We start from the raw sequence: 254,617 nt of genomic DNA, 5'->3' as shown, positions 1-254,617 counted from the left end.
AAAAAGAAAGAAAATTAGTTCTGTCTTAAAGTGCAAACAAACTGAAGTCAGAACTCCCAACATCCAATTTTTTTCCAACTGAAACATAAATCTCATTATTCATTTTATTAATTTTTTTAAGATATAAGGTAACCTCAAGTTTAAGACAAGATGGCATAGACTCATTTCTCCTTGCTCTTCCCTACTAAATACAACTAGAATCCCTGGAAATAATACAGAAGACCATCATAAGGGAATTCTGGATAGCAGCAAGAGGAAATCAGACTGATTAGATACCTTTGGGAATGGAAAGAAACATGGGGACTTGAAGAATGACACTAGGGTGAATGCTAGGGCTTTTATTTTTATCTTCCACATGTCTCACATTGGGTGTTGGACAGACCTGCAACCTAGAATCTCAAATCAGAGCAGAAGACAAAACAAAACAGAAGGGAAGAAAACCTGTTATGTGTGGCCAATGGACTGGGAAAGTAGAGAAACCCAGAGTAGCAAAAGAAAAATATTTTTGCCAACACCAGCCCTATCCAAGCCAAATGCCACAGTGTCAGCAGAGACTGTGTAAGGTCTTGTCCCCCGGTCCGGTCCGTGACCACATGCAGCTGGGAGCGCTAGCCAAGATTGAGCGGGAGTCCCAGAGGAACCAGGCAGCCTGGGGAAGCACTTCCCTCCCCCGCTGGCGGCATCAGCCAAGAGCCAGCAGGAGCCCCATTCGCACCAGGCAGCTGGGGGAGGAGTGCTCAGCCTGTCTGGAAGCATCAGCAGCTACCCAACAAGGAGCCCAGATAGCCTTCCCCACAGCAGCAGCAGGTAGTCAGAGTTAGCACTTTAAGCCTGATTCCATCCCGTGACACTAGATAGCCCAAGGAGGCACTTTTCATTTCCCGCTGGCATCATTAGAGAATCAAGTGGCAATCTGATCTCCCGACCCCCACCACATGGCATGCAGTCGTGTGGCACTTTCCTCTCTCGCCAGTGGTGTCAGCAGAGAGCTCGTGGGGAGTCTGGACATCTGCCACTCCCCTCCACCCGGCATCAGCAGAAGATGCAGACAGGTGCTCCCGCTCCCCGCCGCTGTTGCCATGCCAGCGGAGGCTGTGAAGAGTCTGGACTTTCACCCTGTCTGCCAGCAGCAGCTGGTGCCCCTCACCCTCCCAATTAGAGGGAGGGCAGGATCGCAGAGAGCAGGGAGCTGAAGAAAAGGATTCTTTAAATCTGCCTGGGAAGTCTTGGAAAGACACCTGTCTGACCCAAATGTGAAACTTACTAGATCACCATGCCAGCAGGTCTAACAACTGAACTGCAGTGTGGCATACCACTCAGGTATTCAAGGCAGCTTCTGAGTAACACACAAAGCAGACCAGAATAGCACTGCCAGAGTCCTAAAAACTGAATTGTCACTAGTACTGTAGCCCACAAAAGTAGGCCAGGAAAACCCAAAAATATCTACACGGAGACACATCATAACCAACTTCTATAAATTAAAGATAAAAAAATCCTGAAAGTAGCCAGAGAGAAAAACAAGCATTACCTATAGAGGAACACTGATTTAAATGATAGCAGATTTCTCATCTGAAACCAGAGAGGCCAGAAGGAAGTGGTACATTTTTCAAATGACGAAAGAAATGAACTGTCAAGTATAAATTCCATGTTCAGTGAAAATATCCCTCAGGAATGAAATTATGACATTTGCCAGTAAATGGATGGAACTGGAGACTATCTTGCTAAGTGAAATAAGCCAATCCCCCAAAAACCAAAGGCCGAATCTTTTTTCTGATATGCAGATGCTGACTCATAATTGAGGGGATTTCACCAAATTGGACAGGGGAGAATGGGGGGAAGGGAGGGGGTATAGGAGTGGGAGAGAAAATAGAATGAATAGGACATAACTTTCCTATGTTCACATATGAATACACAACCACTGTAACTCCACATCATGTACAACTATGAGAATGGGAAGTTATACTCTATGTACGTATGATATGTACAAATACACTCTACTGTCATGTATAACTAAAAAGAACAAATTTTATAAAGTTCTGGAAAAAAGAAAATATCCTTCAGGAATGAAGGGAGAAATAAAGAAATTCTCAGATGACAGAAAATTTATAAAAATTTCTCCTAGTAGATGTACCATTAATGAATGGCTAAAGGAAGTTCTCTAAATAAAAAGGAAATTATACAGAAGGTGGGTTGGACATTTAGAAAGGAAAGAAAACAATGAAATATGTGAAAATCAAGATAAATATAATATGCTATCCTACTCCTTGTGAGTTTTTTATTTATATATGACAGTGGAATGCATTACAATTCTTATTACACATATAGAGCACAATTTTTCGTATCTCGGGTTGTATACGTAGTATATTCACACCAATTCATGTCTTCATACATGTACTTTGGATAATAATGATCTTCACATTCCACCATCATTAATTACTTCATACCCCCTCCCTTCCCCTCCAACCCCTCTGCCCTATCTAGAGTTCATCTATTCCTCCCATGCCCCCTCTCCCTATCCTTGTGAGTTTTTTAAAATCAGGTTGAATTGTTGAAGCAAAACTCATAATACCATCTGATATTGGATTCAATGTATATAGAGGAAATAGATAAGAAAATTATATTTCAAAAGTGGGAGGGTAAAGGGATATAAATGAAAATGGAATTTTTATACTTTAGTAGAGGTAGTAAAACGTTGGTAACTATAGAGTATGATTAGTTACATACATATATTTTAATGCCTAGAACAAACATTAAGGAAACTAGCAGAGAGCAATGGCACATACCTATAATCCCCATTACTCAGGAGGCTGAGGCAGGAGAATTGCAGGTTCCAGGCCATCCAGCCTCTACAACTTAGTGAGACTCTGTCTCAAAATAAAGAAAAATTAAAAAGGGCTAGAGATGTAGCTCAGTGGTAAATTCCCCCAAAATCAATCCCCAGTGCCCCCCCCAAAAAAAAAGAGAGAGAAAACTGTGCAAAATGATGGACTCAAAAAAACACTAAATAAATCAAAAGGAATTCTAAAAAAATTTCAAGTAACCCACAGGAAGGCAAGAAAATGAAAACAGGAATGAGAAATGGAGGGAATAGACAGAAATCAAATAATAAAATGTTAGATTTAGCCCTGAAGTATCAGTAATTATGTTCAGGTTAAACAGTCTAAATAAATGACTTAAAAGAGAACTTGGGCTGGGATTATGGCTCAGTGGTAGAGTGCTTGCCTAGTCTGTGTGAGGCACTGGGTCCAATTCTCAGCACCGCATATAAATAAACAAAATAAAGTCCATTGACAACTAAAAAACTATTTTTTAATAAAGACAGAAAACCCATAAATAGATTTTTAAAACCCCACTATGTACTGTCTATGAGAAACTCTTCAAACATAATAACACAGGCACACAAATGTTAATTTTTAAAAGTAGGGGTAGTTATAAAGTAATATCTGGCAAAGTAGACTTTAGAGCAAAGTAGATTATCAGGAACAAAGAAGGATGTTATATAATGATAATTGGGTCAATTTCCCAATAAGATGTAGAATCCTAAATGTACATACACAAGTAAACAAAATACATGAAGTAAAATCTAATAGAACTGCTGGGCGCAGTGGTACACACCTGTAATCCCAGTGGCTTGGGAGGCTGAGGCAGAAGGATTACAAATTCAAAGCCAGCCTCAGCAACTTAGCCAGTCCCTAAGCAATTTAGTGTGACCCTGTCTCAAAATAAAAATTAAAAGCCACTGGGAATGTGGCTAAGTGGTTAATCGCCCCTGGGTTCAATCCCTGGTATCAAAAGGAAAAATAAAATGTAATAGAACTGAAAGAAAAAGACAAATTCACATTTATAGTTGGAGACTTCAATATATTCCTCTCAGCAATAAAACTACTATAGAAAATCAGCAAGATGATAGAATCAACAACACCATAAAGCAACAGGATCTAATTTATAGGACACTCTACCCAACAGTAGCATAACTCACATTCTTTTCAAATACCCATGAAACATTCACCAAGGCATCCCATATTCTGGGTCATAAAACAAACTTCAACAAATGTAAAAGAATTGAATTCACACAGAATATAATAATAAAGTCTACAAGGAAAATCTCCAAACACTTGAAAATGAGACAACACACTTCTCATTAATACATAGGTCAAAAACAAAGTCTCAAGAGAATTTTTTTTAAAATGAAAACAAAAATACAGCCCAGTGTGGTGGCACAGGCCTGTAATCCCAGTGGCTCAGGAGGGAGGCCGAGGCAGGAGGATCATGAGTTCAAAGCCAGCCTCATCAACTTAGCGAGGGCTTAAGCAACTCAGTGAGACCCTGTCTCTAAATAAAATACAAAAAAAAGATCTGGGGATGTGGCTCAGTAGTTAATGCCCCTGGGTTCAATTCCCAGTACAAAAACCAAACCAAAGCAAAAAAACTCCAAAAACATTAGATTTGTGGAATCTAATCTGTGCTAGCAGGAAATTTTATAGCACTAAATGCTTACATTAGAAAAGAGGTAGGGGGGCTGGGGTTGTAGCTCAGTGGTAGAGTGCTTATCTAGCACATGCGAGGGCCTGGGTTCGATTCTCAGCACCACATAAAAACAAATAAATAAAATAAAAATATTGTGTCTAGTTACAACTAAAAAATAAATAGAAAAAGAAAAGAGGTAGGATTTCAAAACAATCAGATAAGCTCCCACCTTAAGAGACTAGGAAAAGCAAAGCAAAATAAATTCAAAGCAACAAGAAGGAAGGAAATAATAAAGAGCAGAAGTCAATGAAATTGAAAATACGAAAACGATAGAATCGATGAAGCAAAAAGCTGTTTCTCTGAAAAGATCAATATAATTCATAAACATATAGCAAGACTGACTAAGATAAAAAAAAGTCACTAATATCACAAATGAGACAACAAATCTTACTACAGATCCTGTGACATTGAAAGGAAAATAATTCTATAAAGAACCCTATGAGCCAGGTGTGGTGGCACTGGCTTGTGATCCCAGCAGCTTGGGAGGCTAAGGCAGGGGGATCAAGAGTTCAAGGCCAGCCTCAGCAGTTTAGCAAGTCCCAAAGCAACTCAGTGAGAGCCTGTTTCAAAATAAAAAATAAAAAGGGTTGGGGATGTTGCTCAGTGGTTAAGCACCCCTGGGTTTAATTCCTAGTACAAAAGAAAGATCCTATGCACATATATGTGACAATTGAGATGAAATGGATCAACTCCTTGAAAAATCACCAACTACCAAACTCAATCAAATATATTTATCATCTGAAGAATCCAATAATTATTAAAGAAATTGGGTTTGACATTTAAAAGGCCTTGAAAAAAGAAAGCTCCTGGTCCATGTGATTGCACAGGAGAATTCTACTATACATTGAAAACATTAATACTAGTTTTATACACTCTATTCTAGAATACCAAAGAAGAAGAAACACTTCTGTGCCAGGGGTCCCCCAAACCATTCTGTTTGATTATTCATTACAAGGACTCACAGAATGTAGCACATAGTCATACTCATGGCTATGATTTATTACAGTAAGGGAATACAGAGCAAAATCAGCAGAGAGAAAACACAGATAGGGTGAAGTCCAGAGGAAACGTGGTATAAGCTTAAGAATCTTCTCCCACTAAAGTTACACAGGATGTACTAAATCCTACAGCCAGCCATTCTGACAGTGATGTGAAATGTGGTCTATCAGGGAAGCTCATTAGAAACTCAATTCCTGAGGCATTTGTTGGGAGTTGATCATGCAAGCAACCTCTGCCTAGCACTTACCAAAATTTCAGATTCCCAGAAGGAAAGCAGGTGCTCAGCATATTGTTTGTACAAACAGTTTAGGCACACTGACAGTCTTATCAGTCCTGAAAATGGTGGGAACTTACCCCCAATCCAAGCTCCAGATGCCATCCAAAGATAGGACTTTCAAAAGATAGCAATCAAGCCAGCTCTGTTAAATCTTTCTGCATAGCTTGGAAGTTGGGAGACTTGAGTTCTAGTCCCAGGATAAAACACATTTGTATAAACAAAGTATACACAGTGACCACTCTTATCAGTTCTGGAAATGGTGAGAATTCTCCTAAAACCCAAGTTCCCAGATACCCACCAAGAGCCTGCTATCTTAACTCTTTTTTGCACAATATCCCAACTCATTTTATGAGGCTAGTCTTGCTTAATATCAAAATCAAACAAAGATAGTACCAATACCCTCAAAAACTTTGTATGGAAAGGCAAATTACCTTGAACAGCTAAAAGAGTTTTGAAACATAAGAATAAAATGAGAGGAATCACTCTACTCAAGGCTTATTATATAAGTAGAGCAATCAAGAGTGGTATTCAGGGCCTGGGAATATAGATAAGTTTTTACAGTGTTTGGCTTGCATGCACAAAGCCCTGGATTCAATCCCCAGCACCACACACACACACAAAAAAGAGTGGTATTCAGGGGCTGCGGTTGTGGCTCAGTGTTGTGGCTCAGTGGTGGAGCACTTGCCTAGAATGTGTGAGGCACTGGGTTGAATCCTCAACACAACATAAAAATAAATAAAATAAAGGCATTGTGTCCATCTAAAACTAAAAAAAATAAATTTAACAAAAAGTGGTATCACAGAGGGATAGACGTACACATTAACAGAACAAAATAGAGATTCTAGAAATAGTCCTACAAATAGCTCAACACAAATACATGAAAATAATTTTGACAAAGGTGTAAAAGCAATTCAATGGAAGACAGACAATCATTGTATTTTATTTTGTGGTACTGGGGATTAAATCAGGGGTGTTCTACCATTGAGGCACATCCCCAATATTTTCTATTTTTTATACAGTGACAGGGTCTCATTAAGTCACAAAGGCTAGCTTGGAACTTGCAATCCTCCCACCTCTGCAGTCATTTTGTTTGAGTTACCAAATGTCTACAGGCAAAAATATGAACTTCTATCTCAGGTTCATGTCATATACAAAAACTAATTCAAAATGAATCATGGACTTAAATGCAAAATATAAAACTACAATCATTTTACTTATATGTTTAGGTAGTGGGTATTTAACCCAGAGGCACTTTATCATGGAGCTGCATCCTCAATCCTTTTGTGTGGAGGGTGGGGGGATAGGGAGATATTACTGGGGATTGAACTCAAGGCACTTTGCCACTAAGCTACATCCCCAGTCCTTTATTTTTAATTTTTATTTTGAGATAGAGTCTCACTAAATTGCTTAGGGCCTTGCTAAATTACTGAAGTTGACGTCGGACTTCAATCCTCCAGCTTCAGCCTCTAGAGTTGCTGGGATTCTAGGGATGCGACACCGTGCCTGGCTATCCGCCCCCACTCCACCCTTTTTAAAATTTTTATGTTGAGACAGGGTCTAGCTAAGTTGCCTAGGGCTGGCTAAATTGCTGAGGCTGGCCTCAACCTTGTGATCTTCCTGCCTCAGCTGCCCAAATTGCTGGGATTACAGGCATGTGGCACTACACCTGGCTTGACTCTACAATTGTTTTAGAAGGAAACACCTGAGATGAAAATTTCTTGGGCATGACATCAAAAGTATAATACAAGCCAGATGCAGTGGCACACACCTGTAATCCTAGCGACTCAGGAGGCTGAGGCAGGAGGATTGCAAGTTCAAAGCCAGTCTCAGCAATTTAGTGAGAACTTGTCTCTCAATTAAAAAAAAATAAAAGGGACTGGGGATGTGGCACAGTGCTTAAGCGTCTCTGCTTCAATCCCTAGTACCAAAAAAGAAAAAAAAAAAGTACAATACAGGGCTGGGATGTAGTTCTGCAGTAAAGTGCTTGCCTAGAATGCGCGGAGCCCTGGGTTCAAAGCGCAAAGCCCGCAGCTCAAAAAAAAAAAAAAAAATACAATATAATACATAAATACAAAACTTAATAAATTGGATGCCCTCGAAATTCAAGATTTTAGGCCCCCCACAGTGGCACATGCCTGTAATCCCAACGACTCCAGAGGCTTCAGTAGGAAGATCGAAGTTTGAAGACAATTTAGTGAGGCCCTAAGCGATTTAGTGAGACCCGGTCACAACATAAAAGGTAAAAAGAGCTGGGGATGTACCTCAGTGGTAAAGCACACCTCGCCTCAATCCCCAGTACTCCACCCATGCAAAATTAAAAATTTTGGTTTGCAACATCTCTTATTAGTGAAATAAGCCAATATGCCACAGTGAATTTCATATGCAGAAGCTACACCAAAATAAGGGGGAAAAAAGGGACGGAGGAATCCCAGGTAAATAGAAGGAATATTACGGGAGTAGGGGAAGGGAGTAAGGATGGAATGAATTTGACCAAATTATGCTGTGTACATATGTGAATATGCCACAGTGAATTTCAACTTTATGACTGTCTATAAAGCACTGATTTAAAAAAAAACTATAAATAAATAAAAGGAAGACTAGTAGAGTATAGGAAGGAGAACAGGGGAAGGAGGAGGGGACAGAAGGGAAAGAGGAAGGACTAGGGACTAAAGTAGGGCAAACTATATTCCATGTGTGTATGATTATGTCAAAATGAACCACATTATTATGTATAACTATAGTGCACTAATAAAAACATTTTTTAAAAAAAGAAAATGAAAAGAGGCTGGGAATGTGGCTCTGTGGTAGAGTGCTTGCCTACCATGCCGAGGCCTTGTGTTAGATCCAAAGCACTGCAAAAAAAAGGGAAGGGGGAGGTGGAGGGTAAAGAAGAAAAGACCAGCTGCCAGACTGGGAAAAACATTTTCAGATCACATATCTGACAGGGGACTTGTAATGAGAATATAAAGAATTTTCAAAACTTAACAGTAAGAAAAAATCCAATTAGAAAAATGGGCAAAAGACTAGTCTTCCTTTTTATTACAGGCATGTGCCACTCTGGGGGCCTAAAATCTTGAATTTCGAGGACATCCAATTTATCAAGGTTTGTATTTATGTATTGCACTTTTTTTTTTTTTGGAGCTGTGGATTGAACCCAGGGCTCCGCACATTGAACCCAGGGCTCCGTGCAATCTAGGCAAGCATTTTACTGCAGAACTACATCCCAGCCCTGTATTGTACTTTTTTTCTTTTTTGGTACTAGGGATTGAAGCAGAGACACTTAAGCACTGTGCCACATCCCAAGTCCCTTTTATTTTTTTTAATTGAGAGACAAGTTCTCACTAAATTGCTGAGACTAGCTTTGAACTTGCAATCCTCCTGCCTCAGCCTCCTGAGTCGCTAGGATTACAGGTGTGTGCCACTGCATCTGGCTTGTATTATACTTTTGATGTCATGCCCAAGAAATTTTCATCTCAGGTGTTTCCTTCTAAAACAATTGTAGAGTCAAGCCAGGTGTAGTGCCACATGCCTGTAATCCCAGCAACTTGGGCAGCTGAGGCAAGAGGATCACAAATGAGCAGACATTTCACCAAAGAGAATATACAGATGGCAAACAAGCACACGCAAAGATGTTCAATATCAATAGGCATTAAGGAAAAGCTATTTAAAATGAGCTATCACCACACATCTATCAGAATGGCTAAAAGAAAAATATAGTGACAACACCAAATGCTGACAAAGATGTGAAAAAATTTATCTCTTATACATTGCTGGTGAGAATACAAAATGGAACAGCCAATCTGGAGAAGTTTGGCAGTTTCTTATAACAGTAAACATATATTTGTTAACCAACCATCTAACACTAAATGTACACTTGTCATCTGGTCCAGCAATTGTATTCTTGGGCATTTGTCACAGATAAATTAAAACTTATATTTACACAAAAACCTCTAGTTGAATGTTCCTAGTAGTTTTATTCCTAATGGGCAAAAATTGGAAACACCCCAAATATCCTTCAGTGGGTTAACGATGATACTGTGGTACATACATACCAAAGAATACCATTCAGCAATTGAAAGGAATGAACTATTAGAACATGCAAAAACTTAGGTGAATCTCAAGAAAATTTTGCTGAGTGCAAAAAAGCAGATTTGAAAAAGCATGCTTCCGTGAGGGTGGAGTTGTGGCTCAGCGGTAGAGCACTCGCCTGGCATGTGTCAGGCCCTGGGTTCGATCCTCAGCATCACATATCAATCAATAAATAAAGGTATTGTGTCAACTACAACTAAAAAATATTTTTTAAAAAGCATGCTTCCATTTATGTAATATTCTTGAAATGAAAAATTTTAGAGATGGTGAACATGTTAGAGGTTGCCAGGGATTGAATAGGAAAAAGTGGTGAGTGTAACAATAAAGGATAGCAGGAGAAATCTTCATGGTAAAGGAACAGTTGATTGTGGTGGTCATGTGAATTTACACATGATAAAATTGCATAGAACTATGTACACAGATTCAGAAATGAGTGCATGTAAAATTGGTGAAATATGAATAAACTCTGGAATAATAATTTGTCAGATTTTGATATTGTATGATAGTTCATACATATAAGACTAATACCACTAATACCAATAATACTAATACTAGTACCACTAATACTAATATTACTAATTACTACTAATAATACTAATATTACTAATTACTAATACTAATGTAATGCTAATACTACCACCAGGGACTGTTGTAGGTCAGTGGTAGAGCGCTTGCCTTGCATGGGTGAGGCACTGGGTTCTATTCCTAGCACCACATAAAAATAAATAAATAAAAGTATTAAAAAATGGGAATGTTTATTTAAAAAAATAAATACCACTTGGAGAAACTGAGTGATGGGCACATGGGACCTCTCTAATATTTTTTACAAGTACCATCAAATCTATAATTTATTTCAGAATAAATTAAGTATAACAAAGGGAGGTAAGTCTGAAGGATTATGAATATTTTAGAACTCTCACATTTACCTATTATGTAATAGAACTATATCTTTAATATGGAAAATAGCCAAAATACAAAAAGCCTACATTATTGTTTATCCTAGAAATGTAAATGAAAATGAGTATATGAGTTCATCATAATTGAATATGGTACATTTCCAAACCCAGAAAGCTAAATAAAAAGGTTTGTTGCTAACCATTTATATCAGTCAGTATTCAATCAAAGGACCAGAACCAGTTACAAATTACACACACACACACACACACGCACACACACTTCTCATTCATTTGTTCATTCACTTGAAGCTGCTGTCTTAGACCCTTGCGATGCTGGCTAAGCAAACACTAAATTTGCAAGGTATTTAGTCAGGAAGGAAAGATCATGGAGGAGACTGGAACCAATGGGCACAGACCAAAAATCATGATAGGTGAACTTTCTCTCTTACATTCTCAGAAACCTCAGGTTTTCCAACTGATTCAGTCAGACTCATCTAGATCATCCAGGATAACCTTCCTTTAAATCAACTGATTAGGAGCTTTATGAAGTCATCAAAGCACTGCCCCAGCAATGCCTAGATTAATGTTTGAGTGCATAACCGGGAGTTGTAGGGTAACCAACTTGACACCAAAAAAGCCACACAACATCATAAACCATTTGTGCTTGCAACTGGATAAAAGTATTGTTAACAGCCACCTTGGCTTTATTATTATAGGTTCTTCAGGCATAAACGATGTAAATCAATAGTGGTCGCCAAGTTCATATATAAAGAGTTCCACTTATAGAACTTTAGAGTTGGAAGGGGCCACGAAAAGCTTGGTTTGTATTTCGACACAGCCAAGACGCCTCCACCTGGTCCTCTCTAGCGCCTCATGGGGCAAGGGTTCCTAGGGGCGGCAGCGCGCCCAGCAGGAGGGGAGGAGAACCCACCTGGAGAAAAGCGTCGCGGGTGCGGGAGCTCTGAGTGGGCGGAGCGTCGAAGCCGGTGGCTTGGAGACGGCGCCCAGCCCGCCAGAAGAGCGCGCGGCGGGCAGACGGCGGGGAGCCAGTCGGGTACTGCGAGCGCGGCCGGCGGTGAGGCAGGCGGGGAGTGGTTGGGGGAGGAAGGAAAGGGAAGAGGCGGAGCGTGGGAGCGCACAGTGTCAGGAATACAATAGTGCTCCGCGCCGCCTCAGCCGCCGCCGCCGCTGCCGCCGCCGCCCAACCGCCTGCCCAGGGCTGAGGCCTGACGGGCCAGGCGGGCGAGGGCCGAGGGCCGAGGGCACGAGCTGAGGAGAGGGGGGCGGCCCTGGCGGATCAGGCGGCCGGGGCGGGAGGGCGGGGGTGAGGAGGGGATTAGGGGGCAGGTGCGAGGGAGGGAAAAGAAGAAAGCAGGCGGTCAGGGGGGCGGTTACCACCCCTGCCCGACTAGCCCAGCACATTGCAGGGGGCCCCCGTGTGGAGCCGGGAAGGATCCGCGATTTAGCTGCGTGAAGGTAGGCGCCACAGGCCAGACGCGGCGCAAGCGAGGTTGGGGGCGCGACGTCGCGCCGGGTAGGCAGCGGGAGTGGCGGCCTCGCGGAGTGGGAAGCGGGCGGCGCGGAGCGCAGTGTCCCTGCTCTCCGTGTCCCGGCACGGCCTCGCTGAGCTCTAGATCGCTCTGGCTTTACATAGCGGTCGCCTCTGGCGTCCTCACAGCTTTCGGGCCAAGAACGTGTGTGGGCTGAGGTAAAGTGCCTGGTGGCCTCTTTACTGGTCAGGGCAATGCCTGGTGGCCCAGGCTGGGGGCGGGGGCGGACACGCGAGCTAGGTATAGCTCCCGGCTACACCGGGAAAGAATTGAGCGCCATAACTGTTGCGGCTGTTCCCTCCGGTGCCCCCTCTTGGCGTCCCCTCCCACCCTGTCCTCTGCATGGTATCGGGGCTCAAGGGGGCAGACTCGTGGCGGGAGGGCTTACTCTGTCGGCCGCCCAGGGTCGGATGCTCTGGAGAGCGAGGGCGCGTCCCGGCCGTTTCAGCACCAGGGGGCGGGAAGAACTGAGTGCATGGAGAGGGAAGGATTGAGGTGCGGGGAGCGGCCAGGCACCTCAGGGAGTCTGGGTGCCAACCGAGCGGGAGCGTGGGCTCCCTGGCCAGCGAACTTTCCCTTCTTCAGTCATTGTTCGGACGCTGCGAGTCCGCAGCTGCCGAGCGCTCAGCGGTCCCGGGGGTGGGAAAATCAATTGTAAGGGCTTTGCAATTTTCCCACCGCCGGGTAAGGCAGAGTTGTTAACTTTTTTGCCCAGTTCTCGAGTTCGTTTTATCCCCTCTTCTGTAGGGACCAGAGTTCTATTCTTTTCTTTCTCCTGCAATCTTTTTCTCCCACTTTTTAGAACAGAGCCGTTGCTTCCAGTTAAGTCTGGCTTTAAATTGCACAGGGCAACCTGTGTTTAATATTTGAGAAGGAAAGGGGGGCGGGATCTCTAGTGAGTGAATGTAAGTGATGGTATGTGGAGGCATGTTTAAAAGTTTATATCGCTGTGCAGGTCTGGGACGAATGTAGCTCCTAGGTATTTGTCAAGAAACTTGTTTGGCCGCTCCTTTGGCTTTCTGAGTTGCCAGGAAATCGGTGGCCTCAGATGTGCTCGAGGACTTTAATTTTTTCCCCCCTACTCCTGTTAGATGCGTACATCTGTAAAGCTGAGAATGAGATCCCCGCTCCCCCCTCCCCTTCACGGTCTGATTGTATAAAAAATCAAAACCGTGTTGACAGTGATTCCAATGGCCTGGAGGGGAAGGCGACCTCATTCCCTGTATTCAGTCTGATAAAGATAACTGCTTCTCTCTAAAGCAGGGGGGAAAAATTTAGGGAAAAACTGGTTGCACAACATTGTCGTTCAGTTTAAGCAAACCAGAATCAACTTTCCCAGAGTAGTTCACCTCTTAAATACCTTCCCTGCAGCCACTTCTCATCCGCCTGGGGGTTGGGGGATGGGGGGCAGATGAGAACAGAGTCGGCTGAACAAAGCGCATTTTTAGTTTAATATTTTCATATCTGGAGATAACTGGGAATGCGGGTTCCAGCCTTCCTAACCTTCTAGCAGGATAGTTCTTGTGCTTTTATAGCATCGTGTGATTGAAAATAGATTTTTCTTATTTTGCCTAGGAGTATTCTACCTCCATAACATACCATTTTCTCTTTCATTTAAAGTGCATTTTGTTCTGGAGTGGTGGCACACCTTGTAACCCCAGCGACTCAGGAGGCTGAAATGGGAGGATCACGAGTTCGAGGCCAGCCTTAGCAACTTAGCAAGGCCCTCAGCAACTTAGTGAGACCCTTTTTATTTTGAGACAGTCTCACTAAGTTGCTGAGGTTGGCTTTGAAGTTGTGATCCTTCCTGCTTCATCCTCCTAACCCCCTGGGATTACAGACATTATATACCCAGCTCTTTAATAAGGTTTATCTTTTCTTTCTTGTGTTCCACCAATTTTTAACAACCCATTTCTCTTCTTTTTTTTTTTTTTTTAATTTTTAATATTTATTTTTCAGTTTTCGGCGGACACAACATCTTTGTTTGTATGTGGTGCTGAGGATCGAACCCGGGCCACACGCATGCCAGGCGAGCGCGCTACCGCTTGAGCCACATCCCCAGCCCCCCCATTTCTCTTCTAAACTACATAAAGCCATCTCTTCTTTATTACTTCCCTGGAACTAAGCAAGCATCTTGTTGGGGGAAAGAGTTGCGGGAAGAGTCAGGAAGCATCATGCATCAGGTGTTTTTGAAGATATGCTCTCTTTAACAAGCCTTGATCAGGGGTGCAGAGAATCAGAGTAAAAATGACGTTGAGGGGGCTTGGGTTGTGGCTCAGTGGTAGAACGCTCACTTAGCATGCGAGGCCCTGGGTTCAATCCTCAGCACCACATAAAAATAAATAAACAAAATAAAGGTATTGTGTCCAACTACAGCTAAAAAATAAATATTTTTAAAAATGAGATTGAACATTACCATGGTGCATAATGTATCTACCTTCTCATGGAGCTTGTACAACACAGGAGCTAAGAAAAATAGAAGTCACATGCTAACTTACATTTGAGAAAATCTTGGGCTGAAGATGTGTCTCAGCGATAGAGCACTTGCCTAGTGTGTACAAGGCCTTGGGTTTGATCTCTAGCACTGCAAAGTAATGAAGAAGAAAAAAAGAAAACCTCTCATTGGGAATAATTTGCTATGAACTTTATTTACATTATTTTGTAGGTGAGAGGTGGGTGTTTGGTGATCCATATCTGACACTGTCCTGGCAATTTCTTTTCTTCTTCTGGTGCTGAGAACTGAACTCTGGGCCCAGTGCATGCTAGGCAAGCACTCTACTATTGAGCTTCATCCCCAGCCCTGGAACTCTCCTGAAACTGGGACACAGGAATGGCTCACAAGTTTCTGTTGTTCCAGTTACAGTATCTGAGAAAGCTAAAGCATTCTGGTTTGTAGGTTGGGAAGGATCTGGCATGAGTGGTTAGAAGTTTTGAATTAGATGTTGCTGTCAAGTGGTCATTACAGAGCTAGTAATACTGCTTTGAGTTTTCTGTTTTCTACAATCTTTGTGAATTCCCCATGGTTATTTTTGCTTCCTCCCTATAGGTCTTTCCATAGACAGTAACAACAAAGCTCTTGCCACTGTCTCTGTGCTTATGTTGGGCAAGAAAGAAGGGTCCTGAGAAAAAACATGCCTGATCCCTTAGCTAGGCTTGGGAAAAGGAAGGTAAGAACTCAGAGGGCTGTCCCTCTGAGGATGATGACAGGCCCCTGAGGGTCCTGGGGGGTTCTAGTATGCCTTAAAGAAAATAATTGGCCTGGTATGGGGAAATTGTACTGGGGTTTTGACCAATAGGAAACACCTGTGAGTTCATAAATACTTGAAAGTAGCAATAATTTAATCTCTGTTCCAACCCAGAAGTCATGGTTATGCCCTGCTACTCAAGGAGCTCCTTTCTCTTGATACTGCCTGATAGACATGAGACTGGAATGTGTTTTTGAAACAGTTAATAAGAGAATATGGTACCAGCATGGCCAATACACTGGACCTTGTGTGCTGGAATTTCCTGGGAAATTTATTAATATTATCCTTTTTTAGATTTTAAAAACAATTTTTGATAAAACATTATAATTACAAAAATGTTGCAAGATTGGTACAAAAAACTTACTGTATTCCCTTTACCCAAGGTCACCCGTTATCAGCAGTTGATTTTATTTGCTTTGTCAATTGCTGTTTCTTTTCCCCAATCATTTGAGAGTAACCATTGAGAGATTGGTACTTGTCAAGGCCATCCTATTGTGAAGTGTCTCAGATGCAAACACCAGGTATAGCAGAGTATTGGTATTGGGGCAGGGCCCTAGAGCTATGAAGTACACATTTGTAAATCATGTGGAATCTCTGGTGCTAGATATAGAAATCATTATCAGTTGTAAAAGTGTTTAAGATTAAACCCCCCTTTTCTCACCATTTTTATCAAGTTTCTTCCTAACTATGCCAAATTTTAATATTGTTGTGAAAATTTACTCCTCAACTTTGCAGTCATAATATATTCTCTAACAATTTAATTTAATTCATTCAACAAACAAGTATTGGGTGCATTCTATTTGCTAGGGGTAAAAGAGGTGAAAAATATTCTTCCTCTTAAGAGCTCAGTATCCAATGGAAAGAAAGTAAGGAATCTTCTCATAGTTAGGGAGAGGAGTGTTCTACTGAAGGGGTTCCTAAGGGTGCTGGGAATACCAGCGTGTTTAAGGATCTGAAGAGTCGCTATCTGGGAGTCATTTGAATGGACATGAATATGAAGATATGTCTTCATTGAGGCCCACTGCTCTTAGATGATGAGGTTCATGTGTTTTGGAAGCCTTTGGTGTCATCCATCCATCCCAGGCTGTGGCCTCAGGCCAACTTGGAATGGAATCCTTGTTCTACCTTTGATCTTGACTAGTTATTTAACTTTGCCTTAGTTTCTTCATCTTCTAAACCACATCTCTGAATTTAACATTGCCTTAGTTTCTTCGTCTGCTAAACCACATCTCTGAATTTAACATTGCCTTAGTTTCTTCGTCTGCTAAACCGCATCTCTGAAGGTGGTAGTGAGAATTAATTGAGGTAATAGATGCTCCATAAACATTCATCTCATCTTCCCTTTAAAAATGGCATATGTGGGGGAAATCGCATGAAAAATATTAGGCATTAAGGTGGGATCCAAGAGAGTGTTTCTATTTTTTCAACAAATAAATGTTTTAATTGCTATTGTACTAGGTGAAATGATGGAGATTATTGTATGGGATAATAACAGCAGCAGCAATGATTTGTTAATCATTTCCTTTGTGCTAATCACATAGGTTATGTCACTGAGGTGTGAGGCTTAGAAAGGTGAAGCAGAGATACTTTGTCCAAGGTCACACAGTAAGAAAGAGGTAGAATTCCTCTGTGAGGCACACTAACAAGGTGTCCTTGGAGCCTCAAGAATGAGCAGGGGGGCTGAGGTTGTGACTCAGAGGTAGAGCACTTGCCTTGCATGTGTGGGGCACTGGGTTTGATCCTCATCACCACATAAATAAATAAAATAAAGGTATTCTGTCCATCTACAACTAAATATTGAAGAAGAAAAAAAAGAATGATCAGGAATAAGCAAGGTAAAAGGTAGAGAGAAGGAATTGCTAGGCAAATGGAATAGCAAGTGTTGTGAGGACACGCAGGTGGGAAAGAGACATGGAAAGGACCCAGAGAGGTTTGGCTAGGACCTAGAGAAAGAGATGAGATAGGCAAGGGAAGATTGACAGGGCCTTATGGGACCTCATTATGAAGCTGTGTTTTATTCCAAGGACAATGGGAGGCTGCTGAAGATGTTTTTCACTTTTTTTTAAACCACATGATATGTGTGTGTTTAATCCAGAAAAGCATGTGGTGAGACCTAAACAAAAATGGTTTAAGTAATTCATTTCTTTGGTGTCGCACCTTGTGAGCCAATGGAGGCAAAGTTTCTGGCCCAAATGTGTAGGTTGTAAGAAGTTTTTGTTTGTTTGTTTTTAGTACAAGTGATTTAACCCAGAGGTGCTTTACCACTGAGCCAAATTCAGACCCCTTTTTTATTTTTAATTTTTGAGACAGGGTCTCACTGAATTGCCGAGGGCCTCACTAAGTTGCTGAGGCTGGCTTCCAAATTGCGATCCTCCTCCTTTAGTCTCCCAAGTCTCTGGGATTACAGGCATGCACTGCCACACCTAGCTTAAATTTTTTTTAGTGTCCACCATGGACATGGCTAAAATGCTGTGTTTTTAGAAGAAGCTGGTCCTTCTGTATGCTTCTAGAAAGAGGTTTAATTAGGCTTATATAGCAGATGCTTTTTAGGCTACATTAAGGGAGTTTTTTCAGCTTTCACTAAGCCCCTGTCAAATGGGTTAAAAAAATGTAATTGGGAGAAAAAGGAATTCCTGGAAACCTGAGTTGTTGTTCAGTGTTAGAAATGAAACCGTCAAGTATAAGACTTTGGTTTAAATATATCATGATAAAGATACTTCAGTGACTAAATGGAAATTTGTCATGTTTTTTGTTTTTTGTATGTGTGCCATCTGTGATGGCAGACAGCACATTTGTGAGAATCTGGGAAGACTTAAGCATTTTTTCAATACTTACATATTTATTTATTCTCATCCAGGTACTAGAGTTTTTTGTTTTGTTTTGTTTTTGTGGTACTAGGGATTGAACCCAGAAGTGCTTTACCACTGAGTTAAATTCCCAGTCCTTTTTATTTTTGTTTTTTTATTTTGAAACAGGTTCTTGGAAAGTTGGTAGGCCGACCTTGAACTTGCAATTTTCCTGTCTCCTCCCGAGTCACTGGGTTTGCACCCAGCCCAGATACTGGAGGTTTTTGTATTTGAAACTATTTCTCAGGTATAGAGTAAACTGCATGGCAGAAATACCAGTGTTCTCTTCCCCTTGCCATATGTACTGAGCCACAAACATATTTCCTTTTTTTTTTTTTGTACCAGGAATTGAACCCCAGGGGTGCTTAAACCAATGAGCAATATCCCTATCCTTTTTTAATTTTTTTTTTTTACTTTGAGACAACAAACAAATTTACTTTTAGCTTTTTAGGTGAAGAGGGTGGTTAGTTGGTGGCTGGATGATCTAGAATGGCTTTGCTCACACATCTGATGGTTAGAAGGCTGGTTGGTCTCAGTAGGAGTTCCTAAACTAGAGTTACTTATCTCTGCTCCACATGGTCTCCTCTAGCTGGTTTGTTAACATTGCTAGTCTCAAAGAGTAGCAAGTGAGAGCAAGCACCAGTATACAAGTACTTTTCAAGTGTCTGCTTTTGTCAAGTTTGCCATTGTTCCATCAGCTAAAGCACACAAGTACTTCCCTGGCCAAGCCCAGAGTCATTGCAGGAGGGGACCATTCAAAGGTAGGGATACAAGAAGATGCATAAAAACCTGGGGCCAGTATTACAGTAATGAATAATAATTAATAATGTTAGATCTCAACTTTTGATAAATCTTATTAAATACCCATTTCTGAATTTTAGTGATTTCTAGCAACTAAGTAATATGATCGTGCCATTAGTAACACATTCTCTTCTACCAAGCATGAAGCAGAGTGATAGTTTTTCTAGGAGAATGCCAAAGAGAGACAGTGTGGTTTTCTCTTGTTTTTGTTTTTTGACAGTGTGATATTGAACATAAATATTCTTTTTTAAAAATTTTTTTTTTACATTTTGATGGTCCTTTATTTTATTCATTTATTTATATGTGGCGCTGAGAATTGAAACCAGTGCCTTACACATGGTAGGCAAGCACTCTACCACTGAGCCACAACCCTACCCCCGAACATAAATATTCTTATATGAGTGGCTAAACTGCTCACTAATCTTGTGTAGCTATTATCAAAGGAACCTCTGGGTTTCCTCAACCCCCATTCAACCTTTATCACAAAAATCCTAGTGTAATAAAGTAGATTTTGTAGTTAAGAAAAAAGATGTACAATTTGGGAATCAACTACCAACTAAGAGATGAGAGAAAACATTTTCAAACTCTCTTTGAAACCTTTATGTATTTTAGAATTTTTTATCTAAGAAATCCTTCTTTGGGCATTGTAATAACAACAAAGGAATCTCTGTAGATATGTTGTATTTGGTCAAGATTTTAAAATTTTCTCGTGGTTGCAGTGAAGAATCCAGCATTGTACTGTGAAGTCAGTGGCCAGGAACCACCAATTTGGGGCATCAGCTTTTGACCTTTGCTCATGAAGATCTCAGAGGTAACATTCTTCACATAACTAACATAGACTTTACAACAGCTGGAGGCCTGAAATGTATTACATAAAGATGCAATTGAATCCTACAAAGGACATGTAGGAAAGTTGAATACAAGGCTCATTTTATGCAGCTTAGAGGTGTACATTCTTCCAGAAAATTACCTGGTGATAGAATCTTAGCTTTTCTATTTCCTCCTAGGATAAAAATTAAAAATTAAAAATCCCTGACATTTTAAAAGTCAGTGACTTGGAAAGAGCCATCAAAATTTATAAACATGAATATCATTTGACCCAGCAAATACCTGTAGAAATTTATTCAACAGATACTTCCATATTAATTGAAATATTGCTTATAATAGCAATATTGCTTGTAATACCCCAGTGGAGTATCACACTGATATTGCATGATCTCCTGGAGTACAGAGTGAGAAAAAGCAAGAAACAGTATGTATTGTAGGCCACATTTATGTGAAATAAATAGTGAATGAGGGCAATAATATATATTTTTAATTTTTATTATTTATTTATTTATCTATTTATTTATTTATTTGTGGTGTTGGGGATTGAACCCAGGGCCTTGTGCATGCGAGGCAAGCGCTCTGCCAACTGAACTAACTGAGCTATATCTCCAGCCCATACATTTTTAAATATATAGACAAATTTTTTTCTGGAAGAGCATTCAAGACACTGATGATTTGGGGGCATGCATGGCCAGGGAGTGGATGGTACATAAACTTTTATGCATACCTTTTGAATTTTAAGCTATGTGGATATATTTCCCTATTTGAAAAATTAATATTTTTTGGTACCTGGGATTGAACCCAGAGGCATTCAACTACTGAGCCACATCCCTAGCCCTTTTTTTATATTTTATTTTTAGACAGGGTCTTGCTAAGTTGCTTAGGGCCTCACGAAATTACTAAGACTAGCTTTGAATTTGCTATCCTCCTACCTCAGCCTCCTGAGCCACTAGGATAACAAGCATACACCACTGTGTTTGGCTAAATGGTTTTGTTTTTTCATTGTTGTTGGGTTTGTTTTTGATTTTTTTTTTTTTTGGTTCTGAGCCATATCCCCTTTTTATTTTTTTATTTTGAGACAGGTTCTCTCACTAGTTGCTTAGGGCCTTGCTAAATTGCTGAGGTTAACTTTGAACTTGTAATCCTCCTATCTCAGCCTCCTGAGCCGCTGGAATTACAGTCACACACCACCATGCCCAGCTAAATATTTTTTTAAATAGCATATGGTATTGACAATGTGAATTTGCATGGACTCCTTCCAAAATTGACTGGGTCAGAGCTATTCCTGCACAAAAAATATTTCCATCCCCCCCACCAGAAATGCCTCATAGAGATATACTTCTGATTTTTTGTTTTTTTTGTTTTGTATTTTGGTGTTACTGGGGATTGAAATCTGGGCTTTATGCTAGGCAAGTGCTTTACTACTTAACCATAACTCAAGTCCTAACACACTATCTTAATTACTATAGCTTTATAGTCTTTAAATCAAGTAATATCAGTATTCGGGCTTTCTTTTTCTTTTTCAGAATTATAGTAGTGAGAGAGAACCACTTGTTCCATTCTTAGAAAGCCTTCCATCCTTCATCATTAAGTATAATGTTGGCTGTTGAGATTTTTTTTTGTTGTTTTGGTTTGGTAAAGAAAACAGTTAACCTAGTAGGCTAGGCTTGAGGCTGCTAACTTTACAAGGCCTGCTTGCAAGATAGTCCTTTGATGAGTACATGGAAAATTAGTTTTTCTAACATTTTAAAATAAAAGGTTATATTCTACATTAATTTATTCTCTTTTTTAGTTGTAGACAGACACAATACCTTTATGTTTTTTTAAGGTGTGCTGAGGATCGAACCCAGTGCCTCACACATGCAAGGCAAATGCTCTACCAATTCAGCTATAACCCCAGCCCCCATTTATTATTTTTTCCGTGCTCATTAATTTTGTTCATGCCAGTTTCCCATCTTGCCTGATGAATTTCCATCAGCATTTCTTTTAGAGCAGGTCTGAAGGCAGTAAATTATGTTTTTGTTTGTATGAGAAAGTTTTCATTTTTCTTCACTTTGGAGGACATTTTGTAGGATATAGAGTTCTATGTTGGCAAGTTTTTCCCCACCTTTGAACATATTACTCCATTATTGCATGGTTTTTCATGAGAAGTCTGCTATAATTCTGAATCCTTGTTTCTTTTTAGCTAATGTGTCTTTTTTTTTCCTCTGGCTACCTTTAAGAATTTCTTTTTGTCTTTGATTTTCAGCAGCTTGAATATGATATGCCTAGGTGGCTTTAAAAACTTATTTTCATATTTATCCTACTTGGCACTCTGAACTTCTTAAACATCTGGTTTCTTATCTGTCACTAATTTTGCAAAGTTCTTAGCCATTGATTTCTCCAATAATTCTCCTGTCCTGTTGTTTTCCTCCTTCTATGATTCCAATTACAGATTTGTTCTTGTCCCATAGTTCTTCAATGCTGTTTATTTTTTCACTCTTGTCTCTTTTTGTTCTAATTTTTATTGACCTGATCTTGGCTGTACACTTGAGCCCATTATATATGTGTGTGTGTGTATATATGTGTGTGTGTGTGTGTGTGTATAATTTTTTAGTTGTAGTTGGATACAATACATTTATTTATTTATTTATTTATTTATGTGGTGCTGAGGATGGAACCCAGCACCTTGCATGTGCTAGGCGAGTGCTCTACCACTAGGCCACAACCCCAGTCCCCCATTTTTTAACTCTATATTTTATTTCTAGTATTTCCATTTGATCTTTGTTATAAGTTTGCTAAAATTATCTGTCTGGTCTTAACATATCATACTTTTTATTTTTGGTACCAAGGATCAGGGATGGAACTCGGGGACACATCCTCAGCCTTTTTATTTTTTAATTTGAGATAGGGTCTCACCAATTTTCTTCAGGTCTCACTAAGTTTCTGAGGCTGGCCTTGAACTTAGGATCCTCCTGCCTTAACCTCCCGAGTTGCTGGGATTACAGGCATATGCCACTGCACCTGGCTTTGCTTTTTCCATTAAAGTCTTTAATATATAAACATAATTCTTTTAAATTTCTTTTTTTTAAAGAGAGAGAGAGAGAATTTTAATATTTATTTTTAATTTTTGGCGGACACAACATCTTTGTTTGTATGTGGATCGAACCTGGGCCGCACGCATGCCAGGCGAGTGCGCTACCGCTTGAGCCAAATCCCCAGCCCCAATTCTTTTAAATTTCATTTCCAGTAGTCCCAAATATCTGCATCATGCTGAGTTTGTATCTGATGATTGTTTTGTCACTTGGAGTATTTTTTATCCTTTTATTATGCTTTTTTTTATAAACATACTAAAAGCTAACCATAGGCAGGAGATGCTGAGGTAAATGTTCTATATGTTTGGAGAAGAACATGGGTTCCTTTTACCTAGGCCTTTAGTGTGAAGATTTGTGTTAATGTAGTCAGAAATTGGCCTTTTTTCAATGTTTATTTTTGCTATGGGCACCAGAGATTTCCAGTACCTCTAGTGATAACTTCATTTTGACTCTTTCGTGGCTTTGGGTTTTTCCTTTGTGCTACATCATAAGAGCTACCTTATACAACTCACCCAATCGTGTTCTGCTATTCTTATCCAGGTAGCTGATTTGCCAAGTGGTGATTGGTAGGGGAGGAAAGAGTTCTCTGATGATCTGATTAAGCCTGATACTTAGGCAAAACCTGGGTCTTACAAGATTTCTTATTCTTCCTCCAGAGATGAAGAAGCTTTTTTTTCTTTTTCCCCTGGTTCCTTTCCCCCAAGCTGCAGTGGGTATCCACCAGTGTTCTTAAGCTATAGGTCTTAAAGCCCTTCCCCTGAGGATTAAGCCTTTGGTTCTGTGCCAGAGATAAAGAAAAAGGGGTTCATTGGATTTCTCAGTGGGTGCTGATTTCCTCAGCCTACCAGTACTACCATGAGAGCTTTCTGTAAGAATTTTCACTTATCCTCACTGTGAGAGCCTGGCACAATTCCTGAGGAAAAGCTCACAAGAAGGTGGAAACCTCCCTTTGTGGAACTCAGGAGCTTCATACTCTGGCCTCTAGTAATTTGTCAGAATTTCTAGTTTAATATTTACAGGCTTGTATGCTCGAATCTGTCTCCTTTCAGGCCCCTGTCTCTCCGGATACCAGGATAGTGGTTTGTTCTGTGACCTTAGTTCTCTGATAGTTCCAAGGAAAGTAGTTCCCTTCTAGTTTGTCTAGTTTCTTTCTTGTTGTAAGGGAGAAAATGTTGGCTTTCCAGGGCTTTACATGTCTGACCTGAAATCTGAGTCCTAAAATTTTCAACTGCATTACTGTCTAATGTAGTGTATGACACACAGAAACTCAATACAGATTAGTTTTTTTTCCTTTTTTACTCTTTTTCTTGCCCTGTTGAATTTTGTGGTTTTATGGCTTAGGGAGCCAGTAATAATTGATTTTGGTTTGGGTTCTACCTGTTTTAGGCTTTAAAACCTCCACACCACTGGCATTATGTTGTGTTTGTCTTGCTGTCTTCCAAATTTCTGTGTCTGCCATTGTAATTATTGAGCATGTCATTAGCACTTAGTAATTTCCTCATTCAAAATTAAAGCATGATTTAGTCTGTCTAGATTATAAGTTTTGTTAGTGATCATTTGTCATTTTTCTCCATATTACCAGGTACAATACAGTTCAGCAAACATTGGTTGAATGCCCCCTATGAGCAAGACATTAGGTTTGAGTAGAATACGAGCCTGACCTGGTAAGTAGAGTAACTAAGACTTCCAAGGACAATGGAAGGCCTGTGGAAGGAAAGATGTTGCAATTTGCAAAATATCACCATTTCAATCTATAAGGATTTAAAAATCCTTTTAATTATTCTATTTTAAATTATACTAATGATACATGAATGCATTCTACTAAAAATTTTAAAATTATAGTAAGAACCATGGATGTTCTTGACATCCTCATTCTTTCACATAACTCCTCCCTAGGATTAATGTTGTACTTATATTTGTTTTACTATACAAATTGCTATATGAAATATCATACCATCTAACAATTTAGTAAAATAATTTTATTTTTAAGGAAATAAACATCCAAATTTATTTAACTTTTGGGGAATGTTTATTTATTTAAAGAGATGACTCTTGACATTTAATTTGAGTTGTGATTTGATAATGATGTTTTGTTTCTTATCATAGTGTACCTATTTTAATTTAATACCCTATATAGGTGGAATTGTTATAGTAAATACATAAATTAATATTGACTTAAAAGAAAATGACCTATTGACTTTTTAAAAAAATATACAGTAAATTGGAATTTTGTGGTTCTGTGTTTTTTAACACATAGATAGATCAGAGTAGCCATCACTACAATCAATGTACAGACAGTTCCATTACCCCCAAACACTCCTTTGTGCTAGTTCTTTATTTTTTTCCCTTTTGGTACCGGGGATTGAACCCAGGGCTACTTAACCACTAGCCTAGGGCATCACTGCTAAGGCTGGCTTTGAACTCAAGATCCTCTTGAGCCAATTGGGACTACAGGCATGTGCCACCAAACTTGGCTTGTGCTAATTCTTTAGTCACAGTCTTTTCCCACTTCAACTGTTTCCTTATGGCTTCTTCTCTGCACCACTGACATTCCAACATTTACATTCACCTGAAACCTTTCTTCACAACAGAAACATCCTTCCCTCTTTGTCCCACCAATCCTGCCTGTGCCAGTTCTTCAGTTCTGCAAATTCTATTTCAGCAAGAGACCCTCCCTTCCCCTGTCCCAAACACCACTGTTTTGGGCTCCATCCTTTACTCCATATTCCTCCATTAAATCCTGTCCTTTCTTTACTTTTGGTGCTTAGGGGTTGAACCCAGGAATGGTTTACCACTGAACTGTATCTCCAGATTTTTGTATTTTTTTTTTTTATTTTGAGACAGGGACTTGCCAAGTTGCCAAGGCTGGCCTCAAATTTGGAATCCTCTTGCCTCAGCCTCACAAGTTGCTAGGATTACAGGCATGCATCACCATGTCCAGCAAATCCTGTCTTATCTATTCACTTTGATACCTAATGCCATATTTCCTTACTCTGAGCAATTTCATACACAAATGATTTGTAGTTATATGACTAAACTGCCACTTGCAGAGTTGTAAGAACCCTCAAGTTCTCTACATCTTATCTCCCACAAATACATGAAGGAGAATTGCTGCATACTATTCAATTAATGAGCAAACATTACAAAACTGAACTGATAAGAAAAGAAGGATGTATAGGTTCCTCGTTGCACATACTGGATTTGATCCACTGCCTACTATTTAATTAACAAACCAAACAATATTTTTTATGTTGTGTGAAAAATTACATGTAATGTGTTCTAATGGCCACATAAGTCCTATGGGGAGAAAAACAGTTGGAAAAGAAATATGCATTTGGCAGACTGTCAAAAAGAAAACTATTGCTTTGCCATGTTGCCACTGTGAAAAATATAGCTATATGGTCTACCTGAGCAGTGTGACTTCACAGTAGATTGCAAGCAACTTTACCCTGGCTCCATCATGGTTTCTAGCTTTCCCAATGTGATTCCTTATCCACTTAAAATGTTAAAGAACATCAGGAATTTTGTTTTTTCAAATATAGACAAACCTTTGACTGTAAACAACAATATCCTGCTTGTCTCATCTTACACAGGAGAGGTAGGAATGTGTTTATCCATGTTATAAGCCCAAATTTAGCTCTTTCTAAGATAACTAACTTAAATCTAGAAGAAACTTTTCATGATACTAAATAAATGAACCTATAGGGCTCCAGTTCTGTTCTTTAGTCCCTTAAGGAAAATCCATGTAGGTACTTGCCTTTAGGAAGACTGTCTAGCAGTGATCTCAGTACCACCACACTCCAGTTATAATTCAACTTCCTTTCATACTATTGTCCATAAAGATGCAGTCTCTAAAGTCCTCTCCTCTTCCATATACTCCTATTACCACCCCTGCCACTAGCTACCACCAAACTCTAACTGCTCCCTGCACATTACTGTAGTATCCCTACTTCTGAGAGCCTGGTAGTGAAAGTCCCCACACACCCAATTATAATCTTTCTACCATCATTACCTATTATTTCTCAAATCCTCTTTTCTACTCACTCCATCCAAATGTGCATTCTCTAAAGTCTAAACATATCATGAGTCATCATGCTCCTCTGTACCACCTCTGTCTAGTGTTCTCCACATTCCTCTGGGTTTGTTCCATCCTGGATGTTCCTCAAAAGCTCATCTTTTTCACCTCAGTGATTCCAAACACCCCTGAAGCTCCACAGTACGAAATTTACTCAATACTCATTTACCCAAATGGGATGGTGTGATAAGAGTAATGTTGTTTGTAATTGGCCACAATGTTGTTTAATTTTTGTAGCACAACTTTTTGCAGTGTGACTTTGCAGCTCCTATCAAGAGATGGAGATGGGCATGGTGGCGCATGCCTGTAATCCCAGTGGCTTGGGAGGCTAAGGCAAGAGGATTGCGAGTTCCAAGCCAGCCTCAGCAACTTAGTGAGGTGCTAAGAAACTCAGTGAGCCCCTGTCTCTAAATAAAATACAAAAAAATGGCTGGGAGCTGGGGTTGTAGCTCAGTGGTAGAGCACTTGCCTAGCATGTGGGAGGCACTGGGTTCGATCCTCAGCACTGCATATAAATAAATAAATAAAGATCCATCAACAATGGATAAAAATATTTTTTAAAAAGAGCTGGGGATGTGGCTTAGTGGGTTAAGTGCCCCTGAGTTCAATCCTCGATACAAAGAGAGAGGGGGGGGGGAGGGAATCTGTTTCTCTACTCTTTGAATCTGGGATGTTCTCATGTTTTCATTTGGCCAACAAAATGCAGTGTGAGTTACTATGGGTGACTTCTGAGCTTAGGTCTAAAGTCTTATAGCTTCCCTCTTGCTCCCTGGGAACCCTGAAGCAACTAGGCCTGGCTAGCAAAAGAGATGATGTGAAGAGAGGCTCAGTCAACAGTCAACCATCAGACATGTGACTAAGACCATCTCAGATCATTTAGCCCCATTCACATTGTAACATGACTGTCACTGCATGACGGATGCTAGGAAAGATGAATAGAACACCCACCCAGCTGATTCTAGCCCAAATTGCTACCCACAGAATTATAAGCAAATAAAATGGTTGCTATTTTAAGCCACTAAATTTGGGGGTGATTTAAAGATCAATAAATAACTAAAAGGTCAGGGTTTGTACTCTCATATCCACAGGCTCAGAGAGGGCATGCACACAGCAAGTTTTCAGTAAAAGATTGTTGTGGATCACTGTCATTGTGGTGTCACTCCTGACTTTGCTTGAGAGACAACCAAGCTTCTCAATTCTCATGTCTCTCCCTCCCTCTCACAACAATTCAAAGCTTGACCTCATTAGATTTTTCCATAACACCTTGCAGTTCTTCTTTGTTCAATTGGATTAACATTTATGCATTTGCCCCCATCATAGCCCCATGACAGTTCATACCCCTCTGTCAGGTCCATGTTGTATCCCTCCTACTTAACCTGATTCACTAACCCTGTGGAGTCAATCCATTGACTTCCTCAATGTTGTAAAAGCCGTTTCCAGCCTCCCAATTGTCCATCATCACTCTGAACTCTCACTACCTGAATCACATGTGTTTATAATTACCATGAACCTTAGAGATTGTTTGGAATGATCCCTTCCAGTTATTGCATTAGCAATGCCCACCCAGGTGAGAAATAATAAATGACTTACTCAAGGTCACATGATGGTAATGTCATGACTAGAATCCACATCTCATGGAGATTATTGCCTAGTAGATTGCTTATTTGTTTTCTTCCCTCACTTGCCTGGTTCATGTGTATGAAGCTGTATCAGTGATTACATCATGGAAGCTCTTTGGAGATGGGCATAATACCTTTTATTTCTGCCTTTTCACACTCACATGCTTATCCCCAAAGACTAATAAGTGACTACTAGATGCCAATAAATACTTGTTCATGAATTGACCTTTAAATAGCAATTGTGCTTGGAACTCTTCTATGTCTTACTTGTGGTGATAATTACAACTATATACATTTGTCAAAATTTGAACTGTACATTAAAAAGGGTAAATTATACTGTATGTAAATTTTTTTGTACCAGGTATTTAACCTAAGGGTGCTTAAAAACCACTGAGCCACATTCCCAGACCTTTTTATTATTATTTTTTTTTGAGACAAGGTTTTGGTAAGTTGTTTAGGGCCTCTGCAAGTTGCTGAGGCTGGCTTTGAATTCACAATCCTCCTGCCTCAGCCTCCCAAGTCATTAGGATTAGAGGCATTGCAACAATGACTGGTTTGCTGTATATAAATTGTTTTAAATTAAGATATAATTCAAAGCAATCATGCATGAGAAATTTCATTTATTTGATAAATGTGGCTAAATATATAGGTAACTTGGTACTGTACATAATGGGCAGTCATTAATGTTAGTTTCCTTCTTTCTTATATACAAATGCTTCATGATCACCTCTCTAGGCTGCTAACAAAAGCATTCTTGTCCTAGGAGATAGCTGGATCTCAGATGTCTTCTAAGATTCTATGATTGTTTTAAAGGGTAAATAACTGTATTAGAATGCTTGTGTAAAGTAAAAATATATAAGCATAACCATACTATTCTAAAAATAAACCCTATTAACATTAATCATTTAAAATAAGACAAAAGGATAACTGAAGGTTTTTAAAGTGTCATACACAAGCATTGGCTGAGAGGCCCACCTGCATTATTAGTTCTCTAGGGGACTGAATCATTGTTTGGCTCATTGTTCCTAATTGAGTGTGGTCTAGAGTATTTTTGTTTTTGTTTGAACTGGGAATCAAACTTGGGGCACTTTACCATTGTGCTATATCACCAGCCCTTTTTTAAAATATATTTTATTTTGAGATAGGATCTTGCCCATATGCTGAGGCTGGCCTCAAACTTGTGATCCTCCTACCTCAGCCTCCTGAGTTGCTGGTATTTCAGGTGTGCAGCACTGCACCCAGTAGGGTCTAGTCTTTTCTAAGTAACATAGTTAATTTATAGATTTTTTTTCTCTGGTAAAGATGCCAAACATTCTGTTTGGTAGAAGAAATAATCTGAAAGACTTCAGATGACCTTTCCTATAGAGCACACTTTTCTATCTAGTTTACCAATCTATTCTAGCATTCTTACTTTCAGGGCTTATGTGACCAAGTCTCTCAAACATTCTTTGAATCAGCTTTACATCCTGTTGATTCTCTCATTAATAAGTTAAATAAGTCTTTGATATGTGTTCATGCTCTGTTTGTATATGAGTTATGTTTTTTTTATTTTGAAAATTATATTTTGATACCAAAGCAGCCTACAACATTTCATGTAGTTCAATCCCCATCCTTCACAAAGTCCCTGAAATCCATTACTGGATTGCTATTTTTTAAAAATTTTTTTTAGTTATACATTGACACAATATCTTTATTTTGTTTATTTATTTTTATGTGGTGCTGAGGATCAAACCCGGGGTCTGCCACGTGCGAGGCGAGCACTCTACCACTGAGCCACAACCCCAGCCCCTTGGATTGCTATTTTTTATGCTATGCCAGATCCTTGGAATCCCTTTGTGGTTATACTAGTATCTGAAGAGGTCTTCACAGGAAAAGACTAGATACCTCTGCAGGTACTCAGAAACACTGCAGAAAGACTTTCTGGAACTACTCACAAAATGTGAAACTAATGTCCCTTTCCATCATGTTCCTATGACCCATCATGTTCCTATGATATCTTTAAGCTGAGAGGTTGACATGAAGAAACCTTTGTCTTAGGAGATTCAGAGCAGACAGATTCACATGGGGCCCTTCTTTCTTGTCAAACACTAGTCCTATAATCCACTTTTGCTAGTAATGGTCATAAAATAACTATACTGTAGCAATAAAAATTGATAAACTACCACCTGCCTTAAAAATCTAATAACTTTGGCAAAATATACTGCAGCTTGTGATATAGCCTCCTTTTCCCTGACAGGTTTTATTTTAATATTTTTCACACTAAATAGCATAATCTAATCAACAGATTCAGAAAATGCCCAGTGTGTTTTGGGCACTGTGCTTGGCCTTGTGTACCCTACTTTCCCTAATCCCAAACAGACTCCTCTAGTATTCTTTAAATCATTAATTTGCAGTTGTCTGAATAAAAACAGAAAAGAGCCCAAATATAAGCTTGCAGTGTGCTCTGTCAGCACCCAAAGGACTCAATGGAATCAAGCAAAAGTGCGAATCTCTTTTTTTAAATATTTTTTTTAGTTGTTGATAGACCTTTATTTTATTTATTTATTTATACGTGGTGCTGAGAATTGAACTGAGTACCTCACACATGCCAGGCAAGTGCGCTACCACTGAGCCACAACCCTAGCCCTGTGAATCTCTCTTACATTAATAAAAACCTTAATTATCTATATGACCATCGAATGTATTAAATATGTGCAAATCTGAAACATTCTGAGAAACAAGAAAAGGTTAAAACTTATTTCACTAACTCTGGTATTTATAACTAATCTGATTCAGTTCAACAATTTGATTAAAACAAATATCTTACAGTAAAAAGTAAAACTCACAAATAATTCAGGCTTGGCGCCTATTATACAAAAAGACAAAAGTGCCAACTTTCACTCAAAGTGGATCAAGGAGCTAGATATCAAATCAGAGACTCTGCGTCTGATAGAAGAAAAAGTTGGCTCCGATCTACATATTGTAGGGTCGGGCTCCAAATTCCTTAATAGGACACCCATAGCACAAAAGTTGATAACAAAAATCAACAAATGGGACTTACTTAAACTGAAAAGTTTTCTCTCAGCAAGAGAAACAATAAAAGAGGTAAATAGGGAGCCTACATCATGGGAACAAATTTTTACTCCTCACACTTCAGATAGAGCCCTAATATCCAGAGTATACAAAGAACTCAAAAAATTAAACAATAAGAAAACAAATAACCCAATCAACAAATGGGCCAAAGACCTGAACAGACACTTCTCAGAGGAGGACATACAATCAATCAACAAGTACATGAAAAAATGCTCACCATCTCTAGCAGTCAGAGAAATGCAAATCAAAACCACCCTAAGATACCATCTCACTCCAGTAAGATTGGCAGCCATTATGAAGTCAAACAACAACAAGTGCTGGAGAGGATGTGGGGAAAAGGGTACTCTTGTACATTGCTGGTGGGACTGCAAACTGGTGCGGCCAATCTGGAAAACAGTATGGAGACTCCTGGGAAAGCTGGGAATGGAACCACCATTTGACCCAGCTATTGCCCTTCTTGGACTTTTCCCTGAAGACCTTAAAAGAGCGTACTACAGGGATACTGCTACATCGATGTTCATAGCAGCACAATTCACAATTGCTAGACTGTGGAACCAACCCAGATGCCCTTCAATAGATGAATGGATAAAAAAAATGTGGCATTTATACACCATGGAGTATTACGCAGCACTAAAAAATGACAAAATCATAGAATTTGCAGGGAAATGGATGGCACTAGAGCAGATTATGCTTAGTGAAGCTAGCCAATCCCTAAACAAATACCAAATGTCTTCTTTGATATAATGAGAGCAACTAAGAACAGAGCAGGGAGGAAGAGCAGGAAGAAAAGATTAACATTAAACAGATACATGAGGTGGGATGGAAAGGGAGAGAAAAGGGAAATTGCATGGTAATGGAGGGAGACCCTCATTGTTATACAAAATTACATATAAGAGGTTGTGAGGGGAATGGGAAAATAAACAAGGAGAGATATGAATTACAGTGGACGGGGTAGAGAGAGAAGATGGGAGGGGAGGGAGGGGGGATGGTAGAGGATAGGAAAGGTAGCAGAATACAACAGTTACTAATAGGGCATTATGTAAAAATGTGGATGTGTAACCGATGTGATTCTGCAATCTGTATTTGGGGTAAAATTGGGAGTTCATAACCAACTTGAATCTAATGTATGAAATATGATATGTCAAGAGCTTTATAATGTTTTGAACAACCAATAAAAAAATTAAAAAAAAATAAATAAAACGTCAGTACCCATAAAAAAAATAAAATAAAATAAAATTATCATATGATCTAGCAAAAAAAAAAAAAGTGCCAACTTTCCATGCAGCATAAGTAAGCCTTTGCAGAGGAATCTGAATCAAAATTCTAAATATCAGGGAGCAGGGCATGGACTGGGCTAAGGGTATGGAACAGGATTAGAGGAAACAATTTCAACCTACTTTTTTGCTGGTAATTATTTAAAAACAAAGCAAAACAAAAATTTCAAAAACCTCTTATGTTTTACAATAAAGAATTTTTGCAAAAATCAATCACTCTGGCCAGCTCTTGCCTCAGGATGTAGAGATCTGGAAGGAGTGTTGCTCCCATCCTTACTATTAAAAAAAAAAGCTGGACTAATGCCAAATTCATGACTTTTATCAAATCCATAACAGAATTTTCTCAAGTATTTGTTGAGATAAGTATTTTTCAAGTATTTTTCCCAGTTTAAAATTGAGTTGCTTTTCTTACTGTTGAGTTTTTGAGACTTATTTTTTCAATATTCTGGATAAAAATACTTTATTAGTTATGTGATTTGTTAGCAAATGTTTTGTTTCTGTTGGTAGCTTGGCTTTTTATTATCTTTTTAAAAATATTTTTAGTTGTAGTTGGACACAATGTCTTTATTTATTTTTATGTGGTGCTGAGGATCGAACCCAGGGCCTCACACATGCAAGGCAAGTACTCTACCACTGAACCACAACCCCAGCCCAATTATCTTAAATGTGTCATTTACCAAGCAAGATTCTAATTTTAGTGAAGGGTTTTGCATTTGGACTCACATCTAAGAACCCTTTTTTTAACCTTAGGTTGTGAAGATTTTCTAATATGGTTTCTTCTAAAACTTTGTTTGCTTGCTTTTGTTGTTGTTTGCAGTATTGAGATTGAAACCAAAATCTTGTGCTTGCTAGTCAAGTGCTCTACCACAGAGTTACATCCCCAGCCCTTTTTATGTTTTTTTAAATTTCTTTTGTGAACACAATCTTTATTTATTTTTTTATGGGGTGCTGAGGATCAAACCCAGTGCCTCACACATGCTAGGCAAGTTCTCTACCACTGAGCTACAATCCCAGCCCTTTTAAATTTTATTTTGAGATAGTCTCTGGTAAGTTCCCCAGGTTGGCCTTGAATTTGCATTCCTCCTGCCTCAGCCTTCTGAGGAAATGGGATTACTGGCGTGTGCCACCATGCCTGGCCTACTAGTCTTTGTATCTCAGAGGTGTGTTGAAGCCTCCAAGTAGAATTGACATTGTCTCATTTTTGGTCCCATAGTTTGCTTCACGTATTTTCAAGCACTATTGTTAAGTGTTTACTTATTAGCATTATGTCATTTCTCTCGTATTCCTTTTTGTAATTTTCTTTTCTCTGAATTTTTTTTCACCACTGCGTCATATGCCCTTTTTCACACTTTCACTTTTCACCTTATTATATTTGAAGTAATTTCCTTACAGATATCATGATGTTGGGTTATGTTTTAAAATATATTCTGACAATTTTTGTCTTGGTGGGGGTACCAGGGTGTGAACTCAGGGACACTTAACCACTGAGCCACGTCCCCAACCCAATTTTGTATTTTATTAGAGACAGGGTCTCACTGAGTTGCTTAGTGAATTCACAGTCCTCCTGTCTCAGCATCCTGAGCTGCTGGGATTACAGGTATGCTCCACTGCGCCTGGCAATTTTTTTCTTTTAATTAGTATTACACATAATATAATTACACAGACCATTACATATAATATAATTATTGCTATGCTTGGTTTAGATCTGCCATTTCATTCTTTCTTTCTTTGAGCTACCTTTGTGTTTGTTTGGTGCTGGGGATTGAACCCAGGACCTCATGCATGCCAAGCATGTGCTTTACTACTGAGCAACACCCCTAGCCTTACCTCTGTTTTTAGAGCAGGGATTGGCATATACAGCCTGCCTGCCAAATCTAGCCTGCTTCTTTTTTTTTTTTTTTATATAGACCACAAGCTAGGAATGCCTTTTTAATTTGCTTTTAAATGGTTGGAAAAAAATCAAAAGTAGAATAATATTTTATGACATGTAAAAATTATATGAAATTCAAATTTCAGTGTCTATGGAACATAGCTACATCCATTTATTTACCTATTGTCTGGTTTCTTTTACACTATAATGGTATAAAGTTGAATAATTAGAACAGACTGAATGACCTGCAAGGTAAAAAATATTTATTGTCTAGCCCTTTATAGAAGTTTGCTAATTCCTGGTTTAGAATAATTTCCAGTGTATCAGATTAAAGTGTCAGTGATCTGAACTGTTGAAAGGGTAGCTAGAATTTAGGTGGTTTTTGTTTTTTTTTTGTTGTTGTTGTTGTTTTTCAGTACTGGGGATTGAACCCAAGGGTGCTGTATCAGTGAGCCACATTCCCAGCCCTTTAAAAATTTTTTATTTTGAAACAAGATCTCACTAACTTGCTAAAGCAGGCCTTGAACTTGTGACCCTCAGGCTTTCACCTTCCGAGTCACTGGAATTACAGGTGGGTGCCACTATGCCTGGCTAAACTTTATTCTTTGAATAAGTATTTATAGGTGCAAAAAATGTTAGAAGAGTTAACTGATTACAGTTAACATATATTAAACATATTTCAAACCCATAGCATTATTGTACATTATCTGTGTGCTGAGGATCAACCCCAGGGCCTTGTGCATGCTAGACTAGTGCTGTACCACTGAGCTATAGTCCCAGCACTATTTGTACTTTTAAAATTAACCCTTCAGGAGAAATTGATTGAAGGAAAAGCTAGAACCATGTCTGCCTAGTTATTTGAAGAAGATTCTCATTTTATGATGGAGGCATTTGAGGCCTGAGTGTGAGGAATTTAGGAAGATTTTGGCTGGAGGAGATAAAGGCTTTTATGTAAAATTCTGTTTTCCTGGTTATGAGTTGGGCTTTTTACAGATTTAGTTATCTGGTTGCCTTTCTATAGGTTCCTTTTGAGATGGGGATTTCTCTGTGGCTAGTGAGAGGAAATGACTGGTATCTTAAATGAAAAGAAAAATCTAACTCTGATCAGAAACTCAGCCTGCCTTTGTCCCTTATCCATCCAACAGGCCTTTCTTTTTTAAAAAAAAGAGAGAGAGAGAGAGAGAGAGAGAGAATTTTTTAATATTTATTTTTAGTTTTTGGTGGACACAACATCTTTATTTTTTATTTTTATGTGGTTCTGAAGATCGAACCCAGCACCCCGCGCATGCCAGGCGCATTACCGCTTGAGCCACATCCCCAGCCCCAACAGGCCTTTCTTCTAGGCCTGCAGACCTACCATGCCAGGTGGAATCAGAAGTCCACTGAGAAATTTGTAACCTGATTCTTCCTGCCTCTTCCCATCTTTTCCCTTCCATCTCAAGACCAAATGAACCACATCTGTACTATGCATGCATTTAAGGATCTTGTAAGCTTGACAAGTCATCTTCTATTACCCATTGAAATTGATGTTCCTTAAGTGAGTCACCTAAGAACCTAGAAATAATCAATTTACAGTACATAGTGCACATTACTTTTGAGTATAAGTATTATTCTCTTGATTTGGAAAGTTTCCTTTTGGGTGTCAGACGAACAAATATCTCTTTGTACTATGTACACATATATTTTTTATTCATATGTATTTCTATATCTATATATTCACTCCTGGATCTTTTTTTATTATCATGAAATATAGCTGTCCTGGGTTACATCATCATTTTTAATCTTTCACTAGCTTTTATAGTTATCTACCTTCCAGAACAGTCTTTAACCATGCCCAGTTTACCCTGGAGGTATCTGTAGTGATTTCCTGAATAGGTATTCTAGAGTACCACACGTCATTCCCCTTCTCTCCTATTTCCTCTTAGCACCCTTGGTGACCTCTGAGGCAGGGTCCTTGCTTGCCTGCTATTGTTTTCATCATTTGGAGCCTCCTCTTTTATATTTGCTGAACCCTTAATCCTGCTGATTCCATAGATATAACTAACTCTACTCATTTGTGTGACCCATTCCTGCACTACTCAGCTAAGGGTACTAGTGTCTGTGCTAAGACTCTTGGCTCTCTCCACCTACTGCAGCTGGGGCTTCTGGGGCTGTATGTTGTTTATGTCAGCTTGTTTATATTTGTGTGAAAAGTGTCTCTCTTACTGATTCCTTACAAGCTACCTGAGCTAAAAGAATAACATGAGTAACACTCTTCATATCACTTTATGAATTGCTACCCTCTCATACCTTGTGGTATTATGACTAGATCTAGTTGGTGCATCACCATGTTCTCGAAAGTTGCCAAGCTCTACATATTTAGAAAAAGAGAGACAACATTTATATAATTTTTATTATACTATTTGTTATAATTGTTCTATTAGTTATTAATTATTCTTATTAATCTCTTACTGTGCCTAATTTATAAATTACTTTTCATAGGTATGTATGAATAGGAAAACTATAGTATAGTCATACATCCCTTAACAACAGGAATATGTTTTTTCACCCCTTTGGTACCAGGGATTGAACCCAGCATTGCTTAACCACTGAGTCATATCCCCAGCCCTTTTTATGTTTTATTTTGAAACAGGGTCTAACTAAATCCTTAGGGCCTCACTAATTGCTGAGGTTGGTCTTCAACTTGCAGTCCTCCTGCCTTAGCCTCCTGAGTTGCTGGGATTACAGGTGTGCACCACCCATGCCTGGCTAATAACAGGATATATTCTAAGAAACACATAAGTTTTTTTGGAATGTATAAACATCAAAGAGCATATTTACACAAACTGAGAAAGCCATGACATCACTTGATGATAGAATTGAATGTATGTATGTATGTATTTATAATTTTTTATTTGTTATTTTTAGATATATGTGACAGTAGAATATATTTTGACATATTATACATACATGGAATATAACTTTCCATTCTTTTGTTTGTACATGATGTAGAGTTATACTGGTTGTGTATTCATATATGAACAGAGGAAAGTTATGTCTGATTCATTCTGTCTATTCCCATTCCCCCTCCCTTCCCTTCATTCCCCTTTGCCTAATCCAATTAATTTCTATTGTTCTCTCTCCACCATTGTGTGTTAGCATCCACATATCAGAGAGAACATATGACCTTGCAAGGTGATATTTTATGACCTCCACATTTAATATACATCGGGTACGTCTAAACATCCAGACAATAGAATTTTATGGAACCACCATATCATTGTTGACTGAAATTCCATTATATAGTGTGTGACTGAATATATATGGTATCATCACTACTCTTACACTTTGAGGCCATTATTAAGTAAAATAAGCGTTATTTGAACAAAAGCAATACCTTGGCAAAAACTGAAATGGCTTTAGTACTACCCACGGTTTAAGGCATCCACTGGAGGTCTTAGATGTATCCCCTGTTGATAAGGAGGACCATTGTAATGTTTTTGAGATTTATCCATGTTGTCTTATGTACCAAGTAGTCCATCTTATTTCATTGCTTAGTATTTCATTGTATAAATCCACCAAAATTTGTTTATTCTCTTGTTAATGGACATTTTGGGTTTAGTCTTAGTGTAGTTTTTGATTTGTAGTTCTCTGATGGCTAATCCTATTTGACCTTTTTTCATGAGTTTATCACTGTTTGAATATCCTCTTATGAAGAGCTTGTTTGAGACTTTTGCCAGTTTTCTATTGGGTTATCTGTCTTATTAATTTGTTGGAATTCTTTATGTAGCCTCAATTTGAATCCATTCTAGTCTAAGACCTGACTTTTGACTACCTTAAGAATATCCTTTTCATACAAAAAAACTGGTTATGTTAGTCAGATTTGTGTTGATATGACAAAATACCTGAACAAAACAATTTAGAGGAGGAAAGATTTTTTTGGTTCATGGTTTCAGAGGTTTCCGTCCAGTTATCTGGTTTCATTTTTTTCTGGTTCTGTGGGTGAGATAGTACATCATGGCAGAAGGACATAGTGGAGCAAAGCTGCTCGCTTTGGGGTAGCCAGGAAGCAGGGGTAGGAGGAGGAACACATACAAGGAGGAGGAACACATAAAAAGACAAGATATACTCTTCTAGGGCATGCCTCCAATGACCTACTTCCTCCAACTAAGCCCCACATCCTTTAGCTTCTACCACGTCCCAATAGTCCATTCAATTATGAACCCATAAATAGTCCATTCAGTTATTAACCCTCATGGGCTAATCACTTTCCAAAAGCCCCACCTCTGAACATTGCTTCACTGAGGATCAAGCCTTCAACTCATGAGACTTTGGGGGACATTTCATATACAAACCTTAACACCTGCAGAGGAGTATTTATAACAGCTTTATTCAAAAACTGGAAACAGCCAAAATGCTGTTCAGTGGTTGAATAGTTAAACATACTATGGTATGTGTATTCAATGGAATAAAAGGAATGTAGTTTCATTACATGAAAAAAAACTTGGATGGATCTCAAAGTGTTACGCTGAATGAAAAAAGCCAGTTTCAAAAGTTTACATATTATATGATTTCATTTATATACCATCCTTAAAATGACAACTTATTTGAGGTATAATTTACAAACCACAAAACTCACATTTTTTCAGATCATATATGTTTATATAAAATTTCATATACATTTTCAAAACTCACATTTAAGCATATAATTCAATGCTTTTTAATTACCAAGTTGTGCAACCATATTCACAATCCAGTTTTAGAATATTTCTTTCACCCTACTAAAATCTTTTGTGCCCATTTGTAGTCACTCTACTCTCCTCCTCCTGGCCCTAGGCAATCACAAATCAACTCTCTTCCTCATTTAGTGGACATTTTATATAAATAGAATCATACAACAAAACATATGCATTCTTACATCTGGCTTCTTCATATAGCATAATATTTTAGGTTTATCAGTGGTTGTACCATGTATCAAATATAATAAAAATTACTAAATAGTTTTCTGTTACATGGATATACCACACTGTGACTATGCATTTGACAGTGTTTGGGGTTTTCATGAATAATGCTGCAGTGAACATTCATGTCCATGTCATGTCCTTGTACAGACATGGAGTTTTCATTTCTCTTGGGTCAATTTCTAGGAATAGAATTGCTAAGCTATATGATAAATTTACATTTAACTTTTAAAAGAAACTATCAAACTTTTCCTAAGAGGTTGAATTGTTTTATTGTCCCTTCAGCAATTCCTAGAGAATATAGCTTGTATACTTGAAAAGTAGGTATGTTTTGTTTGTCTTGAAGTGATTTGTAGATGCTTAGGTCTGTTTTTGTTGTTGTTGTTTTATTTAATGCTGGAGATTAAACCCAGGAGTGCTTTGTTACTGAGCCACATCCCTAGTCCTTTTTTTTTTAGACAGTGTCTCCCCAAGATGCTGAGGCTGGCCTCAACCTCTCAATCCAGTGCCATAGCCTTCTGCGTCTCTGAGATTACAGGCATGTGCCACGTAGCCTAGCCCCTTTTATAATCTTTTCTATATTCTTGCTGATTTTCATTCTAGTTGTTGTTATTGACAGGATCTTGCTGAGTTGGTAAGTGCCTCGCTAAATTGCTGAGGCTGGCTTTGAACTCTTGATCCTCTTGCCTCAGCCTCCCTAGCCACTGGGATTACAAAACGTGCACCACCACACCCAGCTCCTATTTTCTATTTCTAAAGTTGCCATTTGGTTATATGTTTTCTCCTTACTGGTACTTTCTGTTTTAAATTTCTTTACAGTGGTTCAAGTTTGATGATAGCTCATTTGAGCATTTTTATAATAGCTGCTTTACGTTCTTGTTAGATAATTTCAAAATGTGTGTCATCTCATTGTTCGGATGGGTTGTCTTTTCTCATGTGAATTGTCATTTTTGTGGTTATTTGTGTACTGAATTATTTTGGATTTTATCCTGGACATTTTGAATATTATGAGATTTTAGATCTTGTTTCAAATGATGGAGAATGTTGATATATTTGTTTTAGTGACAATTAACCTAGTTAGGTTAGACTACAAGCTCCAACTTGCTTTCTGTGGGCTGTAATTTCAATATCAGTTCAGAATTCAATGCTTTTGCAATGGTATTGAGATTTATCCCATGTATGCCATCAACTAGTTAGTAGGGGACCTGGGTGTTTGTTAACTAAGTTCTCCAAGTCTTTAACATGCTAATTAGGATCCAATCTACCTGAGCCATTGGAAGTGATCCCTGTAGTTCATAAGAAGCTTTATGAGTTTGCTTTCCTGAGTTCTTCCCTCTTTGTTATTTCCCTTGTATTTTCAGATTTCCTAGGGCTTCCTTTTTTGGTCTTCTAGTCATAAACCACCTACTTTCACAATGCACCACCTCTGGGCACAGGAGGCAGATAGACAGAGAAAGAAAGTAAATAAAATGATGGGATTTGACTTTGCCCTTTTGGAGCCATTGATGGTTCACCAAATGGAAGGAAGCTTCCTCTTCCTCGGAGTTTTAATTCCAAATGATGTCTCCAGATGTCAATCAGTGGCATTGCTGCAGCTGCTGCTGCAGCCTTCAATATAGGATTTTCCAGACACAAGTTAGGGGAGGAAAAGGCGAGAGAAAAACCCAGGGAATTTCCCCTCCACTTTTTCTGAGCTTTAGTAGTTCCTATTACAAAAAATTAAAAAACAAAACATTTTGAACCAGAACTCATGCTCTACCCACAGCACTTTTAGATTGTGTTGATTTTGAGCCAGAGAATACTTGAGGAAAAAATGTGGTAAAGTTGCTACCAGTTTTTCACATTCTGGTGTTCTTTCTTGATTACCTTATGTATTCCTTTAAGAGTTCTATACTAGCTGCCCCATGCATTCTTTTTTTTTTTTTTTTTTTTTTTTTTTCTTTTTTTTTTTTTTTTTGGTGCTATCAAACTCAAGAGACTTGCATATGCTAAGCAGGTGCCCTACCACTGATCTACATTCCCAGCCCTGCCCATGCATTCTTTACAGATTTTATAGTTTTGGTAGACAGAAAGATGGATGGTATTATTCCTTCTTACCTGGAACCAGAAGTCTTAACTGATACTTTAATGGCTATTTTGGGTTGACACCTCCCCCAAAGTATTTATATCTCTGAAATACTTGTTTCAGAGATGTAGAAGTTAGACAAAAGTTGTTAAGGGTAAGCTAAAGAGCTGTGCTATTATGGCCCCCTAAAAAACAGAGCCACTTTTCTGAAGGCATACTTGATAATCTCATCCTTATTGGGAAGCACAGTTCTTTGTCCTCTAGCGTATCTAGCATATCTTTGACTTCATAGTTTTCCTTGGCCCTGCCTCTCTGTCACATTCTCTTGCCTATCTCCTGTTTTCTAGTAACCTTTGCCCTCCAGATCTTGATTCATCAACCTCTGTCCCCACCCCATTTGTCTCTGGTTTTCCCCACACTTTCTCCTTCCTAACATTATAGTCTTCCTAACATTATAGTCAAATGCAAACTCTGTCTTCCAAGAATAAATGCATTGTTTTGTGACATTTTAGGATGTAAGTGCTTGCATTTGAAGTATGTAGAAGTAGTTTACTAGGGTGATGGTGTTTGTGAGGGATAAGTAATCAGTTTTTGCTCATAGATCAGGATCTTACCTGTGTCTCTGCAAGGCATTGTAATGGTCTAGACAGCTGCTTTTCCAACATATTAGATTTTTTTTCTCTCCACCAGTATTTTTGGCCAATAGTGGAGACCAGGCCACATAAAGCTCCATTGTAGCCAGGAATATGAGTCTAGAAAAAAATGTAATATACAACACTAGCTTCATTAATTTGGAATGTATAAGAAACTTATGGACTTGTTCTTTGGTTTTATTTTTAGTCTTGCAATTTAATAGAAGAATCTACTAAATAACAGTTACTTTTATATAAGTATTTCCTATTGTTAGTTATGTGGAACAGAATCACTGGAGGAAGGAAATACTAAATGGACAAAACCACATGGGCAAAAAGCATGTGTTTTTATGTTGCAGTGTGCTTTTCTGTATTTTTTTTTTTTGGTGCAAACATATGTTCTTTAGAAGCAATGGTGGGCTTCCTAGATATCTATTCAGATCCAGCAGGTTCTAGACATGCAACTAGGTTGCTTAACTCACAGCCTTCTGGACATGTATTAACTAACTAACTAACTATTTATCTATCTATCTAATCTATGTATCAAACTTGTTGGGCTGGAGTTGTAGCTCAATGGTAGAGCACTTGCCTAGCATATATGAAGCACTGGGTTCGATTCTCAGCACCACATATAAATAAAAAAAATAAAGGTACATTGACAAATAAAAAAAGATACTTAAAAAAACTTATTGGTACAAAAGTTATGGTACCTTTTGTACAGAATTCTTCAGATATAGCATGCTGCCTCATTTACTCCTGTTGAAATGCATTATCTTCTTGGCTGGAAGCAGGGCCACAGCAAGGAGTTGCCTGCATTTTTTGACCCCATTATTTTTATAATAGACTGGCCCTCTTCATAGAAGAACAGGTCAGTGATACTTGTTTTCCATTTCCAAGTCTTTATTTTTTCTCTTTTTGGCAGGAGAAGCAACTAGTTTAAAAGGAAACACACTCATTATTCTTACTCTTCCATTTTACAAAGGAATGTTCATTTCACTGGTTTGTTTCTGTGGAGATCTCCTTAGCTGTGGGAGCAATTTGACTTTGATATTGGGTGAACAAATAATAAGTCAGTGAAATAGTGATTAAATAGGCAATAATTCTCTAAATTATAGATTTAATTATGTGCATATGGTTGACCAAGGTATGAGAATTAAAGCTAACTTTCATCAAGGCCAGTATAATTCTTGTGACCCCCTGCCTATAATAAATTTTAGGCCCAATTAAGTTAATTATTATTCCTTATTAATGTGAAATCGTCCCAGGTGAGACAATTTAGGGCTGTATTGAAATCAGACTGTTTTTTGTGGTACTGGGGATTGAACCCAAGAATGTTCTACTTCTGAGCTACATCCCAAACTTTTTAAATTTTACTTTGAGACAAGGCCTTACTAAGTTGCCTAGGTGGGTCCCAAACTTGTGATTCTCCTGCCTCAGCCTTCCAAATAGCTGGATTTATAAGCAAGCACCACTGTTCCTGGCTGTTGCAAATCTTGAGATAAATGTGCTGTATTTTCTAGAACCTGTGAGCTCTAAACTGAGAGGTTCCAGTCCAAAATTGATGGAACCTGAGAATTAGAAGGTCCTGGGTTATCATCAAATCCAGAAGCCATCCCAGTGCAAGAATCCTTTCCACATTACTCGGTCAGACAAGTTGTTGTCTGACTCTTGACCGCTTTTCCCCCTAAAGAATATTTAGGCTACTCATTTGAGGCTACTCATTTATCTTTCCTTGATATACTGTTCTTTATTCCTAAGCCATGCTATACTTTCCAGGAACTTTCACCATTGTTCTTAGATCTCCCCTCCATAGCTGTACAGAGCAAATCTTTTGTTCAATAGATTTAATGCCATCTATTTTCCTACTTCTCATTCCCCCTTATCCAACTCATGGTGGGACATTCCTTGTTCTTTCAACAACCTCTTATTTCAAGGATTTTAACACAGTGGAAAAATTTAAAGGATGCTATAATGAACATGCATATTCTCCTCTAGCTAGAATTATCAGCAGTCAAGATTTTGTCATTTTATTTTTCTTAAAGAAATTAAAACATTATAGAAATGGTCCCCCCATAACTTCTTCTTGTCTCATCCTACATTCTTGTCAGTTTCATACATCTATATGTTTAAATATATAGATTTTAGATGTGTTTTAATTTACATAAGTAGTGGTATTATGAATGTGTCCATATATTTTTTCCATACACCCAAACATCTTAGCTCTTCTCATGTGTTTTTCATTAATTGCTCCATACTATTTATTGTATTAATCATTATATATAAATCATAATATTTTTGGCTGTCTACCATTTGGGCATATGGTAGGAATGAGTTCCTGACCTTTCTTGAAGTCAGATGTGACCATGTAATTTGCTTTGGACAATGAAATGTCTGTCAGTAAAGGTTTGTTTTTGTTGTTTTTGATACTGGGGATTGAACCCAGAAGCACTCTATCACTGGGCTACATCCCCAGCCATTTTTTATATTTTATTTTGGGTCTTGCTAAGTTCCTGAGGCTGACCTCAAATATGTAATCCTCCTACTTCAGCCTCCTAAGTTGCTAGGACTACAGGCATGTGTCTTTGCTCTCAGAGAAATGTCAGTAAAAGTTCTACGTGCACTTCCAGATGGAAGTTTTAAGAACCAGTATGAGATTTGCCACATTTGATTCCTCTGGCAGTTTAGGTTGAGAGTAACTATAATAGGTTCTCCTGCCAACTCACTTTAAACATGTTAAGAAATAAATAAGGTTTTGTTGTATTAGGGCACTCTAATTTTAGGTTCTTTTTGTTACTTTTGCAAATTTAGCCCATCCTGAATGGCATATAGATCTACTTCATTGTTTTCAACTCATGTAAAGTATCCCAGAATCTGAATGGATCTTATTCTAATAAGTCTAGTCATTGTCGTATTGAAAGAAATCTAAGTACCTCCTGAATTTTGCTTTTTATAAAAGCAAAATTGTTTATAACATTTTTATATCGGTCATTGTGCAGATTTTTGAGAGTTTCTCCAGGATATGTATCTAGAAATAGGATTGCTGGTTCATAGTATGGTTATTTTCAATTTTACAAGTTTCTGTCTTTGCTCTCCAAGTGGCTCTACCAATTAAATTCTTACACTTTTGATTGTTATTTGTGTGACATGATCCACAAAAAACCATTTTATGATCTTGGTTTCACTCTCTGGTCATTACTTCACTGTAATACTCATATTGGATTATGGTTGTCCAACTAATGTAGACATTATGTTTCTGAACTTGTGTCAAGTTTAGTAGTTGCATCACCCTCTAGAATCTTGTTATCAAATTGAACTGGTATTATATTTAGAAAACAGTTGTTTGTTTTAAATTGTAGTGACATTACATATGTTCTATTTAAATTTTACCCTATTTTTCATAATATTAGCATTTTAATTTTCTCCTCTCTGATGAATGCTATCCTTCCTAGAGTCAATAATTTGTAGGTTTGCATTACTGGTGAAAGATAGGACCTAGGGCATAACTCTGGATCCTACCAGAAGATACCTTCCTTCTGATTTACCATCCTGGATTCATCATCTTTTAATCCTGATAGTTTTTGTCAGCTGCCTTCACATATACTGTATCTGTAAATAATTTTCTTCATAAATGAATTGAATGCCTGGAACAAAAAGAAATGTGAAGTAAGTGGGAATGTGTCATTTTTTCAGAGATCCTGTGCTGGCTGCTAGTGAATACATTTTTCTTTTTCAAGTGTTTATCCAACCAACACTTTTGTTAATCTGGTCTAGAATTTAGTTTGGAGTGATAAGCTTTTATTTGTTTTTTTTTAAATTTTTATTGTTGGTTGTTCAAAACATTACATAGTTCTTGACATATCATATTTCACACTTTGATTCAAGTGGGTTATGAACTCCCATTTTTACCCCGCATACAGATTGCAGCATCACATCAGTTACACATCCACTGTTTTACATATTGCTATACTAGTGTCTGTTGTATTCTGCTGCCTTTCCTATCTTCTACTATCCCCCCTCCCCTTCCCTCCCCTCCCATCTTCTCTCTCTACCCCATCTACTGTAATTCATTTCTCCCCCTTGTTTTTTTCCCCTTTCCCCACACTTCCTCTTGTATGTAATTTTGTATAATGAGGGTCTCCTTCCATTTCCATGCAATTTCCCTTCTCTCTCCCTTTCCCTCCCACCTCTCGTCCCTGTTTAATGTTAATCTTCTTCTCATGCTCTTCCTCCCAACTCTGTTCTTAGTTACTCTCCTTATATCAAAGAAAACATTTGGCATTTGTTTTTTAGGGATTGGCTAGCTTCACTTAGCATAATCTGCTCTAATGCCATCCATTTCCCTGCAAATTCTATGATTTTGTCATTTTTTAATGCAGAGTAATACTCCATTGTGTATAAATGCCACATTTTTTTATCCATTCGTCTATTGAAGGGCATCTAGGTTGGTTCCACAGTCTTGCTGTTGTGAATTGTGCTGCTATGAACATCGATGTAGCAGTGTCCCTGTAGCATGCTCTTTTTAGGTCTTTAGGGAATAGACCGAGAAGGGGAATAGCTGGGTCAAATGGTGGTTCCATTCCCAGCTTTCCCAGGAATCTCCATACTGCTTTCCAAATTGGCCGCACCAATTTGCAGTCCCACCAGCAATGTACAAGTGTACCCTTTTCCCCACATCCTCTCCAGCACTTATTGTTGTTTGACTTCATAATGGCTGCCAATCTTACTGGAGTGAGATGGTATCTTAGGGTGGTTTTGATTTGCATTTCTCTGACTGCTAGAGATGGTGAGCATTTTTTCATGTACTTGTTGATTGATTGTATGTCCTCCTCTGAGAAGTGTCTGTTCAGGTCCTTGGCCCATTTGTTGATTGGGTTATTTGTTTTCTTATTGTTTAATTTTTTTAGTTCTTTGTATACTCTGGATATTAGGGCTCTGAAGTGTGAGGAGTAAAGATTTGTTCCCATGATGTAGGCTCCCTATTTACCTCTCTTATTGTTTCTTTTGCTGAGAAAAAACTTTTTAGTTTGAGTAAGTCCCATTTGTTGATTCTAGTTATTAACTCTTGTGCTATGGGTGTCCTATTGAGGAATTTGGAGCCCGACCCCATAGTATGTAGATCATAGCCAACTTTTTCTTCTATCAGACGGCGTGTCTCTGATTTGATATCAAGCTCCTTGATCCATTTTGAGTTAACTTTTGTGCATGGCGAGAGAAAGGGATTCAGTTTCATTTTGTTCCATATGGATTTCCAGTTTTCCCAGCACCATTTGTTGAAGATGCTATCCTTCCTCCATTGCATGCTTTTAGCCCCTTTATCAAATATAAGATAGTTGTAGTTTTGTGGATTGGTTTCTATGTCTTCTATTCTGTACCATTGGTCCACCCGCCTGTTTTGGTACCAGTACCATGCTGTTTTTGTTACTATTGCTCTGTAGTATAGTTTGAGATCTGGTATCGCTATACCACCTGATTCACACTTCCTGCTTAGAGTTGTTTTTGCTATTCTGGGTCTTTTATTTTTCCATATGAATTTCATGATTGCTTTCTCTATTTCTACAAGAAATGCCTTTGGGATTTTGATTGGCATTGCATTAAACCTATAGAGAACTTTTGGTAATATCGCCATTTTGATGATGTTAGTTCTGCCTATCCATGAACAGGGTATATTTTTCCATCTTCTAAGATCTTCTTCTATTTCTCTCTTTAGGGTTCTGTAGTTTTCATTGTATAAGTCTTTCACCTCTTTTGTTAGGTTGATTCCCAAGTATTTTATTTTTTTTGAAGATATTTTGAATGTAGTGGTTGTCCTCATTTCCATTTCAGAGGATTTGTCGCTGATATACAGGAATGCCTTTGATTTATGGGTGTTGATTTTATATCCTGCCACTTTGCTGAATTCATTTATTAGCTCTAATAGTTTCTTTGTAGAGCCTTTTGGGTCTGCTAGGTATAGAATCATATCATCTGCAAATAGTGATAATTTAAGTTCTTCTTTTCCTATTTTTATGCCTTTAATTTCTTTCGTCTGTCTAATTGCTCTGGCCAGTGTTTCGAGAACTATGTTGAACAGAAGTGGAGAGAGAGGGCATCCCTGTCTTGTTCCAGATTTGAGAGGGAATGCCTTCAGTTTTTCTTCATTCAGAATGATGCTAGCCTGAGGCTTAGCATAGATTGCTTTTACAATATTGAGGTATGTTCCTGTTATCCCTAGTTTTTCTAGAGTTTTTTTTTTTTTTTTTAAATTTTATTTTATTTATTTTTTTAAGAGAGAGTGAGAGAGATAGAGGTAGAGAGAGAGAATTTTTCAATATTTATTTTTTAGTATTTGGCGGACACAACATCTTTGTTTGTATGTGGTACTGAGGATCGAACCCGGGCCGCACGCATGCCAGGCGAGCGCGCTACCGCTTGAGCCACATCCCAGCCCCTTTCTAGAGTTTTGAACATAAAGGGATGCTGTACTTTGTCGAATGCTTTTTCCGCATCTATCGAGATGATCATATGGTTCTTATTTTTAAGTCTATTGATGTGGTGAATAACATTTATTGATTTCCGTATATTGAACCAGCCTTGCATCCCAGGGATGAATCCTACTTGATCATGGTGTACAATTTTTTTGATATGTTTTTGTATCCGATTCGCCAGAATTTTATTGAGGATTTTTGCATCTAGGTTCATTAGAGATATTGGTCTGTAGTTTTCTTTCTTTGAGGTGTCTTTGTCTGGTTTAGGTATCAGGGTGATGTTGGCCTCATAGAATGAATTTGGAAGTTCTCCCTCCTTTTCTATTTCCTGAAGTAGCTTGAAAAGTATTGGTATTAGTTCTTCTTTAAAGGTTTTGTAAAATTCTGCTGTATACCCATCCGGACCTGGGCTTTTCTTAGTTGGTAGTCTTTTTATGGTTTCTTCTATTTCCTCAATTGATATTGGTCTGTTTAGGTTTTCTATATCCTCCTGACTCAATCTGGGCAGATCATATGACTTAAGAAATTTATCTATGCCTTCACTATCTTCTAATTTATTGGAGTATAAGGATTCAAAATAGTTTTTGATTATCTTCTGTATTTCTGAAGTGTCTGTTGTGATATTGCCTTTTTCATCCCGTATGCTAGTAATTTGAGTTCTCTCTCTTCTTCTCTTCGCTAGCATGGCTAAGGGTCTGTCAATTTTGTTTATTTTTTCAAAGAACCAACTTTTAGTTTTGTCAATTTTTTCAATTGTTTCTTTTGTTTTGATTTCATTAATTTCAGCTCTGATTTTAATTATTTCTTGCCTTCTACTTCTTTTGCTGTTGTTTTGCTCTTCTTTTTCAAGGATTTTGAGATGAAGTATGAGATCATTTATTTGTTGGTTTTTTCTTTTTTTAAGGAATGAACTCCAAGCAATGAATTTTCCTCTTAGAACTGCTTTCAATGTGTCCCATAGATTCCGATATGTTGTGTCTGTGTTTTCATTTATCTCTAAGAATTTTTTAATTTCCTCCTTGATGTCTTCTATAACCCGTTGATCATTCAGTAACCTATTGTTCATTCTCCAAGTGATGTATGCTTTTTCCTTCCTTCTTTTATCGTTGATTTTCAGTTTCATTCCATTATGATCAGATAAGATGCATGGTATTATCTCTACTCCTTTATATTGTCTAAGAGTTGCCCTGTGACATAATATATGATCTATTTTTGAGAAGGATCCATGTGCTGCTGAGAAAAAAGTGTAACTGCTTGATGTTGGGTGGTATACTCTATATATGTCAATTAGGTCTAGGTTATTAATAGTGTTATTGAGTTCTATAGTTTCCTTATTCAACTTTTGTTTGGAAGATCTGTCCAGTGGCGAAAGAGGTGTGTTGAAGTCTCCCATGATTATGGTATGGTGGTCTATTAGACTCTTGAACTTGAGAAGAGTTTGTTTGACGAACATAGCTGCACCATTGTTTGGGGCATAAATATTTATGATTGTTATGTCTTGTTGGTGTATGGTTCCCTTAAGCAGTATGTAGTGTCCCTCTTTATCCCTTTTGATTAACTTTGGCTTGAAATCTATTTTATTTGATATGAGTATGGACACTCCTGCTTGTTTCCAAAGTCCATATGAGTGATATGATTTTTCCCAACCTTTCACCTTTAGTCTATGTATGTCTTTTCCTATCAAATGCGTCTCCTGTAGGCAGCATATTGTTGGGTCTTTTTTTTGATCCATTCTACTAGCCTGTGTCTCTTAATTGGTGAGTTTAAGCCATTAACATTTAGGGTTATTATTGAGATATGGATTGTTCTTCCAACCATATTTGTTTATTTATGTTACTTAACATGGTTTGTTTTTCCTCTTTGATTATTTTTCCCCTTTACTGTACTACCTCCCACTGTTGGTTTTCATTATTATTTTCCATTTCCTCTTCCTGTAATGTTTTGCCGAGTATGTTTTGAAGAGATGGTTTTCTAGCTGCAAATTCTTTTAACTTTTGTTTATTGTGGAAGGTTTTAATTTCATCTTCCATCCTGAAGCTTAATTTCGCTGGATACACAATTCTTGGTTGGAACCCATTTTCTTTCAGCGTTTGAAATATGTTATTCCAGGATCTTCTAGCTTTCAGAGTCTGTGTTGAAAGATCAGCTGTTATCCTGATTGGTTTACCCCTAAATGTAATCTGCTTCCTTTCTCTTGTAGCTTTTAAAATTCTCTCCTTATTCTGTATGTTGGGCATCTTCTTTATAATGTGTCTAGGTGTGGATCTCTTATGATTTTGCACATTCGGCGTCCTGTAGGCTTCTAGGATTTGGGATTCTGTCTCATTCTTCAAGTCTGGGAAGTTTTCTCGTATTATTAAGCTTTTATTTGTAATGATTATATATTCCCCTTTGAAAATAAGGGAGACTTTTGCCTTTTTTCCAGCTTGTAGGAAGGTCTAGTTTCTGTGAGTTTCCATAAATAAGGTAATTTTAGGATAATAACCAGGCAGGATGCATGTGCTTTACTACCCAGCTAGGGCATTTTTTCTTCTTACACCAGAATCAAACCTGTTCAATAATCTAAGGTACTCTAGGTACTCCCTAGGAGAGTAGTTTGGGTCATCCCTAATCAGGCTTACTAATAGGCTTTATTTTGCTCTTTTGGACCAACCACATGTCTAGTTCCAGTTACTATTTTTGTATAAAGACTCTTAATTACACATGTCAGAATTCCAACTCAAATTAGCCTAAGGAACAGAAAGAGAGTTTGCTGGTTAATGAATAGAACATAGGCTACTGCCCTTAGGAATGGTTATACTTAGGTACTCATTGCCCAGGATCTCCTGTGAATAACACAGACATGATCTCTGCCATCTTAAAGTGTTAATGTATAAAAAATGACTTTATAATAAGAGAGAAGTAACTGGTACTAGAAAGCAAATCATAGGGGTCCTGAGCCACTCTGAGGCAAGGCAAGGGAAGGCTGCCCTGAGAAAGTGTTGTTTGGATTGAAATCTGACATGAGTAGGTGTTAGCTATGTGAAGTACTGTAGGGTGATGATGAGCAGTCCAAAATGGGAAGGTAGGATAGTATATAGAGAGCTTTTGGGGGAGAAAGAAACATACTCTAGTCACTGAAAGGCAGCCAAGATTGTTGGATCACAGAGACGGAAGGGGCACAGGTGAGACTGAGGGAGTAGGTTGACACCATCTTTGACAGAGCTGCATGGTTTTCAAGAGGTTTGGAAACCATACAAGTTTAAGCAGAGAATCCAAGCTATTAATAGCTCTAGTCCAAGTGGGTAACTCATTTCTTGAGATAGAGCTCTATTTTGTTAATTATCCAACTTCATCTACTTGATTGGGATTTAAACCTATATACTACAGTAACTATTGTGTCTAAACATGGCTCAGGTATTGCTTCTACTTGTCCTTTCTGTCTTGCCACTGGGAGAAGATGGTTATTTCTCCATTCCTATTCTCTTAATCCTTTACACAGAGTACTGTTACAGTGTTATTTATCCCATTCATATGTGGGAAGGATATCTGGATGCCCAGCCAGGCTAATGATTGGCATCTGTGCAAAAAGAAGTGTTCTCATAGTAGGCCTGACTTTGTTTATGAGGTTGGCCCTGAACTGGCAACTGAGAACTTGATTTTGGGGACAGTTCTGCCATTCCCAGAACTGATAAGGGTAGGTTATTGTACCTGAACTGTTTATACAAGCAATGTGGTTTATACTGAATACCTGCTTGCTTTCTTGGTGTCTGGAATTTTTGTATGTGCCAGTCAGAGGGTGTCTATGTGACCACCTCAATAAAAACTCTGAACACTGAGTTAGTTTCTCATGAGCTTCCTAGTAGGCAACATTTCACTTGTGTTGTTACAACTCATTGCTAGATATATTAAGTGTGTCCTCTAGATACACTGGTAGAGGACTCTTAGAAGCTCATGCCTGGTCTCCTCTGGACTTCACCCAATGTGCCTTTTCCCTTTGCTGATTGTGCTTTGTGTCCTTTTACTGTAAAAGTCATGGACATTAGCATGATTATATGATGAATTTTGTGAGTCTTTCTGGTGAATCACAGAACTCAGAGGTGGTCTTGGGAACCTTTTATGCAGTACCCTTGCAAAAACATTGTTAAATATTTGTTGAATGCTTTTTTAATATTTATTTTTTAGTTTTCGGCAGACACAACATCTTTATTTGTATGTGGTGCTGAGGATCGAACCCAGCGCCGCACTCATGCCAGGCGAGTATGCTACCGCTTGAGCCACATCCCAGCCCCTGTTGAATGCTTTTTTAAAGGAGAAAGTGAGCCTGGCAAGGACCCAGAGCAGAGAGAAAGACTCTCTCTGGTGATAGCCCTCTGAGCAGCCAGCTTTGGCCCTAAACTTACACTCTCAACGCTACTATGACAGTCCTGCTGGGGACTAGAAAGTAGTCCGTGAGCATTGGGGCAGGGGGAGTGAAAGGATTTTACACTATGAGTATCATTATAAGATCTGCATTTTGAAAAAAAAAATAAATGCCCAAGAATCAGAAGTATTTGTGAGGGAAGTTTGCTGTATCAGATTAAAACTTACAATAAAGTTACTATAATAAAAATAGGTGGGTAATGGACTAGAAATTTGGACCAACATCCAGTCTTTCCAAATTCCAGCCTAGGTTCTTCATTAAATCTTTATTGAGTTCTTCTGTGGGCCTTTTGAGAGGGAACATGTGAGCCTCAGTTCCTCCTTGGCTTTACTTCTAAGTCAGGTCCTGCAAAAACAAGCATCATTTATTCTGTCTACAACGGAACGCTCTGAACTTGTTTTTAGGAGGTTGTGATGCTGTCAGTTGTCACAGGAGGAATGTAGGGATCTGAATTTAGAACCTGGAAAAACAGTAAGTGAACAAAGAACTTTTTACCAGTCTTCTGTGAATTGGTGATATCTTGAATCACTGCATATTAATAACTTAGAGATAGTTTTAGCATTTAGAATTTTATAGTTTTTCAGGTGGTAAAAATGAAATATTCCTGTTTCCACAATCTTCCACCATTGTTTTGTCTTTCTTTGTGTGTCAGGGGTGGTGTTTCCTAAGGGAAAACTTAATTAGACTGGGTAATAATCTTCTTGGGGAAATAGAGAAAGCTGGTTATGTAAAATACACTGGATGAAAGATCTTATAAAAGAAAAAAAAAACCTTTGAAGGAAGAAAACATCCTGTACTAAGGGAACAGAGGTAGGATGATGGAGTTTTGCTGTCCCTGTTTTGCATTTCTAATAGTAAGCTTGAAAGCACAGGATCTTCTGATCATTGAAGCTGAAATTATATATGCAGTGTTTTTCATGAAATAACATTTACCATAAAAGATTGCATGTGTACTCGGGTAATTCTAAAAATTTCTATGCAGAAAATTCTAAAAATATTAATGCAGACAATTTACCAGCTCGAGACCCACACAAGCTTACAAAAGTATTATGTTGATTACATGTCTATATATTGGCCAATCTCTGAAATTGTGTCTCAGAAGGATTAAAATTGATCCTCTGTTCTGAGCATGTGGTGTCGGCCATGACCTGGTAGGGTGCCAGTTACTTGAAGCACCTGTGCCTCCTCACATTCTTGTTGTGTCTGCTCAGGAAGGTGACAGGGAACTGTCTCGCCACTCCAGCCACACATGTAGGAGTAGGAATGTTGCTTATGAGCTTTCTGCTGTGACAAGAGACCCAGAGTCCAACCATCACTTGCAACTCTGGAGCAAGAAAAGCAGAAGAAACTAGAATAAATTCAAGAAACCCCCTGAACTGCCATTAAACCTACACTGATAGTAATGATCAGAACACCTTTTTGTCAACAACCTCCTCTGCATTAAACAACACTCAGGAATCCTGGGTGTGATGGCCTATTTGCAGTATGCAAATAGAACATGGGAAGACAGTGCTCAGATCTGACCCAGAAATTTGAGATGTAGGTAGAGATACCTAATACCCCACTGGGGACCCACAGGCCAATTACCTTGAGACTGGTAAGTGGAATCCAACTCCTAAAGGAAACTAGGTGTTTTGAACTAAGAATGTACTTATAAGAGAGGCTTACTGTATTTCTTTGTTTATTATAAGTCCTCAAAAGTTCATAGAAATTAAAGTTCTAGAGTGTGTGAGAGCTTTTAAGACAAAGGGAGAGAAACAAAGGAAGGGTACTTTTCTCTGCTTTTTTATTTTCGTTCATGAGCAAAATTCTGAAATATTAAATTGAACCATATCAAATTGCTGATACTAAAACATGTTGACCTATAACAAGGGCAATTTCATATCATTCAAACTAATATAAACTCCTTTCGCATACAAATGCTTTGAAAATATTCTTGGCGTCTTTTTGTATTTGGATTGTCTTTATTAGAAAGGGGGAAGTTCTCATTAATTCTTAGAGAGTCTTTATTCTTTATAATAGTTTGTGACATAACCATTCCTTATCAAAGTAATGTTTGTTTTTAACTCTAGATATTCTTGGGAGAGAATTAAAAAAAAAACAGAACCCTAAGGCCTACTGTCTAAAATATAATGGCATTGTGATCCATGGTCTAGGTAGGATGGAGTAGCCTGGAATTTTTAGTTCATTTGTGGCTCAGTACCTGAGTCATTAGTCCTTCTTAGATAGCAGTCATCAAGCATGAGTGCAAAGCAGTTACTTTCCCAACATTTCATAACTTCATCCTTGAAATGCATGTTGGAAGCTAGCTATTTATTTCCTCTATTAGAATGTTTTTGGAACTCTCCTTTATGGAATTACCTTCAATCATTTTGTAAGTCATTGAAGAAATTAATTATCCACTTCATTAAGTATTTATTTAAGCCATTTATAGTGTTGGACTCTGTATGGGGTACAGAGATAGATGACATAGAGAGTGGTCCAGAAGAGGAATGTGAACAGATGCATGCATTCAAGAAAGCCCCAGGACATATGACTGGGAAACACTGGAGAAGAGATTGTACAAAGAAAGTGAGACTGGAAAGGTGAGCTGTGGCCACATTGTGGAATGCCCCAGATGATAAGTCTATAAGTTGAAAATTTTCTTTGTGAGCAATAGGAAACTGTTAAAAGTTGTTTATGAAGTTTTACCTGCCAGCCAATGACGGTAGCATTGGAATTTTAAATAAGCCTTGCAATTTGTTTTCCCAGCTTGTTTCTGATTAAAACTGGTTTTACACAACTTAATTGCATGATCATTTGAACAGGTTTTGAATAATTTGATTGTTTCCAAAAATTAAATCCGCTCTCAAAGAAGAAAAGATGCCTCTATTGACCTTATTCAAAGAAATATGGTATGTCAAAGGAAGAGAAGGCAAGTCCAATAAAAAATGTCCTCAGTATTTTGAGAATTTGCATTGGGGGGTCCTGGGGATTTAACCCAGGGAAATTTTATCATTGAGCTACATCCCTAGTCCTTTTTTTGAGGCAGGATCTCACCAAGTTACTTAGGATTTTGCTAAGTTGCTAAGGCTGGCCTTGAACTTGAAATCCTCCTGTCTCAGCCTCCTGAATCACTGGGATTACAGGGGTATGCCACTGCACCCAGCCTGAGAAATTGCATTTTTTTTTTTGGAGTAGACATTTGCTGCTCCAAAGATCTCTTGGAAATCAGCCTGTAATTGGATGCCTAAGTTCTGGTATATTTGTTTTTGAAAAAATTTCTTCATAGTTATGTGTGTATGATTAATTTTTGATTTGGTATCTGTCTTGTCTTATTGAAGTGTATGTAAGAGTAATACTGGTACAAATAACAAGGATGGGAATTATAACTAAAAAGAATAGGGAGTCTAATAGCAACATAAGTTCTCATTAAAGAACTTGAAATTCTTGGTGAGGTTTTAGGGGTGCTGTGATCTGTTTCTTTGACATTCTAGTTAACTGGTGTTGTAGGTGTCATTTACTCTGGTCTGGGAAAATACCTTATGGCTGCTTTGCCATCAGATAAAATGAGAGACTTGCATGTAGAGTGACATTTGCTATTATATGGCTGGCTACTCTTAAAGGCTTCTTTTGAGCCTGACCCCCCTCTGTGATCTTAGCATTAGCTAGAGCACCCTTCTCAGAGAAGCCAGCAGTAGTGCCTATTTTGGAAATTTAGCCAGATCTAAATAAATTTAGTGTAAATAGGACTAAGGTATGTCATGAAATTTCCATTCCATAGTTAATCATTAAAAACTGCCTTCAAAATTCTATCAGTTAACTATTGCTGTATAACTAGCCATTTCAAAAGTTTGTGGCTTTAGAATAGTAAATATCTGTTTATTTCATTCTGTGGGTCAGTCATTTGGCCTGCATTCTGGTGTTCTCAAATGGTCTCCCTTATGCTTATGGCCAACTACCAGTGAGCAGGGAATTGTTTTAGAGGTTTACTGGCTGTCAACTGGGGCAATGGTAGGGAATAAAAGCTCTGGGCTACTTGCCTGTCATCCTCCAGCAGGCTATCCCACACTTGTTCTCAGTGATAGCTGGGCAGGTTTCTAAGAATGAGTGAAAACAGCAAGGCATCTTGAAGCCTAGGCTCAGAATTGACACACCATCACCTCTACTGTACCCTGTTTTCCTAAGCAAGACAGAAAGCCAGTCCAGATTCAAGAAGCTGCAAAGTCATCTTGCAGAGGCATGGGTAAAGGGCTGGGGATGTGGCTCAGTGGTAGAATGCTTGCCTAAGCTTGCACATAGGCTCCCTGGGTTTGATCCCCAGCACTGAAAAAAAGAAAGAAAGAAAAGAGTGGTGAATTGGAGTCATTCTTCCTATCACACAAATACAGATTACTCTTCTTAAAGGCTACAGTTACTCCTGTAATATTTATTTATTTATTTGGAAGTTGGAGATTGAACCTATGGCATTGCTCATGCAGAGTGCACTCTACAACTGAACTCCCCAGACCCTTCTGTCACATTTAAAACACATGTATTTTTGTGTTCATATTTAAAAACTAATAATAAATAAATAGGAAAGTATTAAAATTGTTCACGTATCAGGACTCTGATGACAGTCCTTTTGTTTTTTTTTTTTTTTTTAAGTTGGCCCTCACTAGACTGAATCTGTCAGCATTTTTTTTTAATATTTATTTTTTAGTTTTCGGCGGACACAACATCTTTGTTTGTATGTGGTGCTGAGGATCGAACCCGGGCCGCACGCATGCCAGGCGAGCGCGCTACGGCTTGAGCCACATCCCCAGCCCCTGATGACAGTCCTTTTGTTAAGCTGATTTTTTTGAAACTCGTATACTTGGATACCTGGATTCTTACCACAAAATGATGTGAAGTTCATGAATGGGGATTTTAAACATGGCTGTAGGTTCTTTCATGGTACTTTCGTCAGGAGATGGAGCCAGTATCTTCTTCAATTTAGATCTGGGTGATCTTGTAACTACTTCAATACAATGGAATATGAGACTTCTGAGGGTAAATCATAAAAGGCAATGAAGCTTCTGCCTCATTCATTGGAATATTCATGCTAGAACCCTTGAGCTACCATATAAGAAGTCTGACTACGCTGAGGTCACCCACACTGGAGATACCTCATATAGGTACTCTAGAGATAGTCTCTGCTAAGCATAGCCATACCAGCTAAAGGTGCCAGATAAGTTATGAAGCCTCTAGATTATTCCATTTATTTGAGCCTTCCCAACTGAAGTCCTACACTTTGTGGAGTAGAAAATAGCCATCCCTCCTGTGCCTTATTTGGATAATTCGTGACCCATAGAATTCATGAGGTGATAAAGTGGTAGTTATTTTATGCCAGTAAGTTTTGCAGTGGTTTGTTACACAGTGATCAATAAGTGAAACAGCATAAATGAATGGGAATGGCAGTGCTCCAATTAAACTTTCTTTATGGACACTGAAATATGAATTTAATAAATTTTATATGTCACAAAACATCCTTATTTTAATTTTTTAAATCATTTAAAAAGTAAAAGTCATTCTTAGTTTCTAAGCCATATCAAAAATAATCAGAGGGCTAGATTTGGCCTGTGGCATATATGTAGAATGCTGACTAAATTTAAAATTGCAGCATAGTACTTTTAAAATTTAAACCTGGGATTCTGGCTAGGATAACTCAGAGTTATTACTTTAAATTTATATGCCCTTTCTAAACAAAATTGTAATATGAAAAATTTAAAAAATACACATATCTGTGATCAAGAAAAGATAAAGATAAATCTATGAACCAGAAACTGATCAGATGATAAATGGGGATTGTTAGTCATGGGCCTCTAGTTACTGACATGATGGACTCTAAGTCCAGAAAAAGGTAGTGGTAACTGGGAATTTATTTCTGTAGATAATGGGGATTAAAATGTTCAGTTAATAGAGGAAATGATTCCTGACTCTGTGAAGTCAAGGATTGCCCATGAACAGAGACATAAAAGGATGTTTATTTTCTTCATAGTGGCAGGCTAGAGACCAGAGAAAGACCTGGCCAGGGACAAATGTATTACTGGCTTATTGTATAAACCTGTACTTTTCTCACTATTGGTGAGAGCATTCTAAGAATCCTGGGATGATGCACCTCCCAATTGCAGAGGGTGAATGAAGAGAGAAAGAACTAAACTTTCTCCAAGCCTACAAACTAAAATTTCAAAGTAATGAAGACAGTCATCCATATTAACAATCAGGAAATAACTTCATTCCCAGTGAGAATCATTTTAGAATGGCTTTAAAGTTTATTAAGATTTTCAAAGAGATAAACAACCATCAAAAATGTTTAAAGATCTAGCCAAGAACTGATGGGAACTCATATTATAGTTGGAGATTTTATATATTAGTGGCTAACAAGTAATTCAAGATAGTGATGTTATACAGGGCCACTCTGAGAGCATTTTGCTGTTGGGATTGTCAGGGTCCAAGTGAGTCAGACAAGGAAAGCTTATAGGGATGAATTTATGTTTTAAAAGTGAGGAACCTTTCAGAGATCCATAGTAAAATAAATAAGGGTGACATCTTGTAATCTCTTTTATTTGCCTTAAAATACTTTAACAGAAGAAAACATAGGGAAGCAAATACAGCAAAATATTAATAATTTTAAAATTGAAATGATGGGTATATGAGTGTTCATGATGACCTTTTCTCTAATCTTCTTTCTATATGTTTGAAGGTTTCAAAAATAGAAACTTTTTTTAAAAATGAGGAAGCTAGAAGAAGGGATATTATGAGTATATAAATCATGAGAGTGGAACTACAAAGGTTCTATATTATTTGAGCATAGAACTGGGGCAGAGTATGGTCAAGGATAAAGCTGCAGAAGTAAGTGCAGCTTGATTGTGGAGGCCATGTTGGCCTTGATGAGGACCTTAGTAAAGATCCTAGGAGCAAAGGGCAGAGATTTAAGTCTCATGAGAGAACATGGTCCAATTTGTGTGTTTTCTGTAGGTCTCTGGCAGTTGGGTGGAGGGTACATTTGAAGGCAATAAGATCAGGAGTCCAAAGACCACTTATAAAATTGCTGTTGTACCCTGGATTAGAGTAAATAGGCCCTAAATTAAGAAAGCAAGGATTGAAATGAGAAATGAACAATGACTTAGAGGATTATTTCAGAGGTTAATTGGCAACATTTAATGATTGAATATGCTAGGGTAATGTAAAGAAAAGACTTAAGAGATTTCTATGTATTTTGTGGCTCATAGAGGAGGTTGCCAACTGAGACTACTTAAAGAGAGGAGAGCCAGTGGAGAAGAGAATATAGTCACCTCCTTTTTGATCATCTTTTTCATTGATGTGTTTGGTTGACAGGGCTTTTTTCTTTCTTTTTCATATTCTGTTCCCTTCCTTCCTTCCTTCCTTCTTTTCTTTTCATTCCCTGTTTTCTAAATATCAAGCTCTAGAAAAATACTTGGAATGGAGGGACCTTGTTCTGAGAGCCCTGAGTACAAGGGTAGGACAGTTCAGGGAACCACTGTCATTTACAAGATGAATAGAGGAAAAAGTGTATATTAGGCAGTACCACAGGAAAACTGAAAAAAAGCTTTTAGAATATGAGGGAGTTGTTTCAAGAGGGATCAATATGTCAAATGCAGCACACAGAGACTTGGAGATGAGGGTTGAGAAATAATGCACAAATTGGCCATCATTTCAAGAACTCTGATGGGATAGAAGGCAATTGAGGAGAAACAGTAATGAAGGGGAGATAAACTGTAGACTACTTTTTGAGGTGTTTCAAGAGAAGGGGAAAATATTGGATATTAGCTAGAGAAAAATTAAGTGGGTAGATGATTTGTGGATAATGATAGAGATTTTAACACAAGAAGTACAAATCTAGTATAAAGGCAGAATGCAGAAGTTAAAAGGCAGTGTTTTTTTTTTTTTTCTGTTCAAAGAAAATCATCCTTTCATTTAGAGCTGTTGAGACATTGGAATGGATTGGATTACCTTGTTAAATAGTGAGCTCCCTGTCACCAGAATATTCAAGTAAATGTTATATGTCTTCTGGTCAACTGTGTAGAAAGATATTGGCAAATGCCTTCCAGAGTTTTGGCCTGTGTTCAATTCCCAACAATTTTCCCAAAGTTACTTTAAGCATTATAAATGAGTGAGTTATTCTGTGGACCTTCCTTGCCTGGCAGCTTTCCAAAGATTTGTCGAATCACTGGGCCAAGTTAATTTATTTGCCTTTGATCTTGAAGGATGAAATTAAACTTCAGATTCTCAGATAAGAAAATATTGAGACTTGGAGTTTGGAAAAGTTTCATCACATTGAACAATCAACTATCCTCTGGGCTCACAGGTATTTTTGATGAGGTAGTCACTTTGTATATACAGCAAAAATGATCTTTGTTTCAAATTTTTGAGAATTTTATATATCAAAATTTTGTCCATATTTTTGTAAAACATTATTACTAAGATTAATAAAAGTAGCAATGAAAGAATGAGAGAGCTGCGTAAAGAGGAAAAAACTTCATTGTTTTCTTTGTGTTTCGTATTCTTTTCTTTAATATTTTTTTGGTTGTAAATGGACACACTATATTTATTTTATTTTTATGTGTTGCTGAGGATCGAACCCAGTGCCTCACACATGCAAGACAAAGTGCTCTACTACTGAGCTACAACCTCAGCCCTGTTTCATATTCTTATTTGGATTTTTTAAAATTTACATAGAATTTTGTTTTTCTGGAGCCCAGAGGAGGTAATTGAGTCCCATCTGTCCTCTCCAATCTTCATTTTAGCTCTTCTGTTGATCTCTTCAGTTAGCATTTAAAACTATTCAGGGGTAACTTTTGCTGTTTTGTCTCAAATGACTCAGGTACTTATCTGTATCCAAATCTGGCTTGTAGGGGTAGTGAAGCATGAACAGCATAAATGACTGAACTCAACTAATTCTCAGAAAGCTACGTTTTAGTCATTACTTTCCAACTTTCTTATACGCCATTTCAATTACAGAAGTAAAAAGTTATACTAACTGATTAGAGTTTTATTTCTTCTAAAGTTATATATTTTGAGTTTGTTAACCTTTTGGGATGCTAATTAAGTAGTAAAATAGCTAAAATCTAGGCAGGGAAACTAGAAAACACAAGTTCTGGAAAAAACATCTCCTCAAACAAAAACCACAAACACCAGATGTGAATATTTATCTTTTGAGGAAAATAGATATATTCTTGTTAACAACTGGTTTGTCTTATTATAGGCCCAAAGATAGGGGTCCATCTCCCAATTACCTCCAGGCCTTTAAGTGTCACCTATTTCTGTAGTAAGTGAAAATCTCCTAAGACCACAAGTTGATTATTTTCCTTTCCCAAAATATTTTATGAATGTGAATAAACTCCGTTTCTTATCATAAATACTTCATTTTTAACAGTTATATTTATTTTGATTTTTTTAATTTGTGAGATAATAAACTTAGACAAGAATTATAAAAGTAGTAAAGAAGTCAAACCATGTTCAGACAGGATGGAGTAGACACATTTCACTCTACTCCAAGTAAATACAATAATATATGAAGTTCAAAAGTAAATGAATGGAAAAAGATATATTATACAAGATGCACCAATCAAAGGAAAACTAGATGGTTATAGTAATATCAGTTAAATTAGACATCACAGCAAATAAAATTGCCAGAGACAAAACAAAGCACTACATAATGATACTAGGATCAGTCCACCAAGAAGACATAGAAATCTTAAATTTGTTTACACCAAATAACAGAGCTTCAAAGTATGTGAAGCAAAACCCAACAGAACTGAATTGAGAAGCAAACAAATCTGTCATTATAGTTGGTAACTTCAATACTGTACTCTAAGCAATTGATAGGACCAGTAGACAGAAAATTAGCAAGAATATGGAAGACATAACACTACCAACCAGATCTAATTGACATTTATAGCATAGTTCACCAACAACAGCATAATGTACTTACTTTTCAAATGCACATGAAACATTCACCAAGATAAACTATATCCCATGATATAAAAAACCCTCAACAAATATAAAAGAATTAAAATAATACAGAGTATATCCCCTGGCTGTAATGGAATCAAAGTAGAAATTAAAAGCAGAAAGACCAAAAGAAAGTCTCCAAACACTTAGACAATAAACAATATGCTTCTTATTAATCCATGGGTGAAGGAGGAAGTCTCAAGGGAATTATTTTAAAAATACATTGACCTGAATGTAAATGAAAATGCAGTGAGATGTAAGATGTAACTTGTGAGATGTAACTTAAATCAGTGTTGAAAGGGAAATTCATAGTGCTAAATACATACATAAGAAAAAGATGAAATGTCTCAAATGAATAAACTAAGTTCCCACCTCAAGAAATTAGAAAAAGAAGAGAAAATAAACCCAGAACAAGAAGGAAGAAAGGAAATAATAAAGAGCAGAAGTCAGTGTAATAGAAAATTGAAAAAACAATGAATCTAGAAGTTGGTTCTTTGAAAAGAGAGATTCTGACTTAATTGGTAATGGGTACAGTTTGGGATTTGGGTTTTTTACAAGCTTCCCAGAAGATTCCCATGTGTAGTGGGAATTGAGAACCTCTGTTGAAGAGGCCAAATACATTTTCTCAGGGTTCATCCTGCCATTGGCATTCATCTCCCAGATCTTTTGATTTGTGCCCATTTCGTTTTCTCTCATTATTGTTGCCCTTATAGCCAGTACTGACTTGAATGTTAAGGTAACTTTCATGTTTGACTGCTCCTTTGCCTTAGGCACTCCTCTGACCAGAGATGAGCATTTAGCAGCAACCCTCCTTCACTTCACACCCACACCCATCTTGATTGATTTTGGGATTACCTCTGAAACCCCCCTCTGATTGGTTTGTCACACATCATTGATTACAGTTTTTAGGCTGTGATCACCCAAGCCATAGCGATAATGTGTCTGGTGCACCTGGTCCTATGACCCTAGCTCTCAGGCATTCTCAGTTTTTTCTTTGTCCCCTTTCCGGTGGCTGCCCTCTGTTAGCACAGTATTAATAGTTGGTGTGCGGTGGATTTGAACTTGCTCAGTAAGTTTGAGATTGTTTCTCTGTGTTTGACCTTATATGTGAGACTTACATGCCTGTTATTATTATTAAAACCTGGAATAAAGGTTATTTTTCCTCATATTTGATCATTATGATAATAACTTTAAACCAGATAGATGTTGTTGTGTTTTAGGAGTACCTGTGGGTAAAAATTTCAATGGGGAAACAACTCACAGCAGAAGAAAAGACATAATGGAAATCATTATTTTTAAAAAACTGTTTTGAGTTTCTATCTGGAGAAGGAAGTATATCATAGTAAAAGCAATTCTTGGTTTTTGGTTTTTTTTTGTTTTGTTTTGTTTTGTTTTCTGTACTGGGGATTGAACCCAGGAGCACTCTACCACTGAGCTCAATCTCTAGCCCTGTTTATTTTATTTTGAGACAGGGTCTCACTAGGTTGCCTAGACTGGCCTTGAGTATGTAATCCTCCTGCTTCAGCCTCCTAAATTGCTGGGATTACAGGCATGCATTACCATTCCCAGATTTGTTGATTTATTCTTAAGAGCTCTTGCTTTCAGATGGTATTTTATCTTAAAGGTATTTATGTTTTGTACATAAACACACACACCTTTTTATTCATTAGATACCAAGATTACTTATTTACCTGGGTAGTTGAAATGTTTGAATATATGTACATAAACTGAAAATAAATGTGCTGCTGATTCTTTTTTACAAAGCTATCATTTTCTCTTAAAATACATAAAGCAGATTTTAAGATCATTAAAATCTGTCAAGATAACATTACAGAATAGGTCACCCAGGATAAACCCTTCCAATGAGGTCTGTATCAAGCCAACAGTGTGATGAGAAATTGGGGTGGGGTGAGGGTATGTTAGGAAAGTAATAATTCAGTTTTATGCTTCCAATTTTCAATATTCTTTCTTTAATTAAAAGAAAGTTTTCATGTAGTTTAAACCAGAGGTTAACAAACTGGTTTGTGAACCAAATCTAGCATATTACTTGTTTGGGACTGGATCATGAGCCATACAGAATGGTTTTTACATTTTCACTGGTTGAAAAATAAAGGAAGAATAATATTTTATAACATGTGAAACTCATATGAAATTCAAATATCAATATAGTAAAGTTTTTTGGGAACAGTGCCATGTTCATTTTTATGTGCTCTCTATGGATGCTTTTATGCTACAGTGGCAGATTTGATTATTTGCAACAGAGGCCATATGGCCCACAAGGCCAAAAATATTTCCTACCTGGTCCTTTGCAGAAATTGTTTGCTGACCCCTGGTTTAGACTTACTTTCCAATCTGCCCTTCCTGTACAAAGTGATTTCTGCTCAGGGGGTTTTAAATTCCCAAGTATTTTGTTAACAATTCTGTGTATTAATGAGGGTAAGTCTGCTTCCTGGTGACAGGGATAATTGTGGTTGACATACAAATACTTGTCTCAGTGATGGAAACCCACCTAGACAGATTTGTATTTTCTCCTTTTCTTCTTATTTTTTTCTTTTATTTTTAAATGCTTTTTGAGGACTTTGGAAAAGAGTTGACCTCCAGACTCCCAACCTGGACACAGGAGACTCATGAGTAATCTGATATCTTAATTTTTTTTAATCTATTAAAAATTAATAAGCTTTAGGAGTCAAGCATGGTGGTACATACCTATAATCCCAGCTAATGGGGAGTCTGAGGCAGGAGAATCACAATTTTGAGACCAACTTTTAAGCAATTGAGCAAGACCTTGCCTTAAATTAAAAAATAAAAAGGGCTGAGGAGGATGTAGCTCAGTGGTGGAGCACCCCTGGGTTAATTCTTCAGTATCAAAAAAAAAGCTTTAAAATCCTATAAATTACTGAGATGAAGGTGGTCTTCATTTAGAAAGTACAGAGAAGTTCCCCTTATAAAGGCAAAGATTTGCTTGGGTGAGTATAAGCAATAAAATATTTAGAATATGTTCATTTTCTTCTGATTATTTTTTGTTTATTGTCTCTAGATAGATGTATATGGCTTTAATCTCTTAGACAATGACATGTGGTAGAAATGAACAATATGCAATGTAAACAGACTTTAAGGGAAGAGTTTTATTTCTATAACAGTAAGCAGTGATAAATTGGAATTGTTTTATAGAGAAGGATGAATGTGGAGTTAAAGCACATTCAGATGATCTGACATTAGTATTGTTTACCTTAACGAAGAGTTAATCAGTTCAAGAGACACATTTTTATGGCATTCAGGACTTCTGTTTAAGTAATTATTTGGAATGTTCTTTGCCCACATGGGCAGGAATTGACCCTTAAGGATATAAGAAATGTGCTGATCTGGCCTGACCAGTGGCCTAACTCAAATATCTGTCTCTGATAATGGCTCCAAAGGATATTTTCCTGAAAGCCTAAGGGAGTTGGACTTTCAGATGCTTCTTTACTTAAGGATTATTTCCAAATACCATCATGGAATTATTCTCCTTGATTTTATCTCAGCCCTTCTTGAACCTGTTTACATTTTCATTCTGTTCTACTTCTTGAGCTGATAAGTTCTCTAAGTTCCCTAAGCATTGCTGAAAGTCATGTTTTCCTTTTGATAAAATAGTCTTTAGGTTTCAGGCAGTACCCCCTTTGTTATTTAATTCTCTGATTGGGTGCATAAGTACAAGTCGATCATTTCTACACTGTTCTTGATGCTTATCCATTTCAGTTTCATCCCTTTGGAGCAAGATTTCTCAACCTTGGCACTATTGACATTGGGCCAGATAAGTCTGGTGTTGTCAAGGACTATCCTGTGTCTTGTAGGGTATTTAGCAGTATCCTGCCTGACCTTTACTCCCTAGATGCAGTCAACACCAGTTATTGTGACAACCAATAAATGTCTCCATATGTGAGGGCAAAATTGCCATCAGTTGAGATCCACTGCTTAGATTTTTGGCCTTTTCTCCATCCATGGTGGTGTATACCTGTAATCCCATGAACTCAGGAGGCTAAGGCAGAAGGATCTCAAGTTTGAGACCAGCCTAGGCAACTTAGGACTGGGGATGTAGCTTATAGATCAAACACCCTTGGGCTAAATCCCTAGCACTCCCTCCAAAGATATTTGGCTTTTCCAAACTGCAAAGTTTGTGCTTTGGGGGCTATCTTTGTGATATGGAAACTTCTCTATCCAACTAATTGTATTGTGCTCTTGGGAATTTTTTCCAGCTCTGGTTAATGGCCATCTTGAATGACAGATGCTTTTATAATTTCCATGTTTCAGGTTAGATGCATCATTTGGACATGGCACAGGAACAGAAACCTTGAAATCTTAAAGGTGTTTTTCCAGTTATAAATGCCCTATGAGTGCATTGTAAAATATGGAAAAATTGGAAAGAATGATTTTATCACCCCAAAATTTATCACTTTAATGCAACAATATTACTCAGTGGGTTTAGAGCCTTGGTTTATTTTCTATGTAATTATTTTATAAAAGATATATATATATATATATATATATATAATGTATTTTGTAGATATGACTTCTCTATTAAACCAGTTTTATGCTATTTTTCCATTTGACATATTAGCATAAAATTTCCTCATATGTGCCAGGTGTGGTGGTGCACATCTGTAATTGTAATGACTTGGGAAGGGCGAGTCAGGAGGCTTGCAAGTTCCAGGCCAGCCTCAGCAATTTAGCAAGGCCCTAAGTAACTTAGTGAGATCCTGTCTCAAAATTTTAAAACAGGGCTGGGGATGCTGGAGATGTAGCTTAGAGATAAAGCACCCCTGGGTTCAATCCCCAATACAAAAAAAAAATATTCCTTATATACAGTCTTTAAATGACTGATGAAATACTGTAATATTAATGTACTTTAGTTATTCCTCTTGTGTATTAGCTAGGTTTCTTATTTTTATTATGGAATTGTGACAGACATTTTTATTCATAAATCATTTTCTTTGCTTTGGATTACTTTTTCAAATAGGAATGTTAGAAGTAAAATTACTGGATCAAAGGGTGTGAATGTGTTTAAAGTAGAGCCTTAGAATATTTTTTAAGCTGCTTCGTGGGCCCACAGAGGACAGTGAATAGGGACTTCTTGCACTGACCATACATTTCATAAGTTTGTTTCCTGGGTGTCTCATAGAGAATGAAAGGACTGTCTTTAACACTTTCCCTTTTCCTTACCTGCATGCAATACTATGGGAATATTAATGGGGAGTCAAGTAGCCACCAAACCACAGACTTTAGCTTTTTTTCTCAAATAATCCCAGTTGGGTTGACTTCCAGACAGTGCTCTTTTGAAAGGGTGTTTCACCCAGTGAAGACATTTACTACAGACATTTATATTTTGCCTAGCTCATGGTCACTATTAAAATTAATCAGTGTGCTGTTAATCACAGTGGTTGAGATTATAGTAGGAATAAGAGCTAAAAACTGGCATCAAATTGCTGTTTCCAGTAGTGGAAGGTGAGGTCTAATGTACATTTATTTCTGCCAAAACAAAGGAAAACTCATTGTGGGAGATAAGAAAGAAAAAACTGCATTTACCCTAAATACAGAACCAGAAATAAACAACTGAATAACATACTGAAATGTAAGACCTTGAGACACATCGCATTGAGTTACTTCAAAATTGTACTTTACCTATTTATGGTTTTATTTAACAAAACATTTTATTATGAAGTAGGTTTTTTATGGTACAAATAAAAATTTACAATTTCTATCGTCTGTTATGTTCTTTGTTCCTCTTTTTTTACTAAGGGTTCCTTCGATGATTGAAGACCTTACCAGTTCTCTTGCTCTTCTAGTTCTTAAGTGAATATTTTGGCAAGGATATCACAAAAAAACAAGTATTTGCCTATAGTGTTGTATGCTTTCTGGATGTCATTGAGCATCATGCTCAATACTTGGGTTGCTGCAACTTTAGTGTATATCTGATCTACTAGAGAGGACTAGTCCTTCTATGGGGTCTTTCTTTTTTTAAAAAAAAAATGACATACAAAAGACTCTTCATAGTTAATATATATAACTTGATGAGTTTGGAGATAACTACACACTTGTGAAAATCATTATCCCAGTCTATGCCATAAACCTGTCCATCAATTCGAAAAGTCTTCCTTCTGTCTCCTCTTATAAGAATACTTAGCATGAAGACCAGTCCTCTTAAATAAAAAGTTAAGCAGACAGTTTCATATCATTATCTATAGGCATTCAGCTGGACTGATCTCTATGACTTATTCATCTTTTATAGTAATTTTATATGGTAATTTTTTAATATTTATTTTTTAGATGTAATTGGAAACAGTACCTACCTTTCTTTCTTTATTCCTTTCTTCCTTTCTTTCATGTGTGCTGAGGATTGAACCCAGGGCCTCACACATGCTAGGCAAGCACTCTACCGCTGAGCCACAACTCCAGCCCTTATATGATAATTTTTAAAAAATATATGACATAGGGGCTTGGGGCTGTGGCTCAGCGGTAGTGCACTTGCCTAGTTTGTGTGAGGCACTGGGTTTGATTCTCAGCACCACATATAAATTTAAAAAAATAAAAGGTCTAAAAAATAAAAGGTCTATCAACAACTAAAATAAAAATTGTAAAAAAATATGACATAATATAGATTCACATGTTGTAGGGGTGCCTAGGAGCAGAACCTGACATGTTATTAAAACATACATGATTTATTAAGGAGTGCTCTCAGGAGTAAACTAAAGGAGAGAGGGCAGCAAGGTAGGGAAGAGGAAGAAACCCATTAAGAATATTTGTGGTCTTAGTAAACTCTAGCCTTGGTCTGTTTTGAGGACTAGTGGGGTGGAGCAATTATTGACTGCTTACTACCCCTGGGAGGGAGTTCAGGAGAGTATGATCACCAGTTTTTGGGGAAAAGGGGAAGCTACATGTCATTTGCAGTCATAGGCAGTGGCTAGGAGGTAGGTATACTAGTATAGTAAAGGAGACATGGGTGGAGCACCACAGTGTCTATTATTTTGCGTGTTTACTTTGTGCAGGATACTGTCTCAGCCTGAGGTATGAGATGAATATGACACAGTCCCTGCTTTAAAGATACTTGTGATAGTGATACAGCTGAACATGTAAAAAAATATTTACAATACAAGTGAAGTACCTTGTGCTGGTTCAGAAACTTGGATAGAAATTAAGGGAGTAAATAATTTCATAGGAGGGGTATGTAAGGAGCTTCACTGAGGTTCATCTAAGAAATGAGTAGGACCAAGTAAGGGGAAAATGGGCTAGTCAGGGAAAATGGGGTAGGAGATGGAATTGTAGGCAGCAGGAAGAGCCTCAAAGTCAGGAAGTATGAAATAAAGTGATGTTTTCACAGAATCACATGGGGCCTAGCATGTGCAGGATGATTGAGGCAGGCAGGGAAGCAGCAGGTAGTGAGAAGTGATAGACAAAAGCCAGAACACTGTAGGCTTTACAGGCCATGCCAAGGAGACTGAGCTTAGAAGGAGCAGTATCTGCTGTCATCCCTCCAGCCTGCCTTGGGCTTCAGGGTTAATCTGAAATACTCATTGCCATTTTACTTGCCAGCTCTGCCTTCTGCTCCAAGCATGTGGCTTTAAGGTTTCTAAGCCCCAGTTTCTTCATCTGTAAAATGACTACTGCTGATACGTATAGGATTGCTATTTATAATTAGAAACAATGAATAAAGATAGATCTAAATATTTACTATCATGGAATCATTCTGCTGATATTTACTACTCTGTCATTTTTCCTACAGTAATTAAAACAGTAGGGCTGGGGCTGTAGCTCAGTGGCAGAACACTTGCCTAGCATGTGTGAGGCACTGGGTTCGATACTCAGCACCACATTAAAAAAAAAACGAATAAAGGTATGCTATCCATCTACAACTGTTAAAAAAAAAACAGTAGTGGTGTCATGGAAATGGACAGACAGATGAGTGGACTTTAATAGCTTAAACCTATAAGTGAGCTTGCTTTGTTTTCTTTCCTGGAAATCATTGACAGATCAGTTTCTTATTTCCCAAGGCTGGTGTTACTAGTATTAGATAATCTCTTTCCCAGGTTCTTTACTGAGAACACAAAATTTTTGGTTGTCATCTAAATTTTTTAAATGGTTGTTTCTGTAATAGTTTAAAGAATATCAAGTTTTGCAGATTCTTAAAAATCTCCCTATGTAAAGAATAGTTTGGTAACTCTTTTACTTGAAGAATAGAGTATTATAGAAAATGGAGAAATAATTTTATCTGAAGCTCATAAAGTCAGAACTTCATATGAAAGGAGTATCTATCTTATAAAAAGTCTTAGAGTATCTATCTCATAAGAAGTCTTAGGTCTCCTGAAACTCTCAGGGAGATAAAAGAGAATCCCTGCTCACTTGGCTTTCTCCATTGAGTTTTAGAGAATGATATATCTCTCCTATGGCATTTGTTGCCCTCAGTTCCATCATGAGTCATCCATTTGGAGGCTGCATTCACAAGACAAAATTTTTCTATTGCTGTATAGAGAAGGACACCTAGAATGAAATCATATAATCTTTTTTGATCATAACCTTTCTACTGTTGTAGTTCTGACTCCAGCTCCCTGCACTTTCCCAGGAATGGTCCCCCTGGTGGTCCCTCCTGCTGTGATTACAGTCTAGGGTGAAGGTTAGCTGGTCAGATAAAACCAAGGCCTGGAAGGAGGCTCAGTTTGGGAGAATGGCAAGGGCTGCTGACCAGGAGGGACTGAGACCCAGAAACATTTAAGTCAAGGGTCACAAACTCAGACATGTAAATTAAATGAGTGAAGCTGTCTGGCATTGCTGTTGTTCTTCCTCCTCTTTCTCTTCCTCCAGCTGAATGAAGCTGGCCTGCTGGGTTTGCTGTTACTGTTGCTCCTCTTTCTCCCCCTCCTCCTCTTCTTCCTTTTCTCCTTCCCCTCCTCCTCCTCCTCCTCTTCCTCCTTTCTTCTCTTCCTTCCTCCTCCTCCTTTATTTTTTCTTTGGTAATACTGGGGATTAAACCTAGGGGGCACCCTACCACTGAGCTACATCATCCCTTGCCCTTTAATTTTTTATTTTGAGACAGGGTCTCACTAAGTTGCCAAGGCTATCCTTGACTCTGTGATCCTCCTGCCTTAGTCTCCCAAGTCACTGGGATTATAGGTGTGCACCACTGCACCTAGCCTATTGCTGTTCTCTTTGATGCTACTTAAACAGTTCTCATTGGTAAAATGTTAAATAATTTTAAAGGATTTTTTTTAGCCTTATTAGGTACAGTTTAAATGCCACAAAATTCATCCATTTAAAGTGTGAAATTCTGTGGAATTTAATACATTTACAAAAGTGTACAACCATCACCATCATACAAATTTAGAGTATTCCCATTGCCCCCAAAAGAGCATGTTACTCATTTGCTTTTAGTCCCAGTTCTCACCCCCAATCCTAGGCAGCCACACATCTATTTCTTATCTCTATAGATTTGCCTATTCTAGATATTTCATATAAATGGAATCATACAATAAGTGGTCTTCTTTGTATGACTTCTTTCACTGAGTATGTAATGTTTTTGCTAAGTGTTTTTAACCTGTTTTGTATTTGTTTTACATGTTATAATATGTATGTATCAATACTTTGTCCCTTTTAAAAATATTTTTAGTTATAGTTGGATACAATACCTTTATTTTATTTTTATGTGGTGTTGAGGATCGAACCCAGCACCCCACATGAGCTAGGTAAGCGCTCTACCTCTGAGCCACAACCCCAGCCCCTACTTTGTCCCTTTTTATTACTGAGTAGTATTCTATAGTGTGAATGTTCCACATATTGTTGAACCATTCGTCTGTTAAAAGACATGTCAATTGCTTCCAGTTTGGGGCTATTATGAATAAAGCTACTATAAATACTTGTGTGAACATAAATTTTCATTTCTGTGATAAATGCCTAGGAGTGCAGTTGCTGGGTTGTATGGCCATTGCATTTTTAATTTTTTAAGATATGACCAAATTGTTTTCTAGAACAGTTGTACCATTTTACATTTCCACTAGCAATGTGTGAATGATATATCCATATTTTCTCTAGTACATTTTCATTTTTTTACTTTAGCCATTCTAATAAATGTGTAGCGATAGCTTGTTATGGTTTAAATTTGTATTTACCTAATGTGCAATGATGTTGAACATCATTTTATGTGCTTATTTGCATGTCCTTTTTGGTTAAATGTCTGTTCATTTTAATTGGGCCATTTGTTTCCTTGCTGTTAAGTTTTATGCATTAAGTATTTCTAATATAAGTTTATTGTCAGATATGTTTTGTAATAAATATGACATATGTATAATATGTATGACTGTTATGTTCCATTTTGTAGCTTGTTTTGTATCTTTTTTTTAAAGATGGTTTTTCACTGTGTTGCCCAAGCTGGTCTCACTCTCATGGATTCAAGTGATCATCCCACCTCAGCCTCCCAAGTAGCTGGGACCACAGGTGCACACCACCACACTCAGCTATTTTGTGCATCTTCTTCACAGGGTCTCTTTTAGAGCAAAAGTTTTTCAATTTAATAAAGGCAAATTTTCTTTGACAAATCATGTTTTGGATATCAAATATAAGAATCCTTTGCTTGGCTCTAGATCTTGAAGACTTTCTCTTCACCTAGAGAAGGGTCAGAGAATGAGATATGATGACATATCAGAGATGCAATGTTTCTGGTTTTGAATATGGAGAAAGATAGCCAGGATCCAAGGAGTCTTCTAGAAAGAATTGCAGCTCTGCTGACATCTTAATTTTAGCCCAGTGAGATCTGTGTCAAGCTTCTGACCCAATAACCTGTAAGATAATAAATTTGTGTTATTTTGATACACTAAGTTTGTGGTAATTTGATACTGCAATGTTAGAAAATGAATAAATAAATATTTTATATTTTATTTATTTTGTGGTGCTGGGGATCAAATCCAGGGCCTTACCCATGCTAGGCAAGTGTTTTCCCACTGAGCTACACCCTAGCCCAGATAAATAGATTGTTTTTTGGTTGGCACTGGGGACCCAAATCCATGGCCTCTCACATACTGGGCAAGCATTGTACCATTAAGCTATATACCCAGCCCTTTTTTTTTTTTTTTTTTTTTTATTTTGAGACAGGGTCTCTTTAAGTTGCCCAGGCAGGCCTTGGTCTTTTGATCCTCCTGCCTCCATCTCCTGAGTAGGGGTTATAAGCATTCAGTAAGTACCATGGTTGGCTTAAATAGATATTTTTAAAATATTTTTTAGTTGTAGGTGGACATAATACCTTTTTATTTTATTTATGTGGTGCTGAGGTTCGAACCCAGGGCCTTACACATGCGAGATGAGTGCTCTACTGCTGAGCCACAGCTACAGCCCTTTAAATAAATATTTTTGAAAAGCTCCCTTTAGTGGGTCTTGGTGGCACACACCTATAATCACAGAGACTTGGGAGGCTGGGGTAAAGTATCACAAGTTCGAGGCCAGCCTCTGCTATATAGCAAAAATTCTGCCTCAGAGTAAAAACTAAAAAGGACTGAGGGTGTACCTTAGTGGTAGAGTACACCTGGATTCAATCTCCAGTACTGAAAGAAAAAGAAAAAGCAAAGCTCCTTGTTCCCACATTTTTATTGGCACATTATAATTTTACATAATAGTGGGATTTGTTGTTAAATATTCATGCATGCACACAATATAACAATATATTTTGGCCAATATCAATTCCCAACACTCCCCCCATTTTTCCCATCCTCCCACCTCCTGGTAAGAAAAACACCTTTTAATAATACTTAGGATTTTAAATCTTTGGACAAGATATTTATCTGGAAAGTTTGCATATGTAGATCATCCCTTATAATATTAGGCAAATGAAGTGCTACTGTAAGTACATTTATACATTTAGTAGGAAATAGAAAATATATTACTTTTATTTCTGTTTAAATTTCTGTATTGATTGTGACTTTAAAAAAATTTTTTTTGTTACCAGAGATTGAACCCGGAGCACTTAACCACTGAGCCACATTCCCACCCTTTTTAAAAGAATTTTTATTTTAAGACAGGGTCTCACTAAGTTCCTTAGGACTTTACCCTCCTAAGCTGCTGGGATTGCAGATGTGTGCCACCATACCCAACTCATTGTGACTTTAAATTGTACATCACTAGCCCAGCATGGTGGCAAGAATCTGTAATCCCAGCTACTTGGGAGGCTGAGACAGAAGGATAGCAAGTTGGAAGCCAGCATTGGCAATTTAGTGAGGCCTGTATCAAGATAAAAAATTTTTTAAAAGGGTTGGGAATATAGCTCAGTGGTAGAGTACTCCTGGGCTCAATCCTCAGTACCTCAAAAAATAAAAATAAATAAATTATACATTACTTTTTGATAAGAATTATTTTGTTGTTGTAATAGCATTTATTGAGATATAAGTCTTATACTACACAGTTCACTGACTTATAAGTATACAACTCAGTGATTTTTAATATATTCACAGAAACGTGCAACCATCATCACAGAGCCTTCTGGCTTCCGTCATTTCTGATGAGAAGTCCGCTGTTAATCTTATTGGGGTTCTTTTGTAAGTGGAAAATTTTTTTTCCCTTTCTTGCTTTCCAATATTTTTTCCTTGTGTTTGGCTTTCAACAAATTTTACTGTGGTATTTGTAAATCTCTGCATTTATTCTACTTGGAGTTTGTCCAGTGCCCTATGTATGTAAATTAATATTTTTCATTGAGAAGGGTTTTTTAAATATTTTTAGTTGATTATACATATACAGTGCCTTTCCTTTGTTTATATGATGCTGAGGATCAAACCCTCACACGTGCTAGGCAAGTGCTCTGCCACTGAGCTACAACTCCAGCCCTGAGAAATTTTTCAAATGTATTTTTTCTGCTCCTTTTTTCCTCTCCTTCTGGTACTTATCTTATATATACAATATGTTTAATGGTGTCCCACATTTCTCTGAGGCTCTGTTAATTTTTCTCCACCTCTTTTTCTCTCTAAAATTCACACAATCTCTATTGATAAACTATTTCAAGTTCACCAATTCTTTTTTCTTTCAGTTTAAGACTACTTTTGAAGCCCTTTAGTGGATTTTCACTAATTGTAGTTCTCAACACTAAAATTTCTGTTGGATTCTTTTTTATAATTCTTGATATTCTCTGTTTGACTAAAGCATTAACATTGTGCTTTCCTTTACTTATTTGGTGGAGGTGGGGTGTTGCTTTTCTGCAATATTGAGGATTGAACCCAAGGCCTTGTGCATGCTAGGCAAACACTGAAGTGCATCCCCAGCCCTGTTTACTTTGAGACAGTTTCTTGCTAAGTTCCAGACTGGCCTCAAATTTTCAATTCTCCTACCTCAGATTCCTGAGTAGCTTGGATTTCAGGCATGGTTTTCTTTAGTTCTTTGAGTATATTTACATGATTAATTTGAACTCTGAAGTCTGTGCTTATTAATTCCAACATATGGTTGCTTTCACAGGCAGTTTCTGTTGCTTGTTTGTTTTTTTTGTTTTGTTTTGTTTTGTTTTGTATTTTGCTAGTGTTTGGGTCATACTCTTATGCTTCTTAAAATGTTTCACCATTTTTTTTGTTGGAAACTGAATGTTTTAGATAATATAGTAACTCTTGGCACTGACCCCCACACACGGTTCTTTATTGTTATTTGCTTATTTCCTTCTGTAGTGATTGGCTAAATTCTTGTATTGAAATCTATTTATTCAACTCCCACCCCTGGCCTGCAGTGTGAAGCCTCACAAACTCCATATGTTCACAGTCACCTGGGGTGACAGTGGTTTTTAACAGGGCTCCTTTTAGTTGTCTTTCTGACCATACCCAGCTTTTAAATTCCACTAATTGCTCCTATTGTTCTATTGTTTTTAATAATGTCCTGGGGTATAAATTGCCACATGAATTTATCCATTCAAATTAGGCCTCCTTTAAAGGGATAATTGCAAAGACCAGTGTTTGAGTTTTTTCTGAAGCTAGGGCCTAGTTCAGTGGTCTAGTGCTTGTCTAGCATGTATAAAGCTCAAGGGGTACAATCCCAGCACCACGAAGAGAGAGAGGGATGTTTCTTCTGATTTTCTGTGGCTTCTCCCTGCTATCTCTGCTTGGTTATCTGTTGTATAGTAGTCAGCTGCAGATGAAGTCAGTTCCATTGATGATAGAATTGTAGCCCTCTCTGTATGACCTGCCTCTCCCTAGGAAGTATCTCTGAGCTTAGATAACATGGAATGGGGACAACATTGTGCCTTCCCTCTGAGGCGCATGGCAACCTCAGGTCTCCTAGGTTTGCCTTTCCTAGTGCAGAACCCCAACCCCACAAGCTAGGGCCAGAGTAATCAAGGCCTCAGCATTCTGGGTGGCACCACACTAAAAATAGCCTCCATCTCATGAGTGGGAACTATGTGGAAGAAAAAGCCCTTACCTCTCAGCCACACTTACCTGGAACTTAGCTTCAGCAGCATCTAGCTAAAAACAGAATAAGAAGTGCTGACATCTGGTTCTCCCAGCAAGTAAGGCTGCCAGCTGGGAGCTAAGGGAGAGTGAGCCCTATGTAGCTGCACCAATCTCACAAAACCTGTGCTGGGAAGAGAGACAGAGGGAATGGGTCTAGGTCCATATACCACAGATTCCCATTTTATTTACAGAGTTTTAGTAGATCTTCTTGAATAAATGCTTCTTCATTTGCTGTATGTGTTTAGGATCACTTCTAGAGACTAAATGATTGGTTTGGGGGGGTTGTTATTTAATTGAAAGAATTTTCACCAGTTTCACTGAAGTGTGAGTCTACAGAGCTCCTTACACTGTCATGCCAGAAGTAAAACTCTAAGCCGTTTAACATACTGTCTTGATGTATTCATAATTGCTCAAAGTGGTCATGTACTGGTATTACTACCTCCTCCATAGTGTATATGAGTGACTCTAAGGTACTATCCCTGATCATTATTCCCTGTAGAACTGGGATAGCCCTTAGTAACATTTTGTAGCACTGTCACTGTCTTTTTTAGTTTATATTGTATTTTCAACATTTTGTGAGTTGAAGTGTCAGTATCTTCTTTTTTCATATACTGCAGTGCCATTGTTTTCCCAGAAGGGTGAAATCTCCTTTATCTGTTACTGGCCACATTCTGGGAAGGACACTTGAACCACTAGAAGTTTTAGTCCAAAATATTCATTCTTCACAATATAGGAATTTTCTTTTTTAATATTTATTTTTTTAGTTTTAGGTGGACACAATAATCTTTATTTTTATGTGGTGCTGAGAATCGAACCCAGTGCCTCATGCATGCTAGGCGAGCGCGCTACCACTTGAGCCACGTCCCCAGCCCCAGTATAGGAATTTTCTATAACATTCTTTACAATGTATGTATAGTTATAATTTTAGATTAGGCTACTTGTTTGGGAGATGAGGACAGAGAAAGGAAAAAAGTATAGGCAGAAAAAAAGAATGGTCATGCTTATTCATTCTTCAGCCAGCCATGTCTCATGCCTTTCAGCCTCAACCCTTGACAGTTCTGCTTTTATGTTTCCCTTCCTGCTCTTCCCTCCTTGGGATCTCTGTCTGAAGACAACCTCAGCTGCCCTTCTTTGTTTTGGTGACAATGGACACATCTGAGGCTCTAGCCAGCACTATACTACTCATCCTCTGTGGCTTGGGCTTCCTCCTAAGGCTAATGTGTGGCCTCACCTAGTCGTCCACACACTTTGTATTATAGGATTTGGTAGTATTTTTTCCCATTACTCTAGGCCATTTGAGAATATTCTTAATAGAAATCATTTACTTGGTGTGATTTTCCTGCTGCTACTTCTGGAATCTGTGGGATAGTGTTGACTGACCTCCCGTGTATATTGACTGCTTCATTCAGTATTGTTCTCTTTCCCAGGATGCTTCAGGATGAAACGCCATAAGACTCTCACCAGCAGTGACAGTTCAGACGAGTGTGAGTAGAACTGGCTGGCAACTAGTAACCATAATATCTATGCCCCTTGAGGATTTCTTCTTTGATTTGAGAATAAGCCATTTCATGTATCTTCTCATAGTTAAAAAAATAATATTTCTGGGAAGAAAAGTTCAGAGTCCCTTTTTCCTACTCATTTAAATTTCATTATAGATAGATAAATTAGGTGGAAGAGTCAGTTTTATATGGCATATAACATTGTTTTTTGCTTTTATTTTTCCTAAAAAGCAAAAGCCAAATCTAATAATGCTTTAACAGAGTTTCTTTAGAAAAGAAAGTAAGTACAGGAGCATAAATTGTAAGCTCTGATTCTAATTGTAGCTAGGGTACTAAATGTTTGATTGTAGGTCGTTGTTTATAAAGGCCCTAATACCAGCCTTTGGGGAAGTGCTTAAGGATACACAGAATATGTGCTCCATATTTTTAGTTTTTCCAGATACATTTTCTCTAGGCAATTCCAAAATACAATGAGGTGTAATTACACCAAATTGAATCTTTCCAGCCTTGGCATTATTGAAGTTTTTGCACTTGAGAAGGTCACCTATAAATGTTATTAAACTCCATTGTGAGACTCTCTTGGGTACAGTTATTTTATGTAGTAGTAAGAGATCTCTGTGGTCTTGTCTATCATATATTTCATAATTCTCTTGGATGGCATTTAGTTTTATGTCATTTAGTTACATTAGTGGGTAGTACATCTTAGTATTTTTTTCTAATTATCTTTTACAGGTCCTTCTACTTCCTTTACTCCTGGCCCAATGTATAGGAGCAAGTCAAAAAATCCAAAAGAACACAAGAAACCTGCTGAGGTGAGATAATATATTTAATTTTTAGACTTAAAAAAAACAGATAGCTACATCCTGCCTCATACAATATCCAGAATCTGAAGATGTGCAAAGTAAAGCATATGCCAGCAGATAAAGCTGTTTTCCAATGAGTTTGTTTATTTTCCAGAAAGATTCCATTTCCTTTCCTCTCTGAGAGAAAAATAATCTTTATACTGCTTTCATTTTTTTAAAGAGAGAGAGAGAGAATTTTTTAATATTTATTTTTCAGTTTTTGGTGGACACAACATCTTTATTTTTTATTTTATGTGGTGCTGAGGATCGAACCCAGCACCCTGCGCATGGCCCCATGCATGCCAGGCAAGCGTGTTACCACTTGAACCACATCCCCAGCCCCCTGCTTTCATTTTTGGTAATGACAAGTGCCTGTCTTTAGAATATTCCTCTTCTTGTCAGAAAGTCAAAGAGACCCAGAGAACTGGGAAGGATCTCCTGACCTATGATTGAAAAGAGCTAGATTAGCAGGTGGGAGATGGTACAGGAAAGGAGAGGTTAGAAAGTTGTGGATGGAGAAGGAAAGGACCAAGAGGTCTGGAATCTGAGCTGTGGCCCTTGGAGCACTGCTGGTCCAGAAGAAAAATGGGGGGGGTCACTCCTTATGAGTCTGATCTTCTTCTGCCCCAAGGATAGCAAAGTGCCAGAATTACACTTGGACTTGGTAATGGTTTAGTGGATCATACAGACTTTCCTCTGTGATAATTAAATGATGAGAAGCTGATCTTGTGTATCTTCATTTATACTATGAGTGAACTTCTTGGCTATAAAGGAAAAGATATTGTATTAGTTATCTGTTGTTGCATTATACATTATACATGATCACAAAATTAGTAGCTTAAGAAGCAGCACTCATTCATTATCTCACTTTCTGTAGGTCAGGAACCTGGGCACATTATGACTACATTCTGTGTTCAGGATTTTTCAAAGCAGCAATCCCTGTGCTGATTAGGATATATTCTCATCTGGAAGCTGAACTAGAGAACAATTCACTTTCTTTTTTTTTTTTTTTTTAAGAATTCACTTTCAAGCTCATTCAGATTGTTGGCAGAATTCCTCCTTAGAGCTGGAGGATTTAGATCTTTATTTTCCTGCTGGCTTTTGATGAAAAAAACCACTCAGTTCCTAAAGGCCACTTACAGTTTCTTGCCATGTGGCCTTCTCCATAGGAATTTTTACAATAAGGCAGTTTACTTTTTCAGAGCCAGCAAGTCTGCTAAGATGGAGTCTTATATAACATAATATAATCATGGAAGTGACATTCTATCACATTTGCTATATTCTATTGATTAGAAGCAAGTCACAGGTTTCACCCACACTTATGGAAAAGGAGAAACTCACTGAGGAGTACTGCTCCAGTGTATCCACCAGAAAGCATTTTGCCTTTCTCAGAGGTTACTTTTCATTTACTTACTTTGCTAGAGATCTGTCTAGGCACAATAGAATATTAGTGCATTTTCATGTGTCTGTGTCATACTAAAAAACTCAGGGAATATAATGCACATAAACAGGAAGTGGAAGAAACTCCTCACCTATTCAAAGGAGATTTTGACTATGGAGTGGTGATTTAAAACTTTGTTGCCTTTCCTTGTAGGACATAAAACAACTCAAGGACTTTGGATCTTGAGGCCTGTGGCCTCCAGATCAATGGGAATAACAGTCTTTTGTTGGAAGAATTGGGGAATCTGAGCTGTTAGAAGCAATTTTCTCATTTGTATTTTGCATTGTGTTATAAAAGGGAGAACCTGGTGATATTTCTATGACAAAACTAGCCTTGGCATTAGAAGAACTTGATTCCATGTTCTGCTTTGCTTCATCCCTTTGAAATTATTTGTGTTATCAGCATTACATGATTATTATCAAACCTACCTCCCATAGCTAAATTTATTGAAGATTTTTGTACCAAGAGTTGTATAGTAGATCATCTAATAACAATTATATTGGGTTATCTACTATTATTGGATTATGCCCAAACTTGACACTTCCTGGATGTTTCTTCGAAATACTAATTCCAGACCAACTTTATCCTGTGGCACTAGTGCATTAATATTTACAAGGAAGGTGCCTGGGATCTAGTTTTTAAAATTGATATCAGATGATTTTCATGATAAAGTACCTGGGGAAATCATGCTTTTGTTGCATTCCCTTAATGGTATTAAAAAGTAGGTATTCTGTTTGCAGGTGATGAATCTGAGGCTTATAGAAGTTACTTATCCTGGGTCATCTGAATAAGAGCAGAGCCAGGCTTGGTGGTGCACACTTGTAATCCCAGATACTCCAGAGGTTGAGGCAGGAGGATCATAAGTTAAAGGCTAACCTTGGCAACTTAGCAAGACCCTGTCTCAGAATAAAAAATAAAAAGGATTGTACTGGGAATGTAGCTCAAAGGTAGTGCTTGCCTAGCATGCATAAAGCCCTGGGTTCAATCCCCAGCACCACAAACAAAGGAAAAGGAAAATAAAAAGGTTCAGGCATGTAGCTCAGTGGTAAAGCACTCCTGAGTTCAATGTCCACTATCGCAGGAAAAGAAGGAAAGAAAGAACAAATAAAAGAAAACTGAAATTTAGGTTTGGATTCACCCTGAATCCTGTCCTATTAGCCTAATCCTGTCTTAATATGCATTGAACAATTATGCAGGGCATAATAATTGTTTATATTTATTGAAACTTTGTCAGTTAAGAAATATGAGACAGCACCAATATTATCTTATGAATAGCTATAATAAAAGTTTCCATAATTAAGTGAGAGCAGAATTTGAAAATAGAACAGTTGCCTAGAATTTAACAAGGGCTGGGAACCCAGACAGGAAGGAGAACGTGGAAGGACTCTTGGTAAAAGAAGAGAAGTGGAAGTAAATGGGAAGCAGCAAAGGTGACAAGCACTTATTGCTGCCTTTATTTTTTTTTTCAGTACTGGGGATTGAACCCCAGGGGTGCTCTACCACTGAGCTACATCCCCAGCCCTTTTTTATTTTTTATTTCGAGACAGGATCTTGCTAAATTGCCTATGCTGGCTTCGAACTTGAGATCCTCGTGCCTCAGACTCCCGAATCGCTGGGATTACAGGCGTGCGTCACTGCGCCCGACAACAAGCATACACTGCTTACAGGTGAGGCTGAGGGCAGCCATCAAGGAATAGTTGGAACCACTGTGAATTCTTTCTTCCTATTTGCGTCTTAAAACAAAAACAATATCACCTTTTGTTGCTTTCTCAGAGTATCCATTTATGTGACATTTCTTTTCAGTTTTTTTTTTTCTTTTTAGGGGTGGGTGGTTAGTACTAGGGATTCAACCCAGGGGCTTGTGCAAGGTATGCAAGGTAGGCAAGTGCTCTACCACTGAGCTACATACCCAGCCCTTTTATTTTTTATTTTAAAACAGGTCTCCCTAAATTTCCCATACTACCTTCGAACTTGTGATCCCCCTGCCTCACTCTCCCAAGTAGCTGGGATTATATGATGCACCCCATGCCCATCTATTTCACATTTCTATTAGCAAAGTATCACTTTTCTGTTCAAATCTGACTTTCTAGGTTCTACTTGCTGTTCCCATTTGTTTCAAACAATTGTTATAAAGCTCACTTAAGAAATGTAAATAACTTTCTTTCATGTGCAAACAGGGACAAAACTAAATCAGACCGCATTTATTTTGTTTGGTAGCCTGGATGAATTCTTCAAGGGCTATCTTAGTTTAGACTTCAAAATACAACCCAAACAAACCCTGATAAAAGAAAACATATCACACTTTGAAAAGCAAATAAAGATATTTGCTTAACATAGTGCACTTTTCTGGTATTATCATTCATCTTTTATATCAGTTTCCACTTGTCTGGAATACTTAGGGGCATTGAGAATTAGTAACCTATCCTCTTTTACTTGATAGTTTTGAAAAACATACTTTTATCATCTAAACATTAGTGGTCGTGTAGATTTAGCCACATGTTTTTTTTTCTAATAATCTTCCTATTTGGGGATTTTAAATTTACAGAAAAGATGCAGAGATAGTATTGAGAGTTCATGTACAGCCCACATTGGATTTCCTTTTCCCTGAATGTTAACTAACATCTTACATTACTGTAGTACATTTGTCAAAACTAAAAAAGCCAGTTTGTTGAAATGAACCCAACTTTTTGTATAACCTTTAAGCACTAATTTTAAAAATCATCCTCAAAAAAACTAAAAAAGTCAGTACAATGCATTAATATTAACTAAACTCCAAGCTTTGGGGGATTTTTGTCAGTTTTTTCCACTAATATTCCAGTATTCAGTCCAGGGTACAACATTACATTTAGTTATCATGTCTTCTCAGTTTTCTCTGGATTGTGACAGTTTCTGAGTTTTTCCCTGTTTTACATTACTTAGACAGTCTTGAACAGTACTATTGAGTATCCTGTAGAATTTTCCCCAGTCTGTCTTTGTCTGATGTTTGTTTTACAATGAGACTATAATTAAGGTTTGGGAGAAGAATACAACAGAGGTCAAGTATCCTTCTCATTGTATTATATAAAGGGCTTATCATTTGGTTAAGGTAATATTTATGAGGTTTCTCCATTGTAAAGTTCTTCTTTTTCCCTTTCCTATTTGTTCTTTGAAAGCAAGTCACCAAGGGTGACCTACTCAGACCCAGTGATGATTTTGGGCAAGGATTAAGCTTTACTTCTTGAAGGGAAGAGTTAGTTAGCATATATTATTTGATAATATTATATAAAGAAGTTTTATGTCTTCTTCCTGGTTTTAAAAAAATTATTTATTTATTTATATCCATATGGGATCACATATATTTTACTTTATACTTCAGGGCATATGAGCTGGGAATATAGCTCAGTTGGTAGAGCGCTTGCCTCACATGCACAAGACCCTGGGTTCAATCCCCAGGACCACAAAAAAAAAAAAAAAATCTACTTCACGGCATAACCCAATACTACATACTTTATTGTGCTGCTAAAATTGTTCTAAAGTCAGTGAAACCATCTCTATAATTTTTCTCTTTTTAATTCCATTAATTTTCATTCTTTTTTAATATTTATTTTTTTAGGTGTAGATGGACACAATACAATGCCCTTATTTTTATGTGGTGCTGAGGATTGAACCCATCTGGCCTGTGCTAGGCAAGCGCTCTACTGCTGAGCCACAATCCCAGTCCCATCATTCTTTTTTAAAACAACATTTATTATTTGAGCTAGTCCCAAAGTCAAAGGTCGAATGCTTTCTCTGATATGTGAAAGCTAATCCAAAATAAGGTGGGGGACTTAAAAAAGAATAGAAGAAAGATAAGTGGAGTATACAAAGGGGAATGAGGGGAAGGGAGGAGGGATAAAATAGGAAAAGACAGAGGAATAAATATGACTAACTTTCCTATGCATATATATGAATATACCATTGTGAATCTCACCATTGTGTACATCCACAAGACACTAATTTTAAAAAACTTTTAAGTGAATAGCAAAAAGATCAGCAGAAGGAAGAGAATAGAGGGAGGGAGGAGGGAAGGGAAAGGGTAAGTACTGAGGACTAAATTAGAACAAATTATATTCTATGCTTTTATAATTACATCAAAATGAATCTTATTGTTATGTCCAGCTAAAAAGGACCAATGATATTTTTTTAAAATTTTTATTATTTGACTTTTCCAAACTTTTTGCTGTAGTTTTTTCTTTTTTCTTTCTTTTTGGGGTTTGGGACTGGAGATTGAACTCAGGGCCAAGCACATGCTAGGTAAGTGCTCTATCACTGAGCTACCATTACATCCCCAGCCATGATTTCTGTTCTTATTTCTATTATTTTCTTCTTCTTGATCTAGGTTTATTTTGCTCTTTTTCTAGATTCTTGAGGTGGATGCTTAGGTTTTGCTTTCATTTTTGTTGTTGTTTTGTCCAGGGTGTTTTTGTTGTTGTTGTTGTTGTTTTGGTACTGGGAATTGAACCCAGGGTCACTTTAATACTGAGCTACACCCCAGCCCTTTTTATTTTTTATTTCAAAACAGGGTCTTGCTGAGGCTGGCCTTTCCTGCCTCAGACTCCCAAGTAACTGGGATTACAGGTGTGTGCCACCATGCCCTGCTTACATTACTAATTTGAAATTTTTCCTCTTCTCTGATATAAGAATTTTAGTTCTATCAAATATCCCTTAAATGCCATTTTAGCTGCATCCCACTAATTTTGATGTTTATATTCATTAAGTTTAGAGTATTTTTTTATTTTCCTCAAAACTTCTTTGACCCATGGATTATTTAGAAATATGTTGTTTCATTCCCAAGTGACTTTCCTGCTTTCTTTTTTTAATTTTTTTAAACTTATTTCTTACATACATGACAATAGTGGAGTGCATTACATTTATAATTATCCATCCACAGCACAGTTTTTTGTAACTCTGTATATAGAGTTTGTTCACACCAAATTTTGCCATTATACATGAGCTCTCTTATTTTTTGGCATACAATTCTTAATATACCTTTATACCACCATTTTTCATATCTCTGTTTGTATATAAGGTATGTTGACCCCAAATTCACATCTTCATACATGTATTTTGTATAATGATGACCCTCTCCTTCCATCATCCTGCTGTCTTTCTATTACTGATTTCTAATTTTATTTTATTATTTCCAAACAATAGTCTAGGATTTCACTTCTTTTACATTTGTCAAGGTTTTTTTTTTGTTTGTTTGTTTGTTTTTTGTTTTTTAAAGAGAGAGAGAGAGAGAGAGAGAGAGAGAGAGAGAATTTTTTTAGTGTTTATTTTTTTTTTTTAGTTTTTGGTGGACACAAAATCTTTGTTTGTATGTGGTGCTGAGGATCGAACCCAGGCTGCATGCATGCCAGGCGGGCGCTACCGCTTGAGCCACATCCCCAGCCCGTCAAGGTTTGTTTTATAGCCCAAAATATTTTTTATCTTGGTGAATGTTCTGTGAATACCCAGAAGGAATGTATATTCTTCTGTTCTTGGGTCCTGTTGATTGATCACATTCTTCTGTATCCTTACTGATTTTCTACGTAGTCATTTTATTAATTGTTCAGAGAGTACTATAGAAGTCTCCAATTGTAATTTTGGATTTATCTATTTCTTCTCCCAGTTCTATCAGTTTTGTTTTATGTATTTTGAAGCTCTATTGTTAGATGCATATATAAATTGATCCTTTTATAATATAATGTCCTTCTTTGTCTTTGGTAATTCTGTTTGCTATGAAGTCCTCACTATTTAATATTAATATGGTTTCTTGATTTCTTCTGATTCATGTTTATATGGTATATTTTTCCATTCTACTTTTGATCTATATAATGATTATATTTGAAGTGAGTTTCTCATAGAGTTGGGTTGTTTTTTAAATTCACTCTCTTGCTGTCTTATAATTGTATTTAAACCATAACTTTTGGTATGATTTGGCTTAAATATGTCATTTTACTGTTTGTTTTCTATTTGCTCTCTGTTGATTGTTGTTGCTCCTATTTTATTTTTTCTCTTCTTATGGGTGACTTGAATAGGTTTTTTAATCCCGTGTTGATTTATCTATAGCAATTTTGAATGTATATCTCTATATAGATGTTAGTGATTGCTTTTGTTTTTTTTTTATATTTTTTTTATTGGTTGTTCAAAACATTACAAAGCTCATGACATATCATCTTTCATACATTTGACTCAATTGGGTTATGAACTCCCATTTTTACCCCAAATACAAATTGCAGAATCACATCTGTTACACACTCACATTTTTACATAATGGCATATTAGTGACTGTTGTATTCTGCTACCTTTCCTATCCCCTACTATCCCCCCTCCCCTCCCCTCCCATCATCCCTCTCTACCTCATAGTGATTGCTTTTGGTGTTATCTTTTAGATACATAACATCAGTCTATTGATTTCTACATTTTACCATTTTGAGTGAAATATGGAAATCTTACCATTTATATGTATTTATTTGCCCTTCCCACCTTTATAATATGAAATTGTCTTGTGTTTTGTTTTCTCTTACATTGAGAACCACATTAGACAATGTTATATTTTTTTCAGTCATCAAACTTTAGAAAACTCAATAGGATAGTCTGCTGTATTCACCTGTATCTGTATTCTTGCTTTATTCCTGATGTTTCAATTTTCCTTTTTTTGTTCATGCCCTTTCTGCTTAAAGAACTTCTTTGGTCATTTGTTTAGGGTAGTGTTAAATTCTCTCTTTTTTTTTCCTTATCTGAGGATGTCCTAATTTCACCTTCTTTCCTGAATGAGATTCTTGCTTGATAAAGAATCGTGGTTTGACAGTAATTTTCTTTCAACACTTGAAAAGTGTTCTGCTCCTTCCCTCTAGCCTCCATGGTTTCAGAAGAGAAATTTGATCTTGTTCAAATAGTTGTTCCACTCTAGGTAACTAGTCATTGATTTTTCTTGTGCTTTCAAGAGTTTTGTCTTTTGTTTTCAAAACTTAGATTATGATGGATGGATTTATTTTCGCTTATACTGTTTGAAGTTTGGGCAGCTTCTTGAATCTAGAAATTTATATCTTCTGCAAAGTTTGAGAAACTTTTAGCCATTATTTCTTTGAATATTCTTCAATTTCACCTTATTTCTTCTTTCCTTTTGGGACTTAAGTTGCATGAATGTCAGATATTTTGTTGTTTTCCCACAGGTCCTTCAGATTACTTTCATTTTTTCACTGTATATTCTTTCTATTATCAGATTAAGTAATTTCTCTTGTTCACTGGTTCTTTCTTTTGTTAATTCCGTTGTCTGATTGAGCCTGTCCCAAGAGCTTGTTTCAGTTATTGTATTATTCCATTCTAAAATTTTCATTTATTCTTTATATCCTCTATTCCTTTGATGAAGGTTTATATTTTTGTTTCAGAAGTGTAATTTCTCACTAAAGCATAATTATCATAGATGCTGTAAAATCCTTGTCACATAATTCTAACATCTGTGTCCTCTTGATGTTTATGTCTATTGATTGTCTTTTCTCATTCCTAGTTCTTAGCCTGATGAGTGATTTTCTATTGTACCCTGAACTTTTTTGGTATTAGGTTGTGAAACAAGGAATCCTTTGTTTAAAACTTCTGTTTTAGCAAGCCTCTGCTATAACCAGGCCAGTGTGAAAGAAGAGGTGTTGATCTTTAGTACCAGTTGTGGAATTCCTAGGTCCTCCACCTTGCTTCTCTTATCTCTCTAGGAAATGGGGGATCCCATTACTACTTGGTTAGGATAGAAATCCATATATGGTTGCCTCTACTGATAGTGGGGTGTGTGGTGATGGTCAGGGGTACCACATTATTGATATTTAGGGGTGATGGCCCAGGGTCCCTACCCAGTCTCTGCTAATACCACTTTAAGGAGGAGGTGGAGGAGGCCCCTAACTCTTGCTGGGTGATAGTGGATATCAAGGCCTTTCAGTTGGTGTCCATCAATACCACAATCACTCTTTAAAAATTTTTAATATCTTTTGTAGAAACATAATTCTCATAGTGTGTAGTTCACATATTTAAAGTATATAGTTCAGTGGATTTTAGTATATTTGCAGTTATATAACAATTACCACAATCTAAATTTAGTACATTTTTATGACCTCGGACAGAAACCCCCAACCCATTAGTAGTTACTCCCCAGTGTCCCTGTGCCCAGCGTCTGGCAGCCACAGATCTACTTAAGTAGATCTGTGGATTTGCCTATTCTAGACATTTCCTATAGATGGAATCATACAATATGTTGTCTTTTTGTTTTATTTAGCATAATATTTTCCAGGTTCATCCATGTTGTAGCATGTATCAGTATTTCATTTTTTTTCACAACCAAATGACATTACAAAGTGTGAATATACCATGTTTTGTTTATCCATTCATCAATTGATGGATGTTTGGGTTGTTCCACTTTTTAGCTATTATGAATAATTCTGCTATGAACATTCACATACAAGTTTTTATGTAAAGATATTATCAGTTGTCTTGGGTATATTATACCCAGGAGTTGAATTGTTGGATCATGTCACTCTGTTTAACCATTTGAGGAACTGCCAGGTTCTTTTCTAGAGTCTTTATGTGTTTTCCTCAGATAGATCCTGTCTCTGGCAGCACTCCCAGCTATTAGCCACTGTTATTATCACTGCAGGCTTTAGCATGGTGGTAGGGTCTGGGGGAGGGGCAGCATTCTCTGATCTTCTGATTATGCCTCAGGCTATGGATTGCATAGTGGCCTTCTGTCTGGCTTTGCAGGGAGGTGGTCTTTATCCTTACAGCATTTTACACCTTCCCCTATTAAGTACCTTCTGGTACTCTCTATTCTTTGTCCTTGAGATTCTCCCCAGGGAGGGCCTTTTTCTCCTTAGGTAACAGAGAGGCAGAGGCTGAATGCTTTTCTCTTTCCCCCAGCCAAAGTGAAATTACAACATTGTCCTCACTTGGTGTCCTTTCCCCAGAGATGAAGCCGTTTGTTCAGTAAGGGGGGCAGGGTACTAAGCACCAGGGACCCAGACAGCACCAATCAGGTAGCTTACTCCAGTTCCTCCTCCTCTACCCCATCTTCCCTGTGTGAACCTGATTGTGTTCCTGGAGAAAAAGCTTGCAAGAGGATGGGAACCCCCTATGACTGGTCCCCTAGTCCCCAGGAAATTCTTACTCTGATAATAGTTCCCACTTGTCCTCCAGTGATTCATCAGAATTTCTAAATGTCCCTGCTTTGGCTTCCCCACATAAGCAAATGCTCTGTCCTGTGTCTCCCTACAGAGGCCTGTCTCTCTTTAAGGTGACCATTTGCAAGTGGCTATTTCTCTGGCAGATTTGTGAAAAGATGTTAATTTACTGCCTGTCTCGTCATTTTCTTGTAAAAAATGGGAGTTTCTTTTTTCCATCTCTCTACAGGTCTGAGATGGTATTGGAAGTCTTGTATCTTACATTTTTACTGGGAGTTAGTCATTGAAATATAAGTTATAAGTTATCTTTTATGTTGGGTCTTAATTGGCTGCATTAATAGGTACATATTTTCTTTGATAGTGCACAGTGAGATTTCTATGTATGCCTTCCCCTGATTTATTCTCTAGGGAAGAGTTTGCTGGGGGTGTGTGAATCCCACACATGTGGTTCAGGGAATACAGAAAACCCAGCAAAAAAAAATTGTGCTTAAAACTCTGAAAATTCTGAATACCTTCTTAAAGTTATATAAAATTTTAAGGGTATGTTCTTATGTGAATTTTATTAGTAATTAGTTAGTTTAGTTAGTAATTAGTTAATTTAGCTAATAATTACCATCTGATTCTCTAAAGGGCTCATACTCCCAAAGATATTTTTAAAAACATTTCCTTAGAAAAAGCACATAGAACTAGAACCAATTGGAACATATTAAAAAGTTTTCCATGCTTTCTCAAAAGCCAAGATATTTTTATCTAATATTAGTCTGGTCTGTAAAATACATTATCCTATCTTAAAGGTTTGACTATAGGCATACCATCTGTAGGCCTAGAGTCCCATTAATTTTTTATCTAAGACTTTCATAGCAATAAAGTGTAAGATCTTGAATTTTAATTCCACAGAGAATACTACATACCCTCAAGTAGAGCTTATATACATCATTTTGCCTGTATTTATAACATGCTTGATTAGTTTTCAGACCTACAGCAGATAAAAAGCACTAAGCTGCAAACGTACACATGTTGCACAAAAAAAGGGACATTGAGAGAAGGGAGAATACCTTTCAGAGAAAACCTCAAATGTCATCTCCTATGTGAAAATTGCCCAAATCTCCAAGTCAGACTTGATTACTCCCCCTCCTCCATTACTAGGATACAAACACTTCTGTTTGGTATGAGTATGAGGTAAGGCAAGTAATTATTTAACTTACCTAAATAACCCCAAAATACAATGCTTTATAATCATTGGTGTTCCAGTTGGTATCAGCCCAAAGCCATCAAAAATGTTTATTCTTTTTTCTTTCATCTTCTTCTATTGTATTTTATTGGTACTGGGATTAAACCCAGGGGTTTGCACATGTTAGGTAAGTGCTATACTGTTGAAGTACATACCCAGCCTTTTTTGTTGTTGTTGTTTTAAGACAGGATCTCATTAAGTTACCTAAGCTGGCTTCAAACTTCTGATCTTGCCTCAGTCCTGCATAGCTGAGATTATAGATGTGTGCCACCTTTTTTGTTTTTTTTTTTCTTTTTCTTTCCCTTTTTTCTTTTCTTTTTTTCTTCTTTTTTTCCCAGCCTGTTTATAAGAAATATGAAAGCTGCTTTAAACTGGTTGAAAAATATTCCCATGAAAAATATTTATATGGTTTTTATAATTTTTAAATTTAGAAATTAATTTATCTTTGATTATTGGAAAAATTAATGTGAACTCAATGTCTTGATAGAAATGGGTATCTTTGTTATCATATAAGGAAAGGTTTTAAGGCTGGGCACAGTGGTGCATGCCTGTAATCCCAGCAACAGCTCAGGAGGCTGAGGCAGGAGGATGAGACTTCAAAGCCATGCTCAGAAATGTAGCAAGGCCCTAAGCAGCTTAGCAAGACCCTGTCTCTAAATAAAATATAAAAAAGGGTTGGGGATGTGGCTCAATGTTGAAGCACCCATAGGTTCAATCCCTGGTACCAAAAAAAAAAAAAAAAAAAGGCTGTCAGAGTTTTAAGCATGATATTCTTTGCTGGGTTTTCTCTGCTTCATATGGTTGAATGACTTACTTTAAGATTGTATAATTATAGTCAATTCTCTTTGATTAAATATAGTACCATGTTTTGTACTTGTAGCTGTTGTATACATTGGAGGGATCAAATTTATGTGATCAACATTGATCAGTCTGTCTGCTTTATTGACATGGACCAGACAGTGTTTCCCTTTGTGTCATACAGGAAGTAAATGTTTTGGCTTTTCCTCTGAAAAAATGTCACACAAACATTCAGACTAGCTGTGCTTTAAGAAATTGCCCACTGAGAGATGTTAATGAGAGTAATAAAAGACAGAGTTGTCCATGAAGGGCATTTTCATTTTGTGGTTCTGGCAGGTTAAGCATTGATGTTCTAATTGAATTCATAGTGAGGCCTCCTTTGTTTCTGCAAGCATCTGAGAGGCCAGATGCACATGCAGTGTTGGACTTGGCATAGCTTCTGGACTGTATGTTAGCCTGTGAATCCCCTCTGACCATAAATGAGCAGTTATCTGTTAAGTACAAAGCCTTTTTGTTTCAGTATAGTTTGGGGAAACTACCAATGCATATAAAACAGGCACACAATTAAGAACTCTTAAACTTCTCAACTTCATTACCTAGAAATATCAGTGTCAACATTCAGCTCCCTCATTCATAATCTTTAACAACGAATGGCTATGTTTTATTTTGTGAAATTTCTGCATTATTTGTAGCCTCTAGAATGTAATGTTCTTGATAAGGCTCTTGCTTGGGAACCCTACAGCTTTCAAGCCAAGCCATCCCCATTTTAGTTGAGCTTCACTCAAATTTCTCTCTCACTGTATCAACAATTACTTTATAGACTAGATAGAAGAGCTGAGCTACATTTTTTATGCTTTTAGAAGGAATACTGAGATCATGTTAATAAAATAACTGCATCTAATATTTATTTCATGCAATTATGATGAGCCCAGTACCATACTAAATCCTTTACACAAGTTAACCCATTTAAACAACCCTGATGAGATGGGTATTATTATTATTCCCATCTTACAGATGAGTACACTGAGACAGAGAATTTAGAAAATTTAAAGCTATGAATTAGGGCTGGAGTTGTAGCTCAGTGGTAAAGTGTTTGCCTCACAATGCCGCAGTCTGGCTAGGCACAATCAGGAGCCACTTGTCAAAAGAAACTAACTTTATTTTTAGAACCACACACGCCAAACAAAACAACCTCTCAGGAAAAACCCTCAGAGCCCCAACTGCCACCACCAGCTTCCCACAAGCCTCTCTCTCCCTAACCAGCCTCTCTCCACCTCCCACAATCCTCCTGCTCTTGAGGCCGATTGGCTGGGTCATGTGGGCGGAGCCAAAAAAGTCCCCCAATGAGCAGCTCCATGGTCGGAAAGGGCAGGGAAACAGCCCAATGAGCATCACTGCAGAGGAGCCAATCAGCTAGATGTTGCTGGGGCCGCTGTGAGCCAATCATCAGCTGGAAGTTTGCTGGGGCCCCTTCGGCTGTGGCTCTCAACATCTCCCCCTCTCTGTTTAAACAACAAGCATGTGGCTTAGGGACCGTGCCTGCCTTAGATTGTCCAATAGTACATATGGTCCTTACCCGTTAGGTTGGTACCATTGCAATTGGATCTTACCCGTCACTGACTACAGGTCCAGTATACAGCCACACCTGTGGAGAGGTCTTTGTACCAGCGGGGGGGTGAGTGCCACAGTCTGGCTGGGCACAAATGCCGCAGTCTGGCTGGGCACACAATCACGAGCCACCACACAGCTTGTAGATTCAAACAGCAACTCTTTATTCCCAAACTCACACCAGCCGTCTACAATCACGTTCTGGGGAAATCCACATTCTCTGCCCAAATCCACTCCCACTGGGCTTCTGTCTCCCAAAATATACTGTCTGAATCCCGTGAGAACTCAAGGGGAACTCAGGCAGCAGGATACGCCCTATTCCCAGCAGGAATAATCTTAAACCTTAAACCTGGAACCTAAACTGGGAACGCCCTAAACACCATTATCTTAAAACCGGGAACACCCTAATCTGCCTTGGTCCTTGAGCAAGGTCACCTACATTCAATGTCACTGCAACATGTCAGCAACATGGGGTACGCTGGCAAGGAAATTGTCATACCTACTTGGCTAATGGCTCCCAGCATCTCCCCCCTTCTGATTAATTAAACAACAAGCAATGTGGCTTAAGGACCGTGCCTGGTAGGTTGTCCAGTTCAACATATGGTTCTTACCCGTCATCGGAAAACTGACCTTTAGGCGTCAGCCTCCTGTCTTAGGTTGATACCACTGCAATTGAATCATACCCGTCACTGACTACCGGTCCAGCATACAGCCATACTTGTGGATAGGTCTATGCACCAGTGGGGGGGTGAGGTTCTTTGCCTCACCTCTGTTGGCCCCCAAATTTGGCCTTGGTGCCAGTGGGGGAGTGAGGTTAATGTGGCTTATGGACCGTGCCTGGTAGGTTGTCCAATTCAACATATGGTTCTTACCAGTCACCGGAAAACTGACCTTTAGGCGTCAGCCTCCTGTCTTAGGTTGATACCACTGCAATTGGATCATACCCGTCACTGACTACCGGTTCAGCATAAGCCATTGGCCCCCAAATTTTAGACCATCACTAGCAGAAGGGAGGAGGATACAGAAATGCCACGACACCAAGCCAATTGACGGCTCCTTGGGAAAAATTGCATCACTGGTGACACCATCAGCAAAGATATGTCAGCACTACCACAATTAACATGGGGTGCGCTGGCAAGGAAAAATTGCATCACTAGTGACACCATCAGCAAAGATATGCCAGCATTACCACAATTCGCTGCACCAAACGATAGTTACATAGTCCAGGCAAGTTCTGCAAGCAGTTCAAAGCAGAGGAATCTATCAATATGTCCATTTCCTCCCAAAATCCGTTTCCTCCCAAAGTAAGTTGACTCTTTGAGCATTACTTGTTGAGTTCTTCACCGGCACTGGGATGGAGATAGGAATTCTGGCAATGATGCTAAAGAGACATTATCCTGAAAAGAATTATTAAATATAATGAAAAGGAAAGGTGAAAGTAAACAAACAGATCTGTTAACCTACTTTAAAAACAATCCTTAACAGCCTTTTACCTAATTTAAACTAGTAAACAAACAGATCTGTTAACCACCTTTAAAAACAATCCTTAACAGCTGTTTACCTAATTTAAATTAAACCATTTAAATCACGTGAATAAAAAAAATAATAATAATTCGGATCCATTTTTTCATGAGTGCTCCTCATATAAGAAATATGGACATACGCACATACAGACATACAACACAAAACACAAGAGTGTACACAAACGTACAACACATAAGAAAAGAGTAAAGGCCTTGTAGCTTTACCTGGGTGAAATCTCCATTGCAATGTTTAAAAACTCCACAGTCAAAAAATAAAACTGATCAGAAAAACATTAACCTAGGTTTGTATGAGCTCAAAAAATAAAAATAGAACCTTATGATGTGGAAAAATGCAATAATAAAATAGCTATTGAAAAAAGCATCCTGGTTAATCACTGTCGCAGATGTAAGAATGGCCAAGCTGGAGTTCTGGATATCAGCTGTTATGGATTTGAGTCAAATCATCTTCTTTTCGATCTGTAGAAATTGTTTTAGTTAATCTCTCTGGAATCCAAATCGGCTGCTGTTCTCCCTGTGGAAAAACACAAACAGACCCCCGACTCCAGACAATCACTGGGTCAGGACCTTTCCATTGTCCTGTTAGAATATCTTTCCAAAGTACTTTAGGCTTATGTACATTTTTTGGATACATGTGTCTTTCCGCAGCACTAAGTCCTGATGAATCCAAATTTAAAAAGTTTAGAGTAAAAAGTGTTATTTTAAGTTTATCTTTGGGGGATATATACCCCTTTCCAATTCCCTCTTTTTGCTTTAATAAGTATGTTTTAATAGTTTGATGAGCTCTTTCAACTATGCCTTGTCCATGTGGATTGTATGGGATTCCTGTTATATGAGTAATACCAAATGATGAGCAAAATTGTTTAAAAGAGGTAGAGGTATAGCCAGGACCATTATCAGTTTTTAACTGTTTAGGAACGCCCACAGTGGCAAAATTTTGTAAGCAATGAGCTATAACATCTTTAGTTTTTTCTCCGGCATGAAGGGAGCCCATCAAAAATCCAGAAGAAGTATCGACTGTAACGTGTAAATATTTTAATTTTCCAAATTCTGGCAAGTGTGTGACGTCCATCTGCCAAATATGGTTAGGTATCAGTCCTCTAGGATTGACTCCAAGATTAACTTGTGGTAAAAATGTCACACAATTTTGACATTGTTTTATTATATGTCTGGCTTGTTCCTTAGTTATTTTAAAACGCTTTTGTAAAGTATTAGCATTAACATGAAACCTTTTATGAAAATTTGTAGCTTCTTCAAATGTAGAGAAAATATGTATGTCATGTGTAGTTTTATCTGCTGAATCATTGCCTAAACTAAGGGCTCCAGGCAATCCTGTATGTGCCCTAATATGTCCTATAAAGAATGGATCTTTTCTGTCCCAGATTAGACTTTGTATAGTGGAAAACAAAGAGAAAACAGTAGAAGAAGGGGAAATCCTACCAGCATCTTCAAGAGATACTATAGCATTAACTACATACTGACTATCAGAAAATAAATTAAATACAGAATCTTTAAACATCACAAAAGCTTGTAAAACTGCATTAAGCTCTACCTTTTGAGCTGATTGTTTGGGTACTAAAAATGTAAAAGTTTGATCAGGGGTAACTACTGCTGCTGTACCATTATTTGACCCATCAGTGAATATATTTGGAGCATTCATGATAGGTGTTTTTCTTGTCATTTTAGGAAAAACTACAGGATGCTTAGACCAAAAAGACAACAAAGGATTAGATGGTAAATGATTATCAAATGAAACATTAGATTTACACATGATTATTGCCCAAGTATTTAACTCATTAGCTAACTCATCAATTTGATCCATAGTATATGGAGTAATAATTTTATTGGGAGAAATTCCAAACACTCCCTTTGCTGCTTTTATTCCTTTGAGTATTAATTGTCCTACAGCCTCAGGATACCTAGTAAGAATAGTGTTAGGAGAATAAGATAAATGTATCCACAATAATGGACCTTCTTGCCAAAATACTCCTGTAGGAATATTTTTTGTTGGTAGTACAATAAATAATAAAGGCAAACTTATATCAATTCTATCCAAATGCATATTTTCCATATATGTTTCAATAATTTTTAATGCCTTTCTTGCTTTAGGAGTTAACATGTGGGGTGAATTTGGATCTGATAGACCTTTTAGGATATCAAATACAGGTCCCAATTCTCCTGTTGGTATACCTAGATAAGGCCTTATCCAATTTATGTCTCCCAATAACTTTTGAAAGTCGTTAAGTGATTTGAGTTGATCTACTCGTATTTGAATTTTTGGTGGACGGACCATGGTTGAGGATAGTAGAACTCCTAAATAATTAATTGGAAAATTTAATTGTACTTTATCTATTGCTATCTCTAGATTATAATTTTTTAATAAGTTTGTAAGTGTGGCATAACATTCCAGCAATATGTTTTTATCTTTATGTGCCAATAATACATCATCCATATAGTGAAATATTTGTAGTTCAGGATTTTGATTTCTAAGTGGCTGGATTGCTTTGTTAACATATATTTGACACATAGTTGGACTGTTAGCCATCCCTTGAGGGAGTACTTTCCATTCATATCTCTGATCAGGACCTTCATGATTTAATGCAGGGATAGTAAATGCAAAACGTGGACTATCCTTGGGATGAATTGGAATTGAAAAAAAACAATCTTTAATATCTATAGCTAAAACATGCCAAGTTTTTGGCAAAGCAGACAATTGAGGAATCCCTGATTGAGCAGGTCCCATAATAACCATCTCATTATTAATGGCTCTTAAATCTTGCAATAATCTCCATTTACCAGACTTCTTTTTGATGACAAAAATGGGAGTATTATGGGGAGATATGGAAGGTTGTATATGTCCTTCCGCTAATTGTTGTTTGACCATATCATGGGTTACTTGTGTCTTTTCTTTTGTCAGGGGCCACTGAGGAACCCACACTGGTCTTTCTGATTTCCAAGTAATTTTGATTGTCTCGGCCCTTTCTGAAAATCCAACCCATGTCTGTCTGTTCCTTGATCTATTTGTACTGGTGCTGCTATACCTTGCCCTTGTTTTCCTAATCTTTTTTCTTTCCTAAAGCCTTGTCTAGCCCTAGTAGTGGGCGCATTAGGATTGATGTTATTTGTTAACGTCAAACCTAATTGATCTAGGACATCTCGTCCCCATAAATTTATAGGAAGATGATCCAATACATATGACTGTATAGTTCCTTCACATCCTTCAGGATCCTTCCAATCTAATATCATAGAACTTCTATGGGGATTAGTCGCCACTCCTAGGCCTCGAAGCGTTTGAGTGGCTTGCTGTAATGGCCAATGTTTTGGCCATTCTTGACGAGATATGATGCTAAGGTCAGCTCCTGTGTCCAGTAGCCCATTAAACTCATGACCTTGAATATTTAGTTTTAGCATTGGGCGAGAATCTAAATTTAAAGACAACATAGCCCAATCTACACCTGTGGAGCCTAATCCCCTGGAACCTCTTTCTACACTATGACTAGGAAATTTATTATGTAGGCTGGGTATTATTAACAACTGTGCTATTCTATCTCCAGGTGAAATTACTGATATACCTCTTGGAGAACTAGCTATAATTTTTATTTCACCTACATAATCGGGATCAATTACCCCAGGACTTATCATAAGTCCTTTTAATGTAGATGAACTACGTCCCAGTAATAAGCCTACTGTTCCTTGGGGAAGAGGTCCTTTTACTCCTGTGGGAATGATTTGAACTCCCATCTCTGGAGTTAATACTGCTCTGGCAGAGGCGCAGATGTCCAACCCTGCGCTCCCTCGGGTTTGTCTGATGAGGGATTTAATGGACAATGTGTCCTGGGCACTAGCCTGATGGTGTTGCTGGGTTCCTCCACTGCCCCGTATATTTGTGGTTGTGGGCCCCGGAGCATTGGGCCCCCCTGTCCATTTTTTGGCAATGGAGCCCGATGCCTTTCTCCACGATATCGTGGATAAATACCTGGTCTTTGTCCGTTTTTTGATAAGGGAGTACCCTCTATGGTGGTTTGAGAATGGCATTCATTAGCCCAATGTCTCCCTCTACGGCATCGTGGGCAAATACCCTGTATTCTATTCCTTTGATACCTACTTTTGTTAAACCCTCCTCTTATGGGGCAATTCCTTTTAAAATGTCCTGTTTGTTCACAATCATAGCATGTTTTTGGCCTGGCATCTAAAGCCTGTTGTACTGCAGCTGCCAAGACTTGCCCTTGTTCATTAATATCTCTACATAATTTAATATATGTGTTTAAATCTTCATGTCTCCATGGTCTAATAACCTCTCTGCAGCAATGATTTGCTTGGTCATAAGCCAGTTGTTTTATTAATGGCATTGCTTGTTCTGTATCCCCAAAAATTTTGGCAGCCGTTTGAATTAGCCTATCTACAAAGTCAGCGTAAGGTTCATTAGCTCTCTGTATTACCTTAGATAGCTGACCTTGTAAATCTCCATGTCCTTGTAAAGTCTTCCATGCCCTAACTGCGTCTGCAGCAATTTGTGCATATATAGCAGGATCATATTCAATTTGTTGCCGTTGACCCTCATAAGGTCCTTTTCCTAACAACATCTAGATTTCTTTGAGGGTAGCCGGCTGCTGCATTTTGCCTAGCTGTCTCCGTGCAAAATTCCTCATTGGCAACCTTCCATAACAAATATTGTCCTCCATTTAGTACAGATTTACACATGCTAGCCCAATCTGCTGACGTCATGTCCAAGTTAGTAATGGACTCAACCATGCTTACCGTGAAGGGAGCTTGGGGACCATAGGTTGTTACAGCCTCCTTTAACTGCTTCACTGTTTTAAAATCTAAAGCACGGTGAATTCGCTGCCCTCCTGCCTGTTCAAGTACAGGGCATGCTAATCTTTGAGGTCCTGTCTCAGGATCCCATTTATCAACTACGGGGTTTGAGGGCCACTCAGCTGTCTCCATCGGTGGGGCTGTTGGTTGAATTACATCCTCTTGTGCTAAAACGGAGTTAGTAACAGCCTCCTGTTGTGGCCTTTTTCCTAACAACCCCTTTTCCTTTAAATTTTCTTCCTCTGTCTGACTAGCTCGAGAGACCTTCTCTTTTGTTTGATCTAAAATGTCTTTCTCCATGGTCTGAACCTCTAACAATTTACTTAACATCTTTTCGGTTTGTTTTTTACTAATTTCTAATCTACTATAAAGATAACGCAACCCAATAAGATAGCACAAAACAAAGCCGAAACTGAATGAAACAAAAATGGAATAAAAAATCGTTGTATCAATTTTCTCTTCCTCAGGGCCGACAAACTTCAAACGTTTAGTCAACCATTTTTTCCAGTTTGCCTGAGAAATTTCTAGGGATAGGCAGCTTGAAACAAAAACAAGATAAATCAAAACAATAACACATTGTTTTTTGAGTTGGTCACCCATTCTTTCGCTCTTCCTCAGGGGCGAGCAATTTCACTTACCTCCAAGCTTCAGAAGTTCCCCGTACGAGCTGCCAAATGCCACAGTCTGGCTGGGCACAAATGCCGCAGTCTGGCTGGGCACACAATCACGAGCCACCACACAGCTTCTAGATTCAAACAGCAACTCTTTATTCCCGAACTCACACCAGCCGTCTACAATCACGTTCTGGGGAAATCCACGTTCTCTGCCCAAATCCACTCCCACTGGGCTTCTGTCTCCCAAAATATACTGTCTGAATCCCTTGAGAACTCAAGGGGAACTCAGGCAGCAGGATACGCCCTATTCCCAGCAGGAATAATCTTAAACCTTAAACCTGGAACCTAAACTGGGAACGCCCTAAACACGATTATCTTAAAACCAGGAATACCCTAATCTGCCTTGGTCCTTGAGCAAGGTCACCTACATTCAATGTCACTGCAACATGTCAGCAACATGGGGTACGCTGGCAAGGAAATTGTCATACCTACTTGGCTAATGGCTCCCAGCAGGTGAGGTTCTTTGCCTCACCTCTGTTGGCCCCCAAATTTTAGCTGGACGATCATGACAAGCAGAAGGGAGGAAGATACACCAAGCCAATTGATGGCTCCTTTTGGAAAAATTGTACCACCGATGACATCATCAGCAAAAATACCCCAACACTACCACAAGTCGCTGCACCAACAGATAGTTCACAATGCATACAGGTGAGTTCATAATGTGTCCAGGCAAGTTCTGCAAGCAGTTCACAGAAGGCACTAAAAGAAAACATGTTCTTAACAATTTACATTGTCTTCACTGGCACTGGGATGAAGATAGGAATTCTGGCAATAATGGCTAAAGAAAAAATTATGTAACATTACAGAAGGCACTAAAAGAAAACAGTTTTCTTAGCAATTTACATTATCTTTAAGAGAATTATTAAATATAATGAAAAGGAAAGGTGAAAGTAAACAAACAGATCTGTTAACCTCCTTTTTTGTTCACATATTAAAACAATCCTCAACAGTTGTTTACCCAATTTAAATTAAACCATTTAAATCACGTGAATAAAATATATATATATATTTGGATCCATTTTTTTCATGAGCGCTCATCATATATGATATATGGACATACATACATTCAAACATATAACAAAACACAAGTGTGCACACATAATATAATACATACAACACATAACCTAATAGTAAAGGCCTTATAACTTTTTACAGGTGAAATCTCCATTGCAATGTTTAAAAACTCTATAGTCAAAAAATAGAACTGATCAGCAAAACATTAACCTAGGTCTGTATGAGCTCAAAAAACAAAATAGAATGTGGGAAAGGGCAATAATAAAATAGATATTGAAAAAAGCATCCTGGTTCTGTTGCAGATGTAAGGATAGCCAAACTGGAGTTTTGGATATCAGCTGTTATGGACTTGAGTCAAATCATCTTCTTTTTGGTCTGTAGAAATCGCTTTAGTTAATCTTTCTGGAATCCAAATCAGCTGCTGTTCTCCCTGTGGAAACACACAAACAGGCCCCTGACTCCAGACAATCACTGGGTCAGGACCTTGGTTAATCTCTCTGGAATCCAAATCGGCTGCTGTTCTCCCTGTGGAAACACACAAACAGACCCCCGACTCCAGACAATCACTGGGTCAGGACCTTTCCATTGTCCTGTTAGAATATCCTTCCAAAGTACCTTGGGCTTATGCACATTTTTTGGACACATATGCCTTTCCGCAGCACTAAGTCCTGATGAATCCAAATTTAAAAAGTTTAGAGTAAAAAGGGTTATTTTAAGTTTATCTTTGGGGAATATATACCCCTTCCCAATTCCATCTTTTTGCTTTAATAAGTACATTTTAATAGTTTGATGAGCTCTTTCAACTATACCTTGTCCATGTGGATTGTATGGGATTCCTGTTATATGAGTAATGCCAAATGATGAGCAAAATTGTTTAAAAGAGGTAGAACTATAACCAGGGGCATTATCTGTTTTTAACTGTTTTGGAATGCCCACAGTGGCAAAATTTTGTAAGCAATGAGCTATAACATCTTTAGTTTTTTCTCCAGCATGAAGGGAGCCCATCAAAAATCCAGAAGAAGTATCGACTGTAACATGCAAATATTTTAATTTTCCAAATTCTGGCAAGTGTGTGATGTCCATCTGCCAAATATGTTTAGGTATCAATCCTCTAGGATTGACTCCAAGATTAACTTGTGGTAAAAAGGTCACACAATTTTGACATTGTTTGATTATTTGTCTAGCTTGTTCCTTAGTTATTTTAAAACGCTTTTGTAAAGTATTAGCATTGACATGGAACCTTTTATGAAAATTTATAGCTTCTTCTTGTGTAGAGAAAATATGTATGTCATGTGTAGTTTTATCTGCTAAATCATTGCCCAAACTAAGGGCTCCAGGCAATCCTGTATGTGCCCTGATATGTCCTATAAAGAATGGATCTTTTCTGTCCCAGATTAGACTTTGTATAGTGGAAAGCAAAGAGAAAATAGTAGAGGAAGGGGAAATCCTACCAGCATCTTCAAGGGATACTATAGCGTTAACTATATACTGACTATCGGAAAATAAATTAAATACAGAATCTTTAAACATCACAAAAGCTTGTAATACTGCATTAAGCTCTACCTTTTGAGCTATTTGTTTGGGTACTAAAAATGTAAAAGTTTGATCAGGTGTAACTATTGCTGCTGTACCATTATTTGATCCATCGGTGAATATATTTGGAGCATTCATGATAGGTGTTTTTCTTGTCATTTTTGGAAAAATTACAGGATGCGATGACCAAAAAGACAATAAAGGATTAGATGGTAAGTGGTTATCAAATGAAACATTAGATTTGCACATGGTTATTGCCCAAGTATTTAACTCATTAGCTAACTCATCAATTTGATTCATAGTATATGGAGTAATAATTTTATTGGGAGAAATTCCAAACACTCCCTTTGCTGCTTTTATTCCTTTGAGTATTAATTGTCCTACAGCCTCAGGATACCTAGTAAGAATAGTGTTAGGAGAATAAGATAAATGTATCCATAATAATGGACCTTCTTGCCAAAATACTCCTGTAGGAATATTTTTTGTTGGTAGTACAATAAATAATAAAGGCAAACTTATATCAATTCTATCCAAATGCATATTTTCCATATATGTTTCAATGATTTTTAATGCCTTTCTTGCTTCAGGCGTTAACATTCGGGGTGAATTTGGATCTGATGGACCTTTTAGGATATCAAATAAAGGTCCCAACTCTCCTGTTGGTATACCTAAATAAGGCCTTATCCAATTTATGTCTCCTAATAACTTTTGAAAGTCGTTAAGTGATTTGAGTTGATCTACTCGTATTTGAATTTTTGGTGGACGGACCATGGTTGAGGATAATAGAACTCCTAAATAATTAATTGGAAAATTTAATTGTACTTTATCTATTGCTATCTCTAGATTATAATTGTTTAATAAGTTTGTAAGTGTGGCATAATACTCTAGCAATGTGTTTTTAGCTTTGTGTGCTAATAATACATCATCCATATAGTGAAATATTTGTAGTTCAGGATTTTTATTTCTAAGTGGCTGGATTACTTTGTTAACATAAATTTGACACATAGTTGGGCTGTTAGCCATCCCTTGAGGGAGTACTTTCCATTCATATCTCTGATCAGGACCTTCATGATTCAGTGCAGGGATAGTAAATGCAAAACGTGGACTATCCTCAGGATGAATTGGAATTGAAAAAAAAATAATCTTTAATATCTATAACTAAAACATACCAGGTTTTTGGCAAAGCAGACAACTGAGGAATCCCTGATTGAGCAGGTCCCATAATAATCATCTCATTATTAATGGCTCTTAAATCTTGCAATAATCTCCATTTACCAGATTTCTTTTTGATGACAAAAATGGGAGTATTATGGGGAGATACGGAAGGTTGTATATGTCCTTCCGCTAATTGTTGTTTGACCAGGTCATGGGCTGCTTGTATCTTTTCTTTAGTCAGGGGCCACTGAGGAACCCATACTGGTCTTTCTGATTTCCAAGTAATTTTTATTGTCTCAGTGGCCCTTTCTGAAAATCCAACCCATGTCTGTCTGTTCCTTGATCTATTTGTATTGGTGCTGGTATACCTTGTTCTTGTTTTTCTAATCTTTTTCCTTTCCTAAAACCTTGTCTAGTCATAATAGTGGGTGCATTTTGGTTGATGTTATTTGTTAATGTCAAACCTAATTGATCTAGGACATCTCGTCCCCATAAATTTACGGGAAGATGATCCAATACATATGGCTGTATAGTTCCTTCACATCCTTCAGGATCCTTCCAATCTAATACCATTGCACTTCTATGGGGATTAGTCGCCACTCCTAGGCCTCGAAGCGTTTGAGTGGCTTGTTGTAATGGCCAATGTTTTGGCCATTCTTGACGAGAGATGATGCTAAGGTCTGCACCTGTATCCAGTAGCCCATTAAATTCATGTCCTTGAATATTTAGTTTTAGCATGGGGCGAGAATCTAAATTTAAAGAAAGCATAGCCCAATCTACACCTGTGGAGCCTAATCCCTTGGAACCTTTTTCTACAGTACGACTGGAAAATTTATCATGTAGGCTGGGTATTATTAGTAACTGTGCTATTCTATCTCCTGGTGAAATTACTGATATACCCTTTGGAGAACTGGCTATAATTTTTATTTCACCTTCATAATCGGGATCAATTACCCCAGGACTTATCATAAGTCCTTTTAGAGTAGAAGAGCTGCGTCCCAATAATAAGCCTACTGTTCCTTTGGGAAGAGGTCCTTTCACCCCTGTGGGAATGATTTGAACTCCCATCTCTGGAGTTAGTACTGCTCTGGCGGAGGCACAGATGTCCAACCCTGCACTCCCTGTGGTTTGTCTGATGAGGGATCTGATGGACAATGTGTTCTGGGCACTACCCTGATGGGGTTTCTGAGTTCCTCCAGTGCTCCGTATATTTGTGGTTTTGGGCCCCGGAGCATTGGGCCCCCCTGTCCATTTTTTGGCAACGGAGCCCGATGCCTTTCTCCACGATATCGTGGATAAACACCTGGTCCTTGTTCGTTTTTTGATAATGGAGTACCCTCTATGGTGGTTTGAGAACGGCATTCATTAGCCCAATGTCTCCCTCTACGGCATCGTGGGCAAATACCTGGTATTCTACTCCTTTGATACCTAGTTTTGTTAAACCCTCCTCCATTGGGGCAATTCCTTTTAAAATGTCCTATTTGTTCACAATTGTAGCATGTTCTTGGCCTGGCATCTAAAGCCTCTTTTACTGCAGCTGCCACAATTTGCCCTTGTTCATTAATGTCTCTGGCATCTAAAGCCTATTTTACTGCAGCTGCCACGACTTGCTCTTGTTCATTAATGTCTCTACATAATTTAATATATGTGTTTAAATCTTCATGTTTCCATGGTCTAATGATATCTCTGCACCAACGATTCGCTTGCTCATAAGCCAGGTGTTTTAGTAATGGCATTGCTTGTTCTGTATTTCCAAAAACTCTGGTAGCTGTTTGAATAAGCCTATCTACAAATTCAGCATAAGGTTCATTAGGTCCTTGTATTACCTTAGATAATTGACCTTGTAAACCTCCATGTCCTTGTAAAGTCTTCCATGCCTTAATTTCATCTACAGCAATTTGTGCATATACACCAGGATCATATGCAATTTGTTGCTGCTGATCCTCATAAGGTCCCTTTCCTCACAACATATCTAGATTTCTCTGAGGATAACCAGCTGCTGCATTTCGCCTAGCTGTCTCCTTGCAAAATTCCTCATTGGCAACCTTCCATGACAGTTATTGTCCTCCATTTAGCACAGCTTTACACATATTAGCCCAGTCTGCTGGCGTAATGTTCAAGTTGTTAATGGATTCGACCATGCTTACAGTGAAGGGTGCTTGAGGACCATAGGTTGTTACAGCCTCTTTTAGCTGCTTCACTGTTTTGAAATTTAAAACATGGTAAACTCGCTGCCCTCCTGCCTCAAATACAGGGCATGTTAACATTTGAGATTTTGTCTCAGGATCCCAACTATCAACTGCGGGGCTTGGGGGCCTCCCAGCATATGGAGGTGGCCTTGTTAGTTGGACACTTACGTCCTCTGGTGATAGAAAGGTGTTAGTAGCAGTCTCCTGTAGAGGTGGTGCTGTTGGTTGGACACTTACACCCTCTGGTGATAGAAAGGTGTTAGTAGCAGTCTCCTGTTGTAACTTTCCCCCTGATGGCTTTTTCTGTTTTACACTTTCTTTCTCTGTCTGAGTAGCTTGAGAAACCTTCTCTTTTACTTGAATTTTTTCCTCTGTCTGACTAGCTTGAGAGACCTTCTCTTTTACTTGAATCAATATGTCTTCTCTTTCCTCTACCATTGTCTGAACTGAAGGCTTTGGACTAAGCAAACAAGATACAAACGTCCACAATGGCAATGTGCCAACTGGCAGAGTCCCTGGGCTTTTCTTTTCTATTATTTTTAAATCTTCAGCATGATGGTTCCATTGTGATATATTCAACAACTCCTCCTTAAAAAGCCATGGGCTACATTTTTGTATTGTATCAACGTATGCCCTGACTGCTCTTGATTTTACTGGGATGCCTCCTTCCTCTAACAATTTACTTAACACTCTTTCGGTTTGTTTTTTACTAATTTCTGATCCCATATTTCTACTATAATACAACCCAACAAGATAACACCAAACAAAACCGAGATAGAATGAAATAAAAATGGAACAACAAAAAATCATTATAGCATTTCTCCCTATCTGTTCCTCAGATGCAAATAGTTTTTCCTCAGATGTGAGCGGTTTTTCTTCCGTCTCACTCATCTCCAGGGACAGGCAACTTAAAACAAAAGTGAAGCCAAACAAAACAGGAATCTTAAAATGGCTACCCATCCTCTCGCCCTGCCCTCAGGGGCGAGCAGTTTACCTTATCACTTACCCTCAGTCACTCCCTGTGCGAGCCACCAAATGCTGCAGTCTGGCTGGGCACAATCAGGAGCCACTTGTCAAAAGAAACTAACTTTATTTTTAGAACCACACATGCCAAACAAAACAACCTCTCAGGAAAAACCCTCAGAGCCCCAACTGCCACCACCGGCTTCCCACAAGCCTCTCTCTCCCACACCAGCCTCTCTCCACCTCCCACAACCCTCCTGCTCTTGAGGCCGATTGGCTGGGTCACGTGGGGGGAGCCAAAAAAGTCCCCCAGTGAGCAGCTCCGTGGTCTGAAAGGGCAGGGAAACAGCCCAATGAGCATCACCGCAGAGGAGCCAATCAGCTAGATGTTGCTGGGGCCGCTGTGAGCCAATCACCAGCCGGCAGCTGGAAGTTTGCTGGCAGCTGGAAGTTTGCTGGGGCCCCTTCGGCTGTGGCTCTCAACATGTTTGCCTCACATGTGTGAGGCACTGGGTTCAATCCTCAGGAACACATTAAAAATAAATAAATAAAGGGTTTTTTTTAAAAGCTATTAAATAGTGAAGCCAGTAGACCAATCCAGGTAACCTGTCCCACAGCTCATATTACTTTCTTGAAAAAATTTTTTGCTATATAAAACATTTGCCTTGTTCAAGCATCAAACCGTAAAACAAAACACAATTGGAAAGATCCAGTTTTTGTCTCTACCCCTGTATGGTTTGAATGTATTCCCTAAAGTTAATGTGTTATAAATTTCATCCTCATTGCAAGTGTTGGGAGTTGGGCTTAATAAAAAGTGATTAGGTCATGCCCTCATGAATGGACTAATGTCATTGTCAAGAGAGTGAGTTATCATGAGAGTGGATTTGTTATAGAAATAAGTTACCCAAAAAAGATGCGGGGGGAAGGCATCCAGTGTTCTTTTGCTCTCACACCCACTTCTTACCCTACCTCCGTGGGATGATGCAGTATGAAGACCCTTACAAGATGCCAACACTGTGCTCTTAGAGCTCCTAGCTTCTAGAACCATGAGCTAAATAAATCACCCAGTCTCAAATATTCTGTTTATAATATAGCAGCAGAAAATAGACTAAGAAACTCCCTTTCCTGTTTTCTTCTCTACTGCAGATTTTTTAAAGTTTTTGGTTTGCCCTTTTATAGTTTCTTTATGAAAATATTTTCAAATATGTATATATGTGTATGCCACTGTATATGTATAAAACCTATATTGCTAACTAGGATGTGCTCTCGCTCTTTTGTTTGTATTCAATTTTAAAGTCTTTTAAAATGCCTTTTCTTTTCAGAAGCAGGTTCATGAGACCAGTCTGGTAAATATATTTCATATCATTTTGCAGATATCTTCCTGAGTGCTGAACTTACATTTCCACTTCTTCTTCACATTTTATATTCTGCTTCATGCTTGAGATTTTGACTCATACAGCAAGATAAGACAGACTCACACTCTGCCTTGAGTAAAAGTCCTTCTCTAGAAAACTTGGATATGACACTGTTTGATCTGGCTAACTTGTAAAATTGAAATTGGGCTTATCATACAAGTCTGCTTTTATCCTAAAGAGGAAGGGAAAATTGTAGTAGTCATAGGATTTAGCTGTCATTTGCTTAAGAAAAACAGGTATGAATTTGTGTTCTACAGTTTGAGGTTTCCCAGACTTCACAGAGTGTCTGTTCCCTGGAGGTTTGGTATTTCTGAAGCCATGAACAGGGCCAGGTGTCATTGGCCTCCGCTTTTATATCTGCCTATAGTCTTCAAGTTACACTTCCGTTTGGTAAATATGTATATTAGTTTCCTGGGGTACCTTAACAAATTGCTGGAAACTAGGTGGCTTAAAATGTTGGGAATTTATTCTCTCACAGTTCTAAAAGCCAGAAGAACAAAGTTAGCCAGTCTGTACTCTCTCCAGAGTCTTTAGGAGAGATACCATTCTTTGCCTCTTCTAGCTTCTGGAAGCTGGTAGCATTCATTGATTTGTTGATCAGTGCATCACTCAATCACTGCCTCAGATTTCCCCCTGCCTTTTCCTTATATGGACACTTATCATTCCATTTAGAGTCCACCCAGATATCCCAGAATGATGTCTTCATCTCAAGATCCATAACTTAATAACATCTACAAAGACCCTTTTCCCAAATAAAGTAACATCCACAGGTTCTTGGAAATAAGATATAAACATACCTTTTGTGTATATCCATTAAACCCATTATTATATGTTTCTAGGCTACTCAGAAAACATTTTTATAGAACAGAAATTAATAAGCAGACATGTTAGTTGTTAAGATATGTCTCTTGTTTTGTGATTAGATGGTATGGCATTACTAAGCCCAAAGCATGATATTATAATTAGTTGATTTAGTTTGTAGAGTATCACTTGGAAAATAATGAAATATTTTGGGGTGTTAATAAATATTTGTCTTTCATAGTCTTTCCAGATCTAAGGTAGAATTTGCCACAGCACTGTCATTTTCCCAGACATTAGTTTAGTACAATTGTAAATTGCCATCACTACTTAACCACTGGCTCATTAACAGTAATTTATAGAAATAGATTGGAGTGTTCAGCATAATGATGAGTCAGTGTCTCCTGCTAGTCACTCAGAACACTGAGCTCTCTGCAGAACATGTTAAATGAATATGTCTGTGATTTACCCACTTAAACAAAGCATTATGTAATAAACCACCAGTGTTTGTTTCCTGTAGACTTAGATTTCTCCCTTTGCAGCACTCAGTTAACTTTAATTGGCCAGGATTCCTGGTAGGAAGGTCATTTTGTTGCCCCTTGGCCATTTACATGTTCAAGGTAGATTTCCTTCTCTACTTTGCTGTGGTCATATTTATTTTAAATCTTCCCTAAGTGAAATAAACAAGCATTTGCAGAGTTGTCCCCTGCAAAGTAGTAAATGAAATGATCTTTTATTCATTTAAATGGCATCATTTGATTATATGATAATTCAATCCTATATTGTGTGAAACGATATCAGTTTAAACAGAACTGCACTTCCTCAGAATTAATTGCTTTATTAGATCATACTCTGTGTTTCTACGTTCATGTTACATAGAACTTGGTGAGTGGGTCTCCTTAGAAAACCTTGATAAGCATTAAAGGCTAAAATGTTTGCTTGATAGCATCTCTTCCTTTGATTTTTCAGAAATGTGGACACATTTATCTTCAACCTGCAAGTATTAATGTTTTTTAATAGTAGAAATTAGTAAGTGAAGTATTGATCAATGCATACATGCTTCCATGTGAAAATGTATTCCCTTATTACTTAGATGTTAACTGGGCCATCATCACTGAAATCATTGCCAAGTTAGCTTAATAATCTATGGTATACTCTCTTTCAGTTGCTGAAAAAACAGAATCAGAAAGCTGAGGCTTCTATGGCAGTTTAGTCACTCAGAGATCTGTGGAACCAGAGTATCAGTTATAGTCTGAATTGTAGCTCCATACATACCCATTTGTCATTATCCCTACCTCTAACATTTGAACTTTCCACACAGTTATAGTTCCCTGGAAGGAGTGAATTTGGGGCTATCACTGTGAGCCTCTTGGCTGCCACAGTACATTTATTCCTATCTCCTTGCCCCTGAGGTATTCACTGATAGTGATAAAAACTGGTAAACCTGATAGTAAACAGTTAAAAAAGATGAGATTAAGGACATTTTTTTAAATTTCTAAGTATAAAGATAACAACTAGAATGACACTACAAATTTTTAAAATATACATAAGGAATACAAAACTGGTAGACAAAGAAGTGTAGAAAATATAATATATATAATTTAAAATATGATAGAGTTAAAACCAAACAAATGAATCATACCAATAGATATGAATAGGCTTAACACTTATTAAAGAAAAGTATTTTCATGTGGCTCACAAAATGAGACCCCAACTGTATGATGTATATAACAGCATACCTAAAACACCTATTCAGAAAGGCTAAAAATATAAGAGATAGACAATAATATACCAGGAAAATGGAAATGAAAACATCAGGAGTAGTGACCCTGATATCAGACCAAGTAGAATTCAAGCCCCAAAGAAAAAGGAGACATTTCAATGCTAAAATCTAAAGTTCACCATGAAAATGTGCTTAGGAATATTTTTGCACTGAATAACACAGCAACTATCTTTATGAAACAGAATATACAGGTGATCCAAAAAACAGAGACATACTACTCATAGGAGACTTTAGAAGCACCTCTCAAAGTATCAGACAGATTAAGTAAACACAAAAATAAATCAGCAACATAGGCAGGAAAGATCTGATGAAGATCTGTCCAGTTATATACCTTGATATTAGATACAACAGAAAATATGCTTTCTCACATGCTTATGATATATATACAAAATAAAATCAAATATTTTCATAAAGAAAACATCAGTAATTTCCATTATGTAGTAATATTATAAACAACATTGTTGTTTATAATATTATAAACCACACTACAGTAAAATCAACAGTTACTTAAAAAAAGAGATCCTTCCACATGGAAAGTTTTAAAACTTGTTAAAACAACTCTTAGGTGAAATGGTGAAATATAAACTGAAATTATAGATTTTTTAAAGTAGTGACAATAAAATATTACAGCTCAGATGCCTTCTCTAATAAGTTATATAAAATGAGAAGGAGGCAAGTATTATTCAATCTATTTTTGTATAGTATTGGGGGTTGAACCTGGGGCCTTGCACATGCAAGGCAAGCTAACTCTGAGCTACATCTCTAGCCCCTTTTGTTTTATGAGGCAGGGTCTCATTAAGTTGTGAAGGCTGGCCTTGAACTTGTGACCTATCTGCCTCTGCCACCCAAGTAGCTGGGATTGCAGGCACACACCGCTGTGCCTGGCTCAACATAGTCTTCATAAGTTTGTCTACAGAGAAATAAAATACTTCGATTCTCAATGTTTTTCTGTTTTAATTATAGTATATTAAATATCAATTCTATTTTTTTATTTCTGTATATATTATAGTAGCACTAAAAAAGTTTCTGATGTTTTGACAAAATGTTTAGAAGTCACAAAACAATCATAATTTTTCCATTAATTATTAATGGCAAAATTAATAGGGTTGGGGTGCAACTCAGTGGTAGTGCACATGCTTTGCATGCACAAGGCTCAGGATTCAATCCCTGGCATCAAACAAATAATATTTCTTTTCATAGTTTCAGCATTATCATTTTTATGATCCCACATTGCTGTGCACAGTGTGACTGCCTGTACTTTACAGGCCACTATGCAAATAAATTTGAAAACCTAGATACAATAGATAATTTCCTGTGGAAATACATGTTACCAAAATTGACCCCATTAGAGGTAATGAGCTTTAAAAGGGCAATTCCCACAGAAGTAGACAGAATTATTAAGGAACTACCCCCACAAAAATGGCACTAGGTCCAGATTATTTCATAGGTACCAAATAATCCCAGTATTTGGTACCTATGAAATCAGATTATTTCAGAGCCTTAGATGTCAAAATTGCACAAGTGCCAATCTGAAAAAGCACCCTGTGGCCACAGGTGGAATAATTTAAATAAGAAAATATTAATACCCAAAGAGTTAGATATTCATGAATCTGTAATGATTTAAATAAATAATTGAACAAATAAATGAGGAATTGGCAGATCTCCACTATAGAGAGATTTCCATGAATAAAGGAAGTGATGAAAATAGAAAATCACTATTAGAACACCATAGTAATAATTGTTGGAGGCAAGATATCTACCAATGGACTCTAAAGTTAGTCCATGGCAATTTGAGGAAAAACAGAATATAGTCTCAAATTATCTTCTCTAAGGTATTTAATTACAAAGGGAAATATAGTAACCTAACACTGGAGGAAACCAACAAGACACTACCTGAACCAATGACCAAGTTTAACATCACCAGAAATAACACATCAACATCATACATTCCTGATGTAATAATGGATTGAAGACTCTTTATTTCTGTGGTATTCTTGCACAAAGTATAGAACCTCAATCTATCATGAGAAAACATCAGACAATCCCCAGTTGGGAGGATATACTACAAAATACATCATCAATATTCATCAAATGTCAAAGTTATGACAGACAAAAGACTGAGAAATTTACAAATTGGAGGATACCAAGAGATATATGACTATTACAATGTAAGGTCTTAGGTTGAATTCTAGAACAAAAGGACATTGAAGGGAAAACTAGTGAAATTTGAGTAAAATTTATAGATTAGTTAGTAGTATTGCAATGTTAATTTCCTTGTTTGGCTCATTGTACTTGGATTATTTAAAATGTTAATATTAGACAAAACTAAATGAAGGATGTACAGGAACACTGTACTGTTTTTGTAATGTTTCTATAGGTGTAGAATTATTTCTAAGTAAATGAGCCAATGGCCAAATAAACAATTATAAGTTATCAGTTAATATTTGTTTCTTAGTTTAAGAGAGTTAAGGATTATTTGATGCAAACTGTCTTAGAGTAATTTATATTGTTAATCTAAATTTAATAAGCCCAAGAAAATAATTCAGGAATGACTCCTTTACTCTTTATTAAGTCCAAAAAAGCTTAGCTACCCTTCAGTTCTTCAAAACTTTTCAAACAGAAGTTGGTCTGACTATTTAGGAAGTAGGACATGGGATGGCCTTTTTAAAAGGAGAATATTAGCTGGGTGTGGTGGCTTGTACCTATAATCCCAGCAACTTGGGAGGCTGAAGCAGGAAGATCACAGATTTGATGCCAACCTCAGCAACTTAACAAGACCCTAAGCAACATAGTGAGGCCCTGTCTCAAATTTTAAAAATTAAAAGGGCTTGGAAATGTAGCTCAGTGGTAAAGGGCCCCTGGGTTTAATCACAGTTCCTAAAATACAAAAATAAAAGGAGAACATTAAATGGTATTAGTTCCATAGTTATGAACTAACTTCTCAAGGCATGTGCAATATCTTCCCAGGTATTCCGGAAGGACCTCATCAGTGCCATGAAAATTCCAGATTCTCATCACGTCAATCCTGACAGCTATTATCTCTTTTCGGACACGTGGAAAGAAGAATGGGAAAAGGGAGTCCAGGTACCAGCCAGTCCAGACAATATTCCACAGCCTTCTGTCAGGTATTTGCATGCTTGTACCTTTGACTTAGGGAATTAATGCTCTTAATGTTATTTGTATGCTGCTTGGGGAGAAAGAGTGACTAATTACACATACATAATGCAAAGTCACATAACATGCTTACCAATTCACTAAGACACATTATACCAGGTCATGGTGGATCTGTAGTTAAAGTAAAGCTCATTTGTTCAAGAACATAATGCAAGCCCATTCATAGGATGAAACTGTTGGAAATTCAATCTGAAATGATGGTAGGGTTTTGAAGAGCAAGATTTTCAAGTCTGATTCAATATTCAATAGCATTTATTAGTCAATATTCAATAGCATTTATTAGAGAAATAGAGCATTAGTTAATAACTTTCCCTTGGGAAGTTGCTTCATATAATAGGGTCATCATAGTGATGGCATCAATAGAGGGCCAAAGCCTACAGTTTCTAAAATGCATAAGCCCAAATGAAAGGGGAGTATTGGAATAATTGGATTGACTATAAGCATATGGCCTTCATTTGCAAAGACTTGAGAAGAAGTTGAAGTATGAGTGGTCTTTGGTTTTGTGGAAAGAAAAGGACTTTTCTGCCAGAAAAAGTATAAATTCAGCTCCTCAGAAATAATGGCTACTTTGGGAAGCCATTTGTCTTACTTGTCTTTGTGTTCCCAATGCTTCACATAATGGCTATTATGAAGTGAAATATTAAATATAAGTTTGAGTGAATGAGGGCTGGGGTTGTGGCTCAGTTGTAGAGCGTTCGTCTAGCATGTGCAAGGCCGATCCTCAGCACCACATATAAATAAATAAATAAAAGGTATTGTGTCCAACTACAACTAAAAATAAATATTTACAAAAATTTTTTAAAAAGTTTGAGTGAATGAAGAAATGAATAAGTAGATCATACAGCTTCAGGTAAAGGGGCTGGTAGGTCCTGCTAGTTACTATGAGAAATAGTTGATCTCATTGTAGATCTGTTTCTACCACGTTAGGTTCTTAAAGGACAGAGATAAACATCCTTGAATTTTCTGCTCTCAGCACCAGGTTTTATCCTCCAGAACTGCTTGTTGAATCACTTCTAGAAACCAGGGCCCAGGCTGTCCCTCCCACAAGAGGCTATCCACATTCTGTTAAAGAAAGCTTCAGAGCCTTGCTCAAAACATGTCCCATGCCTCACTAGTTCATCATCAACACTTTCTCCTCCCTCCTAAAAATCAGAATAGCATCATGAATGAACACAAGAGTTGAGCATTTTCTTGTCTTTGCTGTCTGTATTTTTGTATAACTGTAGCAGCCCTGGTGCTGAGCTAACAATCCCCATTCCATTGACACTCCAAGTCAATATCAATTATCTGTACAATGGCAGTGATTTTAATTTTTCAACTTAAATGGAAGATGTCCATTGTACCACTTTAAAAATAGTATCTATCAGGCTGGGGATATAGCTCACTTGGTAGAGTTGCTTGCCTTGCATGCACAAGGCCCTGGGTTCAATCCCTAGCACCACACACAAAAAAATAATATCTATCAAATAAGTCAGGTAACAAGAATAGAGCAACAGTTTAGAAAAGACTAAATTTAGAGACTGAAAGAGTTAGCCTTCTCTCACAAGGAGAGAGATGCACTCCTTAATTCATATGAGACCTTGGTGCTATAATATTTGTCCTGAGAATTCAGAATACTTAACCATTTTAAGTGCCATGAATTTTTGCTGAATCTCTTCTATTTCCCATAGTTCTTTCCCTGTCATATGAACCCTTAATTTTAATTGGACAAAGCAGAATATTAAATTATTGATCATATTAAATTCCTTAATGAAATTTGGACCTGGTTGCACTTGCTAGGTAGAATGTATTGTTTTTAGCCATATGATCCAGTTATACCTCTCCTGGGTATATACCTGAAGGAATTAAAGTTAACATACTATAGAGATACCTGCAGACTCAGGCCTTTCATCTCACAATTTACAATATCCTAGGTATAGAATCAGCCTAGGATGCTGATCAGTAGATGAATGGATAAAGAAAGTGTGTCATATATACACAATGGAATATTATTCAGCCATAAAGAAGAATGAAATCATGTCATTTGCAGGAAAATTATGAAACTGAAGATCATAATGTTAAAAGAAGTAAACTAGACTCAAAAACAAGTATCACATGTTTTCCCTCATATGTAGGCTCTAGGGGAAAAAAGAAAGACAACTTGAAAAACAGAGACAATTAGAGAAGTAGAGGGGATTGGGGGAGGGGGAGATGAGTATGATCAAAATTTTTCTGCACATATAATGTCACAATGAAACCCATTATTCTGCATAATTAAAATTCACTAATAAAATGTGAAAAATCTGTATGGTATGAAATGATATTAGAACATTGATGAAGAATTAGTTTTAATATTACTTCATTTAATCTTCAAAAGCAAATAAGTTCAGTTAACATTTTGTGGGGAATACTAGGGATTGAACTCAGGGGCACTCCACCCTGAGCCACATCCCAGCCCTATTTTTTTTTTTTTTTTTTTGATTTTGTTTAGAGACAGGGTCTCACTGAGTGCTTAGCGCCTTGCTATTGCTGAGGCTGGCTTTGAACTCTCAGTCCTCCTGCCTCAGCTCCTGAGCCACTGGGATTACAAGCGTGCACCACCACACCTGGATCAGTTAACATTTTTGAGTACTATCTATATTTAGACCATTTATTTTGCCCCATGCTGTGCAGTTATTCCAAAACAGGCCTTTTACAGACACGATCTAAGTCTTTAGGGTATTTTGTTGTTGTTGTTGTTTTTGTTATTGTTGTTGTTATTTGGTACCCAGAGGCACTTTAACACTAAATTTTATTCCCAATCCTTTAATTTTTTTTTAATTTTTAGAGATGATCTTGCTAAGTTTCCGAGGCCAGGCTAGCCTCAAACTTTAGATCCTCTTGCCTCAGCCTCCCAAGTCACTGGTTTTATAAGCATGCACTTACGCCCCCAAGTCTAGGTTTTTGACAGAGTTTCCTAATTTCCCATCCATATATCCTTTAAAAATGTTTTTTAGTTGTAGATGGACACAATACCTTTATTTTATTTATTTACTTTTATGCAGTGCTGAGGATCGAACCCAGTACCTCACATGTGCGAGGCAAGCGCTCTACCACTGAGCCACAACCCCAGCCCCATATATCCTTTTGGTGAAATGTATTTTCATATCTTTGGCCCATTTTGTAATTGGAGTATTTATTTAATGTTTTTGTCTTGGAGATTTAACCCAGGGGTGCTTTACCACTGAGCTACATTTCCAGCCCTTTTCATTGATTTATTTTTGAGACAGGATCTTGCTAAGTTCCCAAGGCTGGCCTCAAACTTGCAATCCTCCTGCCTCAGCCTACTAAATAACTTGGATTACTACACCACTGTCCCCAGCTTAAATCGTGTGTTTAATGTCATCTCTTTGAACTCCTCATCTATCTGTGTATCCCAAAGATTTTCTCCTATTTTTTATGAATTTCAGTTTTAGGGCTGGGGATGCATAAAACTGACTTATGACTGACTGACATGCATAAGGCCCTAGGTTCATTCCCCAGCACCACACACACATAACAGAGTTTTATAGTTTTATATTTTTACATTGAAATGCGTAATCCATTTTGAATAAATTTTGTATACGATGTAAGGTTTAGGTCTGGTTTCAAAATCATATGAGTTGATTTCTCCCACTTTATTCTTCATTTTTCAAAATTGCTGTGGCTGTTTTAATTTTTATAAGAAACCTTGCTGAATTTTCATAGGAGTTAAACCTATATAACATTTGGTGAAAACTGACATCTTTACAATGTCAAGCCTTCTAATTTCTCATTTATTTAGATCTTCTATGATTTCTTTCATCAGCATTATGTAGTTTACGGCAAACAAGTCCTGTATGTTTTGCTAGATTTAAATTAAATGTTAATTTTTGAGCAATTTTTAATGGTATTGTAATTATAATTTTCAGTTTCCATATGTTCATTGCTAGTATGTACAATTACAGTGAATTTTTGTACATTCATCTTATATTCCTACAACCGGGCTGAATTATGTAGTTTTGTTTTTATTATTTTTTTCTTTTGATTTTTGTAGTACAAGGGATTGAACCCAGGGACACTCTTATCACAGAGTTAGACCCCCAGCCCTTTTTGGTTTTTATTTTGGGACAAGGTCGCATTATGTTGCCCAGGCTGAACTTGTGAACCTCCTGCCTCAGCATCCCAAGTCACTGGGATTACAAGTGTGTGCCGCTGTATGCAGCTCCTTAAAATTTTTCTATGTAGACCATCATGTCACCCCAAAATAAGGATTGTTCTCCTTCTGCCTTATCAATCTCTTTACCTTTTATTTTCTTTATTGCCTATTGCAGTAACTAAAACTTCCAATATAACATACTGAATAACAGTGGTGAGAGCAGACATCCTTCCCTTGTTTCCAATCTTAGGGGGAAAGCAGTCAATCTTTCAGTTTTTCAGTCTGATGTTAACTATAGGGTTTTTTTAATAAATTTTCTTTATCAAGTTTAGAAATTTCACCTCTGCTAATTTGTTGTAGTTTTATCATGAATAGACACTAGATGTTGTCAAATACTTTTTCTGTGTCAAATAATATGATTATGTGATTTGTCTTCTTTAACCTATTAATATTATGAATAACATTAATTGATTTTTCAAACATTGTACCAGCCTTGCATTGTTGGAATAAAGTCCCATGTGTTAGGCAGTTTGGGCTACCAGAATAAAATACCACAGTCTGGGTGTCTTTAACAACAGAAATTTATTTTTCAAAATTCTGATGGCTGAAAGTCCCTGATCAAAGACCAGAAGTTTTTGTTGAGGGTCCCCTTCCTTGTTTTCCACTTCCTTATATGGCCTTTCTTTGGAGCAGGTGCAGATAGAGGGAGATATTTTCCTTCTCAATAAGCCTATCAGAGCCACAAAGTGTGGTGGAACATGCCTATAATCCCACCTGTTCAGGAGGCTGAGGCAAGAGGATCACAAGTTTGAGGCCAGCCTCATCAACTTGGTGAGACCTGTCTCAAAAATAAAAAGGGCTAGGGATATAGGTCAGTTATAGAGTACTTGTGTAGCATGCACAAGGCCCTGAGTTCAATCCCCAGTACCACACACACACACACACACACACACACACACACACAAAGACTACCAGTTCTATTGGATTCAAGCCCCACCCTTATGGGCTCATTTAGCCTTAATTACCCCTCTGTAGGACCTGTCTTCAAACACAGCCACTTTGGGGTTAGGGCTTCCACATATGAAATTTTGAGGGGTATAAGACACAATTCATAACTTACTTTCTCAAGAGTTTAGAATTCTTTTTTTAAATATTTATTTTTTTAGTTGTAGTTGGACACAATACCTTTATTTTATTTATTTTTATGTGGTGCTGAGGATCGAACCCAGGGCCTAGCACATGCTAGGTGAGCACTCTACTGCTGAGCCACAACCCTAGCCCTAGAATTCTTTTTTTGTATACTTCTTGATTTAATTTGCTAAAATTATCTTATTGAAAACTTTTCTATGTTCCTGAGGAATATTGACCTGTAGGGTTTTTTTCTTATGATACTCTTATCTGGTGTCATATCAGGCTGATACTGGCTTCATAAAATTAGTTGGGAAGTATTCCCTCCTTCTGTTGTTTAGAAGAAATTGCATAGAATGTATGTTCTCATTAAACATTTGATAGAATTCTCCAGTGAAATACTTTGAATCTGGAGATTTCTTGTGCCAGGCAAGCACTCTGCCACTGAGCTATAGCCCCAGCCCTGTCAAATTTATGTGTATAGAATTTTTCATGATATTCTCTCTATTGTTTTCATTTTAAAATGCAACAATCTTAGCCAAACTTCCACTTGCAGAACGATGAAGTAGATGTACTTCTCCCTATAGCCCTTACTAAATACAACTAAAAACCCTGACCATGAGCATTTTATGTAACACACACCTAAGTCTTTGAATGGACAATAAAAGAAGGTAGAACAGCTAGAACCCTTGAGCCTTAAAGAACAACACCAATGTATGTTCCCTGGGTTTTCTTTTTGTTCCCAGACTTGGTGCTAGATACGGTAGCAAAACCCAGAATCACCAACTAGCAAAGACAAACAATAAAGCTAAGAAAGCCTGCTAGAAAACTTTTAGATAATATCTGCTTATCTGCAGCCAAACACCACAGAAAAACACCTGCTAGTCAGCTTTCAGTCACTGTGACAAAGTCCCTGAGAAAAACAATTTGAAGGAGGAAAGATGTATTTTGGCTTAAGTTTCAGTCCATGCTTACGTGGTCCCATCATTTTGAGCCTTTGGCCAGGCAGAACATCATGGTAGGGAGCACAGGGTGGAGCAGAGCTGCTCACCTCATGGTAGTTAGGAAGCAGAGGATGGGAGATGGGAACTGGCTGGGGATAAAATTAACCCTTCAATGGGATTTTCCCAGTGGCCTACCTCTTCTGAGTAGGCCCCACCTCCTGAAATTTCCATCACCTACTAACAGCACCACCAGCTGAGGACCAAGACTTTGGTGAGGTTGGGGACATTTCAAATCCAAACTATTAAAACAGCCACCCCAATTGTCTCCTGAAAAGATGCAGTAGAGAGTCTAGATGGTCACCTCAACCCGCCTTGCAGTAATGCTGGCACTGGATCAGGGGTTGTGTCAGAGGAAAATTATTGGAAAATCCATATTTTCACATCTTCCCAGCAATAATGACACTTTTTTCTTCCATAGTATCAGTGAAAGCCATACATAGACTACTATAAGGCATTTTTACCAATCCCAGTAAGGGAGGTATCATTGGAGGCCTAGTGGAAGCCAGAATTCCCAGCCTCGCCCAACAGTAATAGGGATTCCCCACCCTTGGATGTTGACAGAGGCCAAATATAAACTAGAATTTCTACAGCCACCTGACAATAACAAGACAATATCTTCCAGCTCCACCCCTGTCTTCAGCCACAGTAGTATCATAGGAAACCAGCCAAAAATGATGTTTTAAATAAGATCCAGAGTTTCATAATACCCAAAATGTCCAGGTTCTGATAAAAAGAAAGACTCATCAAGAATACTCCAAGCCAGGCATGGTGGTACACACCTATCATTCCAGTAACTCAGTCACAAGTTTTGGGCCAATCTCAGCATTTTAGTGAGACTCTCAGCAACTTAACAAGATCTTGTCTCAAAATAAAAATAAAAAATGACTGGGAATGTAGCTCAGTGGTAAAGCACCCAGTACCACATGCACAAAAACGGAATTCTCCCAAGAAGAATAGGGCTGTGGCTCAGTGGTAGAGCACTTGCCTAGCATGTGTAAGACCCTGGGTTCCATCCCCAGCACTGAAAAAAAATATTACCAAGGGACATGTTAGAAAACTACTCCTAAAGATACTTTTACAAGGGGCCACTATCTAGTTTTTAATTCATTTATTTCAAGCCTTCAGAAAATCTGTAGTGTTGTGGTATTTATATAGTTTCTGTATTGTTAACAAATGATTCTCATATACACATTAGAAAATTTTGTAGCATAGTCTTTACCTGCCAAATATTTAGATAAATTAAAGTGATACTGAGGGATCACTTTGCATATGACATTAGAGGAGGCCTTAAATCAAGTGAAAGTAGTGGCAGTTTCTTTTTTATTGCCTCCTCAGTGGCATAACAGTGTCCATGTGGGCCAGAGATAGTGGTTTTCTAGCCACTATGGCCTACCATGAAGAACAGATAAATAGGCCATCTTTCTGCAGAACAGATGTGGTTGTGGGTCCTTCCAACAAAGGCCAGTCATCTAGAAAGTTATTATAATATTATATATTATAATATTTAGTTACATTCAAACATCTGAATTGAAATCGGCACTTACCTCATCCTGATAAAAGTGTTCAGACCTCTGGGCTTTTGAGCCTTTGTTAATTTGGTCAGTTGTCAGGTGGTCATTCAAAGATTTTCTCCATACCTAGTACATAGTGGCTGAAAAAAAATTTACCCATGGATAATCCCGGGATTTCCTCCAGCTGTAGCAATGTTATATATATTTGAAGATATTAAAGCTATGTTTTTGTTTGTTTTGTTTTGTTTTCAATGCTGGGGATTGAACTCAGGGCCTCATGATTGCTAGGCAAGCACTCTACCACTGAGCCACATCCCTAGCCCAAAGCTGTGTTTTTTAAAAAAAATCAAAACGTAATATTTTTTTTTCACTGATCTTCATAATTACCCTCTATTGTTATAAATACAGTAATTTCTCCTTGGAAGTTTGCATTATTCACTTTTTACCCGTGTATCTTCTTGCATTTGGTGTTACCATTTCAGCCTATAATGTTTTTAATTTTTTTTAAGTTGTAGATAGACGCAATACCTTTATTTTTTATTTATGTGGTGCTGAGTATCAAACCCAGGGCCTCACACTTTGAGATGAGCGCTCCACCATTGAGCCCCAGCCCCAGCCCATATAATGTTTTTTATTGTCAGACTTAGTCCTTATATTCAGACCTTTAGTTCGAAATATATGTGGAAAGATGAGTGTGGTGGCATCACCATTATAATGTTCATTATTAAAAACTTTGCATTGAAATATGATATACTCACAAAAATTACACAAAACATATTTGTATAACTCAATGAATTTTTATAGAGTAGACAGATTCATTTTAACTGCCATCCAGATCAAAAAATAGAAAATGAGGGGCTGGGATTGTGGTTCAGTGGTAGAGCGTTTGCCTAGTGCTGGTGAGGCCCTGGGTTTGATCCTCAGTACCACATAAACAACATCAAAAAATAAAATAAAGATTAGATTCTTTAAAAAAAACTAATAAGGGCCAATCAACAACTAGAAAAAATATTTTTAAAAAATAGAAAATGACCAATGCCCTAGAAGCTCTCCTTCTGTTCCCTGTCAGTAACTGACCTTCCTCACCCTAGGTAACAGTTGTGCCAGTTTTTGAACTTCATATAAATAGAGTTTTACATTATATATTCAAGACTGGATTGTTTTGTTCATTATAATACAACAGTATTAGTAGTTTGTTAATTTTCACTTCTGTGTTGTGTTAGTTAACTTTTCATTCCTATAACCAAAAGACCTGACAATAACTGAAAGTAGGGAAGGTTCATTTTTGGCTTATGGTTTTAGAGGTTTCTGTCCGTTGCCGGCTGGCTCTAAGGCAGAAACATCACGGCAGAAGAACATGGCTGAGGAAAACTGCTTAACTCTTGGCAGCCAGAAGGAAGGGAGAGGGATCAAGGCCAAGATACAGTCTCCAAAGGCATACCCCTAATAACCTATTCCCTCCAATCATATCCCCCACCTGAATACAATTTCCATCACCTCCCAGTAGTCCATTTAATTATCCGTGGATTACTCCACTGATCAGAGCAGAGCCCTTGTGATCTAATCACTTTGCAAAAGTACCACCTCTGGACTTTGCTGCATGGGGGACCAAGCCTTCAACAGCTGAGACTTTGGAGAGATAATCCAGATCCAAACCATAACATGTCACATTCTTTGTTTGTTTGTTTTTTGAGAGAGAGAGAGAGAATTTTAATATTTATTGTTTTTAGTTTTTGGCAGACACAACATCTTTGTTAGTATGTGGTGCTGAGGATCGAACCTGGGCCGCACGCATGCCAGGCGAGCGCGCTACCGCTTGAGCCACATCCCCAGCCCCATGTCACATTCTGTTGTGTGAACGTGCCACAATTTATCCATTCTGTTCTCAATGGATACTTGGGTTGTTTCCTGTTTTCAGCTACAAAAAAAGCTAATGCAAACATTTTTGTTCATCTTTTGGTACATAGTTGTGTACATATTTGTTAAGTGCCTATAAGTGGATTTGCTAGGTCATAAAAGTGTGTGTCAAACTGTTTATACCTGATAGCTATAATATCTGCTGCCAATGAAGTTATACCAATTCATGCTCCCACCAGCAGTTTATGAGAGTTCTGTTTGTTCTACTTTCTTAACAACACTTAGTATTGTTAATTTTGAGTCAGTCTTTTAAAGTTTAGCCATTCTGATAGATGAGTTATTGTAATTTCAATTTTTGTGATAACTAATGAGGTTGAAAGCCTTTTAAAATTTGCTTGCCATATAGTTGTGGTGGTGCACACCTATAATCCCAGAGACTCAGGGGGCTGAGTCAGAAGGATCACAAGTTTGTGAGTCCTGCCTGGGCAACTTAGTGAAGCCCTAAGCAACTTAGTAAGACCCTGTCTCAATTTTTTTTTTAATTAAAAATGGTTGGGATGTGCTCAGTGGTAAAATACCCCTGGGTTCTGGATTCAGTCCCTGGTACAATAACAAAAAGTTTGTTTGCCATATAGATAACCTTTTTTTTTTTTAAGGACACAATATCTTTATTTTATTTATTTTTTATATGGTGCTGAGGATTGAACCCAGTGCCCCACGTAGTGAGGCAAGTGCTCAAACACTGAGCTACAACCCCAGCCCCTGGATAGCCTTATTTTTAAAGTGTCTAAAGTCTTTTGTCTGGATTTTAATTGGATTGTCTTGGTTTTGTTTTGTTTTGTTAACATTTTATTTTATTTATTTTTATGTGGTCCTGAGGATTGAACCCAAATGCTTCATACATGCCAGACGAGTGTTCTACCACTGAGCCACAACCCCAGTCCCAGATTGTCTTATTTTTTTTCTAATTGATTTGCAAGTGTTTACATACATTGTAGATATAAGTCCTCTTTTGTCTATGTAATTATAAATATTGTCTGTTCCATGAATTGCCTTTTCCCCCTCTTAATTATGTCTTTTGATAACCAGAAGAAGTTTATTTTTTTAATCTCTTCGTTTTTTGGGGGGAGGGGGTACCAGGGATTGAATTTAGGGGCACTCAACCACTGAGTCACATCCCAAGTCCTGTTTTGTATTTTATTTAGAGACGGGGTCTCACTGAGTTTCATAGTGCCTCACTAAGTTGCTGAGACTGGCTTTGAACTGGAGATCCTCCTGCCTTAGCCACCAGAGCCATTGAGATTACAGGTGTGTGCCACCGTGCCAGCTCAGTCTCTTCTTTTGTGGTTAATGGCATTTGCGTTTTATTTAAAATATTTTTGCCTACCCCAAGGTCATAAATATATTCTCCTTTGATTTTTTTCCAGGAACTTCATAAACACATTAGTTTAATTCAAAACCATTTATAGTCTACCTTTCCCATGTACAACTTGAGACAATTTAAACAAATCATTAGCTATGAATAGTCTTCTTTTTTAGAAAAAGACAAATCTTGAAACAAATTTGGATATTATTACTTTGTAAGCTATGTACCAAAGAAGCACTGCATATTTAATCTCATAGTTTCTGGAGAATTCATTTGTGTCTTGTCCTTTTCAGTTGTGTTCATTTCCGTTAGAAACAGACCTTTGATAGCAGTTTCAAATTTTTAGCTTTAGTCAGTATTTGAGGTTTCTTCATTTGTTCCCAAATATTTGTTGCCTTTAGCTTTAAAAAAAAACTTTATATGGTAGTAAAATTAAAATATACAAATGTGTATAATTATTTACACCATTCAAGATAACATTAATTGGAATAATAGGCTTTTGGAAGAATGTTTCAAAGGAAATATCAATTCAATATTTATAGGGTGGACTATGCCTATATATATTTATGTGTATTCTTAGGATTATGTTTATGTTTATGAATCCTTCTACAAATAAATGACTCCAGAGTAGAACTAGGTTCAGAAGTCTTCCAGAGAAATAATTTTCGTTATTTTATAATGACCTCTATGCCTATTTCTGGGGGATTTTTGTTTGTTTGTTTGTTTGTTTGTTTTAAGATAACCCACCCTGTTCTTTAAAATTAACAGGGATTACTGGGTGCAGTGGTGCAGGCCTGTAATCCCACCAACCCAGGAAACTGAGGCTGGAGGATCAAGAGTTTGACTAGCCTCAGCAATGTGGCAAGACCCTGTCTCAAAATATTTTTTTTTTAAAAAGGGCTAGGCATTGTTATACAGAATACATATATGATGTTGTGATGAGAAAAAGAAAAACAAGTGTGTCACATTAGATTGGATAGAGAAAAAGGATGGGAGAGGAGGGGAGGAGTAGGGGGGATAGGAAGGGCAGCAGAATAAAATAGACATTATGATTGATGTATGTACATTCCATGTATGTATTATATGTCAAAATACACTCTGCTGTTATGTATGACTAAAAAAAATAAAAATAAATCGTATGGTTAAAAAAAAAAACCCTAAAAGATTGCACAGTATGCTCATTTCTTTATACAATGCTTCCTCTCTGTGTGCTCCTGAACCATAATGTTCACATGTACAAAGTTTAAATCAAAATCACCACTGCTAAAGCATATTTATAATTTCAGAAAAAATTCAATTTGTGTAATTCAAACTATTGAAGGGCTCTGTATAAATAAATAAATAGTAAAGATTACCAAAAAAGGGGGCTAGGGACTTAGAGTGCTCCTGGGTTCAATCCTTAGTACCAGAAAAAAAAAGTTGCCAGGAATTTAATAATCCATATTTCCTCCTGGTTATATTTTCTAATGCCTCACATGGTATTTAAACCATCAATTATAGAATAAGTTGTTGACACAAAAAAAAAACTTCCATTTTTCCCTTGTTTGGTTTCCTTTGGCTTTTGAGTGTCAAGAAGGGTAAGAGGAAGTATGTGTTTGCTCAGGCCTGCAAGTTGATGTAAGAGTAGGAATTTTTCATTCCATTATGTTACCCTAGCTCAGACTTAATGGTTGCTGTTTATGGTTGTGAAATACTTTCAGTTTTTATAACTCCATAGCCTCTTGACTTAACTCATTTGTGTAGTGAAAATAATAAATATAATAATTACTGACATTATTGAACACTAAGTTTTTACTATACACTATGCCAAACACTTTATTTCATATAATTATAATAACCAATACAAGTTTGGTATTTATTATTATTTTTATCATAATTTATCATTCTTATCCCTACCTATTAGCTAAGAAAGCTGAGCCTTATGCAAATCAATTGCCCAAGATCACCATACAAGTGAATGGCAGAAAAAATAGGCCCATGAGAATCTAAAGTCCATGCTCTGTACCACCATCCAGTATTGTTTCCGTGGTAGAAAATCAGGAATTTGACTGAACTATATCTTTGGTTGGGGATCTAGCTGTGCCTTTATGCAGATATCACCATCTCTCAGTTTTCCCCTTTTAATTACATTTGGTGACTACTGTACCAAGAACACACAATAATGCAACAACATTTTATTAGGATGAATGCTTGTCAGGTCCCAGGATCCATGAGGATGAATGATGCTTATCAATTTTGAATTCTTGAATTAGGTTCAAATCCTATAGTTCTAGAAATGAGGGTTTAAACTTCTTATTTATGTCATTAATATCATTAAAGTATCAGTGTTTCACAGCAGATGACAAAACTCAATTTGCAGAACCATTTGCTTCCTAGAAAGGAATCTGCCCTATCTCTCAGAGGGCAAAGCAGGGAATGGAAGAAAAGGGAGAGCATCTAGCTCCACTGTCATGGCCTAAGTATTATTGTACTCATCCAGTCAGTGCCTGGAACCTGTCATCTATTGATCAACCAGTGTCTTCCTCTTGCTTTTCTAGGGTTATATCTGAGAAAGCAAAAGAGGTTCTCTTTGTTCGACCCCGAAAGTACATCCGTTGCTCCAGCCCAGAGACTACAGAGCCTGGCTACATCAACATTCTGGAGTTGGCAGCATCTACATGCCGCTATGACCTAGATGACATGGACATCTTCTGGCTTCAGGAACTCAATGAAGACCTCGTAGAAATGGGTAAGTTATTTTCTCACAAGTAATTGTTCTTTGATTCAACTCATGAGTTTTTTTAAGTTGTTACAACCCTTTAACTTGGTTTCATCTTGTTCCCTTTCTTTCTTTTCTGGCCTTTTTTTTTCTTTGATCTTACTTTATGAGGTATGTCTTCAAATGCATAAATGTATTGAAACAGCAATGACATTTAAATCTGACCTTTTCTTTCCTCATTCAAGGTAAATAACACAGGTCAAGGATGGCATATAGGTTTAGAGATTGTTTCCCAGTGCCAAGTGTGACTGTGGTCATGGCTGATCAGACTTTGGTTAAGAAGGATTCTGAGCTCCTGCGTTGGCCCTGGAAAGTACTCTGATCGGTGAGCAGGGTCAGGTATAAAGATACATGTGCCAGGTGTTTGAGAGAAGTTCCAACTTTAGCATTGAGCACCACCATTACAACTAATTGATTGCTATGAACAGTACCCCTTAGTGCTAGACTTATAATTTTGCTGCCCAAAAGAAAAATGGAAGATCTAGGGAGAAACATCTTCCAAGCAGCTCTTAGTTTCCTCCATTGAGTTCTGGAGTTACCATACAATTTTTTATAAATGAAATAAACATTTTACTATATTTATTAAAACAAACAAAAATTTGGAAAGAAGCATAACAATAATTTGAAAGTAAATGTTACCAGACAGTACCATATAATCAGTGCTGGGAAATGCTAGGCTGAAATGAGACTCACTTCACACTTAAACCTTTTGTTCACCTGTTTCAGTCTAAGCAGAGTGTAGGTCAAGTTTTCCTGTGGAACTGTAGGTGATTTTTAAGTCTCCATATGAGATATGATAAAGAATGCATTTGATTTCATTTTTGTTTGAATCACATTTGTTTATTGTCAATTCGAGGATAAATGGTTTTTCTTCCTCCTCTCTTTTTTTTTTCTTTCTTTTGAGGCTGGTATTTAAATGCAAGTGAAAAAAAATAAAATTATATTAAATCCAGTTTGGCATGGTGATAGTAGTTATTCTGCCAGTAACCAATTCTCATTCCTTGCATTTTTAAACTTGTTGATTTATATCTTCTCTTACTATCCCCTGTAAGAGGAGAGGGGCTGGTCAATTTAGGGTGGTAACCACAAAGGGAAGGGAATAAAAGACTGACAGATGGAACATCAGAGTATGAGGACATAATCAAGTAAACTGATGGCTTAGTGCATGGTGTTACATGTAAAACATGTAGCATCATAGATAATGCAATCACTTAGTGCTGCCTATGAAACCACCTATGACAAGGACCCTTTGATACTTTTTATAACTAACTCATTTTAAATAAACTTTTTATTTTTGAATAGTTTGATTTTCAGAAAATCAGTTTAGAAAGTTCCCATGTACACCTCACACAATTTCAGTTCCCTAATGTTAGCATCTTACTTTGCCATGGTACATTTGTCAAAACTAAGAAATCAACACAGGCATATTACTGTTATTAAATTCCAGACTTTATTGGGATTTCACAGGTTTTTTTCCTACTCCTGGCCATTTTCTGTTCCCGATCCCATTCAGGATACCACATTGCATTTAGGCTTAGAATAGTTTTGAAATAGGACTTGCCTTATCTCAAGTTTTCCTTTAGGGTGAATGACATCGTAATGACACTTCTAGGAGCTTAAAATAAACTTTATAGAAACAATTTTAAATTAAGTATTTGGAGGCTTAGATTAAGGAAGTTTTAGGCAACTGGGAATTGTGGAACACACCTATAATCCCAGTGACTCAGGAGATTGACACAGGAAGATGGGAAGTTCAAGGACAACCTCAGCAATTTAGCAAGACCTTGTCTCAAAATAAAAAATTAAAAATGGCTGGAGATGTAGCTCAGTGGTAAAGCACCTCCAAGTTTAATGCCCAGTACCAAAAAAGAAAGAAAGGAAAAAAAGAAATTTTATAAATTCAGTGCTCACTATATACTGGCACCCCACACTGTGCAATGTATGAATATTATTTTATCCTCAACAAATCAGTGAATTTGTTATTTTATCCTTACTTTGTAGATAAGAACACTAAGCCCTAAAGAGAATAAATGACTTGTCAAAGTTTACATAGCTAATATTAAGTAAAGTTGAAATCCAAGTTCTCTTAATCAGATTATTATTTATACATATATTACATATATAAATATGTATATATATGTGTATATATATAGAGAGAGACATGTATACATATGTGTATATATATATAGAGAGAGACTTGGCTGGAAAAATGAAACATAAGGCCTGGGTAATTTTTTGTTTCAAAAGTAGCTACATTAAAAGTAGTTTGTAAGGAATTCCAAAGATCTTTAGAATGTCTTACATTACAAATGAAGTAGAATTCTTGAATATTTTGTCTTGGATCATTTTGAGAATTACTCCTGAGTTTACAAGCTGTTTTGAATAAATATATATGTGCTTTCACAAAATCATTAATCCTTCTAAGAAGAAAAATGTTTAGTTGTTACCAACATCTGCCATATGAATCCTTTAGTTAAATGTGGAAGGCTAAGAGAAAATAAAAGTATAGAAGAAAAAAGGAATCAAGAAACAAAAAGGTAATTTTAGAATTGCAGTCAGACCTTTATGAATGCTAATAGATTTATATTAGTTTGCTATTGAAAGTGGTATTGAATTTTATAAAAGTCAGGCTTCAAAAACAAAATATTTTATATGTTTAATCATGTACACATAGTATCTATACCTTCCTTTTATGGCTTAAAATTGAAAACTTCCTTATATGACCATTAGATAAGCTTATTGAAGCTAGGTTGCTAAGAACTATTTATGTCTGAATTGTCATGTGATTTAGTTATTGTATTACACTACAAATTAAAGTGTTCAAAATTACCAAGCTTGGGAATAAGGGAAAATAGAGATTTAGGAGGAGACTAACTAGGATTTAAACAAAAAAAAAAATCAAAGAACCCGTAAACTTCTAAGAAATATGGTAAAATGTATTATTCCTTTCATGCATCAAACACTAATATGTATTTGTAGGTAAATGTTAGAATAGCTCGAGAACAAGATTCTTTAAATTTGGAGTTTTTTTAGAACAGGGAAAAAAACATTGTTTTATCCTCTAGAATTCTACTCACCCTTGCACTGGGCTCACAGTAGCTTATTTGGGAATGACAGCTGACTGACAGGTTGATTGATTGTTTGTATTTCTGTGCAGGTTATGGGCCAGTTGATGAGACCCTTATGGAAAAGACAGTAGAAGTCCTGGAACGCCATTGCCATGAAAATATGAACCATGCTATTGAGACAGAGGAAGGGCTAGGCATAGAGTATGATGAAGATGTGATCTGTGATGTGTGCCGGTCTCCAGACAGTGAAGAAGGGAATGATATGGTATTCTGTGATAAGTGTAACATCTGTGTGCATCAGGTTAGTGAGAGTGGAAACTGCCACCTTCCCACGGTCAGCATTTCTAAAACTTAGTAATGATCTCAAACACCCCCATATCTGGGTAGCACCTTGCATTTAATAGTGAAAATAAGACTTTGGCCTGACTGTTCTTCAGTATTTCTTCCAGAACAATACTTCTTGTGATACCTGAGATGTCTAAATTATCAAGCTTACCCCAGGAAGCTAAATCCAGGTCTTTTATTATGTTACTTCATGCTCAGACCATTGGAATTGCCTTATTCATTTCCCGCAGGGGGTTCCCATGCCGGCTGCCTGGGAGTCTCTCTCTCCTACAACATCACCAGGTTACACCCATGGTCAGTAACCTCAGTGAGTTTATACTTCTTATAGGTGGAATGCTGGACTCCTCATCCTAGTACCCAAGGCCCTCCCTATCCCCAAATGTACTACTCCCAGGAAGCTAGGTCCACCTCACTTTTAGAGATCACAGAATTTTAGGACTCTGAAGGGCTATTTAACTTTTTAACTTACACACAATATCAGGAGAGGTTAAGTGACTTTACCTAAGCTATTTTTTGGTCATTCATTCTACCACACTGACCTCTTAATTAATGATTATCAACACTCCTTTCAGGGGCTGGGTTTGTGGCTCAGCGGTAGAGCGCTTGCCTAGCACATGTGAGGCCCTGGGTTCGATCCTGAGCACCACATACAAATAAATAAATAAAATAAAGATATTGTGTCCAACTACAACTAAAAAATATTTTTAAAAAAAAACACTCCTTGGGCTGGTGATGTGGCTCAAGCGGTAGCGCGCTCGCCTGGCATACGTGCGGCCTGGGTTCGATCCTCAGCACCACATACAAACAAAGATGTTGTGTCCGCCGAAAACTGAAAAATAAATATTAAAAATTTTCTCTCTCTCTCTCTCTTAAAAAAAAAAACACTCCTTTCAGCTCTGTCCTTTCTCCTGCCTCCACAAGCTCAGTGCTCCAGCAAAATAAGGCTACTCAAAGTACAATGATGAATATTGCTGGCACTGTCCTGTCTCCATGTTTCAGTCATGTCACAATTTAAAAATGTCTTCTCCCATCTCCAGCTATCAAAAATCTACATATCTCCCAAAATGTAATTCATCTAGCAAACACTGTAAGTGCTCAGCACCATCCATGTGCCAGGACTGTGCTGTGTGCAGAGGACACAGTCAGTGATAAAGAGGCAGATATGCTCTCTACTCCCAGGAATATCATAGTCTGGCGTAAGAACTACAAGGAAACCGCCAATTTAGCATAGTATACCAAGTGTTTTTAAAGATATAAGTCCATGCTACTGTGAAAATGCAAAGTGGGGATAGGAGTCAAGGACAACTTGAGGGTGGCATTCATGCTGAATTATAATGGCCAAAAGGAGATGTCAGATAAACCAGCAAGGAAGAGAGGAGAACATAGAGCAGGTAGTGAGAGTAAGCAAAGTGTATTGGAGACGGTTCTGAGTACATCAGAACTACAGAATGGAGTAGAGAAGGCCTGGAGACTGAGGGAAGAGAAGGAGACACATGTGAAGGACCTTGTGACAAATTGAGGAATTATTGTTTTTTCCTGTCAACTCTGAAGGAAATGATTTGCATTTTGAAGAGATCATTCTGGCTAAAATAACTAAAATGATTAGACCAAGTAACATAAGAGATAGAGAGCAAATAGGGCTTAAGACTTTGTTTTTGCCAGGTGTGATGATCTATGCCTGTGATCCCAGCAATTCTGGAGGCTGAGGCAGGAGGATCACAAGTTCAAGGCCATCCTCAGCAACTTAACAAGACCCTATCTCAAAATAGAAAGGGCTGGAGATGTAGCTCAGTGGTAAAGAACCCCTAGGTTCAATCCCCAATATCAAAAAAAAAAAGACTTTGTTTTAATTCTATGGGCCACCAAACATAACCCTCTGTATGTAAAATATACTCTGAATTTTCAATGACCAATTTAGTCTGTTTTCATTTACCTGTAACCTCTAAAATAGTGAATTTTGAAATTTTATCTTCATTCCCCTAATGATTGGCATTTATGCAATATTTTCAGTGAGAGAAAAAAATATAATTTAACTCTGATCTTAATGTATTGCTGTCCCTTCTCTGCAATTCCAAAATTATAAAGCTCTGAAAAGTGCACTTTTTGCTGAAGTTGTGCTCTAAAACAGATTTGGGGACAATACCAGAATTCACCCAATATGAGGCCATTTACAGTCTTTATTTATTTTGTGCAAATAATCATATACTTTGTTAGAGATACATTAACATTCAATTATACAGTGGTGCTTTTGGTCCCACTACAGTTAGGTAGTATACCATGTATATACTATATTACTTCTTTAGACCAAAACAATTCTGAATTTCCTAATGTTTCTCACTGTACAGGTTTCAGATAAATGATCATGGATTTTTAGTAGACTTAAAGGGAACAGGATAAAGGTCATCTGTATATGTTTTCTATATTTATCCTTTGCAATGATGACAAAATATTAAGGAATTATTTTCAGGTTAACTAACAGAATTAAAAGTAGCATAATAATTGTCCCAAAAGCAAGTCATTTGTTTTGAAAATACATCTAGTAATGACTATAAATGATGTCCCTTCTTCACATAGAGATGACAATAGCAGCTGGCGAGGCCTTGCAGAATATAAACTGATAATATAAACTGATATGTACTAAATCTGGGAATTTTCCAGACATGGTAGTGCATTCCCATAATCCCAGTGGCTCCAGAGGCTGACAGGAGGATTGCAAGTTTGAGGCCAGCCTTGGCAATTTAGTGAGGCCCTAAGCAATTTAGTGAGACCCTGTCTCAAAATTAAAAATAAAAAGGTCTAGAGATGTGATTCAGTGGTTAAGCACCCCTGGGTTCAATCTCTGGTACCAAAAAAAAGGGGGGGGATGCTGGGAATTTGGAATATATTTAAAGCTTCATATTCTTCCAGAGTACATTCACTTGGATCCAAAAGAGCTGCTTATGTTAGAGCTCCCTCTGTTGGCCAAAAAATGATTTAAAATGATTTGGAAAGTTCGATATACTCCTTAACAGAATGGAAACACATTGACATCTGAATTTATTAAACATAATTTTTCTTGTTTACTTTGTGTCCAGTATTTTTCCTCAGTGACAAAAATATACTCATGTTCAGTACCTTAAAATGTGTATCAGTAGACTTTAGAGTTTAACATTTTTTTTCTATAGAAAAATGTGAAAATTGACCATTCCAAATCCCTGTGTGTGTACCCATTTTCTGCTTCTTAGCCAAAATGTAGAACACTCATATTAATATCAGTTAATTTGCCTAATGTGCATGCTCTTAAGGTTTTTATTTCTGTCATGAATATAATAACTTGACACTGAGTTTATTGACCCCTGAAATTTTATGTAAAATGTAATGAATGTTATTTCTCAAACTTCACAAGCTTATTCATTTTATGGTCCATAACAGGTTAAGAGTCACTGCTATGAAATGCAAGCTTTTATAAAATTATGGCCGTAAATAATTGTACAAAGGGCTCATTCTGCCCAATAGAAGATTGGCAAAAGAAAGGGCATTCTTAGAAGCAGCCACTAGCTTCTCTTCTGCCATTCTGAAAGAGGCTCTATTTTAGATAAGAAGCTTGCTTTCATTTCCTGGCAAACATTCTGTTCCTCAGTTTAGAGCAGAGCTTCAGAGGTTAAGAACCTTATAAAAATGATGCCCCAATGTCATGAGAACAGCCTATTTGGAGTCCAGCTTGAGTTCTTGAGCTAAGTTAATTCATTCTACCAAACCACCTACTTGAGCTCAGCTTGGGTGCATTAAAGGTAAATGATGATGAAAACAACCCCCAGTGACCTTAATGGCTCACCGAGGAGACAGAGCATGACAACAAAAAATGAAGAAAAAGAATACATGATGCTTACTGTATACTTGTTGAGGGAAATTTCATGGAGTAGAGAATGAGTGTAAGGCAGTGGAACAAACAAAAGGGGCTACCATGACCTGAGCAGGGTTTTTGGAGGGGCCTAGAGTCTGAGGCAAAAGATCTGACTGTGCAAAGAGGGGTTGACCGTATAAAGCAGGGAACTGCCTAGACAGACACATGGACATGAGAATTAGAATGGCTGAAAATGTAAGAGGCCTTCCTGTCTAAGTCAGGGATACTATGTTTGGATGTGGTGGAATATGGGAACAAAAAGTGAGGTGTTGACTAGCCACAAGCTTTAGGTCAAGGGCCAGCAAATTTTTCTTTAAAGGATCAGATAGTAATTATTTTAGACTTTGCCAATCACATAAAGTCTCTACTCCATAGTGTTCTTTTTCTTCTTCTTACAACCCCATCAAAATGTGAAAAAAAAAAAAAAAACTCTTAGCTTGTTGGCCTTACAAAACACACTTCAGATAGTAGCCAACTCCTCATATAAGTAAGGGGCAGGTAAGAGCAGAAGAAATCCTGGGAGGTTTGCCTCTGTGCATGAAATATTTGTTTTAACAGAAAGCATTTGGGAGCCAAATAGCAGAAGGGTTGAATGTAAGAACACAAAAGAAGAAAATTTAGAAGTAAATCAATCCAGGCATGGTGTGATGAGAACTTGGATAGAGTAATAGTGTGGTGGAGGTGTGGAGAGGAAGGAAGGGCAGAATATCTAGGCTACTCTGTAGGGAGGAATAAGAAGCATCAAATCCAATCCATGAAGGCAAGTGGGTAACACAACTCCAGGAATTTGGGGAAGCACAACAGGATATAGAAAGAAAGAGTTTGGGAAAGGAGCAGGTTTAGGGGTGAGTGAAGATATGATGGTAAATTTATAACTTGAATCTGACCTGAAGCTTCATCTCCTGGGGCCTAAAGAGATTTTGAAGCTACCATATTGAAAAGGACAATGATGAAAGGTATACCAAGCCACATGGAGAACCAGGTGTCCCCTAGGTTTAGTTTCAAATAGTGAGTAAAGCAGGAAGAAGGAAAAGATGAATGATTCTGGAGATAGAAAAAAAGAAATCTAGAATATTTTCCAAACTAATCTTCTACCATACCAGTTATTCATTTATTTATTTTTCTGAATTCATTTCATAAATGATTCGAAGCAGCTTCCAGAACTTATAATAGATGATTTTGATTACTGTAATAGTCTATACAAAATTCATTCAAAGTCCCATTTTTTTCATTGCTGAATAATAAATCACTACATATTTAGCAAGTACACAACATACATTTATTTATCACAGTGCCCATGGGTCAGGAATCTGTACACAGCTTAGGCAGGTCCTCTGCTCAGAGCTGCAAGGGTGTAGTCAAGGTGTCAGCCGGACTGAGCTCTTATCTGGAGGCTCTACTAGGGGCAAATTCGTTTCCAAATTCAGGCAAGCTGTTGGCAGAATTCATTTCTTTGTATGATTTAAGGCCCTAACTTTTCACTAGCTGTCAACAGGCAGCTATTCTCAGATCCTTGAGGTTTCTGGTAGGTCCTAAAGGACACCTGCAGTCCCTTTCCACATGTACTTACCCAACATGGCTTTTTAATTCTTAAAGAATACAAGTCCTATTTTTTGAACCCATGCAAATTACTATGATTTGCTGAGTGCTTTTTATATACCAGACACTATTAGATTCTTGATTAACATTAGTTTATTTACTCTTCAGAAGTTTGTTTATTTCCTAACAGTTTTTTTCTTGATCACAATGGTGCATGATATGTAGAGTATATTCAATAAGTATTTGGCTAATCAAAATACATAAACACTGAAGAAGCTTTAGAAAACAGAGGCAAAAAAAAATCTATATTCCCAACCCTCAGATAACAGATTGGTCTAGCCTTTGGGAGTATATTCTCCTAGTCTTATTCTATCATCCTTAAATTCAGTTCTCTTGGTCAGACATACTGATCTTAGTTCAGATACTGGAATTTGCCTTTTTGAGTGTTTTTAAATCTCTCAATCCTGGATTTAAACTTATTTGGCTTTATTTGACTTTCTCCCAAAAGCAGAGGGTATACTTGACTTTCTCCCAAAAGCAGAGGGTATACTTGACTGTGTGGTAGAATAGACATGGACCCTGGTACAAAGATGCTAACCATTCTTCCTCTCCTCCTCATGCCTCCAGGCCTGCTATGGCATCCTCAAGGTCCCAGAAGGCAGCTGGCTGTGTCGCTCCTGTGTCCTGGGCATTCATCCACAGTGTCTTCTATGTCCAAAGAAAGGTGGAGCCATGAAGACCACCAGAACAGGGACTAAATGGGCTCATGTTAGCTGTGCCCTGTGGATTCCAGAGGTGAGAAATCTAACACTGAAGCCATTTTCTTCAGGGTACCCCACATCCAGCCCGTTCCCACAGCATTTAGACTGACACAGGTTTACAGTGGAAAGCTTCATATTTGCCAATGTTTCTGAAGTAATAATGCTTCCACTATGTGGGATTCTTCTTGGATACGGGTGTGTTCTATCACCGAGCTACAACCCCAGCCCTATCTATTTATTTATTTATTTGTTTGTTTGTTTGTTTTGGCACCAGGGATTGAAGCCAGGGGCACTTAACCACTGAGCCACATCCTCAGCCCATTAATTACTTTTTATTTTGAGACAGGGTCTTGTTGCTTACGGCCTTGCTAAGTTGCTGAGGCTGGCTTTGAACTTGCAATCCTCCTTCCTCAGCCTCCTGAGCTACTGAGATTATACATGTGCACCACCATGCTTGGCTTTATTTTTTATTTTGAGATGAGGTCTTGTTAAGTTACCAAAGTTGGCCTCAAATGTGTCTTGTTAAGTTGCCAAAGTTGGCCTCAAACTTGTGATCCTCCTGCCAAGTTGCTGGGATTATAGGCATGTGTCATAGCACTGCACTGCTTTTTTTTTTTTTTTTTTTTTTTTTGGTACCAGGGATTGAATTCAGGGTCACTCAACCACTGAGCCACACCCCCAAGCCCTATTTTGTATTATTTAGAGACAGGGTCTCACTGAGTTGCTTAGGGCCTCGCCATTGCTGAGGCTGGCTTTGAACTCACGATCCACCTGCCTCAGCCTCCTAAGCTACTGGTATTACAGGTGTGCGCTACCACATCTGGCTAAATACCTTTAAAAAAAAAAAAAAAGCTGTTTGGACATCTCACTCACACTCTCTCACCCCAACCCCTATGTAAGCCAGAAAATGTGTTAAGCAGATTAACTGCATTACAAGATACGATGGAATTCAGTTAATGGGAAACTGATGATATTGTTATTAGTATTTGATTCTCCTTTAAAATTTCTCTGGATTTAATTTTGTTGTTATTGGTTCCAGAAAAGTTACTATCTAATAATCAAGCCCACAGAATTAAACCTAAAAGTCCTAGATACATAATTTTGTATTCTTATAGATATACACATTTTTTAATATTTTTTAGTTATAGATGGACACAATACCTTTATTTATTTATGTTGTGCTGAGGATCAAACCCAGGGCCTCACACATGCTAGGCAAGCACTGTACCACTGATCCACAACCCCAGCCCACACTTTTTAAAAAATATTTAGTTTTAAGAAGTAGTTGGACACAGTACCTTTATTTTGTTTATTTATTTTTATGTGGTGCTAAGGATCTAACCCAGGGCCTCGCATGTGCCAGATGAGTGCTCTACCACTGAGCCACAACCCCAGCCCCAGAGCCTACATATTTTTAAAAATATTTGAGGAGCAGTTTCTTTTTCTCATTAAGAACATCCAGCTAGCCCATCATGGTGGCACACACCTATAATCCCAGAAATTCAGGAGGCTGAGGCAGGAGGATCACAAGTTTGAGGTTAGCCTTAGCATTTTATCAAGGTCCTAAACAATTTAGTGAGACCCTGTCTCAAAATAAAAAGGGCTGGAGAGGGCTGGGGTTGTGGCTCAGTGGCAGAGCTTTTGCCTAGCACAGTGAGGCACTGGGTTCAATCCTCAGCACCACATAAAAATAAATAAATTAACAATTTTAAAAAAAAAGTCTGGGGATGTGGCTTGGTGGGTAAGCGCCCCTGAGTTCAGTCCCTAGTACCTAATAATAATAATAATTACATCCAGCTAATAGACATGTAACATGAACCCAGGTTTCTGGCCTGAGTGTCTGGTTTCCAACAGCAGTTCTCCCATCTCTCTTAGCTCATAAAAGTCTTCCTGACTCAGGAAGAGTTCTTTAGAAGTACAATAAGCTTTGTCAGCTGTTAACATCTCTTGTGGTTTCAAACATTCTTGGTTTCCATTGCCTTTTGGAGTATTCCAAATCTGTTTCCTGATGTGGTTAGAATTTGTACTAGTTTGACCATCTTTATTTGATAGTTCTTCACTTTTTAAAATTGTTTCTCTCATAGAAAGTCATGTATTTGTAAAACAAATTGAAAATACCTTTTACCAGAAGTTGCATGGCTCATTATTTTCATGATGAAAAGAATGTTTTCATCCTTTTCCTTTCAGCACTCTCCTAAAGACTAATTTCACTTCAAGGTACTTTGCCTGAGGAAGTAGGGTAAGCTGATGGTAGTTATGTGGTTTTAAAGACTTTTGGTTTGTGATGTGATTCTGCAATCTGTAATTGGGGAAAAAATGGGAGTTCATAACCCACTTGAATCTAATGTATGAAATATGATATGTCAAGAGCTTTGTAATGTTTTGAACAACCAATTAAAAAAAAGACTTTTGGTTTGGAAATGTTATCATCCTCATCTTTTCTCCTTACATGCTACAATCTCTTCATTATATAAATATGCTGCTGGTGTTTTCCAAGAGTATTGTACTTTCTGTAAACTAAATGTAAAGATTTGTCACTGCCTGTTTTTACCCTTATTTGATGAAATGAAATAATGAGGCATATGCCATTATCTCTGGCATATAACAGGTGCTAGATATTGTGAATTTTAATTTCCTTCCTTAGTAGCTTTCTTTGGTTCCTAAGTAAAGGTAGATATCTTTGATTCATTAAGATAACCATCCCTGCTCTACACTCCTGCACTCTCATCCTATATATGAATCATTTATATTACTAGAAAAGATTAAAGGACTGAGCAGTATGTAGTTTATTTTGGGTACTGTATTAACCTTGAAAGATGTGACTTACCTCATTGTTTTGATGTTCTGAGCTTTATATAACATCATTTGTCCAGATGTGGTAGTGCATGCCTTAATCCCAGTGATTCAGGAGGCCGAGGCAGGAGGATTGCAAGTTCAAAGCCATCCTCAGCAATTTAGCAATACCCTATCTCAAAATTTAAAAATTTAGCCGGGCATCGAGGTACATGCCTGTAATCCCAGTGGGCTGGAGGCTGAAGCAGGAGGATCAAGAGTTCAAAGCCAGCCTCAGCAGAAACAAGGCACTAAGCAACTCATTGAGACCCTATCTTTAAATAAAATATAAAACAGGGCTGGAGATGTGGTTCAGTGGTTAAGTGCCCCTGGGTTCAATCCCCAGTACCCCAAAAGGAAAAAAAAAATAATTTATGGTTTGTGAAAGGTACTTCTGAAATGCACTGATGCTTCTGCCTTATGATGATATTTTGTTTCTAGGTCAGCATTGCTTGTCCTGAGAGGATGGAACCAATCACAAAAATCTCCCACATCCCACCCAGCCGGTGGGCCTTAGTTTGCAATCTGTGCAAAGTGAAGATAGGAGCTTGTATTCAGGTAAGTGCCCATGAAAAATGGTGAAGTGAGCTAAAATCAAATTGGTCAGATACACTTTCCTAGTAAAGAGTTCTATTGGGCTGGAGTTGTGGCTGAGCAGTAGAACACTCATCTAGCATGTGTGAGGCCCTGGGTTCAATCCTCAGCACCACATAAAAAATAAATAAATAAAATAAAGGTATTATGTCCAACTACAACTAAAAAATCAATATTTAAAAAAAGAGTTCTATTAACTAGAAAGTCACTCAAGAGGCCACCTATTCACTCCTAGGGCTCTGACATTTTATAGACCCATTTCTGGACCCATTTTGTATGTGGCCTCTGGACTGTTCAGCTTTTTTTCAATATTCATAGTGGTTGCTGGGTACAGTGGTATATGTCGGGTTCCCAACTACTCATGAGACTGAAGCAGGAGAATCACTTGAGCCCAGGAGTTCAAGGCCAGCCTGGGCAACATGGTGAGACTGTCTCAAAAAGAAATATTCTCCATCCTTTGCTGTCAGAGCTGATGAATTAGCTGAGCTCTAAAGCTGAATGACAGCATCCTGGGTGGGAATAAGCTATAATTCTAAAACAAGCAACTTGTATACTTGTGTGGCTCACCCACTAACTGTAAATGGACTTGAGCTCCAGGATGATTTGACGGTTGGCCGTTGCTGGACTAAGTAGCCATTTTAGTAGGGAGAAATGTATTTGAAAGGATGAATTCTGGTGGTTTTGAAAATCATTGTAGTAGGCACATTTATAGTGTGTGGTAATGCAAGTAAGATTTTCTAGGATATTTGGCACACAAGAACTTAGCTGCTTGAAGCAGAAGTAGAAATAGTAGCTGGTGTGATACCCAGCAGCAGCAGTTGGAGTGGGCACATAGCTAAAACTGGTAAAGGCCAGTTACATCCAGCAAAGGCACAAAAGTTTATTCTTTGTAATCTCGATTTCCATAATGCATTTCACTTTCTATTCCAGACACAGTAAGGTGGCTCAGCAGGCAAGAGGGAAGGAAAGACTGGCCTTCCACTTCTCAGACCTCCTGAAAGTGAGCTACAGGCTGGTTAGAGTTCACTTTGCCTGCTGACTTGCTCCACAGAAAAAGGGCCATATAATGTCATAGTTTAGGACAGTGGCTCTGGGTATTTCATAAGACTCCTTGCTGTGTGGCATGACAATGTGGTTCAGGCTCATCATCTAACATAATTAAATACTTTCCCTTGCTTTTTAAACCTTTTGGGGCTGGTTTTATTTATCCTAACTATAGCACTTTAGCAATTATAAAGGAAAACTGTTTCCCTTGGATTTACTGCCCTAACATACTACCTGTTTATGTTTAAGTTCTCTTCTGGTTAATCCACATATGTGGTTCTCCTTGAGGACCAAGATTGTGCATCATTCTTCTGTGAATTTTCCCTGGCACAGAGCATAGTGCTGTTAGCAATTGATTAGTGTTTACTGAATAAATATATCCATCTTTTGTTGTACCATAGATTAGTTTGTGATACATACTTTTTCCCACTTTTCAAGTGAAATATCTTCTGTTTTCATAATTATTATTTAATCATTTTATAAGACATTGAATTTCCATCCAGTAATTTACTAATTTTCTTTATTGTGGAACCTGCATTTTCACTCTATTTTTACTATTTTGAGAAAATTATCTTTAGGAGCTGGTTCAGTGGTAGGGTGCTTGCCTAGCATGTACAAAGCCCTGAGTTCAATCCACAGCAACACAAATAATTATTTTTATAATTGTTAGTTATTGACAACATGACTGTGTCAAAATAAAGCATTGACTTGACGTTAGCAGACCTGGGTTTGCATTACAGCCCTGCATTACTACATTCTGCCTTCTGTTATGGTTATTCATCTATAAGTTGTTAGCTCAGATTTTTTTTATTTTTAGATCCCACACCCTGACGAGGCAGACAGACAGTAAATATTAGATTGATAAGTAGATGATAGATGAACAGATGGATATAACATTCTGGAAAAAATTTGTCATCTTATTTTCATGACTTAGAATTCAAATTTTTCATTTTATAAAGATCTTACCACATTGAGACTCAAGCTTTCTTTTTACAGTGCTTGGGATTGAACCCAGGACTTTATCCATGCTAGTAGGCAAGTGCTCTACTACTGAGCTGCATCTACAACCCAAACTTTAGATTATAAGGAATTGTATTTATTCAACATGTAGTGATAGAGTGCTTGTCTAGCATGCATAAAGCCCTGGGTTCAATCCCCTGTACTGAAAAAAGAAAAGCAACATATATTTATACCTAATTATATAAAGGCATTGAGTCTGACAGTGAACCAACAAAGAATCATTCATATACCATGGAACTTACTTTTAGCTGGGAGAAGTAGATAATAATCAATAGATATATTTTTGAGGTACTGGGGATTAAACCCAGGGGCAATTTACCACTAAGGTGTATCCCCAGTCCTTTTTATACTTTTTATTTTGAGACATGGTCTTGCTAAGTTGCTAAGGCTGGCCTTGAACTTGCCATCCTCCTGTCACAGCCTCCTGAGTTGCTGGGATTATGTGCCACCATACCCAGCATAAGCAGTAGATATTTAATAGCACATTCAAAGGTGGTAAATGCTATGGAAATAAAAAATGTGGAGTACAGTAAGAAGATAGGGAGTATAGAGAAAGGAGCATGAGTTACAAGTTTAAATAGAGTGGTCAGGGTAGAATTCATTGTGTAAGTGGCAGTTTGATCCAAGGCTTAAAAGCAAAAGAAAGAGCTATGCAGATGTTTAGGGTAATAGTGTTCCAAGCAGAAGAAACTGCCATTAGAAAGGCTATAAGATAGGATTGTCTGGCCTATTTGAGCAACTGAAAAGAGGCTAGTGAGATGAGAATGGAGTATGTAGGAAGAGGAAGTTAAAGGGATTACTCAGGGGCCTGATTGATTATGGCAGAGGTTGGCAATTTTTTGCTACAATTGGCCAGATACTAAATACATTAGGCTTTGTGAACCATGTATCTTGATTGCAACTACTTAAAACACTGCCTTTGTAGCATGAAGACAGCAATAGACAATACTTAAAGAAAAGAACATGGCCATATCCCAATAAAACTTCATTTTTAGACTCTGAAAATAAATTTCATATAAGTTTCACATGTCATTTTTCCTATATTGTTCTTTTGCTGGGCATGATGGTACATGCCTATAATCCCAGCTACTTGGGAAGCTGAAGCAAGAATATCACAAGTTTGAGGCCAGCCTGAGAAACTTAGCAAGATCCTATCTCAATTTTTTTTTAATTAAAGGACTTGGGGCTGCGGTTGTGGCTCAGCAGTAGAGCGCTCTCCTAGCACCTGTGAGGCCCTGGGTTCAATCCTCAGCACCACATAAAAATAAATAAATAAAATAAAGGTGTTGTGTCCAACTACAACTAAAAAATAAATATTTTAAAATCATTAAAGGATTGGCTGGGGTTGTGGCTCAGTAGTAGAGCACTTGCCTAGCATGTGTGAGGCACCAGGGTTCGATTCTCAGTACCACACATAAATAATAAATAAAGGTCCATCAACATCTAAAAAGTATATATTAAATAAAGAACCAGAGATGTAACTCAGTGGTAAAGTACCCTCAATTCAATCCCTAATACACCAAAGAAAAATTTCTTCTCTGGATTTAAAAAAAAGAAAAAAAATTCCTTCTATTCTTCGCTCGTGGAGCACAAAAAACAAGTGACCAACTGCATTTAGTTTGTGGACGTAGTTTGCCAGCTCCTGGTAACGGCTTCCAGAAGCCTTATAAATCTTTAGCTCTTACACTGAGTTAAGAGGGATTCATTGGCAGGTTTTAAGCAGCCAATTGATAGCATGTTTTTTTCAATACTGGAGATTGAATTCAGAGGCGTTTTACCTCTGAGTAAATATCCCCAACCCTTTTTATGTTATTTTGAGACAAGGTCTTGCTATGTTGCCAAGGCTGGCCTTGAACTTGCAATGCTCCTGCCGCAGCCTCCTGAGTTGCTGAGATTGCAGTTGTATACCATCATACCAGCAATTTATCTTTTTTAGATATAATATTGTGGTATGAAAATAATACAGAGAACAGGGCACTGTGAGGTGAAGATGAAACAAGAATGGCCATCTACCAAAACCCACTAAAGCTGGATGGTGGGTATACAGAGAGTTTATTATATTATTCTATTATGTAGGTTTTTCCATAGGAAAAGGTTTTTTAAAAGCATTCTAGCTACTCTGTTGAGAATAGAGCCAGACATGGTAGCCCATGCCTGTAATCCTAGCTAAGCAGGAGGCTCAAGGCAGGAGGATCACTTGAGTCTAGGAGTTAAGTAACAGTTTGGGCAGTAAAGACCCTTTCTTTTAAAAAAATAGACTGTGAGGACAGAAGTTTAGAAGCAAGAAAAGCAATTAGAAGGAAATGCAATGAGAGAGGTGGTTGGTAGCTTTGACCACAGTGGTAGCCCTTGAAATGGTAAAACATACTTGGATTCTGGATGAATGTTGAAGGTAGAGCCAACAGGATTTACTATGGATCAGATATGAGGTGTGAGAGAAGGAAAGAATTTAAGGATGACACCACAATTTTTACCCAAACAGGGGGAGGATGAACTTTGGATAAACTGTAAAAGGAATCTGTAGATAAAACAGATTTGAGGAAGAAAATCAGGAATTCCATTTTGGACACTTAAGTTTGAGGTGTCTATCACATACCATAGTCAAAATGTCAAACTGGCAGTTGTTGACATGAATCTGGAGTTTAGGAGGAAGTCTTGGACCAAAAACATAAATTTGGCAGGCACTGGCATATGGATAGTTTTAAAGTGTCGAGTGGGTAAGTTCACCAACTGAGTCAGAATAGATAGAGGGAAGAACGGTATCAAGGACTGGACCTTAGCTTTCCAGAGTTAGTAAATCAAGGAGAATAGGAACAGCTAGCAGAAGAGACTAAAAAGATACCCACCAGGTAGAGAGGCAAAAATTCAAGAGAGTGTAGTAGCATTCAAAACCAAGAAAAGAAAGCATTTTAAGAAGCGAAAGCTCCATGGTGTTACCTCCATGCTGAGGTAAGATGAGGACCATACATGGATCCCTGGATTTAGCAATGTGTTATTGGTGATCTATATAAGCAGTTTATGTGGAGTGGGATGGACAAAACTACATAGCCAAGGGGTAGGGCAAAGAACTAGGATAGGAACAGTCTAGATACACAGAATAAAAAAGTCTTTTAGATGGAAGAAATATAACTATGTACATATATTTATTAACAGGACAGAACAGTATGCATTCAAAGGGAGTGACTGAGTTAGGGAGAAAGCTGTAGCAGCAAAGGTTTTTCAGTAGGTAAAAAAGGATTGGGGTGCTGGGGCTATAGCTCAGTGGCAGAGCACTTGCCTAGCACGTGTGAGGCACTGGGTTCGATCCTCAGTACCACATTAAAATAAATAAATAAAGACATGTTTTCTGTCCTGGGAAATGTGACGTAAGTAGCCAGTGGCATTAAAGGCAGTCCCATCCCCACTTCTGAGCAAAGGTGGTAAACTTTAGGTGATCTTTTTGTTTAGTTTGGTTTTTGTTGTTTTGTCCTGTAGTGCTGGGAATAGAACCCAGGGCCTTGTACATGCTAGGAAAGTGCTCTGCCACTGAGCTGTATCCCCAGCCTCAGATGACCTTCTGCCCCACACCCCATATCTACAGATGAAAACCAGGGCCCCATGCATGCTAGGCAAGCTACAAACCCCAACCCCACCAGGTGATCTTCTTAAATGTGATTGTATTTTTCTCCACCTATGTTCTGCTTATACTGAAAGTGGTCTTCGTTTTCCACAGTTGACAACTGGATAGGAAGTCCAGTTTGGTTTGTAAGAAAACAAACCAAAAAAATTGTTTTCCTTTTAAACCATGACTAAATAAAAGTAAATTTCAAATCCATTCATGATCCAGCATCTTGCTTCCCTGTACAGGGATCAGAAACATGGAAAACAAATACAGTAATTTAGTAGGTGTCAAGTTTTGTTAGCATAATTGTTTTTTGGAGTTATATTTAAGAGTCTCTATAATTATGAACATATCTTGGGCATTTAGCTTTTTTTGCATTTAGCTTATAAATGCGTTATGGAAGTCTTTTAACTGTGAATTGTGTTTTGTCTGGCTTCTTTTCTTCTGGCAATGGGAATATCCTTCAGTCCTCCACTTTTAATTTGGAAACATCCTCTGGGCAAGGATAAAAATTGTAACACCAGCAGTTTGGGGGTCCAGACCAGCCAATATCCGTAGCCTCCACATTTAGGAACTAGAACCATCCTTTCCCCTGAATACAAAGGCTTCTGATATTCCTTGTGCAGATCCTAAAGTCCGGGTTCAAATCAGGTACAGCCCTGGATTTTGCCTAGACTGTGTACACAGTCCTTACCTCTAACTGCCAGCAGCTTTCCAGAACTCCTGTAGCATACTTCTCTCTATTTCTCTCTCTATTTCCCTCTCTATTTCTCTCTCTCTCTCGGTACCAGGGATTGAGCTCGGGGCACTTACCCACTGAGCCACATCCCCAGCCCTGTTTTGTATTTTAATTAGAGACAGGGTCTCATTGAGTTGCTTGGGGCCTCACTAAGTTGCTGAGACTGGCTTTGAACTCACAATCTTCCTGCCTCAGCCTCCTAAGCTGCTGGGATTACAGGTGTGTGCCACCATGCCTAGCTAGTACTTCTCTATCTTATGTTCAAGCCCCATTCATTCTAGATCCAGATGCTTTAGGCATTCCTGAGTGTAAAGAAAGAATAGTGGTTAAGAATATGGCCTTTGGAGGGCTGGGGTTTTGGCTCAGTGGTAGAGTGCTCACCTAGCACGTACAAGGCCCTGGGTTCGATCCTCAGCACCACATAAAAATAAATAAATATAATAAAGGTATTGTGTCCAACTACAACTAAAAAAATAAATATTAAAAAAATATGGCCTTTGGAGTCAGGCTTCTGGAGTTTAAATCCTGATTCTACCTCTTGTTGGTTACACAGGCTTGGAAAAATTAACTAACATATCTGGACTTAAGTTTCCACATCTATAAATGAAGATGTTAATAGTACTTACTTAAGATGGTAAGAGTTTTAGCATACTGCCTAGAAAGATAGTGAATACTCAGTGTTAGTTGTACTAGTAATAGTACTTGTCATTTTTATTTATATTATTATGCTCTAGAGTCAATCTAACTTTGCTCATAGAAAGCTCTATCATTCATCCACCCAAACTGAATAGAATCATTAAACATTTGGGGTTTGGGTAGACAGTAGAGGGATGGGACCTTGTCCAAAGACATATATACAAGTATACTGAAATAAGGATAAAATGGTGGGCCACCAAGAGTTTACTGTTTGGCATGAGAGAAGTGAATTTTTTTTAAAACAAAATCTTCACCACATAGGAAAGTATTAAGTAAGCAAGTACATCTGCTCAGTGACTATTAAAGATGGTATATTAGAGAGAAAAAAAATGAAACACTGAGGGAAAGTGCCTTATTATTATTATCAGTTTGAGGAGTTTATAGTCAGTACAAATTGTTCTTGTCCTATGACAATTATGGTCCCTCTTTCTGCATTTGGGGGGAGGCAGTACTGGGGGTTTAACCCAGGGGCAATTTACCACTTAGCTACATCCCTAGCCTTTTTTTATTTTTTATTTTGAGATAGGGTCTCACTAAGTTGCTTAGGGCCTCACTATGTTGTTGAGGCTTATCTTGAATTTTCAATCCTCCTGTCTCAGCCTCCCAAGTCACTGGGATTACAGGCACATGCCACTGCACCTAGCTATGGTCCCTGTCTTGTAGAAGCTCAGAGTATGTTAAGAGAGGCCAGACATAAACACAGAAGAAGTTACCTAACACTGCAGTGACATCTCCACAGACCTTTAGGCCCTTAAGGATGAGAGATCAGAAGGGCTGGTGGTCACTACAGGTGCTGGAATTTTAAGTATGCAGTGGCTGAAGTGAGTATTGTAAACTAGCATGGACCATTTATGGCATTGTTTTTGTAACCAAGTTTTGAGCAGATTGCTCTGACTCCATCCATTTCTCTGTTCATCCAAATAGACATTGTCCTGTGGCAGTACAAGAACTGCTGAGGACAGGGCTAAGATATGGCTCAGTTGGTAGAGTGCTTGCCTTGAATGCACAAGGCCCTGGGTTCAATCCCCAGCACCACAAAAAAAAAATAGAGGGCTGGGTTGTAGCTCAGTTGGTAGCGCATTTGCCTTGCATGTGTGAGGCCCTGGGTTCGATCCTCAGCATCACATAAAGACAAATAAATAAAATAAAGGTATTGTGTCTGTCTACAACTAAAAAAAATTTTAAAAAAATAGAACTGTTGAAGACATATGCACCAGGTGTTTGCTATTCCAGTCAGGTGTTATCTGCTCTTGAGGAAGACACAATGTTTAAAGAACAGCAGTTTTGGGGTTTTTTTCGCGGTGCTGTGACTCAAACCCAGAGCTTCACACATGATAGGCAAGTGCTCTACTAATGAGCTACATCCCCAGCCCAAAATATCTCTGTAAAAAGAAAATAATACATAAGTTAATGTCTTAATTCTTTAATCAGTTTCTGGTGTTCTTTTTTTTAAAGAATTTAACCATTATTTTATTTATTTGTTTGTTGTTTATTTGTTTTTATATGGTGTTGAAGATCGAACCCAGGGCCTTACCAGTCCCAGGCAAGCACTCTACCACTGAGCTACAACCCCAGCCCTCTGGTATTCTTTTTCAAGATTATTGTTCCAGCCACCCTATCTGGTCCCATTCCCACCCCACAGAAACTCTCCTCACAAATGTGGATGTGTAAATAAATAAATATTTTTAAATGGATGTATAAGGGTAGCATTTTTCCCCCTAATGAAAGATTTTCTTCTCAGTATTGGAGGTTAAAACAGGGCCTTGAGCATGCTAGGCAAGCTCTCTACCATTGAGATAGATCCCCAGCCCTAATGAAATTATTTTTCTAAGTCTGTTTACTTCTATGTCTTCTGAAGAATATATAGAAAATATTTCTTATTTTCCCCCTTTAGAAGTAAATAAACTACAATAAGATACTACTTCATACCCACTGGAGTGCCAATGATAAGAAAGGGTAACAATAATGGTTGGCAAAGATGTGGAAAAAATGGAACTCTTCTGTGTTGCTGGTGAAGTTGTGAAATGATGTGGCTGCTGTGAAAAAGTTTGACAATTTTTCAAAACAGTCAACAAAAGTGACCCCATAAACCAGTGATTCCATTTCTAAGTAGGTACCCATATTTTGAAATTTCCCCAAGACTGTCTTTAGAGTCATTAATTCACTAGAAGTACTCACAGAATGCGGAAAGCCATTATGTGCAGTTATGATTTGTTTTAGTGAAAGGAAACACAGATTTAGAATTAGCCAAAGAAAAAGGCACATAGGGCATGGTCTAGGACAGAACGGGAGTATAACTTCTATTGATACCCTTCCAGGGGAGCTGATCAGAGAGAGCTTATTTCTCCCAGAAACAATGTGTGATACACCAGGCTATTGTCAACCTGCAAAGCTCAGCCAATATCATTGGGGCTTGACCATGTAGACACAGCTGACCACCCACGTGGATGACCTCAGTTCCAGGTCCCTCTAGAGGTTAGGCTGATGCCACATGGCCCAAAGCCTGCACTGTAAATCATGCTGTTAGCATAGACTATCTGACTTGGCCCAACGCTGCCAGGTAATTAAAGACAGCTCTTGTCAGATAGGTCAGACATCCCAAAGGCTTCAAAGTTACCTCTCAGGGGCTGGAGGCAAAGGGCCAAACCTTTCTTTGGAGAAGGGTAATTCTTTACTGCACAATACTCATGAAAAATAAAAACATATAGTCATATAAAAACTTCTATATGAGTTTTCATAGCAGCATTGTTTTATAATAGCCAAAAGTGAAAAACACACAGATGTCTATCAACTAATGAATGGATTAATAAATGGGATATATCCTTACAATGGAATATATTTTGGCCATAAACAAGATTGAAGTGTTTGAGTTTTGTTTTGTTGTTGGTAATGGTAGTCGTACTGGGAATTGAACCCAAAATGTTTTAACACTGAGCTACATCCCTAGTTCTGTTTAATTTTTGAGACAGGGTCTCACTAAGTTGCTTGAGGCTGGCTTTGCATTTTCAATCCCCCTGACTTAGCCTCCTGAGTTGCTGGAATTACAGGTGTGTGCCACTGTGCCTGACAGAACTGAAATTCTAACATATGCTATGATACTGATGAACCTTAAAAACATGCCAAATGAAAGAAGCCAAACACAAATAGCTACATCTTGTATGATTCCACTTATATAAAAGGTCCAGAATGAACAAATCTATAGCAATAGAAAATTGATTAGTGATTTCTTGGGTTTTGGGTTGGGAACAGAGAATGACTACAAATGAGTACAAGATTTCTTTTTGGAGGTGATGAAGATGGAATTAGGTAGTGATGGTGGCTGTACAACCCTATGAATATACTGAAAACCATTGAAATGTTAATTTAAAATTGGTGAGTTTTGTAATGTGTAAGATGTCTCAGTAAACCTGGGGGGTTGTGTTATTTCAGTGAGTGGATGTGATAACCACACTGATATGCATATAGTAACATGTATAAAGATGTTTGTATGAGTGCTACTTGCTCAACACAATGAGAGCAGTTATATCAGTTAAAATATTTTTTAAAAAAAAATTAGGGCTGGGGTTGTAACTTGGTGGAAAGCTTGTGTAGCACATGAGAGGCACTGGGTTCGATCCTCAGCACCACATAAAAATAATAAATAAATAAAATAAAGGTATAAAAATTGAGGTGTTTCTAAAATTTTAAGAATAAACGTGGGTTTTAAGGGGCATAATAACACCTCCCCTCATCTTTAGTGGTTAGAGTAAAAATAAATGAAATACATGCAAAGGCATTTTGTTTAGTAGAATATGCCTTTATCTTTTCAGAAAAAAATATTGGACTGGAGATGTAGCTTAATGGTAGAGCATTTGCCTAGCATGCATGAGGCTTTAGGACTGATGCACACCACCATTAAAAAGTGTATTTTTGTGTGTGTCATGCTGAAAATTTAACTCAGGACCTTATGGGTGCCAGGCAAGCACTGTACCACTGAGCCACATTCCGAGCAAGAAATAAGTATTTGAGTGGTTCCAAAACCTAGTTGGCATTTCTTCTTTATCACCAAAGTATATAGACCTCCAGTTATAAATAGCACAGAATGACCTTTTCTTAAACAAGATGAATTTTATGTATGTATGTATGTGTATATATACGTATGTATGTACTGGGGATTAAACCCAGAGGTACTCTACCACTGAGCTATATCCCTAGCCCTTTTTATTTTTTATTTTGAGACAGGGTCTCACTAAGTTGCCCAGGCTGGCCTTGAACTTGCGATCCTCCTGCCTCAGCCTCCTGAGTCGCTGGGATAACAGGCGTGTGCCACCGCACCCAGTTTATGGCAGTTTCCTAAGAGACATTCCATTTTTCATATAAGTACCAAATTCTTATCTGTGTATTGTCTTTTATTTTGAGTAATCTATATTAATGTATCTACATTCTATAAGTTTGACCTGAGAGAGATAATCTCTTTTTAGCTTCTTATTGGTATTAGTAGTACTAGTAGTAGCAGTAGTAGTAGTAGTAGTAGTAGTAGTAGTAGTGTGTTTGTGAAGGGGATCTCATTATGTTGCTCAGGCTAGCCTCAAACTCACAATCCTCCTGCCTCAGCCTCCTAAGTGGATGGGACTTTTATTGTATGTTACAGGTTCATCCCCTTAAAAAGAAAATCATTTTGTTTTTTCTTCCCATATTTGTATCTGTTATTAAACAGCAAAAGAGCACTATGGCCAACACTTTTAATCTTTTGCTAATGAATGCCCTTTACTACTTGTTTTTGAAATGTCTGGCTAGTTTCTTAGCCAAATGATAATAAAAGGTACTCAGATAAAAGTATGTTCTGGGTTTTCATTATCCTCATTTTCATGAGGCTTGCCAAATCTGTGGAAATTTTAAGCATACAGATTTTAGTGTGATGTAGCAAAATTTTCTGATACAATTGGCCAAAGCTGGGGAGGGCTGTAGTAGGAGATTATGAGCTTTTTGTCAGTGAAAGAGTATAATATGTGACTAGATTATACTACTTATTTGGAAGGTGAAGGGGAGTGGGTTGAAGATCTAAAATCAAGTACTATAGAGGAAGTTCAAGCAATAATAAATGTGAGACTAGATTAGATGATGTTAGAATTATATTCCATCCCTGGAATTCTTTATCCTGTGAAATTAGCTTAAATGAGATCTTCCCCCAATAAAGCTTTGATGTTTGCCAGTATTCTCTTAGGTGTCTGAGGAGACCTGTCAGACTTTGCATTCTTTCTGTCTTTGTTCATATCCATGGTCATTCTCTGTTTAACAATTATCAAACCCCTGATACATAGAGCAGCGGGCCCTCCAGAGGTAGGCTTCCAAAAGCTTTGAGACTTAGAAAAATTCCCAATATTTCCTTAGAAATAATTCCTCTCTTGCTTTCCTCTCTTCTTCTACTTAAACATATAAGTGTACCCCTGTATTTTAAATCTTTGGAAGGAAAGCTGTAACATTGTAATCACAACATATAGCAATTGAATCTAAGGAAAGTACAAGAAATGCAGCTATCATGGACCAAATTATTTCTACTATGCCTCCTTTCTACTATTCACTGATGAATATTCAGTGTATACTCCACAGTAATGTTTAAAAATGTTGTAAATCTATGAATGAATGGCAGAATATTATAAACACATTCAGAATGTCTATAACCACACTTTTTAATAGAGCTTTCTGATGGAATTGTTTTATATCTGTGCTGTCTCATATGGTTGGAATGTGGCTAGTATAACTAAGGAGCTACACTTTTCATTATATATAATTTTAATTAAAATTTTTGTGGTGCTGAGGATTGAGCCCAGGGCCTTGCATGTGCTAGGCAAGTGCTTTACCACTGGACTACATTCCTAGCCCAATTTTAATTAACTTAAGATTTAAATAGACATTCATGACTAGTTGACTACTATGTTGGACAGCTCAATTCTACAATAATAATTTCTAGAAGTTGGGTTACTCAGATATTATAATTTCTATGACCTTTTAAAATATTTGTTTTTATTATTATTATTTGTAGTTCTAGGGTTCAAACCCAGGGCCTCCTGCACATTAGGCAACTGCTCTACCACTGAGCCACACCCCCCCCCACAACCTTTATAGAACCAATGGATGTTCTGGCAATAATATTGACTTTGTTTTTATTTTCATTTGTTCAAAAGCATTTTCTGATCAACTGATTATTCAGTAATTGATAATGATTTCCAAAATTAATGACACAGCTTCTGTCTTTAGGATCTATGGCTAGAGAACTTACAGTGTGAAAATTACTGCTATAAAAGGATATATAGGGTGTTATGGGAGACCCAGAGAAGAGACCTCATAAGTGTTTCTATAAGTTGCTTAAAGGCTTCTCAGAAAAACTGAAGGTTTAGCTAGGTGTGGTGGCACAGACTTGTACTATAATCCCAGCTACTTGGGAGGCTGAAGCAGAAGGATCACAAGTTCAAAGCCAGCCTGAGAGACCCTGTCTCAAAATAAAAATAAAAACGGTTCAAGGATGTAGCTCAGTGGTAGAGCACTTACCTAGCAAGAAGCTAGGTCCAATCCCCAGTAGCTGAAGAAGAAGAAGAAGAAGAAAAAAAGCTGAGCACAGTAGCACACTCCTATAATCCCAGTGACTTGGGAGGCTAAGGCAGAAGGATTGCCAGTTGGAGGCCAGCCCCAGCAATGTAAAGAGGCCCTAATCAACTTAGTGGGAACCTGTCTCAAAAAAGTAAAAAGGGATTGGGATGTAGCTTATTGGTAAAGTGCCCCTGGGTTAAATCCCCAGTACCAAAAACAAGAAAAGATAACTGAAGGCTTGAATACTTAAGCTAAAACCTTAAAGGGAGAGTTAAACAATTCTGATTTGGTGTATTCTGTAGGAGCAAATTTTCTAGGTTACTTCTAAAGCATCTATCATGGTCAGTTTAGGAACAGTCTTCCCCATAGCTCCCTATCTTTACTTTGCTTCCTAAAAGCTCTCAGTTTAGGCCAAGAGACTCAGTGATCTCCCTTTCGCACTTACCCTGATGCTTTAACACATCCTTTCTTCCTATAGTGCTCCGTGAAAAGCTGCATCACTGCCTTCCATGTCACCTGTGCCTTTGAGCACGGCCTAGAGATGAAGACCATCCTAGATGAGGGGGACGAAGTTAAGTTCAAGTCATACTGCCTCAAGCATAGCCAAAACAGGCAGAAACTTGGGGAAGTCGAGTACCCCTACCACAGAGCTGCTGAGCAGAGCCAGGCCAAAAGTGAGAAAACCAGCCTGCGGGCACAGAAGCTTCGGGCGCTGGAAGAGGAGTTCTATACTTTGGTACAAGTGGAAGATGTGGCTGCCGAGCTTGGGATGCCCATATTAACCGTGGACTTTATCTATAACTACTGGAAACTGAAACGCAAAAGCAACTTCAATAAGCCATTATTTCCTCCGAAAGAAGAAGAAGAAAATGGCCTAGTACAGCCAAAAGAGGAAAGCATTCACACTCGCATGAGAATGTTCATGCACCTGCGGCAGGACCTAGAGAGGGTAAGTTTTCCACCTCTGATTAGTGTGCAAATCTCAGTTCTGCATAGAGATGGAGGTCCCTCTTCTAGTTTAAAGATGGCCAGCTCAGTATGGTGTAGTCTTCTGCATGTCCTTTATTTTCTGATTTTACTATGGCCCCAGATGTTGGGCTCTGTTTAAATTTTGACAGGCACATTCAAGGGATTAGAGAGGCCTCAACACATATGCTCAGTGAATTTGAAATTTGAAATAAATTCTCATTTTGTTTACTTTTTATTCACTGTGGAGCCTAAACTGGCTCAGCTATACTTTACTGACACATTTATGAGACTTCAGGCCAGAAAAAAAGTGAATTTTGTTCAGGAAAACTCTAGATCAGGGTTTCTAAAGCTTGGCACTCTTTTTTAAAAATATTTTTTAGTTATTAATGGACTTTATTTATTTATATGTGGTGCTGAGGATCAAACCCAGTGCCTCACCATGCTAGGCAAGTGCTCTACCACTGAGCCACAACCCCAGCCCCCAAACTTTGCACTCTTGATATTTTGGTTTTTTGTTGGGATGGTGGTAGGTTTTTTTGTTTTGTTTTGTTTTGTTTGTTTGTTTTTATGGTACTGAGGATTGAACCCACTTTACCACTGAGCTACATCCCAACCCTTTTTATTTCATTTTATTTTTTAATTTTGAGATAGAGTCTCACAAAGTTGTTGAGGCTGACCTAGAACTTGCAATCCTCCTGCCTCAGCCTCCTGGGATTACAGGCATGTGCCCTCATGCCCCATCTCATCACTATTAACATTTTGGGCTGGATAGTTGTTTGTTGTAGCAGGCTTCCCTTTGTTTTAGGGAAGATTTTGTTTTCTTTGTTTTGGTGATGGGGATTGGGATCAGGGGTGCTCTGCCACTGACCTATATCCCCAGCCCTTTTTTTTATTTTTCATTTTGAGATAATTTCACTAAATTCCTTAGGGCCTCACTAAGTGACTGGGGCTGACCATGAACTTGGAATCTTCCTGCCTCAGCCTCCTGAATCGCTGGGATTACATTTGTGCACTACTGTGCCCAGCATAGGCATTAAGATATGTACCATTATCACTGGCCTCTACCCAGTAGATACCAGTAGCACTGCTCATACACATCTAGTTGTGACAACCAAAAATGTCTCCAAATTACCATGTTTCTTCTGGGAGTCAAAATTGCCCCTGGTTGAGAGCCCCTCTACCAGATAATTTAACTCATGATAATTTTATCAGGTATCTTCTAAATTAGGTGCTTTAGGGGTTCGGAGAAAGGTTAAGTACTATGTTTACCCTAGAGAATTTTATAATTGAATATAATTATAGAAATGGCTTGATTTCCCCCCTCTGATACCAAAATTTGAAAAGAAACTATTAGATTTGACTCACTTTAAAACTTAAGAGACATGTATATAGCACCTACCATTAGTACTATTATTACCAACACTGTTCTAAGAATTTTATAAATATTAATTCATATAATTCTAACATGCTTATGGGAAAAAATCTATTATTATCATTCCTATTTGTATGTGAATAAATTGAGGCCCAGAAAGTTTGGGTAACTTGCCCAAGTGAGGAGTATGAGACAGTGAGAATTTTACCTTTGTGGCTATGGAAACTTGGCTAAGTTGAAAATGTGGACCAAAAAAAGCCATTTCCAGTCTTCCAAGCATACCTTTCACCTTGCTGGTCCAGCACTTGGTAGAAAATTGTAGTGGAGCCAGCACTGCCATCCTTTGTATTCAGGGACCTAAAGGGAAAGCTGAATTGTTAAACCATCTTCCCAGCTTTGATATGTACATAAATATCAAGCCCATGACACTGCAGGAAGAGTAGATTTCAGAAGGTGCTTTGCTTATGCTGCTGATTGATATGGGAATCACGCTACTAAACTTGACCCTATTGTGTGAATTCCTGGGGAGTGGCTGTTAGCCTTTGGCTCTTGGGTCCTATCTTTGCTCCTTACTCCCACCCCCACCTGACCTTAGTAGTCTTCATTTTCACTAAACAATTTCATTTGCTGGGTTTGCTTAATGTGATAAACAACTCTAAATGCTGGGAATTTGGCTTTCAGGTCCGAAATCTGTGCTACATGATAAGCAGGCGAGAGAAGCTGAAACTGTCACACAACAAAATACAAGAACAGATCTTCGGTTTGCAAGTCCAGCTTGTTAACCAAGAAATTGCTGCAGGTAATTAGTATATTAAATTATCCTGGCAAATATACAGATTCTGTTACATCCTATTTTATTCTAATTTAAACTTTATGCCAGTTTTTCCACTTAAAAGATCTTTTAAAATTCTTGTCAGATATCTCATTTGCTTCAGTCCAGTCCTGATATTAACATGACTCATTTCCCTGTCAGCTCATGAAGCAAGCAATTCCAGGGTAGGGTTGGGGGGAAGTCTCTGGCAGATCATCTAGATCCAAGACAGGCATTTGAAGCCATTGGGTGTAGCCATGAAATTATCCTGTGATTATCAAATTCATTTAGAAATTGATAGGATTGAATCCATTTCTAGAAAACATTTAATTCCAGGGTTACTTTATAGTGCTCTATTAAAACAAATCCTTAGCTAGAAATTAAGAGATCTTGTTTTCATTTATTAAAAAATATTGAGCACCTATTAGGTCTAGGAACTGATCTAGAAGAAAAGCAGTCAGCAAGATAGAATCCCTTTCAGCTGGGTACACATCCCACTTGGTGAGATACAGGTGAGCATAATTACAGTGCCCAAAACATGGGAATTTGGCTGAAATGATGACAGTCATATTCAGTGAAATCTATTAACCTCCCTTCACCTTATTTAAAACAGAGTTAGGTGGCAGAGCCTGAGCAACTATGGGTCACTGGGCAGGATAAGCAGAATTAGCTACTGCCAAGGCAAGCCATAAACCAAGAGAATCACTCAGAAATGAGGTGTCAAGTAGGCATCAGAGGCTCTGGGGTATTGCTGAGTATTACTGGGTCACAGAATTGTGTAGCAGGAGACAGCAAGGCTACTCAGCCACAGGGCAGCATGACTGGCAAGACAAGAACCAAAACACAATAGGAAAGAGCCCCTGCATGCCAAGGAGATTGGCCCCAGCCACAAGGCTTCTGATTATAGGAATCAACCTCATTGTGGCTTGCAGCATCAACAGGTGTCAGGCCCTAGAAGGGATGGGAGCTGTGGCTATTCAACCTAGACCCTTGGAAAATACATGCTGCCCATTGGGGCACCCAAGAGCTGTCCTCTCCGTATCTCATGAGGATGACTGTGGGTAAAGGTTAAATCCATATGCAAATAGGAATTGTTTGGTAGTGTTCTTTTTTATTTAAGAACACTCAAAATAATAGAGGAAGACCAGTTCTAACTGCAATCATAGGGTGACTTAATCAGGTAACTGACTACCAAAACTCCCCAGGCCATGCCTATAACCAGTCAGTGGCAGAAATATTGTGATTCTTTCCTGCTGACCTTATCTATACTACACAACCTCCCCATATCTCCATAATGTTCATTCATACTTAGGAAATTATTCCAGGTTAAAGACATAAAATTTGCAGGAACCACCATGACTTCTAATGTCAGGCTGAAATATATATTTATTCTTCACACACCAAAATCTGTACTAGACTTCTGAGGATTTGTAGTTGACTTGCTTTAGGAGGACCAGGAGAGAAGGGAGGAAAGCATTTGAAATGTCTATCTGAGGTACATCCTAAGTACTGTGCATGCACACACAGGGAAAGCCTGTTCCTAGTCATTGCTAGTGACATTCTTCTCAGAAATAAAAGGGGCAGAGATGAGGATGTAGGAGGCAGTACACTAGTCTTTGTGATAATTTTACAGATTGGGAAAACAAAGGTGAAAATGTTGGGAGCCACGAAACAGTAGCATTTCTGAGCCTTTCATCTGTAGCATTCTGGATCCCATCTTCTAGTTCAGCTCACGTTAGCTGCTACACAATGATGTTCTTACATATCAAAGACAATTGCTCATTAGACCTGTGGAAGAATGGGTAGGTGAACTTATTCTACCATAAGCCTGTATGTTGTTTATTTAAATCAGATGCTAAAATGAATCTTTCTTTTTAATCTCAGGACTTCCTTTGACAAATGCACTAGAAAACTCATTGTTTTACCCACCACCAAGAATTACCTTAAAGTTAAAAATGCCCAGATCAACCCTGGAAGACTGCAAAAACAGCTCCACAGAGGCTGATCACCGACCCTGCTCTCCTGGCAGTGGCTCCCCCGTTCACAGTAAAAAGAGCATGCAGGTGCCTCAGGAGCCACTAGAAATGAAAGTGAAATCCTATCCAAGACATCCACTAGAGAGCAAGAGTAACTGTTTGCTGGCCAGTCTCAGCCATTCTCGGAGTGAAGCAAAAGATTCCAGTCCTGCTTGGAGAGCTCCCTCTGCAGAGTTCTATCATGGGCAGTCACTAGGGAAACCTCTGGCCCTTCAGGCAGCCCTTCATGAACAGTCTTCAGTTGGGAATGGGAAAAGTCAGACTAACTCTAAGTTTGCCAAATCCAATGGTGTAGAGGGTGGCAAGTCTGGGAATGTCACCCAAAAAGATAGCTCAAGTGAGGAGTCCATGCTTAGCTCCCACTTGGCCAGTCAGGGTAGCATTAGAAAGTCCACTATGGAACACTTTGGCAGGTCCTTTAAAGAGGCCACCAATAGATGGGTGAGGACCACTGAAGATCTCCAATGTTGTGTGAAGCCAACCAAGAATGTGAGCCCAAAGGAGCAGTTTTGGGGTAGGCAGCTTCTCAGGCGATCTGCAGGGAGAGCTTCATATCAGGAAAATGATGGATATTGCCCAGATCTAGAGCTTAGTGATTCTGAAGCAGAAAGTGATGGAAATAAAGAAAAGGCCAGGGTAAGAAGAGATAGTTCAGACAGGGAAAATCCTCCCCATGATTCTAGACGGGATAGCCATGGTAAAAGCAAGGCACATCCTCTCTCCCATAGTTCAATGCAAAGGTGATGAGAAACTATCAAATTTAACCCAAACATTGCCTTTGCCCCATATTTGGGGGGAAATCCATACACCAAAAGGGTTCTAGCATAATATTAGGAGGAATTGCAGGGAAAATTTAAGAATTTTTTCCACAACAAATTGACTTGCAGTTTTGGAAAAGGTTTCAACTCTAGTTTATACAAGCACATTACAAGAATTTCAGGTTGTCCAGAGGTTTGTTTGTTAGAAGCTATTGGGAACAGTGGGTCCAGAGTATTTGCTCAGTAAATACTTGAGGGCAGCTTTCCAGATACATTAACATGTTGATGAGTCTATATACTAAGTCTTTGCATTGTTAATGGATTTTCAAGAGACCATGATTATCAGACACTAAAACTACTTATCTTTCCAAACTACAGCATGTGAGTTTCAGAGCTCCTGCCTGTAGAAAGTTTCTAACTCTGCTAATGTCTCTAAACCCTCTTCAGGGGAGAGACCAGGAAACCAACATTCTCAGATACTGTCAGACTCACTACCCTCTTCCTTTGCTTTGTGCAAGGTTGAGTTCTTTTCACAGTATCATAACTTACTGAGTCGATTCTCCTAATGCTTACAAATGTCCAGTGCCTGTTCCTAGACGTGCTTGTTGGGGACGCACTTATAACTCTCTTCACCCAGCTAACAAGCATAAAAAAACCTAACTTGTGGATAGTGTTTACAAAAGTACAGAAGTACTACTTCCAAGAAAAAAAATGCTCTGATTCTCTCTGTTTAGGCATTTGTGAAGGATCCCAGAGCCTTTCCCAAAGTGAGACCATTTCTGGGATATTTGTACCAGGTCAGGGTTTTGTGTTGTTGTTTTCAAATAAGTTTGACTAAAATAAGTTTGGCTGACAGTTTTTGTATACCTGCTTTAATGTTTATAAAAATTTTTATTGAGGTATAATTAAAATATAATAAAATGCACAGAGGTTAAGTATTCTTACCTGCTTTAATTTTGAAACAGATTTTTATTGTCAACAGAATTTGAAAGCATGTGTTTAACACATGGATATAATTTAGCTTTGTATCAATTTTGAATCCAAGACAATTTTCCAAACAAAAAGGCTGGAGTTGTTTTTTCAGAAGTTGCTTCTACCCTGTTCCCAAACTCAGCCTTGATTAATTTCTGGAGGAAGAGAATAGTTACATTTTGGGAGGAGGGGATAAAACATGTCTGCTTCCCATTTAAGAAAGGGGGAAGATGCCATTTTTAAAATGTGAAGCAGACTAATTCTCAGCTCTCTTTTCTTCTTAGCCTTAAATTGATATTCTCTTTCTTCTAGTTTGGGAAAGTATAGTGGGAAGTTTCAGACAAAAGTGGCCATTTTCAATTTTTAAAGTTTCTTACTGGTGAAACAGTCCAGCTGCAGTAGGTGCCAGTCAGTGGAGGCAGGGGCCCTCTCTCCATCAATATGGAAGACTCAGCAGTTTTCCTTTCCCCCACTTTTGTTCTTAAAGCCTTATTAATTGGTTCCTCTGCCTTTTGTTTTCGCTTTTTCTGAAAACTTCTGTATTTTGCCTCTCCTTTGCCTACATCTTCTAAATGTTTCTTTTGTGCCTATGTACATGTGTGAACATGCCATAACATATGTGGTAGGTGTCCTATATTTTGTTTGAATGGAAAAATGAGGAAGAGAATTTCCCTTATTCATGCACTGGGCTTCTGTGCTTTTTCTTTGAGTTCTCCTGGGGTAGACATTAATTTGACACTTTCATGGTAACAAAATTATAATAGAGCTGTGTTGTAAACTCCTTATGTTAGAGGCCTGTGTCCTTTCCTTCCTTTCCATTCTGAGTGAGTGGAAGGAAAAGCAAACATCAAAATAGTGCTTCAGCCAAATTCCATATGTAATGCCATAGGGAGAGTATGGAGTAAAATATCATTCCAGTCAGGGAAATAATAATGGTAATATTTTTACAGGATTTTCCTAGGTAAATGAAGGAGCCTTCAGTTGTATACATTTCAATTGCCCCAAAATGCATTTGCTACATTTTGTTGTTGTTTCAAGTATTACCTCTTAACCTTTGTTAATTTTTTCATTTTGTCTTATATAGTCCAGTTTTCAAGATAAACTCAGTCTTTTTTCAAATGTCACCTTTTTACCAATACTTTTTCATTAAATTATGAAAACTGTTAACTACTGTCTGTGTGGTAATTTTTTATTTTGACATATTGGTTTTAGAATATCTTACCTGTGTTTCTTTTATATTTAAAAAATCATATTCACTAAACGAAAACAAACAGATGGTTGGGGATAGGGAGGAAGAGGAGGAGAGACTGGATGTTTAGAAGCACAGATTCATGTCAATACTCTTTGGAGCCAAAGAGAACTCTGGGTATTTGGACATGACCCAGAAACCATTTTATCAGGCTGGTAAGATAAAAACCTTAGAATCACCATTAAAGATCACCAGGGAGGGCTGGGGTTGTGGCTCAGAGGTAGAGCACTCGCTTTGCACATGTGAGGCCCTGGGTTCAATCCTCAGCACCACATAAAAACAAATAAATAAAATAAAGGTATTGTGTCCAACTACAACTAAAAAATTAAATATTAAAAAAAATCACCAGGGAAATGGATCCTCTCTAAAGTGATGAGGTTCAGAAGGCTTAGTAAACTGAGCATCACTTACATATATGTATTTTACAATATTCATTCTATTTGGGTCCTGAGAATATTAATGCCATACTGGTTATGTGGTGTCATGAGGGGACTTTGAGTGGATCATAAACATTTTCATGATATTTGAAAAACATACTTGCTGAAGGTCATTGGGAAAATTGTTAGTGCTGATATGCAAAAGGTAAGGTTGTTCTCGTTCTCCCCTCTCCCCACTTCTTCCCTCCCTCCCTCTCCCCCTCTCTCCCTCCTCCTCCATCCTCCCTCTCTCCTTCCCTCCATCCCCCTATCACATATTTCTTAGTGGTTGACTGTTTTGTTCTGGTAAATTGTTCTAGAGAACTGAAACTACAAATACAGTCTTTTATAGTCAACAAAAGCTGTTGGGTTTATATACTAATGAATCTTCTATTTGGTATTAAAGAAACATTAAGTTTATAGAATAAACCAGAGAATTCACTGACCTGGGTTCTTTTCCCCTCCAGGACTTTAAATTTCTCAGCATGTTTGTTGCTGCTTTTTCCTCAGGGCTAGGGATTGAACTAAGGGCCTTGCACAAGCTAGGTAAGCTTCTACCACTGAGTTATACCCCCAGCCCCTTACAGGCTTTTAAGAATTGAGGGGAAATTGGTAGGAGTAAAAACTTATTCACTGCTGAATAAACTTTTATGTGATATTTTTTTAAATGTATCTTAAAACAGGGGCTGGGGATGTGGCTCAAGCGGTAGTGTGCTCTCCTGGCATGCGTGCGGTCTGGGTTCGATCCTCAGCACCACATACAAACAAAGATGTTGTGTCCGCCGAAAGCTAAAAAATAAATTTTAAAATTCTCTGTCTCTCTCTTAAAAAATGTATCTTAAAACACATTAGATTTTCACAACTTCAACTCCTATTTTTTAGTTTTATGGAAAGTAGTAATTGTGTCCCTAATTCATTTTGAGTTTTTTTCTACACCACATTTTTATTGGTGCATTATATTTGTACATAATGATGGGATTTGTTGTTACATATTTGTATTACTTTTTGAGTTTTATGGAAAGTAGAAAGTAGCCATTATGTATTTTTTAAGTAAATTTTAGTTAATAAGACTCAGCTTGAGACTGACCTTCCTCTCCAGGGAGTTTTCTAACACTCCAGTTTGCACTCTAAAAGGAGATTTCTGTGAGTTCAGTTGATTTTACTTAATGGAATGGAACAGATTGAATGACTTGAAGTCATCGGATTGTTGTCCTTGAAATGAGTCAGGTTTAGAGAAGTCCCTGCTCTGTCCAATCACTGATGAGTTTTGACCTCATACTCCCTAAATACATTAATCATCTTGATAAATTCACAGAGCCTCCATTATTTTTCATATTGTTAAGGTGCACTGGGGTATGAGCATTCCGGCCTCAAAAGTTGACCATCCCAAGCTTTAAATGTCTTTCCCCTCCCCTCACTACTCTTTCCATCCCACTTCTTAACTTCATTTATGATAAATGAGTATTATGTAATTTAAAAAACTGGAACAATGTAACTGGGCTGGTCAAGCTGTACTCATCATAGCCAATGGCTGGAGTTTGAAGAACATTTGCAGAACCACTTTTTACCCAACATTGCTTTCTGAAGTTTGTTTGTTTTTGTGATATTGGAGATTGAACTCAGGGATGCTTTACCACTGAGCTACATTGACCACTGTTTTTTAATTTTTTTTTTTTTTTTTTTTTTTTTTAGTTATCGGCGGATACAACATCTTTGTTTGTATGTGGTGCTGAGGATCGAACCCGGGCCGCACGCATGCCAGGCGAGCGCGCTATCGCTTGAGCCACATCCCAGCCCCCCCCCTTTTTTTTTGAGACAGGGTCTCACTAAACTGCTGAGGCTGGCCTCAAACTTGCAAGTTTCCTGCCTCAGCCTCCTGAGTCACTGGGCAGGGCTTTCCATACCAATAAAAAATGTGGAATGGAAAAAAAAACACACAAATTACAAGGCTGGGCCACCATACCCCTCTTGCTTTCCAAAATATTGCCATGTTATAATGAAGGTGCTTTCATAAAGCACACATGGAAATGATGGGTCTTCTTATTTTAGTCTTTCTCACATGATAAAAAAAAAATCCATTCTAAGAGTTGCTGAAATTTTGAAAATTAGAATCACATGGAAATAATCACTTCAGCTCCCAAATAAAAAAACTCTTCCAGTAAGCAGTTACTTTTTTAGATCTTTCAAGTGCTTAGCCGGGAGGCAGAAGGGAACATATTTATCCCTGCTTTAGATGAGCCTGGCATGTGTACCAGGGTCCTGGTAACAGTTTTTTTCCTCTTTGTCCTATCTTTTCCTCTTCTACTTTCCAAAACAACCTCTGGTTAAATTCATTCCCCTCCCCCAAGTTCTGCAAACAGGAATGGTCATAGGGGTAAAGCCAACAATGGTGTTCACAAGGCTGTTGGCTATGTCAATACTCTGGCCATTCATTCTTCTCAGTCATATCTGCTGACTGGATAATAATGAACATGGTCAAACAGAGCCCCCTGTATCTTGGCGCAGAATGTGCCAATGTCTTGTCCTCCAGTCCTCAAAGATGGACTGAGCAGCCAGACAATGATGCATGCCTGTGATCCCAGCTACTCGGGAGGCAGAAGCAGGAGAATTGCAAGTTCAAGGGCATCTTTGCAAAACCCTGTCTCAAAATAAAAAGGGGTAGGGCTGTAACTCAGTGGTAGAGCACTTGGCTACTTGGGTCCCCTAGGGAACCCAAATGAGGACAAGCCAGGAAACATGCTTAGGACCAGTTAAGCCTTCAGATAATAAAAGGCAACAACATTCATCAAGCCCTTGCTCTATATCAGGTCCATTGCTAAGCCTTTTATATATACTACCTTAGACTTAGTTCTCATGACAACCATATGAAGATGACACTATAAGCTCCATTTGGCACGAGTGAAAACTGAGGCCCATTGGTTAAGATAGTTGTTCAAGGCCTACAGCAGCATCAGAACTAGAATCTGTGAGGTTGCCTGTACAACTCATACTTTTGGTCATTTTGTTTGCCTCCTATGTCCAAAATGCTTTCTAAGTATTCTTACTCAGTTTCTCCAGGAAGAAAGCAACCTGAGTGGGGCTTTAGTCATGTTAGTTGTTACCACTTCATCCCTTCCATCCCTGTCCATCCCTGGACAAAGATGATTGAACCAAAATTGGTCATCTCACACAAAAGCCAACAGTTAAAAGGCTCACATCCAAAGAAGTAGGATAATTCACACAAATCTGAGATTGCATTAGATCTAGGACCTGGGGGACTTGCCTTCTCCATAGCTAGTCTACCTTGTAACTGGCTATGGTAGGCCCAAAGATGTTCACATCCCAATCCCTGAAACCTGTGGATGTTACTTTGCATGGTTAAAAGTGCTTTGCAGATGTAATGAAAATTAAGGACTTTGATATGAGGAGGTTAACCTGAATTATTAGGTGGTCCAAACCAATATAATTACAAAGATAACTTATAAGAGAGAGGCAAGATGATCCAAGTTAGTAATAAGATGGAAGCAAGAAGTTGGAGTGATGTGAAGAAAAGCCATAAGCCAAGGAACTCAGGCAACCTCTAGAAACTAAAAGAGGAAAGAAACATTCTCTCTAGAAGTTACCAAAAAGAATTCAGCCCTGCCTATACCATGCTTTTAGACTTCTGATTTCTAGAACTATAAGAGAATAGATTTGTGTTGTTTTAAGCCATTAAATTTTTGGTGATTTGTTATAGCATAAATAGGAAATCAATACACTGGCATACAGCAAGTGCTCCTTACCCTTTTGAAGGAATGTTCCTCACTCCCATTCAGTCTAATTTCACTGCAGTATCTTAAATTAGTCCTTTACTTTCACTCTTTCTTGAAACATTTTCTTGAAGTGAAAAACAAGTGTTTTTTTTAATTTTTTATTAGTTATTGATGGACCTTTATTCATTTATTTGTTTATATGTGGTGCTAAGAATCGAACCCAGTGCCTCACACATGCTAGGCAAGCACGCTACCACTGAGCCCCAACCCCAGCCCGAAAACAAGTGTTTTTTTCAATCAATAAAATTTCCCCCTATAGAAATTAATTTTTATTGGATGTGGTGGTGCATGCCTGTAATCCCAGACACTCAGAGGCTGAAGCAAAAGGATAACAAGTTCAAGGCCAGCCTCAGCAATTTATCGAGGCCTAAGCAACATAGCAAGACCCTATCTCAAAATAAAAAGGGATAGGGATGTGGCTAAGTGGTAGAGTACCACTGGGTTCAATCCCCAGTATCAAAAAAAAGAAAAAAAAAATAGTTTTCTCTTTCCTGTTCCCCCACCACCTTTTCCAGTGTAGACTTTGGTACTTCTCAGGTAGACTTGGGTAATGCTCCATGGGTGTGTTTGGTCCACTGTGACTAAATCTGGTATAGCCTGAGGAATTGCCATAGGTTTGTATGTCTGTTGTCTGAAAAACTGTCCTGTGGAAGTAGAACTAATTCCTCTCTATTATCTCCTCCAGAGTGGAAAGGATAGAAAGCAAATTTGGCTTGTTATGAAGAATGCTTTAATTATTATAGCCTCCTACAAGAAAGTGAGTGGCCTGGAGAGTTAAGGATTTCTTAGAGACCCCAGATACCTGAACAGGTATTGGAAATTAAGGAGTACAACTCTATGCTGCCTGCAAGAAATCTACTTTAAACATAGACAGAAATAGGTTAAAAGTAGGAGGAAGTAAAAAGGTATGTCATGCTAATGCTAACTAAAAGAGAGCTGGAATGGCTATATTAATATAATACAAGAGAAAATTCATAAAAAATGTTTATATACCTAATAACTTTAAAATAGATTAAGCAATAACTGATGGAAATGCAAGGAGAAATGAACAAATTCAGAGTTACAGTCTATGTGTATAATTAATAGAACAAGTATACAAAAAATCAGTCAGGATATAGAAAATTGAATAAAGCTTTCAACCACCTAGATTTAATAGATATTCACCACTTCATCCAACAACTGCAAAATATGCATCCTTTTCAAATGCACAAGGAACATTTATCAAGATAGATAGGGCCAGGCACAGTGACACATGCCTGTAATCCCAGCAGCTTGGAAGGCTGAGACAGAAGGATTGCAAGTTCAAAGCCAGCCTCAGCAACTTAGTGAGGTACTAAGCAACTCCATGAGATCCTGTCTCTGAATAAAATATAAAATAGGGCTGAGGATGTGGCTCATTGGTTGAGTACCCCTGAGTTTAATCTCAGGTACCCCCCACCAAAAAAAGATAGATTAGGGATGGGGGGATAGTTCAGTGGTAGAACACTTGCCTAGTATGCACAAGGCCCTGGATTTGATCCCCAATCCATAAAAAAGAACAATTTCTGGTCCACAAAGCAAGTTTTAATGAATTTAAAAGATGCCAGCCAGACATAATGGTGCACACCTCTAATCACAGCTACTCTGGAGGTTGAGGCAGGAAGACCACAAGATCAAGGCCAGCCTGGGAAATTTAATGAGACGCTGTCTCAAAAACAATTTTAAAGACTGGGGATATATCTCAGTGGTAGAGCACCCCTGGGTTCAATCCCAGCACAACAAACACACATACACGGCACAAACCAAGGAATACTAGCAACCATTAGAAGCTAGAAGATTCAAGGAATGATTCTCTTCTAGATTCTATGGAGTAAGAATGATTACGTCAACACTTTGATATTCAATGTCAAAGTCCTTGGATTTCTGTCATCCAGAATTGTGAGGAATTAACTTTCCATTGTTTTAAGCCAAAAAGGTTTTTTGTTTGGTTTAATTTGGTTTGGTATCAGGGATTGAACCCAAAGGCACTTAACCACTTAGTACATCTCCAGACTTTTTTTTTGAGACAGGATCTTGGTAAGTTGCTGAGGCTGGCCTCAAATTTGAATCCTCCTGCCTTAGCCTCCTAGGCCACTGGGACTACAAGCATGCACACCACACCAGGCCCCAAAATATATTTTAAAGGATTCAAGTCAGGGGGCTAGGGTTGTGGCTCAGTGGTAGAACACTTGCCTAGCATGTGTGAAGCACTGGGTTTGATCCCCAGTTCCACATATAAATAAATAAAATAAAGGTCCATCAACAACTAATAAAAATACTTTTTTAAGAAAAGGATTTAAGTCAAACAAATTATGTTATTTGACCACAATGGAATAAAATTAGAAATGAATAATAGAAATATCTCTGGAAATCCAATTCCTGGAAATCAAACAACACACTTCTCAACAACAGGAATCAAAGAAGTACTCAAAAAGGAAATTATAGAAAATGCTTTGAATAGAATGAAAAGCAAAACAAGTGGGAATTCTAGAGCACTTAATGCTCACATTAGACAGGAAGGGTCTCAAATCAATGGCCTCATCTCCCACCTTAAGAAATTCAAAAAAGAAGATGAAATGAAATTCAAAGTAAGTGGAAGAAAGGGAATTATAAAGGTCAGAGTTGAAATCAGTGAAACAGAAAATATAAAAGAGAGTCTGAGATAGTGACACACACCTATAATCCCAGCTACTCAGGAGTCTGAGGCAGAAGAATTGCAAATTGGAGGCCAGCCTGGGCAATTTAGAAAGACCCTGTCTCAAAAAAAAAAAAATTTTTTTTTTACAGTACTGCAGATTGAACTCAGGCATGTAGTACCATTGAGCTACATCCCCAGCTCTTTTATTTTATTTTATTTTATTTATTTATTTTGGAACCAGGGATTGAACCCAGGAGTGCTTAGCTACTGAACCACACTACCAGCTCTCTCCATATAGAGACAGAATCTCACTAAATTGCTTAGGGCCTCGCTAAATTGCTGAGGCTGGCTTTGAACTTACTATCCTCCTTCCTCAGCCTCCCAGTCACTGGGATTACGGGTGTATACCACTGTGCCCAGTTTATTTTCATTTTTGAGACAGGGTCTCACTAAATTGTCCAGGCTGGCCTCAAATTTGCCATCCTCCTGCCTCTCAACCTCCCAAGTCTCCGGGATTACAGGCATGCACCACCATGCTTGGCTCAAAATAAAAATAATTTTTGAAAAGGGCTGAAGATATAGCTCAGTGATAGAGAGCTTGCCTATCATGTGTGAGGACCATGAGTTCCCTCCCCAGTACCACAAAAAAGGAATTAAAAAATATAGAGAAAACCATTGAAATTGAAAGCTGTTTCTTTCAGAAAATTAGATAAAATTAATAAGCCTCTAATGAGACTGATTTTTAAAAAGAAAGGCAAATCATTAGTATCAGAAATGAGAAAGAAAGCTGGGTGCAGTGGTACATGCCTTTAATCCTAGCAACTTAGAAGACTGAGACAGGAGGATCACAAATTCGAGGCCAGCCTGAACACCTTAGTAAGACACTGCCTTAAAATGAAAAATAAAAAAGGCTGAGGATGTGGCTCAGTGGTAAAGCATCCCTGGGTTCAATTCCTAGTACCAAAAAGAGAAAAAAAAAACAAGAAATAAGAAATGACACTGCTAAGGATTGATATTAAAAGGATAATACAGGAATATTATAATAAACAACCTTGTGCCAATAAAGTTAATGGCAAAGATAAAATAGCCAAATGCCTTTAAAGACACATACTACCAAACACATTCAAGAAGAAATAAATAACCTAAATAGCTATCTGTTATAAAATAAATTTAATTTGCAGTTTAAAACTTGCTTATGAAGAAAGCACCAAGAGACAGCTGGGCTGAGATATGAGATAGGGGTGGTCATTAGCACTGAGGAGGTAGAGGAAGTCATGGATCGGAAGAAACTTCTTAGAAAGTATTATAAGGCTGGGCATATGGCTCAGACCACATGAGGCCCTGGGTTCAATCCTCAGCTCTGGAAAAAGAGAAAGGGGGTGGGGGGAAGCATAGCAGAATCCTAGAGATTCCCTAGTGCTAAAGAAGAAAGTTTAAAAGTCTTTTCCCATCCCTAGCACTGCAAAAAATACAACAAGATTTTAGCTGAGATAGCACCATTTCATGGAGCTTTCTTGTACTTTTAAATCTTGATTTCTAGCCCTTCCTCCTTAGTAAATGAAAGTTAGAATGCCAAATTGAGTGCTTTAATGTACTAAGGGATTTTAATATAGTCCAAATGGCAGGGAAACGGGACACTAAATTGGGAGAGATAAATAATGAGGTAATGTAGATCTTGGATTCAATACATACAATAAAATGTATGAATGTACCACTGAATGATTTTGACAGTACATACACCTGTGCAACTCAAGCCTCTACATGTATACAGAATGCTTTCAACACTCCAGAAGTTTCCCTTACTTCACCAGGACAGGTAATTCCTCCTCTAGTCCCTGGAGACCGGCACCATTCTGTCTGCTGCTCTCCATACTAAAAAAAAAAAAAAAAAAAAAAAAAAATCTCTTAGAGGCTGGGCTGTAGCTCAGTGCTCTCAATGGTAGAACGCTTGCCTAGCATATGTGAGGCCCTGGTTCCATTCTTAGCACTGCAAAAAAAAGAGAATTTTAAAATCTTTTAAACTTGTGGGTTATTCAAAGAAAGTATGGATGATCAGGTGGCAGGATCAGGGATGGGGAATATGAGTCTGAATGCTGCTTAAGATCATTTATTCCATGTAATTTTAAAATCAAGTCAAATAAAGCAGCTTCTCTTCTCCACCAAAGAGAAGTTTTGCAAGAGTTGACCTCCAGCCTTCAGGGTCTTCCTGACTAGGGAAGAGGGAGGATTTGTTTAACCACTTTGTTCTTTCCTTTTTAACCTGTTTGTATTTAACCAGAACCCTGTTAGGCATTTTAATAACCTTTTTGTTGTTGTTGACTTAAGTAAGAGATGAACTTTAGATATATGTCCAAACTCCAAAGTTTAGGTTCCTTGCACCCTAAGTCTCTACCGACACACACACCCCCACCTCTTCCCAGAGTGGCTTTGCAGGATTCTTCCAGCCGTGGGAAAGGAATGTAATTTTGGACCCAGGAGAGGGAAGGGCCAGCAAGTGGGGTAGCTGTCCGCACCTGTCTCCAGGCCTGAGGTCATCCACCTGCCCAGTCACAGTGCCCCAGGCAGAGATTCCCCTCCCCGCGGTCCTCTGCCAGACCTTTTGGCTGCTGCATAAATCACCCGACCCGACCTGGGTGAGTGCCCGGGTTGGGCCTGCTTCCCCACCCCCTCCCTGGAAAGGAAAGGCCCAGGCAACTTCGGTTTGAGACCCACAGGACCCAATTTCCCAACCGCGGGAAGCCGGAAGGAGATCGATTGCCCCGTGCCCAATCGTGCCCAATCCTGTGCCCTGGGATCGCTTCCCACAGGCCCTGGCGCCCACAGCAGAGCTCCGCACCAGGAACAAGGCAAGCTCAGCCTGCAGCTTCCCCGTGTCTCGCTATCGCTGGCGCTTCTGTGATCGTTGCCCCGAGGCTGCAGGGGCACTACCAGATTGTGCAAAGACCCTGTCTCTCTGCACAAATACCCCAGGTACAGTGCGGGCCCCTGATGTTTGTCCCCTCTCTCCCCGCCCTGGCCACCCTTAGGCGGCCAGGGCAGGGGTTAGAAATGGGACATTTGGCAGCCCCCAACTTGCAGGATACAGAGATAGAGATAGAGCCTGGGGTTGAAAGTCACTATTGCAAAAGCGCTTGTCTGATCTTGAGGCTTATCTAAGACTGATAGCATGAAGGCCTTTGGAGTCTGAGCCAATATTTAACAGCCAATGAACATTCCAGATGCTAGGAGGCTGGCAGGCAGTATCTGAGTTTGAGCTGTGAGTTTAAAAAAAAAAAGTGTTTTTGAAGGAAACATTAAACCAAAGATTATTTTTCCTTTTTTCTCTGTCTTCTATTCATTTGCCCACCCATGTGGATGACTTCTTAGCTCAAAGCAGATATAAGACAGAAGCATGAAATTGCAGGAAATTTTTATCAGCACTGGAAGCCCGCTCACTCAAGGAAGACTTGGGGAAAGAGGAAAGTTGCCTTTCACATGGGATGCTTATCTGATGTGTTTTTTTTTTTCCTGGATAATTTTTCTTTTTCTTCTCCCAGTTCACTCATCACCATCTCTGGCCTAAAGTCCCAGCATAGAATGTTCCTTGCCTGTGTTCAAGACTCTTTGCCAAACTGGCACCATGCCTTCTTAGGAAGCAAGACATAGCAGAGGGGCTGTTGGTTCCTCCACCACTTGTACCTTGCTAATGTCCTTTTACCACCCCTTCCATTGCCTGTTTTTTTCTTCTTTTTTTAAAATAATTTTTTAATTGTAAATGGACATAATGCCTTTATTTTATTTATTTTTATGTGGTGCTGAGGATCAAACCCAATATCTCACACGTGGTTGGCAAGCACTCTACCACTGAGCTGCAACCCCAGCCCCCAGCATTGCCTGATTTTGAAAATGGATGTTAGGAGGTATTTTTTTGAGGGGGAGGGAGTTATGCTGGGTATTGAACCCCAGGGCCTAGCACATGCTAGGCAAGTGCTCTACCACTGAGCTACACTCAGCCCTGGATATTAGTTCTAATTCAGTGTATTATCATTGGTGAACATATTTCTAAAAATGTAGATCAGGAAGGTCCTGGCCTCCAAGGGGGATCAATAGCACCGACAGATGGGTAAGGGGGAACAAGCAAGAGAAGGTGACCTGCAGACACCCAAGTCAGCCACCAATGAGAGAATTGCCCGCCCCTGACCTACTTTGGGGACCAGGGTGCTGGCATAAAGGGTGGCCTTGCACTATCTGAACAGCCAGCTCTGCTTTCTGAGGGTCACTAGCACCAAGGTGTGGATACTTTTTTTCTTCTTTATAAAAAAGAAAATCCCACTGGTAAGTTGACTGAAGCTGTCTCGTGTTATCTCTTATCAGCTCTTTCTTCCTCCTACATGTCTCCTCCTGTCACATTGCCTATCTTGTTCTGACTTTGGGAAAGTATGCCTTGCCTTTCCAGTTCTAATGAAACAGGTGGCAAGTGCAGTGGCATATGCCTGTAATCCCAGCTACTTGGGAGGCTAAGGCAGGAGGATGACAAGTTTGAGGCCAGCCTGGGCAGCTTAGCGAGAACCTGTCTCAAAATAAAACTTTAAAAGGACTGGGGGTATAATTCAGTGGTAAACTGCTTGCCAAGCATGTGCACGGTCCCAGGTTTAACCCCCAGTAATTGAAAAAAAAAAAAGGCATATCTCAGAGAGATTTCAGGTTCACTTCCAGAACACTGCAATAGAGTAAATTGTCTAATAATAAAAGTTATGTTTAGGACTGGGGCTGTAGCTCAGTGCAAAGTGCTTGCCTAGCATGTGTGAGACACTGGGTTCAATCCTCAGCACCACATAAAAATTAAAAAATAAAATAAAGGCATTTTGTCCATCTACAACTACAAAAAAAAAAAAGTTACGTTTACGAACAGGGCACAGTGACTCATGCCTATCATCCCAGCAGCTCAGGAGGCTGAGGCAGGAGGATTGCAGGATCAAAGCCAGCCTCAGCAACTTATGGAGGCTCTAAGCAACTTAGCAAGACCCTGTCTCAAATAATAATAATAATAATAATAATAATAATAATAATAATGGGCTGGGGATGTTACTTAGTGGTTAAGCAGCCCTGGGTTTAATCCCTGGTACCAAAAAAAAGTTATGTTTAAAATATCCAGTATTCTATTAAGTGTGAAATAGCATTATGCTTAAAATGTGCATAGCTTAATTTAAAATATTTTATTGCTAAAAAAATGTTCAGTATTATCTGAACTGTTAGAACAAAACCAATAGGTTTGTTCCACTCAGGGTGTCACAAACTTTCAATTTGTAAAAATGCAATATCTGCAAAATACCATAAAACAAGCTATATGTGTAGTCTGTATTGGGTTTTAAAACAGGTGTGGTGCTGAATTTGGTCTATGCAATTACATTTCATCTGATCTCTGTTACCTTCAATAGGTCTCTCCCACGACAATGTCTTCCATTAAGATCGAGTGTGTTTTGCCAGAGAATTGCCGATGTGGTGAGTCTCCAGTATGGGAAGAATCATCCAACTCTCTGCTCTTCGTAGACATTCCTGCAAAAAAGGTGTGCCGTTGGAATTTGCTCACCAACCAAGTGCAGCGAATGACCGTGGGTAAGGATGAAGTTTGCCCTCACATCTTTACAGTTAGGGGAGGGATGGTCTCCTTGTTTGTCATTCCCCTGGGATTCTTGTTAAAGCATACTTAATGTGCTTCAAGACCTTTTCGATTGTCACATTCTCTGTGTCAGAGTTCTGTGTTCTCTCACTTTGACCCAGAAGTAAATTATGGATCATCAATGCTTCCCTCATCCACTTAAAAAGTGAGGGGCATATTCACAGTTTTGTTTGATTGGTTGTTTTTTTCTTTTTGCAGTGTTGGGGAGGGAACCCAGGGCCTAGTGCGTGCTAGGCAAGTGCTCTACCACTGAGCTGCACCTCCAGGCCTCCAGTTTTGTTTTGCTGTGGAGGAACTATAGTAGCTATCTTCCCTTAACATCTTTAGATAACAGCACTGAAAATTGGAAGACTTGGTTAGTGATACTTCAAAGGCCACCTATCTTAATTTTCAAAATAATAAAAAAATAAAAAACATATCCCTTCTGTGAGTGTGAAAATAAGAGTTTCTGAACTTCAAAATCATCAACCAAGACTAACTTTGATCACTGCACAAATGTAGAATTCCTGATGGAATTTCATGTGCCTTTCAGTGTGATACCATTTAGGTCCCTGCACTTTCCAGAGAAGGAGTTTATTGCTTTCTGTGGCCCAAGGCAATGAGCTGGTGTAATTATCAAAAGAGAAAGAAGTTTCTTGTTTTCATTATTGTGTTCATGGGAAAAGATATCAGGAATTCCTGTAACCTTGGGAATTCCTGATTTCTGCCCATGAATTCAGTTGGAAAACTGAAACTTTCTGGGCAGGGAGTGTGGGGGTGGTGATGGGAATGGACCCCTTTCACATGCTAAGTATGCACTCTGCTACTGAGCTACACCCCAGCCTGGAAGCAGCCTTTTAATTCTCCTAGGGAATATGACTGCTGCTTGGGGCAAAATGACTGTGACCTGGAGGATGGAGGGAATTGCCTTCCCTAGTTCTCTTTTTTTCTTTTCTTTCTTTCTTTCTTTCTTTTTTTTTTTTTTTTTTTTTTTTGATACCAGGTATTGAAGCCAGGGGTGCTTAACTACTGAGCCACATTCCCCAGTCCTTTTTTGTATTTTATTTAGAGATAGGGTCTCACTGAGTTTCTTAGTGCCTTGTTAAGTTGCTGAGGATGGCTTTGAACTAGCAATCCTCTTGCCTCAGCCTCCTGAGCTGCTGGGGTTACAGGCATGCACCATCACACCCAGCCCCTAGTTCTCTTTTCCAGTATGTACACATGTCTACCCCTCATCTGTAAAGCACTCCACCCCAAACCATGAAAAGGGCTTGTGATGTCAGCAGTTGCTTGGTCTTAGTCTATAGAATAAGATCCTTGAGGAGGGTCTGACCCTCCTAATAGTGTCCTGCACATTCCTTGGTACCCTCAATAACTTGACTTGATCTTTGAGCAGGGTTTTGAACTAAGAGAGCCCAGTACTCTACACCAATTGATTAGGTGTTTAGGAAATGTTTTCAAAATAAATTCTAATAAATTCATTTCCTTTGACTTCTCTCCATAGTAACTCATCTCTCCACTTTAAAATATATATAAAAAATAGCTGATCCCCAGCACTGCAAAAAAAAAAAAAAGCTTTGTTATACATGGAAAAATATTAAACCCAGAAAAATCTAAATTTTAAAAATACAAAATATAGTAACATAATGAAGAGGTGTTACTATATTATCACTACATCTACATTTCTGCTATTTTTACCATGTTTATCTCCCAAACAAGATTTGAGAAGCAATGTTCAGTTAGATACGGAAAAATATCTGGGGGTAAAACTCAGTGGTAGAGCACTTCCCTAGCATGCTCGAAGTCCTGAGTTCCATCCCAGCACTGAAAAAGACAAGTATTGTATCGAAGAAGAGAGATGTCACAAAACCTATTTTCTGGAACTAAAGTTCAAGTCTCCAAATTTCCTGGAAGTCAGGCAAATTGAGTATCACTCACTCTATGTGGACTCTTTTGGTACCCCGAGATTAGGGACTCACTCTGTAGATTTGAGGTAGTGCCTGCCCAGGTGTATTGAGGCTGCAGTGATTTTTTTTGTTTTGTTTTGTTTTGGTGCAGGGTCTTGAACCCAGGGCCTCATGCATGCTAGGCAAGCACTCTACCATAGAGCCACATGCCCAGCCTCAGTTGCTGTGGTTTGACTTCTCTTCTCCCCTGAGCCTGGGAGCTTTCAAAGGAGTTGGATCATATTCACCTTCCTATCTTTGCTACCCAAAACAGCATATAGAGTTCATGCTCAAAAAAATATATTGAGTTATGTAGCCTTTGCTATTCAACAGGAGGAAGAGAACGCTCCCATTATCAAAATCAGTAGAGTCCTTCTTTAAGAGATGTCAGGTAACATCATGGCCTCAGTGTGCTGCTTAGCCACTGGACTGTTTGTTGTCTTCTAACTATTGCTTTTGCCTCTACAGATACCCCAGTCAGCTCAGTGGCCCTCCGCCAGTCAGGAGGCTATGTCGCCACAGTTGGAACAAAGTTCTGTGCTTTGAACTGGGAGGATCAATCAGTAGTTGTGCTGGCTACAGTGGATAAAGACAAGAAAAATAATCGATTCAATGATGGGAAGGTGGATCCCGCTGGGAGATACTTTGCTGGTATGGTTTTTTTCTAGCATCTGCTTGCTGAGATTTGAAGGAAACACTATGACTTGGAAAGTTCTCACTGCTGTAGTAGTCAAAGTGTTATTCAAGAGGGTCTTAGATTTTGTTTGTTTGTTTTGTTTTTGTGGTGCAGGGGATGAAACCTAGGACCTCAGACATGCTAGGCAAGCAAGCACTCTACCACTGAGCTACATCCCCAGTCCCTTTAAATTGGAAATAATTTCAATTTTACAGAGCTAGTGCCACTGTGCATGCTGTAATCCCAAATACTCAGGAGGCTGAGGCAGCAGAAAGTTAAAGGTCAGTCTGGGCAACTTAGCGAGGTTGTCTTAAAATAAAAATAAAAAGGGCTTGGGGTGTAGTTTAATAATAGAGCACTTGCCTAGCACGTGTGAAACCCTGATTTTAATCCCCAGTACCACACACAAAAACAAATTTACAGGAAAAATGTAATAATACTAAAACAACTGTACACCTTTTGCCTAAAATCACCTGCTAACATTTTGTTCCTCTTCCTTTAACATTTGCTCTGTCTAAACTTAACTATCTCCAGAATCATTTGAGAATATGTTGCATATAAATCATGAGTCTTTACCCCTAGACTACTTGAGTGTGAATTTCCCAAGAAAAATAATATATTCTTCCAACGTGAAGAAGTTTAACATTGATTCAATAACTTTATCTGATGTACTGTCTATATTTTAGTTATGTGAATTGACCAAATATCCTTTATAGAATTTTTTGGGCTGTGAGTATAGCTGAGTAGTGGAGGGAGTACCTAAGCATGCCAAGGCCCTGGGTTCAATCCCCAGCAGCACACACACAAAAAGAATTTTTCTCCTTTTAATAAAGGATCAAATCTGGGATAGTGTGTTAGACTTTCTTGCCTTATCTTTTCATCCTCTAATCTGGAACACTTCCATGGGCTTTCTTTGTTTTTTATGGCATTACCATTTTTAAAGGATTCAGTCCCACCTAACTCCCCCAACACTTTTTTTAATAGAACATTCTTCATTTTGTAGTAATCTGATGTTTCCTTGTGATTAGTTTAATGTTATTCACTCTTGGCTGGAATACTGTGTAAGTGATGTTCTGTCCTCAGAGTATCTCATGTGGAGGCACATGATGTCCCTCTGCCCCTCATTGGTGATGTTAATTTTAGTCACCAGGTTAAGGTCCTGTCAGATTTCTCTATTTCATAGTAAGTGTGTTTTGTTTTGTTTTGTTTTGTTTTGCTTTGCTTTGTTTTGTGGGTTTGTGTGTATGACAGTAGGGATTGAACCCAGATGTGTTCTGCCACTGAGCCACATCCCTGGCCCTTATTTATTTATTTAGAGACAGGGTCTTACTATGTTGCCCAGGCTGGCCTTGAACTTGTGATCCTCCTGTCTCAGCCTCCCAAGTAGCTGGGATTACAGTTATGTACCTCTGCACCTGTCTACAATAACTGTTTTTTTACTGCATTTTTTTTTTGGTACCAAGCATTGAATCTAGGGACATGAAACCACTGAGCCACATCCTCAGCTCTTTATTTTATTTTATTTAGAGACAAGGTCTCACTGAGTTGGTTAAGGCCTTGCTAAATTTCTGAGGCTGGCTTTGAACTCCGAGATCCTCCTGCCTCAACCTCCCTCTCAAGCAGCTGGGATTACAAGCATGCGCCACCACACCCATGCCCAGCTTCACTGCAATTTATAAGCAGTTTGTAGGATTTGTTAGTTATATCACTATGTAGCAAATTACCCTGAAAGTTAGTGGCTTAAAATAACAAATACATATTATCACACGTATTTTCTGAAGGTCAAGAATGTGGGTGTAGCTAGATGATTCTGTTTCATTCTGTCTCATGAACTTGTAATCAAGCTGTCAGCTGGGGATGGATTCTCTGAAGGAACTTGGAGGATTTGCTTCCAGGTTCACTCACATAGGGGTGGACAAGAGGGAATCTTCAATTTCTTACTACATGGGTATTTCCATAGGACTGTTTAAGACAGACTTCCCCTAGAGCTAGTGATGAGGGGCAGGGGAGAAAAACATGCAGGATGAAAGCTATAGTCTTATAACAAATCCTAGAAGTGATATATTATCGTTTCTGCTGTCTGATATGGATCACACAGACAATGATGGATGGAGAGGTCTACACAAGAGTGTTAATACTGAGAGGCAGGGATCATTTGGACCTATCTTGAAGCCAAATCCCAGCTACTTGGAAGGCTAAAGCAGAAAGATCACAAGTTTCAGTCCAGCCTGGGCAACTTAGTGAGACCCTGCTTCAAAATAAGAAATAAAAAAGGTCTGGGCATGTAGCTCAGTGGTAGAGTGTCCCTAGGTTCAATCTCTAGCACTGAAAAAGAAAGTTAGGTTTCTTGAGGCTGGATGCAACATGGAGAGATACTTTAAATCCAAGCAAATACTCTGGTACTCATCCAAATTGCTCTGGTACTCATCCAAATTGCTCTGTTAAGTCATTGTTAATTCTTGTTTGAACCAATCTTGACTATGATGGCTGCAGAATGACTTCTATTCAGCTTTGAAAAAATTTTAGTTAACAGTTTCAAATTAGATATTGCACTTCAGACATATACCTTACATCATTAACAACCTTATAAATTAGCCAAAGTTGATCTTCGTCCCTGATATTTCCACCTTCCCACGCTGTCCCTTCATGGCTGTTGATGACACTATCCTGGCTCCATTCACTGTCACCATGGAAGGCACATGAGATCTGAGCAGCTGGCTGTAAAATGTTCCCCAACTTCCTGGACTTTATATGACCATAGATATTGTGCAGGGCAGGTTGAAAGGTTAAAGATGAAAAGCCACTAGAAGCCCTTCTGCCAGTAATTGCTTGAAGATAAAGAATTATAATTGGATCTTTTTTTTTTAATTTTTTATTGTTGGCTGTTCAAAACATTACATAGTTCTTGATATATCATATTTCACAATTTGATTCAAGTGGGTTATGAGCTCCCATTTTTACCCCATATACAGATTGCAGAATCACATCAGTTACACATCCATTGATTTACATATTGCCATACTAGTGTCTGTTGTATTCTGCTGCCTTTCCTATCCTCTACTATATAATTGGATCTTCCTAATGAAGTCAATTTTTTTCTCTCTCCCTTATGCCTAGAAGTTTACAGTTCTGTGATACTTTATGAGAAAAAAGATATCTTCTAAGGCCTGAGTTTTGCTTTGTTTTGCTGTCCTCAATACTGGGGATTGAACCCAGGGGGGTTCACTTGATCCCTAAGCTACAATCCCAGCCCTTCTTATGTTTTTATTTTGAGACAGGCTCTGTCCAAGTTGCTTAGGGCCTCACTAAGTTGCTGAGGGTGGTCTCAAATGCAGTCCTCCTATCTCAGCCTTCCAAGCTACCAGGCCCATCCTGAGACCTGAGTTCTTAATCTGGAGTCTCTGGGTCATCAGAAAACCCCTGAAAATTATGTCATCATGGTTGTACCTACTGGTGGTATGCACTGCCAGAAGCACCTGGGGACATTTTTCAAGAGAAGGGTCATAGTTCTCAGCAGGTGCTTAGAAATGTCTCAGGCCCAGAAAAGAGACATCTGACAGTCTAGAAGGAGTCTCCTGGTGATCATACCCTGGAAGTATCACCACACCCAAGGTCTGACATGTCTGTGCTCATTACTACATGGTAAAGCACACACCAGGTTATTCTCTCTCAATAAGGAAAAGCCCTTTCCAAGGAGGCCTTTCACATTCATGTTCCAGGCATCTCTTCCTGTGAGACAGATAGTGTAGATGAATATTCATGAAACAAACTCAAATGTCCTATAACAAGAAATTGCTCTGTGATCATCCTTCTTCCCAGGATTGGAAGAACTACCTGGTCTTGCTTGCTATTCAGGTTTCCCATTTATAATTCATTTTCCTCCTCTAACTTGCTTTTCTTTCAGATGATATATGATACAGTAGGTGAGCTTTCCAGTTTCTTCATTATAGTCAGATTCTGCTCTGTTCCCTGAGGTCACACTCAAGTTCAGAATATCGAATAATGACTACAATAAATAAAATATTCTATATGCATTTGAGAAGAATGTGTCTTCTGTTGTTGGATGGAGTGTTCTACAGATATCAATTAGATTCAATTGGCTGAGGGTATTCCATTCTTCTATGTCTTTACTGATTTTATATCTACTTGTATCTATTACTGAGAAAAGAATGGTGATAGTCTCCAACAATAATTCTATATTTTTTCTATTTCTCCTTTCACTTCTGACTTTTTCTATGTGTGTGATGCTGGGGATTGAACACAGGGCCATGTGCATGCGAGGCAAGTATTCTACCAACTGAGCTAGATCCCCACTTCTGACTTTTGCTTTGCGTATTTTGAAGCTCTGTTGTTAAGCACACACACGTTTAGGATTACTATATATTCTTAGTAAACTGACCATTTTAAATATTTAGTTCCTTTCTTTGTCTCTGAAATCATTATTCCCCTATGTGTAATGTGTCATTTTTCTTTCATTGCTTACAAATTTGATTTTAATTTTCAGCAATTTGATTATGTGTCTAAGCATGCATTTATCCTGGTTTGGAGTTGCTCACCTTCTTTTTCAAAATGCCTTTATTTCATTTGTTTATTTTTATGTGATGCTGAGGATCAAACCCAGTGCCTAACATGTGTTAGGCAAGTGCTCTACCACTGAGCCACAACCCCAGCCCTCGCTCACCATTTTATTTTTATACCAGGTATTAAACCCAAGGGCACTTAACCACTGAGCCACATCCTCAGCCCTTTTTGTATTTTATTTAGAGACAGGGTCTCACTGAGTTGCTTAGGGCCTCAATGAGTTGCTGAGGCTGGCTTTGAATTTACAATCCTCCTTCCTCAGCCTCCAGGATTACAGGTATGTACCACCATGCCAGGCTTGCTCACATTCTTGGATCTATAGTTTTATGCTTTTCCCCAAGCGTGGTGGGGGCGGTGATGCATTAGCCTTTTTGTTCCATTGATCCCTGAGGCTCTGTTCCTTTTTCTTCCAATATTTTTTCTCTTCCTCTCCGGTTCAGATTGTATAATATTTGCAGGGGATGGGGAGCTGGGGATTGAACTTAGGGCCTTGCACATGCTAAGCATACTATCTACCACTGAGCTATTCCCCTAGTCCCAGATAGTATAATTTCTATTTGTCTATCATCAGGAACACTGATTCTTTTCTGTCATCACTATTTTGCTATTGAGTCAATCCTAAAATTTTCAGTTCTAAGCTGGATGTGGGGATGCATACCTATAGTCCCTGCTACTTGGGAGTCTAAAGCAGGTAGATTACTTGAGCCCAGGAGTTTGAGGCCAGTCTGGACAAAATAAAAAAAAATCAGTCTCAAAAAAATCATTTCTTAAATCTTCATTTGGTTATTCTTTATATCTTGTATGTCCTTGCTGATATTTTCAATTTTGAGTTTTGTTTGAAGACTGTTTTTGAGTTGTAGTAGTCTTTGTGAAATAATTCCAACATCTGCCATATCATTTTCAGCATCTGTTGATTGTAGTTTCCTATGTGAGTTTATTTCCATGTCTCTTTATGTTACCAAGTGTATTAGTCAGTTTTCTGTCACTATAACAAAATATCTGAGGGAATCAACTTGTAAAGAGAAAAGTTTTTGGATCTGGAGTTGTAATTTAATGGTAGAGCGCTTGCCTAGCATGTGTGAAGCACTGGGTTTGATCCTCAGCACCACATAAAAATAAATAAAAGCGTTGTGTCCATATATAACTAAAGAAAATTTGTAAAAATTTAAAAAGAAGAGAAAAATTTTATTTGGGCACACAGTTTTGGAGGTCCCAGTTCATGACCCATTGTTTTGAGTCTCTGGTGAAGCAGCTCATCATAGTAGAAATGCATAACACAGCAAACTGCTCACCTCCTGAGTCAAGAAGCAAAGAGTGACTAGACCAGCCAGGGTCCCACAATCCCCTTCAAGGGCACCCCCCACCCCATTACCTAAGGACTTCCCATGAGACCTCACCTCCTAAAGATCCACAGCACCTCCTAGTAGCACCACCCTAGGGACCAAGCCTGTTACACATGGACCTTTAAGGACATCCAATACCCAAACTATAGTATCAAATCATCTTCTGTTGTATCTTAGACATTTTGAATATGAGAAGCCCCTGAGTCCTGTTTAAATCCTATAGAACATGTTGTTATAATTGTCTTAGCAGGCACTATATATGTTTAGGGTAAGACCACAAATTCCAACATGCTTTCTATTAGGTACTATGAGCATCTGTCCCATATGTGTGCCTGTCAGTAATCGGTCTGGTATAGAAGGTCCATTGGCTTCACTCCAAAAATCTTTTTTGTTGTTTTTGTTGGTGGTGGTTCTGGAAATTGAACACAAGAAGGTTCTACCTCTGTGCTACATCCCAAGCCCCTCTTTTTTGTTTTATTTTGAGGCAGGGTCTCACTAAGTTGCCCAGGCTGGCCTTGAACTTGTAATCCTCCTGCCTCAGCCTCCTAAATAGCTGGAATTATACCACGCTGGGCCCCAAATCTTTAATATACTGATTAGAATCCAATACATGTATGTACAAATTGGGGGTGAGCCTAGGCGTTCCTAAATAGCTTTGGAGGATTGCATTCCTCAGCAACTGCCTCTTTATTATCTCTCAGTACTTTCCAGTTTCCTGGAGCTCTCCTTTTCATTTCTCTAGCCAGAAACCACCCATTTCTATGATGATGCTGCCTATGGGGCCAAGCAGCAAAAGGACAGAGAAGAAAAGAATTTAAAAGCAAAGGGTTTAAAAAAGAATCAAAGTGAAAGTGCTTGGCATGCAGCATAACCAAATGGAAAGGAATATCCCCTTCTTTCAGAGTTTTGATTCCTGTAGTTTCCTATTTCTGGCCACTCTGCTGTTGCTACCCCTGCTAGCAAACTGTCTAGAGACTGGTGCATGAGAAAAAGGAGAAAACAGAATGGAAAATAACCCAGGTGCTTCTTCCATGCCCTCTGAGCTTCAAGATTTTCCTTTTCTTGACCAGGCATGGTGGTATATGCCTGTAATCCCAGTGACTAAGGAGGCTGAGGCAGGAGAAGAATAAGGTCAGCTTTAGCAACTTAGCAAGGCCCTAAGCAACTTAGTAAGACCCTTCAAAATAAAAATTAGGGGACTGGAATTGTAGCTCAGTGGTAGAGAGCTTGCCTAGTATGTGTGAGGCACTGGGTTCAATTCTCTGCACTGCATATAAATAAATGAATAAAATAAATGTCCATCAACAACTAAAAATATACTAATAAATAAATAAAAATATAAGGGCTGGTGATGTAGCTCAGTGGTAAAGCACTTGCCTAGCATGCACAAGGCCTCAGGTTCTATCCCTAGTGATACATAAATAAATAAATAAATAAATAGCTGTACCATGCATGTTGTCCAGGTTTTAGAGTTGTTCTCAGTAGGAGAAAATGAAGTTGGCACATGTCTACCCCATCTTATTAGGAATCGGGATGTCTCAGCATAATTTTTTCTTAATACCTTTATTTTATTTGTATGTGGTGCTGAGGATTGAACCCAGTGCCTCACACATGCTCTACCACTGAACCACAACCCCAGACCCTCAGCATAGATTTAATTTGCATTATAAGCAAGGTATTTGTCATTTTTAAAAATGTAAAACCTAAATTTGGTGTAGTGGTGCTTGTCTATAGTCCCAGTGACTCAGGAGGCAGAGTCAAGAAAATTGCAAGTTTAAGGCCAGCTCAGCAATTTAGGGAGACCTTCAACAACTTAATGAAACCCTGCCTGAAAAAATAAAGAGTGAGGCATGGTGTCTCATGCCTGTAATTCCAGTGACTTAGGAGGCTGAGGCAAGAGGATCACAAGTTCGAGGTCAGCCTCAGCATCTTAGTGAGGCCCTAAGCAACTTAATGAGACCCTGTCTCAAAAAATAAAGGGCTGGGGATATGGCTCAGTGGTTAAGCACCATTGAGTTCCATCCCCAGTACCAAATAAATAAATAGGGCTGGGGATTTAGCTCAATAGAGCACCCCTGGGTTCAATCCTTAGTACCACAAAAAAGTAAATATATATGCATATATACATATATATGATGTGTATCCCAACTTGAGATGTATAGTAATTTCCTGGTTTATTTTTTTAAGATTATTTATTTTTTATTTGGTACCAGGGATTGAACCCAGGGGCGATTAACCACTGAGCCACATCCCCAGCCCTTTTTATTTTTATTTTTTTAAGATGCACACCTATGGGGCTGGGGATGTGGCTCAAGCGGTAGCGCGCTCGCCTGGCATGCATGTGGCCCGGGTTTGATCCTCAGCACCACATACAAACAAAGATATTGTGTCCACCGAAAACTAAAAAATAAATATTAAAATTCTCTCTCTCTCTCTCTAAAAAAAAGATGCACACACACACACACACACACACACATACACTCCTTTTCTTTTTTTAAATATTTTTAGATGTTATGAACCTTTATTTTATTCATTTATTTGTATGTGGTGCTGAGAATCGAACCTAGGGCCTCACACATGCTAGGCAAATGCTCTTACTACTGAGCCACAACCTCAGCCCCTATTTTTATTTCTATTTTTTTTATTTTGAGACAGGGTCTCTCTAAGTTGCTTAGGGCCTCACTAACTTGCTGGGGCTGGCTTGGAATTTGCAATCCTCCAGCCTCAGCCTCCCAGCCCACTGGAATTAGAGGCGTGTGCTACTATACCTGGCAATTCCCTTGATTTAAACACTGGAAAGGATCTCTGATGAGAAAGAATGGTGTTGTGCATGGAATGAGATACTGTGGGGCCCAGCTCAGTGCTCTTTGGTTTTTGTAGGTACCATGGCCGAGGAAACAGCCCCAGCAGTACTTGAGCGACACCAAGGGTCCCTGTACTCTCTCTTTCCTGACCACCATGTGAAGAAGTACTTTGACCAAGTGGACATTTCCAATGGGTTGGATTGGTCCCTGGACCACAAAATCTTTTATTACATTGACAGCCTATCCTACTCTGTGGATGCCTTTGACTACAACCTGCAGACAGGACAGATCTGTATGTACTTTATCATTATTTTTCTCAATACTTCTGGTATATTTTTCATGTTTGTGATTAGTAAGGCACCTCTTCCTCAACCCATGTGAAGAGGTCCTTACTGTCAAATACAGAATTTTCCAATGTTATTATTCCCATATAATAATGATTACACAGACTTAACTGAACTGCTAAACTGTGGCCCTCAACACAATGAAAATGTGGTCAAGATTGGCCTAATATGCATAGACCATTAATCCTTTCTTTCCACCATCATCAGAAAGGTATTCTCTGGAAAAAGAATCCTGTTCTAACAGAAGTACCTAAAGACCAATAATATAGAACAGTGTGAGATAAAAGAAAATTAGAGTTTGGTTCATAATCTTTATTTGTACTTTACATGATCATGGACTAGTACTCAGAGACAAATTAACAACTTTGAAAACAGAAAAGCAGTTACAGGTTGGTTCAATTCCATCAATGTGCTGTAAATAAGACATATTTGGAAACTAGGAAGGAAGGAATTATTTAGAAAAATCTAGAAGGGAGTCCTTGAACTGTTTGATGAAAGGTGCCAGACCAAAAGAGCAAAACCAATCATAAAAATGACTTGAAAAAAATCACAAGGCTCTCCATGCAGATTTAATCAGAGGTAAAATATTCTAGTACAGATACTTTTGCTTTGAAATATGTAGTGTTCTTTTTTATGACTGTTTTTATCCATTTTCCTTACACATGGTTTGAACATTTTTCCATTATATTTCAATCTGATTACTGTAGTGACCTGATTTTTTTTTTCCTTTGGTAAGGAGGGTTGAACACAGAAACACTTTACCACTGAGCTACATCTTCAGCCCTTTTTATTTTTTATTTTGAGAGAGGGGCTTGCTAAGTTGCTTAGACTTGTGATCCTCTTGCTTCAGTCTCCTGAGTTGCTGGGACTACAGGCATGCACCACCCAGTCCTGTACTTTTTGATGTGTGTTTTTTTGTATACCATGATCCCCCACTTTAACCAGGCAATGGGTTTCAGGATGTCCCTCCTTTCCTATGCAATTTCTTCTAATATTTAGTCTTGATTTTGGAACATGTGGTCAGGCAGAAAAAAAAATCTCATATATCTTCCTAGTTTGAGGGCACAATTTGTTCACCATTAAGTTGCTTTATAGATCTTAGACTTAATCAAAGTAGGCATTTTTGTAACTAAAACAGCAAAAGTGTAACCACAAGACTAAAGAGTATCTGAGATGGGCCTACAGGGCCTTAGTTCAGGTCAGTCTCAAAGATAACTACCTATTGATATTTTTATTAATTTATTTTATTTTTTTAAACAAATGGAGCACAACTTTTCATTTCTCTGGTTGTACATGATGTACAATCACCATGCATGCAATTATACCCATACATAGGGGTAATAATGTCCATTTAATTCTACCGTCTTCCCACACACACACACACACACACACCCTCCTCTCTGCTCGATTGATATTTTATTAAGAAGTTTACTTGGAGCTGGGCACAGTGGCCCATGCCTGTAATCCCAGCAACTCAGCAGGCTGAGGCAGAAGGATCACAACTTCAAGGCCAGCCTCAGAAATCTAGTGAGACTCTGTCTTGAAATAAAGAATAAAAAGGACTGGGGATGTAGCTCAATGGTAAAATATGCCAAGAATCAATCCCCAGTACCAAATAGTACCAAAAACAAAGAAGTTTACTTGGATTGGAGGACAAACTCAGAGGTAGAACACTTGCCTAGCATATGTGAGGCCCTGAATTCCATCCCCAGAAACACAAAAATAAAATAATTCTTTTTTTCCATCTTCTTCTGAAAGCTGAGGCACATATGTCTGTACCAAAACAAAAGGGAGTTAATTCACCCCAAATCATGTGGTAATAATCCTTTGTTCACATGCCAGACACTGGATAAGCAGAGGTGATCAGTATTTATAATCAGCTTAAGAGTTCATTGTGTGATTCTCTGTATTGAATGGCCTGTTGCTTTCTTGTGTTTTTGGTTTTGTTATTTTAACCATAGCCAACCGAAGAAGTGTTTACAAGCTGGAGAAAGATGAGCAAATCCCAGATGGAATGTGTATTGACACTGAGGGGAAGCTTTGGGTGGCCTGCTACAATGGAGGAAGAGTGATTCGTTTAGATCCTGAGACAGGTAGGCCCACAGCAAAGTGCAATCTTTGCCAAGTCTAGAAAGCACCAGATGCTAGGGACTTCATTACTAGTAAAGTTAGAGATATATTCACTGGTCTCATCTGGATGATTTTAGAAAAGGCCAAAGATATAACCCAAAATTTACAAGCAGAACTTCTTTTCCTATAGAGGTAAGTCTCTTTGCTCAAAATAAATCATCAGGGAAGGCAACTTAAATACATGGATGAGTTCTGACCTGTATGGTCTTCTTAGAACTCCACAAGGGGTCCAGAAATACTTTACAGGTTGGAATCTTTTAGAACTAAACTTCAAATAAACTATTTGGCAATTTAGGGAAAAGACTCCAAACAGTGAAGTTGCCTGTTGACAAAACAACTTCATGCTGCTTTGGAGGAAAGGATTACTCTGAAATGTATGTCACCTGTGCCCGGGATGGAATGGACTCTGAGAGTCTTCTGAGGCAACCTGAAGCTGGTGGAATTTTCAAGGTAATATAACTATTTCTTTTATTTGGGGGGTGAGGTAGAGAACTGAGTGGTGCTTTTGCATACTTTCAAAACATAATTCTAGTTGATGTGTTAAGCTTATCATGCTAGACCTAAAAGTATTTTATTTAGATTTTTTAGGCTGTTACCTAGAGTCCAGGATGATATATTTAACCTACTTTGTACAGTATTTTAAAATATTTTTGAGCTTTAGTAGTATTTGTTAGTATCCATCAAATGAATAAAATGAGCTTGGAAAACTGATGTCTGAAACATGTTTACAAGATCACTTGATTATTTTTATATCTTAAGAATATTTTCAGGGATTTTTTAACATTTATTTTTCAGGTGTAGATGGACACAACACAATGCCTTTTATTTTTAATGTGGTGCTGAGGATTGAACCCAGGTCTCACCCCTGCTAGGCGAGTGCTCTACCGCTGAGCCACAATCCCAGCCCTATTTTCAGGTTTTTGATAATTTATTTTTGCAACAGAACAAACATTGACAAAAATCACAGACTTTTTTGAGCTGAAAAGAAATGTAGAAATATAGGAATCACTTCCTTAACAGGTAGGAAGATGATAGAAATAAATTTGATGTCTCTGTGGTCCCAGAGAGTAATCCCAGAGACCCAGGAGGCTGAGGCAGGAGGATCAAGAGTTCAAAGCCAGCCTCAGCAATTTAGCAAGGCCCTGAGCAACTTAGCGTGACCCTGTCTCAAAAAAAATTTTTTTAAAACAGGCTAGGGATGTGGCTCATTGGTTAAACACCCCTGTGTTCAATGGGGAAGGAGGATGCTTTTGAAGAATATTTGTGAATTAACTTTTTTCAGAGTTTCTCTCTTTTCCAACAGATAACTGGCCTGGGGGTCAAAGGAATTGCCCCCTATCCCTACGCTGGATGAGTAACAGATTTTCCTTCATGCTGAATGAGGCTTTGAAGACAAGCAGAGAATACTGGGGCTGAAATTTCAATCTAGATTAGAAAAATGAAGCAATGATATTAACAGGGTTAAATTTTGATTTTACAATTTTGGGGTACTAGTGATTGAACTCAGGGCCTCATGCATACTAAGTACATGCTTTTTCCCCTAAGCTATAACCCTGCCACATTAATTTACATTTTTTTTTAAAGTATAGCATTTTTAACAGGGGATGTCAGGTGGTTTTGTTAACACACTCTAAGACTTTCAGTAAAAGGTCTTATAAAAATGCAAAGAGTTGTTCAACTATCAGGGGTTGGGGATGTGGCTCAAGTAGTGGCGCACTAGCCTGCCATGCATGAGGCACTGGGTTCGATCCTCAGCACCACATTAAAAAAAGATTAAATAAAGATTAAAAAAAAAAAAGAGTTGTTCAACTATCAACCAGCCTCTTAACTTTTACAAGTATCTCAGGGTGGTTGGAATGGGACCATATCTGTTCTTTATTCTGCATTCCCTACTTACTTTATCTAAAGATTCAAAAACTAATAAACAGAAACTTGATAATGATTTATTACAATTATGTTCCTTTTTGTTTTCATCATAATCTCATAAAATATACCATGAAGCTAACCTACCTTATTATTACTCTTTTGGGTTTGGTTCTGTTTGTTATTATTTTTTGCTTGTTATTACTCTTCCCATATGTTATTTTACAAACTAAAGTACTACTGGAGGATAAGACGCTAACACTCTGGCAAAATTCCTGGTTCCAACTGCCACCTACTGGATATAAAAGTAGTATGACACTTTGGAGAGCTTTGTTTTTGTTTGGTTTGATTTGGGTTTTGGTACTGGGGATTGAACCCTGGGGCACTCTACCGTTGAGCTACATCCCAGCCCTTTTTATTTTTCATTTGAAGACAGGGTCTTGCTAAGTTGCTGAGGCTGGCCTTGCACTTGTGCTCCTTCTGCCTCAGCCTCACAAGTCACTGGGATTATATGCATGCACCTCAGCATCAGGCTTGGAGAGAATTTTTTAAGTAGCTTTATTGAGTTATAATTAGGCTACACATATTTAAAGTGTACAATTTGACAAACTTGTCATGTATATGTATATATATACATATGTGTATATTTTGTCAGATATATACGCACATTAATAATACAAACACCATAAACAAGGTAATTAATCTCTCTACTACCCTCACACTTTTCTTTATGTCCCATTGTAATCATTTCTTTGATTTCTCTGTATACTTGTGTCCTATTCCCAAGAAGCCACTAATATGCTTTCTGTCACTATAAATTAGCCTTAAAATTGGGTACTGTGATCCTCAGTACCACATAAAAATAAATAAATAAAGGTATTGTGTCCAACTACACCTAAAAAATAAATATTTTTTAAAAACAAAAAATAAAAATGGTTGGTGATGTGTCTCAGTAGTAATGTACCTCTGAGTTCAATCCCTGGTACCAAGTAGTAGTAGTAGTAGAAGTAGTAGTAACAACAACAATAATAATAATTATCTGGAAAGGATAGTGTGTAATTATGGTTATTTAGTCTTTAAATATTTGGCAAAGTTCCAACCATTTGGACCTGGAGATTTTTCCTTTCCTTCCTCTCTCTCTCTCTCTCTCTCTCTCCTCTCTCTTTCTTTCTTTCTTTTTTTTTTTTTGAGACAAGTCTCTCTATGTTGCCCAGGCTGGCCTCCAACTTTTGGGCTCAAGCAATCCTTCAGCCTCAGACTCTCAAGTAGCCCAAGTAGCTTGGACTACAGGTATGCACCATAGTGCCTCGCTTTTTGAATTTTATCTTGGAAGACAATTTTTTTTTTTGCAGTGCCCAGGAATCAAACCCAGGACATCTCACATGCTAAAGCAAGCATTCTAACACTTAACTACACCACCAGCTCAAGAACTAGATTTTTTTTTCCTTTGGTACTGAGAATTGAACCCAGGGGTGCTTAAGGACTGAGCCACATCCCCAGCCCTTTTTTACATTCTATTTAGGGACAGGGTCTTCTGAGTTGCTAAGTGCCTCACTAAGTTGCTGGGGCTAGCTTTGAACTAGTGATCCTCCTGCCTCAGCCTCCTGAGTCACTAGGATTACAGGCTTGTGCCACCACACCCAGCTCATATTTATATTTTGTCCATCATCTTACTTGAAAATTACCTGAGTCATTATATTTTGAGTTTCTTTATTTATCATATAGTTGGGCCATTATTTTATCCTTCTGACAATCTCTGTATTTTCATTTATGTGTGTATACCATTGATATTTGGTATAATTATTGATATGTTTAGATTTAGGTCTGCCATTTTATTATTTGCTTTCATTTTTCCTGTTTATTTTTCTGTTTCCTTTAGGGCCTTCATTTGGGTTATTTGAACATTTTCTTGTACCTTTTGATTCTAACTATATCTACTTACATAATTTTTTCAGTGATTGCTTTAGGGATTATAAAATACAAAGATTTTTATTTTGTTTTGCTTTGTTTTTTGTGGTGCTGGGGATCAAATCCAGGGCCTTGTCTATACTAGGCAAGCATACTACCACTGAGTTAAACTCCCAGGCCCCAAATTAACATTTCTTAGTCTATTAGAATCAATACTTTACCACTTTCCTTTTGATGTATAACCCTTACCCTTCCTCCTTCTTGTTATGTTATTATATACTATGTCTGTATACAGTTATGTGCCACATGTTTCAGTCAAGGGTGGACCACATGCATATACAACAGTGGTCACATAAGGTTATATTGCCTAGCAATATATTCTTACATGTCTGTAATCCCAGCAGGTTGGGAGACTGAAGCAGGAGGATTGTAACTTAGTGAGGCCCTAAGCAACTTAGCAAGACCTTGTCTCTAAGTGAAAAATAAAAAGAGCTGGGGATGTGACTCAGTGCCTCTGGGTTCAATCCCCAGTACAAAAAAAAAAGACTATATTGCCTAGTAACATTGTACCATAGTAACCATCTAACTTGTACAAGTATACTCTGTGATGGTTGTACAATGACAAAACTATCTAATCATGCATTGCTCAGAACATATTCACCTTGTTAAGTGGAGCATGACTGTACTTTCACTCAATGTTACATATTTTGCTTTTAACTATGAAGCAAGTTTTAAAGAACTCAAAAGGAGAAAAATAGCTCATGCTGCATGCAGTAGCACACACCTATAATCCCAATGGCTTGGGGAGGCTGAGGCAGGAGGACTTCAAAGCCAGTCCTCAGCAACTTAGCAAGGCCCTGTCTCAAAATAAAATATAGTCATATATAACTAATTAAAACAAATTCTTTAAAAATAAAATATATAAAGGGCTGGGGATGTGGCTGAGTGGTTAAGTATCCCTGGGTTCAATCCCCCCACCCCACCCCCACAAAAAAGCTCATTATGTTTACCAAGATATTTACCATTCCTGTTGTTCTTCCTCCTTCCTGATTTTCTGAGTTTCTTTCTTTTATCCTTTTTTATTGTCTAAAGGATTTCATTTAATACTTCCTCTAGGCCAGGTATGCTGCCTGCGACTTCTCTTAATTTTCTTTCATATAAGAATGTCTTGATTTCACCTTCATTTCTAAAGGCTATTTTTACCAGATATGGAATTCAGGGTTGCTAATTCCTTTCTTTTAGCATTTCAGCATTTTAAAATGTGCCATTTCCTTCTGGCCTTCTTGGTTTCTGATAAAAAAGCTACAGTTGTTCCCCTTCAGGTAAATGAGTCATTCTTTTCTCACTGCTTTCAAAATGTTTTGTTTTTTGTTTGCAACAGTTCTGATGTGTCTGGATGTGGATTTATTTGACTTTATCCCATTTTGAGTTTGCTCATTTTTTTGAATCTCTAGGTAGATGTCATTATCTAGCTTGAGATATTTGAAGCCATTATTAGTTCAAATATTTTTACTGCCCCATGAACCTTTCTTTCTAGGAACCCAGTGACTTGAATATTAGACTTTTTGTTGTTTCGCCTGAGATTGTTGAATTTTTTCAATTTTACCCTTTCTGTTGTTCTGGTTCGATAATATTTCTTGATCTATCATCAAGTTCACTGGATTGTTCCTCTGTCATCTTTATTCTATTCTTCTACTGATCTCATCTAGCACTCAATTATCTTTCTTTGGCAGGGGGCAGTAATTGAACCCAGGGGTGCTTATTTTAGTCAGCTTTTTCACTGCTATGACTAAAATACCTGACAAGAACAATTTTAAGGAGGAAAAGTTTATCTGAGGGCTCACAGTTTCAGAGGTCTCTGTCCATAGACAGCCATTTCCATTCCTCAGGACTCAAGGTGAGGCTGAACATCATAGCAGTGGAATGTGGTAGAAGGAAGCAGCTCACACGATGATCAGAAAGCTGATCTACTTTCCAGATACAAAATATATACCCCAAAACCACACCCCCAGGCACTCACTTCCTCCAGCCACACCCTACCAGCCCTCAGTTATCACTCAATTAATCCCTGTCAGGGGTTAATCCACTGATTGGGTTAAGGCTTTCATAACCCAAACATTTTTCCTCTAAACCTCTTGTGTTGTATCACACATGAATTTTTGGGAGATACCTCATTTCCAAACCATAACAGTGCTCTACCACTGAGCTATACCCCAACACTTTTTATTTTTTATTCTGAGACAGGATCTCACCAAGTTGCTGAGGCAGGCCTAGAACTTGGAATCTTTCTGCCTCAGCCTCCCAAACTGCTGGGATTACAGGTGTGTGCCATCCAGCCTGGCCACCCAGTTATCTTTCTAATTTTATCTTTCATTTCTAAAATTTCCATTTTGCTGACATTTACATGTTCTCTTTTCTATTCAAATACTTTCCATTTTAATATTTGTTCTGAGAATTTTCATGATTGCTCATTCAATCATTTTTTTAATAATGACTGCTTTAAAGTTCTTCTCAGATAATTCCAGTGTCTGAATGATCTCATTCTTGGCATCCATTGGTTGTCTTTCCCCATCTGAACGGAGCATTTCATTGTTCTTTGTATACTCAGAGATTTTGGATAGTATCTGGGACATTTTGGATATTACATTGGGATTCTGAGTCTTGTTTAAATCCTCTGAAGAATGCTGGTATATTTGTTTTAGCAGGCAATGGTTATTGGTTAGCTTCAGGCCATCAGCTCATTCTGTCTTCTGTGGATGTGGTTTCAATGTTAATTCAGCTTTCATGGGCTTTGCAATGTTATTCAAGACTTTCACATTTGTGTACCACCCACTGGTTAGTCTTGGACTTGGATAGAGGTCTAGCATTAGCTCAGTTCTCAGTCTTTGGTATGTTAATTAGAACCCCTCTGGGCGAGATGGCCCAGCAGCTCCAGAGGCTGAGACAGGAGGATCCTGAGTTCACAGCCAGTCTCAGCAGAATGTGAGGTGCTAAGCAATTCAGTGAGACCCTGTCTCTAAGTAAAATACAAAATAGGGTTGGGGATGTGGCTCAGTGGCCAAGTGCCCCTGAGTTAAAAAGAAAAAAAAAACCCAATGCATGAAAAGCAACTCCATAAAGTGCATGAAAAGCAACTCCATAAAATTGTTTCTGAACACCTGAGCTAAAACCCAACCTGCAAAGACCTTTTCATAGGGGATCTCCAGGGAACACAGTGGATTTGTAAGCTTCAGGCTGGCCTCTTCCTGCCCACTCCCAACCCTCACTGCAGTCCACTAATTGTCTGGTCTTTAATTAGTTCCTTCCCATCCCCATTTCTCAATTGAGAGAGTTCAGAGAGTAACAGGGCTGGGACAGGGTTCCAAAAAGGGCATAGACTTTTGTGGACTATCAGAAGACCAGAGATAATCTGAAGTTTAAAATTGAGCATCTCACAGGGCATGTTAGAGCACGCCCATAATTCCAGTGGCTCAGGAAGCTGAGGCAGGAGGATCACAAACAAGTTCAAAGCCAGCTTCAGCAAAAGCAAGGTGCTAAGCAACCCAGTGAGATTCTGTCTCCAAATAAAATACAGAAAATAGGGGTGGGGCTTAATGGCCAAGTGCCCATGAGTTCAATCCCTAGTACCCCCCAACACACAAAAAAAATCAGACATCTCCTCTACCCATATAGCTAGCTAGCCTCCTAGCAGTTACTTTCTGCCCATTTCTCTGTAAAGGTGGGTTAGAGAGTAGTGGAATGGCCAAGGAGTTCTAGGGGCTATGGTGGAGTATTCTGAGAACTCTGAGGAGCAGATCTCCTGGAAAAGCCTCCAACATAGCTCTACTGCCCCTGGACCTGGATACTCAATCTTGTGGGCCACAGGCTCTGGCCTCTTTCCCCAGTGATAGAAGACTCTCTCTGACAAACCTCTTGCACTATCTGAGTCTTTTCTGGTCAGTGGTCTAAAGAGCCATCTAATCAAATAAAACTTCTAAAAAGAACATCTGGTTGATAGTAAATCAAGACATCTGGTCAACCTGTGAACCCAGACCTAAGGTCAACACCCAAATCAGAACATTTTGTCAAACCACAGAGTAGGCCATCTGGTCAATCTGACTTGCCAAAAGACAATCTGCCAAGGTCCCTAAGGGTCCCTACACATTCTTTTGAGACATGCCAAGATAAAAGGCCTTGGATCTTTACACAGTCAATTGCTCAGTGAGCTCCCTTGAGAAATGAAATAACATTTCCTTCCAGAGAAAAAGCAGACTTTTTACAGCTCTATAAAAGCCATGAGGGGGCTGGTGATGTGGCTTAGTGGTAGAGTGCTTGCTTAGCATGTGTGAGGCCTTGAGTTTGATTCTCAGCACCACATAAAAATAAATCATTAAAATAAAAGTCCATGGACAACTAAAAAAATAATTTAAAAATACATGAATCCCCCACACTCAGCGTTCTTCTAGTGCAATTCCACTCACAATGTGTACAGACATGCATCTAGGCCCATCTGCATTAACCCCTTTAGTCCTGGGAGCATGGAAAACCAGCCCAAACATCGTGCGTACTCTGACTATGGCTCTTTCTGTGAATAGTAAAATTCTTTATCTCTAACTAAGGAGAGTTGCGTCTTCTGATTGCATCCACAAAATGGGATAGCTTATTGTCTTATAAGTAGAATAAAATCTCAGACTGTTTATAGTTCTGAACATCTCCCATCAGACATTTGAGTCCAAAGCCAGGAACAAACACCAGACTCCTAATACCAGGCACTAAGTACTGTCTTCCCTCTGCCAGATATCGACTCCCAACTTATGCTGCCAAGTACTGCTTCCCTAGTTCCCCCGTGAGTGGCTAACTCTACACTATTAGCTCCAGAACCTAAATCCCACTTTTTGCTACAGAGACTAAGCACTAACCTCTTCCTCTAGAGAGTGAGTCCTTATTTCTCCTGCCAGAAATCGAGGAAGGATCTGTGTCTCCAGAGGATAAATCCCAACTTATGCCACCAGCATTAGGTTTCCCAATTCCTTCTCTAGGGGCCAAATCTCCACTCTTTCTCCAGATAATAATTCCTGATCTTAGCCCCAAAGTCTAGTGCCTACATTGTGGGTATGGGGTTGGGGGAGGGTACTGGGGATTGTACCTAGGTGTGCTCCACCATTGAGCTACATTCTCAGCTCTCTTTTATGTTTTTTATTTTAAGACAGGGCCTCACCAAGTTGCCCAAGCTGGCCTTGAATTTACAATCCTCCTATATCAGCCTCCCAAATCACTAAGATCACAGGCATATGCCATTATGCCTGGCTAGTCCTTACTTCTTTTTTATTAAATATTTTTTAGTTGTAGATGGACACAATACTTTTATTTACTTATTTTTATGTGGTGCTAAGGATTGAACCCAGTGCCTCACACATTCAAGGCAAGCACTCTGCCACTGAGCCATAGTCTCAGCCCTAGTCCTTACTACTTAACTATGAGTTAAAGTCTAATTTTCTCTACAGAGGATAAGTTAGTCCCATCTTTCACAAGCAGTCATTGAAACTCTCCTACCACCCAGCCTCAGCCTGGGCATTTCACAACCCCATTTCTTTTCTTTTCTTTTAATAAGTATTTTTTAGTTGTAGTTGGCAGAATACCTTTATTATATTTATTTATTTATGTGGTGCTGAGGATTGAACCCAAGGCCTCGCATGTGCTAGGTGAGCGCTCTACTACTGAGCCACAACCCCAGCCCCACACCCCCATTTCTCATGCAGTGGGAGAAAGGAGAGAGGAGGGATGGCAGAGGTAGCCCTGGAAACTTCCACTGAGGATTCAGTTCTTTTAGAAATAACCCTAGGGAAAGCAGGAACAATAGGAGGACCTAATCAGGGCCTCCCATCCTCTGAGGCTAATTGGTTTTACATAATAACTCAGGCATCTAGTGGCCCCATTTCTAGGGTAGGGGAGTTTGGAGAGGAGCAAGGACAGGACAATGCCAGGAGTCAACACCAAGGGTGCCAAGGCCTTTTAGGAAGGGCCCACTGGGAACAGAGGCAAACCCATACACCAGCACTTACTTCCCCAGCAGAGCCATACAGACATGCAACTTGATACTTAGTGGCCCCATCTCTTGGGCAGGGAAGAAAAGAATTGGGGAAGAATAGCACAGGTCAGTCCTGGGGTTCTCCATGGGGAGTGTTGTCACTTTAGGAGAGGCATGATAGGAACTGGGGTATCTGAAGCCACAAGAAGCACCCCTCATGCAGTCAGCTGGTTTTGCAATAACAAGCACAGATTTATGGCCCTGCTCATTATACAAAGGAAGTTGTAGAGTATTGGAACCCTAGGGACAACCCCAGAGGCCAATATGAAGAATGCAAGAAATTTTCCGGAAAGCTGGGCATAGTGGTGCTCAGAGGTGACTCTGGAAACTGAGGAAAGGAGAATTGCAAGTTTGAGGCCAGCCTGGGCAACTTAGGGAGACCGTCTCAAAATTAAAATAAAAAGGTCTGGAGGGCTGGGGCTGTAGCTCAGTGGCAGAGTGATTGCCTAACATGTGTGAGGCCCTGGGTTCCATCCTCAGCACACATGAAAATAAATAAATAAAATAAAGGTATTGTATCCATCTACAACTACCAAAAAAATGATTTTTTTAAAGGGCTGGGGATGTAGCACAATGATAAAGCACCCAGGTTCAATCTCTACTACTTTAAAAACAAAACAGCAATAACAAAAAAAAATTCCAGGGAGACCTTCTGTGGAACAAGGTTCCATTTGAAACACCATCTGAGTTCCACCCTCTTTAGTCAAACTGGTAACTCTCTGATGTCATGATCCGGAAGGTTTATTGACATGCTCAACTCATTTGTGGAGGCTGGATTGACTTGCTCAGGCCCCAGGGACCTCCACACAGGGTGCAGAGGCCTTTTTGGAGGTCCTCTGCAGGTATCTAGCTCTAGGAAAAGTCCCAGATCAAGCTCTTCAGGGGGCTCTCTCTTCCACCTGTCCATCCCATCAGCCATGGATTTCTAACCCCTGTTCTTAGGCACACAAGATCAGACAGAAATAGAACAGTTTTACTAGTCCTTTGAAGGCTTCAACAGAGGACAGGCTTGCTGGGGCCCCTGCAGTGAGCGGGACCAGCACGAGCATCTCCTGGGGCTTCTGCAGACCATACAGAGGGCTTTTTGTGTGTGTGGTACTGGTGATTGAACCCAGGAGCACTCTACCACTGAGTTACATCCCCAGTCCCTTTTTTATTTTTTATTTTGACACATGATCTCACTAAATTGCCCAGGCTGGCTTTGAACTTATGATCCTCATGCCTCAGCCTCCCAAGTGGCTAAGATTCAGAAGCCTTTTTAAGACATGACCCAACACCCAAGACTGGTTCCTGCAACCACAGCAGGATAACAGTGCTACTTCTATGTAGTACCTTCCCAGCTCTGGCCCTCAACTGGGAGAAATTAAAGTGCCTGGAATGACTGGGTGAGTCCCTGTGGAACTCTAAAGTGAAGAAGACTTTTAATCTGGGTATGGTGGCACACACCTGTAATTCCAATAACTTGGGAGGCTGAAGCTGGAAGATCACAAGTTCCAGGCCAGCCTGGATAACTTAGAGAGACCTTGTTTCAAAATAAAATAAGAAGGGCTGGAGATACAGCTCAGGGGTAGAGCACCCCTAGGTTCAATCCCCAGTGCTGCAAAACAATGACAACAACAACAAAAAAGCCTTTTAGTGGGGATTACAGTAGACCAAGGGCCATCCAAAGCTCCATATTGTGCTTCCCAATTGCAGATAGCTACCTGATTGTCCTCCCACCACCATTCTTATTTCAGTGAGAGAAAGGAGCAGGACCAGCACCAGAAGGCTTGAGGTACTTGTGAAGAGGATGCAGAGGCTGTTTGTGAGGGATGCCTCTGAGAAATCCACTGCAAACAGACAATACAAGGTTTAGAAGTTTTTCAGAAGATGCCTTTCATGGAACTGGGGTGATCCAAAGCCCTAAAATATGCCTCCCAAATCCCAGCTATAGCCAGCTTATTAACCAATGTGAAGTAGGAAACTGCCCACCCCTATTTCTAACCCATACCAAATCTTCATCTTGACAGTAAAATCCAACAATTGAACACTGACCTCAAACTAAATTTAACCCTAACACTGACCCTTACCATATACCTGACCCTAATGCTAATCATAACCGTAAACTTGATTCTAATTTGACTATGAACCTTAATTTGGAAGCTAACTATGAACTAGATTCTAAATATTACATGATCATGATACTGGCTGACTCTAACCCTTAACCTAATGCTAAACGTGATCTCTACCCTAATTATTTTCCTAACCATGAGCCTGACCCTAACCTAAACCTAACCAGAATACTGACATTAGACTAGAACCTGACCTAAATTTTTTGGTACCAAGGATTGAACCCAGGGACACTTAACCACTTAGCCACATTCCAAGCTCTCGCTAAATTTCTGAGGCTGACTTTGAACTTAAAATGCTCCTGCCTCAGTCTCTTGATTTACTAGGATTATAGGCATGCACCACCATGCCCAGCCTAACCCCAATCTTAAAATTGACAATAAACTTGACTCATTCTGACATTGATCTGAAATTGGCATTTATTCTAACTGATCATGAACCTGACCCTGACTTAACACTAATTATGAAATTAATCTGGCCCTTACCCTGATCCTAAACCTAACCATAACCCTGAAACTAACATTATCCTTTAACATAACCTTAATGCTCACTTTGTGGGGAAATGTGTTCTTCTGATCTTATTTTCACATATACTGTTTATAATAAGTTTCTTTCTAATTAGCCATAAGAAATTGCTTTTAAATTTGGTGTGGTGGCACACATCTGTAATACTGGCTACTTGGGAAGCTGAGTCAGGAGGATCTCAAATTCAAGGCCAGCCTGGGCAACATGGCAAGACCCTGCCTCAAAATAAAAAAATAAGAAGGCTGAGGATATAGCTCAGTAGTAAAGCATCCCAGTACCACATGCATGTGCATGCACACACGCGCACATGCACATGCGTGTGCACACACACACTCTCCTTTCTCTCTCTCTCTCTCTCTCTCTCTCTCTCTCTCTCTCTCTCTCTCTCTCTATATATATATATATATATATATATATATATATATATATAATTTCAATCCAAGGGAAGATATTGCCAGACTGGATTAAAAAGCAAGACAAGCTGAGCATGGCATGTAGTCCCAGCAGCTCAGGAGACAGAGGCAGGAGGATAGTGAGTTCAAAGCCAGCCTCAGCAACTTAGCAAGGCACTAAGCAACTCAGTGATACCCTGGAAACCCCCCTCCCGCAAAAGAAAGCAAGACAAAGCTCAATGCTGCCTACAAGAAATGTACTTCAAATATAAACACACTCATAGGTAAAAATAAAAGGATTAAAAATCTGGGTGCAGTGGCACACGCCTGTAATCCCAGAGGCTCGGAGGCTGAGGCAGGAGAATCACAAGTTCAAAGCCAGCCTCAGCAAAAGTAAGGTGCTAAGCAACTCAGTGAGACGCTGTCTCTAAATAAAATACAAAATAGGGCTGGGGATGTGGCTCAGTGGTCGAGTGCCCCTGAGTTCAATCCCCGGTACCAAAAACAAACAAACAAACAAAAAAACAGGATGGATGTAGCTCAGTAGTAAAGTGCTCCTGAGTTCAATCCCCAGTATGCAAAAATAATTAGTTAAAATTTAAGAAAATCTGGGGGTGTAGCTTGGTGGTAAAGTGCCTCTAGTTTCAATCCCCAATACTACAAAATTGAAACACACAAAAACCAAACCAAACCAAACAGTTACAAAATGCATGAAGCACAAATTGATAAAACTGCAAGGAGAAAAAAGTAAATTAACAATTACAGTAAGAGATTTATATAAGCTCCTCTTAATAATTAATAAAACAAGTAGTCAATCAATATCGGCAAGGACATAGTAGACCTGAACAACACTACTAACCAACTTAATTCCATTGACATTTATGGAACATATTGTTCAACAGCAACAGAATACACATTTTTTCAAGTGCACACAGAACTCTTACTGATACATCATATTCTGGCCATCCATAAATTTCAGGCCTGTCATGGTGGCACAGCCTGTAATCCTAAGGACTCGGGAGGCTGAGCTAGGAGGATTGCAGATTTGAGGCCAGCCCCAGCAACTTACCCTAAGCAACTTAGCAAGACCTTGTCTGGAAATAGAAAATAAACGGGGTTGGGGATGTGGCTCAGTGATTGAGTGCCCCTGGGTTCAACTCCTGGTACAAAAAAAAAAAAAGTTTCAATAAATAAAAATGAATTCAAGTGAAAGAAAAAAATGTTCTCTAACAACATAGGGATCAAATTTAAAATCAGGGCTCAGGGATGTGTGTATCTCAGAAGTAGAGCACTTGCTTAGCATATGTGAGGCCCCAGGTTCCATTCCCAGCACTGCAAAAAAAAAAAAAAAAAAAATCAGTAACAGAAAGACCCTTGTAAAATCCCCAAATATTTGGAAACTAAATAACACACTTTAAAAAATTCATTGGTCCAAGAAATCAAAAGGGAAACTAGAAGGCATCCTGAAATGGATGAAACTGAAAGTATATCAAAATTTCTGAAATAACTGCAAAAGCAGGACTTACAGGGGAGTTTACAGCACAAAATGGTTATGTTAGGAAAAAAAGGAAAGGCTTCAAATCAATACCCTCAGATTTCACCTTCAGAAACTAGAAAACAAAGATCAGATTAAAGCCAAGGTACACAAAAGAGAGGAAATGTCAAGATCAGGGCAGAAACCAATGAAATAGAAAACAGAATAAATGAAAAAAAAAAAAACCAATAAAGCCCAAAGCAGATTCTTTGGGTAGATAAAATTTATGTCTAGCCAAACTTATCATGAAAAAGTACTAAGACACAAATTATCAACATAAAAAATGAGAGGTGACAGATCTACAGATATTAAAAAGGATATGGAGATATATATCTGGGAATTGAACCCAGATGTGCTCTACCACCGAGCTAAATCTCTAGCCCTTTTTATTTATTTATTTTATTATTTTTTTTTTACTTTGAGACAGGGTCTCACTAAGTTCTTTAGGGTCTAGCTAAATTCTTTTTTTTTTTTCTAGCTAAATTCTTGAGGTTGACCTCAAACCTGAATTCCTCCTTCTTCGGCCTCTTGAGTCATTAGGATTACAGGCATGAGCCATCCACACCTGGTAAAATGGGCATATTTTGAACAACTCTTTGCAAATAAATTCCACAACATATATGAAATTGGAACAATTTACCAAAGCTCATTCAAGAAGAAATAGGGCTGGGGATATAGCTCAGTGACAGAGCACTTGCCTAGCATGTGTGAAGCCCTGGGTTCCATTCCCAGGGCTGCAGAAAAAAAAAAAAAAAAAAAAAAAAAAAACAAGGAGAAGAAGGAGACATAGATAACTTGAATAGTCCTATATCTGTTAAAGAAATTGCAGCTACAGTTAAAAACCTCTCTCCCACCACTGAAAAAAAGAAAACTTCCAGGCTCAGATAGCATAATTGGTAAATTAGAAAATTTAAGGAAGAAATAACTATTCTATTTGACGATGAGGGACTACTTATAAAGTCATTACATGAGGCCAGCATTAACTTGATGCCAAAATCGGATTTCTCATGTACATTGATACAAAAATTCAGCAAATCTAATCTAGTGATATATTAAAAAAGATATACATCATGACTAAGTGGGATTTAATCCAGGATTTCTAGGCTGACATAACACTTCAAAATGAATCATTGTAGTTCAGAGTATTGACTAACTGAAGAATAAAAACCATATGATCATCTCAATAGATGAAGAAAAAGCATGTGACAAAAATCAAATATTCTTTTTTTTAAGAGACAGTGGGAGAGAGAAAGAGAGAGAGAGAATTTTTTAATATTTATTTTTTAGTTCTCGGCAGACACAACAGCTTTGTTTGTATGTGATGCTGAGGATTGAACCCGGGCCGCACGCATGCCAGGCAAGCGCGCTACCGCTTGAGCCACATCCCCAGCCCCTCAAATATTCTTTTCTTTTCTTTTCTTTTTTTTTTTTTTTTGTCCTAGGATTGAACCCAGAGGTGCTCTACCACTGAGCTACATCCCCATTCCATCTACATTCCTTTGGGTTTTTTTTTTTTGTGTGTGTGTGTGTGTGTGTGTCTTCTTGTTGTGTTTTTTGTTTTGTTTTGATTTGATTTTGAGACAGGGTCTCACCAAGTTATTGAGAGTTTCTCTAAATTGCTGAGGCTGGCCTTGAACTTGTGAGCCTCTTGCCCTAACTTACCAAGTTGCTTGTATTATAGGAGTGCACCACCATAGCAGGCTTTTTTTTTTAAATAAAAACTCTCAAATGATAGGCACAGTGGCACATATCTGTAATCCCAGCAATTTTGAAGCCTGAGGAAGGATTGCAAGTTTGAGGCCAGCGTGAGCAATTTAGCAAGATCCCATCTCAAAATAAAATAAAACAAGATGGAGTGTATCTCAGTGGTAGAGCATCCCTGAATTCAATTCCCAGTAACACAAAACAAACAAAAACCTCTCAGTCAACTAAGGACTTCCTCAATGAAATAAAAGGTGTGTACAAAAATACTGCATCTAAAATAATGAGGTAAAAAAGTTAAAGCTTTCCTCATAAAATCAGGAATACAATAGAAATAGCTACTTTTGCAGGGTGCAATGACAGATGCCTATTTTCCCAGCAGCTCAGGAGGCTGAGGCAAGGGGATCACAAGTTTGAGGTCAGCCTCAGCAGTTTAGTGAGGCCCTAAGCAACTTAGTGAGACCCTGTCTCAAAATAAAAAAAAATAAAAGAGGCTGGCAACGTAACTCAGTGGTAAAACATCTCTGAGCTCAACCCCCAGTACCCCTGCAAATCAACTCTTCTCTCTTCCATATTATACTGGAAGTTCTAACTAATTTTATCAATGAGTTTTATCAAGTATTTAAAAGGAAAAAAACACCAATCCTACACAAACTTTTCCAGAAAGGATATCACAGACCTTAGATAGCACAAATAGTATGAGGAATTATTGTGTTAGAAACAATTTTACATAAAGGAATGCCTATACTCCTTCTCTCCGCAGTTTCAATTTATCAGCTTCTGAATGTGCATCTCAGACCTTTCTGCAGAGCCCTAGACACACAAATCTAAATGCCTACTGAACATTACTAATGGCTTATGAATATGTATGTGTGTGTATGTGTGTGTGTGTGTGTTCAGAACATATATTTTTCTGTCTGTGGGGGTTCCATGAGAACAAGGTCTTTGTCCTACCTTGTTCACAAGTGTATATGTGTTTGAGGTACATGGTAGGTGCCGAAGCTTGGCATCATGGGGTTTACCTGTAATCCCAGCTACTGGGGAGGCTGAGGCAGGAGGATCAAAAGTTCAAGGCCAGCCTCAGCAACTTAGAGAGACGCTCAACAACTTAGGAGATCCTATCTCAAAATAAAAAAATAAAAAGCTGGGAATATAGCCAATGGTAGAATAACCCTGGGTTCAATCCCCAGTATCAAAACACACAGACATGTACACACACACACACACACACACACACACACATAGTAAGTGCCTGAAGATTTTCTTTCTTTTTTCTCTCCAGTACTGGGGATTGAACTCAGGGCTTCATGCATACTAGATAAATGCTCTTCCACTGTCTGCATCCCTGGCCCTTCTTAAACTTTAATTTTGAAGCCAGGTGTGGTGGCACATACCTGTAATCCCAGCAGCTCTGGAGGCTGGGGCAGGAGGATCACAAGTTCAAGGTCAGCCTCAGCAACTTAGTGAGACTCTGTCTCAAAATAAAAAATAAAAAGGGGGATGGGGTTGTGGCTCAGCGATCGAGTGCTTGCCTAGCATGTGCGAGATGCTGGGTTCAATCCTTAGCACCACATAAAAATAAATAAATAAAAATAAAGGTATTGTGTCCAACTGCAACAAAAAAAAATTTAAAAATAAATAAATAAAAAATAAAAAGGGTTGGGGATGTAGCTCAGTGGTAAAGCACCCCAGGGTTCAATCCCTGGTACCAAATAAACAAATAAAATTTTATTTTTAGACAGAATCATGCAAAATTGCCCATGCTGGCCTTGAACTTGAGATCCTCCTGACAGTCTCTGGGTAACACATGCATCATAGTACCCGGCTAAGAGTTTACTTCTTATTTGAAAAATACCTTCCCACAAAGAAAATAGTAAGCCTAGAAGCTTCACAGTCAAGTTCTACAAAACAGGGCTAGGGATATAGGTCAGTTAGTAGAGTGCTCACCTTGCATGCACAAGGCCCTGGGTTCTAACCCCCAGCACCCTACACACAAAAAAAAAAGTTTCTACAAAACATTCAAGGAACATATAACTTAATATCTTATCAATTCTTACAGAAGATTGAAAAGAGGTTGGTTAAATCCCTAATTCATTTTATGAATATAGTGTATTCATTTCCTAGGGCTGCTATCTAACAGAGTGCCACAACTTGGAGGCTTAAAAATAATTAAAAATTTTGAAAAAATAAACTCACACACACACACAACAGAAATTTCTTCTCTCTCATGATTCTGGACGATAGTAGTCTGAATTCAAGCAGTCAGCAGGGATGAGCTCCCTCTGAAACCTTTAGGGGTTTCCTTCCATCCTCCTTGCCTCTTCCTAACTTCTAATAGTTAGCTGGTAATCTTTGGTGTACCTTGGCTTGCAGGTGTATAACTCCATTCTCTGCTTTTTGGTTGTTTGTTTTGTTTTGTTGTTTTGCTGGTACTAGGATTGAACTCAGGGGTGCTTTTCCACTGAGCCACATCCCCAGCCCTTTTTATTTATCTATTTTGAAACAAGGTCTCAGGGTCTCATTAAGTTGCTTAGGGCCTCCCTTGCTGAATTGCTGAGGCTGGCCTCAAATTTTTTTTTTTTTTTTTTTTTTTTTGGTACTGAGGATTGAAACCAGGAGCATTTTACCACAGAGCTACATCTTCAGCCCTTTTTATTTTTATTATTTTATTTTGAGACAGGGTCTTTCTAAATTGTGTAAGGCCTCATTAAGTTGCTGAGGCTGACTTTGAACTTGCTATCCTCCTGCCTCAGCCTTCCGAGCCACTGAGATTACAGACATGTGCCACCATGCCTAGCCAATCTCTGCATTTTTAAGGACTCAGCAATATCAGATACCTGCCAATGGTAGGCAGCACAGAATGTCTGTCCAACACTTTGACTCTTGACCCATGGTTGTGTGGCCTTTGTAGCAAAAGGCACATCACTGTCACACTGCAAATGATCTGTGAGGAAAAAGTGGAGTCATTGTGTGGGGGAGATGGGAGAGAACCATGATGGTAGATGCATTGCCGTATTCGGGAGACAATGGTAGTGATGTGCTGCACAGACTCCATCAGCTGCTTGATTCCAGACAACATGGGTGACCCAGACTGACCTCAACCACTGTCTCCATCACTCATCTCCCACAGACCCCCATCGTTGTCCCCAGAACTCCCCATCAACCACCACAGAGACCCTTTCTCAGAAACAAGTCCCCTCCAACATGGCATGGTAGTGCACACCTGTAATCCCAGCTGCTGGAGAGGCTGAGACCAGAGGATTGCAAGTTCAAGGCCAGCCTCAGAAACTTGGTGAGACCCTATCTCATAATAAAAAGGGGTGGGACATAACTCAGAGGTAGAGTGCCCCTGGGTTCAATCCAAAGGAAGAAAGAGCCCCTCTCTCTCACAGATTCGCAGGCCAGGCAACCTCATATCAAATTCCATTCCTATGTCAACTGCCACCCCTAAGACTCTCTTTCCAGGGGCTACTGAATAGGAAGCCACGTTTCCATACAACATAAGAAAGCCAAACTAATTCTAAAGCTGTGATTTTTAAACAGATAAGGGGGCAGGGCTACCGATGGAATTAGGGTTTCTTAAAGCAAAACAAGAGTCAGTTAAGGTTTTGTTTTGTTTTTGGAACTGAGGTTTTAACCCAGGGGCAATTTACCACTCCCCTTCATCCTCAGGCCTTTTTATTTTGAGTCAGGGTCTCACTAAATTGCTGAGGATCAAACAAACCCCGTTTTTTCTTCCGTCAGTCGCCCCACACCCACCTCAAGCAGACCTGCTTATTGGATGACCAGTGAGTTAGTCAAAACAAGAACCTACCCTTTACTGCCAAAAGACACGTCTACCCAAGGGATCCTGACTCGGAGGTTCTCACTGAATGCAAAGACTCTCTCAAGCTCCGATCCCCACCCACTTCGCGCAAAAGAGCGGCGGGTGCAAACCCGGGGCTCACTGCTCAGCCACTTTGTCAATCAGCCCTCATCCTTTAGCTCAGCACACACTGGCACCTCAAAGCAGTCTCTGGGTTCTTGATTGGTCCGCCTGGCAGTCTTTAAAGAGTGTCAAAGCTCCTCCAAAGGACAGGGGACAAAACTAAGTGCTGTCTCTGGCCCACAGATACCTATCACCACTGGCTCCGCCTCTATTGGCACGGATGGGCGGGTCTGGAAAATAGTCCCTGAGCCTATCCCAGTTTTTCTCTGCTGGTGTTTTGTTTTGTTTTGTTTTGGGAACGGAGGTTTTAACCCAGGGGCAATTTACCGCTCAGCTACATCCTCAGCCCTTTTTATTTTGAGACAGGGACTCCCTAAATTGCTAAGGATGAAGCCAGCAAGTTCAAGGCCAGTCTCAGCAACTTAGTGAGGCCCTAAGCAATTTAGTGAGACCCTGTCTAAAAAATAAAAAGGGCTGGGGATGAGCATCCTCCTGTCTCAGCCTCCTGAGCCACTGAGATTACTGGCGTGTGCCACTCTGCCTGGCTCTTTGCTGGTCCTTTAAGGTGTCTTTTTCCGTGGCCAATGTCACCGGAGGAAGGAAGGCAGCCCAGCAGCGTTGGTTTTCGTGATGTAAATGGCAGCGGGGCCCAGAGTCTCAATGCAGCCACAGTATGTAAAAACAAAAATCTGGGGACGAAAATCAAAGGGAGATCTGCAGAGGAAAGGGACTAGCAGGTGGGAGGAGGAGCAGGAGGGGGGGAAGTGCTGGGGAGTGATGTGAGCCAAATTATATTGTTAAATTGTGTGCAAGTACGAATATGTAACAGCAAATCCTGTCATTATGTGCAACTATAATGCACCAATAAAAAATGTGGGAAAAATCTGGGGATGGGGCCAAAACACTTTAGGATTAACTCGATGTGCTGCTGTTATGGTTTCTTCTATAGCATTTAGGTATTGGCTTTCATCCAAACTGCCAGGGTTGAAACCCTGTATGGGAAATGATGAAAGCTTGTGTCTGAAACTGTTTTATAATACATTTAAATTTGATGAATCAAAGCCTTTTAGAGGCCAGGTGTGGTGGCATAAACCTGTAATCCCAGCATTTGTGAGGCTGAAGCAGGACGATGGTATGTTGGAGGCCGTCCTCAGCAGTTTAGCAAGGCCCTTGGCAATTTAGCGAGACCGTGGCTTCAAATGAAAAATAAAAGGAACTGGGAGCAGGGCACACCTGTAATCCCAGCAACTCGGGTAATCCCAGCAACTCGGGAGGCGGAAGCAAGAGGATCACTCAGGAGATCAAAGCCAGCCTCAGCAAAAGTGAGGTGCTAAGCAACTCAATGAGACCCTGTCTCTAAATAAAATGCAAATAGGGCTGGGGATGTGGCTCAGTGGTTGAGTGCCCCTGAGTTCAATCCCCGGTAAACCCCCACCCAAGAAAAAAAAAAACTGGGGATGTGGCTTAGAGGTTAAGCATCCCTGGGTTGAATGCCCAGTATCAAAAATAAGTAAATAAATAAATAGATAAATAAATAAAAATAAACAACCTTTATTGGGTTAGATCCCAAACTGACTTCTTTGAATTCATTTTTTCAAAATGAAAGCTTCCCCCCAAAAGAGGCCACGTTCATAAGGCAAGTAGAATTTTTTGGGGGAAGAAAGCATTCTGGGTGAGGACAATGGTGGCCCCTGAGGTCACTATGACTTCAGATTTTTAACGGAAACAAAGGCTGGGAAGTGACCACAGACCCAGTGTTTAACATTTAGGTGGAACCTATTGGAATCCTAGTTTGGAAACGTGAGAATGTTGTTGCACTTTTGTTTTTAATAGTTTGGCCTCTTCATTTTTATTTATTTTATGTTCACTTAGTTTTTAATCTTATAATTTTAGTTTTGCTATTTTATTTTCAAGTTTTATTATTTGTAAAAATTTTATAAGTTTTAAAAATTTTATTGCTGCTGGTTTTTTAAATTAAAATTCCAAGAAAATGCATTTATGCCTCTGTTAACAGGTCTAAGGGCATATATTTATAATACTTTGGAGCCATTGATATAGAGTATTTATACATATTCATTAATTCATTCCAAAAACTCTGTTATATGTACTCCAATAATATGAAGGTCTTGTAGGAGATATCTTATTAACACTAGTAATTACTAATTATTAATAAGCTTAATTATTAATAAGCTTACTAATTATTAATAAACAGTTAATAGCTGGATGTGGTGGCACGTGCCTGTAATCCCAGCAACTAGGGAAGCTGAGTCAGGATGACCAAAAGTTCTCTGAGACTAGCCTGGGCAATATAGACAGACCCTGTCTCAAAATAAAATAAAGCAGGCTGAGGATGTAGCTCATTGGTAGAGCACTTGCCTAGCTTGTGGGAGACCCTGGGTTCAATCCCCACTACCACAGATAATAATAATAAAAGTTAACGAAAATAAAATAGAAACTCTGATAAGAAATGCAATTAAGTGCTGTATTATTTAGTGTTGATGTGTGCTAGTAGGATTCAGTATGCATTGCATAGAAATGTGATTGTCTCTTTTTATCCTAGCTGGTTTATGTGAAAAATGTGGGCAGTTTTTTTTAAAGAGGCTTTAATGTCTGAATAACATTTTGTGTGTATGCATATGCATACGCTCTCACGCTGGGGATCAAACCCAGGGCCTTGTGCTAATCACTAAGCTCTCACTGAGCTACAACCCCAGCCCTTGACTAACACTTATTGACTGCTTGTTTATCCTAGGAACAATTCTAAATACCTTTAGATGTTACCTCATCTAATCCTTACAAATAGGCACATTTATTATCCCCATACTACAGATGCAGAAACATCTGTAAGTGATAGAGCTGAAATCTGAACCAAAGCCGTCTGTCTCTCTCTCTCTCTGTTTATCTCTGTGTGTTTCTCTCTCCTCTCTCCTCTCTCTCTCTCTCTCTCTCTCTCTCTCTCTCTCTCTCTCTCTCGGTTTGAACCCAGGGCCTCTTTACCACTGAGCCACATCCCTAGCCCTTTTTATTTTTTTTATTTTTGAAAAAGGGTTTCCCAATATTGCTTAGGGCCTCACTAAATTTCTGAGGATCAAACTTGTGTTCCTCCTACCTCAGCTTCCAGAGTCACTGGGATTATTGGAGTGCCACTATACCTGATGAACCAAAGCAGTCTTGAAGGCTTCGCTAGAATAGTGCATTGTTCTTCCCTGTAAAATGAGCACAATAATGTGTGTAAAATGATTAGGATATATAGTCAACTCTAATTTGTGTCAACATTTATTAGTATTATAGTCTGCTGAAGGCTCTAAACCATCCCCATGGATTAGGTACTAAAATGACCCCCTCCCCTTGTCTACAAGAGGAAACAGGTTCTGAGAGAAATGACTTTTCCAAGGCCACTCAGTTGGTACACAGTCTAGCTGTGCTCAAGCTGTGGTCACTTTTCTGCTATAAACTCTTCGGTTCCACATTTCTCTCTGGATAAAGTCTTGACTTTTCCAAGCTTGTGATTCCTAAAATTTCAGTATATTTCCAAAAACAAAGAAACAAATAAACAAACAAACAAAAAAAACCCCACAAACATAAAAGAAAAAAGAAAAAAAAAGTTTGGCCAGGCACTGTGGGCAGGCATATAAGTCCCAACTACTCTGGAGGCTGAGGCAAAAGGATCACAAGTTCAAGGCCAGCCTGGTCAATTTAAAGAGACTCTGCCTCAAAAAACAAAAACAACCTTAAACACACACACACACACACACCAGTTCCTGCTTTATCCTAATGAGTTCTTTTATGGTTTCCTTCCTCTCTCCCTCCCTATCTTCCTTCTTTTCTTCCCCTTTTCTTCTTCTCTCTCTTTAAAAGAACATAAGCATGCATGAGGCCCTGAGTCCAATTCCCAGTAGAACAGTAAATACATAAATAAATAATAATAAAATAAGGTAGAGCTAGGGATGTAGCTCAGTGGTAGAACACTTGTCTATCATGTACAAGCCCCCCCCCCTTTTTTTTTACTTTGAGACAAGGTCTCACTAAATTGGTAAGGCTGCCTTCAAAGTTGTGATTTGCCTACCTGAGCTTCCCCAGTTTCTGGGCATGCACCATCACACTGGCCCAAAATTTTATTTTTTAAGGGCACTTATTTTTTAAAAAAACTTGCATGATCACTCATTAATATTAATGAGAATTAATTCACCTGGTCAATATTTACAAACAGCTAATCTGTGTGAGACAATGTTGTAAATACTCATTAATCCTCTCAAAATCCTTATGAGGTCCAGGTGTGATGGTATATACCTGGGGGGGGGGGTGGGCAAGGCAGGAGGACTGCAAGTTTGAGACCAGCCTCTGCAACTTAGTGAGACCCTGTCTCAAAATCTAAATAAATAGACAGGTGCAGAGGCACATGCCTGTAATCCCAGCAGTTTGGAGATTGAGACAGGGGATGGCAAGTTCAAAGCCAGCCTTAGCAACAGTGAGGCACTAAGCAACTCAGTGAGACCCTGTCTCTAAATAAAAAATACAAAATAGGGCTGGGGATGTGGCTCAGTGGTTGAGTGTCTCTGAGTTCAATCCCCAGTACCCTCCCCCAAAAATCTAAATAAATAACTAACAAGGTCAAGTGATATAGCTCAGTGGTAAAGTGCCTTGGGTTCAACTCGCACTACATATGTATTCTTATGAGTTAGTTAATATCATTAGCCCTTTTACAGAAGAAAGCAAGGGCATAAAGGCATACATTTGGTATGGAGGGGGTTTGGATTTTTGCCCTGACAGTCTTGGCTGCCAGTGCTGTGCTCCTAACCATTAGGTTTATCTATCTTGAGAACTTAGCTCTTGTTCAAAGAGCTCTCTTTGGATTGGGGTGTAGCTCAGTGGTAGGGTGCTTGCCCAATATGCACAAAGCCCTGGTTTCAATCCCTAGCACTGGAAAAAAAAGAAAAGCCAGGCACAGTGGCACATGCCTGTAATCCCAGCAGCTCGGGAGGCTGAGGTAGGAGGATCACAAGTTCAAAGCCAGCCTCAACAATGGTGAAGTGCTAAGCAACTCAGTGAGACCCTGTCTCTAAATAAAATACAACATAGGGCTGAGGGTGTGACTCAGTGGTTGAGTACTCCTGAGTTCAATCTCCTACAAAACAACAACAACAACCAAAAAAAAAAAAAAACATAAATAACACAAAGTTTTCTCCTCAATTAAATACTTCCCTCAGGTCTTTTTTTTTTTTTTTTTTGCGGTTACGGGACCTTGCGCATGCCAGGCAAGTACTTTACCTCTTTACCTCTGAGCTATATCCTTAGCCCTCAACAGTTCTTTCAGTGAGGACTTTTCCTTGGCCACTTGAACTAAATTTTCAACATATATACATGCGCATGTGGACACAAACAAAACCACAGATACACACATGCATAAATGTGGGTACATATGATACCCTTTTCTGCTTCATTTTTCTCAACATTTATCACTGTTACATATTTTACTTATTTATCTAGCAATTACCATTACCCCTAAATTGTTATTCCTTAAATGTATTGTCTGATAAAGGCCACAGTATGCTGAGCACTCTCCCTTATTACCTGGAAGACTGCTGGCTTGGTTTCTTTCCAAGCAAACCTGGCTTGATGCTCAAACCCCTTCTCAAAGCCCCAGTGATCATTCATTCTACAGGAACAAAGTATGGATCAGCAGCTAGCCTCCCAACCCAGAGGAGCTGCTCACAAGCTACATGGCTGGTCCTGAAACCCTGGGCTCAATACTCACTGAGGCCTCTGCAGATGCAAATGAATGATGGGACTAATAATAATGCCAGGTCTTCTGCAGAGTTATGTACTTTAAATAAAATTAAAGGGCCAGGTGCAGTGGAACATGCCTGTAATCCCAGTAGCTTGGGAGGCTGAGACAGGAGAACCGTGAGTTCAAAGCCAGCCTCAGCAAAAGCGAGGTGCTAAGCAACTCAGTGAGATCCTGTCTCTAAATAAAATATAAAATAGGGCTGGAGATGTGGCTCAGTGGTTGAGTTCCCCTGAGTTCAATCCTGGGTACCCCAAATAAAAGCCCCCTCTTCCTGCTGATGGGCAGAATCACAGCCTTTCGGACAGGAGTCCCCTGTATTTCTCCTTTGCTAGCAAAGCAATAAACCTTCTTTTTCCTTTTTCTAAAAAAAAAGATATTTTAGTTTTATTTCCTGGACAATCCATGAGAAGAACTGTAAGCAATCCCATTTAGACAGTCCAAAATTTTCTGGGATGTGCTTTGCTAATCTGTTTTCCATAAGCTTCTGGCCAACTTTGTGCAGTGTATAAAATCTAAGCTCTTTCTAATTATGGACCATGGAACCTTACTGTTCTGGCCCCTGACCACTTCCATAACCTCATCTCTAAACACTCTTGTCATCATAATAGTCCAGCCACACTAGCCTTCTGGTGGGATTTATCTAATGCTTTGTGTGCTTATTTATCCTCACCTTGCCCTTGTTAAGTCAACTTTTGAGACTAAGAGGCCTCTGAAATAAAGGGTTTCTTGAGCTATTACAGATAGTAGGCAAAGGTGAAAAGACCAGTTCTGGGACAAATTTCCTAAGTTACCAGCAGTATAGCCAGATAACAGTTGGAAAAATGTCCACTGAACCTAAGGGGCCAGGGTGTTGTATAATGAATGAATTGTGGGGAGAAGAAACATAAATCATTTATATTGGACATACACTGACTATAGATAAGAGGGGCAGGACACGGCCAGGTGAGCAAAGTCCTGGGATAGGCGGTTAGTCCATAAATAGAAGTTTTTGCTGCTTCTTGCTTGGTTGATTCAAAGCAGAATGCAATATTGCCTTGAGGGCTAATCTGCAGCATACAGGAAAGGAAATTTGGAGCAGTTTTTTTTTTCTTTGTTGATTTAGCTTGAACCTGTCAATTAAAATGACCTCCACTTATCTCTGCCCCCCTCCATTCTCTGGCATGTAACTCAATTTAGGATATCTCAGAATGTCACCTACCAACCTATAAAGTCCTTGAGGACAGAGACTGTCTTATTTTGGGTCCCCCGAGAAGCAGACTCTGAGACAAGGATTGAAGTCAAGTAGTTTATGTAGGAAGTGATTCCAGGACATGCCCACAGGGCATTGAAAAAGTGAGGAAGTGAGACAATGAAGAGAAGGCAACCAAGGAAGTGTTGGAAGTGTTGTTTTGGTATCAGGGATTGAATGCAGGGGTGCTTAGTCACTGAGTCACATCCTCAGCCCTTTTTATTTTTCATTTTGACTATTTTGTTTTTTAGTTTTATTCTTCTTTTTCTTTTTTGTTTCTTATTTTTTATTTTGAGACAGGGTCTCACTTAGTTGCTTAGGGTCTCGCTAAATTGCTGAGGCTGGTCTCAAACTTGCGATCCTCCTGCCTCAGCTTCCCAAGTCTCTGGGATTACAGACATGCGCCACCACACATAGCAATCAATAAAGTGTTTTTTCAGTTGTTTATCACTGTGGGCAACTGGAGCATATTCCCACTGAGGAGTTTTGGGGCCAGTGGTGAACACACAAGTTGGACCATCTGAGGGGTGAGGGGAGAAGAGTATTTATCCACCAGCTCTCATCAGTCAGGGTTGAAGGCTACTTTGGGGCAGGGTGGGGGTCTTCATTTCATGGCACCTGCAATCTGCCTTCCAGAAAAGCCACGTAGAATCTGATGGTTGGAAGTTGGCCAGCGTACACTGGAACTGTAAGGCCTCAGGGCTATGGACAGGGAAATGATAGTACCTGCCACAGGGACCGCCTTGTTCACTGGGCCTTGTGCAGAAGAAATGCTCTGTTAGACTGAAGGATGGAGTTTGGTATCTGTTATGTTAGCAAAGCAAGTCTGGATCCCAAAATATCAACATTCAAATGGCCTTGGGGTCGAATGGTAGGATGAAACATGGTGATTATGTTCTCTGACTACTCACATCAGGCCCCCACCCTAGTCCTGGGATTCCTGAGAATAGAGGTTCATATCCACAGTGCCTGGCACACTGTAGGGGCCTAACACTCCATAGACACTCAATTTCCACCCCTTAATCCCAATGTGGGCCCTAAAATATCAGTCACCTGCCAAAATGGATACAATGGAAAAGATGGAAAAGGATAAATGATGGTGACTCTGCCACAGGGGAGTGTACATTGAAAAATTGGCATGATCTACTAAAGTTGATTATGTTTACTCCATAACTTAGCAATTGCATTCCTAGATATATTTCCAAGGGAAATGAATGCATATGTCCATCAAAAGATGTGTACAACAGGGTGTGGTGGTACACACATGTAATGACAGTGGCTTGGGAGGCTGAGACAGGAGGATTGCAAGTTTAAGGCCAGCCTCAGCAACTTAACAAGGCCCCAAGTCCCCTGTCTCAAAAAATAAGAAGGGCTGGGGATGTAGCTTGGTGGTAAAGCACCCTGGGTTAAATCCTAAGTACCAGAAAAAAAAAGATGGGAGATGTACACAAGAACATTCATAAAGAGCTAGAGATATGGCTCAGTGGTAAAGCATTTGCCTAGCACGTGGAAGGTACTGGGTGTGGTCTCCAGCACCACAAAAAATTATGTTAAAAAAATGTTCAGAAGCTGAGTGTCGTGGCACATGCCTATAATCCCTGCAACTTGGGAAGGGTAATCACAAGGCCAGCCTCTGCAACCTAGTGAGACTCTGTTTCAAAACATAAATAAATAAATAAATAAATAAATGGTTAGTAGTATAGCTCAAGTGGTAAAGCACCCCTGGGTTCAATCCCCAGTATCAGAAATCAAAACAGCTTGATGAGGGAAGTGTTCATCCTTAGGGCTATAAACCTGAAGGGCATGGATGGGCAGGGGATGTCAGCTACATAAGAGGTAAGTACCAAAAGTTCATCAAGGGCTGGGGTTGTAGCTCAATGGTAGAGCGCTTGCCTAGGATGTAGGAGGCACTGGGTTCAATCTTCAGCACCATATAAAAATAAATAAATAAATAACTGAATGAAGGTATTGTGTCCATCTACAAATAAAAAATATTTTTTTAAAAAAGTTTATCAGACACATTCTATGCCAATCACTGCTCTAAGTAAGCAGGACATACCTAAATCTTTGCCCTTCTGGAGTTTGCATCCTGGTGTGGCGGGGTGGATTCTCTGAGCCACAGACTGAGATTATTATGGGTGCCTAGGTCAACATCCCCTTTTCACTTCATTTTGGCAAATACAGGTTGGAGGGTAAAGAGTGCTCTCTTTGGGACCTATCCTTGAGTTGGTAGAGTGGCCCTAAGGAAGCACTCAGGTAATGATAGTCCTCATTTACAGGAAGGCTCATGTGGATATGGTTCCTGCTTTAGTCACATACATGTGGACTAGGGCCAGTCCTAACACTCACTCATCAGCCAGGGGCAGACCATTGCCTCTGGTGGTGGGTCCAGCAGGCCAGATGAGCAGGGATGGGGGTGGAGGTAGGGTGTTAATGCCAGCAGACAAGGGAAGGGAGATAGTCTATTCTCAGAGAGAAAATGAAGGGAGGAAGATTTCTTATTTGAGAAAGAGAATTGGGGCCAGGAGAGAAACACACACATGCAGAGATGTGGATTTGTCAAAATCTAGAGATGGAACCCAGGACCTCATATATGCTAGGCAAGTGCTGTACGAATGAACTAAACCCTCAACCCTGATGTGTCTTGAGTAAGAGACAACCCAGATTTGGAACAGAACGGAATAGAGAGCTACCTAGACTGATCAAGATATAAGACAGAGGAAGATATCTCCAAAGCCAGAGAGCAGCAGAGAAAGGAAATAGACAAATACTCACCCTCAGCAATTGAAAAGCTGTTCTCTCATGCATCACCCTCAATCTTTGGTCATCCCATTCCATCTTCAAATGTAGGCCCCAAAGTGCTAGCTTATTTCTAAAGGTGGCTGCCATCAATATCTTCCTATATGCTACACTGCCACCCAGAGAAGCCCTTAACAACCCCATAAGAACTCTAGGGTAGTCTGTTGAAGAGAAGCCATGTGAAAGAAGACTGAAATGCCAGGCATGCGGGTGAAGAAACCATCTTGGATGTCTAGCTCAATTGAGTTTCAGATGACTCTAGCCCCAGCCATCATCTAATTGAGATCCCAAGAAGGGCCACCTAGTTAAGCCCATGCAACCCACAAATCATAAAAAAGATAATACTATATTATAGTTTTCAGCCACTAAGCTTTAGGATGTTTGTTACACAGTAATAGATAACCAGAACACCCAGGAAAGGCTGCAGTGGCCCTTTTAAAGCTTGTGACACCCCCATCTTCAAACCCCCTTCACAACAAAAGCAATGGTAGCCAGTCAGATTTTTCAGTCCCTTTAATTATGCCCTCTGAAGAGTGGGTAGAATGGCAGGTAGCAGGTAGGGAAGGTAGTGCATCTTGAGCCCCACTCAGCAACTGGTCAGTCATCATCAGGCAGCTGGATTTTGCTGGGGTCAAAGCAGTTGGATTCCATGACGGGGAGGCCATTGGCCTCTCGGTATTTCACAAGCCTCTCAGCTTCCCGGCGGGCCCACTCCCGCATCCTGGAAGCAGAAGCAGTGGGGGGATATGAGGAAACTTCACTAGAAAACAGTACCTCACCTCCATTTCCCAATGGTGCAGGCACAGGATTTTCAGCAGAGAGCCCTGCAACTTCTACCCCTTCCTCTGCCTCCTACCCAGCCCACTCTCTCAGATACCCCTTGTACCTGTAGTCAGGCAGATAAGCCACAAAGGTGGTGCCTAAGACCAGGACAATTGAGACACCAAAGAAGAAGATAACCCGCATGTTCCAGAGGTCCACAACAGGGTCCTTGTCGTAACCATGAGAGTCTGGGTTCTGCGAAAAAAGGAGAGGTGAGTGAAGGCTTCCCTTGCGCCATAAAGCTGTATGCTGGCCCTGTATAACCTGATCTCTAATCTTCCCTCAGATCCATCTCCTCCCTAACTTCTCTGTCTTTAGGATATGTTAAGTTCCTTCCCATCACACAGATTTTGCACTTGCTGTTGTTTCCTCTGCCTAGAAAGCCTTTCTCCCAGATCTAATCATGACTGGATCCATCTCCTCATTCAAGGTTTTGATTTCATTGCCAAATGAAGAGTTGGCTCCACCAATTACTTTAGGAGGTATCCCCTAGTCACCTTGTTAATAGATAACATAGGAACCATAGAAAACTGCTATTTTTATAGGTTAAAAAATATGGTTGAATACTGACAAGTTCTTATGGTTCAACCTAATAAAACAGCACCCTGCACCCTAGTTACTCTCCACGTACTTACCCTACAGCATCCTATATATCCAGTATCCTCAACCAGAGATAAGTGTTGATGAAATACTTAGTATGTGCCAGGTCTTTTCAAATATGCAAACCTCACAACATCTTAGAGGTAGAAAGTGGCAGTAATGAACACCTTTTAAGGTTGAGTACTTTCAAAGTGCCAGTTGCTGTTTTGGCCATTTTTGACTCATTTAATTACATGAGAACAGACTGTGTTTTTTTTAAAGGTGTCCTATTACTTTTCCTATTCTATAAAGAAACTGAGGCACCAAGGGTTTAAGCTACTTGCCCAAGGTCACACAGATAACTGTTAGTGCTTAGATTCCAACTTGGGCTGTCTGAGTCCAGAGCCTCTGCTATTGACACGGCACAGGAGACCTGGTAGCTCTAAGTTCAAATACCGGTTCCACATGTATTCAGTTATGTGAGCTTGGGCAAGAAACTTCGCATCTCTGTGCTTCAGTTTCTTCATCTGTAGAAGACAGTCCCTACCTTAAAATCGGGTTGTTTTGCAGACTAAATGAGTTAATGTATATAAAATGTTTAAAACAGGGAGGGACACCAGGCAAGTGCCCTGTCACTGTTTAGTATTAACGTGATTCTATTTTTTTCAAACGTGCCTGAGCGCTCCGCACTTCAGGTTTAATTTCTGTTTCCAAAATAAGGTCAATCCAGCCTCTGGCCCTGGACCGAAGATATCAGGGCACAAAGGACGAAAACAAGCTAGGCAAAATTCCCAAGTCTTCAAAGATTTTGCCGGCTGAGCAATTCTCAGCACCTAAGAACGTCCTCTACAACTCCTGGTCCTCGGGTCCCTGATTGACCCCTCCGGCGTCCCGTTCCCCCTCCCTCTCACCTTCTCATAGAGGTTCTCGTCCTCGGGTTCTGGGTCCTCCTGCCAGCGCATGGTCGGTTCCGGCGGCCGCTTTCCCGCCACAGCAGACGGAGCGACCACAGCCCTTGAGGAGCTGGATTCCCAGCGAACGCGGGCAGCGGGGAGCCCTCGTATCGCTGCTGCCGCCAAAAGGCGGCGAGCGCACAAACCTAACAGCTCGGTCGCCATGACAGGTTGTGCTACAGGGTCTCAGGGGCGGAGACGGAAATGGAACTGTGCGCAGCTGCAGTTGACTCAACCGCGATCATTGTCGCTCCGCCCCCACCTCACTAAATAGATCCCGGGTTCAAGTTTGTGTTCATATGAGGCGGGGCGTCGAGGAGTCCTCCTTTCCCTCCCTTGTCATGGCCTCATGGGACCCACCATGCTCTTATCCTCTTGGTCAGGCTGAGAAATTTCATCTTGATAGGAAGAAAGCGGTGACATCTGGCAGGCCCCGTGGGGAAAGAGGTGGAGCTTCCGCTTCGCTTTCAACTTCAAAGGAAGCCAAGCTTCTAAAAAGCGGGCCTTGCGGGATTGGCCAATAGCTACTCTTTTTCTGAACTTGCGGGGCGTTTTCACGGGGAGTGGGGAGGTTGGCATACTCTTGCCAATCAGAAACGGCCAGGGCCGGCTGATGGCGGGCGGCGACCAATAGACGAAGCCGGCCAGAGCGCGCTCCCTTAGTAGGTGGATGGTGGTCGAAGCGCCGGCTCCCTTCTCCTCGTCGCCATTTTGTGCTGGTGATTGCGGCCGGCTGGGAGTAGGCGGCAGTGAGTTTCTTTGGGAGGGCAGCGCGCTTGGCGCTTCTCTCCTCCCCCCTCCTCTCTTCTGCCTCCAGCCTTGGACTTGATTGTTGAGCGCTCCGGCCTTGGCTGAGCTGGGACGGTTGGAGGAGGTGGCGGCGGGCCGAGGTGATGCCTGGGAGCCCTCCTTTGACAGCCCGGGCCGAGAAGGTGAGCGTCGACGCTGGTCGTGGGGGCGGAGGTAAGGGGTCCGGAGCGTGTGGGGGGTTGCTTAGAAGAGGCGCGAGGGCGGACTGCGGTCGGGGGTTCGCGTGGAGCCAAGGGATGTCTGTCTGGCCTGAACCGAGGAGGGGGGTGTCTTTTTTTTTTTCCCCCATGTTGGAGCAAAAGCGCGTGCGCGATTGGGACACGGGACGGGTGCACGCGGGTTGGGGGAAGGGAGGGACGGATGGGAGTGGGCTTCAGTGGCTTAGTGCGTTTGCCGCCCCGAACTTTATCCACGGGAAGGCGCATGTCTGCGACTTTGGTTTTTATCCATAAGGGAGGTATGCTGACTGACCTGTGTTACTTTGCTACTTATCTGTCCACGGAGAAATGTCCGTGGCTGTGGTCCTTATTCGTCGGGGAGGGGGAGGGTGCGGGTGCTGAGAGAGACTATGACTCTAGTCTTTATTTTGGGGATGTATATTTGTGACTCTGGTGGTTATTCTTGCAGGGGTTGTCTTGTTACTTGCCCATACCCACTTTAAGTGCAGAGCGACTGTCAGGGAATGTGTGATTTGCGCCCCTTTTCTTGGGGCGTTTCTGTGACACGGACGTTCATCAGTTGAAAAGGGGCTCAGTGTGTTGATTAGGCTCTTAACGTGGGATCCTTCTGTGATTTTGGTTCGTAGTTATTTGGGGCTCGTGTCTGTAACTTTGGCTCCTATCTGTGTGGATGCCAAAGTCTGGCCTTTTTGCCAGAGTCTGTTGAGGGTTTTCTCAGCCACCGGGGCCTGCTTCGGATTCTCACTTTTACCCATCTGGAAGCAGGTAACTCTGGTTCCCCCTGCCTTGAGGAGGAAGAGAAAATTAGTATGTATGTACAAGGAGGAAAGGTGTGGTGGCAACCTAGTGTTGGGCAGGTGCTGTAACCACCTGACTTCACCTGATTTCTGTTTAGAGGGTGGGGCATGATTCTGTGATATATTCTGACCCCTAGCAGGGTCACATGGCTCTCTAGACTCCCTTAGTTCTCATGGAAGCCCTGAAAGTTGGATGCAGTTCTTCTGCATCTCCATCCTAGCAGAAAAGCACAGTGTTTTGGAACAGCTCAAAAAGGGCCTCTTTTGCCTTGGAGAACTTGGCCTCAGAGCCCTGGGGAGAGAGCCACCTTGGGACCCGGCTGTACATCAGAATCGAGTTAGTTGCTGTGTGAGGGCCAGGGCTGTGTTTGGCCAGGAGCCCAGGGAGGTGGTGGCTGTCTCTTCTCATACTCCCCCAAAAGCCTTTCATGGTCTCCGCTGACTTGTTGGGTGCCGCCAGCATTTTGTTGAAGGATGAAATGGTACCTTGGGCAGGTGGAAGGTGCCTGGTGGAGGCCTGAGATTTCCATCCTTGCGAAGTCTCATCTCTGAGGTGCCTAATCTCAGGCAAATCTTTCTGCACTGGGAGTTCCCTTGAGGCAAGTAGCCCCCGGCTTGAATTTGCCTACCAGTCAGAAAGCCCTGATTCACTGAGAGACCCAACAGGTCTCTCCTGCAGAATGCTCCCTGATGAAGGCTTTGCTGTTTTCTCTGGCAGTGGGCTCAAGCCTCACGTTTGTGAGAAAAGGAAGAAGCAGGGGGGCCGCTTTCCTGCTCTGATGCACAGGAATAGTAGGAGGTTAAAAACAATGTCCCTGGGCTGAGGGACAGCAGAGAGCCTTGACAATGAGGGTCTCTCAAGGAGACCCTCTCTGCCCCCAACTGCCTTGATCCCTTTCTTCCTTCCCTTCTCCCCAGAGTCCCTGCAAGAGGCATCACCCAGGCTGGCAGATCATGGTGGCAGCAGCGGGGGTGGCTGGGAAGTGAAACGGAGCCAGCGGCTGAGGAGGGGCCCCAGCAGCCCCCGCAGGCCCTATCAAGACATGGAGTATGAAAGACGGTGAGTTTACTCCCGCCCCTCCCAAGCAGCCTAGGTTTGTTCCCTTGTGAGAACTGATCCAGGAGGATGCTAGGAAAGGACTTCTGGGCAGAGGAAACACACATTGGACGAGTGGTTTCTTTTTGGCACACATTTATTTGGTACCTGTTGTGTGCCAGGACCTGTGGTAGGCTCTGGGAGTGCAGTGACGAATGAGACTTAAGATTGTAGGTCTCCCTTTTGAGACCTCTGTACTTAGGGTCTCATGAGGGAGACCACACACTTTACAGCTGATTACAAAACAGCTTGATCAGTACCATGGTTGGATGTGAGGGTGGGAAGAGATCAAGAGAAAGGGAGGAATGAAGGCTGAGGCCCAGGTTTCCAACTTGGGGGACCCAGATAGGTATGTGGTGCCATTCTCCAAAGTGAAGGCAGCCATTACAGGAGGATGAGGGGGAGGAGGAAAGGGAGAGATCAGGCCTGGGTTTTAAGAGTCAGGGATTTATTTGCCTGGAACATTGGGGCAAGCCAGATTAGAGTGGAAAGACTCCAGGAATGGGTGGGTTGCAGTTAGCAGGGTGCTTATCTTAGAAAGGATACTTACATACAATTTTATTTTTCAACTCTGATACAAACAAGAAACATTTGGGACACTGGGTAAATACAGAGTTCCTGGGTAAAAGTTTGTCATTCCTTGCCATCCTAGTGTATCCTTGCCACCCCAGGTGATTCTGAGGCAGGAAATCCGTCCACGACAAGTTTACCTAGGAAAGCAGATCTAACTCTCCCAGAAAGCCTCTCTTCAGAGTCAGTGAATGTGTAAAATGTCAGGGAGAAAACAATTTCTGAAACATCTTACAGAAGGTTTCTCCTTGCTGGGTGCAGCCTGTAATCCCAGCTGCTTGGGAAGTTGAGACAGGAGCAGAGGCTGAGACAGGAGGATCGCGAGCTCAAACCTCAGCAATGGCCAGGCCCTAAGCAACTCAGTGAGATCCTGTCTCTGAATAAAATAAAAAATAGGGCTGGGGATGTGGCTCAGTGGTCAGATGCCCCTGAATTCAATCCCCAATACCAAAAAACAAAACAAAAGGCTTCTCCTGAGCTGGGGAATTAATTCGGTGGCAGAGCACTTGCTTAGCAGGTGCCAAGCTCTGGGTTCAGTCCCCAGTACCACAAAACAAACAAACAAACAAAAAACAACAAAAAGCAAAAACAAAGGATTTCTCTTTTAAAGTGAAGAATTATAGTGTTTTGTTTTTTGAGAGGTGAACCCATATTTGAGATAGTATCATTGACTAATATGATTCAGTCTTGACCTTCAAATATGTCTTTTCAAAGGCATTTGATTTTGGACTGTATTCACCAAAAGGACTCCCCATGGCTGTTTCTGAGTTTGAGTACGTAACATAATTGCTTTAGACTTTATTACCAAGTAAAGCCACTGGCTTTCTTTTGGCTTTTCAAGGATCTGAAGTGCAGAGGTTTGAGTTAATCACACTTTGCAGTTCAGGGTAGGTTTCTATCATAGGCCAGTCAGTAGAAAAAGCCCTCCTCTTGCTGTGTTTATTTTTTTGTTTGTATTCCCAATTCCCACCTCTGTGGGCAGCTGCTCTATTTTGCTTGATGTGTATCCTTCTAAAATAGGTAGTGTTGTTTCAAGTGTCTGTGTTTTCAATTTACACAAACTGCATAGTGCTACAGTCCTGTTCTGCTTCTTGAACTTCGTATTACTCAGCACTGTATTTTTAAGCTGTGTCTGGATTGCCGTGTGTATATTAGTGCTTTGCCTCTGATTGCTGCCAAAGGCACCATGGGGTGTGCTGGCTGCATTTTACTTAACGATTCCCCCAAGGATGGTTACCTGTTCTTAATTTTGATGTGCTAAAATCAATACTTTTTTGCCTTTTAATTTGTGCTTTCAGAATCTTCTCTTTTTTTTCTGCCCCAGATCACAAAGATTCTTATACTCTGTAGTTTTACCTTTTGCATTCAAGTCTTTAGAATCTGTTTTTTAATATGGTATAAGGTGGGTTCTGGTTTCATTTTTTTCATATAGTGGGCAATGCCCAGTACCACCTCCTAAGTGTCCATTCTTTCTCTATTGATTTGTGGTACCTCATCTGATTTCAAGTTTCCTCGTGTGATCTAATTTGTTCCATTGGTCTACTTGGTTATTCTTGTGCCAGAACCTCACTGTTTTCATTATTATGCCTCTACAGAATGTCTGAATAACTCCCTCTTTGCTCTTATTTTTTAAAGTCGATTTAGATGGGGCATGGTAGTGCATGCCTGTAATCCCAGTGACTCAGAAGGCTAAGGCAGGAGGATCACAGGTTTGAGGCCAATCTCAGCAACTTAGTAAGGCCCTAAGCAATTTCATGAGACCCTGTCTCAAAATTAAAAGGACTGGGGATGAAGCTCAGTGGTAGAGCACGTATTTAACATTAATGAGGAGGGTTGGGGATTTAGCTCAGTGGCAGAGTGCTTGCCTAGCACAGGCAAGGCCCTGGGATGGGTCCTTAGCCCTGGCGGGGTGGGGGGGGCTAAAACAAAGGATTTAAAAAGACAAAAAAAAAATTAAAAAAGGTAACATTCATGCGGCCCTAGGTTCAATTCCCCAGTACTGCCATAGAAATTTATAAAGGGATAATGGGAACATGACATCTTCTGTGGGCCCTTCCCATGCCAGTTGTCTGTATTTTCTTAGTTTGTGCACCAACTAGATCCTGAGTCAGTTGATGTGATAATGAAAAGGAGGATGCCTGTGCCACAGATCCAGAGAATTCTGGAAGCTTTCATGCTGAAATTGTTGTAAGCTATGAGGCATCTGGATACTTCAGCAGGATCCAACTACTTCTTACTTTCATCTTTCACCTACATTAAGGCATTGACTAGTGTCATCTCAGTTAAAATTCTTGTTGAGTTTGTTTTTATTTTTTGCAGTACTAGGTTTTGAACTCAGGAGCATGCTCTACCACTGAGCTATATCCCAGCCTTTTAATTTTTTTTATCATGTATTTTGAGACAGAGACTCATGAAGTTGCTGAGGCTGGCCTCAAAACCTGGAATCCTTCTGCCTCAGCCTCTTGAGTAGCTGTGATTACAGCATGTGCCTCCATGCCTGGCATCAATATCAGGAAATTTAATAATGATATAATACTTTCATCTTATATAAAGCCCATATTCAGATATTATCAGTTTTCTCAATAATGTCCTTTATAGCTGGTTTTCCTCAATCCAGGATTCAATCCAAGATCACACATTGCCTTAAACTCCTTTGTATTTTTAGGCTCATTTAATCTCTCGAACAGTTATTTGGTCTTTGTCTTTTATGACCTTAGCATGTTTTAAGGTCAGTTCTTTTGTATGTAAACTGTTTCTTAGTTTGAGTTTTTTGAATACTTAGGAAATTTGGGCAGAAAATTTATTTAGTGATCTCTGTATATTTACTAAACTTCATTTGTAATTGTAATATTTAGGGTATTTGCATTTGTATTTATCAGTGATCCTATGATTTTCTTTTCTGTATTTATCTGGGATTGGAATCAAGGTAGTCGAGTGACATGAATTGAATAGCCTTTGCTCTTTCTCTTTTTATTGGAGAAATTGTTCAAAAATGTTACTTTTAAAACATGGTAGGTGTTGATAAGATACACACACACACAGGCTTGAATTCAGGAATACTTTAACACTGAGCTACATCCCTAGCGCTTTTTTGTTTTTGAAACAGTCAGTTGCTGAGGCTGCCTCTAACTTGGGATCCTCCTGATTTGCTGGGATTACAGGTGTGTACCTCTAGGCCTGGTTAGAACTCACTTTTAAAAGCATCTAGAGGGCTGGGGATGTGACTCAAGCGGTAGCACGCTCACCTGGCATGTGTGTGGCGCTGGGTTCGATCCTCAGCACCACATACAAATAAAGATGTTGTGTCCGCCAAAAACTAAAAAATAAATATTAAAAAAAAAATAAAAAAATAAAAGCATCTAGATCTGGGACTGGTGGCACACACCTTTCATCTCAGCAACTGGGAAGGCTGAGGAAACAATTTAGCAAGACCCCGTCTCAAAATTTAGAAGGCAGAGGGGGCTGGGGATGTGGCTCATTTGTAGAGTGCCCCTGAATTCCATCCTCAGTACTACACACACACACACACACACACACACACACCATCTGGACCTGGGTTTTTGTTTGTTCAATTTTGCAGTGCTGGAAATTAGACCCAGGGCCTTATACATGCTAGGCAAATGCTATAAGGCAAATGCTATAAGGCAAATGCTCCACTACTGAACACCCCCAGCCCAGGACCTGGGTATTTGATTATCATTCCATCTCTTTTTTTATATTTATTTATTTATTTATTAGTTCTCTGTAGACACAATATCTTTGTTTGTATGTGGTGCTGAGGATCGAACCCGGGCCGCACGCATGCCAAGCGAGCACGCTACCGCTTGAGCTACATCCCCAGCCCTCATTTCGTCTCTTTTTTCTGTTAATTTTGGTATTATGTGTTCTTTAGAAATATACTCATTTTGTGGAGGTCCCCATGTATTGTGTGTCTATCTTCCTCCAGTTGTGTTATAAAATGAGTCTGCCTTTGGAAGGTTTTTTGCTCTGTGGCCAATTAAAAGCATTTCCCACTATCTAAATATTTTTTGTCATCCTGGGTGTCACAGAGTTCAGGATTTCATCCAAGAATTTAGGGGGCTGGGGGCATTAACTTAGTGGTAGAATGCTTCCCTGGGTTTGATCTCCAGCATTGCCCCCATAATAAATAAGTATATAAATGAAAAAATCAAAATTTATTTGTATCAATTTAGTTCTTATATTCTGATAAAGAGTTCAAATAGCAAGGGATACCTATAGTAAACAAACATGGAAAGACCATTATATCCACAATCTTAAAAATAACTCATGCTATTGATGGGTGACTCTTTTTCAGTGCTGAGGATCAAACCCAGGGATTCTCTACCACTGAACCACATCCCAAGCTCCTTTTATTTTTTTAGTTAGAGACAGGGTCTCACTAAATTGTTGAAGCTGACCTTTAACTTGTGATCCTTCTGCCTCAGACTCCCACGTAGCTAGAAATTGCTGGGATTATAGGCATGTGCCACAACTAGCTTGACAGTAACTTCTCATTTAGGCTTTTATAGTAAAGAAACAATTGGGGTCCCAAGCCAAGCTCATAAGGACAGACTTCATTTTGTTCATAGCAGTATCTATAGCACCTAAATGGTGCCCAACTCATAGCAAGTATTATGATAATAATTGTTGAATGAACAAGTGAATGAACAATTATAAAAAAAAAAAATAGAAAACAAGAAAAATGGCTGGAGGCATTTTTTTTTTTTTCCATACTAGGAATTGAACTCGGGGCTTCACAGATGATGGGCAAGTGCCCTACTATTGAGCTGCATCCTTAGCCTTTTCCAGTATTTTAATATGAAATTTCAAGCATATAGACAAATTAAAAGACTTTTACAGTAAATTCCTGTCTACTCATCCACTAGATTATACCATTTCACTATACTTGCTTTATCTCAAGTATGTTATTTTTTACTCTTTAGATTTTTAAAAAAATATTTATTTATTCATTCATTCATTTATTTTAAGTGGTAGTTGGACACAATACCCTTACTTTTATTTATTTATTTTTATGTGGTGCTGAGGATCTAACCCAGGACCTTGCATGTGCGAGGCAAGCACTCCACTGCTGAGCCACAACCCCAGTCCCCTCTTCAGATATTTTTGATTTTTACAAAGCCAATTGTATCTGTTTTCTTTTATGATTTCTGCTGAGGAAGGCCTTTCCCATGCTTGAAGTAATGAGTTTTGTTGTTAGATTTCCTAGTACTTTTTATGTTTTCTATTTGGAGATTTAAATTTTTGATCTATCTGGAATTCATTTGGAATAAATGAGGTAGAGGGCTGGGATGTGGCTTAGTGGTAGAGCACTTGCCTAGCATGTGTGAGGCAATGGGGTCAATCCTCAGCACTGCATACAAATAAATAAAGGTTCTAATAAAACTAATAAAAGTATTTTTAAAAAGGTAAGGTAGAGGCACAGTGGTACATGCTTGTAATTCCAGCTACTTGGGAGGCTGAGGCAGGAGGATCACAAGTTTGAGGCTAGAAGTAAGGTAAGTATACAACTTTATTTTTTGGTGGTCAACACATTTTTTTCTGTAGAGATAGTGAATATTTTTAGCATTGCAGACAGTATGATCTCTAGTGAAAGTATTCATAGACCACATGTAAATGAAGGAGTATAGCTGTATTCCAGTAAAACTTTATTTAAAGTAACTGGATTTGGCTCATTAACTGTAATTTTCTGTTCCCTAGGCCAGATAGTTATCACCACTATTTATTGACTAATCCATTTTGCCTTGTTAATTTCAGACATAACTTTTGGATTGTACTAAATTTCTGTGTGCATTTTTATGTGCTGTGGACTCTATTTTGCTGATCTGTGTGTGTGGTCTTTTGTTCGTTTGTTTGCTTGTTTTGGTACCCCAAATTGAACCCAGGGGCACTTAACCACTGAGCCACATCCCCAGATCTTTTTTATTTAGAGACAAGATCTTGCTGAAGAGCTTAGGACCTTGCTAAGTTGCTGAGGCTGGTTTTGAACTTGCAATCCTCCTGCCTCAGCCTCCCAGCCACTGGGATTACAGGCATGTGCTACTGTGCCCGGCTCATGTTTTAATTGATCTACTTTTATAATATGTTCTAATACTTGGTAGAGCTCCTCTAGACATTTTATTCTCTTTAATGTTTTTATTATTGCATTACAGTTATATATACTAGTGAGGTTCATTTTGACATAATCATAAATGTATATAACAGTTTACTTATTTTCAATGCCTAGGACTTCCCTCCCTCTGGTCCCCTTCCTCTGCTGTACTGGTTTCCTTTCTGTTTATTTGTTTTTTGAACAGAATTTTCCTGACTTTGTAAAGTTGTTCCCTTGTCCTCTGCTATATTTGGCTTTTTCTAGAGTTGTTTTTGCAGTGCCAAGGATTGAACCTAGGGGCCTGAGCATGCTATGCAAGCACTCTATACTGAAGTACCTGCCCAACCCATTTAAATTTTATTTTGAGGCAGGAGCTCCCAGAGTTACTTAGGCCAGCTTTGAACTTGGGTTCCTCTTGCCTCAGCCTTCCAGGTTCTTGGGACTACAAGTGCATACCACTGTGCCTGGCTTCTTTGCTGTTTCAACAGTGCTATGATGAATAGTGTTTTTATGTATGTGCAAGTATATCTGTACTTTAAACTCCAAGAAGTAGAAACATGTCAGAGACCTATAGATTTTTTTTTTAGTTTTGCTGACTATTGCCAAATTTTCCTCCTTAGGAATTATTCCATTTTTACCTCTACCATCTACATTATTGAGAGCTTATTTCCCATACAGCTTTGTCAACAATTCATTGTCAAACATTTGGACTTTTGCAAATCTTTTGGGTTAAAAAAGTTCTATCATTAATCTTTATTAAAAAAAAAATCCCAAATATTATATGTATATACTCCCTCCTCTCCAGAAGGCAGAGTGTAATCCCTTGAATGTGAGTTGGTGTTAGTAACATGATTCTAAAGAATAGAGAATAGAAAGGGGAAAATAAGAGTTTTACTAGGGAGAAACCTGGCAGACACTGCCTTAACCAGGTGATGAAGGTTAACATCAAAAGATAAATCATGTTTGATATGTACACCCTGAGATGGTCTGATCAAAAGAGCATCTTTCTATTGTATGCTTCTCAAAACCCAAACTAAACCTGTAATCTCAACTTTAATCAGGAGAACACATTAGAGAAAACCAACTTCAGGGACATTCCACAAAATACTTGACCAGTGCTCTTCAAAACTCTTATGGTCATTAATACACACACACACACACATACACACATACACAAAAAATAAACAAAAAAAAATGCTGAACATGGTGTCCCATGCCTGTAGTCTCAGCAATTTAGGAAGACCCTGTCTCAGAAAGGACTGAATTATATATATATATCAATGGTAAAGTGCCCTTGGGTTCAATCCCCAGTAGTGCTAAATAAACAAAAATGAGTGGATAGCAATAAAAGACTTTCACAGACCAGAGGGGACTAAGGGGACATGTTGACTGAATGAAATACAGTATCCTGGATTAGATTCTGGGACAGGAAAAAGGACATATGTGAGAAAACTGATAGGATCTTAATAAAGTATAGTTTGGTTAATTTCTTAAGTTTTGATGTGGGCCATGGTTCTCTGAATATTAGGGAAAGCTGGTAAAGGGTATACTATTATCTTTGAACTTTTCTGTAAATCAGATTGTTTCAAAATAATCTTTGACTTCATCATAATTAGAAACTTTTGTACATGAAAGGACACCATCAAGAGAATGAAAAGACAACCCACAATGGGAGAACATATTTGTGCTTATGTTGGTAAGGAATCAATACTCAGAATATAGAATGAACGCTTACAGCAACAACAACAACAAAAAATGCAAGCCAGTTGAACAAAGGGTAAGGACTGTCAGGTGTGGTGGCTCTTGCCTGTAATCCCCTTGGCTTGGGAGGCTGAGGCAGGAGGATCGCAAATTCAAAGCCAGCCTCTCCTTAGCACCACAAAAAGAAAGAAAGAAAAATGATTGTCAGGTGTGGTAGCGTGCACTTGTAATCCCAGCAGTTTAGGAGGCTAATATGGGAAGTTTATAGGTTTGAGACTGTCCTCAGCAACTTAGTGAAACTCTGTCTCAAAAATTAAAAAGGGGCTGGGGAGATAGCTCATTAGTAAAGCATTCCTTGTTTAATTTTTGAATTAATTTCCCAGTTCCAAAAAAAGAAGAAGAAAGAAATTATTGTTGTTTTTTTCCATGTTTTCATTTCTTCTATTTAAATATCTGATTGATTTCAAATGTATCTTGGTGTATGTATGAAATATAGTCCTAGGTCTTGCACATGTTTAGATATTTAACCTTTTTAATGTAATTGTAATTGGTATTTTCCTATGTTCTAAACAATGGTTATCTGAGTATAGCAAGGTATTTATTTCTATTATTAATTTCATATCCAGCATCCTTATTTAATATTTTGTGGTGCTGGGGACTGAACCTAGGGCATGCTTGGCAGATGCTCTACCACTGAGCTACACCTGTGGCTCCTGATTTATTGTTTGTAATCACTTTTCAATTGATTTTCTTAGGCTTTGCAGGCTGACCCTCATAGCAGCTACAAATAATGCCAATTTTACCTTCTTTTCAGCTTTTAACCCCTTTTCTTCCTTCCCTTATTTAATTGCTTTAGATAGTATCTTTAGAATAATGTTAAGAATGGTGTCAATGATGGGACATTCTAGTATTATTTCTAACCAGATTTGGAATTCTATTGCATTCTTCTCTAGGGTCTGATTTTTGTTGATTGCTCATATTTTCTTTTTTAAAGTGAATATGTTGGTTGCTTTTTTTAGCCATGATTTTATCTGAAAAATAATTGTTGGTTCCTACTGAGTTAGGTACTATGCTAAACTTTTGGGAATAAGCCTCTAGGTATGGTTCCCTCATTTCCTGGAATTTGCTGTCTAGTCAGGTTTTGTGAGTATGTATACGTATATGTGTGTTTTGGTACCTGGGATTGAACCCAGGGAGTGCTTAACCACTGAGCCACATCCCCAGTCCTTTTAGAGTTTATTTTGAGAAAGAGTTTTGCTAAGTTACTGAGGCTGGTTTTGAACTTGTGATCCTCCTGCCTCGTCGGCCTCCCAAGTTGCTGGGATAACAGGCATTCACCACCACATCCAGTTAGTCAGGTTTTTATTTTGTATCAGGAATTAAACCCACTGAAATACATCCCTAGACCTTTTCATTTTTATTTGTATTATGAGACAGCATCTTACCGAGTTGCTTAGGACCTCACCCTCAAGCAGCTGGGATTAAAGGTGTGTACCACCTTGCCCAGCTAAAGTTTTTTTTGTTTGTTTGTTTGTGATGCTAGACATCCAACCACAGCCTTCTGTATACTGAACACAGGCTCTACCACTTAACTGTATCCCCAGCTCCATTTTTTTAAGGTGGGATCTCACTATGTTGCTTAGACTGGCCCTAAACTCCTGGGCTCAAGTGATCCTCATGTCTCAGCTTCCCAAGTAGTTCAGATTATAGACAGTAACTTTTTTTTCTTTAGTGGTTCTGATTGAACATAGTGGGGTCTTGAACATGGTAGGTAAGTACTCTACCACTGAGCTACATCCCCAACCCCAGTAGGATAATTTCAATGAGAGAACTATCACTGTTAGCAAGGTGACTGTGAATCAGGCAGGGTGGCATGCATGAGGCACACAGTGAGAGAAGTTGGCCAGAGACCTCCACACGCAGGATCCTGCAGGCCTGGTGGGACCTTGGTGAGCATTTCGGTATTTTATCTGGAGTCTAGAGGAAGCCACTGAAGGGAATAGCATTACTTGGTTTGATTTGTTTTGCTGTAGAGAACACTCCCGTTTGGGATGCCAAGACTGAACTGGGAGGGGTCTGGGTGGAGATGAGGAAACCAGTCAGGAGGCCACACCAGAAGTGTGGGGGACCAGAGAGGTGGGGGAGGAATTGAGAGGTGGGTTGGCTTTGGGATGAGGTTTTCAGAACCCCTGTCTGGGGGGTGGAACTGGGGACCTTAATTAAGGAAGGGGAATTAAGGACTGTGGGGATCACCCTTGCCTCTTGAACCTTTCAGAAAGGGTGGCCCTCTAATCCCCATCCTTCTTCCCTAGAGGTGGTCGTGGTGACAGGACTGGGCGCTATGGAGCCACTGACCGCTCACAGGATGATGGTGGGGAGAACCGCAGTCGAGACCATGACTACCGGGATATGGACTACCGCTCATACCCCCGCGAGTATGGCAGCCAGGAGGGCAAGCACGACTATGACGACTCATCTGAGGAGCAGAGTGCAGAGGTGAGGACAGAGCCAGGCTGGGCCAGGCCTGGGGGCAGCACTCCTGAAGGGCCTGTGTGTCTGACTGCAGCACCAGGTACAGGCAGCACTCTGCTCCCGTGCCTTCAGACTGCTCGGTGGCTTTACCTCACCTGGAGGGTCTGTTCCTCTCCCTTCTCTGAGGGTTCCTCTCCCAAGTTGGGTCTCCCTGGCTTCCACATGCTTGCCTCTGTACTTCTGAGGGCCCCTGGCCACTACTTCTTTCCCTTCTTCCCTGTTGTTCAGTTTGGGCCCACGATTCACTGCAAGACCTGTACTGCCTGCTCCCGGCTAATTTAGGGCATTCAAAGAGTCTCTCCTGTGGCACCCGGCGTCTTGGGTTGGGAGGGCAACTAGGGGCAGGATATTACCCAGTTGAGCAGCTCTTGGGAGGCCAGCTGTGGGCATTCCTGGTGTTTGACATCTCCTAGACAGAGAGAGGGAAAAGACCCCTAGGGGGAGCCAGTTCCATATGAGGTGTTTACCTCTAACCTGAGGGGGTGAGGCATAGTGCTTACCATCAGGGAAACCCCAGTTTGAAGGGGCAAACAGGCAGCTCCCCTGTCTAATAGGATGGACAGGGTATTCTTGTAAGCCCATCTGCCTGATGGTTAGAGTGTGAGCCACCCTCTGCCCTCCACAGGGCCCAGTGCAAAGACCCCATGGTGAACTGCCATCTTGTTCAGGAACCAGGAGTTGGAAGCAGCTAGGCTTTTCCAGATGCCACTGTCAAGCTGTGCCTAGATGTCTCCAGGGCAGATTGGGCGCTGGGGAGGGCCTGTTGGCAAGTGTGGGAGTAGAGCACCTAGTTATCTAGCTCTGGCCTGCTTAGTTTCTGGAATGGGTGAGTTGGGCAACACCAGAGAACCCAGCATCCACACCCTGTTTTGAAGGAAACTCATGATGATGGAGACTCAGCCAAGGGTATGGTCCATAGCTCTCATATCTTTGCCAGCTCCTGCTGGCCGCCTCTGGCCCACATCTGAAGCTGTTCCTGTGTGCCCTCAGCTTGGGTGTAGGGCCCAGTTCCAGGTTGGAAACTGTAGGAGATAGGTGTCACAGGGAACAACTGTGTACTTACCAGCTGAGCTGGCAAGGGAGGAGGAGGAAGAGAAGGGGAGATGTCGAGGGCAGAGTCTGGTGTGCCGACCCAGGCCAATGTATCCCAAGGAGGTTTAAGCTGTGTCTTGTCACCTGCCTCTGGGAGTTCCTCCCCCACACCAATACTACCATTTGGAAAGCAGTCCCTAAAAGTGTCCCGTGGAACATTCACAGCCCCAGAAGGGTTGCAGTCCAAAACCTACGCACCCTGTCTGCCTTGAACCTTTAGCCGGAGCCCGCCCACTCCTGGCTTTCAGAGCCTGCCTGCCTCAGAGAACCAGCGGCCAGCCCCTAGGCCCGCCCAGACTGACTGCCCGTCTGGTGTCTCTCGTCTCATTCTGTCGGCCAGGATTCCTACGAGGCCTCCCCGGGCTCCGAGACTCAGCGTAGGCGGCGGCGGCGGCACAGGCACAGCCCCACTGGCCCGCCAGGCTTCCCCCGAGACGGCGACTATCGGGACCAGGACTATCGGACCGAGCAAGGGGAGGAGGAGGAGGAGGATGAGGAGGAGGAGGAGGAGGAGAAGGCCAGTAACATCGTCATGCTGAGGATGCTGCCACAGGCAGCCACTGAGGATGACGTACGTGCCCCCCGTGGCCCTGGGCAGGCGGCAGAGCAGAAGGCCAGGCTGGGTCTCTTCCAGAGCCCTCAATTTCTTCTTACCCCTCCCTCATCCCCACCCTCATCACCCTTCCTCCCTTCTCCACCACAGGTTCCTATCCCTGATCATTGTCCATCCTCTGTGGGCAGGCCCTGTTAGCTCCTGGTCTGGAAGGGAGGAGTGTCAGATAGGCCGGATTGGCCCAGGGGCAGTAGCTGTGGGTGTCTGGCACTGGTGGGTGTGGGGGAGAGAACATCCCTCCTGCACATTCCATTGGTTTCTATCCTTTCTGCATGTGTGGATTGAGGGCCAGATCCTTACCAGGCCTGGTGCTGGATATTGCTGGTGGCAAAGATGATGTCAGGGCCCTGTTGCCATGGGGCAGTAGGGAGTGGGGGCCCATGGGATTTTCTGAAATTCCATTTTCATTCTCCCCTACTCCTTTGTCAGCAGCATCAACTCTCATCTCCAGTCTGGCCACAGCACCTTGAAAGGCTGCTAACAGTCTTTCCACCCTGTTTGCCTTTGTGATATTCTCTCCTTTCCATCTTTCTCCCTTTTCTCCTGTTCCTTCTCATAATGAGCCATATTACAACCCAAAGACACTAGATTAGCTTCCTGGCTAGCCTCCCTGATCCAGTGCCTCTGAGTTCTCTGAGCAGTTCTCTGAAGTCACTAACTAGCTGCCCATTTTATAGCAGTAGAAATCTTGGGTATGTGAAGGCTTGTAAAGTCTGACCCAAGCTGGGCATGGTGGCACACACCTTTAATCCTAGTGATTTAGGAAGCTGAGGCAGAAGGATCATAAGTTCAAGACCTGCCTGGACAACTTAGATTTTGTCTCAAAATTAAAAAAAAAAAAAAGAGGGGGCTGGGGATGTAGCTGAATAGTAGAGCATCCCAAGTTCAATCCCCCAGTACCACAAAAATAAATATTTTTTTTGTTCTAATTAGTTATACATGGCAGCAGAATGCATTTTGACTCATTGTACATAAGTGGAGCACAACCTTTCATTTCTCTGGTTGTACACGATTGCCCCATTCATGCAGTCATACGTGTACATAGATGAATAATGTAAATAGATTTTAAAATGCCTGGCCCACCTACCCTGTTCAGGGTCAGATAGTCACTGGTTGTAGATATTCACTGAGGATTTAAAAGCAGGCTGGGCCACGCACCAGATCTGATTGAAACCTCACAGTGGCTCTGCTATGAGGGTACCTCTGTAGTCTGTCCTACCAAACCCCAAGCAGCAAAGTGAATTGCCCCCAAGTTCCATAGCCAGCAAGTGGCACAATGGATTTGGGAGTCTGAACCTGGACAGCTAGACCCCAGAGCCCACATTCTTGCTGCTTCCTGAGCTCTTCCTGAGTGTTTGAAGTCCTCATAAGTTCTTCTGGATCTCTTTCCTTTTCAACCTTGTGTTGGGTGCATGTGTAGGCACGCATGCATGCATACTTACATAAGGCTATTTTCTTGTATGTTCTTTAACTTGATGAGGAAACTGAGGCCCCAAGGTGTGGAGACTCCTCCCCTGAGAGTGCCCAGCATAGGCTCTTCATCTTTCATTCAAGGCATCGTTGACCTAGAGACTTTGCCTCACCTGGTCCCAGGTTGCCCCTGCCCTGTTGCTCACCTCATCCAGGAAGGTTTCCAAACCCACAGCCATACCTTTTGTCTCCATCCTAAGTTCTCGTGGCTCTCATGATCTAGGGTATATGGGTGAAATTGACTCAGGCTCTTCTCCCTGGTTTGCTGTTTGTGTCATGGGTGTCTTTTGATGCAAGCCAGGGGAAGGAGCAATCCCCTTAAAAAGGGCTAGAATTACATCCCAGCTTTCCTTGCTTTATGGCTGCCCCTGAGCCCCTTTTCAGGTCGCTCTGCCCACCATTCTTCAGTTGCTGGCTCACTTGCTCTCCTTTTGTCTTTGTGCCCATGGGAGTCATCTCGCTGCCATTCTTTACCCTGCCCTGTGACCCTGACTTCATTTGACTCATTTTCTGCAAGTCTGGGGCTGGAAGCTGAGGATGGGTGTTTGGTGTGGGTCTGGGGCTGTCATCACTCAGGGTAAAGCTCTGAAAGAGGCAGAGGAGACTGTGTGTGTATCATCACTGATGACCACTAGGGGTTCGGAGGCCTCCAGTGGGCCTCACATACCCAGCTGCCCCCTTATGCTGAGCCCACCTCCTCTGTATCTCCCCATACAGATCCGTGGCCAGCTGCAGTCCCACGGGGTCCAAGCTCGGGAGGTCCGGCTGATGCGGAACAAATCTTCAGGTGAGCTTTCGTTCCTAGTGCCCTCCCCTTCTGCTGGCCAGCCTCAGCCTCCAAATCTCCCTCCTGCCTCTGCCTCTCCCTCACCCTCCCTACCCTGCCTTCTTGCCACAGCTGGGAATGGGCAGCTTTGGGGGGTACCCTCTTTTCTCCACCCCCCACTCTCCTCACAGCTCCAGCCAGCAGCTTCTATGGGGGGCTGTTGGGGAGGGGGTGCGGCTCTGGGCTGAGCTGAGTGCTCCCCGGGGGCAGGGCCAGGGCCAGGCTCCGGGGAACCTCTTCTTTGGGATTCTGAGTATCTGAGATGGTGACCCCTCCCAGTACACTCTCTTCCCTCTCCTTTCTCCTGCCCCTTGCTCTCCTCTACATTTTTCTGGCAACAGCCTCTGACCAGAAAGTGGGTCTGACATAGACCCACTCATGTATTCCAAGAGGGGAGGCAGGGATGGTTCTCATCCAAGGGTGCATCCCAAGGAGAAGCCAGAGCTTTCTGGCCTTGACTGTTCCCTCCCTCCCTCTTGCAGGCTGCTTGGAGCTGGCCTGAGGTTAGCAGGGTGGTGGGGGGAGTTATCTCTGCAGGACCTCTGCCCAGGCACCCCAAGGCAGGCACAGTGGGGCCTCACTCTGCCTGGGCTTCTCTCTCCATCTCAGTCTCTCTCCTCCCCACACCTCCTTTATCTCTTTTCTCTCTCTCCCTCCCCTCTGAGTTCACCCCTCCCTGCCATTTTTTCCATCTGTCTTTCTCTCTGACTATACCCTTCCATCCTATTGTGCATCCTAATGGTGATTTCTTTTGGAGATCAAGCGAGTCCCCTCCCAAGTCCTACCACATCCAAAGCCCCAGTATGTACCCACCTCTGAAGGAGATGCTTTCCTGAGGCCTCAAGTCCAAAACCCCTTACTCAGCCCTGGCCAGGCCTAGAATCTGTCTTTCTTACTGGCATATAAGTCTTAACTTTGCTTTACTCCATCTAGACCACACACCAACAGATCCTGGGTCTCTCCCCACGGAGATGTTCCAGGTGTGGCTTCTTAATGTCCCTGGACACTTTTCCTAGGCACCCACTGATTCATACTCTAAGGTCCTCATAGCCAATCCTGGTCACCAGTTCTTCTGTCTAGGAGGAGCTGGACTGTTGTTGGCTGTAGTCTCCCTGCCAAGGTAGCTCCTAGCAAGTCCTCTCTTCCCCTGTACCATGATGAGGCAGAGATGAGATTGTGCCCCTAACTACCACTACCACCCCACCTGTTCCCCATGGGCCAGGATCCCCACTAGCCTCACAGAGCAGCCTGGCCCAGCCTTTCTTTTGCTCCTTTGATTAAACACTTGATCCAGGACCCCTCCTGTGTGTCCCTGGCCTTCTGCTGAGCTCGCCCTTGAGTTATTTGCCCTGACCTGTATGGAGCCAGCAACCTGCCCTCCCTCCTCTGAAGCTAGATCTCTCCTTGTATCCTTTCTTTCCCAGCTGCTTCTCTCTGTTTCTGTCACCCCAGGCAGGCCTGGCAGGTCGGCCTGAGCCCCATCTCTCTCCATCTCTGCCCAGTTGGGGTGTTGTCTCTTCCCCTACCTGGATTTCCTATTTTCCTTCCCTTTCCTGCCCCTCTCAGCCATCTTCCTCACCTCCCACACCCCTTACTCTTTCTCTGATTGCTTCTTTCTCTTCCTTTCTCCTCTTTCCCCTTCCCTCTCTGCCCCTGGTCCTCTCCCCTCGGGTCCCGCCCCCTGGAACGCCGTGTGTCCAAAGCTGTTGACTAACCCACTGCGTCTGTATCTGAATGCTGTCTCCAGGTCAGAGCCGGGGCTTCGCCTTCGTCGAGTTTAGTCACTTGCAGGACGCTACACGATGGATGGAAGCCAATCAGGTTGCTTTGCCGCACTTGAACCCCCCCCCAAACAAATACTACTTTGTAATCGAGCGCTCCCCATCGCCTGATTCTTATGGACACGGTTCCCCGCCCTGTGGCCCTGTGTCCTATCCCCTCTGTCCCCTTTCTCCCTCTTCCTGACCCTCACTATCTCCTCTTCCCATCTCTTGCTACCCTACTGGGCTTCCCATCCAGAGCCCGCACTCACCACTGGCCCCTTCCTACCGCCAGACTCTAGTGCTGTCCCTCCACCTCTCCCGGCTGAGCTTTCAGAGAAAGAGCTGCCTGGGTGGGTTTGTTCCCCTAGCTTCCCATGCTCCCAGTGGGTGGGTGAGTCCCTGGGGGACCGCCCTACTCTAGAGTTATCCAAAGCCAGGACTTTGTTTCACTCTCAGGACCACTGGGGAATGTAGCTTTTGGCACATGAACTAGCAAGGCCCATTTTGTCAGCCTTCTCCCTGCATGTGCATTTGGCCTTTCGAGTTCCATGCAAATGGACACTACTCTGTTAGTTGAAAGTCCCAATCAAGTGTGATAGTTTTATTAACATCCTGGACTCACTTTGCTGTCCCCTCCCTTCCTCTCCCCTTCCCACTGCCCTTTCTACCCACAGTGGGCACTGCCTCTGCCTTCCCAGCAAGGGTCCCCGCACAATCAGCAATGGAGGGAGCCTGCTCCCCTCACACGGCATGGGATCCCAACCCAGCAACTTTGGGACCTTATGAGACCCAAGGATCTGCCTTTGCCACCCAGCCCAGACCCCAGATCCTAGACCCCTGGAGTAGAGCACTGGAGAGAAGCTTCAGGGGAGGAAGGAATAGCTGTGGTGAAGTGGAGGGTCCCAGCAGAGGCAGCCCTGGGGCCAGCTCTGTGGGTCATAGGCTAGTGCGGTGGGCCCAGGACCCAGCCAGCCTTGGGAAGGCGGCCTCATTCAAGGCGGGAACTTCCGTCTGTTAAATATGGCTCTTTCTTTTTCCCCTTCTCCAGCACTAGCGCGCGTGTGCGCTCTCTCTCTCTCTCTCTCCCCTTCTTTCCCTCCCCTCCCCGTCTCCCCTCATCCCCAAGTGTAGCCTGTGTAGTGCTGGCCCTGGGTGTGGCCTGGCAGTGTCAGGGCCGAGTGGGGGGTTCTCCCCATTGTCCACAGGCGTCGGTCAGCCGAGCACTGTGTGCCTGGTGGTGTGTGTTCACGTGTGTGTGTGTGTGCCCGGAAAAGCAGCAAGCAGCTGCGCCCGAGAGCTGTGGCGCTTTCCCTCCCTCCCTCCCTTCCTTCTTCCCTCCGTCAGTTCTCCGACCTCCCTCCATTCCCTGTCCCTCATCCATCCAGCTGAAGGGCTCGCTCACTCTCTTCTCCTTTGCTGAAACGGTGCGTGGGGCACTGCTGCCTGGACCTCACTGCGCTCTGCTTTTTCCCACAGCACTCCCTCAACATCCTGGGCCAGAAGGTGTCTATGCACTACAGTGACCCCAAGCCCAAGATCAATGAGGACTGGCTGTGTAATAAGGTACAGGGGTGTTGGGCATCGGGTGCTGTGGAGAAAGACAGCCCCAGCAGGGGTGGCAGCAGCTCTCTCTCAACCTGGGTGTCAAGGATTGGTTCTCCAGCCCTAGCCAGGCTCTGCCCTCAAAACATTTTTGCCTGGATTCCTAGTGGGCTTGAAAGAAATATTCACATAAATGGCTACTAAGTGATCATGTGGGCCTATTGCAGTGTATAGAATGTGTGCTCTGGAGCCAGACTGGCTGCAGTCACACCATCCTAGGTCTGCCTTGATGATGGTCGAGGTGCTTTTCCTCTCTTTGCCACAGTATCCCTGGCTTTAAGAGGCAAGTACTAATGAGGTTGTGGGGAGGTAGACGGCATCAATGGGAAGGTAACAGCCCACAGGCAACACAGTGTAAGTGTTCACTCTTACCATTGAAGAAAGGCACAGTACGTTCAGAGGACCCATATCAGGTGACTCAACCTTGAAGGAAACCCTGACACAGCCACCTCAAACGTGAGCCTGGAGGGTACAGCATGTAGGTTTTGTGGTTACCTTCATATTCCCTAAGAGGAAGCTAGGACTCAGAGGTGGAACTATGGCTGTATTTAGCCAGGATTTGCTCCTGATCACAGGGACCACTGGTTCCCTAATGGCCTCAGGTCTGCCCTGAGGGCCAGCTTTGCAGTTCCACAGCCTCATCTCCCATGGTCATCTGTCAGTCTTCAAACCGAATTAGAAGAAAGAACTAGTGGGGGCGCTGACCCTTTCCCAGAAAAGTAATCTGCCTATTCAGGGGAGAGTGGCATCTTCCCATCCTAACATTAAAAAGTCCTATCGGAGGGTGAGTGCTCAACCTTCCTGAAGAGGTAGGGACAAAGGAATAGTGGCATTCCATTCCTCCTATATTTTTAGATATTCCTTGAAACCAAGGTTCTCTTTGCTTCCTTCTCCTCCTTTATGCCCCGCATTCCTGTTGGTTGCCAGGTCCTGTTGCTTCCATCTCAGAAATGCCACCTTCCTTCCCTTGCCATTCCCGCTGCTCATGCCAATCCTCACGCCCTCCCACCCAGTCGCCGTGGAGCCCTCTCTGGTATGCTGGCCTCCTGCCTCTTTTTCCCACCCTCACCTATAACATTGCAGCTGAAACCAAGCTCTGACCATGCCCCTCCTTTTCTGCTTAAAACCCTTATAACTCTGAGCTTAAGCATGAGATCCTCCTGTTACCTAGCATCTTCCCATCCCAACTTTGTCTCTTGCTTCTCTGCTTGCTTCTTTGTGACAGCTACAGAAAATCTCTTGTTCCCTCTGCTAGGAATATCTTCCCAGCAAAACTAAACTTCTGGGCCTCCAAAATCAAACATCCTGCTTCTGTGTAGCCTTCCCTAAGCCCCTGTTGGTGCACAGTCCAAGCAGACCCAGCTGCTCTCCCTATGCTACACCTACCTCCGTGCTGTTAGGCTCCCCGGGCAGTTGTGACATCCTAGCCACATATGGCAGACTTGGCAAGGAAGCAATGTTTAGTACCTGATAGGGATAGAATGTGGTAGAACTGGAAGAGGTTTACAGAAGCTGGAATATCCAAGGAAAATTTCTCAAGAGTAGTAGGATTCAACATAGTCTTAAAGGAGGGGTGGATAGGAAGGAAAATTGACGGTTTCTGATTAGAGAAGCAAGTCTTGGGAAGAGAAACCTACTAAAAGGACTGAGCGGGGCACTCCTGGGAGTTGGTACCCCCAAGGATACAGAAGGAGTTATAAATTAAGGGAGTTGATTGATCTGGGGATGGCACTGAGGAACCAGTTTGAGACCATGTAAAAGAAGATTCACGGGACTGAGAATGACAGCAAAAGTTCCAGAAAAGGCCCCTGCCACCCCTACCTAACCCAAGGACCCCCCCTTCCTGGACCGTTGTGGGGAGGATCTCTGGATCCATGTTTAGAGGGTACAATGGAAAGCCCTGTCCCCTCTGACTACCTGGCCTGTGCCTCACAGTGTGGCGTCCAGAACTTCAAACGCCGAGAAAAGTGCTTCAAATGTGGCGTGCCCAAGTCAGGTGAGACCCACCTACCTCCCCAGAACATGGGAATGAAGGGCGAGGGGCTGGTGCTCAGGGCTTGGTATTGTGATGTATGTGAGGGTGACCAGCTGTGGAGCCTCCCTCTTTGTTACCAGCCTGTGTCCCACCATCCCCAACAGAGGCAGAGCAGAAGCTGCCCCTTGGAACAAGGCTGGATCCACAGGCGCTGCCACTGGGCGGTCGGGAGCTAAGCCAGGGCCTGCTCCCACTGCCACAGCCCTACCAGGCCCAAGGAGTGCTGGCCTCCCAAGCCCTATCACAGGGTTCAGAGCCAAGCTCGGAGAACGCCAATGACAGTGAGTCAGTCATTCCTTCCCTCTTCCTACATGCCCTTGGCGTCTGGGCCCAGCCCGCCACGGCCAGAGAAATGGTAGTGAACAGGACTGGGGCCTTAGAAGTATCCACCTGGTATGGGGATAGACATGTGATATAGGGAAAGCTGGGGGGAGGACCAGATGACGATGAAACTTTGGGGGTGTATTGGAAAGGTTTTCAGCAGGAGAGCAACCAAGTTGGCACCTGGGAGGAGGAACTGAAGAAGCAGCAGGTGCACACGCTTAGAGGCTAGAGGACAGGGAGCTGTGGGGAGCCACTGGTTAGGGGCCAGAGCAGACTGTCATGGATGTCTCCTAACACTGGGACACTTCCCACAGCCATCATTTTGCGCAATCTGAACCCACATAGCACCATGGACTCCATCCTGGGGGCCCTGGCACCCTACGCGGTGCTGTCCTCCTCCAATGTGCGAGTCATCAAGGACAAACAGACCCAACTGAACAGAGGCTTCGCCTTCATCCAGCTCTCCACCATCGTGGTGAGGGCGGCACAGGGGGGGGCCGGGCAGCCAGGGTCCCGGCCCCCGGGGGTGGGGAGGAGGGACCCTTCCCCTACCCCCCACCGCGGCCCCAAGCCTGGAAATGGGGCAATGGAGCCGGGGGCCTCCCCGGGCCTGACCCTTCTGTTCCCTGCCGCCCCTCTACAGGAGGCAGCCCAACTGCTGCAGATCCTGCAGGCCCTGCACCCGCCACTCACCATCGATGGCAAGACCATCAACGTCGAGTTTGCCAAGGGTTCTAAGAGGTCAGGGCCCCACCTGTGTCCCCTCCCAGCTTGCCCCCCGGCTTGGGGCCTCCCATTTCACTCCCAGTCTCTACCATCCTCTCCAGGGACATGGCCTCCAACGAAGGCAGTCGCATCAATGCTGCCTCTGTGGCCAGCACTGCCATTGCTGCGGCCCAGTGGGCCATCTCACAGGTACTCAGCCCCTCTGCCCCCAGCACCCTGACACTTGGCTTTCTCAATCCTCCTGTACCCTCTCTGCAAACAGCAGGGCTGGCTTGCTATCTGAGGATACAAATCCCTGTCACAGTGGCTGGTGCGGGCCCTCCACCTTGTTCCCAGCTCTGTAGACAACTCCGTCCTCTCCAGCTTCTTTCCAAGTCACCTCCCCGGCTTTCACTGACAGCATTCAGGGCTGGTGCTCTGTTCTATTGGGTGAAATTTTTTTATTGTCCTGAATTGGTACAGTATATTACATAATCTACAGACACAGACACACACACACACAGGCACACAAGTACGTATATATACCATATTCCTTAATAAAAATGAATTCTTAAGTGGATGAAAGAAAATTGAGAGAAGAGAATAAAGAAGTGGGAGGATGGGTGTCTTCCTTGATCTCACACCCAGCACACATGTCACTCCCTCACAACAATATCAACCTCAGGAGCATTGGGGTGTGTATTGTTTTTTGAGTTTTTTTTTTTTTCTTCTTCTTGTTTTCTCCACTACCCTGTTCTCTCCTGGTTGGATGGCTCTGAATTTTCACTTGTCTTAAGGTTGCATGCTTATTGGTCAGGCAGATACATTAGCTTCACACATAGGACAGACGCTGCCATCAGGTCTCCCTACTTAATATCCCCTCCTTTTCTAATGAGCCCCTCCCACCTGCCCCTCAGGCCTCCCAGGGTGGGGAGGGTGCCTGGGCCACCCCCGAGGAGCCACCGGTCGACTACAGCTACTACCAACAGGATGAGGGCTATGGCGGCAGCCAGGGCACAGACTCCTCCCTCTATGCCCATGGCTACCTCAAGGGCACCAAGGGCCCCGGAATCACTGGAACCAAAGGGGATCCAACAGGAGCAGGTGAGCCCCAGCTTCTCTCCCTAAGCCCAACTTGGGGCCCACAGGCATAGAATCCCCCGCCTCACCATTCATGGGCATTCTCTCTTGGTGTCCCTCTTCCTAGGTCCTGAGGCCTCCCTGGAGCCTGGGGCAGATTCTGTGTCACTGCAGGCTTTCTCCCGTGCCCAGCCTGGTACTGCCCCTGGCCTCTACCAACAGTCAGCAGCTGAGGCAAGCAGCAGCCAGGGCACTGCTGCCAACAGCCAGGTGAGTGAGCTCTGGGGATATGGGGCGGGGTGGGACATGCAGGGGACATCCTGGATTGGCAGGGGTAGGATTGGCAAACACTGAGCCCTGTTCCTGTCTGGCCCCATGACCAGTCATACACCATCATGTCACCTGCTGTGCTCAAATCTGAGCTCCAGAGCCCTACCCATCCCAGCTCTGCCCTACCACCGGCCACCAGCCCCACTGCCCAGGAGTCTTACAGCCAGTATCGTGAGTAGCCACACTTGTGGGTAGGAGGTGGGAAATTCTTAAATCAGGGAGGAGTGTGACCCCCTCACGTTTCCTTCTTCCCAGCTGTTCCTGATGTCTCCACGTACCAGTATGATGAGACATCTGGCTACTACTATGACCCTCAGACCGGCCTCTACTATGACCCCAATTCCCAGGTGATGGGACAGCCCAAGGAAATCTGGGGAGGGGTCAAATGGCAGTTGACTCTCTGGGTCCCTTTCTCGAGTTCTTTCCTCATGCTCCCCCTCCTTCCCTGTCTCCCAGTATTACTACAATGCTCAGAGCCAGCAATACCTATACTGGGATGGGGAGCGGCGAACCTATGTTCCTGCCCTGGAGCAGTCAGCTGACGGACATAAGGAGACAGGGGCACCATCAAAGGAGGGCAAAGAGAAGAAGGAGAAGCACAAGACCAAGACAGCCCAACAGGTGAACCCTGAGCCTCTGCCTGGCTATTTGGTGTCTGTTCTGTCATCTCTTGCTCCTTCCTGCTGAGGGAAGTGGGATGGTGAGAGACCATGAACCTGGGCAGTAACTATTCCAGACAAGGATTTATAAGCCAGAGGAATTCTCATAGGCCTATAAGGGAGTGGGAAAGAAAAGTGAAGCCATTGCAGGTGGGTGCTGTGGCATACACTTGTAGTCTCAGTAACTCAGGAAACTGAGGCAGGATCACAAGTTTGTAAGCCGGTCTCAAAAAATAAACATGCCTGGGGGTGTAGCTCGGTGGTAGAGCACCCCTGGGTTCAGTCCCCAGCACACATACACAAAAATAACGATTGTAGTGTTTTGTCATAGTAGGCAGTTGCAGGGAACTTCAGTATCTCTGTGGAGAAAGATTATGGCATTTGGGGCACAGTTTCTAGAAACAAGGACTAAGTGCTCAGCAACCCCCTAGGAAGTCCCATCATCAACCTCACCATTCTAAACATGATGGCATGCCCCAAGGAAAACAAAATGGAATATAGCATCATGTCACACATGTAAATTACAATGGCATGCACAGGTAGACCATCCTCTGCATTGTAGAAAGATAAAGTGAAAGCACAGCAAATGTTAACAGTGCGGTGCCTGTCAGAGGAGGGGTGCAGCTAGAGGGACTTGATGAGTAATGCTGGTAACCAATGACACAGAATAGGAACTTGCACTGCCACCTCTCTCGCCTGCTTGTTCAGCTTTCAACTTCATCTGCCTCCCAGATGGGCCCACTCTTCTTCCCAGATTGCTTCTGCCATCTTGTCCTTGCAAATCAAAGTGGGTGGGGGGGGCATAGAAGGGAAGTGAGGGAATGTTGAAAGATGGGGCCAGTAGGAACCAGGGTGCCAAGCACTTTGCAGGCCCTGGTCCCAATTTGAGTTTGTTCTTGGTGGGATGTGACAAGAAAGAGTTTGAAGGAAATTTTGTTTGGGGATAGTTTATAGTTTGTAGGAGAGCAGTAGATGGTTATGGGAGCTGTAGCCCAGAGGTCAGTTATATCCCTTTGCAGTCATTCTGACTAGAGAGTTATGGGTTTGGGGCTGTGGGAGAGTGGTCTACCGCAAGGACTGTGAGCCAGCAGATTGTGGATGGTCCCAGCAGTTTGAGGGTTCTTAGGAGTCTCACCTCCACTCTCAACGTCCAGATTGCCAAGGACATGGAACGCTGGGCCCGTAGTCTCAATAAGCAGAAAGAAAACTTCAAAAACAGCTTCCAGCCTATTAGCTCTCTACGAGATGATGAAAGGCGGGAGTCGGCAACTGCAGATGCGGGCTATGCCATTCTTGAGAAGAAGGTATGTTGTGGCCACCCATCTGTACCCTGCCTGTGACTTCATCATTCCTCTGAGCCCTCTGTGGAACCCTGAATTTCTGTGTCCTCCACCCCAGGGAGCATTAGCTGAGAGGCAACACACCAGCATGGATCTCCCCAAATTGGCCAGCGATGACCGTCCAGTGAGTGCCGGTAAAGAAAGGGGTAGGGAACTCTGATCTGGCCAGATCTGACCACCCACCCTCATTCTCTAACAGAGCCCGCCTCGGGGGCTGGTGGCAGCCTACAGTGGGGAGAGTGACAGCGAGGAGGAGCAGGAGCGAGGTGGGGGCCCTGAGCGAGAGGAAAAACTCACAGACTGGCAGAAGCTGGCCTGTCTGCTCTGCCGGCGCCAGTTCCCCAGCAAGGAGGCACTTATCCGGCACCAGCAGCTCTCTGGGCTCCACAAGGTGACTGAGGGGAAGGTTGTCAGGGACACCCTGCACCTGGCCCATCCCAGCTCAGCCACTTGATTTCATGTCCTATACCCCTTTGCAGCAAAACCTTGAGATTCACCGGCGAGCCCACTTGTCAGAAAATGAGCTAGAAGCACTAGAGAAAAATGATATGGAGGTGAGGTGTGATCTACTTCTCCAGTCCCTCTGTCCCTTTGAAGTCCCCATTCCCCAGGCAGCAGGACTTCAAGTCCTTACCCAGGTACAGCCTGGCAGCCTCTAGTCTTTCTATCCCTGTGAGACCTCTTTCCGGTTCCCCCACCCTCAGGACCTGGGACCTACTGGCTAGATCAAGTTCCCCTTATGAGCCCATCCCATCCACACCCATGTTTCCTAAAGACAGTAGCCAGCTCCCCAACATTCTCACACATAAACACACACAAAATTTTCAGCAAATGAAGTACCGGGACCGTGCAGCTGAACGCAGGGAGAAGTATGGCATCCCTGAGCCACCAGAGCCCAAGAGGAGGAAGTATGGCGGCATATCTACAGCCTCCGTGTGGGTACTGGGCTGGGTGCCAGGTGAGGAGAGGTGGGGCTGGCGGACCAACGACTCACACCGTACACTGTCCCCTGCAGGGACTTTGAGCAGCCCACTCGGGATGGGCTGGGCAGTGACAACATTGGCAGTCGCATGCTCCAGGCCATGGGCTGGAAAGAGGGCAGTGGCCTGGGCCGCAAGAAGCAGGGCATTGTAACACCCATTGAGGTGAGACTCCGTGAACCCATCCCTGTCCCAGTACTCAGCACTGTGTGCCCCCCAACCTGACTAAGCCTTCCTCTCTCTCTCACAGGCCCAAACACGGGTGCGGGGCTCAGGCCTAGGTGCCCGGGGCAGTTCCTATGGGGTCACCTCAACTGAGTCCTACAAGGAGACACTGCACAAGACAATGGTGACACGCTTCAATGAGGCCCAGTGAGCAACTGCAAAAGCAATTTCTAGAGATGTTGTGTGTCCATCCAGAGGCAAAGGAGGATGATGAGGTGTTGGGTGGTCTGAGGGAGGTCCTGCTCCTATATACTGGTCTGCTCCCTGGGCAGAGAGGCCCTGACCAAATCAAACTTTGAGTTGGTGACTTTTGTTGGGAAATTGGGCTGGGATCATGTTCTTTTTGTAATAAAAGCTGAAAAGCCTGCGCCTTACATCTCTTCTTTCTCATGCCCTGGCATGGTTTATGGCCCATGCAGACACAGGAACACAAACATAGATGGACAGGAAGCCTCATCATCAGGTCAACACTAGTGGCACTGGTGGCATTAAATATTTAGTGCATGATTGCTACCAGAACACAGGCTTCTGGCATGCACCACAGTCCATAAGATCCTGGTCAAGGCCCCTTTCCCTTGTCAGACTCTAGCAGGTCCTGCTGTACCAAGAAATCCACCACAAGGCTTGTAGTCCCCTGAGAAATCCAGCACCACAAGGCTTGGAGTGTCAGAGCCAGGACTAGGAATCCCTCTTCCCCTGTCCTCACTGCCCCCTAGCAGCACTTAGGCCTATGATCCCAAGACCAAATTATGCTTTGCCATCCCTGGAGTTGGAGAAAATCCTCTCAGGCATCGCCATGGAGAAAACAAAGGATGCTCAGGTGTGGTTGGCCCTGGGCCTTCAATATAACTGATGACACCAGAGGAAGCTCAGCCTGCAAATTCCGTGACCATTGGGGCCTACCTTCAGCCCCCTCCTCCACAGCTATTATCCAGTGCCCCACCCCTCTGGCCTACAACCTCTGAATCCCAAGCAGGTGTCTGACCTCTTGGCAGAGGTTCTGGATGCAGTGGAACATGAAGCTGAGGTTGCCCTCCCCCAGACCTCAGAGGGCTGAGCTGTGAAGTGGGGTCAGGAATACACTCAGACCCCCCCACGCTTATATAAAAGAAACATGGAAAGAAGGGAGTGCTGGAAAGCAATTGATATGAAGTCCCATTCCCACTTAATATTCTTACCACCCAGCACTAACATTGTTTCCCCCCCCACCAAAGAGGCTACGCTCCACAAATATTCAGAATCAAAGCTGGCTTTTACTTATTTTTATGTGTTGCTGAGGATTGAACGCAGGGCCTCACAAGTGGTAGGTGAGCACTCTACCGCTGAGCCACAACCCCAGCCCCCCCCAGGCTGGTTTTTAATAAAACATCCTAAGAGGCTGTAGGCAGGGCTGGGGTTGCAGCTCAGTGGTGGAGCACTCGCCCTAGCATGTGTGAGGCCCTGTGTCCGATCTCAGCACCACATAAAAGTAAAGGTATGAAAAATACAATGACATTTTTTATAAAAAAAAGAGTCTCTGGGTGAGGAAGGGTTTAAAGAGAAAAGGTCAAGATGAGACAAAAGGCAGGAAATGTACATATGCAGATTTTGTTAAGCCCCTGCAGGGGGTAATCTCAATTCTGTTTTCTGAGCATCTCCCAGGTCAGTTGGGGCAGCATTTCAGCCTTTCCTCTCAGCCTGCTGAAGTTGCTCAGTTGTAGGGGGGGGCCCAACTTCAGTCTCTCACTGTGCATTGTGACACCACCCTGCATCCTATTGTGAGATGCAGGGCTAGAAAGAAGGGGTACCAGGAAGTGAGATATGCTGATCTGGGATGAGGTTGTTGCCCTGAAGGGAGGGAATGGAAATGGGAATAAAAAGAGGCCACCTGAGCCTGAGTCTCAGGTGTGTCTTTAATCCGGACTCTAGGGCACTTCCTTCCTTCCTACCCCAGAATACCAGCCAGGAACCCTTATGCCTCGCTGGTGGTAGTGTACAATAGTATAGCCACTCTGGATGTGTGAAGTTACACATATGCTTATCCTATGACCCAGCAATCCCACTCTTAGATATTTAGCCAGCATAAAAAAGAAAAACAGGGCTGGGGATATAGCTCAATGGTAGAGTGCTTGCCTAGCATATGTGAGGCTCTGGGTTTAATTCCCACCACTACCAAAAAAAAAAAAGATACTTAGCCAACATAAATGAATGCATGTCAACAAAAAGACTTGTAGCCCAGCTGAGTGGCACATGCCTGTAATCCCAGTGGCTTGGGAGGCTGTGGCAGGAGGATCGTGGGTTCAAAGCCAGTCTCAGCAAAAGGTAGGCACTAAGCAACTCAGACCCTGTCTCTAAATAAAATACAAAATTGGGTTGGGGATGTGGCTCAGTGGTTGAGTGCCCCTGAGTTCAATCCCTAGTACCCCTCCCCCCACAAAGAAAGACATATATGTATATTCATAGCAATTATAATAGCCCAAAACAGAAAACAGCCCAAATGTCCAACTAAAAGACAATTGGTAAATTGTCTTATATTCATATAATGAAACACAATTCAATAATAAAAAGGAACAAAATGTCACTACAATTATTGACATGAATATTCTAAACAGTTGAGTGAAAGAAGCTGGACACTAAAGAGTGCATACAGGATAATTCCATTTATGTGAAGTTCAAAATCAGAACAAATTTATGGTGATAGCAGAGCACGATTGTTGGGCGTAGGGTGTTACTAGGAAGAGTTGCACGGTAGCTTTCTGGAATGATTAAAAGGTTTTATATCTTGACTGGGATACTGGTCATGTGAGTTCATACCTTATGTAAAAATCCAACCTCAGCATTTTATCATATGTAGATTATAAAGAAGTTGGAAAAAGACTGCCAAACCAAACCTCAACTAGAAGAAAATAGAGTGGTTCTTTGGTATCTGCAGGGAGTGGGATACTAAAATCCTCAGATCCTCATGTCCCTTATATAAATATGGTGCGGTATTTGCATTAGAACCTATGCATACTTTAAATTGTTTCTATATTACTTAGAATATCCAATACAATGTAAATGTTATGTAGATAGTTTTTAAAA

The 254,617-nt window shown here is 39.9% G+C and overlaps 4 protein-coding genes across 20 annotated transcripts; 3 read left to right on the top strand and 1 right to left on the bottom strand.

Moving 5' to 3' along the window:
- Positions 1-12,128: 12,128 nt before the first annotated feature.
- Jade3 (jade family PHD finger 3) lies at positions 12,129-164,116 on the top strand. 11 transcript variants are annotated; one of them, XM_058571453.1, is made up of 15 exons: positions 12,148-12,264; positions 19,950-20,041; positions 24,715-24,796; positions 75,979-76,062; positions 79,377-79,433; positions 80,181-80,260; positions 83,279-83,398; positions 115,377-115,534; positions 129,122-129,312; positions 132,500-132,711; positions 138,805-138,972; positions 142,212-142,328; positions 156,510-156,980; positions 159,054-159,171; positions 161,068-164,116. In XM_058571453.1, the coding sequence occupies exons 5-15, from the start codon at positions 79,388-79,390 to the stop codon at positions 161,961-161,963; spliced, it is 2,577 nt and encodes an 858-aa protein (XP_058427436.1). In that variant the 5' UTR covers positions 12,148-12,264; positions 19,950-20,041; positions 24,715-24,796; positions 75,979-76,062; positions 79,377-79,387; the 3' UTR covers positions 161,964-164,116. The 11 variants fall into 11 exon arrangements, with proteins under 11 accessions (XP_046276143.1, XP_046276146.1, XP_046276145.1 ...); XM_058571456.1 differs by lacking the exon at positions 12,148-12,264 and adding an exon at positions 73,885-73,975 and having other exon boundaries at positions 18,979-20,041; XM_046420187.2 differs by lacking the exon at positions 19,950-20,041 and having other exon boundaries at positions 12,129-12,264.
- Positions 164,117-173,855: 9,739 nt separating this feature from the next.
- Rgn (regucalcin) lies at positions 173,856-192,475 on the top strand. 2 transcript variants are annotated; one of them, XM_046420199.2, is made up of 7 exons: positions 173,856-174,031; positions 176,479-176,656; positions 179,114-179,296; positions 188,126-188,341; positions 190,355-190,486; positions 190,819-190,973; positions 191,827-192,475. In XM_046420199.2, exons 2-7 carry the CDS (start codon positions 176,494-176,496, stop codon positions 191,875-191,877), a joined length of 900 nt encoding a protein of 299 aa, XP_046276155.1. In that variant the 5' UTR covers positions 173,856-174,031; positions 176,479-176,493; the 3' UTR covers positions 191,878-192,475. The 2 variants fall into 2 exon arrangements, with proteins under 2 accessions (XP_046276155.1, XP_046276154.1); XM_046420198.2 differs by lacking the exon at positions 173,856-174,031 and adding an exon at positions 175,239-175,375.
- A 28,388-nt stretch (positions 192,476-220,863) lies between these two features.
- Ndufb11 (NADH:ubiquinone oxidoreductase subunit B11) lies at positions 220,864-223,139 on the bottom strand. Its single transcript, XM_046420218.2, has 3 exons — positions 222,678-223,139; positions 221,252-221,382; positions 220,864-221,086 (listed from the first exon to the last, which is right to left on the bottom strand). The coding sequence occupies exons 1-3, from the start codon at positions 222,882-222,884 to the stop codon at positions 220,963-220,965; spliced, it is 462 nt and encodes a 153-aa protein (XP_046276174.1). The 5' UTR covers positions 222,885-223,139; the 3' UTR covers positions 220,864-220,962.
- A 77-nt stretch (positions 223,140-223,216) lies between these two features.
- On the top strand, positions 223,217-251,924 carry Rbm10 (RNA binding motif protein 10). 6 transcript variants are annotated; one of them, XM_046420215.2, is made up of 24 exons: positions 223,217-223,651; positions 225,424-225,565; positions 236,294-236,477; positions 237,946-238,176; positions 240,406-240,475; positions 242,262-242,335; positions 243,754-243,840; positions 245,815-245,875; positions 246,019-246,195; positions 246,553-246,713; positions 246,882-246,979; positions 247,066-247,153; positions 247,861-248,047; positions 248,151-248,293; positions 248,407-248,524; positions 248,609-248,700; positions 248,810-248,974; positions 250,167-250,316; positions 250,411-250,476; positions 250,552-250,743; positions 250,832-250,906; positions 251,181-251,287; positions 251,368-251,497; positions 251,583-251,924. In XM_046420215.2, the coding sequence occupies exons 2-24, from the start codon at positions 225,549-225,551 to the stop codon at positions 251,706-251,708; spliced, it is 2,799 nt and encodes a 932-aa protein (XP_046276171.1). In that variant the 5' UTR covers positions 223,217-223,651; positions 225,424-225,548; the 3' UTR covers positions 251,709-251,924. The 6 variants fall into 6 exon arrangements, with proteins under 6 accessions (XP_046276171.1, XP_046276168.1, XP_046276170.1 ...); XM_046420212.2 differs by having other exon boundaries at positions 223,217-223,682; positions 246,553-246,710; XM_046420214.2 differs by having other exon boundaries at positions 223,217-223,682; positions 247,933-248,047.
- Positions 251,925-254,617: the final 2,693 nt, after the last annotated feature.

The sequence above is a fragment of the Marmota monax genome, unplaced genomic scaffold, assembly GCF_021218885.2.
Source record: "Marmota monax isolate L192 unplaced genomic scaffold, Marmota_monax_Labrador192_F-V1.1 WCK01_AAM20220418_F8-fsc00225, whole genome shotgun sequence".
Lineage (NCBI taxonomy): Eukaryota > Metazoa > Chordata > Mammalia > Rodentia > Sciuridae > Marmota > Marmota monax.
The sequence above is the reverse complement of the archived record's forward strand: the minus strand, read 5'-3'. Positions and strand labels throughout refer to the sequence as shown.

Excerpts from the sequence above, each read along its gene's own strand:
- Jade3 (XM_046420190.2), top strand. The coding sequence starts at position 79,388 with ATGAAACGCCATAAGACTCTCACCAGCAGTGACAGTTCAGACGAGT. Across the intron at positions 129,313-132,499 it reads TGAAGACCTCGTAGAAATGG|GTTATGGGCCAGTTGATGAG; the intron begins GTAAGTTATTTT and ends ATTTCTGTGCAG. Across the intron at positions 132,712-138,804 it reads GTAACATCTGTGTGCATCAG|GCCTGCTATGGCATCCTCAA; the intron begins GTTAGTGAGAGT and ends TCATGCCTCCAG.
- Rgn (XM_046420199.2), top strand. The coding sequence starts at position 176,494 with ATGTCTTCCATTAAGATCGAGTGTGTTTTGCCAGAGAATTGCCGATGT. Across the intron at positions 188,342-190,354 it reads CCTGCAGACAGGACAGATCT|CCAACCGAAGAAGTGTTTAC; the intron begins GTATGTACTTTA and ends TTTTAACCATAG. Across the intron at positions 190,974-191,826 it reads AAGCTGGTGGAATTTTCAAG|ATAACTGGCCTGGGGGTCAA; the intron begins GTAATATAACTA and ends CTTTTCCAACAG.
- Ndufb11 (XM_046420218.2), bottom strand. The coding sequence starts at position 222,884 with ATGGCGACCGAGCTGTTAGGTTTGTGCGCTCGCCGCCTTTTGGCGGCA. Across the intron at positions 221,383-222,677 it reads ACGAGAACCTCTATGAGAAG|AACCCAGACTCTCATGGTTA; the intron begins GTGAGAGGGAGG and ends CTTTTTTCGCAG. Across the intron at positions 221,087-221,251 it reads GCTTATCTGCCTGACTACAG|GATGCGGGAGTGGGCCCGCC; the intron begins GTACAAGGGGTA and ends TTCTGCTTCCAG.
- Rbm10 (XM_046420211.2), top strand. The coding sequence starts at position 223,613 with ATGCCTGGGAGCCCTCCTTTGACAGCCCGGGCCGAGAAGGTGAGCGTC. Across the intron at positions 247,154-247,860 it reads CCCAGTGGGCCATCTCACAG|GCCTCCCAGGGTGGGGAGGG; the intron begins GTACTCAGCCCC and ends CCTGCCCCTCAG. Across the intron at positions 248,975-250,166 it reads AGACCAAGACAGCCCAACAG|ATTGCCAAGGACATGGAACG; the intron begins GTGAACCCTGAG and ends CTCAACGTCCAG.